This window comes from Geotrypetes seraphini, chromosome 13 (genome assembly GCF_902459505.1).
Source record: "Geotrypetes seraphini chromosome 13, aGeoSer1.1, whole genome shotgun sequence".
Taxonomy (NCBI): Eukaryota; Metazoa; Chordata; class Amphibia; order Gymnophiona; family Dermophiidae; genus Geotrypetes; species Geotrypetes seraphini.
The window spans coordinates 76,150,992-76,439,349 of NC_047096.1; the positions used below are offsets into that span (position 1 = coordinate 76,150,992).

A 288,358-nucleotide genomic window follows, 5' to 3' on the forward strand; every position below is an offset into this window, starting at 1 on the left:
TTAATGTGGCAATATATTTCAGTTAATAATATCAGAGTCAAATATTACAGATCTTCAGTGGCTCCTTATCTTTTGATAAACAAGTTAAAAGTTATACGTTTGACTTTCTGTACTGCTTTCTCACTTAAAAAGGAATTCAAACGGTTTACAATATTAAAAATCAAAAGAATAATTAGGAAAGAAAATTCAGTAATAAAATAGAACAGTCGCTTTCCAAAGCACCCAAAAGACAGACAGCCATAAGTACTAAAAACAATTTATAGTCTCTTCCCCAAGCCACCCAAAGGAAAAAAATCATAAATAAAACTGTTTCAATTAAAAACAATTCATAGCAAAAAGAAAAAAGTAAGCTATTTGATTATCTTTAACCAGATATTCAGATAATACCTGGTTTTAGTCAGTTCTGAGTATTGCAGGTTAAAGTTAGTGGGATATTTTAAGACCATATAAATAGCAGGTTCTGTTTAACTGGATGGTTTAGCCAGTTAGAACAGGGATAGGGAACTCCGGTCCTCGAGAGCCGTATTTCAGTCGGGTTTTCAGGATTTCCCCAATGAATATGCATGAGATCTATTTGCATGCACTGCTTTCAATGCATAGTTATTGGGGAAATCCTGAAAACCCGACTGGAATACGGCTCTCGAGGACCGGAGTTCCCAACCCCTGAGTTAGAAGAAGAGAAAAAAAGTCCAACAGGTCTGCAATAAAAATTGAACAAATAGAAACCAAAGAAGGAAACTGCAGAATAGATGTACTTGATGCAGACACTTTATTCAATAAAACAATCCGTTGTTTAAAAAATCATGTATTCACGCTAGTTCGCAAGAAACCAGAACCCAACACGGCCCATGTTTTGATCCTCAGGTCCGAGGATATCTATTGCAAAAACGTGGTGGATCAAAACAACGTACTAAATACTGGGGCCTGTGAAAAGTTGTAGCGTATGGGTGAGAACTGTGGGGCAAAACACCCACCTTGCCCTGCCCCACCGAGCCAAGCACTTTGTTCCCTGTCTGTGCCTTCTCTATCTCCCTGCGCTCCCCACTGGATCTCTCTTCCCTCCCTGCAAACTTCCCCCAGTCTTGCACCTCTCTCCCTTCTTGTTTCTTCTCTGAGTCTAGCATCTCTCTTCTTTCTTGCTCTCCTCCTTTGAGTCCAGCACCTCTTTCCCTCTTTAACCTAACCTTCTTCACACTTTCTTCCTACAATATAGCACTTCTGTACCTCCCCTTTATCCAGTAGTACTCTAAGCTTCCTCTGCATTTCCAGCAGCATCATAAGCAGGCTGTTTCGACCAGGCTCAAGAGCCTTCCTTCAGACATGTCCCACCCCCTCTGAAGCAACTTCTGTTTTCTTGAGGGTAGCACATGGCTTACATCACTGGTGGTGTGAGCAATGCAGAGGAATCATGAAGCTCCCATGAAAAAGAAAAGTGAAGGGAGGCGTTGGATTGAATCGGCAGAGAGCTTTTGTACTCAGTTGGGGAGGGGAGGAAGAGAGATGTGCCTGACTGCATGGAGAGGGTGGCAGGAAGAAATACTAGAGATGGACCCAAAGGAGCTGGGGAAGGGAAGGAAGAGTAACAGCACAACAGGTATGCACAGGTTGCAGCCGCTTTTGGCACTTCCACGCTTACCAGGTTGCGCCAGTCTTGCCACTTACACATTTATTTTAAAAAATATATGCACCGATTCTTATTGGGACATACAAACACAGTTATTCCTGCCTCATAGCAAGTGGAATTTTGTGTGGGAGCTATTTTCTAAAAGCACATCACCCCATATGCTGCATTTATAAAATCGGTGCAACATATGTGCCTTGAAAAACTAGATGCAGCTTATGAAATTATCCCCCATATCTACTGCTGACAAAGCAACACGTTCTGTTGAATCTGACCTACTTAGATTCAAAATGCAGGCATGTAATTTATTCCCTGCAGTAATACAGACAGTGAATCATTAAGGTATTGTTTAGAGACAGTTTGATGTTTGACAGCAAACATATACCGTACAGTAAATGCCACCCTGGTAAATTAGCTGCAATTTGCATCTCCGCTCTCAATGTGTACTGTTCTTTTACATTTTTACACTAACAACTGCTTTATACTAACATCCACAAAAATGAGACCAGTCAGGAAATAAAAAATACAAAATCAGTGAACATGTATAAAGAAGATCTGATAAATACAAGGGGTGTTCAATAATTTATCTACCCGAGTATGAAAGAGAATAGCAAGCATGTTGAAAACAAGTCTGTGCACATTGTGACATGTGCCAAGGTCAGTGGCGAAGGAGGAAGGGACGGTCTGCCTTGGATGCTATCATGGTGGGGCACTGGCACCCGCCCTCCGCTCCTCTGTGCCCCCACTACCACTCACCCCTTCCCTTCCCCTGGACCTCTTTAATGTTCCTGACATGAGCAGCAACCCGAACCTGCTGTTCATGCCAGTGCCTACTTTTCCTCCAATGTGAGCTGCCAAATGTCACTTCCTGAACCTGTATCTAGGAAGTGACATCAAAGGAAGAGCCAATGCTGGTGCGCGCAGCAGATTGGGGTCTGCTCACGCCAGGAATGTTAGAGGCATGGGGGAAAGGAAGTGCTGCACGTGCCTCTCAACCTCGCTATGCCACTGCTCAAGGTTACACATTCACAGTTGTGGCTCAGTGTGATTCTAACATTCTAAGAGACAGGATGTCAGGAGAGTCCTCGTGCAAATCAAGTAAGAAACTGCTAGATATGGAGCACCATTCAGTAATATAAATTTCTCACAAAAGAAGGGAAAAAGCCAAAGGAGATGCATGATTGCAGTTTATAATAATAATAATAACTTTATTTTCCTATACCGCCACAATCTTGCAACTTCTAGGCGGTTTACATGCAAGAGAGTTGGACATTCAGCGAGTTACAATATGCAGATAGTCAGAGGAAATACAGAGTACATCAACTTTAAGAATACGAAAATATAAAATGTACAGTATGCTAAGACATTTCCGAGAGGACCTGTTAGGAAAAGGTCGCAAATTACAAAAAATACATCGAAAATTACAATATACGGTTTATATCATCCTACAAAGTAAATTTCAGAGCAAGCTGTTTCAGTAGGGTAGAGAGTCCATTAAAGATGACCCTCACACTGGACATCCTGTGGAAGCAATTTTCACAGAAATGTGCAAGAAAAGTCAAGGCCTTAATTTTGTCAGATGAATTAGTTTCCTGAATAGCTGAAGAAATGGACATCTCGGCAGGTACAGTTTGGAAAATAATTCATGAAAAGTTAGGCATGACCAAGATTAGGGCACGATGGGTTCCAAGAATGTTGAGGCTAGGTCAGAAGGCCAGAAGCTTCAGTTCAGTTCAGTTGGTCCATGAAGACCAAGTGAATTTTTTTCATTGTTTAATGACGGGAGATGAGACTTGGGTCTATCACAGAGATCCAACATGAAGTCCAACATGGAGTCAATGCAGTGGAAAGGAAACATAAGTCATCCCCCACTCCCAAAAAGTTCAAGACATAAAAATCTGCAGACAAAGTCATGGCAACTGTCTTCTGGGATGAAGAAGGACTTTGCTTCTGGAGTTCATGCCATACAAGATAACTATAACCGGGGAGAGTTACAACACAATGATTGCTTTGCAGGAGTCAAGGAGAAAAGATGAGGAAAACAAGCAGGCATGCTGCTTTTTCACAACAATGTGCTGGTACACATGTCGCAACAATCGCAGGCTGCCATCCAAGAATTGGGTTTCAGCAGCTGAATCATCAATCTTACAGTCCTACCTGGCTCCCTAGGATTATTTCCTGTTCCCAGTTTTGAAGAAATCTCTCCATGGACTGAAGTTTTCAAGTGTGAAGATGTCGAGGAAACTGTAACATCCTGGCTTGAAGATCAAACAAGAATTCTTTTCAAAGAGGTTAAAAGTCATTGCTGAGGTAGAAAAGTTATTGAACACTCCTCGTATGACAACTTCCATCAATCTCAGAATAATGTCTGCACATACCAGGGTAAATTTTGTGAAGCATTTTTCATATTTAAACATGTTCTATATACTGAAAATGACTTTTATAAAATTTAGCAGGGGACACAAATGTACATGTTATGCATGCGTGATCTGTCCCCACTAAAAAAAAAAAAAAAGCTGTGCTGACCACAGCTATCGCACCCCCCTTGATGACACCCATGGGTCCCTGAAACCCCTCTTATGGGCTGGGCTGTAAATATCTGGGCCAATCAGGGCCTTAGGCCATCTTCCTGGTGCATAGAAGGGGCTTAAGATATCCAGGCTAATAAGGGCCTTAGGCCCCTCCCTGTTGCATCCCAGGATGCACCAGGAAGGGGAAGCCTACCATTTCAAAGAGGGGCCTGCTCGCAAGAGGTAGTGGGCATCCCTCTTGACGGCTTCTACAATGAGGTACGGGGAGGGTCTGGGGGGGGGTCACTTGAGCTAGGGGGTTCTGAGCTGACCAAACCCACCAGGGCTGTCTTGGTGGGAGGGGGAACTTTGTGTAGGGTGGGGGTCCAGGTGGCTTGGATGCACAACCGGGTTGCTGAGGCAGGAGGGAGTGGGCATCCCTCCTGTCTCTCTGGGTGCGTCGCTGTTGAAGGGGTGGTTGTCATGATTGGGGAGGTTTGGGGACCTGTGGCTGTCATCAGGGGGGTGTGTGGTTGCTCGTCATCGGTGGAGGGGTGGGGGTGGCTTGGCTCACTTTTTTTTTTTAATTGGGGTAGATATTGTGCGTGTGTAACACATGCACAACATCTGTTCCCATTAAAAAGAAATAAATGGTATGTTATAAATATAATAATTTCAGGGCTGAATTATGGGTAGAACAGGTAAGCAACTGGTTTTGACCAGTTGCTTTTTTCAGATTGCAATCACTTATTTTGTGCATCGGGTAACCATGTTAGAGTATCAGTCGCTTTGCTAGTTTGCATGGCATTCCAATATTAATGACCTATTTGCTTAGCCAGATCAGAGAATGAACGATCGTGCACAAAACCATGCGATGAGCCATTTTGTGCATCGGGTTGGCAAATCCGATTGTCGCTAAACCAGTCAAAATGATTTGGCAATGATTGATTGCTGACTTTAGTGCATCTGGACCTAGGTTCTTTGTCAGTCACATGGCCCTTATTATGGCCTTGCCTTTCGACCATGCTGCTAAGGTCACAAGTACTTCTCCCCTAAAAAAAAAAACTTAAAAGCTCAAGTCTTATCAATAATAATAAGTTTTATTTTACTTGTTTCTTTGTTAAAACAAAATTTAGGATGAATACAAATTAATATAAGCATGCAAGTGTGCCTCTTAAAATAAATGTGATATAAAAATACATATAGAAGAGCATAATCAAACCATTCGTCTATGTCCAATTGGGTGTATGGAACTAGATGCCCAAAGTCGGCTGTGGGAAAATGCCCATTTTCAAAAAATACATCTAGAATATATATATTTTTGTGAAAATCATCTATCTGAACATCCAGGCTCTTCGTCTTTTGCCACTTACACCTGTTTTTACATCATCTAACTCAGTGGTTCCCAACCCTGTCCTGGAGGACCACCAGGCCAATCGGGTTTTCAGGTTAGCCCTAATGAATATGTATGAGAGAGTTTTGCATATAATGGAAGTGGCAGGCATGCAAATCTGCTCCATGCATATTCATTAGGGCTATCCTGAAAACCCGATTGGCCTGGTGGTCCTCCAGGACAAGGTTGGGAACCACTGATCTAACTCACAATGTTTAGATTTCACCCAGGATGTCTGTAGGACGACTATCTAGGTCGGCCCACATCCTGCCCTAACCACTCCTCTAGACACGCCCTTTCAGCTCTGGGTTCACAGCAGCATTCAGAGGCATAAAAATTCCAATGGCACATCCCAAAATTTGGTTTGATTATGAGCTCCATAGGCTCCGATTCTAACAGAAAGAGAAAATGCGCAAACTTGAAAGCAGCCAGTTTTCTTACGCTGCTCCCAGTTGTAGTGAACTTATCTGTTTTCTTTCAGAGTGACATCCATGGTTATAAATTACCATGTTGCCATAGTATCCCAGCTCTGGACTCTTTATCTTTTATCTGTAGACAAATCTGCCTACATCCTTCATAAATTTCTTTTAAGCTGTCGGTGCCAATGTCGGGTCCTCACACATTCACATTATTTATTTAAAAATGTATATATCCCCCCACTCCCCATCACAAAGATCTATGTACTATGTTACAAATAGCAATTTACTGTAAAAAGATTCAAAATAAGTCCGAGGAAATATTCATCAGCTGGACCCCAGAAATAGTCATCAAGACCCAATGTCACTTATGTAGTCTGCATACTGGAAAAGCAAAGTTTTAAGTTCCTTTCTAAACAAGCTCCCATTCTGGATATCCCTCAGTTTTTTAGTAATTGCAGACCTCATAACGCAGTACATACTTAACACACAGGCTTTAAAGATTTAAAATAACCAATGCTGTTATTACCAAATACCTATTATATTTCAGTACCAAAAGCAAATAGATAGATAGATAGAGTGAAGTGCTAACCTCAGTGTAGAGGCAGCCGGCTAGGACCATCATTGACACAGTAGGGATCGGGTTTTGGCACCTTCAGGTGTGCATGTTCAACTGAGAGAATTTCACAGTTATTTTGGGTGATTTTCCTGAAATGAGAGCAGCCTAATGTGATCAGCCACGTCTCCAGATAAGTACAGATGGGTAACATATGATATAGACGTTGGTATATCTGGGCTTATACAGCCAGCTGCCTCTGCTTTGAGTTTGTTTAAGCACTTCACTATCTCTCTCTCTCTCTATATATATATATATTTCCCTTAATGTCTTCTCTTTACTTTAAAGAAGTGTATTTCATTCCTCCTCACCTAATGTTATGAATATGTTAAAGTGAGTGTAATTTTGTACTTTTTTAAGTATTTTTATTTATTGTATTGTCACCTAACAAATGTAAATTTTAAAATGTACATCGCTTAGAAGTTTGATTAAGCGATTAATCAAGAAACCTAATAAACTTGAAAACTTGAAACTTTTGGTACTGAAATATAATAGGTATTTGGTAATAACTTCATTGGTTATTTTAAATCTATAAAGCCTGTGTGTTAAGTACAGGATTGTAATATATAATCCAGGAATGCGAGATGCTCTCAAAGGCTTCCTTATAGTAAATCCATGCTGCTCTTAGGTGCCGTTGACTCGTGCTCGAGTCCTAGCGACTTGATGAATTGCAGATCTAAAAAGAAATCGGTTTTCTGCTAGTCTGGAAAGGTCCTCCAGCGTCATCCCCATGGTTTTGTTTTCAATGTGCCCAGCCATCTGATTGCAGGTCAGCCCCCTTCGCCTGGTTCCTTCGATCTTCCCAAGCATGATGTCCTTCTCCAGTGATCTCTCTTCTGATGGTGTAACTTCATCATTTGGGCTTCGAGTTACATAGCCAGTTGGATCTCTTCCAGAATCGATTTGTTAGTTCTTCTGGCGGTTCACGGCATGTCTAAAATCCATCTCCAACACCAAAGCTCAAATGAGTCAATCTTCTTTCTGTCTTGTTTTCTTAGTGTCCAACTTTCACATCCATAACTGCCCACTGAGACAATGAGGGCGTGGACAAGTCTGATCTTCATTGGGAGTGTTACCTCCTTTGAATCCATGCTATAACTAAGATTTCTGCTTTATTTAGCATTTATTCAACGTTAACTGATCTTTTGTTTCATATGATCCTCTTATTGCCTTTATATTCTATTGCTATGTTATTAGAATATATGATCATCTATTCTATCAGAATCTATTATAGTGAACAGCTTGTACGGGGATTCCTATGTCCTTATATTATGGTTGCCAGTATCTTCAGGATTTCTGTTACACTGCTACTGCACATCATTGTTCACATGGCCACAGGAAAATGCCACACATGCATATATTTCCAGAATACCGCAACTACTATTCTGTTTAATATGTTGTATTAATTATTGTGTATTATTTTGAATTTTTGGTACACAATTTCCTGGAGTGCATTCAGTGTGCATAATATCAACAACAGAGGCACTGGAGGTGGTAGGAATTAAACCATGAAGGAGTCCTTTCCTGTGGTGTTCATAACTTCCCCCAGTGTCCCTTTTTGTGTGTGTGTAAGAAGTGCTCACAAGATAGTGTAACGGAAAAAAATGTTTGCTCACGTCAACTCAGTCCTGTCCCTTGCAAAGAAAAATTTTCGCTCACGTCAACTCAGTCATGTCCCTTGCAAAGAAAATTTTTGCTCACATTAACATTAAGTCCTTAGAGCAGGGGTGTCAAAGTCTCTCCTCGAGGGCCGCAATCCAGTCGGGTTTTCAGGATTTCCCTATGAATATGCATGAGATCTATTTGCATGCACTGCTTTCATTGTATGCTACTAGATCTCATGCATATTCATTGGGGAAATCCTGAAAACCCGACTGGATTGCGGCCCTCGAGGAGGGACTTTGACATCTCTGCCTTAGGGGAAACATTGGACCAGAACATTGAATACAAAGTCTAGAAAGTACTTTTCATACAACATGTAATTAAGCTGTGGAAGCTGTTGCCAGAGGACATGGTCAAGGGGATTAAGAAGGTAAGGTTACAAAGTGACTTGGACAAGTTCTTGCAAGAAAATTACATAAAACATTGTAACTAGATAAACTTGGAAGAGCCATGCTTGCCGCTCAAAATCAGTTATGAGACATGGAGCCATTTCTTTGTGATCTGCTGGGTATTCATTACTCAGACTAGCCACAGTGGAAGACAGGACATGGGGCTTCGTGGACCTTGGTCTGACTTGGTGCATGGTTCGAGGAGTTTGGAGTCACGTTTTTGCAGAGCAGAAAATATATGCCTGTCTTAACTTAAAGATTAATGAACAGCCTTTAGTCCCCTGAAGAAGCTGCGGGTGAAACGGGCACGTTCCACAGGGACTCTCTAACATAAGTGCTGTTTTCATTCAATTTAAAGTACAGACTTTATTGAATTATATATTACAGGAAGTTTTTTTGAGCAATGATTTTTTAAGTTGGGTTTAAAGGCATAGCCAAGTGACTTTCATGGCTGTAGCCTGTCTCACTCTGAGGTGTTTTTTCCTTCTAATACGTTTAGCAAGTTGGGGTTCAGGGTCACGTTTGATATTTGTTATGTTGTAATAATTTTTTGCTAGTGAACCTTGGTCCTCAATTGATATTATTTATTGGGAGACAGGGCATGGGGCTCCATGGACCTTGGTCTGACTTAGGTAGCTAAGAACAGAAGAAAAGCAATGCTATCACAGTGGATAAAGAAGCAATTCTGCTACCTCTGTATTTTCAGTCACTATATGGATTGTGTCAAGCTGAAAATACAAAACTAGAGGACAGATAGAAAAAAAGATAGAGCAGCAAAATTATCCATATAGGGGTGTCATTCAGCCACTATATCAGGGGTAGGGAACTCCGGTCCTCGAGAGCCGTATTCCAGTCGGGTTTTCAGGATTTCCCCAATGACTATGCATTGAAAGCAGTGCATGCAAATAGATCTCACTCATATTCATTGGGGAAATCCTGAAAACCCGACTGGAATATGGCTCTCGAGGACCGGAGTTCCCTACCCCTGCACTATATGAATGATCTGCAAGGCTAGTTTAGATCTGCTAAATAGCAGGTCTAAACTAAACGTTTTAGTGGTGATTCACTATGCATGATTTGGAACCGATGGCAGTTGGCACTGAATATTTTCTCCTTTAGAATCTATTCTAGATGTAGCACAGTGGAAGCCCAAAGCGAATTATATTTAGCTACAAGAAGTATTTCCCTGTACCCAGAGGACAGCGGTCAGACTTATCTTTGGGCAAAAGAAATTAGATCACGTGACACCTTCCTACCGGCAGTTGCACTGGCTACCGACGGAAGCACGCGTAAAGTTTAAGTTCGCCTGCCTCTGCTTTAAAGTACTGTATGGACTAGCCTCCAAATACTTAACGGACCTTTTCTCCTTCTCCACCAACAGACACAAGAGAAGCTCACATTCGAACTTCGTTTCCCCCCCCAGTTAGAGGTTGTAAACTGAAAAACACCATGAACACCTTCTCTCATACCAAGCAGCATTATGGGCTAAAGACCTAGAACAATTGCTCTCGCCCACTACTTACAAGGAATTCAGGAAGCGCCTAAAAACATACCTGTTCCTGAAGTATCTAGACAACTGACCCATACATCTCCCTCTCCTCAATATCGGTTTTCTAGACCTTTTACCCTCTCTCGTTCACCTCTCTTATGTTCAATCTTAATCTTATGTTCAATCTTAATCTTAATCTTTTGTAAACCGCATAGAACTTAATGGTATTGCGGTATATAAACTGTTATTATTATTACTTGCAGTCTAAGGACCCTGTGCATTGCTGTGTGAGTCATTAACCTACTATGGGGCTCATTTTCAAAGCACCTAGACACGGCACCAAAGAAACCTATACTACTTTGTGTGCCTAAGTGCTTTGAAAATGAACCCCAATACCTCATTACTGCAGGTTGGTGAATCCCAAAGTTAACACTTATTTGAATGGATGCATCTGGGAGTTCTGGCTGTTGCACCATGTCAAAAAATAAATAATCCTCCCCATTTCCTACGATTCATCATTAAACTTAAAAAGTGATCTTCATCTAGTACTCCTCCCCCCTCCCCCCCCCCCCCCCCCCCCCACACACTGAATTTCGATGTTACCTTTCCCTTGGCACATATATCCAAATCTCTGATGGGTAGTTGAGCGGAGGCGTAATCCGTAGCTGGTCCTGCCTCAACAGTTGTCACATTCAAAATGGCGCCTTTCTGGTCTGCTGTGCTTTAGCTAGAGATCAGGCAAATGGGGTACTGATAACTCTCAGCGATGTTGCACATTTCATCTTGCATGATAAATAACTAGTTTCTGTGGTTCACAGCTCGTTACCAATTAAAAAGTGTGTTGCAGTTAAAAAAAAACCTCCCACATTAAGATGTGCTATTTTCATAACAGAGCTTAACAAAGGGACCTACGTTTGTTCCTAAAGCACTAGAGGTTCTAACCATTATGCTACTCCTTCATTTTTTAAAATATATTTTCCACCTTATCTTTTTAGAACATATAACATCAGTTTTCATCTCCGGAAGTTTCAGTTACTTTTGTTTTCTACTAATTAATATTGTAAATGAAGTGGCAGAAGGAAGCATAATGCAAAACATAAGTGAAGACAGATTTTTAGTCACAGCATTGCCAAACAGGAGATAAATATATCAGACAGAGACAGAGAGAGAGTTTCTGCATATACTGTATTACAAATGGAAAGGACCTGTATCTGGCTTCCTTTTCTCCCCTTTCTGACTGAATAGCCACCTATAGTTGTGGGGGGAGGGGGGTTAATATTGGGCACTATGAACAGCTGTCCCTTTTTCTCTATTTCCTTTTAATGGTGCTACTCAAACTTTTATTTAGCTCCAGCACTCTAAACAGGCAAATGTTTTTCATGGCACATTATTGCAAAATCAACAAAAAAATTATTATTGTTATAATGCCCCTGTATCGCTCCATGGTGCGACCTCATCTGGAGTATTGCATTCAATTCTGGTCTCCTTATCTCAAGAAAGATATAGTGGCCTTAGAAAAGGTTCAAAGAAGAGCGACCAAGATGATAAAGGGGATGGAACTCCTCTCGTATGATGAAAGTCTAAAATGGTTACGGCTCTTCAGCTTGGAAAAGAAATGGCTGAGGGGAGTCTACAAAATCCTGAGTGGAGTAGAACGGGTACAAGTGGATCAATTTTTCACTCCATCAAAAATTGCAAAGACTAGGGGGACACTTGAAGTTACAGGGAAATACTTTTAAAACCAATAGGAGGAAATTTGTTTTCACTCAGAGAATAGTTAAGTCTGGAACACGTTTGCCAGAGGTTGTGGTAGGAGCGAATAGTGTAGCTGCTTTTAAGAAAGGTTTGGACAAGTTCCTGGAGGAAAAGTCCATAGTTTGTTATTAAGAAAGACATAGGGAAAGCCACTGCTTGCCCTGCATCGGTAGCATGGAATATTGCTACTCCTTGGATTTTGGCCAGGTACTAGTGACCTGGATTGGCCACCGTGAGAATGGGCTACTGGGCTTGATGGACCATTGGAATGACCCAGTAAGGCTATTCTTATGTTCTTATTTATTTAAAGTTCTTTAAGCTAAGTATGGGTAATTGTAACAATGGTGAATCTAAAGTAAATAGAAAATTGCTATTCAATACGATGGATGTGCTTGTTTTTGAGTGCAAATTAACTCAAAATACAGCTCGATAGTTGACAAGCAAACACACATTTCATCATCCACCATCTGCAGTTTAAATTCTGTCAGAACTGAAAATCCAAGTTTGTAAAGATAAGAAGATTTAAAAGGTAACAAAGCTTTGATTGCTTTGTTCCTCAAGTTAGGACAACTACTGCATAAAAAATAAAAATAAATCTACAATTACTTGTTAGTTTTCAAGGACCAATCACGTCAAAGAATGATGCTTACCTGGGCAGTTGTATCCTTACACAAACACAGACGCTGATAACATTGACAGACTGTTGTATGTGCGACGTACATGTTACCTATTCTAGTGTACTGTATACTTATGAAAATAATTTTTTAAAATAAATTCTAGAATCTCTCATGGCACACTCAGAATCTCTTTGGGGCACACTACAGTGCTATGGCACATAGTTTGAGAGACGATGCCTCTTGAGGATTTATTTACCATCTTATTGAAGAAATTCACCCTCAGGACACTCTGATTCAAAACCAGTTTTAGACCACAGGAATACAGAACCATAAGTCCAAACATGTAGTAAATAGACTTAAAATCAAGACTCAATTAATCTCTCTTGGAAAATGGAGGCAAATAGTTATTCTACTCAACGCAAGGAATAGGAAGGAGGTCTCCACAGACAATGAAACCAGAAAGGAACAGTGATGATGAACCAAAAGAAGGAAAGGAACAGCCAATAAATATTGAATTCCAAGTCTGGACTCCTTGGCTCTTCCTTTTATTATACTTAATGTCCATAAAGTGTAAGTCAATCAAAGTCAATAATTCAGGTGGAAGTAGATGCCAACAGCAAATTTTTCCGCTTTCAATTTTCTGTCCCAGGAAATGCTTAGCCGTTGGCTAAATCACCGTGGCCAAATGTCACTTTAAAATTTGGGCAATCACTGGGTTGGGAGAAAAACAAAACCACACACAAATAGTGCTGATTTTTGGCCACTGTTTATACTATGCATAACTGACACTGCATTCATTACAGTATAGATTTAAATGCATAGCTTATCCATATAAAATTATGTGTGTTTTCCGAATAAGTTTATCCTCACTGACTATGTTTTTTCGACAGCGTTTCCTCTTTTGTTCAATTTAGAAAATAATGGCAGATAAAGACCAATCCTCAGATTCTATATATGGCAGCATGCCCAAATTAATAAAGTAATGAGACAATTAGCGTCAGTAGTTGGGTGCTAAAATGATAAATTATTGTTGTTAATTGACAACAATTTGGATTCACGTGCACATCTTGCTAAGCACTACTATTCTATAAAGATGAATGCATAAATCTTACCGCAAAACTGAAAAGAGGGCATCTAAAAGTTCAGTGCAAATTGCAACTCAGAGCTCCATTTATAGAACAATGCTTAGCATTCATTTTGTGGCTCCATATATAGAATTTGGTTAGATTATTGAAATGTGGTATATGCAGAAATACCACAACACCAGATTTGTCATTTGCAACTTCTTCAAAATACAGCAGATTCCTTTGTAATACCTTTCTTCGTTATTGATGAAACTTCACTGGCTTCTGGTTCATTTTCATTACCAATATAACATTCTGACCCTTACTCCGCTCTTTATGAAAGATGACCTTCTTATCTTGCCAACCCCATTCGTCTATACGGTATCGGGTTACTCTTTAACACCAAACTCAGAACAGCGGTTATCCCTCCACCCTCAAAAGCACATTTACTATCAACCCGACATTCAGCCTTTCTTTTTAGCTCATTAGTGGAATACTCTACCAGTACTTCTCCATAAAGAATATTCCTTGAAAAAGTTTGAGTTCACTTTTTTTTCCTTTAGCCTTTCAGCGTCTACTTGAATAGGAGAATTGTTGGGGACCTCATGACTGTATGACCTTTTGTGTTTTATGTTTCTATCTCCTTTCCTTCACTCCATGCCCTGGTATCTCACTCCTCTCCTCTTCTTCCCTTCCATCCCTACTTCCCCTTCCATGATGTGATATCTCCTCTCTTTCTTTTCCCTTGGTCTAGCATCTCTGTCTCCTTCTATTCCCTCCCTCCATGTCTTGACATATCTCCCCCTTCCCCTTCCATAGTCTGATATCTTTTTTCTTTTCTTCTTTCCTTTCCTCCCTCCCTTCCCCATTGCTAGGCATATTCTTCCTCCCTTCCTTGGTCTTTCTTCTCCTTCCCTCCCTAATTGGGCGCAGCATTTCTCTCCCCCTCCCCTCTCCTGCCCTCTTTTTCTGTTTGTCACTCTCCTCCTCCGTAGGCAGCACAGCTTTCATAATTCGCGGCTTTTGCTGGCTTTGGGCCTTCCTCTCTGCCAGGTGGGACCCAGTAGAGAGGAAGTCCCGAAGCTGGCAGAGCAGCAAATTGTGAATGCTGTTACTGCCGAAAGAAGATCATAGGAGCAACACCTTATGGGCTGTACCCAGAGCAGACAGTTTCCTCCCCCCCTGCCCCTTGATATGCCACTGCCCCAAGTACAATATCAGGCACTGCTGAGACAGCGGTATCTTGCTGTCGGGCAGCCTACCTGATGGTCGGTCTCTCTGCCACTCCCCTTCCCCATATCTAATCTTTTCATCCTCCTCACCCCCCCATTGGTATTTTTTTCCATTCCCCCCTCCCCATGTTTACCTTTAGATTTGTCAGTGGCAGCATTGATTTCACAGAGCAGGCCTGCCAACCCTGGCGCTTGTCTCCAATGCAGTCCGCCCTCTCCAACAACTTCCTGTTTCCGCTGGGTTGAGCCACAGTGGAGAAAAGCACAGAGGTCAGAAGGGCCACGCTTTGAAAACACTGCCACCACCAACAAATCTAAAGAGACGTGGGAGATGGGGGAATGGAAAAAAGAAACCGTGCCGAGCTCTACGCTTGTGGAGATGGCGCGGTATACAAACCTAAGGTTTAGTTTAGTTTAGTCAGGCCGCTTAAAGAGTGCTCGGTTGAATAATATTGTCTAACTTGTATTCATTATGAACTTCATCACATCTGTTGAGCCATCTATAAAAATCAATCAGATTTTCCCCCTCCCTCATCATTTCCTTTCAGACCTCCTTTCTGGTCTCACCTTCCTAACCCCATTCCCCCTCAGCTGCCCCCTCCATCCCTTCCCCTATTGTAACTTTCTCTGGGATCTAAAGGGGAGAACCATTCTGACAGTGAGTAAAGATATGGACTCCTTTCTCTCTTCTTCTGCCCCCATCCAGGAATGAGAAGGAAATCTCCCAAGAATGAGTCCATGAGGCAGGAGTGTTCATCCTTTCCCTTCTAGTAAGTAGGAGGTGAGTGTTTCCTCTTGTCAGGAGGTAGACAGGCGTAGTCTAGCAGCAACGAGAAAGAAGTCTCTTAACCCTCCTTTCATTCTCATTCTTCCTGGGAGGCAGTGCTTCCTCCTTCTCTCCTCTGTGCCTGTTTGGTTTGCATTTTCTTAGGCTGGGAGTAAGCAGCTGGCAGAAATTCTCTTCCTGGCTGCTTGTAGCGATACCTGTGGAGTCCCCTCACCTGTGGCGATCACTCTGTGATCTTTCAAAGAAATTAGGTGCCTGGGATGGATTGCTGTAAGGTAAGTAAATACTTCCTCAGTTTAAGAAGACAGGTTTAATCAGTAGTTGAAAGGAATCACCATGATTTTTCTAATGAAATCATTTAGTCTCGAGTAAGATTCTGTGTTTCTAAAAAGAGTGAGGGAGAAGCAGTGAGGAGAACTGCTGGATTCTGGTATTTTTAAAAACAGGGTTTGAAAAAAAAAAAATGATTACATTAAAAAGGTTGCTTTTCATGATTGATATCGGGATTTGCTTTGCAAGGATATTCTATATTTATTAGTAAAAGCATTACTTCTGAGCAAAATGAGAGGATTATAAACTCTAAATTTTGATAAATGAAATCTGTTCCTTTCAATCCTTGCTTTTTGTCAGAACTTTCATTTCTGTTCTGCTGTGGTGAAAAAGAAAAACATTGTTGAAGGCAGGAGCTGAAAAGCCTAATTATTGTATGTGTGGGAGGATTTCTTGCTTGCATTCCGGGGATTTGGAAAGGTTAGAAAAAACCCAGAGAGAATTCTTAGATCAGGTATTCCTGCAGGCATTTAGAACCCTAAAGGTTAGTTGGGGTTTTTTTAATTGCAATAATTGCTTTTGCTTGTGGTAAAATAATTTATAACGGTGAGCAAGAAAAGCTTTCATATCTTGGAATCAGAAATATCAGCAATATATAGACAGATTAATGACAGGTCTTACTCTGGGGCCAGATAAATTCAAGTTCATTGCTATTTGATAGTTTTTTCTCAGGCATTGTAGGGAGGTGAAACCACAGATGTGCTAGAGAGCTCGTGAAGAACAGACAGACCTCAAGTCTAAATAGACTTTTACTGTACTGGAATTTATCCAACAATGAGATTAATATATGCCGATCTGAAAAGTGCTCTGGATTAATAAACGCACCATCAGTGGAGGCTGAAAGAGTAAAGTGCCTACTGCTGAGATCTTGGCTTCGTTCTGGCTTAGAGGGAGGAGTGTCCTTAACACTATGGTGGAAGACTAATACTGGCTCAGACAGACATTACATTGTAACTTCAGAGGTTTAGGGAAGGGATTTGGACAGGCATAAGACTTTCCACCTCTGGTCCACCTTCAATACCCCGGGGGAACCCCCCTACTTTAGCTGGCTGGGATCACCACATCCTGCCAGTTAAAGAAAGTGGGGAAGAAAAACAGAAGACATTGGTGGAGAACTGACAGCAGAAGTTGTGGAGGGAGGGATGGATAGAGAAATGGTAAGGAGAGCGGCGAATGACTAGAAGTTGGGGAAACAAGCAAAGGAGTAGATATAGGAAAGAAGGAGAAGAAGCAGGTGGGTGGATAGTTGGGAAGGGGATAAAAAAAGCAGAAAGGTGGGTATAGGAGAAAGTGAAGGGTACTGGGACTTTAGCAAATGGAAAAGCAGGGACTCGGTTAAGTGTGTATGGAGGGGGGGAACCTTCGGGATTGGAAGCACCGTTTCAGAACTTCAAAAAGGTATTGAGTAGATCAGGGGTGTCAAAGTCCCTCCTCGAGGGCCGCAATTCAGTTGGGTTTTCAGGATTTCCCTAATGAATATGCATGAGATCTATTAGCATACAATGAAAAACCGGTGCATGCAAATAGATCTCATGCATATTCATTGGGGAAATCCTGAAAACCCAACTGGATTGCGGCCCTCGAGGAGGGACTTTGACAACTCTGGAGTAGAGGAAGAGTGGAGACTTATTTTGAGTAGGGACACTAGGGACTAGGTGATTGATTGTGAAGATGAACAGGGGAAGATTACATGGGTGTGACAGGGTGAAGAAAAGTGGCAAGTCAGTAGTGGTTTGTGATTCAGTAAAAAGGGGCAGATGCTGTGGAGGGGGTTAGGGAGAGTGGAAATGGAGTCTTTGAAAGGAGGGGATTGGAGGCTGGATGAGGGAGTAAGAGACAGAAGAAAGGGCTTGAAGGAGGGGAGAAGAATCTGTTCTGTATGTGACAGTAGTTCTGCTCGCATGTAGCTTCTGTTTTCCCAAAAGTTGGTGTATTGGGGCTCTAGAGCCCAGTGTTATTTGCAGTACTGTTTTCATAGGCAAGATTGTTTTGATTACTGGGTTTTAGTGTTATAGGATAGTTGGATTCTACAAGTTTAAAATCTGTGCTTGCCCCCTACCCCTCCGCAATGTTGAGAACCCATGCAAGAGTAATGGGCAGGGTCCCTCTATATGTTTTATTTATGGACCAATTAAAGCCTAAGTGGTTAACATTCAGGTACTCAAGTATTTCTTCCTATCTGTCCCGGTGGTCTCACAATCTGTCTAATGTTCCTGGGGGCAACAGAGGGTTAAGTGACTTACCCAGGGTCACAAGGAGCAGCGCTGGGCTTGAACCTGTAACCTCAGGGGTGCTGAGGCTGCAGCCCCAACCATTAGGCCACTCCTCCACCCCCTCCCCCACTCCCAGCAGCAGAATGAGACCTGGGGACACACGATGAAGTTACAGGGAAATACTTTTAAAACCAATAGGAGGAAATTTTTTTCACTCAGAGAATAGTTAACTTCTGGAACACGTTGCCAGAGGATGTGGTAAGAGCGGATAGCGTAGCTGGTTTTAAGAAAGGTTTGGACAGGTTCCTGGAGGAAAAGTCCATATTCTGTTATTGAGAAAGACACGGGGGAAGCCACTGCTTGCCCTGGATTGGTAGCATGGAATACTCCTTGGGTTTTGGCCAGGTATTGGTGACTTGGATTGGCCATCGTAGGAACGGGCTACTAGGCTTGGTGGACCAAGGCTATTCTTATGTTCTTATTTCTCCCATTTGGTTTACAGCTGCTAAAATGTAAACCGGGCTCTAAGCTTAGGAGAAATTGAACTGCTCATTGTGTCAGTAAAGGCGGGAAAGGGACGAGATGTTTTTCCAGTTGGGATCTTTATTTGAAATGTCACCTGGAAAAGCATCTTGTCTCTTTAGAAACATAGAAACATAGAAATTGACGGCAGAAAAGGGCCATAGCCCATCGAGTCTGCCCATACCAATGACCCACTCCCTGACTTTTACTCCCCTATAGATCTCACTTCTTTTTACTGTGCTTCCAGCCTTGGTGGGAATTTTGTGCTGCTCAAAGTGACACTAACTGTGAACAGACTTGCAGTGTACACCAACTACTATCTGTGTACTTGCCGAAAACCTTATTTGGTTTTGCATCTTGTCCTCCCAGGAGAGTTCAGAATGGGCTACACGTTTACTAAAGTGTATTTATACAAGGTGATGGCAAACATGGCATGGCAGGACATTGCCTGGCAGAGATGGCAAAACAGTCAACAAAGCATGGTAAAACATAACATGACAAATACGGTATAGTGAGACATTGCACGATACGCATTGCATAACAAAACATAGTATTAAAAGCGTGGCAGACATAGTACAGGGTGCCCACAAAAACACTCCTTGATTTTAAATGGTTACAAAATCAAAACTTATTGGAATGTGTTTTTAAGATGACAGCAAATACAAATCCCAAAAAGCACGATTAGCAAGATCTTATACACAATCGCTTGCACTTTCACCCTTATAAGCTTCAAATTACATAAGAAGTTACATAAGAACCGCCATCTCCGGATCAGACCTTCGGTCCATCAAATCCGGCAATCCGCACAAGCGGAGGCCCAGCCAGGTGTACACCTGGCATAATTTTAGTCACCCATATCTCTCTATGCCTCTCGTAAGAAGATGTGCATCTAGTTTGCTTTTAAATCCTAGAACGGTGGATTCCGCAATAACCTCCTCTGGGAGAGCATTCCAGGTGTCCACCACTCGTTGCGTGAAGCAGAACTTCCTGATATTTGTCCTGGACTTGTCCCCCCTTAGCTTCAGTCCATGTCCTCTTGTCCGTTCCACATTGGACATTGTAAATAATTTTTTTCCTGCTCTATTTTGTTGATTCCTTTCAGTATTTTGAATGTCTCGATCATATCCCCCGCAGTCTCCTTTTCTCAAGGGAGAACAATCCCAGTCTCTTAAGTCGTTCCTCGTATTCCAAGTTCTCCATATCTTTTATTAGCTTCGTTGCTCATCTCTGCACCCTTTCCAGCAGTTTTATATCCTTCTTTAGGTTGGGAGTCCAAAGTTGGACACAGTATTCCAAGTGTGATCTGACCATTGCCCTATAAAGCGGCATTATAACTTTCTCCGATCTACTCGTGATTCCTTTCTTTATCATGCCTAACATTCTATTTGCTTTCTTTGCTGCTGCCGCGCATTGTGCCGACGGTTTCAGGGTCCTATTTATCAGTACACCCAGGTCCTTTTCTTGTTCGCTCTTGCCCAGAGTGGCCCTGACATTCTATACTCGTGTTCCTTGTTCTTTCTGCCTAAATGCATTACTTTGCACTTTTCCACATTAAACTTCATCTGCCATTTCTCCGCCCATTTCTCTAACTGACACAAGTCACCTTTGCAGCTGCTCCTCTAAGTTTCTTTTGTACAATTCTCTTCATGTTATCATAATCTCCTATTTTTAAAGTTAAATGTTGTTGTATTGGATTTCCCATGTGAACTTATTCCAGGAATTATATCAAACCTGATCGTGTTATAATCACTGTTATCAAACGGTCCCAGCACCATTACCTCCTGCACTAGTTCATGTGCTCCACTAGGAATTAGGTCTAGAATTGCTTCACCTCTTGTTGGTTCCTGAACCACCTGTTCCATAAAGCAGACCTTGGTTTCATCAAGAAATTTAATTTCTTTAGCATGCCCTGATGTTACATTTACCCAGTCAGTATTGGGGTAGTTGAAATTACCCATTATTATTGTGTTACCCAGTTTGTTAACCTCCCTAATTTCTGATAACATTTCAGCATCTGTCTGTTCATCCTGGTCTGGCGGACGGTAGCACATTCCTATCGCTATGCTCGCCCTATGCACCCTTAGCATCCTTTTAGCTTTCATTGTCACTAGAGAATGACACGGTGACAAAATTCATCACCGTCCCCGTCCCCGCGGATAACCGCGGGAAATAATCCCATGTCATTTTCTAGTGTCTATTTCAACCTCGGTCCTTCTACACCAGCATTCTTCAAAGCAAAGCTTGCGGGTCAGTGGTTGTGGCCATTCATACTCTGATTCTTATGTGAGCCAAGGATAATGAAGCCATTGTGACATCACTGATGTGATTGGCTCTTAGGCACTGGTGGAATGAGGCATTATGACATCACAATATCTGCTCTGGATACCAGAGACTGTCATTCTGTAGTGTCTGTTTCAACCTCAGTCCTTCTACACCAGCATTCTTCAAAGCAAAGCTTGCGGGTCAGTGGTTGTGCCCAATTATACTCTGATTCTTCCCTCTCTCCTTAAAGAATGACATGAAGATGGTTTCCCGCGGTTATCCGCGGGGACGGGAACGGTGATGAATTTTGTCACCGTGTCATTCTCTAGTTGTCACCTTTGCAACCTGTTGGCCATCACATACAATCATACCCAAGTCCTGCTCCTCTTTCATGAGATGAACAGGCATCATTTCAGTTGGCGTGCAAAATCCAAGATTGAATATAAATTGGAATTTAAGATGGACAATCTTTTGGCATTGAGAACACCACAAACTAATATCTCGTCAAGGGGAAGTCCCTCATTTTTTTTGTCAGTTTGACTATGTGACCCCTGATGCAGGCAATTTCTTGCCAAAACACATATAGGCGACCTGTAGGATAGGGGCTATTGGGGTGGGATATAGTTGGATGCAGTAGATTTGGGGTGAGTTTTGGAGGGCTCACACTTTCCACCACAAGTGTACTAGTTAGAAGATGACCCATCTAACGCATGCAGGACATTGGCGTGCAAACAATTCTGCCCCGACATTTGCTTGTAGGACAAATGCGCGCCCTATGTCTTTCCATTTGTGCTCTGAGGGGTGTGTGTGGGGGGGGGGAAGATTGCTGAAATCCCCCCCAATACACAATTGTACCTCCACAATTCTGCTCCCTTCATGCGCGCACTTGTAGGTGCGTGCATTTGATGGAGCAGAATTGTCGGGGCGCAATTGTCCTGCACGCTATTGCCGGTGTACTAATTAGAGTGGGATATGGGCCTGGGTCCCCATCTCTGCAGTTCACTGTACCAACCACTAGGGCTGCTCCACCTACCTGCTTGCTGGTCTAATACAGCAGATTTGGCCATAACATCTGAAGCTGGTATGCAATGTTTCACTCACATCTTTAAGGGATGGGAGAGGGTCACTGACCACTGGGGGGAGTGTAGGGGTGACATTACTTAATCCCTCCAGTGGTCATCTGGTCAGTTTTTTCACACCTTTTTGGTACGTATGCGTTATTGAAACAAGTCTAGCATTAAACGTCCTAATGGTGCCCTGGACATATTTATTTCAGAAATTTACTAATGATTTTTCTTTTTCAAATAATCAACCATAAAAGACAAAATTTTGGCCTAAACGATATACCTTTCTGTTCTAATCTCTTGTATAATTTATTAATATTTTGTTAAACGAGTCAAGCCCTCCTGCTGGGATGAATCGGTATATAAAATCAACCTAATCCGGACCAAAACACTCCCCTTGAGATTTAGATGCATTGCAGACAAACAGCATAGAAAATCATCTAAGAATGTGTTTCAAAAATGTCAATTTGGATGATTTAGTATAGGGTTGCCAGACATCCAGAGTGACTTCCCCAGACGGCTTTTCAAAACCCGGCACTTTTTCCAGGTTTTGAAAAGCTTCCTTGATATTGCATTGGGCAAGAGCAGGCAGTGGGGGCGGGGCAAGGGTGAGACTGGGGCGTATCAGGGTGGGGATGGGTGGAGCCGGGCAGGCCTGGGGGCGGGTCTAGGGAGGTCTGGATTTTACTAAAGTAAATTTTACTAAAGTAAATTTAGAGTCAACAAAACATTTTATGAAATTGTGAGGATGTTTTTCTCCTTTGAAAATGAGCCCCATAAGTTTCCACATTACTATCAGAAGACCAACATTTACTTGTTATACCACCTGGAAATTTCGCTGTTTTTGAAGACAGAACCACTTTAACGTGTGTTACAAAACAGGAGCATTGTATGATTGCAGCTGGCAGAGAACCCCATATGGATTTGGACCAAAATCTTGCCCATTCTTCAGTGGTTGGGATGGTATTACAGCCGTTCTCCCACACTCTTTCAGGGCCTACGCATCCCCCCTTCAACCTGTTCTTTGATTAATTTGTAGAAGTGAGAGACGGTTTTTGTAGAAGATAATAACAGAGCACAAATCTGTTCCAGGCTGAGTTCTTTGGAAAAGGAAGATAAACAGTTTGACTAAATTGCTGAAGTGTTGTAACTGAAGCCATTGACGAGGACATTCAACTGATATGTCACATTCAGTCTGAAGTTCTTTAAAAGTCTTCTATTTTGTCATGAGTCGGTGGTTGACCCGTGGCTAGGTACCTCTTTATTTGCCAGATTCTTTGGGCTTCTTTTATCAAGCCGCGCAAATGGTTTAACCGCCGGTCGCTCTAGCCACTACCGCCTCCTCTTGAGCAGGCGGTAGTTTGTAGGCCGGCGCAGGAGTTAGCGTGTGATGAAAAGTCACGCGGCTTGATAAAAGAAGCCCTTTGTTTCTTAGAACTTATTTTTAGGATTTTAAAAATTTAATTGAGACCAAATACGCATTTTTTTGGTGTGTGATTTTTCTCTAGTGCACTGGGAAAGCAATTACAAATTGTTTAAGCACTTGAATAGCTGTATTTAATAACATTTTTTGTCAACTGTAGGTGCATATACTGTATAGGAGACAGAGGAACAGTGCCTTTGGTTTAGTAAATTCTTTTTCCAACACTTGTAACTTAGGGATGTTACTTTTATGGGGCCTTTTTACACATCTGCGATAAGCACAAACGTTTTTAATGCAGCAAAAAAAAAAAATGACTTGCGACTGGGCCTGCTGAGGAGGCCTGCGGTAATTTTTGGATGTGCTCTAAAAGATAAAATTTATTTTATGGCACTGGAGGTGGGTCTTGGTGGAGAGTGGGCATGCTCTGCGTTAAGCAATGTATGAGCGTGCTGTGGGCTAACGGATTAGTGCAGGTTTAGCGCATCTCTACTGGTGGCAGTAGGAGCTAATGGTCACTCGCTATTGGGAAATGAGCGTGTAGCCATGCACACAAAAAAATAGGAAAATTGGCCATTGTACCCCAGTGATAAAATTACATTACATTAGGGATTTCTATTCCGCCATTACCTTGCGGTTCAAGGCGGATTACAAGAGAGTTAAAGAGGGTTGAAAAGGATTAGGTCCCAATTCCTGCCCCATTCTTTCTCTGTCATTTGGAAGACAGATGCACCTGGGGACATATTGTAGAGGCAAGAAATGATCTCCAAACATGTCCAAATTTTATTATGAGCTTCACATCTTTTATATCATTCTAAATGAATCAGTGTTGTCAGCATGTGTCAGCATGTGACGTAAACACAAACCATATATTGACACAGGTCACATGAAACTTTAAAGACATCAGCATTTTTTCTATCTGGAGACTGGAGTCCAAAAGGTCAGAAAAAGCCTTGACCAGCAAAGTTTCTTAACTATAGCTGTCTGTAAATACGGCTTAACAAAACAATTGAATTCACTTCACAACAAGTTAAGAACATATCTTTTCAAACATAAATGTCCTTGTAGTATTTTCAAAGAGGGAAAGACAAACAGGGTCTGGCTTTCTTACAGCTTGAAAACATGGCCTAAGGACATGATACGTGTCCCTTCAAGGGTGTTTTACAAAAAGATTTCTGGACCTTTTTGGGGGGGGAAAAAAAAAAAAGAGGAGAGCAGGTTGATTTGAGAGTTCGGGGGGTTAGAGGGATGAAAGAAGGAAGCTTGAGAGGTTAGGACTTTTTCAGGGATAAAATGGCCTTAGCGCGCGGGAATGGTGGCGCTAAAGCTACTTTTTACCACTGTTGGGTAAAAGGACCTCTACATTTGTTTTTGGATCTAGGTTTACGTAACTATTTTTGTTATCTTATTTTTCAGTAGGTATCTTGCAATTTCTCAATATTTTGCATAAATAAAGAATAATTTTGTATGCTTTGTACAAGTTGAAAACCAGACAATTTTAGCTTTAACATTTTATAAAAAGCTTTGTAAATGTATAGCACATGGATTTGACATCGGACTTAAGAGGAGCAGCCATTTTGAAAAAGATCCCATTCAGAAAAAGTAGCTTCCCTTAGGGCAGGGGTGGGCAATCACCCTTAACCGTCTTGCTATCCTATTGATTTAATGGAGTTCTCCCTCTACTCTCTTGTTTGTTGTACATCAGTTAGTCTCTCGTACCTAATCTGTTTATAACTTACATAAGAATAGCATTACTGAGTCAGACCAATGGTCCATCAAGCCCAGTAGCCCGTTCTCACAGTGGCCAATCCAGGTCAATAGTACCTGGCCAAAACTCAAGGAGTAGCAACATTCCATACAGAATCCCAAAGAATAGCAAGATTCCGGAATCCCAAAGAGTAACAAAAGATTCCGGAACTCCAAAGAGTAGCAACATTCTATGCTACCGATCCAGGGCAAGCAGTAGCTTCCCCCATGTCTTTCTCAATAAGAGACTATGGACTTTTCCTCCAGGAACTTGTCCAAACCTTTCTTAAAACCAGCTCTTACCACAACCTCTGGCAACGCGTTCCAGAGCTTAACTATTCTTTGAGTAAAGAAATATTTCCTCCTATTGGCTTTAAAAGAATTTGCCTGTAACTTCATCGAGTGTCCCATAGTCCTTGTAATCTTTTAATGGAGTGAAAAATCGATCCACTTGTACCCATTCTACTCCACTCAGGATCTTGTAGACTTCAATCATATCTCCCCTAGGCCGTCTCTTTTCCAAGCTGAAGAGCCCTAACCATTTTAGTCTTTCCTTATACAAGAGGAGTTCCATCCCCCTTTATCATCTTGGTCGTTCTGTATATATATAACCCCTCTTTTATGATACCTGTACATCTCTTAGAATTATGATAAGCATTATAACAATTTTTTTAATAAACTTGAAACATACTCAATACTGACCACTGCTTTCTCATCCCTTTTAGACAATGCCAGCCACCAAGCCAGAGGAAGAGGCCTTGGACATTGCTCTTGATGATCCGGATGCAAATGCGGCAGCCGTCAAAATCCAGGCTGGCTTCCGTGGGCACATGACCAGGAAGAAGATGAAAGGAGGAATTAAAGACCCCAAACAGACGGGGAATGAGGGGGCTAGCAGTACCAGTGCAGGGGGCAAGTAAGGGCAAAAAATGGAACCAGGTAAGTGGCCTATTTCTCAACTATAGATTTTGGCTGTGGTAACCTGTGAATCGTGAGCACTGTTTACAATATTACTATTAATTATTTCTATAGCGCTACCAGACGCACGCAGCGCTGCACAGAGTCACAAAGAAGAAAACATTTCCCGCTCGAAAGAGCTTACAATCTGACAAGACAGACAAACAGGATGCTATGGATACAGTTAAGGGGAATGGTTAATCTGCTGGCTGGGTTGGAGGTCAGAGGGGAGTACAGGACAATCAAGCCATTGTGACATCACTGATGAGGTTGGCTCTTATTGGTGGAATGAGGCATTATGACATCACAATTTCAGCTCTGCTTCCCAAAGACTGAAACTCTTCACACTACTACTACTATTTAATTATTTCTATAGTGCTACGAGACATACGCAGTGCTGTACAGTCACAGAGAAGACAGTCCCTGCTCGAAAGAGCTTACAATCGAAACAGACAAGACAAACAGGATGTCATGGATACAGTTATGAGGAATGGATATGCCTGAAATGATGGTCCCTGAAATGAAAAATCTAAAAAATTAAAAATTTAAAAAAAAAAAAAGCTGAATTCCTATAAACAACACAGGAAGCAAAACAAAAAAAAACAAAAACTTTTGGCTTGCACATGTCCTGTTTTTTTTGTATACTATCCATTCAGCTTGCTGTAACAGACCAGTTCCTCATATCTTATTTAGCTGTAAATATAATTTACCTTCAGTTTAGCCAGCCATGACTTTGCCCTATTTAGCTTGCCCATCTGCAATACATAGAAACATAGAACATGACGGCAGAAAAGGGCCACGACCCATCCAGTCTGCCCACACTAATGGCCCACCCCCTAACTACCTCCATGAAGAGATCCCACATGCCAATCCCATCTTTTCTTAAAATCTGGCACGCTGCTGGCCTCAATTACCTGTTGTGGAAGATTATTCCAGCGATCAACCACCCTTTCGGTGAAGAAATATTTTCTGGTGTCACCATGAAATTTCCCACCCCTGATTTTCAACGGATGCCCTCTTGTTGCCGTGGGTCCTTTAAGGAAAAAGAGATCCTCTTCCACTTCGATACGGCCCGTGACATATTTGAACGTCTCGATCATGTCTCCCCTCTCTCTGCGTTCCTTGAGTGAGTACAGCTGCAATTTACCCAGTCGTTCTTCATACGGGAGATCCTTGAGACCATCCTGGTGGCTATTCACTGAACCGACTCAACTCTCCGCACATCTTTTTGATAATGTGGCCTCCAGAATTGTACACAGTATTCCAGATGGGGTCTCACCATAGATCTGCACAACGGCATTATGACCTTGGGCTTACGGAGCGGGAGAGATGACGGGGTCGCGAGGAGCACGTTGACGTTCTTGTTGCTCGCGGCGGTGAACAACTAGAGTTACAGGGGAAAGTGAAGGGGTGTGTGTACAGCAGAGGGGGGGGATTGAGTAAGGAACGGGGGTGCGAGGATGAGGGCTGGGGAGGGGCGCCACCGCCCCGGCGCCTCTCACCCTTACTACGCCACTGTCTACATTCTCAGCATTTAAAATGCAAAGAATGATGCAGGACTGCCAACACCTGGAGCCACTCCTCCAGCCCAAATCATCCCCCTGTGACGATGCAATAGCAAAACGTCTCTTATTGACCATTTGGTATCCTACTGTATTTCTGTGCCAGAATTTGGGAATTTCCTGAATTTTCTCCATGGTTGGTTGCAGCAGGGTCTTGGAAATTCCTGTAGACTCCCGGACGATCCTGGGCGGTTGATAGCTGTAGCACGAAAGCTGAGAGATGGCAAATTCTGCTGCTTCTCCTGTGAGCATTTAATAAATTAGAAAATGCACAGATTTTTTTTTTATGTTTAAAAAGAGTACAAGTAAATGAAGCAAGCCTGGGAATTTTAACTTGATGATAATTACAAAAAGAAACGCACGCATGTTTTTTCCACACTGGTCTGTATTATCCCCCAGACAGAAGTCTGTGAGCCCCAGTTCGATTTTACCTGGAGATTTTGCTAACAGTTATCATGGAAACCAATAGCTACTCCCCAGGGAGGCAGAGGACATACAGATGGATTTATTTTCTCCCTTAGCAACGCACTCTTAATTGCCTGTTTTCAAGCCGAACCTCAAATTAGCTGCTGCTATTTTTACCCAGGTGGAAGAGAATACATGCAAGCAGGCTCAGTCTTGTGTGGAATCTTTTCAGGATTTCTATCGGATCATGTGGCGGGTGCATTTATTAAGATGGCTAGAAAATCCTGTTCTTGTATTTTAGAAATAAATGTGGTAATAATAATAATAGTAATAGCAGTTTATATACCACAGGACTGTGAAGTTCTATGCGGTTTAAGAGTTAAAGTTTAGCGGTTAGTTATTGTATGGAAAGATTGTGCCGTGCAGCTGCCTACATACTTTAGGAATAGATATGTTTTTAGGTTTCACAATTTATAAAGTACTCCCAAAGTACACATTTGCTGAAGAATATACACTTAGGCCTTATTCTATAAAAGGCCTAAGAAACAGAAAATAGAAAGAATGAAAGAAGATTTAAAAAATTTAAAAATAAAACAAATTTAAGAGATAGAAAAGTCTCCGAAGCGGTCTTAATACAACTCCCGGCACAGCACACTTCACGGATCCGCCACTGGCAGAGCTTGAGAGCATCAAAGAAATGAACATTTCTAAAACGTATCCACTAAAATAATAAAAGATGCAACAGAGAATGAAATAAGAGGACATATCCGGCTAAATCCGGGCTTCTGGTAACCCCTAGGCAGACTGCTGCAAAGGAACAGCATTGAGGCCTTGGGCAGCACTAGAGAATCACTGTCACACCGGAAACCGCCTTGCGTTTTTACAGGTGAGGGGGAGGGGCTTCAGGACCAAAGTGGGGAGAAGGGAAGGACATCCTGGTCCATGGAGGCTCCCTGAAGCTGTGGGGCCAAGGGAAGCTGCTAACAATTCTATAACTACATGAACACATTTTTGGAATGCCCCCGACATGCCTATGCCCCTCTCATGGCCACGCCTCCTTTTGAGAAATGCACTATGGGAGTTAAGCACATTGCCTTATAGAATAGTGCACAGCCAGATGCTTGTGCAAATATTGAGCTCCAATTAACAACAATAATTGGTTTTAGTAACCAATAATTGATGGCATTGAGTTCAGAAAGCAATTAATTTGCATGCCTATCTCTGGAAAACACACAAATTTGGGCATGGAAATCTGGGCACCATATATAGAATTTAGGGGTTACTGTAATTGTTCTTTGATATTGAAAGAGTAAAGTGTGTTATGTCAAGTCATTGAAACAAACTCCAACTTTAATGCATTGAATGTATTTTATAGACAGCAGAAGGTGAAACCGTACAAGCATGTGAATACTTTTACAAGGCACTGTAATTTTCTATGGAAACAAGAATAAATAAAATGTATTAAACTGGCTGGTGTCAAAACATCCCATCTGTTGTTTTCTCCGTCCCATCTGCCGGTAGCACAGACAGATTTTACTCCTACTGCAGCGTCCTGCATTTTGGAATAGCTGAAATGCTTTTGCAGTAAAAATAGAAGCGTAGAAAGGAAGTTTCCTTCTTGATGGACAGAAGTTCTAGAACGAGGGGTCATGATTCAAAGACCCAGGAGTTACATTGGAAAATATGTTTTCATAGAAAGGATGGGGGATCAGAAAAAAAAAAAAAAATGGCTTCCCCATGGAGAGAGTGGAAGCAAAAGAGGAATAGATTTATAGAAGGCATAATATGTTGCTTAGATATAAAATAAAAGTTGGGAAAATCCAGATATCAAACTTTATCAGAACATAAGAGTTGTCTTACCAGGACAGACCGAAGGTCATCAAGCCCAGGATCCTGATTCCAATAGTGGCCAATCCAAGTCACAAGTACCTGGCAGAAACCAAACAGTAGCAACATTCCAGAGCTGAGATTGTGATGTCATAATCCCTCATTCCACCAATACCTAAGAGCCAACCTCTTCAGTGATGTCACAATGGCTTGATTGTCCTATATTTGGCTACCCTGAGAACGGGCTACTGGGCTTGATGGACCATTGGTCTGATCCAGTAAGGCTATTCTTATGTTCTTATAAGAATTGCCATACTGGGACAGACCGAAGGTCCATTAAGGCCAGTATCCTGTTTCCAACAGTAGCCGACCCAGCTCACAAGACAAGATCCCAAGGAGCAAAGCCGATTTTATGCTGCTTATCCTAGCAATGAGCAATGGATTTCTTTGCCCTTCCCTTGCCCCCATGTTGGGGGCTAAATTAAGTAAATGGTGCCCAAGTTTAGGCGCTGAAAAAACTGTGTGCTAAGAACTATTTTATAAGCGACACTGCGAGTTGGCTGCTGTTTATAGAATAGCGCCGAGCGCCGAGTTCCACCTCCACTTTTAGGCGCGACCACGTATGATATACCAACTGACACCTGTTCTAAATCCCCGCAACCAAGTTAGACGCAGATCCCCCAGATTCTATATTATTGCGTCTATCTATAGGGAACACCCTGATACACTCTTGCCCCTCCCATAGCCACGCCCCTTTCACTTACACTAACACATTTACATATGCATATTAACAGAAAACCACCTAGGAAGATACAGTACACGCATAAATCCAAAATGTTGTCAATTTGCGCCAACAATTGATTATTACTGTCCAATTATTGATACTACAAGGCTCATTATTCAATTACAAGTGTCCAAATTTGTGTATACAGTTTTGAGTGTCATTAGAATAAAGTTATTACTATTATAATTTATAGAATTTGAGGGCAGTTGTTACTTGGAGGAAAGGTGGGAGAGGAGACATATGATAGAAATGTTTAAATGCCTACGTGGCATAAATGTGCATAAGGTGAGTCTCTTTCATTTGAAAGGAAGCTCTGGAATGAGAGGGCATAGGATGAAGTTAAGAGGTGATGGGCTCCGGAGTAATCTAAGGAAATACTTTTGTACAGAAAGGGTGGTAGATGCGTGGAACAGTCTCCCAGAAGAGGTGGTGGAGACAGAGACTGTCTGAATTCAAGAAAACATAAGAACATAAGCATTGCCACTGCTGGATCAGATCAGTGGTCCATCGTGCCCAGCAGTCCACTCACGCGGCGGCCCTTAGGTCAAAGACCAGTGCCCTAACTGAGACTAGCCTTACCTGCGTATGTTCTGGTTCAGCAGGAACTTGTCTAACTTTATCTTGATTTCCCCTATAACAGCCTCCGGAAGAGCGTTCCAGTTTTCTACCACTCTCTGGGTGAAGAAGAACTTCCTTACGTTTGTACGGAATCTATCCCCTTTTAACTTTAGAGAGTGCATCTCTCCCACCCCCCTCTTCTGCCACATCCAATATTTCTTCCTCTCTCAGCTCACGAACCATGTTCCTGCTCACCAGCCCCATGCCCACCATTTCTCCTTCTATCACTCCTCTGCAGCACCTTGCCATATCTCTCCCTCCATTTCCTCCACCACTTTCAACCTGTCCCACTGTTCCCTCTCCAGCACCATATCCAACATTTCACCCTCTCATCCTCATCTTCCCCATCAATCTCCACCTCACTTCTCTCCCTCCCTATGCCCCAAAATTCTCCTTTTCTTCTTTCCCCCCATGTGCACCATCTCTTTCCCTCTCACTCACACACTCATGTCCAACAAATCTCCTTTTCTATTCCCTCCCCACCTCAGCATCTCTTTCCCTCCCTCCTATGTCCCAAGTTCATGCCCCCTTCCTCCATCCCTTCTGTGTCCCAAGTTCATGCCCCTGCCCTTCCGTGTCCAAATGTGCTCCCTCCCTCCCTTCGGTGTCCCAAATTCATGCCCCCTCCCTCCTTCCTTACAGCCTTTGTCCCAAGTATGTGCCCCTCCCTTGCCCCAACGTGCTTCATCCACCTCACTCCTTCCTTCCTTTGTCCCACGTTCATGCCCCTCTCTAACCTTACTTATCCCAATGAGCTCACTCGTACCCTTCAGGGCCATCCAGGTGGGCCACCTTCTTCATGCCTTCAGCCGCACTTTCTTCTTTGCAGGGCTGCAGACAGCGGCTCCTGCACATGGCTGACCCGGAAGCCTTCCCTCTGATGTCAGCTCTGACATCAGAGGGAAGGCTTCAGAGTCAGCTTCGTCGGCATATTGGGAGCCTACACGCGGCTTTTTGAAGGTGTGAGTGTGGTTGGAGGGCTGGAAGAAGACACTGCTGAGGCTGCTAGTCCGAGAGGGGTAAGGAGCCAAATTGACGGCTGCAGCGGCATCGGCAGAAGGGCGGGAGGATGCGGCAGCAGCAGGAAGGCAAGAGATGACGGTGCCATGTAGCCCTTGCCATTGGTACATGTACCTTCTGGGGTACACGTACCACGTGTTGAGAACCTCTGCTCTATAGAATGACAGTGTTAGTGGTTACTTGCTGTGTTAGATGTCTTCTCTTACACTGCATGTGCAATTTTACATAGCATGAATCGTTCTATTTAGCCACTGTAGCTGAAAAGAGTGTTAATCTTACGTATTTTGTTAAGTGCCAATTTGCAGAAACAAAATTCTATGTTTTGACATGATTTCAGATCATTGTTTGAACCACATCCACGTCGTTCTCTTCGTGGCTGGTCTGAAAACATTTGAGCACTCCCGCTCGTAACCCGCCTAGAACTCCAGTCTGCAGAAATTCAGCGGGATATAGGATTGTACATAATATGATAGCACAGGGGTGGGCAACTACGGTCCTCAAGGGCTGGAATCCAGTTGGGTTTTCAGGATTTCCCCAATGAATATGCATGAGATCTATTTGCATGCACCGCTTTCAATGCATATTCAGTGAGGAAATCAAGTTTAAGTTTCAAGTTTCAAGTTTATTTGTTATTTGATTAATCGCCTATTATAAATACTAAGCGATGTACACATAATAAAATAAATTTCTAAAATGTACATAAAATAGAAATTAACGTTAACAACGGTATAAAATCACCAAAACAAACTAATTAAAACAAAACAAGCAAACAATAGGACAGAAGGGGAAGAAATACAATTTTCGATAGGAAAGAATCAACATTAAAGGTAAAACCCAATAGGAATGAGAGGACAAATAAATAATTGGAGATAAAAATACATAAAAGAGCAAATGATGAAAGAGCAATTAACATTTCAATTAGGTATTGAACGCATCTTTAAAAAGAAAGCTCTTAAGTTGGCTTTTAAATTTTTCCAAATTCTTCTCCTCTCTTAAATAAAGTGGGAGTGAATTCCAAGTCTGTGGCGCTCTTACAGTAAAAATGAATTGCCTTCGAGTGTTAATAATTTTAAGAGTAGGAATGACCAACAAAAGTTGGTCATTAGATCTTAAAAATTTGGGAGAATTATATGGAATTAAAACTTTGTAAATAAAAGCAGGGGTTTTGTATAATAACGATTTAAATGTAAGTAAAGATAATTTGTATAAAATACGGTATGATACTGGGAGCCAATGTGCCTTTTGAAGTAATGGAGTAACATGGTCGAACTTCTTAGCCCCATAATTAATTTAATAGAGGCATTCTGAATTATCTGCAATCTTCTAATTTCTTTTTGAGCCATTCCCTTGAATAAAGAATTACAGTAATCAATTTTCAAAATAATCATTGAATGAATTCCGGCCCTCGAGGACCAGAGTTGCCCACCCCTGTGATAACATGTTGCTTTCTCTGTGCTTTTAGAGGACAGAACCCATTCAGGGGAGCAACGGATTTCCAAGAGAGACGTAGGGATCGTTAGAACTGAACTGGATGTATCCACTCGGCCTTTGTCTGCCGTCATTTTCCGTTTCTATGTTCCTCTGTTATGAATATAATTTTGCCTGGAACAAGTTCCAGCTGAAAACGTAGGCACAAATCTCAGTGGGCTCTGTTCCCTGGAGCAATTATCAAAGGCTTTGATAATCAGTGCAAACCACTACAGACAGCTTATTACCCCCGTGAAGGCAATTTCCAAAGCAATTTACAAAGGTTATTCGGGTTTTATATCTCTGAAATTACCATGCTTCAGCACAAAGATTTCAAGTCACACTGAGAGGAGGCATTTTGAGGGAAAGAGTGAGGGAGAAAAATAAGCTACAGAGATTCCATTTCTCAAACGCAGGTGAATTTTTTCATCACAAGTAGCCACAGAAAATGCAAATGCATATGTCTATAAATATGTTGTGCTCGTGGCAAGTTTCAAAGCAAAATCAAGTGCATTCGTCGGCTTTGGACCTGGTGTAAAGTCCAGAGAAAAAGTAGGGAATGTGCCTTCATTTGTGTACCCCCTCCTCCGGAAATATGCCTGTGCTACAGAGCGGGAAGTAGAAGATTCTTCGGGGAGTCACCGAGTGCATGTGTGTGCAGCAGGAGAGCTGGAGTGGGAGGAGTTGGAGGTCCCTGACCTGAGTGGGAGGGGGAGCAGTAAATAAAAGGGAGGTGAGGAGCAAAAGAGGGACTTTCGGTTATCCTGATCTCCCACCAGAGCTCAAGTACTGAGGGAGACTCCTGGTGCTATCAGCAGCCTGTGGGGTGAGAGTCTGAGTGAGTTCGCTAGCAAAGCAAACAGTGGATTGTTTCAGCTTGGCAGGGAACGAAAAGTGGCCCCAGGCTTAGGGAGGGACCTGATGTGGCTCACCAAGAGTTAAAACAAAGGGATTCTGTATCCGAGTGTTGTTGCAAGGAGAGGACAGAGACAAAACTGTGGACACCCATCTCTATGGGTTAAAGAGAGTGAAACCGATTTTGCTTGCAGCAGAGCTGGGTGGATTGTTTCAACTTGGTGGTCCCAGGCTGAGGAGCGAGGGTGGAATCTGGAGAGGCTCACCACGAATACAGAAGGAATTGTGTGTGTGTAGATTGGGAACACATTGAGCGAATGATAAAGTGACTTTGTACCATGACCAGGGCAGGATTAACCAATAGGCCAACTAGGCTCGTGCCTAGGGCCCGAAATGGTCAGGGGGGCCCGATGAAGGAGGGCATCAACATTGTTTTTTCCAAATGGCGATGGGCCCCTCAGCATCGATTGGCAATGCGGGTCCCGTCCCACCCCCCCCCCCCGATCGGCAACCCCCCCCATCGACAGAAAGTAAGACAAGCAAGCAACGCGGGTAAGAAAGGCAACGGGAACTGTAATTGTGCAAGCGGTGCTGCTTGCCCAAAGCTTCCCTTTGACGCAGCTTCCTGTGGGGTGGGGAGGGGCGGGGCAGGGGGCCTAGGGGCCCTCAACGAATTAATCCTGCCCTGACCATGACTGTGATCAACAATTGAAATCCAGAAAATTTTGTAAATAATTTGGAAGTTGAAATTACAACTAAAGTTTTCAAGTAAAGTTTAAGCACCAAACTTTTCTAATCCATCTCAGCTTGATTTATTTCTGATTAAATACCGGACTGCATGGAATGATTGAACTCAGGGAAAATAATCCATCGACCCACTGGAGTAAATACATTCCTGGACTGCCCCCAGCTCGAAATAAAAAGACTTTCTTTTTGTACACCCCGGTCCTGGGTACCTGGTCTGAAGAGCTAGCAGGTGCCCCGAGACTGTATGAGCGAGACCAGGGTTACGTTTGAAACAACTTTTCTTACGTAGTTCATTGTCATTTCTAGCCCCAAATTTAAGTTTATTCCTTGTGTTGCAATAGTAAGCAATCCTTCCACCTTTGCCCATGAAACAAAATAAAACCAAAACCAAAAATGTAACAGGTCTTGAACATTTTAAAGCAGCTATTGCCTATTAAATAAGTAATCTCAGTAAATAAAATTCTGTTTGAATCTTTTCAAGAAATATTTACACTAGAGAATGACACGGGAACAAATTTTTTCGCATCCCAACAGGAACTTATTTTCCCATCCCATCCCCGCAAATTCTTTTCCTGTCCCTGTCCCATTCCTGCAAGCTCCGTCCTCATCTGCACAAGCCTCAAACCCTTTCAAATCCTAAGTAGCAACATTCTAGAGCTTCGATTGTGATGTCAAAATGCCTCATTCCACCAATGCCTAAGCTCCGTCCTCATCTGCACAAGCCTCAAACCCTTTCAAATCCTAAGTAGCAACATTCTAGAGCTCCGATTGTGATGTCATAATTCCTCATTCCACCAATGCCTAAGCTCCGTCTTCATCTGCACAAACCTCAAACACTTTAAAATCATAAGTGTTTGAGGCTTGTGGTATGCACGTACAGAGGAAACTTCATGATTTTCTGGATCATTTAAGAATCAACGTGATATGTGGAGTTTATGAAAATTGACTATTCTAACAGTTTTGATTAAAGGAACCATTGATATTTGAAGAATATGGACAATTGCAAGTTTTAGGATGTGATGAATGGCATTTAGTGTGTGAAAGTGGGAACTCCTATGTGTAAATTCTTGTATACGGCTGTTTAAAAGATTTTATTGTTGATATTAACAGTGATAGAATCTATTGCATTAGTGTGAAGGTCAAGTCTGATTTTCTGTTTCTCCTTTTGCAGCTCAAACGGACATTCTGGAGGAAGCATGGAAGCGGCATCGCCTTTATGGTTAAGATACCTTACTACCAAGAAGATCTTGAAGCACCCTACTGGAACCCATCAACATTCTTGAAGAACACAAACCATTTCCCTTTTAATTTGTACTTAATGTGTGCATCCTATTTTTTTAAATGTATTTTCAGTTTCATGTTGGACACGCTTCAGTTTACATTTCTGTTATTTCCTGTACAATCACTTCCTTCTTTGTCTTTAGGAGATAGCTGGAAAGTCATTCATTCCATAGGTCTCTCCTAGTTAAAGGTCTTCCTCAAGGATTCTCCTTGAGGAATCAGGATCTAAGGGCAATAGATTTCAGATTGCAGTTTCTGTGAAGCTCTGGATGTGCAGTGAAATACTAGATAGATCTTGCAGGCTGATACGGGGCACATTCCTGCGGCGAAACAGTGAAAACGTTTTTCTAGGAAACTAATGGATGTATTTTGTAGAAACTTGTGATTTTACATTGAAGGTTTACATGCGGACTCATAGAAAAGCCCTTGATTTGTTTTTACCAAGGAAACATTATATATGTTTTGCAGTGAAACAGTCGATTATTTTCCATTAGAGCTCTAAGTATGTTATTTTTTAGGGAAGCATGATGTAAGCTTTTCAGAAAAGCACTAGGTATGTTTTACAATGAAGCACTATAGGACAGACCATACTCTCTTTTTTAAAATAGCCCTTACTTATTTGTGTGCAATTAAAAAAAAACACTTTCCATTGCATGCTGCATGTATTCCTTGCCTATACTGTATTGTATAAGCTAATACATATTTATTTACTCTGTCCTTACAAAAATGCACCTATGGATAATCTTTAGCATGGTATTGTGTGTGTGTTTTTTAAAATATGAATACAGAGGCTTATCTGTCAGCCTGCGGGGCTGGAGATCCAGGGGAGAAATTTAGAAGGGGACCCTAAAGCTGTCTGTCTCTCTTCTTCGACGTCAAGTTTATCAAGTTTATCACATTTGATTAATCGCTTAATCCGAATTCTAAGCGATGTACAAATTAATAAAAATTACAGAGTAAAGGAAGACAGACTTAAATGGCAGGTACCTAAACGACTAAAACATAATATAAAATAAAAATACACATACAAGTAGAAACATAAGGAAACTTGGGAATGAATTACAATTTGATTATAAAGTAGTACAATTAGGGTTATGAACAATGGGGAAGGGAATAACAAAAGTCAAAATGGTCTAGGTTAAAATCAGAGCCATAAGCAATTCAATTAATCGTTGAATGCATCTTTAAAAAGAAGACTCTTTTAATTTGCTCTTAAATTTTTCAAGATTCTTTTCCTCTCTTAAATAAATTGGAAGGGCATTCCAAGATTGGGGAGCCGTTACAGAAAAAAATAGACTGCCGCCGCATATTGATAATTTTAAGAGAGGGAATGACCAATAAATGTTGGTCGTTTGAACGCAGAATTGGGGCCACCCATCACAGGGCCCAGGTTCCACCCCTTAATGGTGGCTCTGGCAGTCTGAGAGGTCGGTCCTTGGCCTATGTTGGCAGAGAGAAACTTTGTCTTTTGCACAGTCCTTCTGTAGAAATAAAATATACACTAGCCTGCCCTCAATTTAATTGTTTATTAATTTATTGATATATGTGAACATAGTAGTCTGAAGTACAGATAACAACTGTGAGGCGTGGCCTAGTGGTAGAGCTGGTGTCTCAGCCCCCTTAGGTTGTGGAATTGAATCCCACGGCTGCTCCTTGTGACCCTGGGCAAGTCACCTAATCCTTTATTACCCCAGATACAAAATAAGTACCTGTATAACATAGTAACATAGTAGATGACGGCAGATAAAGACCCGAATGGTCCATCCAGTCTGCCCAACCTGATTCAATTTAAATTTTTTTAATTTTCTTAGCTATTTCTGGGCAAGAATCCAAAGCTCTACCCGGTACTGTGCTTGGGTTCCTACTGCCAAAATCTCCATTAAAACCTACTCCAGCCCATCTACACCCTCCCAGCCATTGAAGCCCTCCCCAGCCCATCCTCCACCAAATGGCCATATACAGACACAGACCGTGCAAGTCTGTCCAGTACTGGCCTTAGTTCAATTTTTAATATTATTTCCTGATTCTAGATCCTCTGTGTTCATCCCACGCTTCTTTGAACTCAGTCACCGTTTTCTTCTCCACCACCTCTCTCGGGAGGGCATTCCAGGCATCCACCACCCTCTCCTTAAAGTAGAATTTCCTAACATTGCTCTTGAATCTACCACTCCTCAACCTCAAATTATGTCCTCTGGTTTTAACATTTTCCTTTCTCTGGAAAAGATTATGTTCTACGTTAATACCCTTCAAGTATTTGAATGACTGAATCATATCTCCTTTCCTCTAGGAATATGTATATATGTAAACCGCTTTGAGTGTGGTTGTATTACCCCAAAAAGGCAGTATACAAGTCCCAATCCCATTTATTTAGTATTTATAGACCACTTATAGCTTAAATGGTTTTACATTCAGGTACTCAAATATTTCTCCCTATGGACCTATCTGTCCTGGTGGGCTCACAATCTGACTAATGTGCCTAGGGTCATGGAGTGGCTTGCCCAGGGTCACAAGGAGCAGTGCTGGGCTTGAACCTGAGGCTGTAGCCCTAACCACTAGGTCACTCTTCCACTTGGTAAATAATAATAATCTGCTTGATATTCAGCACTATTTAACAGGCCAGGAATTGCTCCCGATCAGTTAAATAGAATTTTGCCAGCTAAGCTCAATGGGAGATAGCTGGTCGTATCTGCTGAATGCAGCTAATGGCTTATTGTGGCCAAATTGGGCCACACAAAAAGCAGGTTTATCTTTGGCTGATATAACTGAGCTGGCCAGCACTTAAAATTGCCTTAGACCTCTTTTTGTTTCTTTTTCAAGTTTTCTGGGGGGTCCCATTTTGAAGGCTATATAGCAGGGAGATTTAAATAATCTGACTTTTCTTGTTTAAAATTGTTTCTTACTATTATTTTCATGTTATTAATCTTTCCCCAATTTTTCTGTTCACGTTGACTAAAGTTTTTTTGCTTGTTGTGAAATTTGTAAAATTTACTTCAAATTAAATTTAAAAAATTAAAATTGCCTTAGCCAGCTAACCTGCCCCCCACCCCCCTTCTCTTTTTATGAAGCTACGTTAGGGGTTTTTTAAATCACAGGTCGTGGCAGTAAAATCTCCAACGCTCATAGAATTCCTATGAAAATGATAAAAACATGTTTATGTCGCAATCTAAGAAAAGGTACCGAGTCTCAGTGCACACTTACTTGAGAAACGAGGCAACAATGTCAGTTGGTATATCAGATGTGGTTTAGAACAAAAGAACATAAGAATTGCCACTGCTGAGTCAGACCAGTGGTCCATCATGTCCAGCATTCCGCTCACGCGGCGGCCCTCTGGTCTAAGACCAGCATCCTAACTGAGACTAGCCCTACCAGCGCACGTTCTTGTTCAGCAGAAACTTGTCTAACTTTGTCTTGAATCCCTGGAGGGTGTTTTCCCCTATAACAGCCTCTGGAAGAGCGTTCCAGCTTTCTACCACTCTCTGGGTGAAGAAGAACTTCCTTACGTTTGTACAGAATCTATCCCCTTTCAACTTTAGAGAGTGCCCTCTTGTTTTCCCTACCTTGGAGAGGATGAACAACATGTCCTTGTCTACTAAGTCTATCCCCTTCAGTACCTTGAATGTTTCGATCATGTCCCCTCTCAATCACCTCTGTTCGAGGGAGAAGAGGCCCAGTTTCTCTAATCTTTCACTGTACGGTGTAACCGGGTCTGGGGCCTGAGTAAGACTCCAAAGCACATACAGTGATTACACAACAATGACACCTGCGTGTGACCCAGACTGGAGTCACCCTGCAGTCAAGGAATGACACCAAGAACCAAAAGAAAAAAATAAACCACAATTCCTCAGAATGAGAAGTAAAAAAAAATTCAGGTTTTATTTTCTTCAAAGTAATAAGGGCAGGCTTATTAGAAGTCCTACTCAAAACAAGTAAGTGAAATATCTTCAGTCCAAGTTCACCAAGCAGAGTAATGAACAGTCCAAACATAAATAAAAACAAAAAAAAAAATACTTTTTTTTTTTCTTCACCCCACTGGGTTTTATGTTTTCCTTAGCTCTCAATTAACCATGCTCCTAAACAGGGCATTTTAGTTCCTTCCAAACACTGAATAACACAATAGGGTTTAAGGCACTGGCTGCCCTATTGCTAGTGTTTCAAAAGAAGCCTCTGAAAGCCAAGCCTTGCACTGTCAGGATAAGGAGAGTGCCTCAGGTTTGCTTTACTTTTTAGCTTATAATAGCTTCAAATTTCCCTCCCAGATTATAGCAAACCTCTCCCTCAATTCAGGCACCAACAGCTTCTTAACAAAAAGAAAAACAGAGCAGAAAAAAAACTACAAAGTCCTTCAAGGTTCAGCTTCATTCAAGACAGTCTTTTACACACAGAAAGCTGAACAAAAACAAGGAGAGAAAAAAAAATGCACTCACTGATTCTTCCCTGTTAGCTTCCTTTAGCAGGTACAGCTGGTAGACAAACCAACTTCCATGGCTTCCTCAGCCAAACTCATTTCCTCTGGCAAGAGTTCAGTTTCCATTGGGAGTTCCAGCTCAGGCACAGTTTCTTCCAGAATATCTCCAGCCTCTTGTACCTCCATGGGTGAGACGGGTTCGCCTCTGCCTGGCCCAAGGTCCCAACCTTCTCCCTAACCTGCTTCCTCCCTTGAACTGAGCTGCTGGTTTTATAAGGATTGGGCCACACCCTAACCTGGCTGATTCAGCAGTCCTCAAATCAGCTCTAGAGCTCCTCCTTTGGTGACCTGAATATTGATGGTCTAGGGGACTTTCAGGATATTCCAACTCCCTCTGGAGGTCAGGGTGAGAATCAGCCCGATTCTTCCAAGGACAACCTTTGGGCACTCCTTTCCGGGTTTTACTGGGAGTCTCAATAGGAACCCTATCTGGCACCAAGGCAGGCACAAAGTCTGTCTGGTTACAACGGCAGCTCCTCCAGCCCCTTAACCATCTTAGTCGCTCTTCTCTGGACCCTTTCGAGTAGTACCGTGTCCTTCTTCATGTATGGCGATCAGTGTTGGACGCAGTACTCCAGGTGAGGGCGTACCATGGCCCGGTACAGCGGCATGATAACCTTCTCTGATCTGTTCGTGATCCCCTTCTTTATCATTACTAGCATTCTGTTTGCCCTTTTTGCTGCCGCCGCACATTGTGTGGACAGCTTCATCGACTTGTCGATCAGAACTCCCAAGTTTGTTGCATTTGAATCAGCAACTTCTTGATTACTTAGCCAGCTAAATAGCTCAATTTCCAAGACTTGGCCCTTTCCTTGGATTAGGACACATTTACGGCTTGATCACAGCCTTGGTGAGTCTCCACGGAGTTTCTAATCATATAGCAAGAAGGACTCTTATAAAGCGCAGGTAAGGTGATTGGGACACAGGAGTCACATGATGCAACTGCGATAAGTGAAGTGCAAGCAGTGGAGTAGTGATGTTGAGAGGTGCCACCTCTATCTGCTTCATCCCCGCTCCCTCCTGCTTCGCATGGGCCCCTGCTGCTTCGGTTCTTCCTCTGATGTCACTTCCTAGGCACTGATCCAGGAAGTGACATCAGAGGAAGAGCCGACGCTGGTGTGAGCAACAGGTTGAGGGTTGCTGCTCGTTCTGGGAACGTTAAAGAGGTAATGTGACACATGGGGGGGCAGAGAGGAAGACGGGTGCAGGCACCCCCACCAAGACAGACCACACCCCCTTACTATGCCACCGAGTTCAAGGATTTCTTGTGTTAAGTGTGGGGTTAGCGACCATCTTCAAGAGGAGAGGTAAGCACGGACCTACCCCTTGACATCCAAGAGCCCTTTGGTAAGAGCAATGGCTCTTTGCACCCCCTTTCTGGCCCAGGACAATACATTTTCTCTGTTATAGCTCTGCAATTGTGGAACACCCTCCCTATTCATTTAATAATAATAATAATTTTATTTCTTATATATTGCCCAACCAGAAGATCTGGGCCGTTCACAGCAAGGGAGCAACACATGCTAGACCAATTTAAGAGTAAGTTGAAATGCTTTTTTTTTTTCTTTTAAAGATGCCTTCAACTGTTAGCTCTCTTGACTTGTATCGTTCCTAAGGGTCTTCACTAAGACCTCTCCCTTTTTGTCTTATTTTCTTTAAAATATTGTATTTCTTTCCCTCCTCCCTCTTGATGCGCAAGTTTTGTCCGTTAGATATGTTGTGTGCTTAGTCCCCCTGAAGTACATCACTTTGAGGTTTGATCAAGCAAATTTTAAAGAAACTTGGATATTGACACTGCCAACAATTCAGCTCGGTCTTAAAACAGACTCAGTCTCGAATGCGAGTTTGGAGCAGAGTTAGAAGCCTAATAGTCTGCTCAGCCCTGCTGCCCAGATAGGTGTGGCTCAATACAGTGGTGCCTCCTCCCCCGCACCCCCTGCCACATATGCGCACCCCCTTCCCTACCCCTTAGCTTTCCTGGCACGAGTAGCATTGCCAACTTGCTGCCCATGTCAGCTCTCCCTCCGACATCACTTCCTAGGCTAGGGACCTGGAAGTGATGTTAGGGAGAGAGCCAATGTTGGTGCGAGCCACAGGTTGGAGTTGCTGCTCGCACCAGCGAAGAGAGAGGGGTACAGTTGGGGGGGGGGGGGAGTGTGGTGCATGAAACAGTGGGGAGCAGAGAGGAAGAGGGGTGCCAGCACCTTCACCAAGATGTGCCTGGGGCAGACCGGTTACTATGCCACCGGCTCAATATAGAATCAGCGTTACTGGCAAAACTATCTCAAGTTTGGAGATACTGTCCTCTGGAAATCTTTCAGCAAGACAAGATTTACTAAGTACCGTATTTCCCCATGTATAGGCCGCAGGAAATGCCAATATAGGTTTCAATAGTTGACTTTGTTACTTTGTTGACTATGTTACTAGCCACGGCTTATGTAAGCATTTTAAAACCTATAACGGCCTATACAATGGGGCGGCTGGGGTGGTCTATACATCCCTCCCCCCCAGTAAATACCTTTACCGGCTGCCTCCTGTCTTGTTGAGTCCCAGAGGTTTAGAAATGGCTTTGTAACCCTTTCTGTACTGATATATCATCATCTGTTCTGGAATTTCCTTTGAGCGTGGCATAGCATTCTTATAAAAACTTTGCACTGATCACTTCGCTCTCATAATAAGATTCAATAAAAAGTGAGGTTTAAAGTCAACTAGGAAAGGGAGTGGGGACTTGTATACCGCCTTTTTGTTGCTTTGGCATTTCAAAGTGGTGGGCACAGGAGGATTAAGTGACTTGCCCAGGGTCACAAGAAGCAGCACCGGGATTTGATCTTACAACCTCTGTGTGCAGAGGCAGCAGCTCAGCCAGTGAGCCACACCTTCAGTCCGTCCCAGTATGGCAATTCTTATGTTCTTATAGGACAATCAAGCTATTGTGACATCACAGATGAAGCTGGCTCTTACGCATTGGAGGAATGAGGCATTATGACATCACAATCTCAGCTCTGGAATGTTGCTACTCTTTGGGATTCTGCCAGGTACTTGGGACCTGGGTTGGCCACTGTTGGAAACAGGATACTTGAGGAAAGGGAATGAGGACTTGTATACCGCCTGTCTGTGGCTTTGGCATTTCAGAGCGGACATTCAAAGCGGTGGGCACTGGAGGATTAAATGACCTGCCCAGGGTCACAAGGAGCAGCACCACGATTTGATCTCATCACCTCAGGGTAAAGAGGCAGAAGCTCAGCCAGTGAGCCACAGCCCTGGCTTTATTCAATGAGCCGAATCTAATTATCAATTAAATTTGCTCAGCTGGTTGGTTCAGTAACTAAGTTACTGTTTCACATGGATGAAATAAATGGATGCTGGATAACTTTGTTCCTTAAATACATGAAGAAATCATTTTAAAATACTTGGGTTTCCTTTGTCTAATATGTTCAGTGTAAAGATCAGAAACCATTCAATATAACATATATATGCAGTAATATGGGAAATGAAGGGGGGGAGGGGAGCTTCTAACATCACTGTGTGATAAAATGAACTACTACAGAGGTTGCTTTGGTAGAACATTCTCCATGAAGGTCTGAGATCTTTCCTTCAGTTAACCCTTTAATTGGCAGATGGTGAAACAGCTGCTTTACGTAACTTGATGTTGAACGAGCGCACCGGTGCCAAGTAAACAGGCATTTGGAGATGTAGATCGCCCCTAAGAGCCATAGAAGACACAGGTTGCATCTAAACAACTTTACCAAACACACTTGTAGAATATCCTGTCTCTCAAAAGACCAATACAAATCCCACTGTGGAAAAACAAGAGGCAGTGTTGATTTCTTAACAACTCCTCAGTTGTGGGAAGTCTGGGGTGGGGGGGGGGGGGGGGTCAAGAGCGCCTAGCGTAAAATGTTTCTGGCTAGGTCACCCTCGCATGAGGTATCATCAGCCTATACCAGGGGTAGGCAATTCCGGTCCTCGAGAGCCGGAGCCAGGTCAGGTTTTCAGGATCTTCACAATAAATATGCATGAGACAGATTTGCATCTCAAGGAGGCATTACAGGCAAATCCATCTCATACATATTCATGGTGGAGATCTTGAAAACCCGACCTGGCTCTGGCTCTTGAGGACCGGAATTGCCTACCCCTGGCCTATACGCCTCCCCTACACCACCCCGGCGTGATCTTTACTTTAAATCTCATAGGTATTTCGATCAGCCAAATTTTGGGATAGTAAAACTGATGAGTAACTGTTGGGAATTATATTTCTGGGCAACTATGCCAAATAAAGGTCTACAGCAAAAGCACTGAGCTATTGGATTCCTAGTTTGATACGCTTGTGAATATTGCAGGTGGGTTCACTTGGGTGCGTTTATAATTTTAATCCACCGCCACTGTATATTTTCATACGAGATAAATAATGGAAACAAATAGATCAGTAAACAGGAATTCATCGCAAGGACCTTCCCTAGTATAACGACTGCGTTGGCTTCTCTTTCAAGTCATTGCTTATGGTCTCTGGATTTTGCAATTTTCAACAAACTCATTCTTTCTTCTCAGTCCGACAGTGTTACGCTATGGCTTTGCCTATACCAGGGAACCTGCCTGACTCTGAGCTGGCACCATGACTGGCACGGCTCCCATTCTGGCCAGGTTAGAAGGTGTCACTGTAGCGGGAGAAAGGGTGTCTGGCCCTGGGAGCTGAGACACTGCTCCTTTTGCCTGGCCGAGAGTACTGGTAGAGGGATGGTAGTGATTGCCATTCTGTGGTGATAGGTATTGTCCCTGAGGCTGGCTGGACATGCTTGGAGTTGGCATCCGGACCACATTTCTTTGATTTGTATACGGTCTGTAGGCCAGTGTGCTCCCTGCAGTTATGATAGATGCTGTGTCAGAGGGAGGTTTGCCCAGGTAAGGTCTGAGGTCCGGGTTACTGCTCACAGATGACAATGTGCCATTTTTGGATACAGTGTCAGAGGGAGGCTTTCTAGCCCAGGCGGGAGTTCTTGGAGCTGAAGCATCTTCTCTGTACAGGAAAGAGAGACGCAAAATTAACATTTCACAAAGGAAACAAAACAGTGAATAAAATGCACTTCTTTCATGTTGTCAAGTGGCATTTTGAAGGCAAAATTCAGAGTGATTTAACCAAGTATCCCGACCCATCTGAAAGCGCAAACAGAAAAAGCAGCACAAAATTCCCACAAAGGCCAGAAACACAGTAAAAGAAGTGGGAAAGGGACGAGATGCTTTTCCAGGTGGGATCTTTACTCGAAATGTCACCAATTATCACAAAACTCAACACTGACAAATGTTCTGATGCCAAAAGGCACCTTTCTCAGGAGCCTATGGGCTCCTTTTACAAAAGGTGCGCTAGTGGTTTTAGCGCACGCTAAAATGCCGCGTGCGCTAGCCGCTATCGTCGCCTCTTGAGCAGGCGGTAGTTTTTCGGGTAGGGTGCGCTATAGCATGCACTAATGCGGTGCGTGCGCTAAAAACGCTAGCGCACCTTTGTTAAAGGAGCCCTACGTATAAACAAAACATAATAATGCAATCTCTCATATTATAGAAAAGAATGAAAAAACATTTACTTACATCAAATTTTTAAAAAAACATTCAAATTCCATCTAAAATAGATAAATATTTAATCAAAAATTACACCAACTTAAAAAACACTATACATGAACTCATGAACCAGTGCGTAAGTTAAAAATGAATAATAAAAACCAAAATTAACTTAAAAAGAAAAGACAAAGGAGGAGCTAAAAAGACCACACCTTCAATAGCGGTCAGGTGACGATTATGTTCCTCCTCATAGAAGTGAATCCAGCATAAGAATTTTGTGGGGATGTTTTGTCAAACTTCATGGAACCCAAAGACAAGAGGGCTTGGGGTCTGTTTTCCCCTCTTTTATCTTTGGGTTCCATGAAGTTTGACAAAAAATCCCCCCAAAATTCTTATGTTGGATTCACTTTTATGAGGAGGAACATAATCGTCACCTGACCGCTATTGAAGGTGTGGTCTTTTTAGCTCCTCCTTTGTCTTTTCTTTTTTAAGTTAATTTTGGTTTTTATTATTCATTTTTAACTTACGCACTGGTTCATGAGTTCATGTATAGTGTTTTTTTAAGTTGGTGTAATTTTTGATTAAATATTTATCTATTTTAGATGCAATTTGAATGCTTTTTTAAATTTGATGTATGTAGATGTTTTTATTCTTTTCTATAGCACGAGAGATTGTATTATTAATATGTTTTTTCTGTTTACACATAGACTCCTGACGAAGGTGCCTTTTGGCATTGAACACTGTTGGCGTTGAATTTTGTGATAATTGGCGACATTTTGAATAAAGATCCCACCTAGAAAAACATCTTGTCCCATCTGAAATTTCACCACCAGAAGTATATTAAGTGTGTTTTAACCGATCTAAAAAAAAAAAAAAAAAAATTAAAAAAAAAAAATATATATATATTTTCAGAAGCACATCTACTATTTTAAACACCACCCCACCCCAACAATTAGGACTAGGCATTTGCCTAAGGCAGTAGTTTTTTTTTTTTTTGGAGGGGAGCAAAGAGCAGCTGCAGTCAACAAAATAAATCCCAACAACTGCAAGAGTTTTGCCAGTTTTCAGATATCCCGTTTACCCAAATTATTCTGGAGAAGGGTGGTTAATTAGACGGAGTGCAAGGCTGAAGGTCTGGCTAGAGTAGGGTTATCGTTAAGTCCAAGAAAACCCGGACATGTCCTCTTTTTAGAGGACTGTCCGGCACTTTGTCTGCGTTTTGGAAATCCTGAGCTCAGAGGCTGCGTCTGGAAGCCTTTGCGCATGTCACCGTGATGACATCACATGCGTGCGCACACACGTATGACATCACCGTGTCGACATCTGTGCAAGTGCAAAGGCTTCCAAATGCGGCCTTCAAGCTCGGGGAGGTTCATGAGGGGTGAGGCTGGGGGTGGAATGGGGCAGGGCCAGACATCCTCTCTTTTCCTCTTTTCAAAGAGGAAATCTGGCAACCCTAGGCTAGGCCTTTGCACTGGCCTTATAACCCCCCCCCTGCTCAACAGATAGCAGACATAAAGGAAGCAGGTCTTTTTACAGTGCATACTTGACACGGGCTAATTTTCAAAGAGAAACCACTAGTTTGACTCTACAAGGGCTATTTGAAAATCACCCTCAGAAAATACTTTACACAATCTGCATGCGCTTTGGCCGGAGAAATGTTCTCGTGTCTTTATGAAAGCTGCGCAAACCTCGTTACAACACTCAGCTATAAATCGTCACGGTGGAGAAGGATCCAACTTTTGAATTAATCTTATCTATTGTTTTGCTTTTTGTCTTTGTTTTGTTCTATTTCTATCATTTAAATTTCTCCAGAATTCTACTGTTCAACGGCTCCCCCTTCTGCTTCTATTCCTTTCTCTCCTCTCTTCTACCTTCCAAAGTATTTAGATCAATGCTGTCTTGTTAAAATGTTTATTTTATTTTTATTTTTCCTCTAACTCTACTTTTCACTTCTCTATTACCCTCCAGGTACTTTAGTTAGATTGTGAGCCTTCGGGACAGTAAGGGAATTTTCCAAGTACCTTTCTTATTTCTAATCTTAATGTATATTTTCTGTAAACCGCTTAGAACCTAACGGATGTAGCGGTATATAAGAAATAAATTACATTACATTACATTACATGGACCATTTGGCCTTCATCTGCCATCATGTTTCTAGGTTTCTATAACCATAAAGCTCTATGACATCACAATGCAGGCAAAGAGCCTTAGCCAATGGGAAGAAGATATGCAAATGTTAAGAGCCTTAGCCAATAGGGAGAGGAGGAGATAGTGGATGCTGCAGAATTCTACTGTTCAACGGCTCCCCCTTCTGCTTCTATTCCTTTCTCTCCTCTCTTCTACCTTCCAAAGTATTTAGATCAATGCTGTCTTGTTAAAATGTTTATTTTATTTTTATTTTTCCTCTAACTCTACTTTTCACTTCTCTATTACCCTCCAGGTACTTTAGTTAGATTGTGAGCCTTCGGGACAGTAAGGGAATTTTTCAAGTACCTTTTTTATTTCTAATCTTAATGTATATTTTCTGTAAACCGCTTAGAACCTAACGGATGTAACGGTATATAAGAAATAAATTACATTACATTACATTACATAAGTGTAGTAAAGCTCTCACTTGATCTCATTTGCAAGGTCATCCCGAGCCTCTTTCTTCCTCTGTCTGTAGAAACAGAACAGCACACCTAAGGCGACGATAAGGAAGAGCCCAAGGAAGGACCCGACAACAGCTCCCACGATCACTGCTGTGCTGACAGCTGCAGAGACACAAGATGTGACCAGTACGCCAACAAACACAAGCGCATGCACGAAGAAAAATGAAAGAGAAACGCACATCAGTGCCTGGTTTTCTGTTCCTAGATAAGAGCCTCTCAAACATGTCAAGTGCAGACAGTTCCGCAAGGCTCATATTTTGACGCACAAGGACAAGCGTTACTTTTGCCCTTGCTTTGCAACACATGGACACGAAGCCATGCTTTTCCCGATACCTTGTGCACACAAGTCCAGCCGACTCCCCCCACCACATTTGCCATGCATAAAATTTGCATGCGGTTTGCTTCTTGCATGCCATAGGATTAAGCTCACTTGCCATAGTATTAAGGATGCTTCTTGCATGCCATAGTATTTGTGCTACTCGTATATTGATATACAGGGAACTGCTTTCTTAGGGGCTGATGCAGACAGCCTCACGGCAGAGCCGTGAGGCTGTCTGCATCAGCCCCTAAGAAAGCAGTTCCCTGTATATCAATATACGAGTAGCACAAACCAGTCTATCCGAGAAACATGTGGCATTTAAATCAGAACTTTATTTTTCTTTGAGAAATACTGTATATAAAGGTACCAGAGTATTAGTTTTGGCATGATCACCCTTGAGGAATGACGGCCAGTATGAAGACATTCTTGCTAAATTACCATCACAAAGTACCCATGCTTTTCAAAATGTGCGCTAATTCACACTTTCATCCATGTGTTCCTGAAATACTGACGATCCTGGTCTCAAATCCTGCTTCCTAGTGCCTGCACTAAAGTTTACGCTATCATGCATTTTACCATTTCTTATATTTCCTCCCACTGTCTATTACATAAAATGCACATTTTCCAACTACCCATTTAGGTGATAAGGGAAAAGAAGGATTCATCCTGGTATTCTTGAGTGGCAGGTAAGAACGTCTAGTCTGGTTTTCTTATACAAAACGAAGGTTGGCTAAGTTTGACTCCAAATGATCTGGTTATTTCTTTATTTTCAGTTTTGTATAATGCCTTACCCAGAACACCTCACAGCATTTTAAGAATAAATTGAAGGCTAACGCACAGGAAGTGCAATAAGGGATATTACAAAGGCAATCATTTTAGCCCCTATGCTGAGAAGAAGAAAAAGGAGTCAGTCATTATTCAACAGCGACACCTACTGGCCAGATTCCGGATGCACATGCTGAACTCCCCAGGAAGCCAGAGTCTGCATACTGCACTTCAGACGAAGTTGCTGTCTATGAACTCTAGCTAAGGACCGTCGCTACAGCAGTTGGGTTAAACTAAAGCAGACCTGACTGCTTCTGACAGAGGAGGAGAAAAAAGCAGAGCTAAAATAATAATTGAAAAATTAAGGGCTCCTTTTACAGAGCCATGCTAGTGATTCAAGTGCAGCAAATGCGAGAAAGCCCATTCAGTTACTATAATTTCATCGCATTTGCTGTGCCAGAATCGCTCGTACAGCTTTGTAAAATAAGCCCGAAAAATGTTAAAATGCATCTAAAGAATTTGCGATAAGGGCTCCTTTCACAAAACCGCAGTAGTGATGCTGCCCATTCAATTCCTTTGAGCTTCTGTGCATCGCTGCCTTAGATTTGTAAGAGAGGCCCCTAAATTAGAATACCTAACTATTTTGCCATATCATCAAGCAAGACAATGTGCGTTATATTTAATCGTGCCCGCTACAGTTTCATAATGACACACTGCATCTCGAGGAAAGTGGAAAAGATACTGTACACATCAACCTTGGGATATGATAAAGTTTATTAGATACTGTCAATTATTACAGTCTAAATACAATATTGATCGTGGCTTGATTTGCCTTGTTCTGTGCACTACACTGTCTCGAGACATCGAGGAAAGGGCTGTGAAATGGCAAATGAGGTTCAACGTGGATAAGTGCAAGGTGATGCATGGCGGCAACAAAAATCATATGCACGAATACAGGATGTCCGGTGCTGTACTTGGAGAGAGCCCCCAGGAAAGAGACTTGGGAGTACTTAGACAAGACAATGAAACCATCTGCGCAATGTGCGGCGGCGAAAAGGGCAAAAAGAATGCTAGGAATGATTAAGAAGGAGATCATAAACAGATCGGAGAAGGTTATCATGCCATTGTACTGGGCCATAGTGCACCCCCACCTGGAGTACTGCGTCCAACACTGGTCGCCGTATATGAAAAAGAACATAGTACTACTCAAAAGGGTCCAGAGAAGAGCAATAAAAATGGTTAAGGGATTGGAGGGGACATTCAAGATATTGAAGGGAACTGACTTAGTAGATAAAGACAGATTGTTCACCCTCTCCAAGGTAAAGAGAATGAGAGGGAATTCTCTAAAGTTAAAAGGGGATAGATTCTGTACAAACGTAAGGAAGTTCTTCTTCACCCAGAGAGTGGTAGAAATCTGGAATGCTCTTCCAGAGGCTGTTATAGGGGAAAACACCCTCCAGGGATTCAAGACAAAGTTAAGACAAGTTCCTGCTGGCCCAGAACATACTCAAATAGGGCACTGGTCTGACCTAGAGGTCTGCACGGGAACGGGGATCGCGGGGATCCCGCGGGTCCCGCGGGGATCCCGCGGGTTCCCCCCCTGGCCCACGGGACTCCCACGGGGACGCCCCCTGGCCCACGGGACTCCCACGGGGACGCCCCCTTGCCCACGGGACTCCCACGGGGATGAAAACAACCTACCTAAATTCTGGCGATGCAAGCATGCAGCTTACAAGTCTGGCGTCGCGTCGGGAAATAGCCATGTTGAGCAGTGAGCTCAGCACGTACACAGATGAAAGCCTTGCTTGCTGATTGGTCCGGCGGCCCCGCCCCACCGTGCCGCCGGACCAATCAGCAAGCAAGGCTTTCATCTGTGTAGTGCTGAGCTCACTGCTCAGCATGGCTATTTCCCGACGCGGGCATTAGGCTGTTTTTTGTCATTTCGGGTGGGGGATGGCAGCGGCAGCAGCAGCCTGAAAAAGAAATCATCCTGGCCGGGTTCGGTGTCATGCTCCGGAGCTTCTACAGCCTTCCTATCTCCCTCTCCCTTCTACCTGCTTCCGGCCACATCCCCTGCTCCGCGGCTCTCTTCGGCAACTCAGCAGCAGCTTCTGACGTCGGGGCCCGCTTGTTTCAACTTCCTTTTTCCACAAAGGTGGGACTCGTAGAGGGAAGGCCTCGATGTCGGCAGCTTGTCTTGATCACCGCTGCTGACGAGTTGCTTAAGAGAGCCGCGGAGCAGGGGGGTGTTGCCAGGTGCAGGTAGAAGGGAGAGGGCCAGATGCAGGACTCGTGGGTGAGGGAGGAGAAGAGAGAGGGGAGAGAAACAAAAGGAAATATTTCAGACTGGGCTGGGCCGGAGTGGAGAGAGGGTGGAAAGATTCTGGCTACAGGGTGCAGTAACAAAGGAAAAGGGGGGAAAGCTGAAAATGGAGATAGTGACACAAAGAAGAGAAAGGGTAAGCAGGACCTTCTGAATAAGGATAGAGATACAGAGGGGACATGAAGAGGAGGTGAAATAGAGACATAGAAGTAATGCTGAAAAAGTGTGTGTGTGGGGGGGGGGGGAGATAAAGACATTGAAAGGGCAAATGGTGAATATGGGGTAAAGACAAGGACAGAGACAAATGAAGATTCTGAAAAAGTGGTGAGATAGGGATATAGGTGAGATGGACACAAAGAAGGGTGATGCTGGAAAATAGGTGGAATGGTAATTCTGACAGACACAGAAGGGAAATGCTGGATCAAGGAGAGATGGGGCTCAGGCTGGATGGAATGAGGAGAAATGCCTTGTTGGCCCGGAACTTCCTCTCCTACGTCAGAATTGACGTCAGGGAGCGGAATGCTGGTCAGCGCGACGCTTCTGCAGGGAAAGCTTGGGACAGCGGTGGCTTGGGGACTATTCCCCGATGGCGGTGGCAGCAAACCGAGTGGCTTGGGGAGGGCACGGAGAAAGAAAGAAAGGGGGCAGACAGAGAGACAGAAAGAAGGGGGAACAGGGAGACAGAAAGAAAAAGTTGGGGGAGAGAATGAGGTCTGGAGGAGAGGAAACATACAGGAGGCTGAAAGAAAGGAAGAAAGATTGGATGCACAGTCAGAAGAAGAAAGTGCAACCAGAGACTCATGAAATCACCAAACAGCAAAGATAGGAAAAATGATTTTATTTTCAATTTAGTGATCAAAATGTGTCTGTTTTGAGAATTTATATCTGCTGTCTATATTTTGCACTATGGCTCCCTTTTACTAAACCGCAATATTGTTTTTTAGCGCAGGGAGCCTATGAGCATTGAGAGCAGCGCGAGGCATTCAGCGTAACTCCCTGTGCTAAAACCTACTATTGTGGTTTAGTAAAAAGGGAGGGGGTGTATTTGTCTATTTTTGTATTTTGTTACCGAGGTGACATTGCATAGAGTCATCTGCCTTGGGAAATGTATATGGCAGATATCTTTGTTTTGTGTTCAAAAGAAAAGGAAATGCATTTCTGGTTTTATTTCTACAGTGTTGAAGTACTTGTTGGCCCTTGCTGTGACTGGTGGGGATCCCCAAGCACCGCCAGCAGAGGACCTCCTCTAGAGATGGTCAGAACTCCCCTCCACCAAGCGCAGCAGTCGCTGGCAGCATCCATGAGCCACTGAGGTGCCAGCATCTGTGACTCAGGGACGCTACTGCTGCCTGCCAAGCTTGGCAAAAGGGACCCCAGGCCAACTGCAAAGGAAGTCCTCAGCTGACAGTTTGTGGGTTCTCATCAGCTGAGTATTTATATTTTATATTTACATTAGAGGTTCTGGTAGAAACCCATTTACAAAGTATGTATTCTTCCCAATTAATATTTCCAAATTAATAGTCTCTTTGCTTATTTGTAAATGGGTCTCTACCAGAGCCTTTAATTCAGTAGCATAATTAAATAAAATAACTATTTCTGAAGTTTATAGGGAAGGATGGTGACGGAGGGGATTCCTCGCGGGGACGGGTGGGGACGGAGGGGATTCCTCGCGGGGACGGGTGGGGACGGAGGGGATTCCTCGCGGGGACGGGTGGGGACGGAGGGATTCCTCACGGGGACGGGTGGGGACGGAGGGATTCCTCACGGGGACGGGTGGGGATGGGTGGGATTTTGGCGGGGACGGGTGGGGACGGGTGGGATTTCTGTCCCCGCGCAACTCTCTAGTCTGACCCAGCAGCAGCAAATGTTATGTTCTTATGTACTGTACAGTATATGGTTTAAAATAGTGGTAAGAGCTTGGCTAATCCAGCTTAAAATATTAAAAACATTAAGCATTTTTCACTTATATTTAAGAATGTTTGAAGGATATGGCGATACTCGAGAGGGTTCAGAAGAGAGCGACATGCTTGATAAAGGGTATGGAAAACCTTTCATACGCTGAGAGATTGGAGAAACTGGGGCTCTTTTCCCTGGAGAAGCAGAAAAGGGGATACGAGAGAGACTTACAAGATCATGAAGGGAATAGAGAAAGTGGAAAGGGACAGATTCTTCAAACTTTCAAAGACTACAAGAACAAGAGGGCATTCGGAAAAATTAAAAGGGGACAGATTCAAAACCAATGCTAGGAAGTTCTTCTTCACCCAGAGGATGGTGGACACCTGGAATGCGCTTCCCAGAGGGCGTGATAGGACAGGGGGTTTTGGGGTTCAAGAAGGGTTTGGATGATTTCCTGAAGGAAAAGGGGATAGAAGGGTATAGATAGAGGATTACTATGCCTGCTTTAATTAAAGGTTTGGGAGAGATTGGTACCATAGGATTCTTACAAACCAGTTTACATTCATCCATTTTGCCACTGGTAGGTCTGTACCATCTGATCCCTTTGAAAAACGTCCCTTATAATTATCTGTAAAATTCAGGAGAGGATCAACTGTTTCATCAAAGTCTATTATGTCAAATGCACCAGACTGACAATCGGGGAGCATGTCAAATCCTGCTGCTGCTTCTTGTCACTTTGGACAAGTCAGTTAATCCCTCCATTATCTCAGATATAACTCTTAGCTTATGAGCCCTTCAGGAATAGGGAAATACCCAGAGCACCTGAATGCAACTTGCCTCAAGCTACTACTGAAAAGATGAGCGTTAAGTCCCATTAAATACAATTTCAAAGAAGTAAATTTGCTAATTTAGACTAGAAATGTGCAGATACAATATAAATGCAATTAAGTCAATTATGTATGTACATTGCAAACAAAGTGTAAATCAAAAAGGGTCTCACGAATCCACCAAGGTAAGCCGATATACCATACAAGAAGATAAAGTTGAGGAAAACATAGAAACACAGAAAAATGAAGGCAGAAAACGACCATATGGCCTATCTAATCTGCCTGTAGAAACACAATGGCAGATAAAGGCCAAATGGCCCATCCAATCTGCACATCTGCTGCATCCACTATCTCCTCCTCTCCCTAAGAGATCCCATGTGCCTGTCCCACACTTTCTTGAATTCAGACAGTCTGTCTCCACCACCTCTATTGGGAGACTATTCCAAACATCTACCACCCTTTCTGTAAAAAAAAAGTATTTCCTTAGATTACTCCTGAGCCTATCACCTCTTAACTTCATCCTATGTTCTCTCATTCCAGAGCTTCCTTTCAAATGAAAGACTCGCTTCATGTAGGTATTTAAAAGTCTCTATCATATCTCCTCTCTCCCGCTTTTCCTCCATATGGAGATCTTTAAGTCTGTCTCCTTACACCTTATGATGAAGATCACATACTATTTTAGTAGCCTTCCTCTGGATCAATTCCATCCTTTTATATTTTTATATCTTTCTGAAGGTGCAGCCTCCAGAATTGTACACAATATTCTAAATGAAGTCTCACCAAAGTCTTATACAGGGGCATCAATACCTCCTTTTTCCTACTGGCCATTCCTCTCTCCCTATGCACCCTAGCATCCTTCTATCTTTTGCCGTCATCTTTTCTACCTGCTAGGTTGCATAGGGAGAGGTATGGCCAGTAGGAAAAAGGAGGTATTGATGCCTCTGTATAAGACTCTGGCGAGACCTCATTTAAAATATTGTGTACAATTCTGGAGGCCACACCTTCAATAAGATATAAAAAGGATGAAGTTGGTCCAGAGGAAGGCTCCTAAAATGGTGTCTGGTCTTCATCATAAGGCGTATGGGGACAGACTTAAAGATCTCAATCTGTATACTTTTGAGGAAAGGCAGGAGAGGGGAGATATGATAAAGACATTTAAATACCTACGTAATGTAAATGCGCATGAGTCGAGTCTCTTTCATTTGAAAGGAAACTCTGCAATGAGAGGGCATAGGATGGAGTTAAGAGGCGATAGGCTCAGGAGTAATCTGAGGAAATACTTTTTTACAGAAAGGGTGGTAGATGCATGGAACAGTCTCCCAGAAGATGTGGTGGAGACAGAGACTGTGTCTGAAATGAAAAGGGCTTGGGATAGGCATGTGGGATCTCTCGGAGAGAGATCAAGATAATGGTTACTGTGGATGGGCAGACTAGATGGGCCATTTGGCCTTTATCTGCCATCATGTTTCTATGTTTCTAAGTTAAGATCATAACATACGATCACACCCCAAGTCCCATGCACAAAAGATCTTCACCACATAAAATGTACCACTCCCTTGGGTTTTTGCTGACCAAATGCATGACCTTGCATTTCTTAGAATTAAATCCTAGCTGCCAACAGCAAAGATGGGATTTAAATAAACCACTTTAGATATTTTGGTGTTTTAAGAAAGACAAAGGACTTAGAATGCAGTTTCAAAATTGTGTAGCAGCTATGATGTCATCACTAATGGTGTATCGCCATCAACAGTAGTCACCTCTATCACTATGGAACACTCACCTGACGTCACTTCTAATGTTACATTGCATTTTGAGCTTGAAACTTGATTGGACGATGTACAAACATAAATTCCTGACATTTTATAAGTGAGATTTGTTAACGTTAGAGTTCCTTTTGCAGTATCTAAAAATATTTAGATTTTTAAGTCTAATTAAAAGAGCAAAATATTTAGATTTTTAAGTCTAATTAAAAAAAAAAAAATAAAAACACACAAAAAGTAGAATTGAAGATGAAGACAAGAAGACCCATCCAATCTATGGGTGGGTGTTCAATGGGAGGCAGTAATAATTATAGAGTATGTTTTGATATAAAAGCAAGCAGAGTCCTGTCATGCCAAACTGAAGCCCTGGATTTTAAACATGTTGACTTAAATAAAACAGAAAAGTACCTGAAGGAGGAGCTGGTGAGGGAGGGGGAAGATAAAGGAAGTTGAAAGCACTGTTCTCTCTAAGGTAAGTGGGAGTCCTCCACTTATGCTCCAGTCAGTAGGGGGTGCTGTTTCACTATCACATTTTCAATAGCAATGGGATAGGCAAGCTCTGGGGGACCCTAGACCTCAAGTAGATCCCAGTGGTTCTTGATAGGTCAGGGGAAGGCTATGGTTATGGTGAAGAGTCTTGGGGGGTTAGTAGTTCAAATCCAGAGAGGGGGAGGGGGTAAGAAGGGGTAGTCCTTTTGGGAGGAAATGATGGGAAGAACCTTACCAAGAGGGTTGTAGCCAGTAAGCTGGAGTAAGAGAGCACCTTTTAATGCATCTCAATGCCTTCCCCCTCATGTGATTCACATGCCATGAATATACATGTAGGTTTACAAAATGACAGACCTAAAATGTATGAGCTACCACTTACCTGTCGGTTCCTATTTTACAACGCACTCAAGCAGGATTATGTGGATTTTTTCTAAAATGGCTTCCCCTCCCACCCCTTCATAAATCTGTGAATCCCTGACAAGCTTTGATGTTTGCCCGTATCAACAACCACACATGAAATCCAGTTTGTCGTCACTTTAGAGCACATACATGTTCCGAGTTACCCTTGTATTGTCGAGAAGATCTGAGTGATGAATGTTATGAGCAGAATGCTGTGTCCAGTTACTTTTACACTTACCCTGAGCTGGTGGAAAGAAGACTTGAGTTGTGAGTTCTCCACGCTTCCAGGTGTACTGAGGAGCAGGCTTCCCTGATGAGGAATGACACCTTAGGGTGATATTGCCTCCAATCAAAGCTCGTCCCTGGATCTGGCATGTTGGAATGGAGGGTGGAACTACAGAAAAGACAAAATGCATTTCCATAATCAGAGCATTTATAACGCTCTCTATCCCAAATGACAACAAAAACCCATCGATATTGATATGATTTTTTTTTTATTTTTTTATTAAACCGTATTATTCCAGACAATTCTGAAAAAGAATTTTCAATCTTCTAATGGGAAAAAAAAAAAGCGTAAGAATGCATTCTTTCATGCAATCATTAAGTTAATTCAGTAATTACAAGACCTGTACAAATAGAAGGTTGAATGGTTTCTATTAAAATTTGAAACCAGCTGCAGTGATTCGGAGATTTCTAACTGGACACGGCCTACCAGGAAGCATATGAGCATGTTTATCTTTATTATAACTGTTTTATATAATTCGAGCTAGCATCAACTTCCTGGCAGCTCTTGTAATCTCTCTATTTATTAAGTCATACCTTGCATGAGACCCCATTCTTCCCATCACTGGGAAACCTGCAAGAGTCAGGCTTCAGCCTACATTAGATGCTTTCACCCTACTGATAATTTCTTCTGCCCTAGTATTAAGGGTAATCTCTTTGCCCCTATCTTGCAGAGCAGAATTGCATTTTGGGCTCAAGAGCAAGCTGTTCTTAGTCTCTGTCCTTTTCTTTCTGAAAAAGCATCTTTTTTTCCCCGCTAAGACCCAACATTCTCCTTCCAATACTCAAAATCATTCTTTCAATGAACCCTGCATCAATCCCTGCAATAATTTAAAATCCGTTCCTTTACAAACTAGTCCTGCCTGGCAGAACTTTTGTTTTCCAACAAAACAAATGGAATCTCTTGGAGAAAGAAAGAGATGATTACTGCAGATGGGCAGGGCAGGATTAATTCATCGAGGGCCCCTAGGCACACAAGTACACAGAGCCCCCTGCCCCGCCCCACCCCACCCCACCTTGCACCCAGTCAGAAACAGGGAAGCTTTGGGCAAGCAGCACCACTTGCACAATTACAGTTCCCGTTGCCTTTCTTACCCGGTTGCTTGCTTGTCTTACTTTCCGTCGATTGGGGGGGGGGGGGCCGCATTGCCGATCGGGGGGGTGCGTTGCCGATCAGGGGGGGCCGTGTTGCCGATCGATGCTGGAGGGGCTCATCGCCGTTTGGAAAAAATAATGTTGATGCTCTCCTTCATCGGGCCCCTCTGACCATTTCGGGCCCTAGGCACGTGCCTACTTGGCCTATTGGTTAATCATGCCCTGCAGATGGACAGACTAGATGGGCCATTTGGCCTTTATCTGCTGTCTTGTTTCTATGTTTCTATTACCGGTACTCTCCAGAATCCTGAGTTCATACTGTTGAATATGCAAAGTGTACAATAGATTCTATCTGTCTATCTCATTTACAAATCTTACCATCAACTGAATTTAGGGTAAATTTTAGAACTCAAGAGAAAGAATTTACATTTTTTGGCTTTTAAGTTTCTGAATGGGGAAACTCAAATTAACTTTCAAGTCTTGTTATAAGATATATCTCTGAGGTACAAGGAAATGAAGTCATATAAAGTAAGAGAGAGAAAGCTGATAGTAGAACTGGGATTAGAACCAAGGCCCGGGGCATAAGGAAGGGAATTTTCTTACAAGGTAAGCATAACTTTATAAGGGACCAAAAGGTTGTACATATAAGCAATGGCACCCACAAGTACATGCCAGCAAAGGGACATGTTTGGGATGGAGAATAGGCAGATCAGAAACATGCCCACATACTCGTATGATGTGTTCTAAAAGTGTTGGGCATATGTATGTTGGCAAAGGTAGTTGCCAGCATGGATAGCAACTGTATGTACAGCTAGAGTGGAAGGAAGGTGTCTGGCATCAAGGTGTTGGTCCATTCTCCTCTATCCTTTCTTCCGCTCTCCTTTGACATTCTGCTACCTCACTCCTACTCTCTCGCCTCAGTCTGGAATTTTCCCCTCACTCTCTCCCTCACAATCCTCTCTTTTTCTATCCAACACCCCTCAACAAAGCACCTCTGTCTCATATTACCTTTCCTCTTTCACACGCAAAAGCTCTCTCTGTCTATGTACGCGTTTGTGGCAGACTCCCTGTGCCAGTGCTGGTGGTGGCTACCATGAATGTAAGCCAAGTGTGGCTCCTGGAGGGAGGCATAGTCTAATGTTTAGAGCCACAGCCTTGGCACCCTGAGGTTGTTGGTTCAAGCCCAGCACTGCTCCTTATGACACTGGGCAAGTCAAATAATCCTCCTTTGCCCCAGGCATGTTAGGTGGATTGTGAGCCCACTGGACAGACAGGGAAAAAATGCTTGAGTACCTGAATGTAAAAACTGCTTAGACAACCTCCATTGATAGGTGGCATATAAATAACTAATAAACTTGGAAATTTGCAGTGGCTAGGAGAGGTTTGTGCTTGCTTGGTACCCAGGCTCCTGTCACAAACAGAATCGGGTCTACATGACTAGTTTGAGAGTGGCAAGATCACCAAGGGATGGCACACAATGCCCATCCACTCTCCACTAACTTACCATCTCTCCCCACAGATGTGCTAACTTTCGTACCATGAAGGACATACCCATGTCACATATACTGTTACACAGACGCTGTGTAACAGTATATCAGTGAGCCATTGCTGCTGGTAACACGATTACTACAGATTGATTCAGCCCTGTATGAGAATATTTGTGGATGAAGGTGTGACTGTAAATATACAGGTATCACATTATCAAACACGTATCCCATCCAAAGCACATTCTACGCTCCCCTTGTCTCTCCTGTATCCAACACTGCTCCCCTGTGCTAAGTAACATTATGCGGACTAATCGTTTCACTTTACCCAACACAGTAAGGTTGACCACTCCAATATTTGTCCCTCCAGATCCACTGTCATGTGCCACGTTGACAAGACACTCATAGAGCCCAGAGTCCTCCTCTCGCGTAAGGTTGATGGACACAGAAACATTTGTAGACGGCATAGGGTACACAAACTGGATGCGATCCTTGAACTGTGGATCTTCTACCTGTGAGGACCCTGCGAAGTATTTCAAGATCTGAAAGAAAGAAAAGAAGAATGGGAAAGTACCAACAAAGGACTATTTCTAGGATTCACTGATATATTGATTGGTACAATCAAGATTATTCTTAAGCCTCATATGACTTGACTGTATTTTAATATTTATTTTAAATATTTATAATCCATTTTAGCCAAAGCGGCTCACAATTAACATACACAGCGTAAAAACACATCACATATCAACAAATACCTAGACAACTAGACTAACCAGATAGAAACATGAATCAAGGAGAAGATACAACTCATCAAATCCTTTAAAAAGAGGAAAAATACATCTCCATAATTTAAGGAGGAGGATATTACTATGTAATTGCAATGTCACATGAATGCATTCTGTAAATGTATTGTTTATGAATTATTATGAATGCAATTGCTAACTGCTTAATTATTTCTAAGATTTCTAGACCACCTAAAACTAACTCAATATGACCTTCTGCTGTCAGTAAAAGGCCTGTGCAAAAAGATGTGTTTTCAATAAAGTGTAACAAATTTCCACAGAATCCCCAAATCCCCGACAAGGCATTCCTTAAAAAAAAAATTTTTTTTTAAAAAATTCTTTATTCATTTTTAAAAACTTAGAATAAGTGCCATATAAGATAAAAAACATTTTACACTTTAACATCACTTAATATTCCATCAAAGTCTCATTCAGATCAAATATCCCTCCCTTCCATATCTCCAACAACTATATGTGTATGTTAAAAAAAACCCAAAACATTCATTCTTTACAATATTTTGTTAATGGCTCCCAAACATCCTGAAATTTCTTAAAATTCCCCTGTTGTATGGCTATTGCCCGTTCCATTTTAAAGGCATTCCATAAATCAGGGCCCGCAATTGAAAAACAAGATTTCATAGTCTTCACTTATCTCACTGTATCCCTTTTACAAGTATCAAGCAACAAATGGTTCTCAGATCTCAATGCTCTAGATCAGGGGTGCCCACACTTTTTGGGCTTTCGAGCTACTTTTAAAATGACCAAGTCAAAATGATCTACCAACAATAAAATTTAAAAAAAACACAAAGCAGACTGTACGCAGAGAAAATGTTAATTATCATTCCTATTTTTTTCAAAGAGGTCAAGGCAGATGACTCTATGCACTGTCACCTCAGTAACAACCATACAAAAATAGACAAATACCCCCCTCCCTTTTTACTAAACCACAATAGCAGTTTTTAGCGCACGGAGCTGCGCTGAATGCTCAGCGCTGCTCTCGACGCTCAAAGGCTCCCTGCACTAAAAACCGCTTCTTCCATAACTCTTTTTGTAATCCGCTTTGAACCGAAAGGTAATGGCGGAATAGAAATCTGTAATGTAATGTAATGTAATGTAAAAGGGGCCATTGTGCAAAATATAGACAGCAGATATAAATTCAGACACATTTTGATCACTAAATTTAAAATGGAATCATTTTTCCTACCTTTGTTGTCTGGTGATTTCACGAGTCTCTGGTTGCACTTTCTTCTTCTGACTGTGCATCCAATCTTTCTTCCCTTCTTTCAGCCTGTACGATTCCTCTCCCCCAGACCTCATTCCCTCCCCAACTTTTTCTTCCTCTCTCCCTGCCCTTTCTTTCTCCCTGCCTCCCTTTCTTTTTTTCTCTCTTCATGCCCCTTTCTTTTTTTCTGTTTCCCTTCTTTCCTTCTGTCTCCATGCATGCCATATAGCTGAAAACCAAACCTGAGAACAGTAATCAATTTAGCTAGTATGGCTAGAATAATTTATACAGCAAATTGATATAAAGACAAAAAATAGCAGTGCTGTACTATAATAATGAGAGTAGAAATAGTAAAAGGTGAATAAACAGTCAGGTATTGTTTATATTGGAAGGGTGTACTTCCTCCAGATAATCTGCTAATTCATTAGATGCCAAATTTTGTCCCCGTCACTTTTGGTTTAGGACTATATGTCAGTAATTGCTTGTAACGCTTAACAGATTCCTTACATAGATCAGGAACAAAAAGGATATTACCACCTTCGTATTTGATACTTGGTTTTTAGTTGGGCACATTGCATGATCTGGCAATTTTGCTGGGCTCACTCACTTGTAGCAATGCCCTGCCTCTCAGAACTCATCCCTGATACCACCTCTGAATTCACTGCCTCACAAACAAAACAGTGAGATAAGGAAGTGTGAAGATCTCCAGTCATCCAAACTCTGTTCGTTCTTCTCTGGGACACAATCTCAGATCCTCTTCAGTACCAGAGGTTTCCTTTAAATTACATCTTCTCACCTGGACTCTCTTGGATGGAGCTCTCTCAAACAGCCAATTGACAACTGGAGGTTCCTTGGAGTCACTTGTGTACCACACAGGCAGGACAATGTGTCTCCCTTCAACAGCAATCATCGAGGTTTGCCCGACATGAACTTGCACAAGTGCAGAAGAGAACTCTGCAATGGGTTAAAAGAGAGTCAATGATCACTAACACTCATGAACTACGTACCTGCCACCCCTTCCCTACATTTCCCCCCCCCACCCAATCACAACACCGCAAATCATCACCAAATCCATATCATCATCCATGGCTCCTCCAAAACACAATCTGCCAATATTCAACCAATGGTGGGCCGCTTCTGGCGTCAAATCCAGATATTCATTGCCGGGCCATTTCCGATGACTGGCATTGAATATCCAGGTTTGTGAATGCTGGCTAACGCCAATATTCAGACTTAGCTTAACAGCCAAACATAGGCCTGCTTTTTATGCAGCCTTATCTGCCTGCTAAGCCTGGTTGTTTAAGTTCCAAATATCGGGACTTAAGTGATCGTCTTCAGAATGCCAACATCACCAATTTATTTTTCAGCAGTTGATAACTAGTTAAATGCCGATGAGGTCAGCAGCCATTCCTGGCTGATTAACTTGTGCTGAATATTGACCGGGTTGTTCTTTGGGAACTCTCATAAGACGCCAACTTTGCCTTTCAATTCAGTGGCACATCAAAAGCACGCAGGACATTGGCGTGCCGACAATCACGCGATGACACTGGTGCATGGCACGTCAAAAGCGCGCAGGACATTGGCATGCCGACAATTGCACGCCGACACCTGCGTGCAGGACGAATGCCACTGGTTCTGCCTCTTTTACAACTTACCATTACCGTTCTGAGTGAGGGTGTGGGGAAACCCCCCACTACACTTATAACTGCTCGCACTCCCGCTGGGGGTGTGTGGAGGGAAACACCCCCTACACTGAAAACTCTCAAACAGCGAGAAAACAGAAGTTTTCAGTGTATGGGGGGTTCCCCCCTCCCCAACGGGAGCGCCAACATTTATAAGTGTACTGGATGGGTTACATCCCCCCCTCAGAACACTAACGGTAAGCCGTAAAAGCGGTGAAACCGGTGGCGCGCAGGTGTCGGTGTGCAACTGTCGGTGCACCAATATCCTGCGTGCTTTCGTCGGTGTACCTTCAATTCTTTTATCTCCTTGACCTACAGCAACATGAGAATGCAGCCAAGCAGAGCTGCACTACTGGTCTGACAGCATGATATTCGGATATGATCTTTGCTGTCTCAAGTACCTGCTGCTTATCGCCAAAGAGATGGGAGGTATGAAGTACAGTGAAAAGCATTCCAGGCGCCAACTGCTGGCAAAAGGGTGAACTGCCAGACAGGATGGTTAACATCGCCAAGAATAAAGCCGGCGTTCAAGCATGTGGAAGCTGGGAGGAGGCAGCTTGATCACCGGCTTTATTCTTAGTGGTCTCCTATACTATACTGCTAAATAAAACTCCTCAATTCAAAAGTAAGTCAATCAGTTAAATATCTGGTTTATAGAATGAATAAATAGAGTTTTCACATACACTCAGAATTATGAGATTCGGCCAAGAGCCGTAGCTCCTATAGCCGAACCCACCGCCCCATCCCTGTGTATGACTTTTGTGAAAGAACTTCAAGTGAACGTGCTATTCAAACAATAAAACTGTTTTTCGATGGCAAAAAGAGGGGGAGAAAAAGTTCCCACTTAGCTTTAAAGTATTTCAACAGGTCCCGACATGGACCATGTTTTGAGTTTCTTTTTCAAGGAACCCAGAAGATGATATAAGCAACTCAGATGCCAAGGAACTAATAGTCGCGTGAATCGGGCAAATAATCTTGTAGTCATATATAAAGTGAGTTGAAAATTTTTTCTTACTTTTTATCTCACTTTATATATCCACAGCCATGATGAAAACAGCAGTAGTCTTCAAGAAGGTGATAAGATGGACGCTCCAGCCTCAGTTTGGATGTGCACACGAGATGAATTTAGTGAATGTAATCAGCATTTGAAATTCACAGAAACTATAGATTCTACCAATATTATTTTTTTTGGACATCGGTTAATTATAACTCAGGCAAATTTGAGACTACAATTTTTAGGAAACTCTTTATGTTATCGAATTTACCACCCTAAACGACTTAGAGATAGTATTCCAGTATGTCAAATGTCAAGACTGAAATGATTATGTTCTTCTCAATCAGAATTTAAGGTTCAAGCCAATTAAATGAATCAACATTTTTTTATGTATCGACTTACCCAGCACGCAATGTAAAGAGCGCTTATAAGCGTGCTTCTTGTGAAAGTTGTGAATGGCTCTTGTTACCTAAACATCAGACAGATTTGAATGATAGAAGAGTAACTTGTGTCCTATCATTTTTTCCATTAGCATCTCAGTTACAGCAAGCGATATTTAAACATCAAGACATTTTACGTTTTCATGCTGTCTTTGCTGAGATCCCTAGTAGAGAATGATGCTGGGGAAAAATTTGTCCCTGTGAGCTCGGCCCTGTCCTCATGAGCTCAGTCCCCCATCCTCGCCCCCGCAAACCATCCAATCCCATTCACACAAGCCTCGAATAGTTATGATTTTATACTGAACTTATTTTATTAAAGTATAAAAAGAAACAATATTCTGTACAATTGTCATTTTATAAATCACAGAGCAACGATCAACTAAACTCCTGGCTCCCCTCCCTTTCCCTCCCCTTCACAAATATCCCTTCCACTTTTGAAAAAAATGAATAAGCCAAATTATTACAGAATGCTACACAGAAAAATCATGCTAACAGAATACTGCAGTCACTCATGACAGGAATAGTGTGAGCGAAGTGCAACTAGGGCAACTGCCCCCTGGCCAGAGAGAGACCTAAGCCAGCTGGAAGCTAAAGAAGCACAGCTTGGGCTTTGCAGTCCCCAGTTATGTCTAAAACTAGCTCTAGCAGGATACATATTTCAAATCTCTGCCCCTATCCATGCCTAGTTATTGGGTAGGCACCTCGATGTAGATGCCTATATGGTGGCTACCTAAAAATTAATTTTTTAAAAATTGGTTTTAATGGTGATGTTCAATTAATAGCGCTGATTGAACCAATTGAAAAATAAGCCGATCTAGGCGCCTAATGGCAAGCACATTTTATAGGTACAGCGACAAATGAGCAGAGGACAATTGCACTCCGACAAATGCGGGCCGACAATTGCGCTCAGGGACAAGTCCACGCAGGACAGCTGTGGCCCATGAATCTGGAAGGCCCTGGATTTGCTGAGGCTCCTCAGGCCCAAGGGACGGGGCCTGAGGAGTCTCAGCAAATCAGGGCCTTTGTGTCAGGATAAGGGTTATATCATGATTAGGGTTCCCATAATCATGATATAAATCTTACCCTAACACTAGATAGCAAGTGAATATTTAAAGTGTAGTGGGGGGAAAAGAGGGTTACTTTGTAACCCTTAGAAAGACAAAATAGTATCCACCGCTGCACTTGTGCGCAATTGACGGGACATGCCCTTGTCCCTGCGTGCGCTCATTTGACGGGTCACCCTTTTTATAGCATCAGGGCCTTGATGTTTAAAAATTTTCCAGCTGGTTTCTTTTCAATACACTGCTGATTTAGTACAGCATCTCAGCTGTTTACAATTAACATAAGGTAATTAATGCTGGCTTAGCAGAGTGTTTCAGCAGTTTACAATTAAATAATACGATTTAAGTAAAACTGAAAAAAACAACCCCTATAAAAGCACATCACAAAGAGAGGGAGAGAGAGAGTGATTTATTTGCATTTTGCTCATACTTTTCCCAGTAGCAGCTTAAGGCGAATTCCATTCAGGTACAGTACAGCAAATTTTTTATCTGAGCCAATGGAAGGTTAAGTCCAAGGTCACAATGAACAGCTGGGGGTTTCAGTGGATACCCCTAGAATTTAAGTACAACGTTTAAACCACTAGATGACTCCTCCACTCCATGTAGAGAGTCGAGTCCAAAATCCATTCCCCCCCCCTCTTCACAGCAACCCCCACACCAACCTCCTTAAAAAGCAAGGCAGTATTAAGACTTTATAAGCCTTTTGAGAAAGATAGGTTAAAAGGGACTTTAAGACCTAATTATTTTTATTTCTTATTAGAGAGGTTTCCTGTCTAGCAGTGTAGTAAGGGTAGGAGGTGCCCCCCTCCTTTCCACCTCACCCCCTACTCATGTTCTCCCTTCCCCCACATCTAAATCTTTGCCAGCACGAGTGGCTTCTCCAGCATGCTTCTCACGCCAGCAGTGGATTCCCTCTGATGTCACTTCCAGGCTCCTTGACCCAGAAGTGATTCCGAGGGGAACCAGGTTGGCACGAGCAACAGTAAGGAGAAGTTGCTCGTGCTAGTGAAGATTTACAGAGGTACGGGGGGGGGGGGGGAGGGATGATGCAAATGTGACATGGTATTGGCATCTTGCTTTTTGGATCCAATATGTTACTCCTGGTTAAAAATGGTCAAACCTTAGTTTGCTTCCCATAGTAATTTAAAAATCTTCTGAAGAAGTTCCTTTCTCAAGGAAGGTAGCAATAGGTTTGCCTGATGTTAAAGAAGTGTACTTTGGGTCCCAGTTTTCTAGCAAATTATCAGCCAAATATCCAATTTGTATTTCAAACTGACTGAAAAAGAAATCTTATTCTCAGTTAACTTCACGTGTTGAAAAGGTTCTGGCATTGTATCCTAGGCCTTCAGGTTTCCATTCACATCATACACAGAAGCAGTTTTGGCGTCTCTGCTTAGTGAAGTTCATTCAAAACTTGATAGTGGTCCGATTGCCTTGGTTGTCTATCCGGATTTTTCTGTTCCTTAGATCTTAGAGATGATTCTTCTTCTCGCAAGGCTTGTAGATATAGGCCTTTAAGGTTCAGTTCTACAGTGATTTGGTATTTCCTCTTAAATCGTTCTTTTAGAGTTGCCATACCTGGAACCATATCAAGTCCTTTAAATATTAGACTATAAGGATCCACTTTATCTCATTATTTAATATTTTCAGAATCATTTATGCAGAGGCTACTTTGTTATTGCTCTTTGTTGACCCTAATGATATTGAGCGTTGTCTTTGATAAACTTTTTTCTTGGTTTCAGAAACATTAGCTAGTACTGAACCCTGGAAAGAATTCTTACTAGAGCACAATGAAGAATGAACAAAATTCATTAAGGAAAGGACTGCAATATACTTTGTCTCTATAGAGGAGCTGGAGGTTACATAAGCAGTTGAGATAAGACGGCAGTATCTCTAACTATAGTAATTATCAGCAATCTGTGCAGTGAATAATTACTATCCTGCTCCTGGATCCAAAGACGGAGGTGCATTTAATTATTATAATTGCCCTACTATTGAATAACCATGAATTACAGCAAAGAATTTAACCCATTATAGTTCAAAGTATGACAATACTAGTGCAGAAATTATAGAGGGATTTAAAAATCTTGTGCAAATATAAACAAGGGATACAACAGGGATCTCGCATGTCATCTACGGAGGTAAGGAACCTGCAAGAGAATAAAATTGACTATCCAAGTCTTCATGAGTACCTTTGTGCGATGAGTTTGTTAACCAGCATTTAGATCAAACCTCTATAGATAAAAAAAAATATGCAGAAAGATGGAGAGAGGAATTGAAGCATGAAGCCTATTGAATAGATCTGAGGTGGAGAGACCTACTTGGCAAGTGCAAAGGCATTATGCTGTCAAGACACGCTAAGTCAGGCTGATGGTTATTGTTTATGAGAACTTGCTAAATCGTCTTTTCTGTTGGGCTAGTCAAAGAAGTTTCCAATTACAAAGCAAATATAACAAAGATAGGACAAGAACTCCATAAAATCAAATAGACCAGAATCATCCATCAAGAAATCACACCAAAACGTTAACAAAGAAATAGAACAGGAATCTTAATGGATCCTGGCACTTTGTCCCCCAAAGACTAGGCAAAAAAAATTAAGCCTTTCAAGATGATATGAATTTATTAAAGGAAGACTCAATTTTAAGAGAACCAGGAAGTGTCTCCCAACGGCTGGGAGCCAAAAAGAAAATTGCTGAGCTTCTCATTGAGACTAAATGAGCGTGAGCTAAATATGGAAGGACCAACTGGTGCTCAGAACCTATCTGAGCCCCCACCCTGGAGCATAAGAAACCATCAGCTCTGACAAATAATACAGAACCCTTTTCAGAGAGCCATATGAGTTGGCCACAATTTTGAATTGAAAACTAAAGTGAAGTGGCAACCATTGCAAGGGAATAAGAAGCGGTGACGTACGATCAAACCTTTGGGCTGTGCATAATAGCTGAGCAGCTGAAATTGATACTGGAATCGCTTACAATCAAAATAACACTCCCCACCCCAATGGTGGCACTAGTGCTGTTTAGCAATTTAAATGTCAATTAAAAACTTTCTATGTTCTTTCTGCCTAGGGGTCATGAGCAGGTTGCCACCTGGGGTGCCTGTTGATCTTGTCTACAGCTAGCAGAGATTCATCTTCTAAACAATCCCCCCTCCACCCACACAATTCACACTTATTTTGACCTAAGTGGACTCTGGTATTAGTGATACTAGACTAGTAAGTGGGAATGTTTTGGTTTTTTCCTATGATCAGTCTTTGAGTCCAGAACCAGTGAGCAGAAAGTGCTCATCTCAGACTGTCCAGCAGAGGGAGCTTTGCCAATTAAATTAATACTGCCTGCTGTAGTCTACTTTGCATTCACTACTAAGGCGTTTTATCTAGCTATCATCAATAAACTCGCCTTTATATTACCTTTATAGGTGACGTGCAACATCTGGAAAATTATTTTTGTATAGAAAGTATAGATGAAAGGTTTCAGGGCAAATAGAATTGTTACTATTATGCCATGTATCCTATAACAACATCAAGAAAACGATCTCTGTGTAATTATCATGTATACAGTGTATCCAACTGTACTATTTTAAAATAATTTGAACTATGTGATAGAATTTTCTGCCTCTTTCTAGAGCCCAGAAGGACTGCAGACTGTTGGATATTTATAGATTTCTTAATACATCTGGGGAGTTTCCTGTCAGATCTCTAGTAGCTCTTGGGCAGGAAGCACTGTGTGGAGCGATAACCCTGGGAACAATGGCCTCCAAAAGTCTGTGTAGCTGAAGGATAAAGATAAGTCTCTGCAAACAAACAGAGGACACCCAGAATGCAAATCCACTACTGCACTCAGCAGGACGTGATTAACTCCGGCAATCCATGCAACGTCCCTCTCCAGTTTTACACCCGAACCACAGAAAATCAGCACAGTTCTGTGCAGCCTCCCCAGGAGACACTGCTCTCCAAGGTTACACCCAAACCACGTCAACAAGCGTGGATTTCAGTCTTGGGCCGGTTCGCCAACCATTTTGCTTTACCTTTCATGAACACGCTTTGACCGGAAATTTAAGAAACAAACTCTAAATGAAAACAAAGAATTACATCCTTAAACATGGGAGAAATTATATAATCAAACTACACCATTCATATTCAATCTCATCATGAACCCAGACACTCGGCACTCTCAGAGTAAACAGTGGAGAAAAAGCCTCAGATCTCTGGAGCCCCACTATGTTGAACCTCGACAGGGAACGAAAACAGGTAAGTTCAACCTCAGTCATCGGCTGAAAAAATCCACTGCAATGCATTTCCCAATATTCAAACATTCCAAAATTACATTTGTATAGCTCTAATGCATATCAAACATACTGGTGAACAGGTTCCTCAAAAAAACCACAACCAAATGATTCTGACGTCGGGGCCTACCCTCTGCGAGTCCCGCTTGTTTCAACTTCCTTTTTCCACAAAGGCGGGACTCGTAGAGGGAAGGCCTCGATGTCGGTAGCTTGTCTTGATCACCGCTGCTGACGAGTTGCTGAAGAGAGCCGCGGAGCAGGGGGGGTGTTGCCAGGTGCAGGTAGAAGGGAGAGGGCCAGATGCAGGACTCGTGGGTGAGGGAGCAGAAGAGAGAGAGAAAGGATAGAGATACAGAGGGGACATGAAAGGGTAAATAAGGCATCCCCCCGAAAATAAGCCCTAGAGCATATTTTGGCCTTCCAAAAAAAATAAGACAGTGTCTTACCATCGGGGAAACACGGTAGCAGCGTTACAGAAGTGATAAGTAGTAGTAGTAGTGTGTAGGTTTGTGTGTTAAGGGGGAGGTTGCGGGACCAAGGGACAAAGAGTATGGTTAGTAGATTTTTCTTTAAAGAAAAAAAAAAAAAAAAAAGAGGGTGTGGCTCCACCCTGTTCCGTCCCTGGCCACGCCCCATTCTGTCCACAGCCCCCCCCCCAAAACTAGTCTCTTCAGGGCCACATCTGGAGGGCATGTGATGCAATGATACCACATGCATGCTCACACCCCCCCTTCCCTTTTCTCGTGCCCTTTTAAACTTCTCTGGCGTGAGCAGCACGCCCACATCAGTGTCGGCTTGTCCTTTGACGTCGCTTCCTGGGCAAGAGTCCCAGAAGCGACGTCAAGATAGAGCGCCAATGCCGACACATGCAGTAACCTCGCATCGGGAAAGTAAAAAAAAAAGGTACAGGGGAAGGAGCACGCGGCAAGGAGAGAGCGGGGGGGGGGCAGGGAGGAGGGGTGCTCTGCCCTTTGGAAGACCACGCCCAGGGGGGGACTTCCCCCATGTACCTCCCTTACCATGCCACTGGATACAGTGTTCTGTTAGTATGGAAATTCTCACAGAATACCTCTGCTACTCATTTCAGGATTTGGCACACACCTTCTGATAAGTCAATATGTACATATTTTAAAAATACTGTATATATATATTAAGGCGGTGTCCTCTATGAATGAGAAAACAAGCCTTAGATAACAGCTATGAAACCAGAAATCACCACCCCAAAGCAAGACCAGTTTCCACAGGAATGTCTCTCTCTACAAACACTCCAAGCCATGTCAGTTTGTGTCCTGGTTACCCCAATTAAACACACAGCGAGGATAAGAACAAATGGTTTCCCAGAGCCAGCAAAGAAAATTACTTAGGGGTGAACATGAACATTTGGTTTCTCAACTAGGTTTCTGCTATTAGGTAATGAAAGTGATAACTTGTCCAGAACTGTAGATATGCTACTGATTTGGGGGTAGACATTGGTTGGGTATCAGACTGGGTGGACAGCAGCCTGTGGGGAGTAATAACATGAGAGAATTTACGAAGTGTATATTTTAAATTTGAATTGAACCTCACTTTAAAAGGTTTTGAGGATTGTTTGGTTTTAAAACTCAGGGTATGAGATAATATAATTAATAAATGGACTGCTCATTTCTGGAACTAGAGACCAATAATTTAATAGAATTAACCCAACACAGAAAGAAACCAGCAACAACCAGTAAACTGCAAGAACATTCTGCTCTTCTAAGAACACAACCTAGAGCAGGGGTAGGCAATTCCGGTCCGCGAGAGCTGGAGCCAGGTCAGGTTTTCAGGATATCCACAATAAATATGCATGAGATAGGTTTACATCTCAAGGAGGCAGTGCATGCAAATCCATCTCATACATATTCATTGTGGATATCCTGAAAACCTGACCTGGCTCCGGCTTTCGAGGACCAGAATTGACTACCCCTGGTCTAGAGTAGGGGTCTCCAAAGTACAGCCCGCAATATGATTTTATCCAGCCCATGGAAGAATTGTGCAGAAATACGCCAATTGGACGAATTTTCCAATGAGAATCTGAAAAATAAAGACAGGGTGCTGATAAGATTTCAAATGCATTAATTAATATTGTGTTCAAAATATATTGACATTTCATATTATGTTAATATTGTTCACAAAGAAGCGTGGGATGAACACAGAGGATCTATAATTAGAAAATATTAAATATTGAACTAAGGCCAGTACTGGGCAGACTTGCACGGTCTGTGTCTGTAAATGGCCGTTTGGGAGAGGATGGGCTGGGGAGGGCTTCAGTGGCTGGGAGAGTGTAGATGGGCTGGAGTAGGTTTTGACTGAGATTTCGGCAGTTGGAACCCAAGCACAGTACCGGGTAGAGCTTTGGATTCTTGCCCAGAAATAGCTAAGAAGAAAAAATTTAAAAATTTTTAAATTGAATCAGGTTGGGCAGACTGGATGGACCATTTGGGTCTTTATCTGCCGTCATCTACTATGTTACTAAGTTACAACTTTATTTAATACTGAATCGTAATTGAATACGTCACAGTATTTCTTCGTACTTGTTTGGCTTCGATCGACAGTGTCAATTCGTGGCATTGTAGGTAGCTCTGGCACTGTGACTAATCTTTAAATTGAATCTGGAAGTTCGTTACTAGTCGTTACAATTAATTGTCCATAAGAATACTTGCAGTGGTGCAGTGTAATACAATACTCAATTTGTACATATTAAAGATAAATACAAAGAAGGAAACCATCGATTTTTTTACAAATTTTTGAACTCTGAGCAGTTCCATATTTGCTTGCAAATTTATCTCCATTTTTGGGACAATGTATCTTTGCGAACAAACTGTTACTCAAATGAAATACAGTAAGTATATCAAGTCGAAATACAGGGAAAATTTATCTGATGAACATTTGAAGTTGCTACTTATAATTAGCGTTTCAAAATTTGAACCTCACATACTCCTTAATTAGTTTATAAAATTTTCTGCTTTCAAAAAAAAAAAACAAATTCATATCTTGTTGGTTTTTTGGTTGTTTTTTTTTTATACTACGGCCCACTGAAAAGTGCTGAAATACCCAATGTGGCCCTCATGGCGAAAAGTTTGGAGACCCCTGGTCAGTCGCTCCTGCCCTTGCTGGTGCCAGGTTTCAAAAAAGTGGCCATGACCTCTAGCTGTAGTATCATGGTACTACCACTAGGAGTCAGGAGATAAAATATTTTCAAATAATGTATCTGAAGATTCTTAAATGAAGTTCAGTAAAATGGCATTTTTGCCCGTGTTTGAATAAATGCTAAAACCAGTTCTACTGACACAGGAATAAAGTTCAGATAGATTTGAAAAGATGAGGTCACCACAAGCTGCACACCAAGGCCTCGGGTCTCTCGATCAGCACTCACCAGGCTTGAACACACATTCAAAATGCAAGGAGTATCTATTGTTTACCCCAGCACGAGAAGGAAGGTCATTGAAAGAAAATGGATACGAGAGCAGAGGTAGCACATTTAATAGCTCAAAGGGCAAATCAATGATTTATTAAGCTCAGTTCCTGAAGAATACGAGGGCTGGGATAGCACGCAGTAAAGAATCCTTTGAACTTGAGGAAGCAGCCACACAGTTGCTGCATGGTACTGTTCATTTCCATGGTGCTACTTGACATGTGTATGTATCATATATGAACTATTTCGTGCGTTTTAGATATCCACATATATCTTATGAGGAAACTGCAGGGGGGATTATCCAAGGGACGGGCACAAACCCTTGCAGAAAATAGATTCTGCCCATGTGAAACCCTGCATGGAGGAACATACCTCTCAGCAAGACCCCTTAAGGAACAGGGTTAGGGGAGGGGCAAAGCACCTACTGGAGACAAATCTGCAGGCAGGAACCTACCTAGATTGACAAGGGAAAGGGTATTACTGAGCAGTAAAGAGGGGAGGATCCAGAGAACCCCTGGCTTACCCACCAGTATGTAATGACCCTCCCCAGAAGGGATGGAGTCCTATGACTACTGAAACATCCGAGATGAAAAGTGTAGTTACTTACCTGTAACGTAGGTTCTCCGTGGACAGCAGGATAGTCAGCCACATATGGGTGTTGTCCCAACAGCTCCCAATTTGCGGATAAGCTCTCCAATAGCTCAGAGAGATTTTTTTTCTTTTTTTTCTGAGCACGTGCAGTGCCCGGGCCCCACTGGGCATGCCCGAGCCCTACCCATTTCCCCCTGCAGTAAAGAGGGGAGGATCCAGAGGTTACCCACCAGTATGTAATGACCCTCCCCAGAAGGGATGGAGTCCTATGACTACTGAAACACCCGAGATGAAAAGGGAGAATGCAGCAGAGGCGATGGGTGTGGAAGAGAGCTTCAGTCCTTTCCTGGGCACCGAGGATGTGTGGAATGAGAGGAAACAAACAAGACCTGCAGGTTAGCTCATGTGATGTGCTTTTGAACTGGTTGTTTATTTTAAAATAGATTACAAACCTACTCTAAAAGCAAGAAGTGTCTCAGATGCTGCTGGGGGGGGGGGGGGGAGAAGGACACCATTGAAGTAAAGCTAGCCCTATCATAAGAAGATTGTGAATAGATCTGCTAACCTGCAAGGGTTTTATTTTCCTCTTTCTTTGCACCTGGTAAAGAAAGAGGCGGCTTTACCTGTTGGGCTTCAATGTTTGAAACAGCCTCTGACTTTGGGAGAGAAGGAAAATGTGATACTATATCAAGTTCATGACCCTTTATACCCTTTTCAGTGGCTGTCACATAAGAACATGAGAATTGCCGCTGCTGGGTCAGACCAGTGGTCCATCGTGCTCAGCAGTCCGCTCATGTGGCGGCCCTCTAGTCAAAGACCAGCGTCCTGAGACCAGCCCTATCTGAGTACGTTCCGGTTCAGCAGGAACTTGTCTAACTTTGTCTTGAATCCCTGGAGGGCGTTTTCCCCTATTCCAGTTTTCTACCACTCTCTGGGTGAAGAAGAACTTCCTTACGTTTGTACGGAATCTATCCCCTTTTAACTTTAGAGAGTGCCCTCTCGTTCTCTCTACCTTGGAGAGGGTGAACAACCTGTCTTCATCTACTAAGTCTATTCCCTTCAGTATTTTGAACGTTTCGATCATGTCCTCTCTCGGTCTCCTGTTTTCAAGGGAGAAGAGGCCCAGTTTCTCCAATCTCTCACTGCAACTCCTCCAGCCCCTTAACCATTTTAGTCGCTCTTCTCTGGACCCTTTCGAGTAGTACCGTGTCCTTCTTCATGTATGGCGATCAGTGCTGGACGCAGTATTCCAGGTGAGGGTGTACCATGGCCCGGTACAGCGGCATGATAACCTTCTCCGATCAGTTCGTAATCCCCTTCTTAATCATTCCTAGCATTCTGTTCGCCCTTTTCACTGCCGCCGCGCATTGCGCGGACGGCTTCATTGACTTATCGACCAATACTCCCAAGTCTCCTTCCTGGGGGGTCTCTCCAAGTACTGCACCGGACATCCTGTATATGTGTATAAGATTTTTGTTACCGGCATGCATCACTTTACACTTATCCACGTTAAACCTCATTTGCCATGTCACAGTCCATTTCTCGAGGGTGTTTATGTCACGTTGCAGATCTTCACAATCCTCCTGCATATTCACTACTCTGAATAACTTCATATCATCTGCAAATTTAATCACCTCACTCATCATATCAATTTCCAGGTCGTTTATAAATATGTCGAAGAGCACGGGCCCGAGCACCGAACCCTGCGGCATTCCACTCATGACACTTTTCCAGTCTGAGTACTGTATTTAACCCCCACTCTCTGAACCAGTTTTTAATCCACACGAGTATATCACCCTTGATTTCATGGCTCACAATTTTTCAAAAGTAGACATTCATGCAGGTAGTATAATGTGTGAGATTAACTGTCTATGATGCTCTGGTGTTTGTGCATTGAACGTAATGCTTTCTGTATACTGCTTTGGACAACTTTCTCATCAGCTGGGAAAGCATTCAAATATTTTTTTTTAAAAAAAAACACCCCCCAAAACACAAGCCACTTGGATCCCTTCTAGTACTTCAACTGTGAGTTTCCTTTCTCTTCAGCTTATGGGCAAAAAATTGTTCCTACTATTAACATGTATTACCCAACTGAAATTCATATCATTTTCCCAAGCCAACCCTGACCTCATCACAGACTTTTTTCTTAATTTTTTTACACAACTTTCCACTTATTTTGCTTTTGAATATAAGCACAGTATTGGCATTCTTAATATCCATTCCCACATTATTTATGAATGCTACAAATAGCACTGGGTCACATGAAAATGCTCCTCTGGCCCTGCCCTTATCACATCTGACAAACGACGTCAATTTATTTATAAATTGCCCACTGTTTACTTCCCATCAACTCTCAGACCAACCGCTTGCTTTCCCACATGCTCTGAAATTTCTAACATATCTTAGCACATTTCTATCAACCATTATGTCAAATCCTTTGGCAAAAAGACACACATACACAAAAGAAGAAAAAAAAAAAAACCAAAACCCCCAAGCAAGCCAAACATGTCCTTTTTTTTAGAGGACTATCCTGGTGCCTGGAGGGATTTCCAAAACCCGACAGTTGGCGGGGATTGGAAATCCTGAACGTGAAGCTGCATTTGGAAGCCTTTGTACATGTGTGGCCATCACCGTGATGACTTTATATGCAAGCACGCGTGTGTGTGACATCATTGCATCGATGTCTGCATATGCGCAAAAGATTCCAAATGCGGCCTTTGAGCTCAGGGAGGTTCAGAGGGGGGCGGGGCCAGGCATCCTCCTTTTTCAAAGAGGAAATCTGGCACCCCTACCTAAGGCATATTTAACCATAGCTCCACATTATTGATTTCTCAGTAATATTGGGTCCTTAATTGGCTGTTCATCTTATATATCCTAGTCTCCCTTTTGCATCTCGGTTTAGTTAGGAATCTATCATTTTTAATCTAATATTATGATGCAATCTTGGCCACCTTTTATGTTTTCCCTGTGTCTGACCCTTTTCCTTTGCTTATTCTATAAACCACTTAGATAATTGATAGGCTATATACTGTATATCAAATAAAAGTAAACAATTATAAAAGTTACCTAGTTTAAGCCCGTTACATTTAACAGTTGCTAGAATAGATGTGTCTGTCTGTCTTTCTTTCTGTCTCTCTCTCCTTGGCCGCTGTCTGTCTTTGTTTCTTTCATTCTTTCTGTCTCTCTCTCTCTCCTTGGCCGCTTTCTGTCTGTCTGTCTGTGTCTCTCCCTGGCCCCCTGTCTATCTTTCTCTCTCTCTCCTTGGCCGCTGTCTGTCTGTCTTTTTTTCATTGTCTCTCTCTCTTTGGCCGCTGACTGTCTGTCTTTCTGTCTGTCTCTCTGGCCCTCTATCTGTCTCTCTTTCTCTCTCCCTGGTCCCCTGCCTGCCTGTCTCTCTCTGTTGCGCCATGCCTGCCTGTCTCTCCATGGCCCCTTTCGGTCTCCCCCCCCCAGAGCAAACCAAGATTGCTGCCTGCCCCCCAGCAGAACTCTCCCCACCAAAGCAGCCTCCTTTCCCTCTCCCCCTCCACTTCCCTGTGCAGCAGTAGCAGCCGGACGCCTCGCAGCATTCGCACCCTGTTGGCCTCGTCCAGGCCGAAGGACACCCTCCTGCCGTTGCTCTCGGTGGTGAACCCTCTTGCCGTTGCTCTCACCGTCGCTGAAACCGCTGCACACGCCACAAGCCACTGCATATACCGCAAATGGAACACGGCTATGGAGGCACAAATCACGTCGGCAGGGATCATGCCGTTTCAGCTGTGCATGCGCGGGTAAGGGTTTTATTATATTAGATAATATGGAAGCTGTCAAAACCAGATGTATTTTGAGAGTTAGCTGCAAGTATGAATAAATATGGTCATTAGAGACTATGGGGAGATATAATAGAGGTCTACAAAATACTGAGTGGCGTGGAGCAGGTAGACGCGAGTCGCTCGTTTAAGCTTTCCAAAATTATTATGACTAGGAGGCAATCAACGGAATTACTAAGTAATACATTTAAAACAAACCGGAGAAAATATTTCTTCACTTAATGTGTAATTAAACTCTGGAATTTGTTGCCAGAGAATGTGGTAAAAGCAGTTAGATTAGCAGGGTTTAAAAAAGATTTGGATAACTTCCTAAAAGAGAAGTCCATAAGCCATTATTAAGATGAAGGGGGGGGGGGGGAAATCCACTGCTTATTCTTAAGATAAACAGCATAAAATATGTTTTACTCTTTGGGATCTTTCTAGGTACTTGTGACCTGGGTTGGCCACTATCAGAAACAGGATATTGGGCTTGATGGACCTGCAGTCGGTTCCAGTATGGCAGTTCTTACAGTATGTTCTTATGCTTGCAGACAGAATCTTTAAGTTGTGCCCTATTTATACCACGTTTTTAAAAAAATATATTAGGCTGTTTATCCTAAAAATAGATGAATAAATAAATAAATGTGTGTATCAGTAATTTAACGTTATAATATAATGAGATGGAAAACTGATTAAACATTTTTCTAATGGCTGCTGAAGGGAGCAAAAGAATTTTTTCTAAAACCCAATTTGAATTGTTACCTTCTCTTGGCAGTTTCACATCCTTGTACATTTTTTTTGCATTGTACCGTCTAAAAAAAATACAATTCAAAATGAATTAAAATAGGAGTTTGTGTCACTGATCTACATAACATACTCTATAAACACGTTAGTCAGAGGTCTTCATCATAAAGCATATGGGGTGAGACCTAACATGATCGAAACATTCAAGGTATTGAAGGGAATAGACTTCGTAGATAAGGACAGGTTGTTCACCCTCTCCAAGGTAGGGAGAACGAGAGGGAACTCTCTAAAGTTGAAAGGGGATAGATTCCGTACAAACGTAAGGAAGTTCTTCTTCACTCAGAGAGTGGTGAAAAACTGGAACACTCTTCCGGAGTCTGTATAGGGGGAAAACACCCTCCAGGGACTCAAGACAAAGTAGATAAAGACAGGTTGTTCACCCTCTCCAAGGTAGGGAGAACGAGAGGGAACTCTCTAAAGTTGAAAGGGGATAGATTCCGTACAAACGTAAGGAAGTTCTTCTTTACCCAGAGAGTGGTAGAAAACTGGAACGCTCTTCCGGAGGCTGTTATAGGGGAAACACCCTCCAGGGATTCAATGTAAGGAAGTTCTTCTTCACCCAGAGAGTAGTAGAAAACTGGAACGCTCTTCCGGAGTCTGTATAGGGGGAAAACACCCTCCAGGGATTCAAGACAAAGTTGGATAAGTTCCTACTGAACAAGGATGTACACTGATAGGGTTAGTCTCAGTTAGGGCGCTAGTCTGACCAGAGGGCTGCCGCGTGAGCAGACTGCTGGGCATGATGAACCACTGGTATGACCCAGCAGCAGCAATTCTTATGTTCAATATGCGTACTTTGGAAGAAAAGCAGGAGAAGGGAAAGACGATGGAGACATTTAAATACCTCTGTGACAAATGCACAAGAGGGAACTCTCTTTCAGTTGAAAGGAAGCTCTGGAATGAGGAAGCATGGAATGAAGAAGGTGAAAGGGGAGAGACTCGGGAAGAACCTGAGGAAGCACTTCTTCACAGAAAGGGTGGTGAATTCATCGAATGTGCCCACTTGCTTCTGGTCAACCATACAATAATAGCTTGACAAAATTCTTCTACTTGCTTCTAATGGTGATTCAATTTAGGATGGACTAGGGAGGGCATTGACGGAAACTCCAGTAATTATGAACATGAGAATAGTGCTGGGTAGACTTTTATGGTCTGTATCCTGCAACTGACCAGATGGTTTGAATAGGCTAGAGTGAGCTTCAATGGCAACTCCAGTAGCTGGAACCTAAGGATAAGATTGCAGAAGTCCGCCCAGTACATGTCTCTTAATGATCAAAGAAAAGACAATTTAATCATTAATTTTTAAGACTTGTAACTATTAGGCAGACTGGATGGACTATTCAGGTCTTTAGCTGCTGTAATTTACTATGTTACTATGTTCTAAAATATGCCTGTTTCGTACCCTTGCCTTCTTAGACCATTTGCTCATCCCTTTTGCACCATCTAGAACTCTACGTTCTACTAGGTAAAATCTCTTAGTCATTCGCGGTTTTTCAGTATTTGCGGTTCTGTTAATCCCCTATCACAGCGAATACGGAGCGAGAAGTGTACATTTTTCTGCAGCTCATATACAGATCGTGGTCAGAATACAATGACCGACCCGAAGGGTCCATCTGCTAAAAACATCCAAATCCTGATTTTGGTCAAAATTTGGACGTTTCACACTGCAGTTCAAGGGAGAACGTTGTGGACATGTTTTGAGTGGGACTAAGCAGGGCCCAAAAGTGGGACATCCATTAGTGATTTTTGACTTGGACGAAACATCAATGTATATATAAAGGACATTTTTATCTAGATCTAGATTTCAGTCATGTCCAAAACGTTGCACCAATTGAACAGCTGGCCAGTGGAGAGATTAAGGCATGACCTCTCCTTAATCCCCCTCTTCCCCCTCCGTGGTTGCTGTCCCCTTCCTCTGAAGAAATGAAAAATCAGTTGCTCGTATTATACAGCCTTTCTGAACAAAGCAGCAAATTTGTCAGGAGTGGTAGCCTAGTGGTTAGTGCTTAGACTGTGAACCCTGGGACAGAAATTCAAGTCCACTTTTACTATATAAAGGGAAGCATAGGATTCTTTAAGGGGTTGGAGGGGGGGGGGGCAAGAGGAGTAAGATCAGTGCTTTGGTCATCCTGTTTCTTCTACCAGAGCCCTAGTACTGAGGGAGACTCTAAGACCAGTGTTATTCAACCTAGTCCTCAGGGAGCACCTGACTAGTTGCGTTTTCAGGATATCCACAATTAATATGAATGAGGATATCCTGAAAACCCGGACTGGCCAGGTGGTCTCTGAGGACTGGGTCGACTATCACTGCTCTAGACCAGTGGCTCTCAACCTTGTCCTGGAGGACCACCAGGCCAGTCGGGTTTTAGGGATAGCCCTAATGAATATGCATGGGGCACATTTACATGCCAGTCATCTCCATTATATGCAAATCTCTCATACATATTCATTAGGACTATCCCAAAAACCCGACTGGCCTGGTGGTCCTCCAGGACAGGGTTGGGAAGCACTGCTCTGCAATAAGTGAAATATTATCTCATATATCCATCTTACAATGGCCATGACCATGTTTTTTACCAATATACAAAACTTCAGACAAACTGTTCTCATATAAATCGTAGAGCATCTCTGTATCCAGGAACAACCAAAGATCAATCAATCTACCAATTCAGATGTTGGGAATAATTTATAAAGAATAGGGAAATAATATTTACTGTCTAGACCAGGGGTAGGCAATTCCGGTCCTCGAGAGCCGGAGCCAGGTCAGGTTTTCAGGATATCGACCATGAATATGTATGAGATGGATTTGCATGCACTGCCTCCTTGAGATGCAAATCTATCTCATGCATATTTATTGTGGATATCCTGAAAGCCTGACCTGGCTCCGGCTCTCGAGGACCGGAATTGCCTACCCTTGGTCTAGAACAAGCACAAAAGTAGCTTGCATATATTCCGTGGACTTTATTCTGAGATATCTCCACCTGTTAAACACACTCTAGAGCCGTCTCCTCCAAAATGGGGAGCATTTAGACATGGAAAATAAGAGGGAAGAGGGTTAAGACTGAGCCACTTTTCACGTCACGCACTGCGCATTTATATTGTGTCTGTGGTGCAAACCATTCTTCTGCTGCTGTAATTCTGGAGTTTCCTGAAGCTTGCTCAGAGAACAGAGCTCCAAATTCTGACTCTGGTTGCTCAAACTAGAGAACGACAGAAGTCACCAGGGACCTGAAGGGACTGGGTTAGTAGAGTCCCCTCCCACCAGCCTGTTCTGCAAACCAGCAGATATACGTCTGCCTTAACAGGGCAAAAGCAGGCAGTTTTGAGAAACTCGCTGGCTGCATTTCTCACGACCCAGAGGTGAACGCAATTCCATACTCCAGAGAACAAAATTCATGAAATAGGAAAGGCATGTGGGACCAGTCTCTTCTGGATAACTGAGCCGACTTCTTTACCGGGGAGGGGGTGAAGAAGAGAGAGGGAGAGGGAGAGGGAGTTAGCCATTTCTACACCAGTCATTCATATATAAAAGAAAAAGAAATCATAAAGGGACACTTTGCAAAAGTCACATCGTGTCATCCATTTAACATGACGGACTGTGCAGCTTATTCATTACACTTAGACAAGAAGGGCATTGCATTTCCTGTGCAAGAATAATGTTTCTAGTTAAAGAAGAGAAAATTCACACTACTTTCATAAAAAGACATGTCAGGTTGTATGTTTAATGTTTCAAAGCTTTCCCCACAGAATTACTGTGATGAAACAGCAGCAATGAATCGTCCCATTCCGAGAGGGGGCGGGGCTGTGAATTTGATAGTGGGGTGGGAGCGCTTGAGGGAAATGTGACTGATGGATTGAGGACAGGGGGAGGGGAGAATTTGGGAATGTTGGGGGCTCCAGGCCAGCCACCGCTGCGTGCTTCCCGGCCTCGCAGGGAAATCTTTACAGGTCTGCTCGGTGCCTAATGGAATGGGCCGACAGGCTCCAGCAGCAGCTTCTCCCCCAGGGCCCGGCCTGCTCCATGCCAGTCACTACTGCCCGCTTCCCGGCCTCGCCCTAAGGCCTTCTGCTCCAGAGCCAATGGCAGGGGTGTGTGGTGGCCATTGCGCCTCCCCTCCCCCCCCCAAACATTGAACTGGATTCATCATGGCCAGGTCATTGCTCTGAAACAACCGTGATGCAATGGCCATGTTCAATCATCCTAGACCAGTGGTTCTCAACCTTCCTAAAGGCGCGACCCTTTAATACAGTTCCTCATGTTGTGGTGACCCCCAAAACATAAAATTATTTTCGTTGCTACTTCATAACTGTAATTTTGCTTCTGTTATGAATTGTAATGTAAATATCTGATACGCAGGATATATTTTCATTGTTACAAATTGAACATAATTAAAGCATACTGATTAATTACAAAAACAATATATAATTATATATTGTGAAATATTTATTTCTAATTACAAATAAATGTATGTGGGAGTATTTGCATGTGGGCGGACCTGCCTGGAGACAGATAGAGGAGCGGTGTCTCGGTTCGTAAGACCAGTGTTCTTCAACTTTTTGACACCTATGGACCGGCGGAAATAAAATAATTATTTTGTGGTCCGGCACCGGTCCGCGGACCAGCAGTTGAAGAACACTGGGCTAAGTCGTGCCCATCTCTACCCAATCTCCACCCCAGACTCTGCCCCCATAATAGTACAAATTGTAACACCATTTTTTCCATTCATTTTTCATATACACACACAATATACCGTATTTTCACGCATATAACGCGCGCGTTATACGCGTTTTTACCTACCGCGCATACCCCTCACGCGTTATATGCGTGAGCGCGGTATACGAAAGTTTTCAAACATAGTTCCCACCCCGCCCGACGCCCGATTCACCCCCCCAGCAGGACCACTCGCACCCCCACCCCGAACAACCACTCGCACGCGCTCCCACCCGCACCCGCATCCACGATCGGAGCAAGAGGGAGCCCAAGCCCTCTTGCCCGGCCGACTCCCCGACGTCCGATACATCCCCCCCCCGGCAGGACCACTCGCACCCCCACCCCGAAGGACCGCCGACTTCCCGACAATATCGGGCCAGAAGGGAGCCCAAACCCTCCTGGCCACGGCGACCCCCTAACCCCACCCCGCACTACATTACGGGCAGGAGGGATCCCAGGCCCTCCTGCCCTCGACGCAAACCCCCCCCCCCCCCACCGACCGTCCCCCCCCCAGAACCGCCGACTGCCCCCCCAGCCGACCCGCGACCCCCCTGGCCGGCCCCCCCACCCCCCTTCCCCGTACCTTTGGAAGTTGGCCGGACAGACGGGAGCCAAACCCGCCTGTCCGGCAGGCAGCCAACGAAGGAATGAGGCCGGATTGGCCCATCCGTCCTAAAGCTCCGCCTACTGGTGGGGCCTAAGGCGCGTGGGCCAATCAGAATAGGCCCTGGAGCCTTAGGTCCCACCTGGGGGCGCGGCCTGAGGCACATGGGCCCAACCCGACCATGCTCCCGTCTGTCCGGCCAACTACCAAAGGTACGGGGAAGGGGGGTGGGGGGGTCGTGGGGGTCGCCAGGGGGGTCGCGGGTCGGCTGGGGGAGCGGTCGGAGGTTCTTGGGGGGGCGGTCGGTGGGGGGGAGGGGGGTTTGCGTCGAGGGCAGGAGGGCCTGGGATCCCTCCTGCCCGTAATGTAGTGCGGGGTGGGGTTAGGGGGTCGCCGTGGCCAGGAGGGTTTGGGCTCCCTTCTGGCCCAACTACCAAAGGTACGGGGAAGGGGGGTGGGGGGGTCGTGGGGGTCGCCAGGGGGGGTCGCGGGTCGGCTGGGGGGGCGGTCGGAGGTTCTTGGGGGGGGGGCGGTCGTTGGGGGGAGGGGGGTTTGCGTCGAGGGCAGGAGGGCCTGGGATCCCTCCTGCCCGTAATGTAGTGCGGGGTGGGGTTAGGGGGTCGCCGTGGCCAGGAGGATTTGGGCTCCCTCCTGGCCCGATATTGTTGGGGAGTCGGCGGTCCTTCGGGGGGAGGGATGTATCGGACGTCGGGGGGGGGCATCAGGCTTTCAGGATGGGGACAGACCTTCAAGGGGGGACAGTGCACGGAAGTCAGGGGGGGGTGAACGGAGAGTCGGGACAGCACACGGAGAGGCGGGGCAGTGCACGGAAGTCAGGGGGGGTGAACGGAGAGTCGGGACAGCGCACGGAAATTCAGGGCAGTGCACGGAAGTCAGGGGGGGGTGAACGGAGATTCGGGACAGCGCACGGAAAGTCGGGGCAGTGCACGGAAGTCAGGGGGGGGTGAACGGAGAGTCGGGACAGCGCACGGAGAGGCGGGGCAGTGCACGGAAGTCAGGGGGGTGAACGGAGAGTCGGGCAGCATGCGCGGTATAATCGTGAGCGCGTTATACCAAAGTTTTTGTGCTTATCATCGTGATTTCTGCGCGCTATACACGTGTGCGCGTTTTATACGGATGCGTGTTATTTGCGTGAAAATACGGTAATCATATTAACAACAAATAATGGTTAACCACAAAATTAAAATACACAAAGCACACTGTATGCTTTTTAACATTCATTCCAACCAGAAAACAGATAACCCCATGCAAATGCAAGACCAAAAACTAAAAGTACTATTATTTACAAACAAACCCTAAGATGCAAGACTCTGCAAGCAGTACAACCCCAGAGGAAAAGAAACAAATGCATTTCTTCCTGAACAGACAAATCAATCACTAAAAAATAAATAAATAAATAAAAGCATTCCCCCTACCGTTGTTGGCTCTCTCCCTCCATGTGCCTTGCCTCCTGGCCTGCCCGCCAGTGTTATCTTCGGGCCGGTCCACAGTGCGATCAATGCGGCGTCTTTGGGCCGGCTCCCTGAGTGCTGCATTGCACAAAGCTGTGGGCAGTGCATCCCGCGCCTCATCTGGAAGCCTTCCCTCTGATGTTGCGACGTCAGAGAGAAGGCTTCCGGTTCAGGCGCAGGCCGTGTGTAGGAGCCTTTTCCCATGGCTTTGTGCACTGCAGCACTCAGGGAGCCGGCCCAAAGACGCCGCGTTGATCGCACCGTAGACCGGCGGCTGAAGAACACTGTCTTGGGCCTGATGGACATGCCGGCCCTGCGGACTAACACCGGTCCATGGACCGGCGGTTGAAGAACACTGCCTGACCATCGGAAATATGTGTTTTCTGATGGTCTTAGGCGACCCCTGTGAAAAGGTCATTCGACCCCCAAAGGAGTCGCGACCCACAGGTTGAGAACCGCTGTCCTAGCCCCTATAAAATTGTCCTCTCTATTGCTATCACATGCTTGCTTTGATGAGCTGCTATTTCAGGAAAAGTGTATTAGCAAAAGGTACAGAGAAGGGTGATGAAAATGATCCAGGGGATGGGATGACCCCTATAAGGAAAGGCTAAGGTGGTTGGGACTCTTCAGCTTGGAGAAGAGACGGTTCATAGGAGATTTGATGGAGATCTTTCAAATACCGAATAGAGCAAAATCACTCGTTTACACTTTACAAAATATAAGGACTAGTGGGCATTTCGTTTTTTGTTACCGTCCTTTGAATCGTCTCAAGTCTTTTGATGTCCTTAGCCAGATACAGTGGTGAGGAAGTGTGAGTGGGTAGGGGTATGGCGTGGTGATGGGGGCCACTACCACCCCTTGCTACGCCACTGGCAACGTATAACTTAGGTGCAGGTTTTAGGCCTAGTTTGAGCTGGCCTAAATGGGGGTGTCTAAACTGTGTACACATCACGCATATTCTATAAAAATGTGTACTGTACAGCTTTTAGGAACATACCACAATCTGTCCATAGCCACGCCTCCTTTTCAAATTCACGCACTGCGACTGGTACGTACTTTTTACAGAATCGCACTTCAGAATGTGTGTATAACTTTTAATTAGTCCCAATTAGCATCAATTACGAGGTACTAATTACCAAAGGCACTGATTAGGCCAATTATTCAATTAAGTTGTGCGTGGTCATCAGATACTCATACAACTTTCAGCTACTATTTATAGAATTTGGTGGGGAAAAAGATTAAGAAGAGGATTAAGCACTATAAAGACGCTAGAGCAGGACTGCCCAAGTCTGGTCCTCGAGATCTACTGGCAGGCCAGGTTTTCAGGATATCCACAATGCATATGCATGAGAGAGATTTGCCTGCACTGCCTTCTTGGTATGCAAATCTCTCTCTCATGCATATGCATTGTGGATATCCTGAAAACCTGGCCTGTCAGTAGATCTCGAGGACTGGACTTGGGCAGCCCTGCGCTAGAGCAAGCATGGTCCCTTTTTAAGGACACAGTCACCGAGGCACAAAATCCATATATACCGCGTATCAACAAGGGATCCAAGAGGAAAAAGAACAAGGAACCGGCATGGCTCACTGTAGCGGTGAAGGAAGCGATCAGAGACAAGAAGACTTCGTTTAAGGAATGGAAAAGGTATAAAACAGACAAAATTGGAAAAAGCACAAACAATATCAAAGCAGGTGCCACAAGGCGGTAAGAAGGGCCAAAAGAGAATATGAGGAAAAAATAGCCAAGGAGGCGAAAAACTTCAAGCTATTCTTTTGATATATTAAGGAGAAACGACCCGCGAAGGAAGCGGTTGGGTCATTGGATGACCATGGGATAAAAAGAGTGCTAAAGGAGGACAAAGCCATCACCAACAAACTGAACACATTTTTTGCGTCTGTATTTACCGAAGAGGCTATGCACATCATACCGGAAGCCGATAGGCTATACGCAGGAAATGAGGACGGGAAACTGACAGGGTTGACGGTCAGTCTAGAAAAGGTATGCAGGCAGATTGATAGGTTTAAAAACAATAAATCCCCAGGACCGGATGGCATCCATCCGAGGGTAATCAAGGGACTGAAAGGGGCTATAGCTGAACTGCTTCAACTAATAGCCAATCTGTCGATCAAATCGGGAAGGATTCCGGATGACTAGAAAGTGGAAAATGTTACGCCGATCTTCAAGAAAGGTTCGAGGGGAGATCCAGGAAACTACAGACCGGCGAGTCTGACCTCGGTACCGGGAAAGATGGTAGAGGCGCTGATAAAGGACCGCATCATTGATCACCTTGACGGACACAATCTGATGAGGACCAGCCAGCACGGCTTCAGCAAAGGAAGATCTTGCTTGACAAACTTATTGCACTTCTTCGAGGGAGTAAACAAGCAGATAGACAAGGGTGACCTGGTCGACATTGTACATCTGGATTTTCATAAGGTGTTAGACAAGGTCCCGCATGAACGACTACTTTGAAAAATTGTGAGCCATGGAATCGAGGGTGAAATACTCATGTGGATTAAAACTGGTTGGCAAATAAGAACAGAGTGGGAGTAAATGGACAATACTCGGACTGAAAAAGCGCCACGAGTGGAGTGCCGCAGGGTTCGGTGCTTGGACCCGTGCCCTTCAACATATTTATAAACGACATGGAAATTGGTACAACGAGCAAAGTGATTAAATTTGCAGACGATACAAAGTTATTCAGAGTAGTAATGACACAGAAGGATTGCGAAGACCTACGACGTGACAAACACGCTCGAGAAATGGGCCGCGACATGGCAAATGAAGTTTAACGTGTATAAGTGTAAGGTGATGCATGTCGGTAACCAAAATTTTATACATTAATACAGGATGTCCGGTGCGGTACGTGGAGATACCCCCCCAGGAAAGAGACTTGGGAGTACTGGTAGACAAATCAATGAAGTCGCTGAGCAATGTGCAGCGGTAGCGAAAAGGGCAAACAGAATGCTAGGAATGATTAAGAAGGAGATCACAAACAGATCGGAGAAGGTTATCATGCTGCTGTAACGGGCCATGGTAGGCCCCCAATTGGAATACTGCATCCAACACTGGTCGCCGTACATGAAGAAGGACAAGGTAATACTCGAAAGGGCCCAGAGAAGAGCGATTAAAATGTTTAAGAGGCTGGAGGAGTTACTGTACAGTGAGAGATTAGAGAAACTGGGCCTCTTCTCCCTTGAAAAGAGGAGACAGAGGGGACATGATTGAAACATTCAAGATAATGAAGGGAATAGACTTAGTAGATAAAGACAGGTTCACCCTCTCCAACGTAGAGAGAACGAGAGGGCACTCTCTAAAGTTAAAAGGGGATAGATTCCGTACAAAAGTAAGGAAGTTCTTCTTCACCCAGAGAGTGGTAGCAAACTGGAACTCTCTTACGCTGGCTGTTATAGGGGAAAACACCCTCCAGGGATTCAATAGGGGAAACACCCTCCAGGGATTCAAGACAAATTTAGACAAGTTCCTGCTGAACCAGAACGTGCACAGGTAAGGCTAGACTCAGGGCGCTGGTCTTTGACCTGGGGGCTGCTGCATGAACGGAGTGCTGGGTTCGATGGACCACTGGTTTGACTCAGCAGCAGCAATTCTTATGTTCTTATGTCTTTACTGTAAAATTGTTGGCAAGCTCAAAGCAATATAGTAATGTGACGCCACTTCTTAAAGCTGAATATTGGCTTTCCATTGTGTATTGTTTATTTTTTAAACTTGCTATACCACCTTTCCAAAGGTCAAAGAAGTTTACAGACTAAATTCAAGAGACAATAAAGAAACTCCATTTACAAATCAAAGGATGGCAAACATTCGAGCTGGGCAAAACAAAAAAAAAAAAATTTAAAACATTAATTTGATTTATACAATTATACAGAGGCAACAACAAAGTTAATAACAAGATCCGAGAATCCGCCATCAATTGGGCAAGCCGTAGACTCATTTTTTTTTTTTAAAGTGTCTTCGTTGTTGTTTTAAAACACAGGAAATTAAATTAATCCTCTAACTGACTCCCCCCTTTTACAAAATCTTAGCATCGGTAATAGCTCCGACGCTCATAGGAGTTCTATGAGTGTTGGAGCTGTTTCACCGCGGCTGGCACTAAAAACCATGCTATGGTTTTGTAAAAAAGGAGGGGGGTGAATGTGGTAGATCATTCCACAAACTGGGGCATTAAAGAAAAAAAGCCAAAATTCTGATCGATTTGTGATATTCTTTGGAAGTGGGGTGGGGGGAGAACCACATTTCTGATCGATTTGTGATATTCTTTGGAAGTTGGGGGGGGGGGGGTGAGGTGTGCAGAATCAACTGATGCATATCTATAGAGTGGAGTGACCTGGTTGGGGTATAAGCAAAAATTAAACGAGAGAGATTATGAAAGGGATGCCTGAATGAACAATTTGAAGTGAACATATTGAGAGACTGGAAGCCAGTGAAGTGATTTCAGGAATGGGGTACAGTGATCAAACCAACAAGATCCACAGAGGAACCTTACAGCTGCATTGTAAGCAATTTAATTCTGCCCGAGATAGACTCGCATACACAACATTGCAATAATTGAAATGTGAGATGACAAAGGCATGAACAAGCGATTTTAAGGCAAAAATATCTAAAAAGATGTTTCATAGGCCATCGTCGACGTAGTGCAAGGAAACCAGATTTGAGAACCCACGATACTTGTTCATGCAAAGTTCTATCGAGGATAAACCCAAGGTATTTAAAGGATTTACAAAATCAAAGACTGAGGAAATCAAATAGAATTGAACAGCAGAAAGAGGATGAAACAGCTCTTAAACTAACAGGCTGTAGTCGTCTCATGATTCAGAACTAGCTTAAACTAGACCACCGTAGCTTGAGTACATGGCTGTAGCTTTGAAAAATCAAGAGCGAGATGCTGGGTATACTAGAAGTATATCGTCTACATCAACCACCATATAACTTAAAAAATTTGTTTATAAGGTTTATTGTACAGGTGTTTCACTCTGTTCATCTAGATTAATTATTAATTTCTTATTCATCACTTTGTGATCTTGGGTTAGACACAGTTCAAAAGGAAGATTTTGAGCGCTATTCCACTGTTGCTTTGCCAGGCAGATTCATTGGAACAACTTTGAGACAATTAAAACATCATTTAAATTTAATGATTATTTTATTATATTATTATACATTTATTGCATTTCTTCAATAAAAAGTTATATATAAAATAATGGGGGGAAGAGGAGGGGGGAAGGTAAAAGGGGGAATATATTGATAGCTGTAATAGGTAATTTAAAAATTTATTATGACGTGATGAAATGTTAATATGGTAAACTTATTATATAATGATTATTTTATTGTATTATATTATTGTATATTTATTGGATTTCTTCAATAAAATGTTAAAGTAAAAAAAATATATATCTTTCTTACTGTATATTGTGAAGCCTATGGCAATTGACCTTATTCTGATGGATAGGCATTGGACTTTGAGTCTTTTATACTGGCTCTGGGGCCCAGCCTGGCTATAACTGGACATGTGCTTGGGAGGGAGGTTTCAGTACTTTGAGTGCCAGCGTAATAAAGGAACACTGCAACCTCTGTGTCAGACAGTTAAGCACAGAACACCTTTGCCTTGCAGTTCACAGGTTCCCAGCGGCGTCCGGAGAGGTGGCGCCCCCTTCCACCGCCCTTTTCTCCCCCACCCCTTTCTCCTTACCACCCTGGCGTGCACGCCCCCTTCCCTTTAAATTTTCCAGGCCAGAGCAACAGTACGCACTTGCTGCCCGCGTCGTGCCAGCTATCCCTCCGACATCACTTCCTAGGCGAAGGGCCCGGTCAGAGAGAGGCGACGCTGACGCGGGCAGCAAGTTCGGAATGCTGCTTGCACAGGAAAAATTAAAGGAGGTACAAGGGAAGGAGGGGCAGAGAAAAGGACGGTTGCCTGTGCCCTTTACAAAGACCACCCCCCTCCCTTGCTGCGTCAGTGCAGGTCCCCTCCCTGAAGCGATTGCTTAGGAATTACTAACACCTGGCGTACTAAAAGTCACTCATCTTGAACTACTAGGAATAGGGGGATGGGATTTGATATACCACCTTTCTGTAATTACAATCAAAGTGGTTTACATATTATATATAGGTGCTTCTTTTCTACCATGGGGCAGTGCAGGGTTAAGCGACTTGATCAGAGTCACAAGGAACTGCTGGGAATTGAACCCAGTTCTTAGGTTCTCAGGTAAGTTTCAAGTTTATTTTTATTCGATATACTGCCAATCAAAATATCTAAGCGGTTTACACACAAGGTTAAAATAAGAATATGATAAGGGTGGGAGGAGAGGACAAAGACAATTGCGAACAGCGAAGACGGTCACATGACGCATAAGGGGGTGGCAGGATAAAGATACATTCCTGTCATCAGAAAGAAAGAACAAAAGAGGGAGGGTAAAATAGTTGATTGCTGTACAATTGTCAGATTGAGGCATCTGAACATGAATGTTTTAATTTCAGATTTAGGGTGTGCGCTAATTTGCCGGCCCGTGCTAGCCGCTACCGCCTCCTCTTGAGCAGGCAGTAGTTTTTCGGCTAGCGTGGGGGGGTTTACGCGTGCTAAAAAGTTGCGTGTGATAAAGCCGCTTCGTAAAAGGAGCCCTCAAATTTGCCTGCTCAAGATAATGGGGCGGAGCATTCCATAAAGGAGGGGCTATAACCGAAAAAATGGTTTTACGCAAGGTATCGAACGATTTGACGGAGGGAAGAGATCAAAACCACTAGGCCACGCCTCCACTCCATAGTGACAGAGGAGTGAACAAAAGCCAACTAATTAATAAAATTTGTGTCACTGCTTCCGCAGTTAGCTACATGGAGCTGCAGCATCGAGACTGGATGTGCCGACATCAAACGCCACCTATCACAGACAGAATCAGAAATCAAAATCAAACGCCTTACAGAAAAACCTGAAACGAGCCCAATTGTTAAAAACAAGCCTTCACAAAGGCCCGGATTTTCTAAACGGCGCCGATATTGGCGGCCGCCTAAAAAGCGATGGCTGATCACGCTATCGATCATGTGTCAGTGCCTACATTTCTGGCACCTATCTTTGCCGGGAATCGCACCCAGGTAACGCTTTACGGAACCTGCCACCACTTCCGGAGTTAGCCACGCCTGTAGTGGCGTTAAGGCGTCAGAGTAGGTGCCTCTGGAGGTGCGATTCTGGCGGTTTTTGTTGAGGTGCCAGCAAGCTCTTTAAATTTGCCGTTAATTGCCATTTCAAACAGCATTTCCTAATTTAACTTAGGTGCCAGTAGGGCTTCTACCAGCGCCTAAGTAAAGGCGCAATTTATAGAATTTTCCTCAATATCATAAACACCTATTTTGAGGGATCTCAGAACATACCATGATTGGTACAGATTTCACATTCTTTAAGGCTTACAAATGCTGGTATCTGGCCAGACTTCAGTAGTTTATACATTGCTATGTAATCCGTTAACCCAAATTCCTCTGATAATATTTAGTTGGATATGAAAAGAAAGGCCTTTCCTGCCCTCCAGAACATCCCAGTTAGCTGATTCTAAGTAACAGAGTCTAATGAACTAAACATTTTACATGTCTATGCTGTGATCCACCCTTCTTTAGTCTCTACTCAAAGACCAATTCAATATTCCCCCCTAAAAAGTGATTTTGAGAAACAGGCCATCTCCGGAGAGATAGAAGCTCCATTCCAATTTTATTGACTCGTATTATGGGAGGGTGAGATGGGGCAGATGCTGTTCACAATGGCTCTATGCCAGCTCAGACCTGGCGCTAGGTTTCTGTCATTGAACCCCTGTGGTAGACATCAACACACAAGGTAGCTGACAGGCCTTTATTTATTTATTCAGTTTTCTCTACTGTTCTCCCCAAAGAGCTCAGAATGGTTTACATGAATTTATCCAGGTACTTGAACATTTTTCCTTGTCTGTCCCAGTGGGCTCAAAATCTATCTAATGTACCTGGAGTAATGGTGGATTAAGTGACTTTCCCAGGGTCACAAGGAGCAGCGTGGATTTGAAACCATAACTTCAGGGTGCTGAGGCTGTAGCTTTAACCAATACGCCACTCTAGAAATCAAAATGTAGTAGAAGTGAGCTAAGTATAAGACAATCAAGCCATTGTGACATCACTGATGAGGTTGTCTCTTAGGCATTGGTGGAATGAGGCATTATGATGTCACAATAACAGCTCTGGTTATCAGAGGCTGAAACTTTTCACACTATTTATTCATTCAGTTTTCTATACTGTTCTCCCCAAGGAGCTCAGAATGGTTTACATGAATTTATTCAGGTACTCAAGCATTTTTCCCTGTCTATCCCGGCGGGATACAATCTATTTAACGTACCTGGGGGGGATTAAGTGACCTGCGTGGGTTTGAACCTACAACTTCAGGGTACCGAGGCTGTAGCTTTAACTACTGCGCTACTCTAGAAATCATAATGTAACAAAAGCAATCCAAGCATAGGACAGTCAATCAAGTCATTATGACATCACTGATGAAATTGGCTCTTAGGCATTGGTGGAGTGAGGCATGATGTCACAATACAGCTCTGGTTATCAGAGGCTGAAACTTTTCACATTCAATTTTCTATACTGTTCTCCCAGGGGAGCTCAAAAAACAGTTTACATGAATTTATTCAGGTACTCAAGCATTTTTCTCTGTCTATCCCGAGAACACATTCAAAATGTGATGTGTGCTGATGTCTGCCACATATGGAAACCTTAGTGCCATGCATGCAGCAGCCTTTGATATGCAGGTAACTACGCTCTGCCAGCCCCTGGCAATTTTCTACATTGGCCCCTTAGAGAGTTTCTTAAAAATGTTGCTTTGCCTGAAACAAACATTCTCCCAGCGCAGCTGCACAAGGTCTTAAAGTGAGACAAGGGAAGTTGATTAATCTTCTCAATTCTGATTTTAAGCTGGGAGATCTCAGGAAATCCAGCTGTCCAGTAAATCTGAAAATCAAGCTGGGCAGGGGAAGCTGCTCCTTGCTGATAAAGGCCACAGCCTCTCCGCCACACCAACTGCGTGAACATCCTAATGAAAAGGAAATGGGTCATTGTGTGCCCCGTAGTAGCTATATTTTCTTTGGAGGCTCGGTTAATTGCTGGGTGAGAATAGCATGGCTTACATGGCTGGCCAGGCAACTAACCCTTATCCTTAGTCCTGGGAAGCACAAATCAATCTGGCATTGCACAGCCAACACAAGCAGAAGCGGACAACATCAGCGGCCCTGTGGAAAATATTCTAACACAAGTCAATAGCATCTAGGCTTCCTTTTGCTGGTCCCCTTGTACCAATAAAAGCTAGTTTCATGGCTGGGGGAGCTTCTGTCATGGACAGTACTATGGCACACCTCCGCATCTCTACCTTAGAATCAAAGAGGCGAGTTGACCCTGCTCTGCAGAGTCCTAGATTCTAAGCGATACTCATTTTCACCACGAGATTGTCTCGGAGCTTCAGGCCATCTAAAGTGGCTTAGTATTACTGTTGCAGAGAAGATGGAAGCTGGCTAGTAGTTGCGAGTGTGGCATACCGCAGTTGAAATCCACAGGTAGGGCTACCAGACCTCCAGAGACATGTCCAAGAGTCAGTCTAGTCTGGGTTTTGAAAAGCTTCCCGTCAAAGTGAAATTAGACGATTACAAATTATACAAAATACTTCCATTAAGCTTATTACAAAAACAAAGAAATTCGATCATGTAACACCACTTCTTGGCTTCCGGTATCTCATAGAATAACTTATAAGTTATGCTTACTTACTTTCAAATCCTTACTCTTTAAAACTCCTGCATTTATTTTCAAATTATTAATTCCTTACTCCTCAAATAGAATATTACGGTCAAACGAACAACATCTATTGACAATTCCTTCTCTCAAGATCATCAATACTAGACGACAATTTATTTTTTCCGTTACGGCTCCTCAAGTCTGGAACTCTCTTCCTATCTATTTGAGAGAACACAACCTCGATAAATTTAAGACTAATTTAAAAACCTTTCTTTTTAAAGATGCTTTTGAGTGATAGTTTTCCTTCTTGGATTTATTAATTGTGTTGATTTTGATTATGAAATTTTACATCCCCTACCTTGTGTTTTTTTCCCTAACTATTCTATTTATAATATTTTGTAGTTCAATTCCCTTTTTTCCCCTTTTTCTTGTCTGTGAAGTTTGTTAATAGTCCTGTTTGATTTTAAGTCTATGTTAAATATTGTATTACCCCTTAATATTGTAATTTTAATGTTTATTATTTCTGTTCATCGCTTTGAATTGTGATTAAGTGATTAATCAAAAACACTAATAAACTTGAAACTTGAAAATCACGTCGGGAAGGGGCATCCGCGGATGGCAACATGGTGACGTCACGTGCATGCACGTGTGTGAGCCATCATTATGTCACGTCCACACTTGCGCGGATGCCATCTGGGGGCGGGGCTGGGGCAGAATGGGGCGTGACAGACAGAATGAGGCAGAACTGGGCGGGGATGGGGGCGTGGCCATGGGGTACAGCTACCTCATCACAGATTAATACCAAATAGTCAGGTGGTCAGATTCAGTAGTAGTGAATGACACAGGACAGGGGTGGGGCCAGAGCCTGCGGAGGCGAGGACATTCTTAGAACCCGTGTCAATTTTCAAATGCTTGAGACTAGTATCAATATATAGAAACACATCTTAGACAATTGGCAACTGAATTCAATGATAGAAAACAAAACTGCAGAAGCTGCTTTTGGATTTCAATGAACTACTGTGAAATGACATCATTTGTTTCTCGTCTGCCATCTGCAACGTCCTTCCATCATGTGCCCAGTTGCTCAAGCATCTTACTGTTATTGTAACAGATTCATCCATCGTTGCCGACATAAAGGAACATTTCTTACAGTTAATAGACACTTATTTTCCTGTTCATCCACTACACAGTTTAGGTTCTCTTCTACACTCATGTCGGAAAGACAATCCAATTACCTTCCCAGATGATGTAAAAACATAGGCAACCGAATCTTTGGGAAGGTTGTTCCAAAACCAGATTGAAACGGAAGACTCTGTTTGTGATTTATAAACAGTTGTGCAGAATATTGTCCCTTTTTATACTTTAATAAAACTATAAAATCATAAGTGTTCGAGGCTTGTGAAAATGAGGACAGAAACCGCGGGGATGGAAACGGAGCCTGTGGGGATGAGGCAGGGATTGGGCCATTCTCTATTCAGTACCAAACCCGGGCCATGAGCTATTGCAGTGTCTCGTAAACTTTTTTTTAGATCCGACACACTAAATTGAGCAAATGTTTTTCGTGGCACATTATAACTGAAATTATACTTCTGTAAGTGTTCGCCAGCACCAACAGCATCTTCCATCTGCTGTTCACACCCGCCCTCGGCTACTTTCTGATGTCACTTCTTGGTCTTGTAACAACAGAAGGGAGCTGAGACCTGTGCGGAGAGGCGCCGGCGGTGACAGATTCTTGTGTACACGATACACACATCATTATTCTAGTATATATTTATTTTATGAAATCTTCTGAAGGGAATTTTTAAAAATAAATTCTGGAACCTCTTTGTGGTACACCACTGTGCCACGGCACACTTTTTGCAAGACACTGAGCTATAGCCTCCCTTGTGCAATTTGATTTGCGCTAGTAGCCATGACGACATGCTACAAATTGATAACCAACACCTAGCACCTCCGCCACATACATTCCAGAGAGAGTAAACCTGTTGTGTTTTAAGCGCTAGCTTGAGCATCCCACAAAGATATCAAGAACATAGTCAACAAGATCATGGGCAACCAGTTGGGTTTTCAGGAATTCCCCAAAGAATACGATTGAGATCTGTTTGCATGCACTGCCTCCACTGTATGGAGATCTCATGCAAATTCATTGAACCCAACCAGGTTTCAATGAATTTGCATGAGATCTCCATACAGTGCTGCCCTGGAGGATGGAGGTTGCCCACCCTGCTCTACAGGAAATATGTGCGGATGTGTTCAGAGAATCCGAGGTTGGCATGTGAAATAGCATGAGAAAGAAGCTGCCTGCATGGAGCCGAGGCAGAGTCTACAAGCTCTTGGGGCACGATTACAACTGTACCTGTATAATCCCTCCCAATATACAGCACTAAGAATAAGCTAAGCTTTGGAACTTCCTTAAGACTGAAGCATTCATAATGAACGAGCCAGAAGACCATTTCCTCAGGAAGGCTGTGAAACTCAACATGCTTAATATCCTCAATGTTTCCATAAGAATTCTATTCAAAAAGGAAGTGATGCGAGGAGGGTGGTGCGGAAGTGGGAAAAAAATGTAAAATGTTAAAGTTTAAGGAGTAAACAAGGGACTGGTATGAATAAGACACCAATAAGGACCACAATGTGTTCACGTTGATAAAGAAACTAATGGCAGATATGGCTTATCCAGACTGCCCTTCCATATCGTCTACTATCCTTAGGGATCCTCTCTGCTTGTCTCATGTTTCTTTGAATTCAGGTTTTTATTAAAATTTGCTTAACTGCTTAAAATTCAAGATGTAGTTCTTGTCTCTACCACCTCTCCAGAGAGGCTGTTCCACACCACCACCACCCGAGCAGCTGCAGTTCTCTTAGGAATGCATTGAATCATACAAATTTGACCAGGGGTGCCTCAAAGTTAGTGTACTACTGTTTAACTGCCGATCTGTGGCCCCCATGCCCTTCTTTCTTGGTTGTAATTATTGCTCTTATACAAGTTAACACTCTTCTACCCCCATACTTCTACATACATACTTAAAACAAAAAAGCAGACAGTAAAAACAGTAAACACAATTAAAATAAAGAAAACAAAAAAAAAACCCAATAGAAAACAACTTTATCTTCTAAAATAATCAAATAAATGTAAAAACTTGTTGGAAAAACAAAGTTTTAAGATGTTTTCTAAAAGATAAAAAGGAGATGAGCTGCCTTAACTCAAAGGGGAGCGAGAATTCTACATAGAACTTATAACACTGAACAACCCAAAACGTATCGGTGAAGAAGGTCTTTAAATAGTTTTCTCTGACAGTGCATTGCACAAAAATACTTACTATACCATCTTCCAGTTTAATGCTCTTGTCCATTTGTCTGATGGCAAAAGAGCACGTTTCTTTAAGGGGTCTCGAGGCATAGGGAGAGGAACGGCCACTAGGATAGAGGAGGTGACGATGCTTTTGTATTAGTGTTCAATTCGGGTGACTATACCGTCAAAAAGATATAAACAGGATGCAACTTCCTGTGGGCTGCACGTGGCAAAGGAAAGGCCCTGCCAGTCAGAGAGCAGTTTTTCAGTGCTGCCTCTGCTATGACTTGCCACAATGTTTGGAAGACCTGGGCATGGAGAGGATGGACAGATGCTGGGCCCAGGCATAGTGGGGGAGGGGGAGAACGAAGTTTTAAGTGGCTCCATTATTGTGTGCCCCTGGATAGGGTTACCAGACGTCCGGACGTCATCGCATCCATGCATGTGAGGCTCATGCCCGATGAAAGCAGCAGCGGGAGGCGGAGCTGAGGCAAGGCTACAGTGGGATTAGGGGGGGGGGGGGGAAGTCTGGATTTTCCAAACGGAAAATCTGGTAACCCTGCCCCTGGACATTTTGCCAGGTTCGCTCAATGATAAGTTATGCCCCATATATGGCATAAATGTACAGGAGATGAGTCTCTTTCAATGGGAGGGAAGCTCTGAAATAAGGCGAAGGTGAACGGGGATAGACTCAGAAGTAACCTGAGGAAATACTTGTCACAGAAAGGGTGGTAAATTCACGGAATGGCCTCCAGGTGGAGACAAAGACTGTATCTGAATTCAAGAAAGCTTGAGACAGTACTTAGGATCTCTAAGAGAATGATAGGGAGACTAGATGACGTCGATGGGCAGACCCCGCCTAATTGTTCTTTCCATATCGTTCTTTTCTCAACAATTGCAGTTCCTCCTTGTCTACCCTGATGTTTCGGTATGTCTAGTAAGTCTGATGTTATGCTTATAAATTTTTATCCCTGTATCATTTTATTTTTGTATTTCGGCTAGAAATCTTGGCGATTATATCCAATTTTAATAAAACTGGAAACGTTATCCGTCTTTATTTTCTCAGTTTCTAACTTTCTATATTTCATTTTGTCTATGCGCCGCATCTACCAGCTTTGACAAGAAGTTCGGACACAAGGGGGGCCTTGTGGTTTCCTGGGATTTGCCAAGAAAGTCAACAACATTTAAACAACAGAGTGAAGCAAAGGCAGAAGCAGGTATTAAAGAGACTGCAGTGATGCTGGCCAAAGGGTAGACACAAAGTATTAAGATGAGAGAAGAAGGTGGGACAGGAAACATACAGAGTAAAAAAATAAATAAAAAATTCATGCAGCAGGGCGGTGCGGGAGGGGGAAGAATAAATTTAACATTGCTTATTTAGCCTGTTCTGCCCCCAAACAAATCTCATGTCTCCTTCCCTAAGCTTGTGGCTGCGTCTGGAGGATGCCTGCACAGGCACAGACATCGAGGCAACAATGCCACGCGCATGTGTACGATGTCATCACGTTAACATCTGCCCATGCGCAGACAACCCTCCAGACACGGCCCCGAGGTTGGGAACTTCCAAAATCTGGACAAACTGTTGGGTTTTGGAAATCCCTCCGGACAGTCCTCTAAAAAGGAGGGCATGTCTGGGTTTTCCTGGCCGTCTGGTGCCATAGCACGATCCATCCAGTCTGCCCATTAGTTATTCTAAAGCTTCCACCTAGGGTTACCAGATTTCCTCATTAAAAAGAAAGGACACGTGGCCCTGCCCCCATTCTGCTCCCCCCCCCCCAGTCACACCCTGTTCTGAACCAGCCCTGCCCTCGCATGAACCTCCTCGCTTCTTCCCCAAGCATGGGGGCCGGGTCGGCCTCCAGGCATGCGCGGATGCGACACAATGACGCACCTCACCACCCACCCTTCTCCAGACACTTTAAATAACAAGCTTCCCACCCAGTTTTGTCAGATTTCGCTTTTGGAGAGACGGTGGTTAATGCACATCGAGTTTTGCCCACTGATTAATTAACATCAGTCCATATGTTACAATGTATCAAAATGTTCACGATACCAACAATTCTCCCCTAAACAATGAGATTCCGTTGTTCTACTGCGACTTCAAGTAAGGAAAACCATTCTATAGCAAAACAATAAAGCCCCAGCATCCCTCACTTCCTTCTGAAGGAAGTTCAAGGGCGCAAAATTCCTGCAATATTAAGGATTAATCACAACTGCACAGGCCATAACTCAAAGGTATCTCAACAGCATCTTGTCAGCCATATCCAGCTTTTTCAAGTACTAACTGTGAAATCTTGAGTGTTGAGGGAGCCTAGCGCTGGCTTGGTCAACATCGGGTGAGCTGGCAACCTAATAGGTTTTGCCCCATTGTATGTACGGAGTTGTTACTTTATACTGACAACATCAGAATTACAACTCTATACATGTGACGGGGCAAAACCTGAACTGGCTCAACCCCTTTGGTCCACCTGGGGTAAACTGGCCCTAGGCAAGCACCTCCAAACCATTTACAATGATACCTTGGAATCCGAACGCCCCAGTACTCGAACAACTTGGAATCTGAACTCTGCTTTGGAATATTTTACCTTAAAATCCAGTGCATTTACTGTTAAAATCTGAGTCTGTGGACCCAGGAACGGATTCATCCAGTTTCTATTATTTTTAATGGGAAAAACTGTCTTGGAACTCGAACACTTTGGAACTCGAACGGGGTTCTGGAACGGATTAAGTTCGGATTCCAAGGTATTACTGTATTTGGATTGGCATTTCCTTCCTAGTTTTGTTTTTATCATATTTTATTTTGTTTTTATTTTTTTAATTTCTATCCCGTTCTTTCCAAGACGGTTTACAAAAAATTACATACATAAAATATTTAAACAAATCAAAACAAAGTAGGAACAGAAACAGATTCAATTCTTACATAAGATCAATTATTCATAGAAATGCATCTACAAATAGTTGCGTTTTTTTAACATTTTCCTGAATGAGTTCCTGTCTCTACATTTTCAAATTTGACCAACAAGGCTATTTAGCTGGGCACTGGATCATACAGCAACTAGGGGGTCCTTTTATTAAGGCATGCTAAAGATTAGGCCACTTTAAATGTTAAGGCATCCATTATATTATTTGTTTATTGTATCATGTTGTCTTGCTGTCTTATTGATATAATAATAATAACTTTATTCTTCTATACCGCCACAATCTTGCGACTTCTAGGTGGTTTACAATCAAGATAGCTAGACATTCAGCGAAATACAATAAGTAGATATTCAGAGGAAATACAGAGAGCAGAGACTTTAAGAAAGCAAAAATATAGAAATACAATTTGCTTAGCAAGAGTATAAGATGTACATTTTGGTAGGTAATGTCCGACAGGACCTGTTTGGAACAAATAACAACGAAAAATTATGATAAGATGAAGATAACAGTTTATATGTATTACAGTACCGTGAAATTCAGGTGGGCTAAGGAGGGGGGGGGGTAAAGTTAGGGGGTAGGGGGGACCGTTATTGGGGAGAGAGAGAGGGGAGAGCAGGGTCAATTGTTTAGGTATTTCAGGAACAGGTATGTTTTTAGGCATTTCCTAAATTCCCCGTAGGTAGTGGGCGAAAGCAATTAATCTAGGTCTTTACCCCATAGGGCTGCTTGGTGAGAGAGAAGGTGTTCGTGGTGTTTTTTCAGTTTGCAACCTCTAACTGGAGGGGAAATGAATTTTGAGTGTGTGTATCTCTTGCGTTTGTTATTAGAAAATGAGAAGAGGTCCGTTATGTACTTGGGGGTAAGTCCATATAGTACTTTGATATAGGTGGTGTATGTGAAGGTTGTAATTTGTTATTTCTCATCTGGATTTCTTATTGTACTCCACCTAGGATATGCGGAATATACATTTTTATATTCCATATTCTTAGTATTAGGCATGCGCTAAATCAGTTAGCACGCCTTAATAAAAGGACCCCTTAATGAATAATTTTTTTAATTATTTCTTTTCTTTACATTACATTTGTGACTTTTATGCCGCCATTACCTTGCGGTTCAAGGCGGATTACATAAGAGGTTATCTGGACATTTCCAGAAGAGTTACAGAGTTGAAAGGGTTACTTCGGCGGACACCTGTACTATAAATTATTGGTGTTCTTTTCCATTTTAACTGATGTACACCACACTGATGTTGTAACAAAAACCGGTATATAAATACTAATATACAAACATATAGGGCTGTGGTAGAGTTTTTAGCGCGCTCCGTGGAGAAACTAACGCCAGCTCAATGGAAGCGTTAGCGTCTAGCGCGGGCTAAAACCGCTAGCGCAGGTTAGTAAAAGGAGCCCATAGTCAATATCACATTGAACCTCCAGAGCAGTTAATTTCCACCCCTTGGCTACAGCAGTGATGAGACACGGTTCGTCCGTGCTGTCCTGCTACTGCCATCAGTCCAGAACCTAAAGAGAAAACCATGCAGGTCAGAGAAATGCTGTGCAGATGATGGAAGCAGGGGAAGCAAAAGAAAGAGTGGCGTAAATTCAGACGAGAGGCTCCCATGCAACATTTTGCTAACTGCCCGCAACGATGGTGGATGCTGTGGGGTGAGGGACTCCCCCCTTCCCTGCCGGTCTGTAGCCACCAGATGTCAGCCCCAAGGACACAGCAAACACAGTTTTATTGCATAACTTCTTAAAATTAAGTTATCACCACCCTGTTCCCAGCACAATTTTTAAATAAACCATAAACCCCCCCAAAAACCCACTCGAGAGATGCGGAACCCCCACCGCCTTTGCTGGGCAGAAGTTCTGTGGAAACCATAGGAGTGGAATTTGCACAGCTGGGTGGAGCAGCCAGTAAGGCAGAGAGAAAAAAGCCAGCGGAAAGACTGAGCTGTCCCCTTCCTCAAAGATAAAAGAAAAACACAACTTGCAGTCAAAACCTATACGGCACATCCATTCTGCCGTCTATGCCACATGCTACCTTCCTTGTGCGTGTCCCGTGCATTCTTGAATTCAGACACAGCCCCTCCTGTCTCCACTTAAAAGCTAATTCCCACTTCCCTCACTTTTAAGGAGTGTGTGGCGCAGTGGTTGGATCTACAGCTTCAGCACCCTGGGGTTGTGGGTTCAAACCCCGCGCTGCTCCTTGTGACCCTGGGCAAGTCACTTAATCCTCCATAGCCCCAGGTACTTTAGATAGATTGTGAGCCCACCGGGACAGAGAGGGAAAATGCTTGAGTACCTGATTGTAAAAACCGCTTAGATAACCTCGATAGGCGGTATATAAAATCCTAATAAACTTAAAACTTAAACTTAATAATTATTCTTGGATCTCTCATACCGTGCTCCCTTCTTTCCCTTTTAATAATAATAATAATAATAATTTTATTCTTATATACCACCAAAGCCATGATAGTTCAAGGTAGTTTACAACAAGAACTGCTGGACAATCAGCGAACTGGTCATACTATAAAGTCATCAAATACAAGCCATAATAGTTCGAACGCAGTTTACAACAAGAGGTACTGGATAATCAACGAAGTGGTCACCATACAAAGTCATCGAATACAAGCTTACAGAATGGAAGAAGTGAACAACTATAAAATTCTTAGGTTTCTGCATTTCTACCTTGGAAATATTCTAAATCTCTATCTCACAGATTTCATACAGGTCCTATCAAAAGCTGTGGCTTCAGGAGTGTGAAAGGTCGGCTGCAACAACATCAGGAAGTGCTCCGGGCTCTACCGAAGGCTTCAAAGGCACATTCAGGTAACAACAAAAAAAAACAAACAAAAAAAAACAACACCTACCAGAAAGAAACCCAAAAGGAGCTTTGCTGAAGTCAGATTGAAATCCGTGGGGGTTTTATTTTTGGGAGAGAGAGAAAAAAAAAAAGCAAGCGCCCAGTCCTGCTGCACCTTACAGGTTAGCAAACCCCGGCCAGAATAGAAAACTTTTGCAACAACTTTAAAAAAATGTGCAAGTAGGACAAGCACAGATGGGCGACAGGCTTCCCTTGTCCTCTTTGGCTTACATACCCAGCAAGAGCAGCGCCGAGGCGAGTGAGAAGCGCAGCCCAGACCGTCTACTGCGCGCATCCATGACCGTCAGAAGCAGGAAACAGCAGCCGAAGACGAGAGCCGCTGATCGCGCCTGACTGCAGCCGGAGGCTCTATCTGTGCGGCCGCTTCCCCGAGCTCCGCCCTTCAGCGCACCTGCAGGCCGCGCCCACGCAGGCTCGACTCCTCCTCCTGCTGCCGATACGCGCCGTCTGGTGAGGGATACGCGCTTGCTGGGGAAGGAGAGAGAGAAAACTGCGCTGGTTTCCTGAGGGCGGTGTGAGAGGATGACAGACGCAGGGACATCCCCCACGGCAGTTCTCTCCCTCTTGGGGTGGAACTTTAAAAAAAAAAAAAATTATTTATTCATTTTACATCTTACAAGTGTATCATAAAATAACATTTAAACTTATACAATATCACTTGACTCTCCATCAAATTAACTTAAATTATAGTATTTAAACCCTCCCTACTAATTCACATTGGAAAAAGGCCCAAACCCTGCCTCTGGGGTGGTGTCCTATCATTGCAGACAATGGCAGTCTCAGTCAAGTAACAGCAATTAAGTATTTCTGCTGGTTTTGTTTTGGTTGTATTGTAATTTGTTTATTGTATCATGTTGTCTTGCTGTCTTATTGATATAGGTGTTGTATATGAAGGTTGTAATTTGTTATTTCTCATTTGGATGTCTTATTGTACTCCACATCGAACTGCAGGATATGCAGCATATAAATTATAGCGCTACGAGGCTGTTCACAAAAATATGGAAGAGACAGTCCCTGCTTGATAGAGTAAATGCTTTCCAGTGCTGACAGTTTTACACTGGAAAACGCTTACTCAAGTTATCGTTCCAATTCTTATATGGCTCTTCTCATATCTGGCAAAATATTCATACTGGACCCCTGAAGAAGAAGTTGTCTTCGAAACACGGACGGTGTCGGGTCCTGGTGTTTTATCTACAAAAGCCATTTCTTGGACAATGACATTTTTTTTTGCCTTCAAATAAAATTCCTGTATCTAGTTCAATCTAGTTATGACAGATAAACTGGACCAAAAAGATGCATCGCTCTATATACAGAACTCAGATGGGGAATAGTAGGACAGATATGGGTGCTTAGCAGGTGGGTTGGAATTAGGAATTGAAAGAAGTGGGCATTTAGCATGGATACTGCCAGCGATGGAGCTTGACGCACCCAGGGCAGGATTAACCAATAGGCCAAAGTAGGCACGTGCCTAGGGCCCGAAATGGTCAGGGGGGCCCGATGAAGGAGGGCATCAACATTGTTTTTTCCAAACAGCAATGGACCCCTCCAACATCGATCAGCAATGCAGGCCCCACCCCAATTGGCAACGCAGCCCCCTCCCTCCCCCCATCGACAGAAAGTAAGACAAGCAAGCAATGCGGGTAAGAAAGGCAACAGGAACTGTAATTGTGCAAGCGGTGCTGCTTGCCCAAAGCTTCCCTCTGATGCAGCTTCCTGTTTCCGCCTGGTAGCATTGTGGGGCAGGGGGCCCAGTGTACTTGTGTGCCTAGGGGCCCTCAACAAATTAATCCTACCCTGGACGCACCGAGTCAAATCGTTTGTTCCAGGCGTGCAGCAAAGTAGACGGGACAAAGTCTGGAGATGGCCATAGAGGAGAAGGGTACCGATAAGAGAGATATACCCAATGAGCAGAGTTCCTGGGGAGATGTATAGGGAGAGAGACTGAGGAGCTGCGGAATGAATACACTTGTAGGTTAGTAAGAGAAGTTTGAACTATATGTGGAAACGGATAGGTGCCAATGAAGCGACTTGTGTAAAGGAGCTGCATGGGCAGAGTGGCATTGGCGGAAGAAGAGAATTCCTGTAGACTCTGTGTTAAGAGGAAAGGCAAAGTCTTTGTATGATAACTTGAAGATAAGGGAAGATGGATTGTCGCAATCCAGACTTTCTGGCCAGTACAGGGTGGTTTGATAAATTCCAGCACAGGTATGGCCTACATAATGTGAAGGTTACAGAAGCAGCATCTACCAATCAAGAGGCAGCTAGAGAGTTCTCTGCCATCTTTAAGGAAATTATTAAAGAAAAGGGATATGAACCAGAGCAGGCATTCAGTGCCGATGAACTTGCTCTATTTTGGAAGAGAATGCCATGGGGGACTTTCATTCGCAAAGAGGATAATCAAGCACTAGGCTTCACAGCTACAAGGGATAGATTAACTTGTGCTGCTTTGTGAAAATGCAGTAGGCCCTATGAGAAAGCCATCACTAATTTATAAAGCCGTGAAACCCCCTGAGTCTTGAAGGGAAAAGATAAGTTCCAGCTGCCTGTTTACTGGATGCACAACAAGAAGGCTTGGACAACGAGAGCACTGTTCCTTGAGAAGTTTCATCAGTGTTTTGTGCCTGAAGTAAGAAAATACCTTGTCAGAAAAAGAATGGAATTCAAGGTTCTGTTGGTATTGGACAATGGCCCTGAACACCCAGAACCACATGAGTTCCACTCTGAGGGTGTTGAGGTCTTCTACATGCCCCCCAACACAACATCTCTCATCTAGCCTCTCGACCAGGGGGTAATAAGGACATTCAAGGCACATTACACACGGTATTCAATGGAGAGGATTGTCCATGTGATGAAAGAACACACCAATGTGGAGATCATCATGAAAATGTGGAAGGACTTCACTATCGCCGATGCCATCAATGTTATTGAAAGAGTACTGAAAGCTTTCAAGCTAGAGACAGTGAACCTTTGCTGGAAGAATCTTTGGCCTGAATGTGTATAAAAGGAGGTCACTGTCTTACCACAGAGCCAGTCCAAGAAATTATGCAAGGTATCGGGGACTTGGCCCAAGAAGGTGGATGGGAAAGGCTTTGAAGATATGCATCTGGAGGATATTCAAGACTTAGACACCAGATCCAACAAACTAATAGAAGATGACCTAATTGACCTGGCTGTTCCCTTAGGAGAGGCAATACCAGATGAAGAAGAGGATGGAGAAGAAGAAGTGCTAGAAGACAAGTGTACATTGGACAATATTGCAGAGGGTCTACACAGGTTCGATGCTGTCATGGACTTTTTTTTATGACGACATCGAGCCATCCATGGTATGTGCCTTGAAGGTGAAGGAGTTGGCAGAAGCGGCAATGCGTACATAAACAAATATATATATACTGTATGAAGAAATGAAGAAGCAGAAGAGCCAGACTGAAATTTCAATATATTTCCAGAAGATACCGAGAGTCCCTTCCTCTCAATCCACCTCTTCCGCATCAGCCACCTATGAGGAGGCACCACCTTTGTTTCCTCCTCTTCCTCCTACTCCTGTACCGCAAATTGAACATGTACAGGATGAAGACACCGAAGTCCCACTTCTACTGTCTGAGGAAGCACCTGGTGCTCATTTATCCTCTTCGTCACCTACTCCTGCATTGTATGCAGAACATATACAGGACAACAAGGATGAAGACACTTGAATTGTACTGCTAAAGTGTACAGTACAATGCAAGAACTGTAATACATAACTTGGTTTGTTTTTTTAAACAATCATGAATATAAACAATAAGTTTTATTTGCGATTTCACGGTATTCGTGAGAGATTTAACCAAAATACTTCAAATAAAATAGAAAAAGTTATTCGAGTTTTAGGTCTTTGCAGGCCGGCTTTGCCCTTATCCCCCACGAATGCGGAAGGAGAAGTGTAATTTATTTATTTATAACCCACCTTTATCAAAGTGAGTCACAAAAGTACACACAATTTAAAATTAGACATCCATCGATAACAGACAATTACAAAACCCTCCCCTTAATCACATCATCCAGCATCAATCCCAACAAAAAATAAGGGGGGGTCTTTTACTTAGGCGCACTATCTAATTTAGTGCACGTACATGAAAAAGGACATAGTACTACTCAAAAGGGTCCAGAGAAGAACGACTAAAATGGTTAATGGGCTGGAGGAGTTGCCGTATAGCGAGAGATTAGAGAAACTGGGCCTCTTCTCCCTTGAAAAGAGGAGACTGAGAGGGGTCATGATCGAAACATTCAAGATAATGAAGAGAATTGACTTAGTAGAGAAAGGTAAAGAGGACGAGAGGGCACTCGCTAAAGGAAGTTCTTCTTCACCCAGAGAGTGGTGGAAAACTGGAACGCTCTTCCGGAGGCTGTTATAGGGGGAAACACTCTCCAGGGATTCAAGACAATGTTAGACAAGTTCCTGCTGAACCGGACGTACGTAGGTAAGGGTAGTCTCAGTTAGGGCACTGGTCTTTGACCTAAGAGCCACCGCGTGAGCAGACTGCTGGGCACGATGAACCACTGGTCTGACCCAGCAGCAGCAGCAATTCTTATGCTATTCCTCTGATGTCACTTCCTGGACCCGTGCCTAGGAAGCGATGTCATTGGAAGAGCCGACGCTTGAACGACTGCAGCTTGGGGGTTGCTTCTCGCGCCAGGAATGTTGCAGAGGTACGGTAGAGTGAAGCAGTGCACGCATGGCCGGAGAGGGTGGGGAAGGAGCATGTGAAGTTGGGGGGGGGCAGAGGAGATGGTAGGGGAGGGGTGTTTCCACCCCGGGCACCTCTCATCCTGGCCATGGGTCTTTCCTGTACACTAAGGCCACTTTTCCCATGGCTAATTTTCCCATTTTCTGAATTAATGGCCACATGCTAGTTTCATGGCCATGTGAATAGCAGAGCCTGGAAGATAAGTGTTGTTTTTTTACCCTCATTTTTTAATGTATGCAGTTACATTATAGGGCTTATTTATTATTTGGAACTGCATTTTTGTAACACTAGAGATACGTTCATTATCTACCTTGAAATGTGTTGGGCTATTTTTTGATCGATAATTGTTCTGAACGGGCTGCTTTGGGGCCTTCCCTGCTGGGGCCTTCCCTCTGCCGCGTTACTGATGATGTCAGTGACACGGCAGAGGGAGGGCCCCCGGCAGGGAGGGCCTTGAAGCAGCCCATTCAGAGCTGGAGCATTGCATCTAATTCTGGTCTCCTTATCTCAAGAAAGGTAGAACAGCGCTAGAAAAGGTTCAAAGAAGAGCGACCAAGATGGTAAAGGAACTCCTCTCGTATGAGGAAAGTCTAAAACGGTTAGTGCTCTTCAGCTTGGAAAAGAGACGGCTGAGGGGAGATATAATCAAAATCTACAAAATCCTGAGTGGAGTAGAACGGGTACAAATGGATCAATTTTTCACTCCGTCAAAAATTACAGACTAGGGGACACTCAAAGTTACAGAGAAATACTTTTAAAACCAATAGGAGGAAAAATAATTTCACTCAGAGAATAGTTAAGCTTTGGAACGCATTGCCAGAGGTTGTGGTAAGAGCGGATAGCGTAGCTGATTTTAAGAAAGGTTTGGACAAGTTCCTGGAGGAAAAGTCCATAGTCTGTTATTGACAAAGACACAGGGGAAGCCACTGCTTGCCCTGGATTGGTAGCATGGAATGTTGCTACTTCTTGGGTTTTGGCCAGGTACTAGTGACCTGGATTGACCACTGTGAGAACAGGTTACTGGGCTTGATGGGCTATTGGTCTGAGCCAGTAAGGCTAGTCTTATGTTCTTGTTTTGAGGCTTCTATTGTTTATTAGGGTTGTTTTTTTGTCCATTTACATCCTACCCTGTGACAAGGAGACATTAGCAAACAAATGATTAATGATTTGATTCACATGCTAATTTCAGCATTAATGCATGGCTATGCGTCGATTAGTGCTTTCATGCCCATTCCCTACCTCCACAAACATGTCACGTTTTGCTGCAGTCAGTAAAAAACACCCCACAGGGGCTTAATAATAATAATAATAACAACTTTATTTTTGTATACCGCCATACCCCGAAGAGTTCTAGGCGGTTTACATTAGTTAGACAGAGATTACAAGTGGTTACATATCAAATTGATCGTAGAGTTGCAAACAGCAAGGAGAGAAGTAGGGGGGAGAGGAGGGAGACGGGGGAGGGGAGTAGGTCAGAAGGGGGGGAGGAGGAGGAGGATAGAAAAGGGCATTAAGGGTCTTGGTCTCGAAATAGGCGAGTTTTGAGTAGTTTTCTAAAGTCGAGGTAGTTGTAGGCCTTGAGGACCATTTGGGCTAGCCAAGGGTTTAGTTTGGCGGCTTGGAAGGCGTAGGTTTTGTCGAGGAATTTTTTTGAGTGGCATAGTTTTAAGGAGGGGAAGGCGAAGAGTTGAATTTTATGGGAGTTCTTATAGTTGTGGTTAAGGGTGAAGTGGGGGGGTGATGTAGCTTGGGGATAAACCAAATATTGTTTTGTAGCAAAAACAGGCGAATTTGAACATGATTCTGGATTCTTAAAGGTGAAACATGCGCCTCCTTTCCACTTTATCAAATAAAGGTATGTCTCAGACAGACGATTAGTTGTGGGTAAAATCTCTGCAAATTGTTTTCCAAAAGCCCAGTCCATAAAGCCACTTCCAGGAACAGATCCAAGCAGAACAAGCAAACACCTTAAGCCACCATCGTTCATTTTTTTGTTGGAAAACATTGACATGGTTTAACCTTTTCCTATTGTGTGTCCCGGATGACGGGACATTCCAAAAAAATGTCATTGCCATCATATGTCCCATGGCATGGGACATACAGTACACCTTCTACCTATCATTTGTCCCATCTATTGGACCATTGTGTTTATAATAGCCGTAAATGATAACAGTGAATAATACAAAACTTTGCTAAAATAATTACGATTGGAACCAGCGTAATGTAAAATTTATTACGATAGGAAAAGGTTAATATCTTTTCTTTAAAAAAAAAATTGCTTTGAGCAAGCTAAATCCTTTCAGTGATTTGATTTGGCCTTATGCCTGAAATATTGGATCTAGTTTACCATTCGATGCATGCATATTTTAAAATCATTGAAGCTGGTTCCACATCTTGTGATGTTTGGTGACCATGGAAACTGCATCTCACTAGCAACCAGAAGAGCTCCCTGAAAAGGGAATGAGTTACATTGTACGATCTGGCTTTTATGCTTCAGCTTTTATTTTCTGTTTCACAGAGAGACTAATAACCTTCCAGCCCAGTTGGGAGACGGGAGAGAAATCTGGCCTTTATTATTCAGGGGCAGCTCAATCCAGTGCCTCAATGACATAGTATACTGGGTAATATAATAACCCCATTTTTGGGGGCACATTGTCATGCTATATGCATCTATCTGTCCATCCACTTCTCGTTTTTGCACATGCAGGGCAGCATGACTCAGCCCTTCCCCCACCGGCAGAAAAGGACACCCAGGCCAGTGGCTTGATAAAGAATGAAGAGCCAGTCAGTTCCCAGCTCCTACCAGATTCACAGCAGCAATACTACATATGCTGGCCAAAGGAACAAAAGAATAAGGAAGAAGGCAGGGAGGGGGAAGGGAGAGAGAAGAGAAGCGGAGGAAGGTGAGAGATGGAAGGGAAAAGAAAGAAAGGAGATGGCTAACATCCATCTCTGTTCCCAGAAAGTCAATATATTAAGTACCAATGCTCCCCTTTACTCTCCAGTCCCCCTCATACTTACCCCCTGCTAGTTACTCAAACCCATCCAGTACTACCCGTTCCATGTTATAGTTTCATATGCACAAATAAACATGAGCTGTGTGATGCTTTACTTTGAGTTATGTACATAGCTAAGTTAGATCCAAACTTAAGGCTTTAACCCAAAAAGAAAGGCCCATGTATAAACACAGGTGAACATTTTGAGTACAATAAATTGACGTCTGTGCTTATTTAAGGTTATCAGAAGGACACAAGGGAAGAATAAACCCTCACAATACTGACAGAAGTTCATTAAAAAAGAGGCTGAAACACAGCTGTGTTGAGTCTTAATGAAAGTTTGACTTTAAGTCCCCAGTGTCCTGTTCTCCTTGGATCTCCACTGTGTATCTATTTAAGGTTATCGGACATCCCCAATGTATAATAAATGCCTTCATAGTAAGAGGTTTGTCATACAAATATGTAGTGATTACGATTCTGTCCCTGCTGGGGCAGTCACACAGCCATCAGGTTAATACATCCCGACAAAACAAGTAGAATGTGGCCAAGATGAGGGATGAGAGAGAATGTGAATTACAAACACAAGGAGGCAGAAATTCTCATGGAAACACTGATGGTGCATAAAGAAAGTGAAGTACAACAAAGGAGTCCACTTAGGAATACCCAAAAGTCTTTAATATTTAATTCAGCAACTAATGTTCACAGCAACGTTTCGGCAAACAATGCCTGCATCAGGAGTCACATTGTGTTTGCACATTGCAGCAGAGATTCAGGATTTTGATTCACCATGGCAATTAAGCAATTATCCAGTTTTACTTCCCCTTATACAAAACCAGGGCAAGGCAATTCCAGTCCTTGAGAGCTGGAGCCAGGTCAGGTTTTCAGGATATCCACAATAAATATGCATGATATAGATTTGCATCTCAAGGAGGCAGTGCATGCAAATCCATATTCATGGTGGAGATCCTGAAAACCTGATCTGGCTCCAGCTCTCGAGGACCGGAATTGCCTACGCCTGTAAAACACCATATTGCAGTTTAGGCCAGCCATGGCAGTAGCAACTCTGATCTTCATAGAATTTCTATGAGCGTCAGAGCTGTTACCACCACCACTGGCGCTAAAACCACGCTAGGGTTTGGTGATATGGGGGGGGGGGGGCGGAGGGTTACTGCCTTCATGGTTTCATCATCTAAATTTGATAGTGACATATTTATAGAATGATGTAGACTCCTGATGCAGGCATTGCTTGTCAAAATGTGGCCATGTCAAGTCTTTCTATCTGTCACTCCAATGAACAACGGCAATATAATGATTTGAAACTAGATCCTATATGGCATCAAAACTCAACACTCTAATGGGACCACCAAATTCACATCTTTATCATGCACTCATAAATCCATACGCTCATATCCACAGTAAATGAGCTGGCACTGAGCACCTTCATTAATAACTTATGGAGTGTACTAGTTTGCATGATAAAGATGTGAATTTGGTGGTCCCATTTGAGTGCAGAGTCCTTCTATCTGTGCCTTGAACTTTGGTTGATGAATTGATTGTTAAAGACTTTTGGATATTCCTATAGTGCCAATTACCATAGGGTCTACTGAAGGTCCAAATTCCCAATTGTTTCTTGAATAAATTTAAGTACGAAAGCTTACAACAGGCCCAACCGCAGCTCGGTATCCTTGCCACCTTTTGAAGTACTCTTCGCTATGACCAGTCTGGTCTCTAGAATAAGCTCTGTTATTGTCTACTGTAACCTATTTGTAGTCATGACTCACTAATGACCTTCCACAGAGCAGTAAAGACCTTCCTCTTCTGCCAGTCAGACCATTAAAAACTGCCTCTTCAATATACTTCTCCTAGTACTCTTCGATATGACAAGTCTGGTCTCTAGAATAAGCTCTGTTATTGTCTACTGTAACTTATTTGTAGTCATGACTCACTAATGACCTTCCACAGAACAGTAAAGACCTTCCTCTTCTGCCAATCGGGCCATTAAAAACTGCCTCCTCGATATACTTTTCTTAGTACTCTTCGCTATGACCAGTCTGGTCTCTAGACTAAGCTCCGTTATTGTCTACTGTAACTTATTTGTAGTCATGACTCACTAATGACCTTCCACAGAGCAGTAAAAACCTTCCTCTTCTGCCAATCGGGCCATTAAAAACTGCCTCCTCAATATACTTCTCCTAGTACTCTTCGATATGACCAGTCTGGTCTCTAGAATAAGCTCTGTTATTGTCTACTGTAACTTATTTGTAGTCATGACTCACTAATGACCTTCCACAGAGCAGTAAAGACCTTCCTCTTCTGCCTATCGGGCCATTAAAAACTGCCTCCTCGATATACTTTTCTTAGTACTCTTCGCTATGACCAGTCTGGTCTCTAGAATAAGCTCTGTTATTGTCTACTGTAACTATTTGTTGTCATGACTAGTCTGTGTTCAAACGATTGTGAATGTCTACTTGTAACCCGTTCTGAGCTTCTGGGAGAACGGGATAGAAATCGCAATAAATAAAATAATAAATAAATAAATGATCTTTAAACAGGTGATTCTCTCCTGAAGCAGCAGTTTGCAAAACAGGGAATCCCTGTCAGGCAATGTCTACAGTTTTTGTGATGCTTAAGAGCTTTCCATCAGCCATTGGGGACACGAGCCTGTGAAATTCAGCTAAGTGACATTGTGTGTGTATGCAAGCTCATCATCCATGCAAGCCTTTTTCATTGATTTTTTTTGCACCTTGAAATTAGTTTCTCTTATAAAAATTATATTTTGTTGAGTGGAGTATTTTTCATTTGCCTGTGATGGTTGGGCTGTTTGCTCATGACTTTGTGTCATGTAGATGGCAGACTGTGGTACTTTTTTCTCCACTCTGATATTTTTTTAAAAAAAGTTACCAGGTGGGCATATGGATGAGTCTTGTTCTGAAAATACATAAAGTTCAGTTCTTCAATAATACCAGTAGGTGGCAACATAGCACACCAGTATTAGAGATGCGCATGGAAAATTTTTCCGTCATTTTTTTTTATTTTTATACTTTTTCAGTTCATTTCACATGTTCTTGTTAATAAAAACATTTTCAATGAATGTTATAAATGTTTAATGTTCATTAACTCACACCTTGGTATCAGGCAGAAAATTGGATTCTAATGTTACACATTTAATAATGAATGAAGTAAAAATATCTCGTGAAGTTTTGAGAATAGATAATGCATCTAGAATCTTAGGTGTAATCCTGGATTCTGATTTAGAATTAAATCATCAAGGAGTCCTTTAACTAAGGCGTGCTAATCGATTTAGCACGCTCTAGCCAATTAACCCACGCTAAATGCTAAGGCACTCATTATATTCTATGGGCGCCTTAGCATTTAGCACATGCTAAAATCGGTTATTGCGCCTTAGTAAAAGGATCCCTATATGAGAATGCTAAATTTATATATGTATCTACTATATATCTATATCTAGATATAGATCGATATAGATAGTAGATACACACGCACACACATATATATATATATATATATATATATATATATATACACACACACACACACACACATATATATATATATATATACACACATATATACACACACATGATATAGATATAGATATAGTAGATACACACATTTATATGTGTGTATATCTACTATATCTATATATAGTAGATACATATATAAATGCAGTACAGAATTCACTTTAAGATTCTTTCAACTATATATATATATATACACACCTATAGAATTAAGTGTAAAATCCATGGGTTTAAAAACTGTGCCCAGCAAAGCAGCCACCTATAGGCGCCAGCCTTATAGGTGCTTGAGTACCTTTAATTTGGAAGAACCCACTGTGTCAAGTGAGGAATCATTTGTGACTTGTACATCACCTCGATTATTTGGGAAAAAGTCAGCTCAAATAGTGGTGCACCAAAATTGACTGGCTAATAAAGAATCTGTTTTCTAAATTAGTTCACATCATTTTGTATGGCCACAGCAATTAATAAATCAAAGAGTTTCTTCTGTTCCTCAGAGAAGGGATTGGAAAAAAAAAGATCAATTCCAAAGATAATTGTTAGTCCGTTTTAAAGATCTTTTGGATTTCTTTCCAAATTGAAGACCAAAAAGAAAAATGTTACCGAGGACATCCATAAATCATATGAATTAAAGTTCCAGGATGTACACCATCCTGCCAGCACTCATTTGAATCAAGTAATCCTGCTCTCCATATATTTTTTCTGGCCTCCATAATGCTTGGTGTGCAAAAAATAGACTGTAATAGGTTGGCTGAATGTGCTAGAGTCACTTTCATCTCAAAATGTTTACTTATTTATTTATTGAGATTTATTAACCGCCTGTATGAAGAGATTCACCCAAGACAGTGTACAGCTTGCTGTATGGAAAGGAGGAGTGGCCTGTCTGAGCAGCTACCTCAACTTGAGTACCCCCCATGTAGCGTTGAAATGTGTGCCAATGTGAGCAGCATCTTCCCCCTGCTGCTTGTGCAGGCCTCAGCTCCCTTTTGATGTCACATCCAGGAAGTGACATCAGATGGGAGCCAAGGCTGGCGCGAGCAGCAAGAGAAAGAAGCTGCTCGCGCCGGCGAATGTTTAAGGAGGTACCAAGGGGGTGGCGAGGAGAGGCATCAGCGCTCCCTGCAAAGACAGCACCTGGGGTGGTCCGCCCCCTGTTCCCCCTTACTACGCTACTGACTAGAGAATGACACAGAGACAAATTTTTCCCCATCCCCGCGGGAATTCATTTTCCTGGCAAGTTCTTTTCCTGTCCCTGCCCCATTCCTGCGAGATCCGTCCTCATCTGCATGAGCCTCAAACACTTTCAAATCTAAGTAGCAACATTCTAGAGCTCAGATTGTGATGTCATAATGCCTCATTCCACCAATGCCTAAGCTCCGTCCTCATCTGCACAAGCCTCAAACACTTTAGAATCCTAAGTAGCAACATTCTAGAGCTCCGCTTGTGATGTCATAATGCCTCATTCCACCAATGCCTAAGCTCCATCCTCATCTGCACAAGCCTCAAACCCTTTAAAATCCTAAGTAGCAACATTCTAGAGCTCCGCTTGTGATGTCATAATGCCTCATTCCACCAATGCCTAAGCTCCGTCCTCACCTGCACAAGCCTCAAACCCTTTGAAAATCCTAAGTGTTCGAGGCTTGTGCGGTTAAGGCAGAGCTCACAGGAATGGGGCAGGGACAATGACAGCGACAAAACTCGTGGGGACGGGATGGGTAAATTGAGTTCCTGCGGGGACAAATTTGTTCCTGTGTCATTCTCTACTTCTGACCCCGGGTACACAATAAGTACCTGTATAAAAAAATATGTAAAAACCCACTTTGATTGTAACTACACAGAAAAAGCACGATATCAAGTCCCCTCCCCTTTCTTGAATCTTGAGATCAGTAAATCTTCTTGACAATATTTCCCCTGTCCTGATGGAAATCAGATAGTCAGCTGTCACATGACTGGTTATCGCATGTTACTTTATTGCACTATTTTTGTCATCCGTGGTCGTCTCTGTCTTGCTTGTTTGTATTTTTTTTCCCACACATACTCACTGAGGAAAACAAAGAACATTTCAAAACTAAAATAAGTGTTACGTCGTGGCCGCTGAGGAGCACCCCACTTCAGCAAAATATAAGAGGGAGGAAAAAAAAAAAGTTTCAAATTAAAGTAGCAGCTCGTACATTCAAAGGCACATTTCAACTTCTTAAGAGCACTAATTCGTTTTGTAATGGTTATTTGTATACTGTTGCAACTTGAAGAGATCAGTGCAATGGGGGTGTTTCACTTATTACATGGCTGTATTTAGCAGCTTGTTAAATGGAAAGTCCAGGGGTGGGGGAAGAATTAGAAATGGGGAAATAAAAAAAAAAACACACCTGTACGAGTCATTTTCCTACCGCCTACTCTGGGTGCCTAGGGACATCGGCCAAAAGGGGGGGGGGACTTAGATGTTTTTGGTTTTTTTTATTATGTCTAACATGACCATACGTCCCGTTTTGAATGGGACCATCCCGTTTTTAGGTAGCCTATTCCGCTGTCCCCAAGCGCAGCTTCGGGACGCCAAAAAAAAAAGGCATTAAAAATTTTTTTAAAAATCCGATGGTAGCGCAGCAATGACGCCATGCGCAATACATCTGGCACACATTCAAGTCGGTCAAAAGCCTGCCAGCTCGCTGGTGCCATTTTTTGGTGTTAGGAGAGCGTTTCACCTCAAAATACTAATACCATATCACCCAAGCAGAACCTTGAGATCTAATGAGCAAAATTTGTTGACCATTCCTTCACGTAAGGTTATTAATACTAGACGGCAGTTTATCTTTTCGGTAACTGCTCCTTAGACTTGGAACGCTCTCCCAATTTACTTACGAAATGAGCAGGACTTAGGAAAATTTAAAAGTAATCTAAAAACATTTCTTTTTAAAGATGCTTTTAATATTTAATTTAACAATTCTTAAGACCAGTGATTTTATTTTATTTTATTATGTTTTGTTGTTATTTGTTTCCCTACTGTGCTTTTCCTTTATTAATTGTATTTCAAACCCCGATCTTACCTTATGTAATGAGAATAATGTACTAGTTATCTACCCAATGTTATTAGTTAAAGTTTGTACTGTTTTGCCTCTATTTGAATGTATTTTAATCTGTTCATCGCTTAGAATTCGATTAAGCGATCAATCAAGAAAAATATTAAACTTGAAACTTGAAAAGCAAAAAGTAAGGACTTTTGTGTATGCATGCAGCAAGCTTAGCTAGCGATGTATTAAATTGTCCATCATGTTTCAGCCTCAGCACCCTGGTTAATAAGTTGATTCCAGCATGAGCGGTTGCCGGTGTTCTTGTTCGATTCCTTTTCTTTATTCCTTGCGAATTGTAAATGTGAAAAAAGTTGATAGATAATTTTTTTTAAAAAAAAGAAGAAATGTGTTTTTTTGAATATACATACTATTACCTAAAAATTAGTAAATGTCTCGTTTTGAGGGGAAAAAAAAAATAATGGTCACATTATGTATGACTGAATTTGCCTTACAATATGAAAGGGACAAAGTACGCCCATTGCTTTTCTAATCAGACCTCTTTAGGGAGTTTTCTACAGGAAGCTTACGGGTCACTCGCGAGTCTAGCAGCAACAACCGAAGGAACCTTGATGCTCCACTAAAGCAGGAGAAACCCCAAACAGAATAGGTGAAACCGATGTACTGGATCAGACACATTTATCCAACGTGATTTGCCAAAACTAGCAAGTACTAAAGCTGGCAAGCAGAAGCAGTCTGTTCAGATGTAACAAGACAACCCAGTCTGCAGCCTGGCATCTTGGCAGCTCATTGAAAGCCAGATCTCTGCATGCACTGTGAGCAAGACCAGGACTGGCTCAGCCTGAACCGGTAGCTCAGCTTGGGCTCCCTCTGCTGTGGAGGCGGGGCTGTGCCAGGAGCCGAAGAGACAAGTCTCCTTCCATCCAGCTCGGACACCGCTTCCACCCTTCAGCAGCACCACGGAATGAAGCTATAACCTGCGGCCTGCCCCTCCGATTCATGTTACCCGAAGGGCTTGGCATCGGGCTCGGCAGCTCCACTCCTGCCTAGACACCAAGGCTTCGCCGTTCCCCAGGTACAATGCATACCCATGTTGTTTATGCTGTGCTATCTCGACAGAAATGCCAGTGCCAAAAGGCTAAGCTGAAATGGTTTAAGTCCTTAAAAAAATAACTGGATTTGCTGTATAAAAAAAGAATTGCTTCGCCCGGTTTATTCCTTTGCATCCCTGGTTATAGGTTGCTCTTATTCCTTTGCATCCCTGGTGCTGGAATTGTTGGTTATGGGTTGCTCTCTCTCTCTTTCTCTGGCTGCCTCTCTTTGCACCAGCAGCATCGCTTGTCCTTCAGCAGTCTGGCAGAAAGCAGAGCAGCTTCGCACTAACCATCTTTCCCCGTTTCTCTGGCCCAGTGTATGCCATTTTCTCTTCCACAGAATCACAAAAGCAATTAGATGCTCCAGGGTGATGTGGATGAGCGGTGAAAGCAGTTTGTCGGGTGCCCTGCCTGGTGATGGGGGGAGGCCATGAGAGAAGCCATAGAAAAATGTGTGTCGGGGGGGGGGGGGGTGGTAAGAGGAGGTCAGGATCAGTCTTGGGAACCCCTTGGCTCCTGCATCCTGTGCTTTTTTGCAGTACAAAGCTTGAGAGGCATCACGGGAAAACAATGAGGCCAAATCTTGGCATTAATGGTTAAAACGAGGTCAAATTTTCACTTTGACTCCAAGAAGCTGTTACTGTGTCTTATTTCGCTGTGTTGCAAACCAGCAGATACAGCCAGGTGTGCAGTGACTGCACCCAAGCCAGACATATTAGGCATAACAGGCACAGTGCCTAGGGCCAACAAAAAATGGTTGGTTTGTTGTTTTTTTTGAATCGGAATACAAATGAAGTAGAAGTTATTTGTTTTCATGCCTTGATTTTTCTTTTTTTTTAAAATTTATTCATGCCTTGATTTTTCAACCTTGAAAATAGATGCAATTAAGTAGTATAGAAATGCGTATAATACAAATCAAATTAAAAGCCTGTCGTATAATAAATGCCACTGAGGAAGGGGCCCACAAAGGTGATTATGCAGCCCTTCCCGAATGACATTTGCTGCCGGTATAGAAGGGCAAAGAGAACCAACCCCAAGCAGAGCTGGGTTTCCAGATAACACCCCCACAGCAGCCAAGGAGCCGTGGAATAGTGTCCTAACCACTGTATCCAGAGCCTCAAGCATCAGAAAGCAGCCACTCTTTTTAGCCCTCCCTCGCCCCTTGGGAAGAGGGGAGGGCTAGGGTACCAGAGAGGATAGAGCAGAGCTAAGAAGAACTGCTCTGCTCCTGAATCCAGCCCCTTCTCTCCTAAATTATGGAGAGGTGGGGGAGGGGTACATAAGAGAAGTTTCTTCTGCTTCCTAATCTAACCAGTGATAAGGAAGAGAATACCCGGCAAGTATGAAAAGGGCTAAATGTTCAAGTTTCAAGTTTCAAGTTTAATACAGATTTGATTAATCGCTTCATCTAAATTCGAAGCGATGTACATTATGATAAAATTACAATTTTGGGAGAAAGTAGAGGAAAAAAAAAGGATTGAACGTCAAACAAGTTTACTAATTTTTTAAATATTTGATTGAATGCCTATCTTGGATTCTAGGCATTTTACATTTTTTTAAAAAATGGGTTACAAAAGTTACAAATTATAGACAAGGACGAACGAGCTACGCGGACTTGACACACGGTTAAACAAAATGGATGAGGGGAGAACTGCAATATAGCGATGAAAATAAAAGGGGTAAATAGGGATAGGGTAGGAAGACCTTTGTCGCTGGACACCTTAAAGAAGCAAAAAGAAAAAAAAACACAAACAAACGTGGGACTGATGCACATGGTCAGCGTGATGTCGGAGTGCGTATTGCAGAAAGGATTTTTTGTGTAGAAGTTAACCCTGCACAAACCTGAGTTAGACACCAGCACACATCTAGAAAACCTGAAAGCAGAAAAGCTAATTAGCTCATTACAGCTGAAGAAAACTGTGGTGAGCACAACACAGGAATATGACCTCATTTTTCTGTGCCAATGTCTGAGGATTTTTTTTTAATGCTCATTTCTGCTATGGCCCCTCCCCCTAATTTCTCAACTCTGACCCCCCCCCCCCCAAATAAGCACCATTATTCAGCACACCAGAAGTGACCCCTAATCCCCTCCTCATCACCCAAAAATCCCTAATAGTGTAGTGAACCCATCCCTGCATACCTCTGACAGAAGGCAGGAGTGATGCCCATGTGCTCCTACCTCCACGCCACCAATTTCAAAAATGGTAATGCCTGGCGCACACCATATGGGTTCAGCCTTTCAAAATAAGGCTATTTTTATCTTATTTAGAGACTCTGCTCCGACAACCAATTTAGAGACAATGCTCCGACAACTTGTCACACTGACCCCACACAGTTTGTTCCAGGATGCCCCATGTTGAAAGATGGGGCAAAGAAGTAGTAGCTCCTGCATTGCTCCTGCTTCCTGTTTAAGGTTTTCAAGGAGGAATCCTGTAGGATCTGGGGGTGAGCAGAGTATTATGAGATGGATGAGGTTCACCAAAACAAGGGTTCTCAACCCATTCCTCAAGAAACACCCAGCGAGGCATATTTTCAAGATATACACAATGAATATGCAATAGATAAGATTTGCATACAATCGAGACAGCGCATGAAGATAAACAGTATGCCATAACCATTATATCGCTGGAATCCTAAAAACTCGGCTAGATGTTCTCTAAGAACTGGGTTGAGAAGCTCTACACTAGACCTACCAGGAATTATTATTTTTTTTTAGTTTCAGGAGGGTCCAGAGATTGTCTATGGGGCCCGGGTTGGACTTCCAATGGACAAATAGAGATTTTTTGAATAGTGTTTGGATTGGAGCATAGGAGAATGGATCACAGGGGGAGAGGAATCTGCTAGACTACCAGAGATTTTGAGGATAGAGGTGACCCAGAGAGAGACAGTGGATTTTTTCTGTCTTCTTGTTAATGCATTAGCTAATCACCACTTTACAATGACAAAAGTGAGATTATTTTGCTCAGCATTTGGCTAAGTACTGTTGTGTTGGTGTGTGCTGGGTTTTTTCCCGACAATGCACACTTTTTAACATGGCAGCAATTTGCACGTCATTGATGTACTGCATTAAGAAGCAAAAATAATGTGTTCAGCTTCAGTTAGAAGCCATCGGCACAGAGCTCGAGTGCAAGCGAGAGAGACAAGATGGAATAATGAGGAGAGATTTAAAGAGGAACAGAATGCGTGAAAGGGAATGATTGGGGTGAAAGGGAATCAGAGAGGATAATGGAAGGAGCATGGTGGGATCGTTGAGGGTGAGAGATTAGAAGGGATGGGAGAACACAGGACTGGATGAGTGAAATGAAAAGAAAGAGAGAGAAAGAGAGCTCTGTATGGGATGAACCGGTCCCTCTGTTCCCAGGACGAAATACACCGTAAAACGCCCCCTGGTCGTGCCCATCATCCTGTGCTGTATAACTTTTGGTTATACATGCAGTACGACTAAGTCTAAGCCTGCCCATGTCCCGCCCAAATCCTGCCCTCGACACTCCTCCTGAAATGCCACGTTTATCTATGTCATTCAGTGGCACTGTGAAAGCCTAGGTCGTTTTTCTTCATATTTATAGAAATTTTTACATAATCCACAAGAATATTCCTCTTGTACAAGTAAAACAGAAAAAGAAACAACTTAAACAAAACTCGCATTTACTGCTACTAGGAAAAGAGTCAATCTTTCTGAGACCACTAACTCAAAGGGGGAAGAGGAGTTGAATAAATTGAAGAGATACAAAACATAGGAAAATAACAATAACTGAAAGGCTTAACAGCTATTTAATCCCCTCTTTTCTTCCTGCTCTTAAACATTCTCAGTAGCCAAACTTTTCAAATCTAGAAAAGCATGTAACTGGTCTGGTGTATAGTAGACATATTTAACACCTTGATATTTAAGCAAACATTTGCATGGATATGCTAATAAGAATGTCGCTCCAAGGGTTAAAGTCTCTACTCTCATGGCTAGGAATAATTTTCTTCGCTCCTGTGTCGTTCTCACGATGTCGGGGAAACATCTATACTTTTCTTTCCTAGAAACACTAATTGAGGATTGAGGCCTAGGTCGTTTTTAAATACGTCCAAAACCCGGTTTTATTATCGGCACTTGGACATTTGATTGATGATCGGCCAAGTGCCAACTTAGGCTGGTTTTTGGATGTTTTTCTCTTTCAATTATGAGCCCCATAGCCAATACTCATATATATGATCACATTAATATAATGAATGGATTAGAGTGCCAACTTCCTTTTGACACAACCAGCACTTATTAGAATTATCACTGTTAATTTTTTAAAGGAGTTCAAATGGCTTTGTGAATTAGACTGTTTAATTGCGGCCGATCTTAATGATTTGTGAATGGACGTCCAAACCTGTTCCCAACATTGCTTAGAAACATCCTTCTTAATGTCAAATTGCCACGTAGATTCAGTACCCTTGGGATGAGAGAATGTATTAACCTGCAATATTTTATACCATTAGAAGCAGCCCCTTTTTTAGATGTTATCACCGACCTGAAAGACAGTAGACTCGGGCTGGAAGAACAGAGAAGTTTACACTTCAAAAAAGCATTAAGGCAATGTTGAAGTTGTAACCACTTATAGAATTGATTGGGAGGTAACATAACATCGTACTTATAAACCACATAACCGTAAGTTCAATGGGATGAACAAAAGATTAAAAATAACATAACCTAAGGATGATTTAAATTAGTTCGCTAAATAGTTTGAAAAAAGATGAGTTTTCAATTGAGTTCTAAAGTGCCTGTAAGAAAAAGCACTACGCAACAGTGGCCTAAATTCCCTGTCATAGAAAGCAGCCTGAAATGCTAGTGTATGTTCCAAGGATTTCTTGCTCTTACAACCTTGAGCAGACGGAAAATTAAACAATGCATGCGATTCTCTCCTATGTTTATGGAATGCTATGAGAAATCTATCGGTCATATAGGTTGGAGCAATACCATACGCAACTTTGTAACAAAGACAACCCAGCTTAAACAAAACACGCACCTCCACTGGAAGCCAATGCAATTCACGGTAGAAAGGAGTCACATGATCATATTTCTTTAGACCATAAATTAATTTGACCCCCGTATTTTGAATCAGTCTAAGCCTAGCCATCTCTTTCTTGGTAAATGTCAAATAGACACTGTTACAATAGTCGAGAAGACTTAGAAGTAACGACTGAACTAGAAGTTTAAAGGCCGGAAACTCAAACTATGATTTTATGGTACACAGCTTCCACAATGTGTAATAACTCTTTTGCACCACAGTATCTACTTGCTTTTTCATGGTCAAGTGTTGACCTATAACAACTACCAATATTTTAATCGTTGAATTGATCTTATAGAGTGTTGAGTCTACAGTAATTGATGGTTCATGTAAAATTCTAGGTGGAAACGCAACAAAGAATTTGGTCTTATCATGATGTAATTTGAATTTAAATTCTTGCATCCATGATTCCATCAGTTTCAGTATAGACTCAATTATTTGGGTAATATGAGATATAGCTGTATTACAAGGAATGATGATTGTAATGCCATTGGCATAACTAAACAGTCCGACCTTTCCTTGGGGTATAATTCTGTCTTTACAGGAGGCTTTCTAAATCAATTTTGGTCTCCAGGGACATGTGGTGGAGGGTTGTTTCTTGCTTCACTATCCTCTTTAGTTTCAAACAGATGGAATTCACTTACCAGCATCTTAAATCAGCTGTTAATCAGGTACTCCCTCCCCCCCTACCGCCTCGTTACAACCAAGATGCAATAAGTGTTTCAAGCATCAGATACCATTAAATCCCCCTTCTATTACTATCTTAGTCATATTCCTTATGTCATATGTTACAAAATAGCAAGGAAGCCTGGTTCACGCCCTTCAGCCTAGCTGCAAACTCATTACCCCATCCCTCCATCATGTCCCTTATTTTGCTAAGATATGGGCCCAGGTACACTTAACAGTCACCTGGATGTGCAGGACACCCCACCTATACTCTCCCGATGGTGCACCCCCAATGTACCTAAAATGTATACCCTGCTTCATCCAGCTGCCACCAAGTTGCCACCAGGGAGAGGCATAGGTAGTCTTCTGACCATTCCAGATGTTGCTGGTGAAATGCACGCTACTACCCTTTCCTTGGTCTGCTCTGCAGTCAGATACGACACTCATCGCCCATATACCACAAGTTGTGCTGGGAGAGCACTTGATAAGAACATAACAGCCTTACTGGGTCAGACCAATGGTCCATCAAGCCCAGTAGGCCGTTTTCACAGTGGCCAATACAGGTCACTAGTACCTGGCAAAAAAAACAACAAAAAAACCAAAGAGTACAACATTCCGTGCTACCGATCCAGGGCAATTAGTGGCTTCCCCCATGTCTCTCTCAATAACAGACTATGGACTTTTCCTCCAGGAACTTGTTCAAACCTTTCTTAAAGCCAGCTACACTATCCGCTCTTACCACAACCTCTGGCAATGCGTTCCAGAGCTTAACTATTCACTGAGTGAAAAAAAATTCCTCCTATTGGTTTGAAAAGTATTTCCCTGTAACTTTGTAATTTTTGACAGTGAAAAATCGATCCACTTGTACCCGTTCTACACCACTCAGGATTTTGTATGCTTCAATCACATCTCCCCCTTTGGGCTAGGAGATAACAGTAACCTCTTGAAACTTGTATTCTCAGCCATCTGCAAGGCCAAATCTAGAGCAATCCTTTCCCCAATACACTGCATCACCATTTTCAGTGGTACTTGCTGTTTGATTTGGGATGCTGAAAGCCAGTCCCGATTGTATGATGATTCTGTCTACTATCTGTTTGTTCCCCCATTTTATATTTTAGCTTTTTAATTGTACAATGCTTTGAATGTTATGATAAGTGTTTAATCAAATTTTTAATAAACTATGAAACTTCCCTAGGTGGTCTGCTTAGAGAAATACTGGGTCTGCTTATCTAACAAAAATACCAACAAAAAAAAGAATATGCTTTGTTTAAGAGTGGAATCAACCAAGATTCGTTCCAGAGATAACCAATCTCAAGTGTCTGCAGTCAGACCTTAGAACAAATCTTGAGGAAAAACTTCTAAGCAGACTATCATTGATCGTTTTTATCTCAATTTTTTGTCATAATTTTATCGAGTGCTATATGTTTGTATTTATAATTGAAGTGAAGTAGTTTTTCCTCAAGATTTGTTCTAAGGTCTGACTGCAGACACTTGAGATGGGTTATCTCTGGAACGAATCTTGGTTGATTCCACTCTTAAACAAAGCATATTCTTTTTTGTTGGTATTTTTGTACTTGATATACAATATTTAAAAGGTTGTCTGCTTATCTAACAACACAGATGGGTGAAATGAATTTTCTGTACACCTTGCGATCTCTTATCTCTTCTGTTACTGTTGACAAAAAGGGTTCAGCGTATTTCCCCATATTTCCCAGGTAACTTGATCCTAATAACTCCCATCTCTCCAATGATGGAGGCTCCATTGGTCAGCCTGGATGAGGAGTTTGAGGACCTGAGACCTTCATGGGAGGAAAAACTGGGCAGTGTGTACAGGACCTCACTGCGGCACCTGGAGGACCCCTCCCTCTCTGAGCTAGAGAGCTTCAGCTCTGAGATCATTAGCTTCAAGTCCATGGAGGACCTGGTCAACGAGTTTGATGAGAAGCTGACAGTTTGCTTTCGAAACTACAATGCCAAGACAGAAAACCTGGCCCCAGTGAAGGATCAGAGGCAGATCCAGGAGGAGGAGGAACACCTACAGGAAGAGCGGTGAGTACAGCAGGGCTAAAGAGAGAGAGAGAAAAAAAAAAGATGAAAGATTAAGTGCTGGACTGTAATTCTGTCAGGAAGCATGGGCTACTGGTAAGAGCAATAGGTTAGGAAGAGACCAAGTCAGGGTTCAAATTCTGATGACATATCTTGCTACCAGGACAAGTGACAATTGCTATTCTGAAAATACCCACAGAGCATTAATTTTACACATGGCAGAATCTAAGTGGAGCTTGGGCTGGACTCACTCTTGACTTTGGTTATTTGCAAGTAGGGTTACCAGACTTCCAGGAAAAACCAGATTATGTCCTCTTTATAGAGGACTCTCCAGGCTCCCAGATGGAGGGCCTCTAAGCATACCACGGATGACATCACACACACATCTGCACATGCTCCAGGCCCTCTAGATGCAGCTGGAGCTCATCTGGAAGAAGAAGTGGCTTTGTGAGGGTGGGCATGGGGGCAGTATGGGGTGGGGGTCACATGTCTTGGAGTTTCACAGAGAAAAATATGGTAACCATATTTGCAAGTGCTCTTTGTAAGATCAACTGAAGATTGTAGAGATAGTAGCCAGTAACCATCAGAAGGCAGCAGGGGAATCTTTCTGGCCGCATGCGCATTGACGAATCTGCAGCATCCTGACCTCAGGGAAACAGGAAGTTTGTGTCCGCTGTAGATTCATCAGCACATGCGGCTAGAAAAAGTCTCACGCTGGCTTCTGAGGACAGTAGTGGCAATAGAGGAGGGAGTGACACTGGCAGTCTGCCGGTTTCCCCCTGTGAAAACCAGCAAGGCCAACTGCTGGTCTCGGGGAGCTGCTACAGGGGTCAGGAAGATCTGGAGACGAGCTAAAGTTATTCATAAATTATGATTTCACGTGGGGGGCTGTTCCCCTGACCCTATGAATAGGGAGGGAGACCTGTACATAGCGGGTATAAATGCTCACACCCAAATTATAAGCACATATTTCACTGGTTACACCAGTATACTATATAGCAGTGGTTCTCAACCAGTATGTTGGGACACACCGATGTGTCCCCAAGAGGTAGGGTTTCTAGACGTCCGAATTTACCCGACATGTCCAGTCCTCCGGGATGGCTTTCCAAAACTCAGCACTTTGTCTGGGTTTTGAAAAGCTTCCAGCAAGGGACCATGTTAGGAGGACATCTGCGCATGCACAGATGAAATGCGGCGATATCACGCACGTGACATTATTGTTATCACACCTACGCATGTGCTGTTGTCCTTCCAATGCAGCTCTGAGCATGAGAACAGGTTGAGGGAGCAGGGCATGACTTGGCAGAACAGGGCGGGATCATGGGTCCAGATTTTGCAATAGTAAAATCTGGTAACCCTACCAAAAGGTGAGAGGTGTCGCAAAAAAAATTTGGTGTAGACAACAAGCCTGTGTGTCCTCTGCAACCCTCAGTGCCTGCAAGTTGGGAAGACTAGCAACCTTGAGAGTCAGGTTCTTGAAACCTCCGTAACTGGAGCCTATTTCCACCTCCCCACTACCCCCAGTAATAACTGCTGCAACCAGGCCCAAGTGAAATTGTTGCAGTTCTGCTGTCCATAGATTCTGTTTGCTATAAAGAATAGTTAAGCTCTGGAATACATTGCCAGAGGATGTGGTTGGTTTAAAAAAAAAAAAAAGGGTTTGGACAAGTTTCTGGAGGAAAAGTCCATAGTCTGCTGTTTGGATTTTTGCCAAGGTGAAATATGCCTCAAAACCCTCTCTGGCTGTGTCCTCCAACTGTAAACGATTCATAGACAACCCCGCGAAAGACAAAGGCGCGCACCGACAACCGAGCGCAAGACGGAGGCGCGCGCCGAAGAAATTACAGTTTTTAGGGGCTCCGACGGGGTTTTTTGTTGGGGAGCCCCCCCAGTTTACTTAATAGAGATCGCGCCGGCGTTTTGAGGGGTTTGGGGAGTTGTAACCCTCCACATTTTACTGTAAACTGAACTTTTTCCCTAAAAACAGGGAAAAAGTGAAGTTTTCAGTAAAATGTGGGGGGTTACAACCCCCCAAACCCCCCACAATGCGGCACGATCTCTATTAAGTAAACTGGGGGGTTCCCCCCCACGCCCCCATCGGAGCCCTAAAAACAGTAATTTTCTGTGGTGCGCACCTCCGCGCTGTGCTCAATTGTCTGCGCGCGCCTTTGACCTGACACCCTGTAAACTGCCAAACGACATTCATACTCCCACTTCATACCAAGCCACTGGAACCAACTGCCCCCACAGATTAGATCCCATGAAGGACTCCTCATATTGATGCAAGATCCTCAATCTGGGTCCTATTAGGATAAAAACTTGTATTGAAAAATCTTACACTGTAACTTTGGCAAATTGTAACCTGTATGTTGACCTGGGATAGAAAAATAAGTAAAAATTCAAGGGACTACATGGTCGATTGGCAAAATAAAGGGATTTGGAACTTAGTCCAGTTATTGAATGGGAATGCTTTTAAATCTTTGAGGAACTGATTAGGAAGTACGGTTTAGGTTTGTGCCAGTACTATCGATGGTTATAGCTTATGCATCGTTTGAAAACTTCTACATTGCTAGAACAAGTGCGGAAAAGAAATACCGATTTGTATGATTTCTGTGTGGGGCTCTTTAGGCAAAATAAGAGCTTCTTCAGTTTACAGAAAATTCAAATTTAAGAGTGATGTTAGATGTTCTGCTTTGGAACATATTTGGGAGAAGACGGAGACGGAGATTTGGGCAGTTTTTTGGACTAGAGTCGTCCACTTTTATCCTATTCTATTACTCAATCTTTGTTTCATGTTTCTCATCGTGCCGTCTGGGCACCTTACGTGGAGGGGCATTTTCAAAACATATGGTGCTAGACGTCCAAAGCCAGCAGTAAGAAAATGCTTACTTTCAACAGACAAGCCACCGTACGTCTAGAAATATATATTTTTTAAATCCTCTGTTTGGACGCCCAGACCAGACATAAGAATGTCTATACCACATTTTTTACCAAAATTTCATCCAAGTCCCAAATGCCCAGAACAAGACCATTTGGATGTGGGAGGGGCCAGTCCTATAATGCACTGTCCACCCAGACATGGCAACAGAGCAGTGGGGCACCTTAGAGGGCACTGCTGTGAACTTCACAAAGGGTGCCACAAACATCTCACCAGAACTCCCTTATATGTTATGGTGAGTCCCCCAAAACCCACTATATCCATCTGTCAACAACCCAAATAGTCATTATGGCTGCAAGTGGCACTTACAGTATATGACAGTAGAGTAGAGTTTTGAATGTAGTGGTTAGAGTGGTTTATAGGCCTGGGTCCTCCTCTCTATGGTTTACTAGTCCACTCCCCAGACTACTTAAGCCACCTCTGTGCAGCTCTACTAGGCTTTTCTAAGCCAGCGCTGATGTTCTGGAGGCAGGTATGTATGTTTTTATTCTGAACTTTGTGGGGGTGCAATGGAGTTAGTGACCATGGGCAGGACAGGATTAATTCGTAGAGGACCCCTAGATACACAAGTACACTGGGCCCCCTGCCCCGCCCCACCCCACCATGCGCCCAGGTGGAAACAGGAAGCTGCATCAGAGGGAAGCTTTGGGCAAGCAGCACCGCTTGCACAATTACAGTTCCTGTTGCCTTTCTTACCTGCGTTGCTTGCTTGTCTTACTTTCCGTCAATGGAGGGGGGGGGGGGGACGCGTAGCTGATCGATGCTGGAGGGGCCCATTGCCGTTTGGAAAAAACAATGCTGATGCCCTCCTTCATCAGGCCCCCCTGACCATTTCGGGCCCTAGGCACATGCCTACTTGGCCTATTGGTTAATCCTGCTCTGACCAAGGGGGGAATGTGTGTGTGTGTCTTTACTTTGTCTCTGCAGTGGTTATCTGGTCACTTTCGATAACTTTTGGGCACTTATACCTGTCTTTACATCGTCTAACTCGTAACATATAAGCTTCGCCTAGGCAGTCTCTTGTAACATTCGATTATCCTTGGACGTCTAAGACAAGGTCGGCCCACATCCCACCTCAACTATTCTTCCAAAAATGCCCCCTTCATCTCTGGGTGCACAGTGGGCTTCAGAGGACTAAAATGTCCCTGGATACATCCATAAAGCCATTGCGATTAACAGTACTTGGACTACCTGTCTTTTAGATCGTCCAAGTGCTGACTTGGGCAGGTTTTTAGATGTATTTAAGTTTCGATTAAGAGCCCCATATTGTTTTAGTCTTTAGCTTTATCACATACAGTATTTTGCAAAAATCAGAAGCCAGAATATATTACTGTGTATAGTGATACGGCAAATATTAACAAACTGGAAAAATAATTCAATTCCATCTGAAGGTATCTGGTGGAACGTAGCTTGTTAAAATGCACATTTTACCAAAATTTTAAAAAGGTCTGGAGATCTTTAGATTGTCAGACTTCAGTCTAATTTAAAAGGTACCTTAGCTATTGAAGTGAATGTTATGATAATAATAATAATTATAAATAACTTTATTCTTCTATACCGTGTTCTGTATTATTCTTAATTTTCATACTGTTTTCTTTGGGATACCCAGATAAACGATGTTGCAGTAATCCAGTATTGATAGAACCAAAGCTTGCACCAGTAATCTAAAGGAGGTAGAGTCAAAGTATTTTTTAATGGTCCTCAATTTCCACAGTGTACAAAAGCACTTCTTCACTACTGTATTCGTGTGTTCTATCATAGTTAGGTGTGGGTCTAGTGCGATTCCCAGTATTTTTATAGTTTTAGAGATTGGGTATTCATGGCCATTTAGATGTAGCAATGTTCTGGTAATTTTGGGCTTTGGGCTTGCCAGGAAAACTTTCGTCTTTTCTGTATTTAGTTTCAGTTTGAAATGGATTGTCCATTGTTCAATTTTGGTCATTATACGAGAGATGTGATCTAGAATTTCAATTGTTATGCTATTTAGAGGAATTAAGAGAGATATCATCAGCATATATGTAATAGTTTTAAGTTTAACTTTTGTAATAGATGTCCTAAGGATGAGTTGTAAATGTTGAATAGTGTGGGGGATAGTGGGATGTTATTATGGTTCACAAATGTTTATGTATTTTATTCCCAAGATAAGTGAGAAATTAACTTATGAATGTTTCACTTTTCGTCGGCAAACTCTTTCATAATTTAGTTTTCAGATTTTTCTCAGTTGAAGGAACTAACAGAGTTGGCTAGGATCCTTTTGCTCGTTCGTGGTGTGCTGTAAATTGCACACACTTTCTCTTCCAGGTGGCTCAATTTCTTGTAAGAACTGCTCTTGGGAGACTCCAAGTCATTTTACATTATGGTGATGCATCATAGGACTAAGAGCAGATTGCTCAAACAACTCTGTCCTAACCTGGCATGGAGGCAAGAGATATATGCAAGGCATAATCAAGAAGGGTTTTACAACCAGAATGAAAGAAGTTATCCTGCCATTGTATCGGGCGATGGTGCGTCCGCATCTGGAGTGCTGCATCCAATATTGGTCGCCGTACCTTAAGAAGGACATGGCGTTACTCGAGAGAGTTCAGAGGAGAGCGACGCGTCTGATAAAGGGGATGGAGATTCATACGCTGAGAGATTGAGAGATTGGAGAAACTGGGTCTCTTTTCCCTGGAGAAGAGGAGACTTAGAGGGGATATGATAGAGACTTATAAGATCATGAAGGGCATAAAGAGAGTAGAGAGGGACAGATTCTTCAAACTTTCGAATAATAAAAGAACAAGAGGGCATTCGGAAAAGTTGAAAGGGGACAGATTCAAAACGAATGCTAGGAAGTTCTTCTTAACCCAACGTGTGGTGGACACCTGGAATGCGCTTCCAGAGGACGTAATAGGGCAGAGTACGGTACTGGGGTTCAAGAAAGGATTGGACAATTTCCTGCTGGAAAAGGAGATAGAGGGGTATAGATAGAGGATTACTGCACAGGTCCTGGACTTGTTGGGCCGCCACGTGAGCGGACTGCTGGGCACGATGGACCTCAGGTCTGACCCAGCAGAGGCATTGCTTATGTTCTTATCAGGAAAAATTAGATTCCCAGTATTTCAGATGAATACTGTATATCCGCCTATAGCTAAGACCATGTCTCACCGACACATCGTTTCTGGCTATGGAAATGAGTGTGTGTGTGCGAGGGGGAGGGATGATTCTATCATTAGTATCTAACGCTAAGGCCCTCTTTTACTAAGGTGCGCTAACCGATTAGCGCACACTAAAAGCTAATGCGTGCATGTTAAGTCTATGGACGTGTCAGCATTTAGAGCACACTAATTCGATTAGCGCACCTTAGTAAACGAGGGGGTAAGTGCCCCAAAAATGGGCACTAAGCTGGGATTGTGTGGCAGTGGTTGAAGCTACAGCCTCAGCACCCCGAGGGTGTGGGTTCAAATCCACGCTGCAAGTTTACTTAATCCCGCAATTGCACCAGGTACATTAGATCGACAGACAGGGAAAAATGCTCGAGTACCTGAGTTCATGTAAACCATTCTGAGCTCCCGTGGGAGAACAGTATAGAAAATTGAATAAATAGTGTGAAAAGTTTCAGCCTCTGATAACCAGAGCTGGTACTGTGACATCATAATGCCTCATTCCACCAATACCTGAGAGCCAACCTCATCAGTTATCATAATGGCTTTTGATTGTCCTATACTTGGCTATTACTACAGTTTGATTTCTAGAGTATCATAATGGTTCAAGTAAAGGCCTCAGCACCCTGAGGTTTTGGATTCAAACTCATGTTGCTCCTTGTGACCTTGGGCAAGTCATTAATCTCCCCCCCCCCCCCATTGCAGCAGCTACATTAGAAAGATTGTGAGCCCACTAGGATAGACAAGGAAATATGCTTGAGTACTTGGTTCATGTAAACCGTTCTGAGCTCCCTTGGAGAACAGTACAGAAAATTAAATAAATAAAATAAGCTAGTACTCTATAATAGAAACATAGAAACATGATGGCAGATAAAGGCCAAATGGCCCATCTAATATGCCCATCCGCAGTAACCATTATCTGTTTCTCTGAAAGATCCTACATGCCTATCCCAGGCCCTCTTGAATTCAGATTCAGTCTCTGCTTCCACCACCTCTTCCAGGAGACTGTTTCACGCATCTACCACCCTTTCCGTAAAAAAAGTATTTCCTTAGATTACTCCGGAGCCTATCACCTCTTAACTTCATCCTATGCCCTCTCATTGCAGAGTTTCCTTTCAAATGAAAGAGACTCGACTCATGCACATTTATATTATGTAGGTATTTAAACAACTATCATATCTTCCCTCTCCCGCCTTTCCTCCAAAGTATACAGATTGAGATCTTTAAGTCTGTCCCCATACGCCTTATCACAAAGACCACACATCCTTTTAGTAGCCTTTCTCTTGACCAACTCCATCCTTTTTATATCTTTTTTTTTTTTTTTTAAGGTGCAGCCTCCAGAACTGTACACAGAGTCTTATAAAGATGCATCAATACCTCCTTTTTCCTACTGGCTGAATGCAACCAAACAGGTCAGGGAATGCAGCCAAAAACAGAGTCAGGTTTCAAATAGCCAGCGTATTTTATTCCACAATTCTGCTGAATAAACTGTATAAACTTCAAAGTATTTCCATAACAGTGGCGCAAAAACATTCTCAGTTCAAAACTTCTATTTCATTCTGCTGCTTTTAGTTTTGTCAATGCAATGCAAAAAACCAGGTAAGTCACCAAAGGAAAAAAAAAAAACCAACCCCCCACACAGATTGCTTTTAGCACAGTTTATCAGTCAGTTTATGGCAACTTCTTTGGAGAAAACACAGATTAACATCCCCAAGACATGGGATTCACTCTAGAGAGTTGCACGGGGACAGAAATCTCGCCCGTTCCCACCAGTATCCCACCTGCTCCCGCCCATCCCTGCAAGGAATCCTCTCCGTCCCAGCCTGTCCCCGTGAGGAATCCCCTCCGTCCCCACATAAAAGTTATGGTACCTGTCCCCATAAAAAGCAGCAATTACTTCTGACAGTTTTGGGTTTTTTTTTAAACTCTTAGTTTATTTAAACCAACAATATAAACAAATAACAGTGAACAGAAATAAGAGATGCATACATCACCGGAAAGAATTAGAATAGACATTAGGACATGTGACTGTAGGGTCGACCATTTCTTGTTAAAAGAAGTAAGAGTTGGTATTTTTGCCAATATAAAGCTCATATCTGTAGATCAAACAAATCTGGTTCCCACCATCTGGCGTAGGTAACTTGTGAGAGATCCTTCCAAGATCCACAAATGGTTTTTAATGCAGCAATGAGTAAAGAATCAAACAATACAGCATCAAAATCATTTAAAGCAGAATTGGGAAGAGGCATTTTTCAGGACAACGGTTGCATAAGAAAAATGTGCCAAAACCGAACTGGAAACCCCAAAACAAACTCAGCATGTACTTCATTTTGTACTAAACACAATTGGTGGCATAACCATGAGAGGGGAGCTGGGACTCCCACTTTGAGCTTAGCCCCCCTCAAAATGAACATCTCCCTTGCTGTAGCTGGTGGGACATTTTGTTTTTCCATCATCTTAGTCCCAGTTTCTGTTTTTGTCTAATCTTCTACTAATTCTCTTTTGGTCTTGGGAATCCTGGGAGTCCCGGGGGGAGAGGGAACCCCGTGAGAGTCCTGCAGGATTCCCACAATCCCTGTTACCATGTAGACCTCTAATTCACTCCAACCCTAATGGATCCTGTCTTCAGGTTCACCTCCCAAAATAAATCCCTAGCTGCCAGTCAATGAGATACTTGGACAATAGAAAAAAAGAAACCAAATAACTTTGCCTTGTCACAACTCTTCCTCACAGCAGAGAAAAAAAAAATAAATAATAAAGTACCAGAGACAATGGCTTGTGGTTTCTGGGTCATTACAAGGCCATTAATAGCCATGTTGCCTTGCTAAATTAAAAAAAAAAAAAAAACCCTTCCTGCAATATTGCACTCTAGTACTACCATTGCAGAGGATAATGCTTTTAAGAAATAACTTCTCCTTCTTATTCTCAGCAAACACTTTTCCACATGAGGATTCCTAGCTGAGCTCCACTGTCTAACTCAACTCTCTCTTCTGACTCAATTTCACAGGCACTTAGTTCCTCATCCATATTAAATTGCTCTATATCAATGTCCACAATATCATCAATAGGTTCTGCTTTAAAGGCTTTTACCTGGGAGGCCTGAGAGTTTGCTGTTTTGCTGCTTTGAGCAGAATAAAACTCCTTACCGTGCCAGTCAGAATTACAGGCTGCCTAGCAGCCATCCCTTTTTCCCCCACTCTGCCCTGATTAGGTTTCATAACAGCTGAGCTCCCCTGCCTCATGTCAGCCTTTCCTCAACTGATTGAGATCTCTTTCACCTGGGCTGGGTTGTGATAGCTGTTCCAGCCCTGGTCTTTATTCTTCCCGGATTGGGGCATACTGGGACTTGTAGTTCTCTGCCTTTCCCTGGTGTCAAATGCATTGAGAAAGCTGAACAGGCATTAGGTGTTTTAGTAATCGTAGAGCTATGGTTTAAAGGAGGACTTTGCCTCTGCAGTGCTCTAGGTATAATTTTAGGGGCAGATGTTTCAGCAATGAGTGTTTCCCCCCTTATCTTTATCCTCATTTTCTGAACACTGCAGTGTTTCTTTTAAAATCACAGGGGTGTGTCACTGTGACAGTATGTATGTTTACTTTATTTGATATACCACTTTACTTTACAATTATTGTCAGATCAAGGCGGTTAACACGTGAGGCTCCTTTTACGAAGGCACGTGGGGTCCTTCACGCGTGGAATAGCCGCTATCGCCTCCTCTTGAGCAGGCGGTAGTTGTTCAGCTAGCACACGCTATAGGGCGCGCTAATTTGGTGCGTGCGCTAAAAACGCTAGCGCACCTTCGTAAAAGGAGCCCTAGGTGCTTAAAACTTCCCTATCTGTCCCAAAAGGCTCACAATCTAAGTAAAGCGCCATATTAAACATTTCTTAACATACTAATATATTAGCATAACAAATAAATAAAAATAATAGTAATATCAGTCCAGTCCTGGATGTTGGGTTCTAACTTGTTGAGAGCTGGGAGCTGGAAAGCGTGGCTGATTTTAAGAAAGGTTTGGACAATTTCCTGGAGGAAAAGTCCATAGTCTGTTATTAAGACATAGGGGAAGCCTCTGCTTGTCCTGGATTGGTAGCATGGAATGTTGCATAGAGAAAGTGGAGAGGGACAGATTCTTCAAACTTTTGAAAACCACAAGAACGAGAGGGCATTCGGAAAAATTAAAAGGGGACAGATTCAGAACCAATGCTAGGAAGAAGTTCTTCACCCAGAGGGTAGTGGACACCTGGAATTCGCTTCCAGGGGGTGTGATAGGACAGAGTACGGTATTGGGGTTCAAGAAGGGATTCGATGATTTCCTGAAGGAAAAGGGGATAGAAGGATATAGATAGAGGATTACTATACAGGTCCTGGTCCTGATGGACTGCTGCGTGAGCGGACTGCTGGGCATGATGGACCTCTGGTCTGACCCAGCAGAGGCATTACTTATGTTCTTATGTACTCCTTGGGTTTTGGCCAGGTAGTAGTAACCTGGATTGGCGACGGTGAGAACCAAAACCCAGAGTAGCAACATTCCATGCTACCAATCCCCCATGTCTCTAAATAACAGACTATGGACTTTTCCTCCAGGAACTTGTCCAAATCTTTCTTAAAACCAGCTATGCTATCTGCTCTTACCACAACCTCTGGCAACACGTTCCAGAGCTTAACTATTTTCTGAGTGAAATAATATCTCCTCCTAATGGTTTTAAAAGTATTTCCCTGCAATTTCATTGAGTGTCCCCTAGTCTTTGTAATTTTTGACAGAGTGAAAAATCGATCCACTTGTACCCGTTCTACTCCACTCAAGATTTTGTAGACTTCAATCATATCTCCCCTCATTCATCTCTTTTCCAAGCTCATACGAGAGGAGTTCCATCCCCTTTATTATCTTGGTCGCTCTTCTTTGAACCTTTCCTAGTACCGCTATATCATATTTTTGTATTAATGGCCAATGCTAATTTTTCCATTAGTGCATAGCCATTAAAATGTGGTAGATGCATCACGCCCTCAGAGATGCCGAGAAAACTCAACAGTTCTTTTTATACAGTGAGGGAAGCGATAAACTGTGGAACCACGGGGTGGAAGGGGACGTACATAGATGGGTTAAACACTGGTTGGCAGACAGAAAGCAGAGGGTTGCAGTGAAGGGCCACTACTCGGGCTGGAGAAGGGTAACGAGCGGTGTCCCACAGGGGTCTGTACTCGGGCCGCTGCTGTTCAATGTATTTATAAATGACCTGGAAGCAGGGACAAAGTGTGAAGTTATAAAGTTTGCAATGACACTAAACTCTGTAGCAGGGTTAAAACTATAGGGGAATGTGAAGAACTGCAAAGAGAACTGACAACATTGGAGGAGTGGGCGAATAAATGGCAGATGAACTTCAATATAGAAAAATGCAAGGTCATGCATATAGGGAAAAAGAACCCAATGTTCAGCTACAAAATGGGGGGGGGAGGGGTTGGTACTGGGGGAAAGTAACCTTGAAAAGGACTTGAGAGTGTTGGTGGATACAACAATGAAACCAACAGCGCAATGCGCGGCGGCCTCAAAGAAAGCAAACAGAATGTTGGGTATTATCAAGAAGGGTATTACAACAAGAACGAAGGAAGTCATCCTGCCGCTGTATCGGGCGATGGTGTGCCCGCAACTGGAGTACTGTGTCCAATATTGGTCACCGTACCTTAAGAAGGATATGGCAATACTTGAGAGGGTCCAGAGGAGAGCGACACGAATGATTAAGGGTATGGAAAACCTTTCATACGCTGAAAGGTTAGAGAAACTGGGGCTCTTCTCCCTGGAAAAGCAGAGACTCAGAGGAGACATGATAGAGACTTACAAGATTATGAAAGGCATAGAGAGGGTGGAGAGGGACAGGTTCTTCAGCATACTGGGAACTACAAAAACAAGAGGGCACTCGGAGAAATTGAAAGGGGACAGATTTAGAACCAATGCTAGAAAGTTCTTCTTCACTCAGAGGATGGTGGATACCTGGAATGTGCTTCCAGAAGATGTAATAGGACAGACTACATTAAGGGGTTTCAAAGATGGACTAGATAAATTCCTGAAGGATAAGGGGATTGAAGGCTACAGATAAGGGAGGACACAGGAGCAAAAAAAGGGTATAGATAAAAGGGAAAAAGGGTTTTTTTTAGAATATAAAAGAGTAGGAATCAACGGGTTAGACAAAAGATCACTCTACAGGTCATGGACCTGATGGGCCGCCGCGGGAGCGGACCGCTGGGCTCGATGGACCCTTGGTCTGACCCAGCGGAGGCATGTTCTTATACAGTGCTAAAGGAGACAAAACCCCTGAGGAAGGCAATTTCATTGCCGAAACAGGCCCATGTAATGGTCAGATGCCTAGTTTGTTGGCACCTACCACAACTGGTGACCATTGTAATTCTCGACAGACTGCTGTATTTTATGTTATTGGATTTGAAGAAACATTTTATTATCTAATTTCTTGGCTACCCAGGAGCCCATTCCATTCTCTGTGACTTTGCATTTATTTAATTCGTTTGTTTTATATCCCCCCACTCCCCGGAGAGCTCAGAACGGGTTACAAGATAACGTACATAACATTTGGATAAAACGAGTTGCATAGAAGTAATTACAGGAGGCCCTCAATATTCGCGGGGGTTAGGTGCAGAGCCGGCCTGCGAATAGGGAAAAATCGCAAATAGGTTTTTGGGCCAGCTCTGACCTACCCCTGTCTTCCTCCCTTCTGTGTCAGTGGTCTAGCGGTGACGCGGGGCAGGAGCGATCTTCCTACGCTCCTGCCCCGTGCAGAGCCATCATCAAAATGGTGCCGTGAGATCCCATTGTAGAGATTACAACTGGGGCAAAAAATCGCGAATAACCGAATTCATGAATGGGGAAACTGCGAATTGGGAGGGGGAGCTATAGTTAATAGGGTTACAGTGGCATTTATAACACTCACAGATTCTAAATTAACCTTCTCATTCTCGGTTAACATTCACAGGTACAGTGTTCCCCTGGTCGTTTGCAGTCGGTGGTTCGCGGTCCCGGTCATTCACGGTATTTTCCTTCTGTGAACCGCCGACAAGGAGAGAGCAGCGGGAGAGGCAGGAGAGGGCAGCCGGAGCGCCAGCGAGTGCAGGAAAGCACTCGCTGTATGCTCCAACTGCCTCTTCCTGCACTAAGTCGGGCTTTATCCAATCAGGAGCTGCTTTGATACATAGCTCCTGATTGGATAAAATGCAGATATTGAAGGTTCATTTAATACAGGGGTAGGGAACTCCGGTCCTCAAGAGCCGTATTCCAGTCGGGTTTTCAGGATTTCCCCAATGAATATGCATGAGATCTATTTGCATGGAGTTCCCTATCCCTGATTTAATAAAATACTGCTAGGTTTTTGGGGGTTTTTTATGCATAAAATGTCTTTTTATAAATGTATCATTGCTGAGTTATAGCTATAATAAATACCAAGAAATTATTTAGCAAAAACAATATCAAGTTTTAAGAAAAACACAGCTTTATGTGATCAGTGGCTTTGAGGAACCCCAGGATGGGCTTAAAAATTTTTAAAAAAATATTTTCAGATCAAGCACAATCAAATTCATGGGAAAAACTTCAGTTTGTACAGTTTATCCAATTTTAGGTTTTTCTGGACAACCCTACAACACAGGGACGAGTTAGCCAAGGTCCTTGTGCTCACACTCGTGATTGTAAGCCCAGTGTTATCTGCAAATGAGTAACCCCTGCTCCATTGCTCTTCCTCGATCCTTAAGGGGGAGGAGATTGCAGTTTTCCAATTTAAAAATGGCAGTGGAACTAATTATTTTCCTGATCTGTTTGTCCTGTTCTACACAGGCTTCCTTTTGAGGCAGTGCTTCTGCGCTTTGCTATTGAGTCCCTGCAGCGAGCACTGGGTGGGGGATGATTCACCCTGGGACACAGAGAGGGCCCTGTCTCTGGCCAGGTCAGGCCCCAGCTGCCAGCTAATAACATTAACAATGGCTCTTTTCTTTGCAGAGTCTGGGATGCCCTCACCAATAGCTATATCCCATCCATATGCGAGGACTGGAGGGAGTCGAGCATGGAAATGCTGAACGAAAATGGCTCTGACTCAGAGGTACTTGCTCTTATCTGTGGTCTCCCCTTCGGCTCTGGTGAAATGTTACGCAGGCAAAACAAGGAGGAGAAATCCACATTGGGAGAGGAAGAATTGGAAAACAAATCAGAATGAACCGATCTCGTGGGCAGGGTGAGAAAACTGAGAACTGGGTGTCCAAGGCTGCGGTATTAATGTCTGGCTAGGAACTACTTGAAAGTTTAAAGCTGAGGACTAAGAAACAAGACTCCATGGGTTCTAATCCTGAGCCTGACACTGATGCAATTCACTATGGAGTAGGGCAGGGGTGTCCAACGTCGGTCCTCGAGGGCCGCAATCCAGTCGGGTTTTCAGGATTTCCCCAATGACTATGCATGAGATCTATTAGCATTCAATGAAAGCAGTGCATGCAAATAGATCTCATGAATATTCATTGGGGAAATCTTGAAAACCCGACTGGACTGCGGCCCTCGAGGACCGACATTGGACACCCCTGGAGTAGGGTTTCCAGACATCCGGATTTGTCCTGTTTTTAGAGCAGTGGTTCCCAACCCTGTCCTGGAGGAACACCAGGCCAATTGGGTTTTCAGGCTAGCCCTAATGAATATGCATGAAGCAAATTTGCATGCCTATCACTTCCATCATATGCAAATCTCTCTCATGCATATTCATTAGGGCTAGCCTGAAAACCTGATTGGCCTGGTGTTCCTCCAGGACAGGTTTGGGAACCACTGTTTTAGAGGACTGTCCTGGTGTTCGGATGTCTTTCTAACCAATAGTAGTAACCTGTAAGGAGTTTGTCCAGATTTTTGGCTCGGGAGGGTCTCTGAGCATGTGCAGATGTGACGTGATGATATCATATGCATGCGCGCATGCGTCTGACATCATTGTGTTCCATCCAAGCATGCTCAGAATAGAGAATGACACAGAGACAAATTTTTCCCCATCCTCGCAGGAACTCAATTTCCCCCTCCCATACTGTGAGTTTTGTCGCTGTCCCTGTCCCCCTTTCCTGTAAGCTCTGCCTTAACCGCCCAAGCCTCGGACACTTATGATTTGAAAGTGTTTGAGGCTTGTATAGATGAAGACGGAGCTTAGGCATTGGTGGAATGAGGCATTATGACATCACAATCGGAGCTCTAGAATGTTGTTCCTTATGATATTAAAGTGCAGATGAGGACGGAGCTTAGGCATTGGTGGAATGAGGCATTATGACATCACAATCGGAGCTCTAGAATGTTGTTCCTTATGAAATTAAAGTGCAAATGAGGACGGAGCTTAGGCATTGGTGGAATGAGGCATTATGACATCACAATCTGAGCTCTAGAATGTTGCTACTTAGGATTTTAAAGTGTTTGAGGCATTATGACATCACAATCTGAGCTCTAGAATGTTGCTCCTTATGTTTTAAAGTGTTTGAGGCTTGTGCAGATGAGGACAGAGCTTAGGCATTGGGCAGGGACAGCAAAAGAACAGGATGGGATGGGAAAATGAGTTGCTGTGAGGACAGGGAAAAATTTGTCCCTGTGTCATCCTCTAGCTCAGAGGCCCTCCCAGGCACAGCCACGAGCTTAAGAGGAAGTTTGTGTGGGGTGAGGCTGGGACAGAACGGGGCATTGCTGGGGCGGGGCCACGTGTCCGGATTTTTACTTTGTGAAATCTGATAACCCTACCATGGGGGATAATTCTTTGGTGCCTATTCAATCGAGGGGTAGGACTCTTTTATTCACAGACTGCCCTAGTTTTCAGAGTAAAAGTACATACACACACACACACGGGATGGAAATGAACTCCATGAGGCATGGTCTGCCTGTTTCCCTATCCCTGCTGAACTGGCTCTTACGGATTCAGATCCAGTGAGTGAACTGAAACGTTCTTCCGTGTGCTGGATTTTCATTTCCATCTGACGATTTGTAGTTCTTTTCCTTTTTATGTCCTCTGGATTTTGTACACCGCTTTGCTCTGTGAAACAGATAAGGCAGTAGAGTAAATCCAAAATAAACATTACAATTGCTACGGAAGGTGATTTGTACTGCACTTAAATGAACTATGGACTAGATTCGGTAAATGGTGCCAGGGCTAGCTCAAGGGACTGTGGCACCCTGAGTCAACTTTTTGCATTGGCATCTCTCTCCTCCCCGCCTCCCCCACCTGTGCCCCTCTCGCTCTCAAGCTTCCTCTTTCTGCCGGGTCAGGTACTGGCCTAGAGCACTGAGGGTAAAGGGCACTTAAACCCCAGTCTGGCATCTAGCCCTCTAGAAGGTACATCAGACTGGGATTGTGGTGCCCTTTATCACCGGCATCTTGGGTTGAGCCGGCCCTGAATGGTGCCGAAACCTAGGCCAGTATTCTGTAAATGTGCTCTTCCCTGGATTCTATTTCTGGCACCCAGATCTGGGCGCTCAAATCTGTGTGCGGTCTGAAGATGCATACGGAAATTAATTGGCTAATGAGCTCTGACTCATCAGTACTCGGATGCTAGTTGGGTTCTACTTTCTCCTAAACCAGCTCACGACGAATCCACTCAGTCCTCTGCCTTTCTTTTCCTATCCCCCCTTTCTCTGGAATAGTTTACCACCCTACCTCAGATCTGAATTATCTTTCCCTCAATTAAAAGCTCTGTTGAAGGCCCATTTCTTTGAAATGGCTTTTGGCATAAACTAATTTTCCAAATACTACATGGGTCAGCGCAATCTCATTGGCTGGGGGCCTGCAATACTTACTGCCAGCTTCTCCTACTCTGTAGTAAGTCTGGTCTTTCCTACATTTTGATTGGCGCTATGTTTTAAATTTTATATTTAATTGCAAGGTGCTGTAGCCTGTGCTCAGTAATAGGGGATAATCAAGTAATTTTAATAAACACTCATTCGGGCGGTGTTTTCAGTGTGTTACCCATTGGACCCCTGACGAAGGTTAGTCCGAAACACGGACCGTGTTGGGTCCCTTACCTGGTAAAAGGTTTTTAATCAAAGATTTATTTGTCATAATAAAGCCTGCCTGCATCGTGTACAAGGTCTGCAGTTTTTTGCTTTGTTTGTTCTGGATTGTTTTACACTGCAGACAGTTGAACCTTGGTTTCCTCCTTGGATTTGGTTTGTTGATTTTAATAAACACTAACATATTGAAGTTATTTAGCACTCATTAGTAGGTTTGCCGGATTTTGCATTCATAAAATCCGTATCTCTAGACCCGCCCAAATGGGGCGGGGCCATGTGTCCTCTTTTTTTGAGGACAAAATCTGGCAACCCTAGCTCAACGCAGTGGTATAGTAAGAGGGGGGGAGTGCGGTCCGCCCAGGCGCAGTCATGGTAGGGGCACTGGCATCTGTCCTCCTCTCCAACCTGCCGCATGCGTTCGCCCCTTCCCTCATACCTCTTTAATCTTCCCTGCGGGAGCAGCATTATGAACTTGCTGCCTGCATCGGTGTTGCCTCTCTCTGACGTGACTTCCAAGCCTAGGATGTGACATCAGAGGAAGAGCTGACACCGGCATGACAGCAGATTGGAGGTTGCCGCTCGCACCATGAACATTACAGAGGCATGGGGGAAGGGAAGTGGTGCGTGCACGGCAGGAAGGAGCCAGTGGAGGTTAGGGGACACCACTCCCCCCCGGGTGCCCCTCACCCTCGCTAAGCCACTGCTCCATGTGTACCCATTCTGCTACAGAACTTATGAATTTCCTTTCAAATTTTCTAGCACCTGATTATTTTGAGCAGAGATGCATCCAGGCTAGGCAGAGGAGCTCATCTCCTGAAGTTGGATATTTAAGATCCTTGACTTCCAATGAGCTCTACAGCTCTCTGATATTTGGAGTAATTCTTGCAGTGTCCCCCAGGGTTCACCATTATCTCCTTTACTTTTCAACATTTGTCTATCATTGGAAGATAGTCTGTCTCATCTGAATATTAAATTATTCAGCTATGCCAGTGGTCTCAAACTCGTGGTCCGCCAGGAACTATTTTGAGGCCCTCGGTATATTTATCATAATCACAAAAGTAAAATAAAACGGTTTCTTGATCACATGTCTCTTTAGTTAAAATGACAATATTATTATTAAGACTCAGCCAAATGGAAAGATTTATAAACTATAAAGAGTTTTACCTCATGCAAAATTGTCATTTCTTTAATAAGACATTAACTATTTTTTCTGAGGCCCTCCAAGTACCGTCAAATCCAAAATGTGGCCCCGCAAAGGGTTGGAGTTTGAGACTACTGCCTTAACTGTATCCATGACATCCTGTTTGTCTTTGGGAAGCAAATCCAAGATTGTGATGTCATAATGCCTCATTCCACCAATAAGAGCCAACCTCATCAGTGATGTCACAATGGCTTGATTGTCCTGTTCTCCCCTCTGCCCTTCAACCCAGCCAGCAGATTATCCGTTCCCTTTAACTCAGTGGTCTCAAACTCACGGCCCGCCAGGTGCTATTTTGAGGAATCGCACTGAAGTAAGATTTTGCGATCAAATCAAAATTTTATTAAACTTGAAACTTGTTTATCATAATCACAAAAGTAAAATGAAACAGTTTCTTGCTCATATGTCTCTTTAGCTATAAATGACAATATTACTATTAAGACTTAGCCAAAAGGAAAGATTTATAAACTATAAAGAGTTTTACCTCATGCAAAATTGTCATTTCTTTAATAAGACATTAACTATTTTTTTCTGAGGCCCTCCAGGTATCTACAAATCCAAAATGTGGCCCTACAAAGGGTTTGAGTTTGAGACCACTGAGCTATGCGGATGATATAACCATCCTGGTTCCTATTTCCTCTTCCTTTTCTCAGATGAGCAACATTGTTGCTGACATCCTCCTGAAATTAAGTTAAAAATTAATACTGATAAGACCAAATTCTTCTATGCCTCTCTGAGTCAGAAGGATGATATATCGTCAATAAGCTTAAATGGAAAAACTTACATTATTCAGTCTATCATCAAGATACTAGGCATAATCTTAGATCATAATTTAACCATGAAAAATCAGGTTGATTCTATTGTTCGTAAGGGTTTTCATCCGCTCTGGAAATTAAGAACTATCAGAGTTTATTTTGATATAAACTCCTTCAGACTTCTTGTGCAATCCTTGGTGTTGAGTCATGTTGACTACTGTAATATCATTCATCTCACCGGAACTCAGAAAAATCTCCAAAGATTGCGTATCATATAGAATGTGACTGACTGTCCATGTAATTTACAATCTGAGGAAGTAGGACCATGGTACACCTTTTTACAGATAGTTGCATTGGTAACCAGTGGAGGCTGGGGTCAAGTTTAAGGTTGGATATATCTGCTTCAAGGCATATGCCTTTTTTCCATTGAAGGTACAGGGGATTGTTGGAGGTATATGGCCAGGTTAGGGTGTGGGGAGGGTCGTCTTAGTAGTTTGCAGGAAAACCCAGTAAAGCTTTGAAAGAATTTACCGAGCCAGCTTTTTCCATAGACCATGTACGTGCTGCTGGCATCAAAGAATAACAACTGTAGATAATTATCTTTTATTTCCAGATCCACGAAAAAGAAGAAGAGGAGGTAAATGAGAAAAGTGAAAATGACTCTGGTATTAATGAGGAGCCTCTAATCACGGCTGACCAGGTACGTCTGCCTTTCTGTATCTCTTCCTGTGCGCCTTTGCTACCTGCTTCCATCCTTGTGCTCTCTCATTATCTCTTTTTGAGATAGTTGAATGCAGATAGTGCACTGGGATATGTCCCTATGAAATGATCGTAGCTTAGAGCAGTGATTCCCAACCCTGTCCTGGAGGAACATCAGGCCAATCGGGTTTTCAGGCTAGCCCTAATGAATATGCATGAGAGAGATTTGCATATGATGGAAGTGATAGGCATGCAAATTTGCTTCATGCATATTCATTAGGGCTAGCCTGAAAACCCAATTGGCCTGGTGTTCCTCCAGGGCAGGGTTGGGAACCACTGGCTTAGAGCAATGGTTCCCAACCCTGTCCTGGAGGACCGCCAGCCAGTCGGGTTTTCGGGATAGCTCTAATGAATATGCATGAGAGAGATTTGCGTATAATGGAGGTGACTGGCATGCAAATCTGCCCCATGCATATTCATTAGAGCTATCCCGAAAACCCGACTGGCTGGTGGTCCTCCAGGACAGGGTTGGGAACCACTGAGAGGTTTTGGTAGCCGTTAAAAGTTCTGGTCAAACAAGGTTGAAAGTGGGTAGATTTTGTTCCTATTTGTAAAAGTGGAAATACTGTACTGTATTTTGCATACTATTTTGCATTCATCCCCTTCTCCTTTTGTATCGATTATTTATTTGTACGTACATACTATGGGCTCCTTTTACGAAGGTGCGTTAGGGCCTTAAAGCGCGGAATAGCGCGTGCTAAAATGCCACACGCACTAGCCGCTACCGCCTCCTCTTGAGCAGGCGGTAGTTTTTCGGCTAGCGTGCGCTAATCCGGTGCGTGCGCTAAAAACACTAGCGCACCTTCGTAAAAGGTGCCCTATGTCTTTATTTGTATAAAATTGTTTTATTTTTGTCTCCTATTTTGAATCTGTTACATGCACTGAAGTACTTGACATTGCGTGTACAACAAATTTTTAGTACACTTGAAAACTTGAAACAAGTTAATTGTGTGCAAATTAATGGAATCAACATACAAAAAGATAGAGATTAAGATGAATTCAGTCAGTAGTAAGAGAGAGAGAGAGACATTGTATATGGGGGTGGAGGAGATAGGAAGAAATGCTGTGCAGGGGTGGGAAGGGGAAAAAAAGAGTGCTTTGTATAGTTTGATTTTGTGGTTATCATTATATTGTATGTATATGAAAAATGAATGGAAGGAATGTCATAAAAGCACACAGGTGAAACAAACGATCTCATCAACTGTCACATGGGACGGAACAGACATCGTACTTCTCTTCTGCACACAAATCCAAACAATGAAATGAAGTCACTTATCTGTAAATATCATCTGTGTGCTTCAGTCACCTCTGTCCAAACGCACTCATTTCTCAACAAAGATCCTTGTTTCACTAATCACTGTAGCTGCGTCAGGGGGTTCTGCTCCACCTGTCCACCCTCTGCAACTACTTCCAAGATGGCGCCCAGTTCTTAACGATGCTAAACTTGACACTTTCGATCAGATGACCACAGGCTCAAAAATGCACCTGCAACTCAATAGTGATTAGACAAGAACACACAGTTTCAGAACATTTAGGGGCTCATTTTCATTGAAGTTAAGACGCACAAAGAACCAAAGAAACCTATGGCCCTTATTGCCAAATCACAGACCGTGTTGGGCTCTTATTACAACCTTGACTATTATTTACTTTGGGTGATTATTATTCTTTATCAAGGCTTCCTTGTAATAAATCTGTGTGATACTCAAGTAGAGAGGGACACGATGACAGAATTCATCACCGTCCCCGTCCCTGTGGATAAATGCGGGAAACCATCCCATGTCATTTTTTAGTGTCTATCTCAACCTCAGTCCTTCTACACCAGCATTCTTCAGTGCAAGGCTTTGATGGTCAGTGGTTGTGCCAAATATAGGATAATGAACTCATTGTGACATCACTGATGAGGTTGGCTCTTAGGCATTGGTGGAATTAGGCAGTATGACATCACAATATCTGCTCTGGATACCAGAGACTGTCATTCATTAGTGTCTATCTCAACCTCAGTCCTTCTAAACCAGCATTCTTCAACGCAAGGCTTCAGGGTCAGTGGCTGTAGAAGTAAGTTGGGGCTTGAGTGTGGTAAGGTGAGAAAGAACAGAGAATAATATTTCCAGCAATGGGTGGCTACTGTGATTTGGAATAGAGAATGGCATGGGGACAAATTTATCTTTTCCTGTCCCTGCCCCATTCCTGCAAACTCCATCATCATCTGCACAAGCCTCGAACACTTTAAAATCGTAAGTGTTCGAGGCTTCTGTGGTTAAGGCAGAGCTTACAGGGATGGGCCAGGAACAGCGACAAAACTCACGGGACGGGGAAGTTGAGTGTACCTACGGGGACAAATTTGTCCCTGTGTCATTCTCGAATTTGGAAGAATAATAAGGATCTGTAGCAGATGGTAAGGCTCGTTGATATGAATGACTGTGCATATTACAAAGAAAGAGACTTTGGGGAGCTTTGGGGATCTTGAGATCCTATTAGCGTGAAAACTTTGTTGCTTGAAAAGAGAAAGTGGAGTGGGGGAGTAGCCGAATAGCTAGTGGCATGGTCTTTGAAGCGGGAGAACTGGGTTTAATTTCCACCGTAGCTTCTTAAGACCAAAATGGTTCATCCAGTCTATCCAGCCTTTTCTCCTTCCCCTGTTCAAAAGTGTTACATAGCTTAAACGTTCAAACTGAGAACTGGATTACCCGCCTCAGATGTGGCTGTTTGACTGTTTAAGAAGCACTGTCCTAAACACTTAAAAGCCTGAAGGGGGGCCTGTGTGGATAAAAGGTACAGCCCAAATCCAAACTAATACTTTATATTTCTATTTAATTTTGCAAGCCTCTTCTATGTGTTTGAGAAACTTGCCAACAGTCCTACATGTCCTATTTACAGGTCATTGAAGAAATTGAAGAAATGATGCAGAATTCTCCAGACCCCGAAGAACTGGAAGAGGCGGAGGAAGAAGAAAGCCCAAAGTGTGCCTCTCAAGCAGATGCCGTCCTCTTGCAAGAAATGCAGGCTCTGACACAGACCGTTAACAACAACTGGTCCTCTGAAGGTGAGAACACAAGAGCCGTAGGCACCTGGTATAAGAGGCTTCGTGAGGCTAAGCCTTCTATCCCCCCCCCCCCCCCAAAATGATCTTTTCCACCTCTGCCACTGCTGTGACCAGCTTCCTGATGTAGCAGCAACACAAGAAACAAAATGAAGAGATGCACAGAGCCACTTCCTGTCCGTATGCAGCTTAGAGCGCAATTGGTCCCACTCCTTCTGATGCAGACTTCCTGTTTGGGAGCAGGCGGGACCAGTAATGCTGAGGTATGCATAAAGGAAGTAGCTCTTTGGTTTGTTTCTCATTTTTTTTGCACTGCCTCCGCAACGACCACGTGGGATGGTATTCGTGAAACAAGGAACCTAAAGCAGGCGGCCCATTGAATTCAATACGCGAAAAAATAGGTAACCGGTGCAAACCACACAAAATAGGCAAAATGTGATCAAATTTAGAAACCCAATCAAAAACATTCCTCTTTAACAATGCATTCAGCCCTTCTGTCATATGATTTATCCTTGGCTTTGCTGTTTCCCTTGTTCTAGAAATACTGTGTTTCCCCGAAAATAAAACACTGTCTTATATTAATTTGGGTCTTATTTTCAGGGATGTCTTATTTTTTTCATGTACAATGATCATCTCTCCCTTGCTCTCCTCCACCCCAATTCTTCTTATTTCCTTTCTCTCCCCTTGTACAGTATCTTTCTATCCCTCCTTCCCATCCCATGTGCAGCAGAACCCTTGCAGCTTGTATCCCACCCTCCCATCCCCCGTGAAGCATCTTTCTACGCCCCCTGCCGCCGGGCACCCCCGCCCCCTCCCTCCACCGACCCATCTCTCCCTCCCATCCGAACCATGAAACAGAAATAAATGTACCTTATAACAAACCGGCAGCATCAGCAGCAATCTAGACAGGCTCCTTTGTGGCCTGGGCTGTTACTCTGCCACGTTGCTGATGATCGTTTTTCATATTTTCCACTCCCTCCTCGGTATCTCTCTGTTACAAATCTTGGTATCATCAGCAAAAAGGCATACTTTTCCTTGTAACCTTCAGCAATGTCACTCACAAACATATTGAACAGGATCAGCCCCAGCACCGAACCCTGAGGGACTCCACCACTCACCTTTCTTTCCTCCGAGCGACTTCTATTAACACCAGCATCTGGCGTCTGTCCGACAGCCAGTTTCTAACCCAGTTCACCACTTTGGGTCCTAACTTCAGCCCTTCAAGTTTGTTCAAGAGCCTCCTATGAAGAACCGTGTCAAAGGCTTTGCTGAAATCTAAGTATATTACATCTAGTATATGTCCTCGATCCAGTTCTCTGGTCACCCAATCAAAAAATTAAATCAGGTTCGTGTGGCACGATTTACCTTTAGTAAAACTATGTTGCCTCAGATCCTGTAACCCATTGGTTTCTAGGAAGTTCACTATCCTTTCTTTCAGCAACACTTTCATTATTTTTCCAACAACCAAAGTGAGGCTTACCGGCCTATTGTTTCCCACTTCATCTCTTTGACCACTTTTGTGAATAGGGACCACATCTGCTCTCCTCCAATCCCCAGGAATCACTCCCATCTCCAGAGATTTGTTGAATAAGTCTTTAATAGGACCCGCCAGAACCTCTCTGAGTTCCCTCAGTATCCTGTGTCATTTGTTATGTGTCCTCGTTGTTTGGGTACACACAATTACATCAGCTGGATGTTTGGCCTAAGAGCTCGTGTCTAAGCACATACGCTAGCTAAACTAAAAGTGATGAGGCCGGATGGCAAACATCCAAGGGAACTCAGAGAAATTCTGGTGGCTCTGTTGCTGACCTTTTCAGTGCTTCTCTAGAGTTGGCAGTGGTCCTGGAGGACTGATGAAGGACAGAAAGTAAAAAGTAAGGAGGAGGTTGTGAGCTACAGTCCTGTTAGTCTGACTTCTGTGGTAAGGAACTTAATGGAAATACTTTTAAAACAGAGAATAGAGACGTTTCTGGAATCTAATGGATTACAGAACCCGAGGAAACATGGTTCCACTAGAGGCAACAGAATTTAATTGAAATCTCCCACTGGTATTAAATCATGAAGATCAACGGCCACACTTTGTATCTATTTATTTAATTTCCATATCACCAAAAGCTGACTTGTCGGGGTGAAAAAGCTTCAGAATATGGAGCTCTATACCCAATTCGGGTCTTAATGTGAATGACTCACTTGCTCCTGCTCACGTCACAGGCCAAAAATCCCATAACTTCCTTTTATTTTATTACGTTAATTTTATCTTCTTTTTTTCTTAGCAACCAACTGTGCTTTCAGTCTTGATAGATTTGGCCTTAAGAGCTATCCCTGACGGACAGAACCGGCAACTTTGTAACTTTTCAAAAAGTTCTAGCACTTAAATCGATTCTCTAAGAGCACTGCGCCTTCCTCTCGGTGCCCCCCCCCCCCTTCCACATTTGCGCTATCCCTCACCAAACCACCTCATGCCATCCCTCTGATGTCACTTCCTGGCCCCGTGACCCGGAAGTGATTCAGAGGGGAACCAGTAACTGCACCCACGATCTGGAATTCTCTTCCCATATATATAAGATCTGAACACAATTTACAGAAATTTAAAAATAGTTTAAAATGTTTCTTTTTTAAAGATGCCTTCAACTGACTATTCGATCCAAGTCCAGCAACTTTTACCCTTTCTCCGTCCTAATGTACTTTCCTTTTTTGTACCTTTTCTTAATAAATATTGCAGTACTCCCCTCCCTTCCTATTGTATCTTTATAGTTAAAAAAAAAAAAAGTTAAGTATGTTAAAAAATTGTTTGTCTCTCCATACTCCTGTTAATGTTTTAATTATTATTGTACAACGCTTAGTATCTCAGGATAAGCGTTTAATCAAATAATCAAATAAACTTGAAACTTGAAACTTGCTCATGCTAGTGAAGATAATAAGGAGGTACGGGGTGGGGGGAGGAATGGCGTGAGGGTGGCATGGTGTGGCAAGGTGGGGCAGAAAGGTGCCAGCACGTGTCTCTGTTAAAATCAAATCAAAAGGCGCTGCAGGCTGAGCGCTCTTTTAAGAATAGTGCCTAGGGCAGATTCCTGCACCCAACTTTGGGCTTGAGGACGTAAAGCCAGCTGAAAGCCAGTTTAAATCCTGGTGCACAAGTTGGGCGCATAATCCAGGTATTCTATTACACAGCAGCTAAATATTTGGAACATCCCTGACCTGCCTATGCCCCTACCAAGGCCACACCCCCTTTTGGGTTGCAGATGAGACATTTTGGGCACACAGCCCCCAATTCTATACATGGCGTCTAATGTGTAGGCACTGTTGAGCGCAGCTGTCAATCAGCTGCTAGGCACCATGCATAGAATCATGCCGGGTCTTAGGCACCAATAGGCACTGAAACCTTATTCGCACTCCCATGTTTGAATCTTCTTGTTTCTCCATTTCTTACGTACTATCAATTTCGAAAAGATCTTAAAACCCATTTATGTAAACAATATAATATACATTATTGATTTTCATATTATAATGTACTTTTTATCTGCACTTATTTTAGTTGATATTATGTTATCCTTATTCTTTAGTTTTAATGCTTGTATTAGTTACTCTGATTTTATTATGTATGATGTTATTAATATGTTGTATGCTAAGTACCTAATTGTGTAAACCGCTATGAATTGCTGGTTAGGCGGTATATAAAAATAAATTATTATTATTATATATGCCAGGGGTTCCTTGGCCTAAATGAGTATTACATTACATTAGGGATTTCTATTCCGCCATTACCTTGCAGTTCAAGGCAGATTACAAAAGAATTATCCAAGATGTATTACAACAAGAACTTACAAAAAAAAAAATTGGCCATTTTCAAAAAGAGTGAGAAATGGGTAAGATTATTTGTTTGGGGTAGTTGGCTTTAGTGAGAGGTGGAGTTTGAGACTTGCGGTATTATTTCTTTTTTCAGAGTTTTCTTGAAGAGTATGGTCTTTATTTCTTTTCTAAAAGTCTTGTAGTCGAGGGATGGAGTATATCTAAGTTAGGTGCCTATTGGCTCCTAAGTCAAACCACACCCCAAATCCACCCTAATCATGTCTACTTTCTGGTAGGCGACTTGGAGTAGACGCATGCGTCAAAGTAGTAGGTGCCTACCGAGCTAATTATTATTTAAGATTCTTTTTAATGGCACTTTTCAATTAACGGTGCAAATAAGACAAATTCAAAAATTAAGCTAGGCACGCCGATCTAGGTGTCTAACTCCAGGTGCCAGTCCATAGTCTGTTATTGAGAAGAACACGGGGGAAGCCACTGCTTGCCCTGGATCAGTAGCATGGAATGTTGCTACTCCTTGAGTTTTAGTCAGGTACTAGGGACCTGGATTGGCCACCATGAGAATGGGCTACAAAGCTAGATGGACCATTGGTCTGACCCAGTAAGGCTATTCTTATGTTCTTATGCCATTTATAGAACCTGGGCCATTCAGTGGCATAGTAAGTGGGTATGGATTGCCCCGGGTGCCAGAGTCTCTCCTCCTCTCCGACTCCCTGCGTACCTCTTTAAACATTTGCAAGTGCAAGCAGCATCTTCCAATTGCTGTTCACGTCAGCCTTGACTCCCTTCTGATATTATTTCCTGGTCGTGGGACCAGGACGTGACGTCTGAAGTGAGCCGAGGCTGGCATGAGCAGCAGGTGGAAGATGCTGTTCATGCTGGAGAACATTTCAAGAGGTACATGGTGGGTGGGGGACAATCAAGCAATGGGAAGTGTTGGGGAGGGGAGGTACTTGGTGCAGCGATGCAAGATGCCACCACCCCGGACACTAACCTCCCTAGCTAACTGGCCACAGTGTTATAGAATAACAAATTGGCAGATAAATGTGCAAATCCAAATTGTTGCCAACTTCAATTAACACCAATCATTCTAGCGTAGTGTTTCTCAACATGCAATAGGGGTATGTGAGCCGCTTGTGAGGAATACATGGCACTGCGTGGGTCTCCCTCCTCCATCTTCCTCAATCGCTGCTGCTATTGGGGATCCCATGCCCTCCCTCCTGCCCTCCAGATGCATTACCGAAGCTGACCTGCAAGGTTTCCCTCTGATATCAGAGCTGACTTCTGAGGGAAGCCTTCCGGGTCAGCTGGGGATCCCAGTTACCTCAACAGTCCTTCCTGCCTTCAGCTGCACTTGTTTGCAGGGGTGTGGGCAGGGACTCTTGCATGCTGCACAGGGCTGACCTCAGAGCTGACATCAGAGGGAAGGCTTGCGGGTCAGCCACATGCAGTGGTGCAAGAGCTGCTGCTCACATCCCTGCAAACAAGTGCAGCTGAAGACAGGAAGGAGCAGCCCAGCTGGACGGCCCTGAAGGGAGCGAGTACGGCCCTGGAATGAGCAAGTAAGGGAGAGATGGGATATCAACATGGGACAAAGGGAGAATGGGAGGGAAGGAGTGCATTTGGACATGGGAGGGGCACGGATTTGGGACAAAGGCATGGAGGGACACAGAAGGAGGAGAGGAGCATGAACATAACATAAGAGAGGGAGGAAGGGAGCAATAACTTGGGACATAGGAGGGAGGGAGGAAGGGAATAGAAAGGGAGAATTGTTGGGCATGGGTGTGTGAGTGAGAGGGAAAGAGATGGTGCACATGGGGAAAGGAAGAAAGAGGAAAATTGGGCATAGAGTGAGAGAGGAGTGAGGTAGAGATATATGGGGAAGAGAAGGATGAGAGAGAAATGCTAGATATGGTGGTGGAGAGGGAACATAGGGGCACATTGAAAGGGATGCAAGGGAGAGGAATGTTGGACATAGTGATGGAGGGAAACTTGTGGTATGGTGCTGGGAAGGGGTGATAGAAGGAGAAATGGGTATGGGGCTGGGGCTGGTGGGCAATGGTGAAAAATGCTACACATGATCCGGGGGATGAGAAAGGGAAAAATGTTGGATGTGGCAGTAGAGGGAGTGGGAGAGATGCACTCTGGATATCTCTCTCTCTTTCCCCCACTCCCTTTGCAGCAAGGGAGGGAATGAGATAAAGACAGATGGACAGTGAGAGAGAGGGAGACATGTTGCCAGTGGAGGTGGAGGAGAAAGGAAGAAAAGTTGGACTCATGGAGGGACAGAGAGAGAGATGTTGGTCAGGGAAGGGAATGAGGTTCGGAGGAGAGGAAGCATGCAGGAGGAATAAAGAAAGAAATATTGGATGCACAGTCAGAAGGAAGTGCAACCAGAGTCTAATAATATCATTAGACAACAAAGGTAGGAAATATGATTTTATTTTTAATTTTGTGATCGAAATGTGTCAGTTTTGAGAATTTATAATCTGCTGTCTATATTTTGCACTATATTTGTCTATTTTTCTATAGTTGTTACTGAAGTGACATTGCATATTTTAAAGTCATCTGCCTTGACCTTTTTGAAAAAAAAGAATATAAATGATAATTAACATTTTCTCTGCGTATGTGTTTTTTTAAAAATTTTGTGGTTACCATTATGTATTGTTAATAAGATTATATTGTATGTTTATATGAAAAATGAATGGAAGAAATTGCACTACAATTAGTACTATTATTTGGGGGGTGGAGTCAGGGGTGGAGCTTTGGCAGGTGTGGGGTGGAGCTTGAACAGGGGTATTTGGCTTGAAGAAGTTGAGAAACCCTGTTGTAGCGTACCTATCTGGGCTCCATGTTCAGATTTGGGTGCCCAACTTTGGAAGACCTACATAGAATCCAGGGGGAAATTTCCTTTTTTATTATTTAATTATATTTCTTATTCCCCCTATTTCCTAATTTCTTTTGTAACACCAAATGTTATGTGCCAGTCATTACTGCTCTCTCTTTGCTTTCCTGTGCTATATCAAGCCCTCCCCACTGTACAGAGCTAATTCTCTTTTAAACTGTCTCTTATTTCCTCCTTTGCGCATGAAAGGATTGCGGCACATGCCAGCACTGGCGCTCTCGGAACTGCTGAGTCATGTGGAAAGGACTATATCCACTTACTCTGAGGAGCTGGTCCAGCAGCTGGCTCAGCGAGATGAGCTGGAGTTTGAGAAAGAGGTGAAGAACTCCTTCATCACGGCGCTAATTGAGGTGCAGAACAAGCAGAAGGAGCACCGAGAGCTGATGAAAAAAAGGAGGAAAGAGAAAGGATTAAGCCTGCAGGGCAACCGGATGGAGAAAAACAACCAGATGCCTATTAAGGTAGAGGCCAGTACACTAGCAAAAAAAAGACATGCAGACATCATGGGGTCACAGTTATGTGGTGACTGGTGGCCGCAGCAACCACATAAAAGCTGATTAAAAAAAAAAAGAATTGCTCAGTGGCTTCATGGATACGGTTACCAGATATTTCTTTTTTACTTTAATATAATCCGGACTCTTAGACCCGCCCTTAGGCCTGCCGAATTCCACCCATCCCTGCCCCGTTATGCCACAGTCCCGCCCCCAATCCTACCCTAGCTCCGCCCCAGTCTCACTTCCCGCTTCCTGCTCGATGTGATTTCGAGGAAGCTTTTCAAAACCCGGACAAAGTACCAGGTTTCGAAAAGCTGTCTGGGGAAATCCGGACATCTGGTAGCCCTATTCACGGATAACTGGGCATGTGGGTTTCAAAATGGCGGAAGTTACCACTCTGAAAAAAGGGTTCAAGTTTCAAGTTTATTGAGATTTTGATTTAAACGCAATATCAAGTATTTTCAATGCGTATAACAATAATAATTTGGGGGGAACAAATAAAACAGTTTAAAACCATATACATACAATTTTATCCATAGTTACATTTAAGATACGTAAAGAATTAGAGGTTAAATTACATTTGATTTAAAATAAAAAATTAAAATAGAATAACAATTAGGAAAGAACAATTTTTTATGAAGACTTAGTCTAAGAGTAATTGTTAAGGCGAGACCTGATCTAAAAGTAAATAGGAGAATCAAAAGGATTGTCTGATCTAAGATTCAGAAGCATCTTTATAAAGATAGCTTTTTAGATTACTTTTACATTTTCAGCGCGCAAATAGATTGGAAGTTTGTTCCAAAGCTGAGATCCGAAAATAGAAAAGGTTGTGGTTCTTCTGGTGCCAATTACTTTCAATGATGGAATGGTCAACAAATACTGATCTGTTGATCTAAGAGATCTAACTGGGGAGTAGGGTATTAAATATCGATATAAGAATATTGGAGTATTAGTTGTTTAGAGATATGATAGCAGTAAAAATAGCTATATATTTCACTGATGAAAGCTAAAGTGCCAATGAAATGTACCTTTAAATTGTGTAACTGCCCATATTTTCAAACCAGCCACAGCACAAATACTACTGAAAAATGTTTATAGCGGGGGTGTCCAACCTGCGGCCCCGTGAAGTATTTTGTGCGGCCCTGGTCGAGGGTGATGCAGTGTTTTCCTCTGCTGCCCTCGGATGTTTACCATCTTGCCGGCTCCATCCTCTGTCTTGCTGTAGCGTTTGCGCGTTTATGCAGCCCCAGAAACATTTTTTTGGGCCAATGCATCCCAGGGAAGCCAAAAGCTTGGACACCCCTGGTTTATAGCTTTAAAAGCATCCCCCCAATTTTTATACTCCACAGTTAACATTGCTTAAAAACGCCAACCACAGCATTTAAAGTTATGCCTAGATATTCAGTGCCAGGCTGGCAACACTTAGGGTAAATTTGACCAACAGAATTTACCCACTTATGCCTAATATTTAGTGTCTAGATAAGTTACCAAATTAAAAAAAAAAAGCCAAACCCTGGACACGTGACCCCGCCCCATTTCACCTCCAGTCCCGCCCCAATTCTGCCCCAGCTCCGCCCGGTTCCACATCCAGCCCTGCCCAATTCCATTTCTCGCCCTGCCCCATTGTGCCTTCCAGTCCCCAGAAAGCCTCCTCTCTTTGCCAGGAGCTCCGGATGCGTCTGGAGGGCCTGGAAGCATGTGACGTTATCCTTGCATGCACAGAGGCCCTCCAGATGCAGCCGGAGTAGAGACTTTCCAAAACCAGGACAAACACCGGGATTTGGAAAGTCCATCCGGAGGCCCGGACAGTCCTCTAGAAAGAAGGCATGTCCGGGTTTTCCTGGACGTCTGGTAACCCTAAGTTAGGCCAGCTATTTGGGTACTGGTAAAGAATATTGGCAGAACTCAGGAATGTTCTGGCTCTGCCTATGGACTGACTCGGAGCTATCCATTCAGTGCTGGGGCGGTCAGTAATGATTTTCAGCATCATTATCTGGATTAGCTGTTGAAAATCGATGGCAGGCCCCACTGAGCAACACTTAATTTAGATAGGAGCTGCTCCTATCTGGATACTACGGCTGAATATCAAGCCCTTAAATCATCATCTTCAGTGGATTTAAAGCCTTCGACAGCTGCAACTAAACTAAACTAAACCTTAAGTTTATATACCGCATCATCTCCACGGATGTGGAGCAAGGTAACGGTTTACAAGAACTTAAAATATAGGAAGAGAAGGAAAAAAAAGGTTTACATGAACTTATATATAGAAGAGAAGAGTAAAGGGGGATAAAATTACATTTTAGTGAAAAGCCAGGTTTTCAGTTGCTTGCGGAATAATTGGAGGAAGCCCAGGTTCTGCAGTGGGGTAATAAGGTCGTTCCAAAGACCTGTGATTCTGAAGAGAATTAGACCTGAATTAGACCCGGATATTCAATGCTGGGCCTTTTCCAGGCACCAGAATTAAATGCCCGGATTATCTGTAGACGCTGAAAATATGCGAGTACTCGCACTCAGATATCTAACCTGCTTTTCGTGCAGTCCTATCTGCCTAATTAGGTATGTGAGCAGAAATGCTGATTATCGCTGGAAAACGCATACAGTCCGACGCTGCTCCGACACTCAGGAATTGTATGAGCGTCGGAGCAGCTGTGAAGCATTTAGTGCTCCAGGCCGCAGTAGAAACCTCTACTGTGGCTTAGTAAAAGGGGGGATAAGTTACATAAAAATACATCCATAATAAATAATGACATTAATACATACAGTATATAATATAAAACAATAAAATAATAAAAAATAAATGACACCAATATATAACAGTATATAATATATAACAATAAAAACGAAATAATGCTGTGACAATTGCCCTTTTATTTAAAAATAATTACAGAAACATAAGAGGAAGTGGAAAGGATTTTTCTCGCTAAGCATAGAGTAAAAGTGTGCTTGGATGAAAGCACAATCTGATAAAGACCACAAAATATATACGACTATAAATAAAACAATTCCTAGATAAACCGAAATCAAGACGAGATTCTTCAAAACAACAAGTAAGGCAAAGAATTGTGATAAATTACAAATCAAGAATGATTTCATCAAATATTTCTACCGAACAGTTCACTACAAATGGATGATAGCTGTTCATCAAACGCAGTGGAAAAAGAGCACGAGCCATAATATAAACGTGATTCTTGATACAAATTCTAAATAATCGTTTCATACTTGACCATTTGGACGCCCAGTCTTCCAATTGGCAGGCGGACCTTAGGCAATCGGAAGACTGGGCGTCCAAATGGCAGATGAAATTTAGGGCTCCTTTTACAAAGGTGCGTTAGGGCCTTAACGCGCGGAATAGCGTGCGCTAATATGCCATGCGCGCTGGCCGCTACTGCCTCCTTTTAAGCAGGTGGTAATTTTTCGGCTAGCGTGCGCTATGGCATCCGATAATCTTGTGTATGCGCTAAAAACGTTAGTGCACCTTAGTAAAAGGAGCCCTTAATGTGGACAAATAGAAACATGATGGCAGAAAAAGGCCAAAAGGCCCATCTAGTCTGCCCACCCACAATAACCATTATCTCTTTCTCTCTCCGAGAGATCCCACGTGCCTAAACCAAGCCTTCTTGAATTCAGACACAGTCTCTGTCTCCACCACCTCTTCTGGGAGACTATTCCACACATCTACCGCCCTTTCTGTAAAAAAAAGGATTTCCTCAGATTACTCCGGAGCCTATCACCTCTTAACTTCATCCTAAGCCCTCTCATTACAGAGTTTCCTTTCAAATTAAAGATACTCGACTCATGTGCATTGACATTACGTAGGTATTTAAACGTCTCTTTCATATTTCCCCTCTCCTGCCTTTCTTCCAAAGTATACAGATTGAGAATGCAATATCCATGGAGCAATACAGGGGCATTATAACATTCTTAGTCTTGTTAACCATCCCTTTTTTAATAATTCCTAGTATCCTGTTTGCTTTTCTGGCCGCCACCACACATTAGGCAGAAGATTTCATTGTATTGTCTACGATGATACCCAGATCCTTTTCTTGGGCGCTAATCCCCAAGGTGGACCCTAGCATCCGGTAACTGTGATTCAGGTTATTCTTCCCAATGTGCATCACTTTCTTTGACTGGGTGACCAGAGAACTGGGTAGAGGATGTGCGTTAGATGTGGTGTGTTTAGATTTTAGCAAAGCCTTTGACAGTGCTCCACACAGATGTCTAATAAATAAACTTCAGTGCCCTCGAGATGGGTCCCAAAGTGATGGGCTGGGTCAAGAACTAGTTGAGTGGAAGGCGACAGAGGGCAGTGATCAATGGAGATCGCTCTGAGGAAAGGGAGGTTACCAGTGGTGTGCCTCAAGGTTCTGTTCTTAGGCCTGTTCTTTTTTAACATTTTTATAAACGATATAGCTGAAGGGTTGTCGGGTAAGATTTGCCTCTTTACAGATAATATCAAAATCTGCAATAGAGTAGACACGCCGGATGGTGTGAATAACATGAAGAAAGACCTGGTGAAGCTTGAAGAATGGTCTGAAATTTGGCATCTAAAATTTAATGCTAAGAAATGCAAGGTCATGCATTTGGGCTGCAAAAACCCGAGGGAACGGTACAGTTTAGGGGGTGAAGAACTTATATGCAAGACAGAAGAGCAGGACTTGGGTGTGATTGTATGTGATGATCTTAAGGTGGCCAAACAGGTTGAAAAGGTAATGATGAAAGCTAGAAGGATGCTAGGTTGCATAGGGAGAGGTATGGCCAGTAGGAAAAAGGAGGTATTGATGCCCCTGAATAAGACTCTGGTGAGACCTCATTTAGAATATTGTGTACAATTCTGGAGGCCGCATCTTCAAAAAGATACAAAAAGGATGGAGTCGGTCCAGAGGAAGGCTACTAAAATTGTATGTGGTCTTCATCATAAGGCATATGGGGACAGACTCATCTGGAGTATTGCATTCAATTCTGGTTTCCTTATCTCAAGAAAGATATAGTGCTAGAAAAGGTTCAAAGAAGAGCGACCAAGATGGTAAAGGGGATGGAACTCCTCTCATATGAGGAAAAACTAAAAAGATTAGGGCTCTTTAGCTTGGAAAAGAGATGGATGAGGGGGAGATATGATTGAAGTCTACAAAATCCTGAGTGGAGTAGAACGGGTTCAAGTGGTTCGATTTTTCACTCCGTCAAAAATTACAAAGACTAGGGGACACTCGAAGTTACAGGGAAATACTTTTAAAACCAATAGGAGGAAATTTTTTTCACTCAGAGAATAGTTCAGCTCTGGAATGTATTGCCAGAGGTTGTGGTAAGAGCGGATAGCGTAGCTGGTTTTAAGAAAGGTTTGGACAAGTTCCTGGAGGAAAAGTCTATAGTCTATTATTGAGGAAGTCATGGGGGAAGCCACTGCTTGCCCTGTTTCAGTAGCATGGAATATTGCTACTCCTTAGGTTTTTGCCAGGTGCTAGTGATCTGGATTGGCCACTGTGAGAACAGGCTTCTGGGTTTGACCCAGTAAGGCTATTCTTATGTTCTTAACAAAAGCATCATTTTTTACTTTATTACCTCATTTAGGGACCTTTTACTACTTTTAAAGTATTTAATGCTAAAAAAATGCAGCCCTCCCTTACTATGAGAGTCAGTGCAGAGGTTTATGTTTATTATTTAATGCACAAGCCTGTATGTAGGACCAATAGGGACCCCTGAAGAAGACTATAGTGTCGAAACATGGACCGTGTTGGGTCCACATGTTCTCAGAGGTTCAGGGCTTAGACATTTTTATGTGGATTATCTATTTGTTTTAATAAAGCATTCATCTTGGACAACAACTCTCCACAATTCCTTTGTTTTTTCGTTGTGTTCCACAGTTAGTATCATACAATATTAAGAGAGCCAGTGCAAGGATATTAATATTTAAAGTGTATTGATTTCATTATCCACCTTTTATACAGGACAGCAAAGCAATGTACCATGTGAAAAAGGGGAGAAGAGGAAGAGCAATGAAAGAACGGATGCTAATAACCAGAAATAGAAACAGTTAAGGAGGCAGAGCAGTCAGCATTGTTGTTTAGAGATCAAAGGAGCAAAAATACAGAGTTTCAGCAAAATACAGGAAAAAAAAAAAGAACTGTGAACACCAAACAGGTTTAGTCAATGAAGCCTTCAATCTTTTACTGCAAAGGGATGAGATTCAAGTTTCAAGGTTCAAGTTTATTATAAATTTGATTAATCACTTATTCAAAATTCTAAGCAATGTACAAAACAGTAAAATTATAAATTTCTAGGGGAAACAAATGAATAAGATTAACCTGACAAAACATATTAAACAAAAGGAAAAAATGGGGAAAGAAATACAAGTTATTGATAGTAAATAAGACAAGTAGGGTAAAAAAAACAATAGGAAGGGTGAGAGCGGTAGGCTTCAAATAAATTGGGAAATAGGATTCAATTGAGGCTCCTAATCTAGCTTTCTAGCTATCAAATGCATCTTTAAAAATGGGAACTCATGGCAGAGAAACAAGGCAGACGGTCCCCAGCCTAAGACCAATCAAAGAGCAGGTAATGGGGGCTCCTTAAAGACACTGAAATTCGGGTTGTCTCATAGCCAAAGCTTCATCAATAGGACAGCATTTTGAGAACACCCAGTTAACTAGTGCTGACATGACCAGATAGGATATCTATCTGGCATCACTTATGTATCTTAGCAGTGGCCCGGTTGCAAGCTTTTTCAAGTTGCCAGTGAAATTGTCTTGTTATTGTTGCATTGTTATATATATGAGTTTTATAAAATACACAGAGTGAGATTTTGTTGAATTCCTTATATATGTAGACTTGTGCGGGATGCGTTGGGGTCAGGTTGGGCAGGATTTTTTTTAGTAAGTGCAGCAGGAGAGAGTGGGCATCTCTCCTGCTGCCATGTGTCGAAGCCAGGATGTTGGGGAAGGAGTGTTGTGATGAAACGGAGAGAATGGGCATCTCTCCCGCTGCATCACAACACAGATAGGCTTTCTAGCAGTTTCTGACACTGACCGGCACCACTGGACCAGTCACTTTTTTTTGTCGCCAAAAGCCGAAGCTGTTTTTTGAAAATGGCTCGGCATTTTTAAAAAATCCATCGGAGGGCTCTTTTCAATGTTGAAGAGCCCATTTGCATTTCGGCATCGGAGACTGCTAGAAACCCCGCTAAAGACGGAGATAATCCATTTTGACAATCCGCTGCTAAACTGCATACAGGCTAAACCGCTGGAAAACAGTGTAGCGATGGCATTAAACTTTTGAGAATCTTGCCCTTAATCCCCCATTGCCCCAAGTACATTAGATAGATTGTGAGCCTCCCTCCTGCCACATGTGCATCCCTCCTTCCTTTCCCTTCCCTGTACCTCTAGTCGTCCACTGCCACAAGCAACATGAACTTCAACGTGCTCCTGGAGACCCTGTCGTCTCTCCCACTGATGTCCCTTCCTTTGTGTGGCACCCGGAACTAATGTCAGCAGGAGAGACAATGCGGTTACGAGGAGCACATTGAAGTTCTTGCTGCTTGGGGCGGTGAACGACTAGAGGTGTGGAGAAAGGAACAGGAGCACGTCCGTGGTGAGGGGAGGAGTGGGAAGAGGCAGGAGGAGAGGAGGAAGAGGAGGGGTACCAGCGCTCCCACCAACCTGGTGCCCGGGATGGACCACCACAAGCGTCCCCCCCTTACTATGCCACTCCCTGCCACTAATATTGCTGTCCCCCTCATTCTCTTATAATATGTTTCTCCAACAGACTCAATTGGCTGTTTCATTGCCGACTGTGATCTCAGTTGATGTGCTACAAGTACAGCAGACCCTCAATATTCGTGGAGGTTAGGGGCAGAGCTGGCCCGTGAATAGGGAAAATTGCAAATCATTTTTGGGGCCGGCTCTAACCCACCCCCTCCTCCTTCCTTCCTCCCTCTTGCATCCCCATCCTTACCTGGTGGTCTAGTGGCGACTACAATGGGAACTCACGGCAGCCATTTTGATGACGGCTCTGCCCGGGACAGGAGCGTAGTAAGATTGCTCCTGCCCCGCATCGCCACTAGACCACCAGGTAAGGTCTGGGGGAGGTCCAGGGCAGCATTTCTGCATTAAAAAACAAGGCATCAAAAAAATTGCGAATAATCAAAACATTTGTCAAATATCAGAGTGCCACTCCATACATTACCTGACGTATAATTGACAAAACTTTATACTGAACTAGAAAGTTAATTGGTAGCCAGTGCAATCGTTTTAACAATGGAGAAATATGTCTATACCTTGACACCCTGGCAATCATTCTTGCTGCTGTGCCATGTACTACCTTCAACGCCTTGACCCTAGATTCTATAATACCTAAAAAAATAATGCATTACAACAGTCTAATTTTGTAATTACCGGACTCTGCACCCAGTGGCGTAGCGAGGGTAAAAGGCGCCCTGCTTCTTCCCCCCCCCCCACCGTGCATTCACCTCCTTCCCTTTCCCTACTAGGTTGTCCTAGTGGTAGGCGCCGGTGTATTAGCCCAGGCTTTTCTTGGCCTAATTTAACAGCATTTAGCAAAGACGCCTACCGACACCCAAATTATAACACGCCTGCTTTCCACCCCTAAACATGTCTACTTTTCAGGGAGGCATTGTTAGACACGGGCAGATGCCTTGACGTAGGTGTCGCTAGGCTCCAAGCAGAATTCCGCACACAACGTTAATCTTTTTAAACATTTTTTAGACTGGTTTTTAATGGTATGGTCAATTTCCATACCAATTAAGACAATTTAGGCTGCGCGCAGATTTCAGTTAGGAATCGCCGATGAGGGCACCTAACCTAGGTACTATTTATAGAATCCCCCCTAAGCAAGCAAAAGCTGGGGGGCAGAAAGCTGAGTGAGGGAGAAGGTGGTTGACCAAGAATGTCCAAAAAAATGGTTCCAGGATCTTTCTCACTAGCACTAAGGCACAGATTTTCTCTGTCTCTGTATTTAGCGTTTCAGCATGGAAGGGATCTCAAACATTCTGCAGACAAGCATCAGACAAACGTTTGGGAACATGGAAACTGATAAACAGGTGAGTCCAGTGCTGTAACAAATGCAATCTATATGTGACTCATCCCTTTTGTTAGGCACCAGTTTCCCAGTCAGTCTTCGTCCCAATAGATCCTATCATACCATTTTAGTAGCCGTCTTCTGGACCGACTCCATCCTTTTTATATCTCCAGAATTGTACACAATATTCTAAATGAGGTCTCACCAAAGTCTTATAAAAGGAGGTATTGATGCCTCTGTATAAGACTTTGGTGAGACCTCATTTAGAATATTGTATACAATTCTGGAGGCTGCACCTTTAAAAAGATATAAAAAGGATGAGTCGGTCCAGAGGAAGACTACTAAAGTGGTGTGTGGTCTTCATTATAAGGCTTATGGGGACAAATTAAAGATCTCAATCTGTATACTTTGGAGGAAAGGCGGGAGACGGGAGATATGACAGAAACATTCAAATACCTACATAATGTAAATGCGCATGAGTCGAGTCTCTTTCATTTGAAAGGAAACTGCAATGAGAAGGCATAGGATGAAGTTAAGAGGTGATAGGCTCCGGAGTAATCTAAGGAAATACTTTTTTACAGAAAGGGTGGTAGATGCATGGAACAGTCTCCCAGAAGAGATGGTGGAAACAGAGACTTTGTTTGAATTCAAAAGGGCCTGGGATAGGCAGTGGGATCTCTCAAAGAGAGAAAGAGATAATGGTTACTGCGGATGGGCAGACTTGATGGGCCATTTGGCCTTTATCTGCCATCATGTTTCTATGTTTCTATCATGTAGCTGTGCTGACCTTCGGCAGTCCTAATCAGATCAGCGAAAAAGCTGATGCAAGCCTCTGTGAATGTAAAACCTCATTCATCAGATTTATCTATGAGCACTAGTGGTTCTGGTGACCTCATCATCAAGTTCCTCAGATCTAGCCCATGCCTGATGATGTCACCATGGAGCTTGAAGCTGCATTCAGTGAACAATCTCATGTGTTTGCAGATGAGGAGAAATACTGATGGCACCGGGTAAATACTTTTTCTAGTGGAGGATTGGCCTAGTGGTTAGAACTGCTACCTTAGCCATTTATTTCCTGTTGCCAGCCCTGACACCTTTTCTCCACTGCCTCTGCCAACAGCTTTTACAGCAAATTTAAGGTAGATGTGCCGGAGGGGAGGGGGGGATAAAAGGAGTAGATGTCTTGAAAGTGATTCGGCAGAGAGAGCCAACAAGCATGTATGCTGGCCGTCGACCTCTGGCTGCTGGATGGATGGGCCTGAGGCCAAGCTGGGCGGGCAACGCCCGTAGCTACACCCCTGATATCAAGTTCTCTCAAATAAAAATAAAATGAAATAAAATAAAATAAATCTTCTAGTTAGGGAATATAATCCACTCATCTAGACTGGTCAAGCAAGACTCACGGAAGGAATTTAGCAATTAAGAATAAGTTTGACCATTACTCTTCCCCCTATAAGCTGTGCAGGTTTCCCTAATGTGATCATATGTCCTGTTTTGAACAGGACCATCCTGTTTTTAGGTAGTTTGTCCCGTTGTCCCCAAACACAGCTTTGGGATGCCGAAATGTCCCATTTTCAGGGGCCTGCTGAAGAAACAAGTACCGTAGCGAATACAGCCCCCCCCCCCCCCCGTTACCTTTTTTTAATCCCGACGGCTGCATCCTGTCCTGATGTCTTCCGGCAGCGGCAGAGCTGCCACGCCGCTCACTGAATGGCTGCCGTCAGTTCTCATGAGTCCTGCGAGAACTGATGGCAGCCATTCAGTGAGCAGAGCGGGGCCAGGCAGGCACGTGAAAAGCTCGCGCCGCTCTGCTGCTGCCGGAAGTCATCAGAACAGGAGGCAGCCGCTAGGATTAAAAAAAAAGGTACCCGGAGGGAGTCCAGGGGGAGGGATCCTGTCCCGTTTTGAGGGGAAAAATTAATGGTCACGTTAGATTTCCCTGAACTGCTTATTTGTCAATAAAGAGTTGTGATTTATTTATTTAAGTATTTATATATCACTTAGAGTTTAAGTGGTTTTACATTCAGGTACTCAAACATTTTTTCATATCTGTCCTGGTGGACTTGCACTCTATCTAATGTACCTGGGGCAGAGTCACATGGAGCAGTGTGAGATTTGAACCCACAACCTCAGGGAGCATGCTGAGGCTTGGGCACCACACACAGTTGCTAGGGTCAAGCAGGTTCCCTGGAGTCCTGCAGAGCTTGCCTCTCCTTCACAATTGAGAATGTGATAGTGAAACAGCACCCCCCATTGGCAGGACTATATGTGGAGGACTCCCAATTAGCTTAGAGTGGACAGTGTTCCCCACAGCAAAGGATAGTAGATAAAGACCAGGCAATGCTTATCCAGTCTGCTCAGAAAGACAACAAGGGTTGTACTTTCCACTCTCTGCTTGTTAACCACATTTTGTTTTTAGGATTGTCACTGCCACTCCATGTAGGATAATCCCCTTCTGTGTCTTTTTAATATGTGAAAGTCATTTAAGTTTTGCTTGGAGTCAAAATGCTCTGCACTTGTATGTTATCCTCCTGCCATATGTTCAAAATGATTTAAATGCTTGTTCTGGGCTAACCGGATATTTTCAGCAACACTTAACCAGATAGTGCCACTGAAAATACCCAGTTAATGCCCAAGCCACAACTGGCTATTCTGGGAGTGTTCCAGGAATGGAGTCAGAACTTGGCTGGTTAAGTGCCAATATTCAGCATTTAACCAGCAAAGTTAATCAGATGGATTGGACTACATAACAGTCAGTCCTATCTTTATGCAGTTCACCTTAGTTGTTTAAACTCCTTCAAAGGAAGAGCATTCCAGACCACCACCACCCTTTCTATGAAAAAAAAAAGTATTTCTTGATGTTGCTTTTAAATGTTCCCTCCTTGCAACTTGGTTTCATGCTTTAGGCATCTGGAACAATCAGAGCCTTAGGCCCCTCCCTGGTTCATCCCAGAATGCACTGGGAAGGGTAACGCCTGCCATTTTTGAAGAGGAGAGAGTGGGCATCCCTCTTGCTGGCTATCTCCTAAAGATACCTAGGGGGGTGTTCAGGAGGTGTCAGGGGGTTGTTGGGGTGTGAAGGAGTGTCGGGAGGCGGCAGGAGTGTTGGGGAGTGTTGGAGAATGCTAGTTAGGTATTGGGGAGTGTCGGATAGGTGTTGGGGAGTTGGGTGAATGTTGGGGAATGTCGGAGAATGTCGGGTGGATGTTGGGGAGTGTCGGGGGTTCAGGGGATCGAAGGGGCCGGCAGCAGGAGAGAGTGGGCATCCCTTCTGCCAGTTGGATGTGTGTGTATGGGAGATGGGTGGTGTCAGGGGTTCGGGGGATTGACAGAGGTCAGGGGCAGGAGGAAGTGGGCATTCCTCCAACCACAGACAGTGTTGGGTGGTTCGGGGGTGTTGGCGGGAGGGAGAGGGCATCCCACCTGCCAGTTGACTTGCAGGGGGAAAGGGGTTTCGGAGGTTCCCTTCCACGGCTGCTCAGCTGATCACAGCAGGGAGACTTCCTTGCCACGATCAGCTTAGCAGCCGCATCTATTTAAAATGTACATTTCAGGCTCCTATCACTGCCCTAGGGAGATGCCTAGGGCCGCTTAAACTCCCCCAAAGCCACTTCCAGGTAAAACCATACCCACGTCCTGGGCAAGTTTAAGCATCCCTAGGATCTCTCTGCACCCACGAGAGACACCTACAGTGTAGGCAGCCTGTCTCTGCTTGGTTTATTTTAGAAAACATGCATCGTGATTGGCTGGTTAGACAGTGGTAGGACACCTACCGCTGCCTACCATTGGGATGCTGTTTATAGAATTTGCCTCTAAGTGTATAGCCCTCGATAGAGACTTCCCCGGCTTTGTTGGTTGGGCTGAGAACTTTTCATCGGCCCATTGTCTGAGCCATCTTTGTCAAAATGGAAGACCATGACCTATTCTCCAAGTTTTAAGAGCTTGTGGAATGTAATGCTTCTGCTTTATAACAGGCTAAAGCGAATTTGGAATAGAATAGACTATGAGCATTTTTCTTACAACTGTAGCAGATAAAGCAAGTTATGTACTAGCAGAGATAAAAGGCAAGCTAGCACATGCCAGACAAATCCTGATTTCACCGTATAATTCCTTTCTAGTACCTGAACACCGTGATTCCTTACCAGAAGAAAGGCATTCCGCCCTCTGTGGAAGACCTCCAGATGCTGACAAGTAGTAAGTCCTTATTCAGACTCTTACACTACTATTTGTAATGTGAAGCACCGTATTTTTTGCTCTATAAGACGCACCTGACCATAAAACACACCTAGTGTAGAGGAGGAAATACCAAGAAAAAAAAAATTCTGAACCAAATAGTGTACCCTGTCCCCCCTTTGGTGGGCTAGTGGTAGGCTGGGACAGGGTACAGGGCAGGGCGGTGGAACAGGGTACACTATTTGGTTCAGAATTTTTTTTCTCTTGGTATTTCCTCCTCTACACTAGGTGTGTTTTATGGGCACAGGGCACAGGGCAAAACTTGTGGCAGGCAGGCAGACAAGGGCCCTCTCCGATACCTTTTTTTGACCCTCGCTGGATGGCTGCCTCCTCATCTCTTGCGGCAGAACCGCGCACAAGGCAGGTGTGAGCTTTTCACGCTCCTGCCTGGTCCCCGCGCCACTCCCTGAATGGCTGCTGTCAGTTCTCGCGAGTCATGGCGAGAGGCACGTCCCGTAGTCTGCCGGCGCCTGCACCTCTCCTCCTCGCCGGCACCTCTGCTCCGTCTCCTCACCTCTCCTTTTGCAGCACATCCCCACCGGCGGTAATAGGAATCTATTGTTCACTCTTTCAAAAAGTACAAAGACCAGGGGATATTCAATGAAGTTACATGAAAATACTGTACTTTTAAAACAAATATGAAGAAATAGTTTTTTACTCCAGAAATAGATAAGCTTTGGAACTCATTGCCAGAGGAAGGGGTAGCAAAAGTTAGCATATCTGGTTTTAAAAAAGGTTTGGACAAGTTCCTGGAAGAAAAGTTCATAATCTGCTATTGAGATAGATAATATGGGGGAAGACACTGCTTGCCCTGGGATCGGTAGTAGAGAATGACATGGGGACAAATTTTTCCCCGTCCCGTCCCCGCAAGTTGTGTCGTTATCCCTGTTCTTGCCCCATTCCTGTAAGCCCTGCCTTGACAGCACAATCCTCAAACACTTATGATTTTAAAGTGTTCGAGGCTTGTGCAGTTGTGGACAGAGTTTGTAGGAATGGGGCAGGGACAGGAAAAGAACCCACCGAGAAGGGATGGGAAAATGAGTTCCTGCAGGGATGGGGAAAATTTGTCCCCCATGGTCATTCTCTAATCGGTAGCATGGAATGTTGCTACTATTTGGATATCTTCCAGGTACTTGTGACCTGGATTGGCCACTGCTCGAAGCAGGATTTTGGTCTAAATGGACCATTGATCTGATTCGGTATGGCTGTTCTTATGTTTTTATCACTTCCTTTCTCTGCAAAGGGACGCTGTCCTCTACCGCAGCACAAAAATTGCCAGGCTAGAGGTGGGACTTCTCTACTTTGTCCGTGTAGGTCTCTTCTGTCTGTCACAGACTCTCCAAATCTGCTACTCCAGCCTTCAGGGATCGGCCATGTTCTCTGAATGCTAGGCCACTTTGCACCAAATACACATATATGACCTCTCACTAACTGGGAAATAATCAAATACTGTATGTAACACTCACTGCAAAAGACTGGTTAGCCCCCATCTCATGGCTAGACTGCTGCCTGCATCTAATTATCAGTGAGTTGTTAATTAAGTTGCTAACGGAGTAGGAATATGGAAATTAAAATCCCTTATGATTACTCGTTTTATGCAATGCTTTGCTGCTATTTACTTATGGATTTATATGTTTATTTTTTAGGTTTTCCTCAAAGACCAAAAACACTGCGTTGCTGAAAGCTATTTGCTTCATCAGCTAATTACTTGGCAGATGAAGATGCCCTAATTAAAACTTCTGTCCTCATAACTGGCTTAGTCTATAAATTAAATATGGGGCCCGGGCAGATGGGAAGGACTTACAGAGGTTTCCTTTAGCTACCAGCTGTGCTCTATACTGATGTGATGGTACACTAAGCTATACTCTAAAACAGCTCTAACAGAGCTCTAACAGAGACTTTAAATACTAAACTATTCTTGAAACTACCTTTGCTAAATAAGCAGAGTAGCTTAAAATAAAGACACTGGAATTACTTACTTAACCACCCATCTCCTTTTTCCCAAGTTGGAATGCAATTTCCCGGTGGCAAGTCAAATGCGCGCAAGACAAACGCGCGTGGACAATTGCACGCAGCCAACTGGGCGCAAGACAATTGAGCCCAAATTTGCACTCAATTGTCTTGCGCTCACTTATCTTGCGCTCATTTATCTTGGCGCTCACTTGGCTTTGCCCATCTGTCCGCGCGCATATGTCTTGCGCGCATCTGATTATGAACCAATTTCCCAGTAGGTGACATACCCTTTAGTAATTCATGGCTTGTGGTTAATGTTCTTCCTTTTCATGACACCACAGCAAGGCAGTGTACAAGCAAATAGAATATTGTAACAAAGCCCCTACCTCCCGGTCCTCAATGTGGGGCTCTGTTGCCTATAATTCACCCTGACGTGCTTCCAAAGGTAGGAAGCCCTGCTGGATCCTTCTTCATTCATGGAACGAAAAAATCAAAAGAATCAGTTCATGGTTCTATGCAAAACAGTTTATTGAACCCTGGCATGAGAGTCTACTTGCTCACAGTTTAGACTCTCCACTATAAACTTAGTCCAACCAAAACAAAAATGAAGCTGATACAAAAAAGCATATTGCAGCTCACACCTTCATCCAGGTAGGTCAAAATCACAACAAAATTCAAAAGGTTAATATTGTCCCAAACCAACAATGAAAGTTCAAAATGTTGCTGCCTTTATGTTTCGCCAGGCCAACAACAATCCATACAGCACTCCCAATGGTGCTGAGATCAAGCCTTCAGAGTAATCTGGCTTGAACCCCAATCAGCTCAGCAAAGCTAATGGGGGAGGGGAGCAAGTGAATTCACCTTTACACTTTCTGAAAACAGAATGCCAAGAATGGCCCCACTAACCCAACCTGGTTGTTTGATGAATTCTCCCCACTTGCTTAACTTCCCTCTGTTACATTCTTCAGCCGAAAAAATATATAAACTTCCTGCTTGCTGCTACTTTAAAGTTGAAAACAAAAACGTTTTTTTTCTTTTTGCTTCAAGACAGCACAGCAGCACAAACCTCAGCTAATTCACTTAGCACCTTGTTTTAAGGAACAAACAGTCAGAGTCCTGTTACCTTGCCCAACACCTAACCCAGCTACTTAGCTTAAATCCATGCCACAATTCTCAGGCAGATCCTCGGGTTGTGAACATTCCATGGGCTCTGGCACTGCTTGCTGACTTAGCCCCAGGTCAGTATCTGCTTCCTGCATTTCAACATCAAGGGAATGCAGCCCTTCCTCAGGTGAGCCCTCTCCTGAAGCTGGCTCAGGGAAGACTAACTTTCTCCTTCTGAGAGCAGCCTCTAAATTGCAGAGACGCCCACGCCCTGTTCTCACAGGAGGAGGAGTTAGTTGCACTGCCTGCCTAGGCTTGCCTGGTTTCCTGCTTATCACCTTCAGCTGGGGAACAGTAGAGGAAGAGGCATGACTCAGAGGCTGTTCTAAGCTGTTCCTCTCTAAACCCTCCACCCCCTGCTATTTGTTTGCTTCAGGTTTAAAGGGAAAATCCAGCATTTTTCTTACATTGGGCTTAATCTTCTCTCCCTGATTAGCCCTTTGAAATAAAGGACTAGCTTTTGCATTAGCAAAGCTTGGCACGAGCCCAGCTCTAGGGCTAGGTTCGTGACAATATAAAGGAAAAGAACTCCATTATTTTATGGGATAGAAGGAAATACACAAAAGAGAACTAAGACCAACCAATAAACTTAGCAGACATAGAGTTAGTTGTCTCTCCAACATCACTGGTGCTTCAAAGGCTATCATTGAAGGCAAGTTGGGATAAGTAGGTTTCTAAGTCTGACTTTCAAGATGTAATGAAGTATGCAACACATTCTACAAAGATGGGGCACTGCAGTAGTAACATAGTAACATAGTAGATGACGGCAGAAAAAGACCCGAATGGTCCATCCAGTCTGCCCAACCTGATTCAATTTAAATTTTTTTTTTTTTTCTTCTTAGCTATTTCTGGGCGAGAATCCAAAGCTTTACCCGGTACTGTGCTTGGGTTCCAACTGCCGAAATCTCTGTTAAGACTTACTCCAGCCCATCTACACCCTCCCAGCCATTGAAGCCCTCCCCTGCCCATCCTCCTCCAAACGGCCATACATAGACGCAGTAACTGGCCTAGTTCAATCTTTAATATTATTTTCTGATTCTAAATCTTCTGTGTTCATCCCACGATTCTTTGAACTCAGTCACAGTTTTACTCTCCACCACCTCTCTCGGGAGCGCATTCCAGGCATCCACCACCCTCTCCGTAAAGTAGAATTTCCTAACATTGCCCCTGAATCTACCACCCCTCAACCTCAAATTATGTCCTCTGGTTTTACCATTTTCCTTTCTCTGGAAAAGATTTTGTTCTACGTTAATACCCTCCAAGTATTTGAACGTCTGAATCATATCTCCCCTGTCTCTCCTTTCCTCTAGGGTATACATATTCAGGGCTTCCAGTCTCTCCTCATACGTCTTCTGGCACAAGCCTCCTATCATTTTCATCACCCAGCAACCCAGTAGAAAGCCCAGCATCTTATAGAGTCTAACCTAGCCGTAAATATGGATGGAATTCAAGTTTATTTAAAATTTTCTTTAATCGCCCTATCATATATTCAGAGCGATGTACAGTTCTAAAAATAATTTATAACAATACACAGGGGAACAAAGAGTTCATATAGAAAATACATGACTTTCAAAACAGATGGGTCTATTGGTATTTGTAGCTACTGGTCATTGAGAGACCATGGTAATCTAGGTGAGTTGATGAGTTGATGTAGGATGAGATGTCTGTATGTAAAACCTTGTCAGAATAAGGATTTTGTATTGGGTATGGTAGTCTACCGAGAGCGACTAGATGGGCCACCTTTATCTGACATCATATTTCTATGTTTCTATGATTTGGAGGGATGGGAAAGATTTCTTAATGCAGTAGTTTGTACAGATTGTTTGCAGCGTAAAATGGTAACTCGGAATATATAAGGTTGCAGTAGTCCATTCATGAAATAAATAGAACATACCCTACAAGCCGAAAAAACTCCACACCAAAATGTTTTTGGTCGTATCGTCCACAAAACTCGTCGTGTCCCGAATGAAGTTGTAAATCTTTCCCACTGCACTACAACACTAACTTGTGACAATGAATTGTTGCTATGGGATACACGCAGAAACACTGCCTCGAAAAAAATTAATTGCTGCTATAGGATATGACTCGGGATAAAACTAGAAATCCTGAGGCTTGGTACCTTCTTTTCTTTCCTACTTTGGCGATAGGATATGCACAGAAGCCGACGATAGTTTGTAAACAGTCTCTGCATCGCGGTTTTTCAAAATTCGCAGGTGCGCCTGGAACAGAACCTCCGTGAATTTCAGGGGAGTACTGTATGTGTGGGTTTGGCCAGTTATGGCCTTAAATGATATTCGTCGTTGATGCGACGTATATGTTATATGTCATTTGAATTGATATGCAAGTAGGTAATTTGTTATAGTGTGTCCTGGAAGTGTTTTGTACGATAAATGTAAATGTTTTATTTTGTATGTTAGGAGAGTGTGGCGCAGTGGTTAAAGCTACAGCCTCAGCACCCTGGGGTTGTGGGTTCAAACCCCCGCTGCTCCTTGTGACCCTGGGCAAGTCACTTAATCCCTCCTTTGCCCCAGGTACATCAGCTAGATTGTGAGCCCTCCGGGACAGACAGGGAAAAATGCTTGAGTACCTGAATAAATTCATGTAAACCGTGCTGAGCTCTCCTGGGAGAATGGTATAGAAAACTGAATAAATAAAATATGTAACTCGCCCTGGATAAGGGCGGGTGAGAAAAAAACCAAACAAAACAAGAAAAAGTGTTTTATTCTACTCCATAACCCCCCAAGAAAGGACCTGGGCTCTATATCCAGGCAGTTTGTCTCAGCAGAGAAATTAAACTATTAAAAAGAAAGCAAAACTTAATTCTTTTACATCTTCTTTTTTAGTCTTGTTTGCAATGAAAGAGGACAATGAAAAGGTGCCATCCTTGCTAACGGATTACATTCTGAAAGGTAAGAGAATAAAGCAGAGGTTTAGAACAAACGCCAGGAAGTTCTTTTTCACACAGAGGGTGGTGGATACATGGAACGCGCTACCGGAGGATGTGATAAACAGGAGCACGCTACAGGGCTTCAAAGAAGCTTTGGATAGGTACTTGGAAGACAAAGGGATTGAGGGGTACAGATAAGAGTAGAGGTAGATTATAGGGATGGGATTAGAGGTAGGTTACAAAATTAATCAGGGACCACTGTTCAGGCACTAGGCCTGATGGGCCGCCGCGGGAGCGGACCGTTGAGCAGGATGGACCTCTGGTCCTTCTTATATTCTTACTTTATAGTCACATAAAACCCACATTTCCACTGTACGTTTATTTACTGTGACAAAATAGCTCAGGTTACCTCAAGTTGGAGATATTTTCACCTGTCTGGGAAAAAAAAGTGGAACTGATTAGATCTTTGGCTATAAAACTTTAGGTCTTATTGTGACCTTGGCTTCCAAAACGATGAAAGGTAACCTGTAAGTATATTGTGCCCTTGGTATGGGCTGTTAAACTGACTGACCTAGTTAGACAGTGGTTGGAGATGAGAAACATTAGTGGTCAATGGAGTTCATTCTGAGAAAAAGGGCGGCTGGTGAGACACAGGGATTGGTTAGGATCCAGTTTTTATAAAAAAATTTTGGAAACAATATTGTCAAAGGGCTGTTGGCCAGGTTAGCCTCTTTGTGGAATGATACCAAAATCCGCAGTCGGGAGTGTGTGGCGCAGGGTTAGAGCCACAGCCTCAGCACCCTGAGGTTGTGGGCTCAAACCTACACTGCTCCTTGTGACCCTGGGCAAGTCACTTAATCCCCCATAGCCCCAGGTATATTAGGTAGAGTGTGAGCCCACCGGGACAGACAAGGAAAAACACTTGAGTACCTGAATGTAAACCACTCAGACTATAAGTGATATCTAAATGCTTAAATAAATAAATACCCTGGAAGGTGCTGATAATATTGAGGAGGAGTCTAGCAAAATTTAAAGAATGATCTAGAATTTGAGAGCTAAGATTTAAAGCTAGGGAAGGGGATTGGAAAGCCACTGCTTGCCTTGGATCGGCAGCATGGAATGTTGTTACTATTTGGGTTTTGCCAGGTACTTGTGACTTGGATCGGTCTCCATAAAGGTGCGATACTGGGCTAGATGGACCATTGGTCTGACCCAGTAAGGCTTTTTGCAACCACACTCAAAAACAGTTTACACACAGGCACCTCAAGTGACTTGCCCAGGGTCACAAGGAGCAGCGTGGGGTTTGAACCCACAACTTCAGGGTGCTGAGGCTGTAGCTCTAACCACTGCACCACATTCTCCTCCAATGCAATAGCGAAAGTGAGCCCAAGTATAGAAACAATGAAGCCATTGTGACATCACCAATGAGTTGGCTCTTAGGCATTGGTGGAATGAGGCATTATGACATCAGGGAAAGGGGCTGGGACTTGTATACCACCTTTATGTAGTTTTGCAACCACACTCAAAGCAGTTTACATACAGGTACTTCAGGCATTTTCTCTATCTGTCCCAGTGGGCTCTCAATCTATCTAATGTACCTGGGGCAGTGGAGGATTAAGTGACCTGTCCAGGGTCACAAGGAGCAGCCTGAGGTTTGAACCCACAACCTTAGGGTGCTGAGGCTGTAGCTCTAACCACTGCACCACATTCTCCTCCAATGCAATAGCAGAAGTGAGCCAAGTATAGAACAATGAAGCCATTGTGACATCACTGGTTGGCTCTTAGGCACTGGTGGAATGAGGCATTATGACTTCAGAGATAGGGATTGGGACAGGAGTACTTCACCCCCTATCCTATAGGGCTGTGCACGTCTGGTAGCACTATAGAAATAATAATAATAACTTTATTTTTTCTATACCGCCATAATCTTGCGACTTCTAGGCGGTTTACAGTGAGCTGTACAGTCAGCGAATTACAAGGTGAGAACAGGTAGGAAGTTTATAGTAGTAGGTTCAGGGAACTGGGAGAGTAAGTTCAGCACTTGCAAAAGATAATGCTGGAGTTTACAACAGGAATAGTGGTACTAAAGGATGTAAAAACTTCATGGGAACCGGTGATTTCTGCAGGCATGCATTGGCTAGATCAGGGAGCTGCTGGCTGCCATGCTCTAAGGCAGGAAGGGTGTCAAAGTCCCTCCTCTCGGGCCACAATCCAGTTGGGTTTTCAGGATTTCCCCAATGAATATACATGAGGTCTATTTGCATGCACTGCTAATAGATCTCATGCATATTCATTGGGGAAATCCTGAAAACCCGACTGGATTGCGGCCCGAGAGGAGGGACTTTGACACCCCTGCTCTAAGGGAAGAGAGAGGAAACCCCCCCCAAGGGGACTGCTAGCACAGCATGCATAGAAGACCAACAACCAATAGGAAGTATCCCATAATTCACAGGAAGCCATACATGTGCTCTGAACGAGCCTATTACAGAGAACTACACTTACACAATTTTGTAGTTCAAGAGCACAATCTCACCCTGTAAAAGCATAGGCAATGAAAACTCTATACAAAATAAACCGTCTAAAACAGTACTTCATGTCCAAAATATGGATCCTCCCAAGTTCCCTGTGACTGTGCCACTAAATTTTACATATTATATTATTACATATTTCATGATGTTATATTTAAAATTACACGTAGGAGAAATATTCAGTTATGTTCTTTTCTGTTTTCTAGTGCTATGCCCTACCTAAGCAAGCTTTCAGAGCCGCCAACTCACAGATGGCCAGAAGAGGGAGCAAGTGACCAAGTTATAGTATTCTGTTACAAAGACTGCATGTTACATTTCATCTGCAAGAATACCGTATATACTTGAATATAAACCGACCCGAATATAAACTGTGGTAACCTTCCCCCCCCCCCTAAAAAAAACAAACAAAAGGGAGAAGAAAGGTTGACTCGAATATAAACCAAGGTTAGAAATTTGGGTCATCATGGTGAGCCACTCCACACATCCTTGCCATAAGTTTTAATACATTTATTAACTGCTGTCTTTCCTTCCCCTCTTCCAATGACCGATGTAGCTGTTGTCCTTCCCTTCCTCCATGACTTATGCTAATGCTGTCTTTACCCTCTCCCTATGACTTAACTGGAGGGGCCAATTGGTCATTTATGACTATGCAAAACAAGTTCATCCTTTATGGAGCTATTCTGGAGGAGCTATTCATGGAAAGATTTTGCATTTATCCCTCATAGGTGGTATGGAGGACAGTGCCTTCCATATACCCATGTTCTTGTAGAAGCTCATGAATTGGTAGAGTCGCAGCTTCTTTAGATGCAGGATATAACTGAAAATAGATCTAAAACTTTTCTTGCTTCCTGAAGCTTGGTTGTAGTAAAAGAGGAATTTAGAGATCTTCTGCATAAATTTGGAACATGTAAATTTTTGAAAAGGTGTTCCTCATTCTTCATTATGAAAGGAGGATGATTCGGACTAGGCGGTACTGCTTCAACTGAGCTAAGGTCCCATTATTGTTAGTTGGAATGGCCTAAAAGCGAGTAGCCCTGGTCTGAGGGTGCAGAAAAGTGCTGAGTCAGGCCGAGTGGAGCAAAGATCTGTGAAATAAGGGTTATATATTGGCTCGCTGCTGCCCCTTCCCTTCCATACCTCCTCCCCCAATGTGACTTACCGGCGCTGAAAAAGCTGCCAGCGATCCTCCGTGTTTGGTCGGTGCGGGGCCATGAGCATCTGCGCATGCTCAAGGCCTGCTTGCTTCCGCCCTCTCAGAGAATCTTTGCAGATACTCAAGGCCCTGCACCGGCCAAACACGGAGGATCGCTGGCAGCTTTTTCTGCGCTGATAAGTGCAATGTCGGTGGGGGGGTGTAGATGTAGGTGGACAGCATCCCCGGTCTTCTTGGGGAGAGAGGAGTGGGGGGAGGCTGAACAGCTGTGTGCCAATGATCAGAGGTGAGGGGAGCAGCGCGCCAGTGGTCATCGGGGGAGAGGAACAGCTCCCAAAATAAAACAGGAAAGAAAAACCAACCCCCCAAACTCTCAGATCCTCATAAAGGTCGATTGGGCTTAATAAGTACTAAAGTGAAGGAAAAGATCTCAGAACACCACACCAAGGATCATAAAAACCTCCTACAGCTGAATGTGGTTAAGGGTATCTTTCATCGATCAAAAACCTTCACACTTTTTATTTTTAAGTCTTAAATTCTAACTCTACTTTTTATTTATTTTGAAATCATTTATCTTTTTTGGAAACTCTTAAAAACCTTCAACTTTAAGGGGAAAAAAAGCCATTAAGGCGCTCATCAAATTAAACAAAGTGCAAAAAGCACACAGTTTCAAGTTTTATTAGGATTTTATATACCGCCTATCAAGGTTATCTAAGCGGTTTTACAATCAGGTACTCAAGCTTTTTACCTCTCTGTCCCGGTGGGCTCACAATCTATCTAACGTACCTGGGGCTATGGGGGATTAAGTGACTTGCCCAAGGTCACAAGGAGCAGCGCGGGATTTGAACCCACAACCCCAGGGTGCTGAGGCTGTAGCTCCAACCACCGCACCACACACTCCTTACCTTAAATGTTGCTTTGTTCGTGAATATCGCTGTTTGAAAGTCCAATGCTGTGTGGAGCCTCCTTGTCTTAAAGGATTTCAAGGTCCGATGGCAGCGTCGTTAGTAGTGTGTAAGCAACCCGACTTTATTGCCCCAATGAAGCCTTATAATTGAGGCGAAACGGGTCCGTTAGAATGGAAGACTTAAAAATGAAAAGTCAATATAGTGCAAAGGTTTTTGATCGGGGAGGGGAACAGCGGCATGCAAGTTGACGGGATGGGGTGGGGGAGACTCAAATATAAACCAAGATCCCCGTTTTTGGGCCATATTTTTGGCCCCCAAACCTCAGTTTATATTCAAGTATATTTGGTATTAGTATCTCTGAAGCATTAACCTGCATTAGAACTTGTTTCTTTTCCGTTGCTGCGATGGCCCTATTAATTATTAAGCGTATGACTGGAAGAGAGGCTTTGGCAACCGAGGATATTCCTTCTTTATCTCCGTCGTCAATGGGAAGCCATGAAGCACCTTCAACCTACTCTGCTCTGGACTCAGCCCCTTGTATATTATGAATTCCATATCAACAGCACAACATTTTAAACTAATTTTGAAATAAATATGATTAAATTGCAATTTGTGTCCAAGCTCTAGGGGAGTAGAGAGCACGATAAAAGGATGGTCTGTGCACATGACTCGATTTATTTATTAGGATTTATTTACTGCCTTTTAGAAGGAATTCACTCAAGGCGGGACTTGCACAAATTTTGTGTTATTTGTAGTTTTAAAAATCTTTAGGTGCCTAAGGGCTACATTTAATAAAGAATATCATTGTGTTGATATACTCTAATAGAGCTTGTGGTGAACAGCACACATTAAAGTGTGTGCTAACATGGTACACACTTCTGTAAATGTACCCTATTTATCTAAGAAAATGCGATGGCGAAAGCTAGAAGAATGCTAGGTTGTATAGGGAGAGGTATGGACAGTTGGAAAAAGGAGGTATTGATGCCCCTGTATAAGACTCTGGTGAGATCTCATTTAGAATATTGTGTACAATTCTGGAGGCCGCACCTTCAAAAAGATATACAAAGGACGGAGTCGGTCCAGATGAAGGCTACGAAAATGATGCGTGGTCTTCATCATAGGGCGTATGGGGACAGACTTAAAGATCTCAATCTGTATACTTTGGAGGAAAGGCAGGTAAGGGGAGATATGATAGAGATAGAGTCTCTTTTAATTGAAAGGAAACTCTGGAATGAGGGGGCATAGGAAGGATGAAAGTGAAAGGGGATAGACTTAGAAATAACCTCAGAAAATACTTTTTCACAGAAAAGGTGGTGAATGTTTGGAAGTGGTGGCAACGAAAATTGAATTTGAATCCAAGAAAGTAGAAGTTTGGCCCAAGTACATAAGATCTCTAATGGAGAGGAAGGGATAGCAGATGGCATGGATTCGATAGGCAGACTAGATAGGCCATATGGTCTTTATCTAGCTTCATTTTTTTAGGTGTTTGTAATATTATAGCATCCTCATCTTTTCAAAGTTGTATGTAAATTACACTGTTAAGTACTGTATAAACAAAAAGAAATATAAGCATTTTTCATTTACACAGTAGGAGGGAGATTTTGCAATAGATTGTTGAACTTGTACATATACAGATATATATTACACCAGGAGCAGCAGAATGCCTTTCTGGCTCTCAACTCCAGCATCTCCCTTTCCTTTACCTATCATCACATAGTTCTCCACCCCTTCCCCACGGTATCCAGTATTGTACCTCCTCTCCTCTTCCATGGTGTTGTCCGTCATTTCTCTCCCTCGTTTCACCTCCCCTACAACAGGTTAATTACCTTATTTCCCTACCTCAGGGCAGAGACGCTCCAACCGCCATAACACCAAAAGCAACAGGGCTGGCCTACATGGAGCCTGAGAATCTGTGCATGCTAAAGGCTTGTCTCAATCAGGAAATTTGGAGGGGGCAGGTGCCAGTAGGCCTTCGACTTATGCAGATGCTCTAGGCCCCATGCATACTGGCCCCAATGCTTCTGGGTATTAAGCCAGTTGGAACGCTGCCGCACTGGAGGAGAGAGGTAAGGAGGGAATTACCTGGCAAGGGAAGGTGGAGAGAAGAAATATTTTAGGGGTGCCATGGCTAGGGTTACTAGACGTCCGGGAAAGCCCAAACACTTTCCAAACCTGGGTGCCCGGACACACTTTCCAAACCTGGCAGTTTGTCTGAGTTTTGGAAAGCCCCACCGCGTCTGGAGGGCCTCTGAGCATGTGCAGATGAAGTCACATGCATCCGCGTATGCTCAGAGGCCATGCAGACCCGGTAGGAAAGAAGAGATGAGGTTGTGTGGGGGCAGGTCTGAGGGGGGAACAGGGCGGGGTTTGAGACGTAATGGGGCGAGGTTGGAGGCGGAACAGGGAGGGGTTGGAGGCAGAATGGGGCAGGGCCTTGAATCTGGGATTTTACCATTTCAAATATGGTAACTCTAGCCGTGGCACCTGTGGCTCTAACTATTCTGACACTTATGAATTACACAGTACACCGCAATCCAGTCGGGTTTTCAGGATTTCCCCAATGAATGTGCATTGAAAGCAGTGCATGCACATAGATCTCATGCATATTCATTGGGGAAATCCTGAAAACCCGACTGGATTGCGACCCTCAAGGAGGGACTTTGAGACCCCTGCTCTAAGTGGAGCATAGGATTGAGAGCGTTTTTCCGTCTCTATCTGCCAGCAAACTAGGATGATATAATCCTTTGGCGTTACATACAAGTTTTCTCCTGCACTGAAACTGCGGGGTTTTCAATTTCCAGCATGTTTCCAACGAGCGAAACAGTTCTGGCCACCATTGGGATCACAGATAAGTGCTGGTTTGTGCATTGGGCATTTGGACTATTGCTGGACTGAATGGTTTGCTTTTAGCATTCCACTATTTGTCCTTGTATGTCTCCCGTTGAACTTAGGGAGTTTTGTTCAATGCAGCATTCTGAATTTTGTGTTTGCAGGCTGAAGAGCCTTTGTGCACTAAGGGCTCCTTTTACGAAGCCGCGTTAAAGGTTTAACGCATATAATAGCATGCGCTAAACTGCCGGCCACGCTATCCGCGACCGCCTCCTCTTGAGCAGATGGTAGTTTTTCGGCTAGCGCGGGGGTTAGCACGTGACTAAAAGTCACGCGCGCTATAGCTGCTAACGGGGCTTGGTAAAAGGAGCTCTACGTAAATTTTGATATCTTTTTTGAAAATTTATTTTCTCATTAGAGCACATTAAAAAAAATCAAAATACAGAGGGGTTTTCTGAACCACGAGGTGCCCTTGAACCAAGCTATGAGCTTTGGGCACGGGGACATTTGAGGACTTTCCCCTCCATTTTTGATATCCATTATTTTGATTTTGTATTCATTATTGGTTGGGGCTTTTTTTTTTTTTAACCCAATCTGCCTTTATCACATTTTGTGATTTATAATCCATGTGCTAATGTTGCCATCAAAGGGTCCCAAATCACCATGGAAACCAAATAAGGAAGTGGTTAAAAAGACATCAGATACTTAACAACAACCTCCACTCTCCCTCCACACACTTTTTAGACTGGCCTGGGGTAGGAAAAGCCTCAGAGCAGCGGCCATTCAAAATTTCCAGGCCAGTTGCACACTTCGATCATTGGGATAAAAACCTCCCCCAGTCTACTCTCTTCTTCCAATGTAAATAGTTACTTCAAAGTTAGTAAAGTTATTTATATATTACTTTTCACATTTTTCATATACTGTATAATAAAAGAAGTTTTTCCTCTTCTCTTGAATTTTCTCATACCGGTCACCTCAGATCAGTAATATCCAAATCACTTATCTTTCTTATGAAGATTTCATCGGCATTTCAGATCGCTGGCTACAACCACAGAATACATGTCATGAGGGATGGATCAGGCCGAAAATCCCAAGGTACAGTCTCCTAAGTAAATGAGGAGTGAATTCAAGGAAGCCGATGATGCAGTTCCCTGACACAGAAACAGTTTTGCCATAAAACGCAAGCCGTATCGAAATAAGAGTATGGAGCGGCGTCTTGAGCAGAATGAGACATAGAAACATAGAAAGTGACGGCAGAAAAAGGCCGAGGCCCATCGAGTCTGCCCACACCGCTGACCCCCCCCCCCCTATTTAATCGCTCTCTGATGACCTTTCCCTCGTAGAGATCCGACATGAACATCCCATCTGTTCTTAAAATCCGGCACGCTGCTGGCCTCGATCACCTGCACTGGGAGATTGTTCCAGCTGTCAACCACTCTTTCGGTGAAGAAGTATTTCCTGGTGTCGCCATGAAACTTCCCGCCCTTTATTTTCAGCGGGTGTCCTCTTGTGGCAGAGGGTCCTTTAAGAAGGACAGTGTGGAGTGATCTAAAACGCCGATGAAATCTTCACAAGAAAGATAAGTGATTTGGATATTACTGATCTGAAGTGACCGGTGTGAGAAAATTCAAGAGAAGAGGAATAAGGTGTGTTTTTTTAAAATTATGTATGACAAAAATGTGAAAAGTAATATACACTTCTCCCTCCGTATTCACGGTTTCTGCACTCGCGATTTCGACTATTCGTGGTTTTTTTGCATTATGGCTCCTCCCCCCCAAATTACATCATCTATGGCCGTCATCTCCACTGGGACCCGCCGCTGCCCTCCTCGAGCTCCTGTTGGCCGAGACCGTCAGGTGAGCTGGAATACTAATGAGAATTTGGGTCTGAGGCTCTAAGGAGAGGAGACAGGCTGGGCATCACTCAACCAGACAGTGCTACTGGACATGGGCACTAACCAGCCATTTTGGAACTGGGATACACTGGGGCATTCTGGGAAGAGTTGGAAAGAAACCGTAAGTTATGCAGGTGCCAATAATATTCATGATAACATAGTAAATGATGGTAGATAAAGACCTGAACAGTCCATCCAGTCTGCCCATATTTTATACTCGTTTAAAAAATACATGATTAGATTTTGTCTCTTTTTTGATATTTCTGGGCCATACACTGTAAAGTCTGGTATTGTCCTAGGTTCCAAATGCTGGAGTTGCCGTCCACGCTCACTCCAGCCTATCCAACATAGTAACATGACGGCAGATAAAGGCCAAATGGCCCATCTAGTCTGCCCATCTGCAGTAACCATTATCTCCTCCTCTCCCTATTGGCTAAGACTCTCTTAACATTTGCATCTCCTCTTCCTATAGGCTAAGGCTCTGTGCACCTGCATTGTGAGGTCATAGAGCTGCCCAACCGCAGTAACCATCATCTCTTTCTCTCTCTGAGAGATCCCACATGCCTATCCCAGGCCCTCTTGAATTCAGACACAGTCTCCGTTTCCACCGCCTCTTCCGGGAGACTGTTCCACAAATCTACCACCCTTTCCATAAAAAAGTATTTCCTCAGATTACGCCGGAGCCTATCACCTCTTAACTTCATCCTATGCTCTCTCATTGCAGAGTTTCCTTTCAAATGAAAGAGACTCGACTCATGCACATTTATATTACGTAGGTATTTAAATGTCTCTATCATATCTCCCCTCTCCCGCCTTTCCTCCAAAGTATACAGATTGAGATCTTTAAGGCTGTCCCCATACGCCTTATCACTAAGACCACACACCATTTTAGTAGCCTTCCTCTGGACCGACTCCATCCTTTTTATATCTTTTTGAAGGTGCAGCCTCCAGAATTGTACACAATATTCTAAATGAGGTCTGCATGATATTATTTATCTTGAGGCTTTTTCTCTACCCTTTTTCGATTAATGTAGATCTTGGCGGTTTAGCCCACTGCTGGTGTGTAACATTTTTCTCTAAGTATTTTGATTATTTTGTTACTACTGATTTTTTCTTTAGACATTTAAATACCTTCAAGGCGTAAATACACATGAGGTGAGTCTCTTTCATTTGAAAGGATGAAGTTAAGAGGAGATAGGGTCAAGAGTAATCTAAGGGAATTCTTTGTTTGGACTGTCCAGATATTCTATTAAGTGTATTCAAAATATTCGAAGCACTGCTATTATCATGGAGACCACTGGGAAAGAGAATTATTCAAAACTTTTATGAGAGCAGAAGACCTTTGAAAGTATGTGGAATAATTGTTCCAGTTGCCTCCATCTTTTGGATTATTGTAACATTGTTTATATGGGTATTACAAAAAGTAATCTCAGGATATTGCAAACAATTCAAAATACCACAATTATAGGGTTTTAAAAAGAAATTTGATAGAATTACTCCTCTGTATTTGAAATATCATTGGTTACCTATTTCTTATAGGATACAATTTAAAACCTTGACGCGGGTACATCAGGCTTTTTATTACCATCAACCTGAATATTTACACAATCTAACAATTCCTTATCCACTGAGGACAATATTGAGATCAACGCCGGACAATAGACTGGTCCTTCCCTCAACCAATAGGGCAAAGTAGGAATCAACAAGAAATAAGACTATTTATTTTATTGGTCCCCAATTATGGAATCATTTACCTCCTGATATTAGATTGGAGGTAACCATTTGAAACTAGACTAAAAATTTTTTATTTTGGTGAAGCATTTGATAAAGACGTTTCCATATCAGAGATCGCTCATATTTATTGCAACGTGAATCCTGAGATTGTTATATGGATGAATGTGATGTAATTCTTGCTTGTATGTTTAGAGGTGTATCTTATTATAATTGGAGTTCTTTCTATATCGAATACATATTGTAAACCGCATGTAAACCTGTCGTATGAACAGGCGGTATAACGAGTTTTAATAAAACATAAAATATCACAGAAGAAGGAAAGCTTTGAGGCAGCTGCCGGCAGCTTGTGAGAATGGCTGCCGCACTGGAGTCCCTCTGAAAAGGGAAGCTTTGATTTTGAAAGAGGCCCGTGAAGGTGAGAGGAAGGGAAGGCAATGGACCAACAAGGGGAAGAGATGCCGCCGTCCCCCTGGAGCTGTGGGGCCCAGGCAGCTGCCCTGTTTGTCCTCCCCTAACATTGACCCTGCAGATGATATTAGCATCAAATTGGGTTCAGCCTGCTTTATTTCCTGGCATTTTTTTAAAAGTCTAGAGCAGGGATGTCAAAGCCCCTCCTCGAGGGCCACAATCCAGTCGGGTTTTCAGGATTTCCCCAATGAATATGTATGAGAGCTATTAGCATACAATGAAAGCAGTGCATGCAAATAGATCTCATGCATATTCATTGGGGAAATCCTGAAAACCCGACTGGATTGCGGCCCTCGAGGAGGGACTTTGACATCCCTGGTCTAGAGGATGGGCAAATGGCAATTGTGAGAGTTGCCCTGAGGCAGACATACAGTAGACTGAAATAGTGGCTAGCATCGGGACTTGTGATGCACCAGGGAACTGATGAACTTTCTATGTTAGATGTTGTGTAGAATCATAGAGCTACATGGTGTGACCTGTTTTGCAATAATAGAGCAGGGAGAGACAATAATGATAAAAAAAGAGTCCACAAAATGCAAATTCAGAAGTTTATTTTGTGTCTGACAAATAATATCCAACAGATGAACATGGAATTACACACAGGCCCTGATTCTAGAAAAAGCACCTGCAGTTCAGCGCCAAGACTGGTGCACCTAGGCGATCTGGGCACCTATCAATTTTTAATTTGTTCAATCGCTGTCAATAGAACACAATTTAAATCAATTTTAAAATAATTTTCAAGTAGGCTTCTACACCAAGGTAGAGAAGGGACAAATTTTTCCCCGTCCCCACAGAAACTCATTTTCCCTTCCTGTCATGGCGAGTTCTTTTCCTCTTCCTGCCCCATTCCTGCAAGCTCCATCCTCATCTGCACAAGCCTCAAACACTTTAAAATCTTAAGTTTTCGAGGCTTGTGTGGTTGAGGCAGAACTTACAGGAATGGGGCAGGGACAGCGACAAAACTCGTGGGGACGGGCGGGGAAATTGAGTTCCTGTGGGCAGGGCAGGATTAATTCGTCGAGGGCCCCTAGGCACACAAGTACACTTGCCCCCCCCCCCTGCCCTGCCCCACCCCACCATACGCCCAGGCGGAAACAGGAAGCTGCGTCAGAGGGAAGCTTTGGGCAAGCAGCACCGCTTGCACAATTACAGTTCCCGTTGCCTTTCTTACCCGCGTTGCTTGCTTGTCTTACTTTCCGTCGATTGGGGGGCCCCGTTGCCAATCAGGGTGGGGGCCCGCATTGCCGATCGATGCTGGAGGGGCCCATTGCCGTTTGGAAAAAACAATGTTGATGCCCTACTTCATCGGGCCCTCCTGACCATTTCGGGCCCTAGGCACATGCCTACTTGGCCTATTGGTTAATCCAGCCCTGCCTGTGTCCCCGTGTCATTCTCTACCCTGAGGCACCTATCTGAAAAGTAGGTATGGTTAGTGGGCGGAGTTTGGGCATAGGATTGAGTTGGGTGCCAAAACCCCCGGTCTAATATACCGGTGCGTAACTTCTTAGGCGCTGCTAGGCGTGATTCTATACACAGTGCCGTAGATGCCATTTCTCTAAGCGCCTACCAATTTAGATGCCACTCATAGAATCAGGTCCACGGTGCTCAAGCAAGAGACTGAACAAGGCGCCATGCTTCAGTGAAAACGTCAGTGTCAGGTCTGTCCCTATTCCTTTCTCTATTGTGTTTGCTTCGTAGAGATCCCTTTCTCCTTTTTGTTGCATTTCGTGATCTGTTTTTCTTCACCAAAGTGATTTCCCCTTTCCTTTTATGAACACTTTGTGGTGTAGATTAATATAACAGACATACAAATCTTTTTGCTGTGCACGAAGCAATGGGGATGACGCATAAGGATAAATTGACTGGTGCTTTCAAACTAAGCCTGAAAGACCCTTTAACACATTAGAATTTTTATTAATGCTTCACGTATAGGATGGTTTTTTTTGTACATCAGGATTTATTGCTGCTTTACCGAAATATATTGGTCTATATTCAAAATGATTTAACCAGACAGAAATGGCCTGCTGACTGGTTAAATTGCTCTTTCGGGGCTATCTGCTAATTTCCAGGAGACATAACCATGAGAGAAAAAGAGATATTGGATCTGGTCCTAACAAATGGAGAGAGTATCTCTAATGTTCGAGTGGGTGCTCACCTGGGAAGTAGCGATCATCAAACGGTTTGGTTTGATATAACGGCTAAAGTGGAGAGCGGCCGCACGATACTTAAAGTCCTAGATTTCAAACGTATGGACTTTAATAAAATGGGAGAGTACCTGAAGAAAGAGCTGTTAGGATGGGAGGACAAAAGAGAAGTGGAATAACAGTGGTCCAAGCTGAAAGGAACTATAAAAATGGCTACGGACCTTTATGTGAAGAAAATAAATAAAAAACAAGAGAGAAAGGAAACCGACATGGTTCTCCAAACTAGTGGTGGAGAAAATAAAGGCAAAAGAGGTGGCGTTCCTGAAATATAAAACCCCCCAAGAAGATGAATACAGAAAGGACTACCGGGTAAAATTGAAAGAAGCCAAGAGGGAGATACCTCTGGCGAAAATACAGGATCCAAGGTAACATAGCTTTACTAAAGGTAAACCTTGTTAAATGAACCTGATTTAATTTTTTGATTGGATGACCAGAGAGCTGGATCGAGGACATACGCTAGATGTAATATACTTAGATTTCAGCAAAGCCTTTGACACGGTTCCTCATAGGAGGCTCTTGAACAAACTTGAAGGGCTGAAGTTAGGACCCAAAGTGGAGAACTGGATTAGAAACTGATTGACGGACATATGCCAAAGAGTGGTGGTTAATGAAGTCGCTCGGAGGTAGGAAAGGTTAGTAGTGGAGTCCCTCAGGGTTCAGTGCTGGGGCTGATCCTGTTCAATATGTTTGTGAGTGACATTGCTGAAGGGTTAGAAGGAAAGGTTTGCCTTTTTGCTGATGATACCAAAATTTATAAGAGTAGACACCGAGGAGGGAATGGAAAACATGAAAAATTATCTACAAAAGTTAGAGGAATGGTCAAAAATCTGGCAACTAAAATTCAATGCAAAGAAATGCAAAGTAATGCATTTGGGGATTAATAATCGGAAGGAGCCATATATGCTGGGAGTTGAGTGGCTGATATAATTGGATAGGGAGAGGGACCTTGGGGTGATGTGCCCGAAGATCTAAAGGTGAAAACACAGTGCGACAAGGCAGTGGCTGCTGCCAGAAGGATGCTGGGCTGTATAAAGAGAGGCGTAACCAGTAGAAGAAAAAAGGTGTTGATGTCCCTGTACAGGTTGTTGGTGAGGCCCCACTTGACGTATTGTGTTCAGTTTTGGAGACTGTATCTGGCGAAGGACAAAAAAAGGCTTGAAGTGGTCCAGAGGAGGGTGATGTAAATGATAGATTTGTGTCAAAAGATGTATGAGGAGAGACTGGAAGCCCTGAATATGTATACCTTAGAGGAATGGAGGGATAGGGAAGATATGATTCAGATGTTCAAATACTTGAAAGGTATTAACATAGAACCAAATTTTTTCCAGAGAAAGTAAAATGTAAAACCAGAGGGCATAATTTGAGATTGAGGGGTGGTAGACTCAAGAGCAAAGTAAGGAAATAATTTTTTACGGAGAGAGTGGTGGATGCCTGGAATGCGCTCTCGAGAGAGGTGGAAATGAAAAAAGTGATGGAATTCAAAAAAGCATGGGATGAACACAGAGGATTTAGAAGCAGAAAATGATAGTAAATATTGAAGAACTAAGGACAGTTCTGGGCAGACTTGCACAGTCTGTGTCTGTATTTGGCCGTTTGGTGAAGGATGGGCTGTGGAGGGCTTCAATAGCTGGGAGGGTGTAGATGGACTTAAGTGAGCTTTGACAGAGACTTCAGTAGTTGGAACTTAAGCTTTGGATTCTCGCCTAGAAATAGCTAAGAAGAAAAAAAAAACAACAAATTTTTAAAATTGAATCAGGTTGGAAGGATTAGATGGACCATTCAGGTCTTTATCTGCCGTCATCTACTATGTTACTATGTTATTACTAATGAAAATTAGCGATTAGATGTTTTGGAGGGCATTCCAGGGACGGAATCAGCACTTGTCCAGCTAAGGGCTGATATTCAGCACTTGGGGAGAATGTAGCATAATGGTTAAAGCTACAGCCTCAGCACCCTAAGGTTGTAGGGCAAGTCACTTAACCCCCATTGTCCCAAGTACATTAGATTATGAGCCTGCCAGGACAGACAGGGAAAAATGCTTGAGTACCTGAATAAATTCATGTAAACCGTTCTGAGCTCCCTGGGGAGAACAGTATAGAAAACTGAATAAATAAGTTAAGTGGCCAGGGTGACCACAAAAAGCACAGACCAATCTTTATTAACACATGGCCAGTTAAGTTCTTAATTGACTTAAACTAGCCATGTGTTAGCAGGTTCCGCATAAACCGGATATTCAATGCCGAAGGCCGGACATGGCCCAGCATTGAATATCCAGGAATAATGTTGGCATCAGTGAGCAAAACACTTACCGCTGCCGACTATTTACTCCCAAAGCATTCACACTTGAATCAAGGGGTGGCCAACTGGCTCCAGGTTCACCAAGCCCTGTTTGCCCCATTAGCTGCTGGACCATTTATCTCTGATTTCCCAATTGTATTCCCCATGAAATGCAAGACTTCAAGTTCCTGCATGGTGTAGGCTAAAACCTGGACTTGATCAACCATACTATGCAAATGTGAAATTACTTGCAGCCTACCTCTTACAAATTCCGGCCTCCATTTTGTCTACCTCTTTGCTTCCTTCTATTCTGATAAAATGTTCTATGACAGGGATGGACAACTCCAGTCCTCAAGGGCCGGAATCCAGTCGGGTTTCAGGATTTCCCCAATGAATATGCATTGAAAGCAGTGCATGCAAATAGATCTCATGCAAATTCATTGTGTAAATCCTGAAAACCCGACTGGATTCCGGCCTTCGAGGACCGGAGTTGCCCAGCCCTGTTCTATGATGTCCTGAAATCTCATAAGGGCAGGGCATGATGGGGCCCAGCCAGGACAGACTTTAGGGGAAGGCCCCTCAAAGCTTGCTTGCTGGTTGTCCCTCTTTCAACTTCAGGCAACTGGGGCCCAGGGCAATTGCCCTGTTTGTTGACCTCTAATACTGGCCCTGCATGAGGGTGAATATTTAGTTGCAGCTTACTTGCAAAAGCATATATGGGTACGTCATTTGTGAATCTTGCCACCGCCGAATATACACGGATAAAAATTTACAGATGTCTTACTTGTATATCTTTAACCCTTCTCAGAATAACCCCAGCCTGACCTCAAAATCAATTTTGGGCCTATATTGACCTATGTAGTGTGATGGAATTGAGTACGTCCCATCTCAGTTTGAAAGGCAAAAAGGGAAATGCTACTTAAAACAGTGGTTGATAAATATCCCATTTGAACAGATTGACAGGAGGGAACTATCTAATAATCAATGGTTTCTGAGGGGCGGGGCTCTGAGAGTGGGATGGGTGGAGTCCTGAAATAGCCCAGATGGTTTAAAAGTGTGACTCCCAAATTGCTGTGAGAAATCTCCATTGACAGAAGACATGGAACTAGAGGTAAACGCGAGAAGGGAATGGTTGAAGAGTAAATACCTATTGTTGCATTTTTCTGTTTTTGAACTGTTCTAAAGAACTCAGCTGTTTACATGAGTGAAATATTTTTTGCTTGTGAGCATTGAACAGTGTTTGGGGTTATTGTGGGTGGAGTCTAAGGTATAAATATGCAGAGCTGCTATGATTATATTTTGTTTGAGTGCTGTATGACTGTTTGAAAGAGGTTGAAACGGTGATGAAGAAATATTTTTAAGTGGGAGATGCTGGGAGGAAGTTTGAAAATGACCTGCTGGAACTGCATTTAAGTGGCTGCAGGTTTTTTGTGTGTGCATAGAATTTGCACTGGACTATTGATACTGTTTGGATATTGGATATAATCATATTTATCTGGACAGAAAACATCTTGAAAGCATCTGCAACAGGGGATACCTATATTCATTCTTCCCTTAAGTCAGGGGTGTCCAATGTCGGTCCTCGAGGGCCGCAATCCAGTCAGGTTTTCAGGATTTCCCCAATGAATATGCATGAGATCTATGTGCATGCACTGCTTTCAATGCATATTCATTGGGGAAATCCTGAAAACCCGACTGGATTGCGGCCCTCGAGGACCGACATTGGACACCCCTGCCTTAAGTAGATATAGGAACCTATATTGGATTATCTTCAGTGATATTCCACAAGTAAATCAAAGAAGGATTACCAAAGGGGACTAATCATGCTAATAGCCAAAATTTCTCCATATATCATCCTGGCATTTAACAAAATCACTTATGTGCTGGCCAAATAAGGGGTTTACAGCATTTGTTCTCCAAGGTATTCTTATTACAACGTTCACAGGTGTGCTGTACAAAGTGCAATTACATCACCCATGCCATTTTAAAGTGGCACCATGTTATTGAGAATAGATTGCATTGTTCCACTCCATCTACAAATGTATATGTGAATGAAGGCCGGACTAGGACTGTCTTACTCTTATTTCGGAAGGCTTGCAGTCCTACAGCGATCCTAGTTTAGGGAAAATAATGTATTGTCCAGACATTTCAGAATGATCCAGAAACATATCAGACGGCACTTTGCCTCTTCCGATGGGAATTTAGTCTTTTCGCTCCAAGGTAGGGAGAACGAGAGGGCACTCTCTCTAAAGTTGAAAGGGGATAGATTCCGTACCAACGTAAGGAAGTTCTTCTTCACCCCGAGAGTGGTAGAAAACTGGAACGCTCTTCCGGAGTCTGTCATAGGGGAAAACACCCTCCAGGGATTCAAGACAAAGTTGGACAAGTTCCTCCTAAACTGGAACGTCTGCAGGTGAGGCCGGACTCATTTAGACCTAAGGGCTGCCGCATGAGCAGAATGGACCACTGATCTGACCCAACAGCGGTAATTCTTATGTTCTTATATAACCTATTTTACCTGCTCAGCCATTTAGCCTTGAAAGGTAATATAATGGATAATCTGGGATGTGACGCTTATCTGCTCATTCTACGCCATGCCAGAGGTGAAGCTTTACACTGGGACAACAGACAGCAGAATGGGTTTGCATGGGGGAAAAAAAAAATCAACTTCTGTCATTCCATTTTCAGTTCTGTAAATCCTGGTTTTACTGCACATACAAGGTTAAAGCCTTACAATCTCTTCCTTTTGTTATTCCTTTTAAAAAGAAGAAAGTATCCACGGCTATACTTTTGAATCTCGCATATAAAGCGGTTTAAATCCAAAGCAAACATGCCTTCACATGTATGTGTGTCTATATTTCCATACACACACATATACATATATGTGTACATACATGCACTGTGACTGTTCTGCATGTGTTTTTCAGAGTGTGGGTGTGTATGTACCATTTCTATACACGCATGCACAGGGATTTGTTTCACACATGTGGAGTAACTCTTTATTCCTACATCGAGTTAGGCCCTTGCCTTCACTGGTTGTGAGAGAAGGCCTAAAACTGAGCTGTGTTCATTCATGGCATAGAAAGGCTCTTGTTATTTCTCCCACCATGTAGAAAGAGAGAGACCAGAGGGAGAGAGAGAGAGTGTGTTTCTATGAGCAACACATCAGGAGCACAGTATACGCTGCCAGGATTTCAACCTTTCGTCTCCCTGGCAAGCATTTATGGCTTTTTGTGAGAGGTAAACATGACATGGAATCTGGTCCTTAAAAGCTCTTGCCTTATATAAGTCTATAAGGTGCCACCCAGAGCTGGCTCAAGGGACTGTGGTATCCTGAGCCAACTTTTACATTGGCTTACTAGCTCCTCCCCCCACCCCCTCCCAATGCTGGTGATAAGGGGTACCAAAATCCTGAATCTCAATTTGGCATTTCTAAACTGTCTAATGCAACTCCTGGGACATAATGATAAGCTAATAATTAGAGAATGGCACGGGGACAAGATTTTTCCCCGTCCCCGTGGGCACTCATTTTCCCGTCCCCGCAAGTTCTTTTCCTGTCTCTGCCCCATTCCTGCAAGCTCCATCCTCATCTGCACAAGCCTCAAACACTTTAAAATCATAAGTGGTCGAGGCTTGTGTGGTTAAGGCAGAGCTTACAGGAATGGGACAGGGACAAAACTCACGGGAACGGGACAGGGAAATTGAGTTCCTGTGGGGACGGTGACAAATTTGGCCCCCATGTCATTCTCTACCAACAATGAACTACTTGGAATTGTAGCTATGTATTTATAACTGTGACCCAACTGCATAAAAAGGTGGTTCCCAACACTGTCCTGGAGGTCCATCAGCCAGTCAAGTTTTTGGGATTGCCTTAATGAATATGCATGGGAGAGATGTAATGGAGTGACTGGTCTGCAGATCTGGTCCTTGCATATTCATTACCTGACCGGCTGGTGGCCCTCCAGGACAGGGTTGGGAACCAGCGGTATAAATACCGGTAACTGCAGTGTTCTCTACCTGTACTAGTAACTCTACTGAATGTCGGTGTCACTTCCTGGGTAACTGACCCAACCTCTTGTAATGTAATCCGACCTCGAATAGGTAAAGGCGGAATAGAAAACCTGGTTAACAGAACAATTCTCCCTTCCCGCTTGCAGAGAGGGGGAGATGCTGGACTGGGATTTTGGCGCCCTTTTTCACCTGGTTCATAGGTTGAACCGACCCTGGTACCACCTGCTTTTTAAAAATTTTTAGTAACGTGGAATATCCTTCTTAGTGTCTTCTTTATTAGGGAAGACACATTCATCCTGTCTACAATATTGGGAAAGACGTGTAGATTATGTCTGCATCACTAGGATAGATATATGTGTTCATAGATGTTGCAAAGGAAGACTGGCCCATCCTACCCATATCACAGTAAATACACCCCTATATCTCTGGGGTACACAAAGTCATCCCTTCTGTATTACTCTGGAAGGCAGTCTCTTCCTTTTTGCATGTCACTGTGGATGTTATAATAATCCTTTTGGCATCACCAGGGTTGGCATGCTCTTTTCTACTGTGTCATGGGTAAGATATACCCACCCTCTTCATGTTACTGCAGAAAATACACTCGGGGAAAATTCTATAAGAGGTATCTACAATTAGGCACCTAAATTAATTAGTAAATTGGCTTCAATAATATGGTTTAACAAGCTCATAAATGGAAGAAAAAAATGTAGGCGGCCTTTTATGAAGCCGCGTTAGGCTTTTTTATCGACGGCTCTGGCGGTATTAGCTCTAATGCTCATAGGAATTCTCTGCGCGTCCAAGCTTTTACTGCCATACCCAGCGATAAAAATAAAAAAAGCTTAACATGGCTTCATAAAAAGGGGGGGGGGAGGGGGTTAACTGAGAGATAGGTGCCTATTTTAGGCACAGTTCTTCAAAAGATAGGCAGATACCAAAGTAAGCGTGTTTAGGGGTGGAGAAAGACTTAAGGCGCTGAAGGACTTAGACGCCTGTAATGTAGGCCTTGAAAACCCTGGCCTGTATTACAAGCGCCTAAGTTTTAAGTTAGGAGTGATTCTGTAATAGGCACCTCTCTTTTTAGGCGCCAATTACAGAATCTGGCCCTCGGTGCCTTTTATATTGCCAGAAGAAATATGTCTGAATGATCTGAGGTAAATTATCAGCATGGTGCTAATGGTATTATTTTATATGGATAAGAAGACAGCCATATAAAGTTCCAGCAGCAAGATCAGTATAAAAATGCTGCCGATGTAAATGCATAACATTATACAGCTATCTCATCCATACAAAATTGTACCTACTATTTATACATCTAAGTTATATGGATAACTTATAAAGACATTGGCTGAAAATGGCTGCTATCTGTATAACTTTGTAGCCTGTTCCGTGTTCAAGCTGCTTATTTTGCCTGCAAAGCCATTCATGAGGCCAAATGTGAGCCACCCTCCAGGTGGGAAATATTTAAAAATGCAGTTGGCTCCTTCTGCTGGTCATATAAGTCCTTGTGGACAGTTTAGGTTATTTCATGAAAAGAACCCCCCCAGTAAGGGAAGCAAACCACAACGCAACAAGTAAAAGCTTGCCAGAATACCGTCACACAGGGGTCTGTCTTCCCCACCTAATTTGTGTTTGGGCATTGGCAGTGGAAGCGTTCCACCACTTGTGACCACCACTGCTGCGGCATCATGAACGGAGTTCCCAGGGCAGAGCATAGGTAGGGTTACTAGCTGTCCAGATTTACCTCACATGTCCCCTGTCACACATTCGGTTTCTGCTAAACTGAGCATATGCAGGGGATGGGGCGCTCTTGCACATGCTTGGTTTTGTGGAATCTGAAAATGTGCTGGGGGGTTGGGAAGGGAAGGCTCTGCACGGAGGTGGTAGAGATTACAGGTTGAGGGATTCTCACCAGCTCAATTAAGGGGGAGACAAAGAGCAGCAGCAGGGCGAGGAAAAATGCTGTGCCCCCCTGCCTTGTGCTCTGACAACCCTGAAATTCAAGGTCCGACTATGGGCTAGATTCACAAACCTGCCCGATCCATGTCCGATCCGGGCAGGTCCGATGCATTCATCAAAATCCAATATGCAGATGGAGGCGATTGGAGGAACACTCCCATCTGCTGGCATGGATCGCTGGTGTGCGATCCTGACACAGGCTCAACCATCTATAGATGGTCTGTGCATGCCTGTCCGAACTGCAACTTTTTTTTTTTTTTTACTTTTAACTTTTTTGCCCAGCGAGCCCGTGTTTTAACCCGCGGGTTAAAACCATGGGCTCGCAGTTTTGGGAAGGGCAGGAGAGAGATTCGGGGGGGGGGGGGGGGGGCGGCAGGCAGGAGAGATCTGGGGATGAGCAGGCCAGGGCGGCGATTCGGGAGAGAACAGGGTGGATTTGGGGCAGAGCAGGCATGAGAGATCCGGGGAAGCGCATCGGGGCGGCAGGCAGGAGAAATTCGGGGCAGCAGAGAGCAGGGTTTCAATGGAGCTGGAGAGTTGGAAAGCCGTTTGCAAGTGGTCTCCAGCAGTCGCTTCTTCAGCTGATCGGCCAGCCCAGTCGGTTTCAAAAATTTGTTTGGTGAATCGTGTCCCTGTCTACTTTGCATGCATTTCCCCTCATTTGCATGCACGGATTGGAAGCGGATCGCAGGAGAGGTTAGTGAATTGGACCGGAGGGACATCTGATTGCAAAGGGGTCACAAACCAATTGGTATGCCAAACCAGTTCCAAAACATAAATCACTGTGAACAGAAAAACTCTCAGTGTAAATCTATGTCAATTATTTGGCTTGATCATCACGCCCATAAGAACCATCACAGGCAAATCTTAAAGCGCGCTCTAACATTGTAGAAATGAACCAGGAGAAAAGGCCCACCATGTCTGTAGACAATAAGCCACACAAAGTGGGCTAATAAAAATTGAAAAAGGCCGCCAGTCGACGCGAGGCTAAAATAAAACAAAGTTTTTTTTTTTATTAACACAATGATTATTGTTTTGGGACCAGGATGTGATATCGGAAGGGAGCCGAGGTGGAAGATGCTGCTTGCACATACACAGGGGGGGGCGAAGGTGGCGCTCAAGCGGTGGGAAGAATGGGGGGGGGGGGGCGGTTTCCAGCGACCTCCCTCGCTATGTACTGAATCCACTACTCTTACCCTTCAATGTTTGTTGTATTCCAAAAGTGTCCTAAGGAACAGTAGAAGTACAAATGCTGCTAGACTATTCACCCCTTTCTCCAAAGGTTAAGTCCTGCAATTTATCTGAATATTACTTGCATTGCTGCTATAACTCATTTAAAATACTTCAGACAATGAAACGGTTCTATCACTTAGAGTGAATTTATAGGGACTGATATTCAGCTGGCCATATGCAGTAGAGAATAACACAGGGACCAATTTGTCCCTGTCCTCTTCCTGTAAGCTCTGCCTTAACCGTACAAGCCTCGAACGCTTAGGATTTTAAAGTGTTTGAGGCTTGCACAGATGTGGATGGAGCTTAGGCATTGGTGGAATGAGGCATTATGACATCACAATCAGAGCTCTAGAATGTTGCTACTTAGGATTTTAAAGGGTTTGAGGCTTGTGCAGATGAGGACGGAGCTTAGGCATTGGTGGAATGAGGCATTATGACATCACAACCGAAGCTCTAGAATGTTGCTACTTAGGATTTTAAAGTGTTTGAGGCTTGCGCAGATGTGGATGGAGCTTGCAGGGACAAGAAAAGAACTCGCTGGGATGGGACGGGAAAGTGAGTTCCGGCGGGGACGGAGAATAATTTGTCCCTGTGTCATTCTCTAATATGCAGCATTTTGCCCAGAAATTCAATGCTGGGCTATGTTCGGGCACCGACACTGAATTTCCAGGTTTACAAAGCCAGTTAAGTGCAATATTTAGCTCTTAACTAGCTGTGCTGAACTACATAAAGATGGGACTGACCAGTGGCATAGCAGGGGTGAGTGGCGCCCTCTTCCTGAACCCTCCGCCTTCCTCATACCTTTTTAACTCTGGCGCAAGCTGCCACCAACTTACTGCTCTCGTCAACTTCGGCGCTCTCTCAGATGTTGCTTCCTAGGCGCCGGTGATGGCAGAGAGGGCCAAAGCCGACACGGGCAGCAAGTTGGTAGCTGCTCATGTCCAAGTTAAAAAGGTACGGGGGGAAGGGACGTGCATGGGGCGGAGAGCAGGGGGGGGTGCTGGCGCCCAGGGCAGACCGCCCTCCTCGCCACCCCACCCCCCTTACTACGCCACTGGGACTGACTTTTATAGGGTCCTATTTATGCAGGTACCTTGGCAGGTTAAATGCTGAATATCGGCGCTTAACCAGCCAAATGCTAACTCCGCCCCTAGAACCCCCCAAATAGACAGTTTAGCAGTTGGCACTAGGCAAGAAATTTTCAGTAGTGCTCACTGCTGAAAATGACCGGTTAGCCTCCCCCCTCCCCCCCCGGGCAGGCACTTTGAACAGTAGCCATTTCTGGCCGGTTAAATCGCTTTGAATATTGACCCGATTAAAATTTAGCAAACTATCTTATCCACTGGAAATGATGCCGCTGTAGGAGAGACTTTCACTTAGCCGGATTTTGGCACAAAGCTTGAGCACACATAAGAATGGCCCATGACGGTGTATTTGGGAGTGTGATAAATTTACACCGGCGGCTTCTCCTCACCACCTATTATATTCACAGTGATTCATGCTTTGGCAATACTTTCCGGCTGCAATAGTATTCTAGCAAGCTTTTACTTTTTGCTCTGTTTAGGACCAGGACAAAAAAAAACAAATCTCTTCTATACCAGCAGAGACAATTCACCCTGTGACATCACCGATGAGGTTGGCTCATAGGCATTGGTGGAATAAGGCATTATGACATCACAATCTCAGCTCTGAAACATTACTATTATTTGGGTTTCTGCCAGGTACTTGTGATCTGGGTTGACCACTGTTGGAAACAGGATATTGGTCTTGATGGACCTTTGGTTTGTCCCAGTATGGCAATTTATTTTTTTTTTTTTAATGTATTTTGCATGACTTAACCCCCTTTCTGCAAAATTTAGCTATGTTTAGAGGCCAAATCGGGCTGTGTAAATAGCCGGTTTATCTTTGGCCACTATAAACATAGCTGGCCAACACTGAATATTGATTTAGTCGGCTAAGTTTATAACAGCAAAAAAAAAAGAAAATTCAATGTCTGCCACTGGAAATGACCTGGCATTGAATATCTTGGCTGAGTGCCGACTACAGGAATCAGTTGGCTAATTCCCGCAGTCTGAATATCAGTCCCACTATATACAGTCCTTCACTGTTTATACAGACATTCTTGTCGGTCCACACCCATATGCCGTCTTGGCATTACATACGATATTATTGGAACAAAAAGCAGATTAGAAGAAAAGTCATTTAAAGATATGTATTCAGCACAACAATTAAAATAGACAGTAGCCCAACAAGGCCATGTTTTGCCCCTTTTGGGGGCTGCATCGGGCACTACAGAGATCAATAGGTGTAAAACTCAGATGTCACCTATGTGGTAACTACTATAAGGTAAAAAAAAAATAATCAATCCTCTATACAGCAGACAGTATGAAGGGCCTTGTTATACAGAGTCTCAATAGCGCCTGTTGTAGACCCCATAAGAGATGAAACAAGGCCGTGTCGGGCTAATTGTTGTGCTGAATAAATATCTTGCCTCAACTAGAGATTGTGCATTTTTTTTATTTAGTTCCATGGTTGTGGAATAATTTACCTATAGAATTGAAAAAAGCAGACTTGTATATAAACTTTAAAAGACATCTAAAAGCACATTTTTTCCACTTGGCTTTTTCAAATTGAAGAAACGAGTTTGGGATTGTAATCTGAATCTATGTCGTTATTAATTGACTTTTTAAGAACATTTTTAGTTTGTATTAATTAGTTAATTTTTATTATTGATATTTGATTGTTATAGAATTTTTTTTATGTATTTAAAAAAAAATCTTTTCTTTTTTTTTTTTCTTTCCTTTTCTATTCTTGAATGGAGTTCTTTTCAAAAATTGTTCTGAAATATATATTATAAACTGCTTGGATCCTTTTTTGGCTATTACGTGGTATAGAAAGTTTTTAATAAACAAACATCTATTTAAAGGACTTTTCTTCTGATCTGCTCTATTGATCTCATCACACTGGATCTTGTGGATCGATTGCCCTGTTGGGGTTTTGTTTTGGGACCTGATTATGTACAGCACTGCCTGTGGAAAAAGGAGGGCGTCGTTATATCCAGAGGAGGTACACATGGTTTTACCTCACTTGCTCCTATGCTAAAAATGTGTATCTGCGTTGAACTCCTCGATAATGTGCTCCCTGTGCAAATATACTCACATGTGTGCAAACGGATCTTTTAAAAGATACCCCAAAGTCCAAAACACATTCAGTCATATAGAAACCATCTCACCCTGAAAACACTTATATTGTTATAAAAAAATGAAAACAACCCCCCCCACCCCACTACTTCCATTCAAAAGGAAAACAAAATGAAAAGAATCCACCCCCTCCCATCCCAATCATCAACCAGCCACAATATGTGGCCCCTGTAAACTTATATCCTTCATGTAAATAAATCAGAGCTGACACAACTGTGGTGTCCGCAGTGTGTGCTCTGTATTTGTCCACACTTAGCAGATCAGTCCAGTGCAGGTAGAGTGGGCGTTTTTTCCAGCAGAAAAATTTATTGGCATTAACCTGGGCCCAAGATATAAAGATCAGCATCGTTCTCAGAAGGATAAAATGTACACCGGCATTCCTCTAAAAAAAAAAATCCCTAGGATGCCACCTTGTTTCAAAGATATAGGTACATTAAGAGAGTGAGGGATGTTCTGTTGCAGGTGGGTTAGGGGGACGCATCTGTTGCATTTTGGAACAGTATCTTTCATCCCCACCCCCACTGGTACCCCAGGCTGCCGTCGCATTATTCCAGCGGGTCGCCGTGTTCCAGGCCAAGGTCACTAACATTTGTTGTCGGGAGGTCCTCGTCCTCCTCCATCTCATCGTCCTCCTCCATGTCTTCCTCCTCCTCCTCGTCTTCTGTTCCATCCAGGGAGTCATCGTGAACCGCCAGCATGGCCTGCTGCATGGCGAGGGTGGCGCTGTCGGAAGACAGGGATTGCAGGTTCTCCATATTAATGGATCCTGCAAAGAAAGGACAGATGCTTTTCTGAGACAGCAAGCGGCAGACTTGTTACAGATTTTCTTAGAGAATGTAAGAAAATGAGCCTTTAAGAAGGAATGGCCTCTCGGAGAGTTCTGGAAAGGATTTCTGGGGAATGCATGCAACATCTCATAGGCAGACCCCCTTGTGGAGCCCACTCATTCTTATTTGATAGCCAACAAGAACTCCTCCATAACGGGAAGAGGGTGAGGATATGTTGCTGTGTTAGGAAAACATCTATTTATAGGTCATAAGAAAAATGAATCCGTTGTACACATGGGAATCCTTAAAGGCTGCCTTCCTCCCAAAAAAGGGGTGTAAATAACAACTAGACCATCAATGGGCTGGTAAACATATTTTTGTGATATAAGCCCCTTTTTATTTATTTATTACACAAGATAAATAGACTGGTGGGGGTAGAATAGGAGACAGGGATGGAAGAGTGGAGCTAGATTATATTGCTCAATGATCCTGAAAGATAGCATAACAAAATAAGCACGGCCAGAATAAGCAGTTGCCTCTACGTTAAAGCAGCTGGAGAAGAACGCTCTCCACTGGAATTGAAAAACCCGGAAGCTAAGAAGTCGCTAACATATATATCTTGAAAACAGAGGTGTAGCCAGACCTTAGATTTCGGGTGGGCCACTGGGTGGGCACAGGCGGTCTCCACATCCCCTCCCTCCAGGTCAACTCAAAGCATTAAAACTATCTGAGCAGAAGGAGATTCCCAAGCCCAGGGTTACCAGTTCCGAGATTTCCCTGGCCATGTCCTCCTTTTGAAGGAGTCTAGATGGCTTTTCAAAACCCGGCACTTTGTCCAGTTTTTTGAAAAGCTTTCCTTCGCGCAGTACAGCATCTGCGCATGCGCAGATACGACCTGATGATGTCGCATGCGCGTGATGTCACGATGCATCCGCACAGGCAGCAGGGCAGGGGCGGGATTGGGGGCGGGAACAGGACAGGGAATGGGTGGAACTAGGCGGGACTGGGGGGGTGGGTCTAGGTGTCAGGATTTTCCAGACGGAAAATGTGGTAACCCTACCCGAGCCCCACCAGCTGCATGGTGGTAAGAACTCCTCTCTCTCTCCCACTTACACAGCTCTGCCCGTGCGCTGCCCCTGATTCGCACAAAACTAAACGTGGGTAGCAGGGGGAGGCCAGCGCAATGCCAGCATTTGGACAAGGCTGCAGCAAGTGGGAGAGGGAGGAGTTCTCGCAGCAGGAGGACCCGTCCAGCTGGTGGGGTTTGAGAATTTCCATTAACTATAACAAGGGTGCAAGAATTTTGGGTGGGCTTGGGTAGGCTCACGCCCACCTGGGCCCACATGTGGCTACGCCATTGCCTGAGAAGAAAGTTACAGCCTATAAGACTCTTGACAAGAGAAAAAATTGCTTAGAGTGCGAGTGGGACGAAGTGATAATATATTCAGATCATTTACTGCCGACCTTCTAAGATGGTTTTACTTACGTTCCAGTGACAACTGAACGCAAAAAAAATATATATAAAATAAGAAAAGTGAAAAACAGTATTTTTGAAGAGTCATAAGGAATATTTATTAATATTTATCACACCTCAGAGAGAACCTATTTTCAATCAAGTACGCTATGACTGGAAGGTAAACTCTTTTCCTAAGAGGGGATTACTCTCCCCCCTTCAGAGTTTCATTTCTCTGAGCGCATCTCAATTTAGGTTCACTCTGGAGGTGTAGTTTAATTGTGACTTAGTCAGTTTCTTCTATTTTGTTAAAGTGACTTCACTGACTTTCAACATAAGATACAATATCCCTGTTGTGTGCACGAGACTGTCTAAGATAAGCAGCAGAGGTGGACTTTTAGCTGGATTGAAGGAAGGCGATTTTCAAGCATCCAATTAATGTGAGTAAAACTTTTTTTTTACCCATATAAATTGTTTTGAAAATTGCTCTCAAAGAGCATTTTAAAAGAAGTAGCAGAAGAAGAAACATATCTTCTAGAAACAAAACAGGGTTTTTGGCGCAGTTAAAAGTTCACTGGGGAAGCAGAGAATTCTCTAAACTGAAAGGAAGACAGTGATGTTACAGCCAGGAGACTGTCGGGTAATGTGAAGGGGCAGGGGCCATGGAGACGGATGTAGCCAATTAGGATGTGGTAAGAAAAGTCCTTTGGAAAAGTTATAAGAAAGTAAGGGATAAACAGAGAGTCAAAAGTGTGCAGGTAGCATCTGAAAGGGCAGAAGTCTGCCATGGGGACAAAAGAGCCAAAGAAGCAGAGGCAGGGCATAGTAAGACCATGGCAGACCTAGAGCTACCATTCCAAATGAGAATGGAGCTGTAAGAAGCCTGAAGAATCTTTGACTTTGAGGCCTGGCTTAGAGAATGGCAAATCAGGAGGATACTGGGAGTTGTAGTCTCAAGAGAAATGTAGATCAGGAGGATATTGGGAGTTGTAGTCTCAAGAGAAACATAGATCGGGAGGATACTGGGAATTGTAGTCTCAAGAGAAACGTAGATCAGGAGGATACTGGGAGTTGTAGTCTCAAGAGAAATGTAGATCAGGAGAATTTAATTATGCACACCACTTAGATAATTTGTAAGCGGTATATCAAATTTTAACAAACTTGAAACTTGATACTATAATTGTGATAAAGAAGTGAGAGAGAGGCCACTGAGAAGAATGTATAAGGAGCACTGCTCAAAGGAAACCAAGTCATGAATCCTTTGAAACCTTTTGATATATTTTACTCTTTTCTTATGCAATAATCGTCTCATTTTGTAGATATGTGCACTTTATTGAAGCCAAATAAGTGGGAATTTTGTTTAATTTAATAGCAGACTGTTGCGGGAGGTTGCAGTGTCGTTTTGAGATTGGAGCTTGCATGAGCAGGAGTGATTAGGGATTGCTCCTGCCCCAAGAGGTCACTAGACTATCGGGTAGGCATGGGCAAAACCAATGCTTGAAAACACTGGTAACTAGTCAGAGTTGATTTTGAACGTAATCATGGTGTACATTCAGTGGTTTTATATGGCAGCTAGCAGACCATACAGGAATGCAATATTCAGCAATAAATTAGACTACTGTAATAGCTGAAGTCCTTGTTAGGACCATTAGCTGATTTAAATTGAATGTGAAGACCTTTCTATTCAAGGATGCGTTCGATTTATAAGCATCTCCATTTCTTCAACACAAATGTAATCTTCCCCCCTTCCCTAGTGTATTTAACCTTAAATGTCTTCCTCTCCTATTCAGAAATTTAGTTCTCCCTTCTAACCCCTTGTAATCAAATGTCTATGACGCAAGCAATGTTCTGTCTGTTTGTTCGTCCTGTAAGTCTTAGGGCTCCTTTTACAAAGGTGCGCTCGCGTTTTTAGTGCACGCACTGGATTAACATGCGCTAGCCGAAAAACTAGTGGCTAGCATGTGTGGCAATTTAGCGCCCGCTATTTCACGCGTTAAGGCCCTAACGCACCTTTGTAAAAGGCGCCCTCCATGTTCTCTTTTCATTTTTTATAATTTTATAATTGTAAATCACTCAGAAGTTACTATAGGCGGTATAACAAATTTAGAATGAAACTTGAAATAACTAGTCTTGAAGACGCAGCTCCCAGAGTTTATCCGGTGTGTGCAAAAATCCTCTAATTCGCTCCTTATGTGGCCTCGCTCACAGAGATGTCAGAAGGGTAGTGTGCGATGTCCGCACACTGAGCTTTGCTCTTGAATAAAACTACGGGGAGTATAAGGTGGAATATAAACCATAAACAGCCAACCTCTAGTCAATCAGTCGTGCGTGATATAACAAAATATGGCCCTTTTTTCACACATATACCTACCATCTGAATTGGCACTAGGAATAGTCCCTTGCTGATGCAGCACTCCAGCTGCAATTGAGTTTGGCCAGAATCGCTGAGTGGGCCGGTGTTGAGATTTAATCTTCTTGGCTTTGGGAGCAGGGTCTGGATTGCTGGCATCGAGCATGGGCTGGAGAATCCGTCTTCGAGCGTTGATAAACCTTGCAGAAGGAGACAGACAGCAAATGTGAAATGCATCTCAATGAGGTCACCGGGCCAGTGCCTGCCACAGGATGGCTCTAACTGGTACAGTCTCTCATCCTCTTGGTCCCCAATTAAATAGTTACCCACTTTCAGACTGCAAGTTGATTGGGTTTGAGAGCTCCTGGCAGGCAAAGATTTGTCAAGATGTTCTTATAAGAAATTCCAGTTTGATAATGATCTTCAGGTCATTTAATAAGGAAATACCTGATACCCGATCCTCAGAGGGTCAAATTACCCATTGGTTCAAGTGGACAAAGCTCACCGAACCCGATCTTCATAGGATCAAACGTACTTTTTTTTATCTTTTTATATATATAATTTTTTCAATTTGTCTTATCCACAAGTTATAAATATAAGATTTTTACTTAGCTTTTATAATTTTTAAAGGGGAGCGCCTCCACCAACATGTCCATGTTTCACATGCTTTCCTCAGGGTCGAGGCTCCCTAATATATTACCCATGTTACTATATCGAATGGAGCGATTTCTACTAAGTGCGATAATATATTAGGGAGCCTCGACCCTGAGGAAAGCATGTGAAACATGGACATGTTGGTGGAGGCGCTCCCCTTTAAAAATGATAAAAGCTAAGTAAAAATCTTATATTTATAACTTGTGGATAAGACAAATTGAAAAAATTATATATATAAAAAGATAAAAAAAAGTACGTTTGATCCTATGAAGATCGGGTTCGGTGAGCTTTGTCCACTTGAACCAATGGGTAATTTGACCCTCTGAGGATCGGGTATCAGGTATTTCCTTATTAAATGACCTGAAGATCTAAGGAAATACTTTTTTACAGAAAGGGTGGCAGATGTGTGAAATAATCTTCTAGTAGAAGTAGTGGAGACAAAGACTGTCAGAATTCAAGAAAGCAAGTGATAGGCATATGGGATCTCTTAGGGAGAGGAGGAGATAGTAGATGCTGCGGATGGGCAGATTGGATGGGCCATTTGGCCTTTTATCTACCATCATCCTGTTGGGAATGAGCATCAGCATCAGTTGGAGAGAGTCTAAGCCATCTCATAGTTTAACTTATAGGCCAGTGATGTCACGGCCCGAGTGTTTGGTACCCTTTAGCCCCAGTGCTCTGGGCCAGAGCCATAGGTTAAGATAGCCCTGGTCTGGGGACAGGGGATGGGCAGAGCTGTAACTTAACCAGTTAGTGGCACTATTCAGTCTGGTAATTGGCTAGGTAAGTGGATAAAGTTAGGGGAGGAAAAAGGTTGTCCTATTAAGCTAACCAAGAAGTGACCTAAAAATCAGCTGGTGGCTGCTTCATTTCCAGGCTGGAGCCCAAATATGACCTGGCATTAAATATCTGGGATTAATTCAACCTGTCAGTGGCTTAAAAACCACTGACTGCCATGGGCTGAATATTATATTTTCTACTACTAGAATCAAGAGTTGTAATATGAAAAAGTAAAGCTTGGAGAGTTCTTGCGATGCTGGATTTCTACCAGCAGAAGGAGCTCTGACGGTATAAATAACACAGTGGTATTGTAGATGGTAGGATATCAGGCTTTTCAGTAAAGACCTGCAAGAGAATTAGTAATCCCATAACCCACCTTTATAATGCCATATTTAACAATTACGATGGGAGACTTGAGTGGCATTAGCTGCTTCTTCTAATGAGACTGCAGCAGGAGATATAAGGGCAGGAGAAGTTGCAGAGTTTTTGCCAGAAATCAAGGGCTGATGCCTACAGTTAAAAAATTATTGAGACTAGAGAATGACACGGGGAAAAAATTTCTCACCGTTCCCGCCCTGTCCCCGTGAGTTCGTCCCTGTCCCTGCCCCGCAAGCTCAGTCTCTGTCCCTGCCCTGCAAACTGTCAGATCCCATTCACATAAGCCTCGAATAGTTATGATTTTATACTAACTTATTTTATTAAAGTATAAAGAGACAATATTCTGTACAATTGCCATTTTATAAACACAAATAATACAGAGCAAGGATCAACAAAACCCCTGTCTCCCCTCCCTTTCACAAATAGCTTGATTTTTCTATGTAGCATTCTGTAGTAATTTGGTTTGTTCAGTTTTCACAATAGTGGAGGGGATAACAGAATACTTCAGTCACACATGGTAGGAAAAGTATTAGGGGAGAGCAACTAGGGCAACTGCCCTCTGGTTAGAGAGAGAGCCTTAAGTCAGCTGGAAGCTAAAGAAGCACAGTTATGTCTATGCTCTAGCAGGATACATATTTCAAATCTGAAATATTCTAAATCACAAAATATATAATAAATTAATTTTTTCTACCTTTTGTCTGGTAATTTTATTCTTCAAATCACATTGGTCTCAGGCTTTGGTTTTTGATCCCTTCTGTCTTCATTGTGGCATGGCTGGCTCCTGAAGGTAAAATAGGTGCAAGAGGAGCTGGGGAGGAGATGCCAAGTGACATGGGCGTAATTTTTTTACCACAGGAGTAAGGCTTTTCACCACTTCCACGGGGCGGTGAAAGGTCTTGTCCCCATTCCTGCGGTAAACCAGTTGCAAATGTCTCCATTCCTGCGGATTTACTGCAGTGACCACGGTTTACCGCAGTAAACGGTCCCCGTGTCATTCTCTAATTGAGACACAGCGAAGAGGCTAGAAAGCACAGGGCTCTTTCTTCAACAGGACACACATCATGCACAAACCTGGCTGCACACACTTTTACTCCTTTTGTGTTTTACCACAACTTTGCGTATTCTGTAACTATGGGCTTACACTCATTTTGAAAGCTAAAGTACTTGTACACTTTTGCTTTGAGTCTGGCACACATTCATGTAAACCGTTCTGAGATCTCCTGGGAGAACAGTATAGAAAATTGAATAAATGCAAAGTGCATGACCCTTGTGTTACTACTGGTTTTTAGAAGGGGGATGCAGAATGGCCTTGCTCTGCTACTCAAACCAGAGACTGCATAATTAAAAGCTTCAGCCCAGGGTTTCTGCTAGAGTCTAGATGAGCCTATTGGGCAGTACATGAAAGAGGCCTGTGACCTGAATTCAAATCCCACACTGGGCATCCATCCACCTTTGGTCAGTAAATGACTACATGACCTCAGGTTGAGGTGAAGATGCCTAGGGAAGGCAATGGAAACCCCCCCCTCCCCCAAATAGTCTGTCAAGAAACCAGAACACAAATGGTTAAATCACTCACGAGTTGGCCCTTGCATATGGAGAATGACCTTTACCTTTCAATGGAGATCTATGTAAGGACAAAATTGTGACCTCCTGTTGATGTGATTCATCAAGCAGCTCTTCCAGCCCTTGCCTAAGATGTGGGACTCGCCTGGTAAAAAGGAATTACCGGTAACACTACATGCAGAGGGAAAGAATGGGTCTGGAGCGCCGAATGCGCCGACTTTCCGAGAGAATCAGGGCCACTCACCAGTTATTAACCTGCAGCAGCGTGAGATTTGTCTGGGCAGCGATTTGTCGCTTCTCATCCTCTGTAGGGTACGGATGCTGAGGAAAGAGTACAAAAAAACATTCACAGAACAGCTTAAGTTGAATTATCACAGCACAGCATGACTCAAGTTTATGATTGTATTGGAAAATATTCAGTGCCAAGTTGACCATCGTGACCTAGCAACACATGCCATCCCAGTGCACCACCAGCTCACTGTGACTTCCACAACGATCATTATAAGGTTACCTCACAGCACTCAAGTCTTTGCCGTGAGCTTTGAAGCTGCATTACAACTCGAGCTCCGCAGTCTTCACCCAAGTTCTTTCAATGAAACCCGTGGTTAGGAGTTTTAAACAAATATCAGGGGACCTCGACGTTAGCTGAGAAGAACAATTGGCTACTTTGTGGAGCCACTTTAGTTTGTCTGGCATTTGGCTATATACCATCAAGATAAGTAGTTATCCATATATTTTTCACTAATTTATTACGTCGCCTTGTAGATATTTGTTGATGCTCAATTCACAAGGTAGAACCAATTATTATTTCGGGGCATGTGGAGTGCCCAATGAAAGACAAGTAATAATGTCGCCTCTGACAAGTCCTCTATTGAAGTACTTAGGCCAAGATTCTATAATATCGCTTGTAAAATCTGTCAGGTTGCTATAGTGCTGGCAAATTGTCCAATTCCAAAGCGGCAATTGATATTGAAACAATTATACACGCAATGAGTTTCATGGAGATCTGTCATAATCCAATCTGATCAGTCACTGGAAAAGTGACTGACATGTGAGGAGCCGGCAGGGAAAAGCCTCCTGCTGCTCAAAGCAGCCTCCTGCCACTCAGCTCTTCAGGACAGAAAGACTTTCTTTTTTTCTTTTTAATGGGCACAGATGTCGTGCTTATGTTGCACATGCACAATATCTGTCCCCATTAAAAAAAATCATGACAGCCCCCTGTTAAGATCAGCAAGAGGGATGCTCACTCCTTGCTGCTTCATATTCCCGGACTCCCCTCACACCCTTCAATCCACCCCCACCCCCCCTCCGGTACCTTATTTGGAAGACAGCAGAAAGGATGCCCACTCCCTCCTGCTGGTAGGCCCGCCTCTTCAAAATGGCAAGCCTACCTCTTCCCAGTGCATCCTGAGATGCACTGGGAGGGGTCTATGACTCTGACTGGTTAGGGTTCCTAGACGTCCGGATTTCCCTGGACATGTCCTTCTTTTCGAGGACATGTCCGGGGGTCTGGCTGGATTTTGAAAAGCTTCCTCATAATTGTGTCGGACGAGGGCAAGCAGCGGGGGGTGAGAGGGGGGGGCTAGGATGGGACTGTGGCATAATGGCAGGGATGGATGGAACTGGGCAGGCCTGGGGGCGGATCTAGGGATCCGGTTTTAGTAAAGTAAAATCTGATAACCCTATGATTGGTTCAGATGCCTAAAGCTTCTCCTATGGGAGGTGCCTTAGGCCTCTTGGTCAATCAGAACCAAGTGCATTCTTAGGCCCCTTTGTAAAAAGGGCCCAAAGTTGAGTTTGAGGAACATTTTTTTTTTAAAAACATTGGTGTCACTAGGTGGCTGCAATTAGGGGGCCTATCGTAGGTGATGTTTATAGAATCTGGTCCTGTCCTTGTATATTACCCAATGAGGTTCTTCTGTGACTCAATGGTTGAGCTGCTATCTCTACACCCAGAGGTTGTGAGATCAAATCCCGGGCAAGTCACTTAACCCTCCAGTGCCCACCGCTTTGAAATGCTGAAGCAACAAAAAGGTGGTATACAAGTCCCCATTCCCTTTTCCTTTCTAATATTCCTATAATCTCTGATCTACTGGAATCATTTCATCCTCGTCACCTCTCATCCTCTCCCCTAAACTCATGACCGCCCTGCTTAATTAAATGCTTCTTTTTTCCATTCATACCACTTCTCTTACCCTATATTCAACACAGTCTTAAACTTGGAACAGTACCTGAAATTTAGAAACACTCTGTAGTTATAACAATCTTAAAAAAAACCAAAAAACTGATTTGGACACCAGCAGATCTTTGAATTATTGCCCCATATCATATCTACCTCTTTTTCCCCCCTAAGCTATTAGAGAAGATAGTATTGAACCAGTTAACATCATTCTCTAATAAAACATTTGATTCATATCTCAAGCTGTTCTTTGAACAGCTCACAGCATTGAAACTTTACTTAGAGCCTTTTACAATGAAATATTGGTTGCTCTAGATCAAAACAGAGCTGCAGTTGTCATCGCTTTGAATCTTTCTTCTGCTTTTTGATCTAATAGACTTGTCCTCCTTCTAATCATCCATGTTCTAAGGGTCTTGTATCTGTTGTTCTCTTCTGGTTCAAATCCTATCTATCCAATCGTCCCTTTCAGATCTCTACTCGTAAACGCCCTCTCAAAAAGTCATCCATCACTGTGGTGTTCCTCAAGAACCTTTTTCTAGTACCTTTAATCGCACTAATCCAATTTTCTGGTTGCAGTTTATATTGTTATGCTGATGATATACAGATTGCTTATACAGCACAGTTACTTACCGTAACAGGTGTTATCCAGGGACAGCAGGCAGATATTCTTAACACATGGGTGACGTCACCGACGGAGCCCTCGGTACGGACCTTTTAACTAGAAGTTTCTAGTTGGCCGCACCGCGCGTGCGCGAGTGCCTTCCCGCCCGACGGAGGAGTGCGTGGTCCCCAGTTAGGATAAGCCAGCTAAGAAGCCAACCCGGGGAGGTGGGTGGGACTTAAGAATATCTGCCTGCTGTCCCTGGATAACACCTGTTACGGTAAGTAACTGTGCTTTATCCCAGGACAAGCAGGCAGCATATTCTTAACACATGGGTGACCTCCAAGCTAACAAAGAGGGAGGAGGGATGGTTGGCCATTAGGAAAATAAATTTTGTAACACAGATTGGCCGAAGTGTCCATCCCGTCTGGAGAACGCATCCAGACAGTAGTGAGTAGTGAACGTGTGAACTGAGGACCAAGTGGCCGCCTTGCAGATTTCCTCGATGGGCGTGGAACGGAGGAAAGCCACAGAAGCAGCCATAGCTCGGACTCTGTGGGCCGTGACAGATCCTTCCAGAGAGAGACCGGCCCGAGCATAACAGAAGGCAATACAGGCAGCAAGCCAATTTGAAAGTGTCCGTTTGGAGACAGGACGGCCCAAACGGTTGGGATCGAAAGACAAAAAGAGCTGAGGGGATGTTCGGTGAGCTCTGGTACGATCAAGGTAGTAAGCAAGGGCACGCTTACAATCCAGCGTGTGCAACGCCTGTTCTCCAGGATGCGAGTGAGGCTTAGGGAAGAAGACGGGAAGCACAATGGACTGGTTGAGGTGAAAAGCTGAGACCACCTTGGGAAGGAATTTAGGGTGGGTACGCAGAACAACCTTGTCATGGTGAAAAACAGTGAACGGTGGGTCGGCAACCAGTGCATGCAGTTCGCTAACCCTCCTGGCAGAGGTGATGGCAATTAGGAAAAGCACCTTCCAGGTAAGAAGCCTGAATGAAGCTGTGGCAAGAGGCTCAAACGGAGGTTTCATGAGAGCAGAGAGAACCACATTCAGGTCCCAGACGACGGGAGGAGGCTTGAGAGGCGGTTTGATGTTGAAGAGCCCTCTCATAAATCTTGAAACCAGAGGATGAGCCGTGAGGGGTTTTCCGAGAATAGGCTCGTGAAACGCAGTGATGGCACTGAGGTGGACTCTGATGGAGGTGGTTTTGAGGCCAGCGTTGGACAGCGAGAGCAAATATTCCAAGACAGTTTCCACCGCCAAAGAGGTGGGTTCTTGCTGATGCCGGAGACACCACGAGGAGAATCTGGTCCACTTCTGATGGTAACATTGGAGAGTGGCCGGTTTCCTGGAGGCGTCCAAAATGAGGCGGACCGGTTGAGATAGATTCTCCGGAGAGGTCAGCCCGAGAGAAACCAAGCTGTCAGGTGGAGGGAAGACAGGTTGGGATGTAGTAGAGACTGATTCTGCTGTGTAAGTAGAGTAGGAAACACAGGAAGAGGAATGGGCTCCCTGGAGCTGAGTTGAAGCAGAAGGGAGAACCAGTGTTGACGAGGCCACCGAGGGGCGATGAGGATCATGGTGGCATTGTCCTTGCGGAGTTTGGACAAGGTCCGCAACATCAAAGGAAGTGGAGGGAAGGCATAGAGGAACCGATCCCTCCAGTTGAGCAGGAATGCATCCGGGGCCAGACGGTGAGGAGAGAAGAGTCTGGAACAGAATTGGGGCAGCTGATGGTTGTGAGGTGCTGCAAAGAGGTCCACCTGCGGAGTGCCCCATCGAGCAAAGATGGAGAGTAGAGTCGGAGGGTCCAACGTCCACTCGTGAGGTTGAAGGATGCGGCTGAGATTGTCGGCCAGAGAGTTCTGTTCGCCCTGGATATAGACCGCCCTGAGAAAGAGATTGCGGTCCGTGGCCCAGGTCCAGATGCGCAGAGCCTCCAGACAAAGGGGGCGAGATCCGGTGCCGCCTTGCTTGTTTATGTAGTACATGGCGACTTGATTGTCTGTGCATAGGAGGAGGACTTGAGGACAGAGAAGATGTTGGAAAGCCTTGAGGGCGTAGAACATGGCTCTGAGTTCCAGGAAATTGATGTGATGACGACGCTCCTGTGGGGTCCAAAGTCCCTGGGTGCGTAGATCTCCCAGGTGAGCTCCCCACGCGTAGGGGGACGCATCTGTGGTGATGATCATAGAGTGGGGGGGCAGATGGAAAAGAAGACCCCTGGAAAGATTTGAGGAGTTCAACCACCATTGGAGAGATTGCTGAAGAGATGATGTCACAGAGATGGGATGAGAAAGAAGATCCGTAGTCTGTGACCACTGGTTGGCGAGCGTCCACTGAGGTGTACGAAGGTGGAGACGAGCCAGAGGAAGGACATGCACTGTCGAGGCCATGTGACCCAGGAGGACCATCATCTGTCGAGCAGGAATGGAGGGATGCATGAGTACCTGACGGCAGAGATGGAGCAGGGTCTGCTTGCGATCGGAGGGGAGAAAAGCCCTCATTAGCGTGGTGTCCAGAACTGCTCCAATGAATTGAAGTCGCTGGGTGGGAAGCAGATGCGACTTGGGGTAGTTGATCTCGAACCCCAGGAGGTGGAGGAGAGAGATGGTGTGATGAGTAGCCTGTAGCACAAGTGGAGACGTAGGTGCTTTCACCAACCAATCGTCCAAATAGGGGAACACCTGGAGGTTGTGAGACCTGAGGAAGGCCGCTACCACTATAAGGCACTTGGTGAAGACCCTGGGTGAGGAGGCGAGGCCGAACGGTAGCACCTTGTACTGATAGTGGTGGTGCAGTACCTGGAACCGCAGGTAGCGGCGAGAATGTTGATTGATGGAGATGTGAGTGTAGGCCTCTTTGAGGTCCAGGGAACATAGCCAGTCGTGTTGAGAAAGAAGAGGGTAGAGCGTGGCAAGGGAGAGCATTCTGAACTTCTCCTTGACCAGACACTTGTTGAGGTCCCTGAGATCGAGAATGGGACGGAGGTCTCCCGTCTTTTTGGGTACCAGGAAGTAGCGGGAGTAGAATCCCTGCCCCCTTTGATCTGGAGGTACTTCTTCGATGGCATTGAGAAGGAGGAGGGATTGAACCTCCCTCAGGAGGAGGGGGGTTTGAGATGAGTTTGAAGCAGACTCTACGGGAAGGTTGTCCGGAGGCAGAGTCTGGAAGTTGAGAGAGTAGCCGTGGCGGATGATGTTGAGGACCCACTGGTCCGACGTGATGACTTCCCAACGGCTTGAGAAAATGGTGAGACGACCCCCGATAGGCTGTGGAAGAGGCAGCGAGGGTGGATGACTGGCTATGCCCTGGAGAGAAGAGTCAAAAGGGCTGAGATTGTTTAGCAGGCTGAGGAGGCTTGGAGGGTTGAGTGGCCTGAGACCGAGCCTGGGCATGGTGCTGCTGTTGACGGGGTCGCCGAGATTGTTGGGGAGGCGGATTGAGTGGCCTGGCTGAGAACCTCCGCTGGTAAGATGATTGAGGCCGATAGGGTCGAGCAGGCGGAGCCTTCTTTTTCGGCTTGATCAGGGTGTCCCACCTGGTCTCATGGGCAGAGAGTTTCTGAGTGGTGGAATCCAGTGACTCTCCAAAAAGCTCATCCCCGAGACAGGGGGCGTTGGCCAGGCGGTCCTGGTGGTTGATGTCCAGGTCGGAGACTCTGAGCCAGGCCAAGCGACGCATGGCTACAGCCATGGCAGAGGCCCGAGAGGTGAGCTCGAAGGAGTCGTATATCGAGCGGACCATATACTTGCGCATTTGGAGAAGGCCAGATATGTGCTGCTGGAATAGCGGGACCTTGCGCTCAGGTAGGTACTTCTGGAGGGCAGACAGCTGCTGGACCAAGTGTTTGAGATAAAAGGAAAAATGGAAGGAATAGTTGTTTGCCCTGTTGGCAAGCATGGCATTTTGGTAAAGTCTCTTGCCAAACTTGTCCATGGTCTTACCTTCTCTGCCAGGAGGGGTAGAGGCATAGACACTGGAGCCCTGAGTCTTTTTTAAGGTGGATTCCACCAGAAGGGACTCATGGGGCAATTGAGATTTGTCGAATCCTGGAATAGGGATGACACGGTAAAGGTTGTCCAGTTTACGGGGAGCTCCCGGTACCGTGAGGGGATTTTCCAAGTTTTTGTAGAATGTCTCCCGTAAGATGTCATGTACGGGAAGCTTGAGGAACTCTTTAGGAGGTTGCTCAAAGTCTAAGGCTTCTAAAAAGGCTTGGGACTTTTTGGAGTCAGATTCAAGGGGAAGTGACAGAGCAGCAGACATTTCCCTCAGAAATTTAGAAAAAGAGGATTGCTCAGGTTTAGAGGTGGCATCAGGTGCCGATGGTTCCTCATCAGATGAGGAGGGATCCTCCTCGGTACCGAGAGGAGTCTCCTCCCATAAATCAGGATCCCTGACCTCTGGTGCGTGTCGGGACACCGGGGTGGAGGGTGCGGTGTGGCGAGTCTTGGACAAAGATTTACCAGAGCGCACCGAAACGGTACCAGGGGAGGACGATCGGCGTCGTTCTCGGTCCCGAGAAGAGTGCCGTACCGCCTGGTGCCGAGTAGGATCCGCTGTGGGTTGAGAATGAACCACAGGATCATCAGGAAGTTGTTGGGCCGAAAGGATCGGCATCGAGGTGTTTACCGGTACCGAAGGAGTGGACACCGGGGGCTCGGTGCGGGGCTCGGGCCGGTCTGGTACCGGAAGGAGCGGTGCCAGGATAGAGGGTAGCAGTTGTTCAAGCTGTTTCTTCAACTGCTCCTGAAGCTGAGTTTGTAGAATGGCCGAAATACGGTCATCTAGGGGTGGCATCGGAACCGCTTTCTTTTTCTTCGGTTCCTTGGATGCCGCTCCACGCCCCGGCGATGAGGAGGCCGATGACGAGGCACTCACCGTTATCGGGGCGGAGCGTTTACGGGACCGGTGCGATGCCGGTATGGACGGTGTCGTCACCGTAGCTGGAGGGCGCTCGAGGGAAGAGGAAGGCTTCTTAGCCGGCTTACCTGGCGCCAGTGGCGCCGATGCGGGATCGGTCGGTGTCGAGCTTGACGGTGCCGATTTCTGCGGTACCGCCGTTGAAGGTGATGAATCCATCGCCGACTCGGAGCCGAAGAGCAGGGTTTGCTGGATTCTTCGGTTTTTAAGAGTACGTTTTTGTAAAGTGGCACAGCGGGTGCAGGAATCTGCCCGATGCTCCGGACCCAGGCACTGCAAACACCAATTGTGTGGGTCAGAAACGGAGATCGGGCGTGCACACCGCTGGCACTTCTTAAAACCGACCTGCGGGGGCATGAAGGGGAAGATAGCCTCCGCAAAATCGAAGTCCGAGGCCTGTATAATGGCAACAGGCCCCGCCGGGGCAAAAACGAAAGAAACAAGAAAAATCAAAGTTTTTTTTTTGCAATTCAAAGAAAAAGGAAACCCGAAGGTAGAGGAAGAAAAATTTAGAACAAAAGCGCGAGCGGGAAGGCAAAAAGTGATTTCAACGGCCGTTGAAAAAATACACGCGTCTTCTTCGCTCCGCGGAAACGAAGAAACTGGGGACCACGCACTCCTCCGTCGGGCGGGAAGGCACTCGCGCACGCGCGGTGCGGCCAACTAGAAACTTCTAGTTAAAAGGTCCGTACCGAGGGCTCCGTCGGTGACGTCACCCATGTGTTAAGAATATGCTGCCTGCTTGTCCTGGGATAACTACATTTCTGATAATACTGACCCCTCACCACTCGGTTTTTGTTTAGACAAAGTTTCTTCCCGGCTACAAAACCATAAACTCTTCCTTAACATCTCAAAAAGTGAATCTATTCATTTCCCTAACCGTCACTGATTTAGTAACACTGTCATCTATAATTAGTCCATACCAAACTCAGTTAAGCTAAGGATTCTCTAAACAATATGGGGCTCATAATCAAAACTTAAACACATCTAAAAATCCACCCAAGTCAACACTTGGACAACCTAAAAGACAGGTCGTCCAAGTACTGATAATCAAATCAGTTTTCTGGACATGTCGCAGGACTTTTTAGGCCTCCGAATCCTGTTGTGCATCCAGAGCTAAAAGGAGCATATCTGGAGGATGTGGGCCGACGTAGACTTAGTCATCCTGCAGGGATAATCGAATGTTTTACTAGATATCCTGGATGAAACTTTTAACATTGTGAGTCGATGTAAAAACAGGTATAAGTGCCAAAAAGGTATCCAAAGTGACCAGATAACCACTGCAAAGACAAAGTAAAGACCCGCACTCAAAGATCAGAATAAGAAAAGTACATACCTGTCTCCAGAACATCAGCACCTGGTATAGGAATGCCTAGTAGAGCTGCACACAAGTGTCTTACATAGCCTTGGGGGGGAGGTGAATCATAGAGAGGAGGACCCAGGCCCATAACATAGTAACATAAGCCACTCTAACCACTATATTTATGGTGAAACATGTGTGCCCACCAAAAAAACCCCAAACCCTACTCTATTGCCATATAGGTGCCACCTGCTGCCATAAGGGTTATTGGGGTTGTAGACAGGTGGGTATAGTGGGTTGGGAGAGGGACTCACCATAACCTATAAGGGAGTTCTGGTGAGATGTTTATCTGGCACCCTTTTTGTGAAGTGCATAGCAGTGCCCTCTAAGGTGCCTCACTAATTTGTTGCCATGTCTTGGAAGCCAGTCCATTACAAGATTGGCCACTTCCACATTCAAATGGTCTTGTTCTGGGCGTTTGGGACTTGGATGAAATTTTTGTTGAAAATGTGATATAAAGATGGACGTTCTGGCGGTCTGAACGAACAATAGTCTGGATGTCCAGATAGACAACTTTTGAAACAAAAATATTCTGGACATATTTTTTTGAAAATGGGCATTTTTCCACTGCCGACTTTGGGCGTCTAGCATCTTACATCCGAATCGGACTTAGATGTTTGTTTTAATTGTGCCCCTCCACATAGTCAATGATTCTTCTCAATTAGAAGCTTTTTTGTTATATAAAGAATCTGTTTAAATGGAATAATCTACCTCTTTACATTAGGACAGATATCAATTACTTAAGGTTTCGTAAACATTTGAAAACTTTTTTATACGACTTGTAATATTCGTGTTATGATGATATTTAAATTATTGATTGTTTTTGTAATTTTTCTGTAGATTTTACGACCTCTTTGAATGTAAATTGCCTTGAACCTTTTTTGAATAATGTAATTAATAAGTTGTGGATTGGATTGGCTGGTTAAAGGTAAGGAAATAGTCTACGACCAATGAATAGGCAGTATAGTAAATTGTCCTAACTTCGTAGCATCTTGACAATTCTTGTGTAATCCGCCTTGAATCGTAAGGTAACGGCGGAATAGAAATCACTAATGTAATTGTTCCTATATTATGGAACACCTTGACTCTCAACATCAAGTCAGACTTATTCCTTCCCTCATTTACAAAAAATCTGATGTAATCTTTGGCTGAGGAAGGGTTGGTGTGAAGGAGTGGTCTAGTGGTTAGGGCTAATGCCTCGGCACCCTGAGGTTGGAAGCTCCCTGTGACTCCGGCCAACTCACGTAACCTTATTATACGACACTTTCACGTGGACAGTGCAAGGTGAAGAAAACCAAAAAGCACAAGCACAGGCCAAAGGTGATAAACTCAGGGGAGGAAAAAGCCTCAGAAACAAACTCTCCCACCCCCATATTAGTGGTTTCAAGGTGTACAGGCAAAAACCTCATTGGCATAACCTTACTGTGCATGGAGATGCGTTCACAAGTCCCACGTCAAAGTTTTCGATCGGGCAGGTCACACCCTGAAGCAGCAGAATTGTGAAACACTGGCCATCGTTGATGTACCGATTTTAACTTATCTATTGCACCGCACAGAGCCTTTCGATATTCCAGGGGAGGATTTTGCCTAAACACCTTGAACCACTATTGTGAGTTGGGAGGGTTTGTTTCTGAGGCTTTTTCCTCCCCTGAGTTTATCACCTTTGGCCTGTGCTTGTGTTTTTTCTTTACCTTGCACTGTCCATGTGAAAGTGTCATATAATATTATTACTATTGGATTTTCATTATATCTGCGTCATTTAGACAACTCACTTAACTTTTCATTGTCTCAGGTGCCACAGTTCAATTGTGAACCTGCCAGGACAGATAAAGAAAACACTTAAGAGTACCTGATTATTATTCAATGTATTGTAATGACTTTGGTTGAATGTCTTCATTAAAAGGCAGCTGATAAATCCCAATAAAAAGTGTTTTTTTCTCTTTGCTATCTCTTTCTTCTTTCCTCACTGCCCTTCATGGGATTTCATGTTGTAAACCACTTTGATGCAGTAAGAACAGCCTTACTGGATCAGACCAATATTACATCTAAGCCCAGTAGTCCGTCTTCACTAGTACCTGACAAAAACCCAATTAGTAGCAACATTCCATGCTACTGATCCAGGGCAAGCAGTGGCTTCCCTCATGTGTGTCTCAATGACAGACTATGGACTTTTCCTCCAGGAAATTGTCTAAACCTTTCTTAAAACCAGCTATGTTAACCGCTCTTATCACAACCTCTGGCAATGCGTTCCAGAGCTTAACTATTCTGAGTGAAAAAATATTTCCTCCTATTGGTCTTAAAAAGTATTTCCCTGTAACTTCATCAAGTGTCCCCTAGTCTTTGTAATTTCTGATGGAGTGTGACAAGGTGGTGGCTGTTGCCAGAAGGATGTATAGAGAGAGGCATAACCAATAGAAGAAAGAAGGTGTTGATGCCCCTGTACAGGTTATGGTGAGGTCCAACTTGGAGTATTATGTTCAATTTTGGAGACTGTATCTGGCAAAGGACCTAAAAGACTTGAAGCAGTCCAGAGAAAGGCGACGAAAATGGTAGGAGGTTTGCACCAAAAGACGTATGAGGAGAGACTGAAACCCTTGAATATATATACCCTAGAGGAAAGGATGGAAAAGGGAGATATGATTCAAACATTCAAATAATTGAAACGTATTACAAAATCTTTTCCAGTGAAAGGAAAATGGTAAAACAACAGGGCATAATTTGAGGTTGAGGAGCAGAAGACTCAAAAGTAAGGTTAAGAAATTCTTCTTTACGGAGAGGGTGGTTGATGCCTGGAATGCGCTCCTGAGGGAGTTGGTCGAGAGGAAAACAGTGACAAGAGTTCAAAAAAGCATGGGATGAACACAGAGGATCTCTAATCAGAAAACAATGGGTATATATTAAAGAACTAAGGCCAGTACTGGGCAGACTTGCACTGTCTGTGTCCCATATATGGCTATTCAGTTGAGGATGGTTTAGATGGGCTTTGACAGAGACTCCAGTTGATGGAACCCGAGCACAGCAGCGGGCAGAGCTCTGGGTTTCTGGCCCAGAAATATCTAAAAAAAATGACCATTTAAATTAAATCATTAATTTATAGAGCATGTACAGTTGGGCAGACTGGATGGACCATTTGGGTCTTTATCTGCCGTCATTTACTATGTTACTATGTTTTTGAAGCTTCCAGATAATGTAGTTACAAAACACGGCAGCAAAACTCATTTTTGGGAAACGAAAGTTCAATCATGTTTCTTCTTTGTTTAGAAAGCTTCATTGGTTACCTGTTTGCTATAGGATCCAATTCAAGCATTTAAATTGGATCCTATAGCAAACAGGTAACCAATGAAGCATTATTTTCAAACTCCTTTATGGAATATTCGACCCATGGATTCCTTTATGTTGGAATGCATATAGATCTTGCCATGTGAGGAACACACAGAAGTATAAGTCAACATTCCCTTACTTAAGGGAATTAATTCAACAGGGAAACTCTGTAAGTCCTCCATTTTCAAGTTGGTAGAGATTTGGAATGGACTACCAGATCTTATTAGAACGATTGGCCAACTACAAATATTCCGGAAAACCTTAAACCTTGCTATTTACACAATATCTAAAAAATTTACCTGCAGAGTCCACTAACCAATTACCTTTTTATGATAAATGTCTAATTTTAAATTTTGCTTTATTCCTTACCATTTATGTACATTCTAGTCTTTTGACTATTTGTAAACCGAGGTGAGCTCCGCCGAGAGATGACCCGGTATATAAACCGAAGATAAGATTAGTTTCTCATCCTCCTTGGAATGTTGTTTACCTTCCCTCTGGATCTTTAAGACATCTCTTATGTTTATCATTATACCCTTCATTCAGTGGCATCTGTTTTGTCCCTTCGCGCTGGTAATGCACCTTGTCTTTGGTCACTTCCTAAGTTCGAAATCTGCTTCTAAATATGTGAAAATGTACATGTAAATCCAGCCATGCTTACCATAGAAAATAAATACAGGAGACAGAAAGACAAACAGAAACTTTTACTTGCAAAATATATATATAGACAAAAAGTTAAATTAACAGTGAGAAGCAAAATATTTACATAAGAAAAAAAATATTTAAAATGGGGAAACAAGTTTTTGCAGGGAAGGAAAAAATATTTACAGAGCGTAAAAGAAAAATATAGCCATTTGATAGCAGAAGAAACTGAGTTATGGGTCACACACTGCTGAGTGGAACCCACGATGGCCTTCAGCTCAGCACTTAGGCTCTTGATGGCTGGAATTAAAATCTGGTTTTGGCCTCTGACTAGATTCAGCAACTGAACTGCCACTGTCGAGGAGCTGGTGGGGGGGGGGTCTGACTTCTTTCTCGTCTTGAAAGGAGGCTCCTAAGACCCAGAGGGATGCTGCGGAATAGAGAAAATAGAAACATTACACTATGATGCCAAAAAGCAGAGCGCTCATGAAAAACACAATACCTTGCGCACCCTGCTTTAGAGACCTTGCACACAATCTAGCTTAACACTGTAGGTCAGTGCCTCGCAAACTATCCGGAGTCGTGACATGCTAAACAGTGGCCGTTTGATTAAGATTTTACAAAAACTAAGGGACATTCGATGACGTTACAGAGTAATACTTTTAAAACCAATAGGAGGAAATATTTTTTCACTCAGAGAATAGTTAAGCTTTGGAACCTACTGCCAGAAGATGTAGTAAGTGCAGTTAATATAGCTAGTTTTAAAAAGGTTTGGACAAGTTCCTGGAGGAAAAGTCCATAGTCTGCTGTTGAGACAGACATGGAGGAAGCTACTACTTGCCCCAGATCTGTGGCATGGAATGCTGCTACTGTTTGAGTTTTTGCCAGGTACTAGTGACTTGGATTGGCCTTCGTTAAGATGGGTTACGGGGCTAGATGGATCATTGGTCTGACCCATTGTACCCCATTGTGGGGCCAAAGCTATAGAATTACCCCCAGATTCCACATATAGAGCCAAATTCTGTAAAGGAAACCTGAAAGTTAGGTGTCATTTAGATGTCCAGCGGCAAAATGCTGAGCGCAATTCTAGTGAACGGGGCTTCTATTTTTTAATTTTTAATAATGCATTACTTTTGCAAAGCACAAGAAAAATATATACCGTGTTTCCCCCAGAAATAAGCCCTACCCCCAAAATAAGCCCTAATCCCGGGATTCGCCAGCAGCAACTCATCAGTAACGTGGCAGAGTGAATTCCCCAATGGACAAGGCCGAAGCAGCCTGTTTAGCGTGCCACCGGCCTGACGCTGCTTTAGATGAAGGTAGGGCTTGCTCGTGGACGGCGGGGAGGGAAGGATGGAGGGTCAGCAGGGGTTCGGCTGCATGGTGGGGGCAGGGGGGTGCTCAAGGGTTCAGCTGCACAAGGGATGGGAGGGAAGGACAGAAGCTGGGTAAGGGTTATTCTGAATGAGGGATGGGAGGGAGAGAAGGATAGAAGCTGGGCAAACTTCTGCTGCAGAGGGGGATGGGAGGATAGGAGGGAGGAAAGATGCTGCACATGTGGGGGAGAGAAAGGAAAGAGGAAGAATTGGGCTGAAGGAGAGGAAGGGAGAGAAGATCATGGGCATACCCCAGAAATAAGACCTAGTGAGTTTTTTGGGCCCAAAATTAATATAAAACACTGTCTTATTTTCAGGGAAACAAGAAATATATATTGCATACTAAACTTCTATTTTTGGGGTAAAGAGGACTCCTATTTGATAATGATAGAAAAAGATGTTTAATAATACATTACTCAAGCAAAGCACATGAAAAACATATATATATATTGCATACTAAAGCTTCTATTTTGGGGGGCTAAAGAGGTCTTCAGGTTGATATTAAGGTCAAAATATGTTTAATATTGCATTATTCAAACACAGCACATGAAAAACATATATATATTGCATACTAAACCTCATTTCCAAAAGGTTAAGAAAAGAAAAAAAAATGCACTACTCACAATGGCTGTGCTTCAGAGCAAGTGGACGTGTCTGTTGCACAATCTTGACATCATTGTGACATCATCAAGGTATACCTAGATGGCAGAATGCCACTATAAAATAGGAATATGTGCTGGGGTATCTGACCATACTTGTTATTTGAACCCATGACATTTGGAAGATGGAAGCAATGCCTTTAACCACTGAGCCACAGGTGTTTTCTTTTAGGCATGTGAGATAATACCTTAGGACATCATAAACCATCTCAGGGTAAAAATATGTTTCCTTATAATAATAATAATAATAATTGTATTTCTTATGTACTGCTATACCCTAAGTTCGAAGCGGTTTACAGTGAAGTCGTGTCTAGAGAGAGTACAGTGTTAACAGAAGGATACAGGATAATACAAAGTGAGCAGGTACTGGGTGATTACAATAAGGTACGAAATATTATGGACCCTGGAAAGGGTAGATTGCAAATATAAATGACAAAGTCCATAATCCATACTCTCTTGTGAGACCAAAAAGAAGCTGTTAAGGTACGGGGGGGGGGGGGTGAACCCATGACCTGTGGAAGATGGAAGCAGTGCCTTTAACCACTGAGCCACAGGAGCTTTTGTTTAGGGATGCGTTCCTATTATTTTGTAGTGGCATTCTGCCATCTAGGTGCATCTTGATGACATCACACTGATGTTAAGATTGAGCATCAGACACATTCACTTGCTCTGAAGCACAGCCATTGTGAGTAATGTATCTCTCTTTTTCATTTCTTAACCTCTTGGAAATGAGGTTTAGTTTGCAATAATATATTTTTTTTTCATGTGCTTTGCTTAAGTAATGCATTATTAAACATATTTTAACCTTAATATCAATCCGGAGTCCACTATATCCCAAAACTAAAATCCCCATTCACCTATAAAATGGACGCCTATGGCATGCCTAAGTGATGCCTAAGTACATCCACTTAATTCGCATCTACCTAGCACCCAGCTCATTCTCAAAAGTAGACCTGGTTTTGCAACGTCTACATTTTAGGCATTAGGTAGATGAGTTCGGGTGCTGAGCAGCATGCAGTTCTGTAAATGGAGATCCAAATCGAAGCCACGCCTATTTTCTAGGTGTGACTTTCTCCGATAGGGGTCCACAAAATTGTGGATATCTATTTGTAGAATCGTGTCCAGCGTTTGGACATCTAAGTTCCAATTAATAATTGTTAAAGTCATTAATTGGACTTATTATCTACTTTATTTGAATGCCTAAATCGATGGATGTCCACATTGTGGACGTCTAAAGTTAGGTGTCCTTTACAGAATCTGGCCCATAGTGCCCAAATTTGTGCAAACACAAATTAATTGAGTAGCAGTTATTGAAGTGAATTGGAACTTGAGTTTTTCCTTATATATAATATATACTGATATTTGTCAACATTTACTTATTTCTGATCTGAATAAGGGTTACCTTCAAAAGCTCATCTTAAAATGCATTGAATTAGTTGAATAAAAAAAAAATTTCCTAGGCTATTCCTCAGACCTGCATGCTACTCTGTAAAGAATGTCCATAATCCCTGAAGCCTGGTATCCGCCTCTGATTTCACTTTCAGGGGAGAGAGGATCAGCAACCACTAGGGGGTTAAGGAGGTGTCGTACCTTAATCCCTCCAATAGATAGCTGTTCAATCATCCTGTAACCTGGACCTGCCAGTATCTGGTATGAAAAACGTTTTGCTTTTAGATATGGATATCCATCCTTCCCTAATCCCACTGAAAACATGCCTTTATCATGTTCCCTTGCTATACAGATGTTCTGAAGTATTAAATGTCCATCTCCTGCCTTTGCAAAATTGGGATTTGGACATTCATGCAACGTGGACCTCTAAATGCCTGTTTTTAAATGTCCAAAACACAAATAAAGCTTTGAACATAAGCTTCAAAGATATACAGATAATTGGCATTAGCTTCTGTAATACAGCCATTGCAAGCTAAGAGAATAATTTTCAAAGTATTTAGACAAATAACTATTTAGCTGATTCAAATGGCATCTCCTTCTAGGGCTAACTCTACCCACTGTTTGACATACTTTTAGGCTTGCTGAAAAGGAATGGAGTGGTGGGAGACCTTAATCAGTTGACTGTGCTTAAAAAAACACGTTGCTTAGGACATTTCCAAAGACAGAGCAAGCTGAGGACCTTCAACCCTACAGTAAAGTACTCAATGGGATTTTCAAATTGATCCTTCAATAGAAAAAGGGGCACTGCTACATATTAACACTCACCCTATACTGCTGAGACTTTCATTCTGAATTACTGGATCACGTCTCATTGCTGGGTCCCAGCACATGTGATATCTCCTGTAAGAAACAAAATGTGACTGCTATGAAGAACTGTGGATCCTAACTGAACATAGTGCAAGGTGCCTCACACTCCACATTTCACTTTCTGATCAGTCTCCTTTCCCTATCATTTTTTTTTTCCCCCTATCTTCTGAAAACTCTCTGCCAGTCAATCTTACTCCTTCTAGAAATATTCCTTTGGCCAGGATCAACATATTTATTTGGGCCCCAAACTAGGTGAGAAGCCAGTAGAAATTTCTATATACACGCAAGCTGGCTCTCTGCACCTCACTTTCAGTCCTCCACCTACCTCATGGTTGGTTAGGACTTACTGGCAAGCACCAGCAGTATTAAGTGAACGTCCTCTTAGATCAGTGGTTCCCAAACCTGTCCTGGGGGACCCCCAGCCAGTCAGGTTTTCAAGATATCCCTAATGAATATGCATGAGAGAGATTTGCATATAATAGAAGTGACAGCTTTGCAAATCTCTCTCATGCATATTCATTAGGGATATCTTGAAAACCTGACTGGCTGGGGGTCCCCCAGGACAGGTTTGGGAACCACTGTCTTAGATCATTTGATCTAGAGTACCCTAACAGGGAATACTGCAGACCGGCTTTCTCCTCCCATGTGGGATTTGTGTTCCCATGCACACCTATGTAATGGTCTGGGCAGTTAGTGTCCTCTGAGTTAACTCTGGCATTACTGCCGTCGTATGAACTTAAAGGTTAAAGGTTTTAAGTATATTTTTGGAACCCCCACATAAGACCTATAGGTCTGTAAGAAGAGGGTCTCTACAAAAAGCACACTTGAAGCAAAATTTCCCATGAAGGTTCCTTCTGTGACAGGATGGTCAAACCATAGACATTGCATCTATTTGAAGCAAGGAAAAAGTCCATAGCTTATACCACCCATCCACACACACACACACACACACACACACACACGCACACACCAGCTCTTCCTGTTTCCCAACTTACCTACCCCCTCCCTCTTCCTGTGAGACTACCTTTGGGATGCTTTTTCAGATATTTGTCAACATTTGCTTATTTCTGTTCTGAAGAAGAAGGATCACCTTTGAAAGCTAATCAAAAATGCATTAAGTTAGTCCAATACAAAGGTTATCACCTTATTTTATTTATGTCTTTGCTTTATTTCTATATATTGCCACAGGCAAGAATTTCAGAATGAGATCTCTGTACATTGGTTGGCCATGTCCATGGACCTACCTCTTCTCAGTGCAGTTGAAAGTATCCACACTGTGGACAGTGCCAGTGTTTTTAGCCACAGAAGGGAAACCCTACTTAAGATAACCATTTTAGCTAGCTAACTGCTTAGTTTTCAGAGTAAAATTATTGAAAATTTCTTTCTCCACTACCCAATTTGGGAACAGCTCCTACAGTCTGATAAAGACTTATATTGTTGTCTACTTTTGCCTCCTGCCTACCTGCAACGTTCAGAGTAAATATCCCACAAAGAACTGAATGCTTACCAGTTAAAGTTCTGGAGGATATGGGTGCAGAAAGATGTTCTCTTCTTTATATCCTCCAAGATAGGACCATCTCGCCCTAAAAACTTTGTCTTGTGGTTATGGGGTATCATTTTTCCAAAAGTTTTGCCATTACTGGGAAGCACGTAAGGGAGTTACCTGTGTCAGAAATGGTATTTTACAATGATGATATGGAAGAAATCTCAGTGAACCTAGAAGATATAAAAAGCCAAATTTATATATTAAAGAATAGCAAATCTTGACTAGATGGTATATGCCCCAAGGTTCTAAAAGAAAGAATGAAATTGCAGATACTTATAACCTGCCATTAAAATTGTCCATGATACCTGAAGATTGGAAGGTGGCCAATTTTTAAAAAGGATTCCAAAGGCAGGTCAGTTCCAGGTAAAATGATACAGACTATTATAACTAATAAAATTACCAAACACTTTCTGGAGTCAAACTTGAGTCAGCATGGATTCAGCCAAGGGAAGTTGTGCTCACCCATTTGCTACATTTCTCAAGGTATGCCAGCTGTAGTGTATCTAGATTTTCAGAAATCTTTTGATAAAGTCCCTCAGGAGAGACTCCTGAGAATATTAGAAGAGTCATGGGATTGGAAGGAAATAAGATTGCAAAGAACGAGAGCAAACGTGTACTCGTGCGTAGGTCCCGCAGAATGGATCAAGCTCTCGACCCATATAAGGCAGCAAGGAGATGTGAAGGCTTTTAAACGGTATTTGTTCTGTAAAATGAAATATGGATGCTGAATGCTAATGGCCTCTTTTACAAAGCTGTGCTAGCGGCTGCCGCGTGGCAACAGCCCCGAAGCCCTTTAAATCTCTATGGGCTTTGGGGCCGTTAGCGCAGCGCAGCCACTAGCGTGCCTTTGTAAAAGAGACCGTAATTTGTTGCTCTAGTAGAATAATGGATATTGTAGTGAAGGACAAAGGGATTGAGGGGTACAGATAGAAGTAGAGGTAGGTATTAGGGATAGGATTAGAGGCAGTTACAAAATTAGTCAGGGACACTGTTCAGGCAATTAGGCCTGATGGGTTTGCCGCGAGAGCGGACCACTGGGCAGGATGGACTTCTGGTCTGCCCCAGCGGAGGCAACTTCTTATGTTCTTATGTTTAGCTGTCTGATTTTGTATGGATGCTTGTTATGTATATTATATATGTGATTTTGTAAATAGCGGAGTATAAAATAAACAAACTGAAAAAGACGGGGAACTGGTTAAAAGATAGAAAGCAGACAGTAGGGTTAAATAGCCAAGTCCTTTTTTTAAATTATCATTTATTTATTCAATTTTTCAAATTTTTAAACAAGCACTGCAATACCTGAATACGAATTTCCACTAATAATCCAAAGAAATTAATAAGCCTAACATCACAGTAACGTAAGGAAAAGAAATAGTATACGTTATTTAGTCCTCAAGCTTAAAAATATGGATCCAAGTACAGTGGCGCCTCGCACAGCGAACGCTGCACACAACGAACTTCATGTCATGATTCATACAACGAACTTCGTTTCACACAACGAAGTCGCCCGAGCTTCCACGATCGCTGCCGATGTATTGCATCCTTCCGCGCAGGCACTGCAGGCAGTCGTTAGTCACTGCGCTTAACGCGTTTCACATAACGAACTTTTCGCATAACAAACTTGCTCCTGGAACGAATTAAGTTCGTTGTGTGAGGCACCACTGTATTAGAATAATAATAAAAGAAAATATACGTATTAATTACAAGAACAGCACAGGAGACAATGATGGAAAACCTCCAACCGCCTGGAAAATAGCCAAATCTTAACACAGGAAGATAAGTAGTGAGGTGCCATAAGGATCTGTACTTGGACCAATGCTTTCTAACATATTTATAAATGATCTGGAAGCAGGAAGGATGAGTGAGGATTAAATTTGAAGATGACACAAAACTACCAAAGTGATCAGACTTACCTGGGCAAATAAGAGGTAAAACTTTGTCAGAATAGCTAAAGACTTGGCCATCCTGGCAGCATCAGCACAAAATGCAGCCTTAAATCTAGCTGGTCACTTATTCCCTAAATTTCTCTAGCAAGTGGATCAGGGGGAGCCCAAATTCAATGCTTGATGTGGAGCGAGTGATTAAAGTGACTATAGCAAATATAATATAAATCCACTCACATATATTCAACATTTCTTGAAAACCATATCAACTTATAAAGAAATCAGTGAAAACAAGGGGCGAACCCCAAAACTATCACCTCACCACCCAATCATCGCATGTTCAATATATTTAGTGATGTTTAGATAACTTCGGTGAAGGGAGAAAGTTTTTCCGGCTACAGCCATAAATGAAATGAAATAAATCTAAATTGATGAGACATCTCTTACCCTGGGAGTAACATTTTGAATTCAGATTTTTGGTTCCCTGACGCAGGATCGAAACGGGCCACGTCGGAACCTGGCATTAAAGATATGCGTGCCTTCTGAATAATTTTTGAACAGCTTGTTAACCAACATATGAGAAAGTGATAAAGACTTTTTAAATATCAACTAAATATATTGACTATGCGATGATTGGGTGGTGAGGTGATAGTTTTGGGGTTCGCCCTTTGTTTTCTCTGAGCCCCGATTTCTTTATAAGTTGATATGGTTGCAAGTAATGTTGTTGAATATATGTGAGTGAATTTATATTATATTTGCTAAATTTCTCTAGCAGCCTGAAGAATTCAACAATAAAGAAGTGTTGCATGAATCTTCAGCCCTTCCACTTCAGTTCACCAATACAATAAAAGCCTTTGGTGAAAAATGAGAGCAAAAAGTCAGATATCTACAAATAATAACAAATTATTACTTATAATGACTGGGGTTGCCATTCAACAAATTACATAGAATTGGAAAAATTGGAATAGATTAAATTATAATTTTTGGTGGAACTCCTTATGTCATATTTATAAAATGGAGAGACTTATTGCAATACAACAGGGTTGTTTCAGGAAATTTCAAGATATTTGGGAGCCATTAACAAAGTATTGTAATGAGTAGAAAAATCTTGTTTCCCTTAAATTTACAAGTTCAATTATGGGGTGGGAGGGAGGGTATTTTTATTGTTACATGTTGTAGAAGTATTGATTATATGATAGATAAGGGTGGGGAGGGGGGAGATAAGAGAATATTATATGTATCATTGTTGATTATTAAGTGATATATTTATGGTTATTTGTATGGATATGTTATCACACTTATTATAAGTTTAAAAATGAATAAAGATTTTTTAAAAAATAAATAAATAAAAGCCTTTGGCTGACCTCATATGTAGGCAGTCAGATTATTGTCCTGTAGGTGAACTTGCAGGGAACTGGTTGAACAAAAGGAGCGTCATGTATAATCCGTGAGAGGCTGTAGCAGCAGCAGAATCCTCCTCCGACTACAAAACTAAGGTTCCTCCTTGTCACAGTGTCTTAGGAATTGCTATCTGGCAAGGAGCACCCCCTCCTCCAGGCAACAGGGGGTGCGTGGAACCATCGCGGGGCTGTGGTCTTGAGAGAGTGTAGCTTTCGGCTCTGCTGGTCCCCTGCCCTAGAACAGGAAGTCCATATGTGATGGGGCTGGCGGAGCCCATGATTGCGCACGTGTGGACAGCGGCCCCACGGCTTCCCTGTGCGCTTCCATACCGCCCGCACCTAGAGTGGACTGCATTCATCACTCCATCACCGACCTTAGGTACGCCGCTGATGTTAGGTATAAATCTCCCAGCGTCTGGACAGCTTTTCCAAACCTGGCCCTTTGTTTGGGTTTTGAAATGCTTCCAGCTAGGAGCGATGTTGGGATGGCATCTAATGTCGCTTTCTGTATACAGTCTCTTTCCCTGTAAACCGCTTTGAACTGTTTGTGGTATAGCGGTATATAAAAATAAAGTTATTATTATTATTATTATACCACAAACAGTTCAAAGCGGTTTACAGAGGAAGAGGCATCTGGAAGGTTACCAGATTTTCTGAAATGAAAATCCAGGCCCATGGCCCCACCCCTAGGCCCACCCAGTTCCGCCCAGCCCTGCTCCCTCAACCTGTTCACTTATTATGCAAGCGCGGATGCAACGTGGTGACATCACACACATGTGCATGCGTGTGACTTCGTCGTGTCACACCAGCGCATGTGCAGATGCCCTCCCGACAAGTGAACAGGTTGAGGGGGGCAGAACTGGGTGGGCCTGAGGGTGAGGCCATGGGCCTGGATTTTCGGTTCAGAAAATCCTAGCTATGGCGAACCTTCCAGATGCCTTATTAGCACTGTACCTGAGCTGGTCACTCCGACCAGTAAACTATTAAAGAACATGGACTGGCATGGATCCCTGTCTGGATCCCTAGAGAGATTGGGGACCCCTCTATATCCCTTCTCCCAGAGTAAGGGGAAGAGGAGACTGAGTTATTGCTGGCATCCAAAAACTCGGCGTGGAAAACCCCCTCACTTAGCGCTATTCTATAAACCGCGCCTCGGTTAGGTGGTGTTTATAGAGTAGCACTTAGCACCAGAACCTATGACTTAATATAGGTGCGACCATTTACACCAACTAAAACCTGGCATACGTCAGGGGTGCCATCCAACTGTAATGATAATTAACTGAACATATTAAGGGAATTGCTAATCTTATCTGCACCCTGCAGAGGGAGAAAGAATGGGAGAACTGTGTTTGACCTCTGCCACCCTCTAGTAGTAGGATGTGGGAGCCATAGGAAGAAAACTCTGCTGAAATACAGAAGCAAAATACAGGACAGACTTTGCATATACTTTTTCTACAGTTGCTCTAATTGGTATTGTTGAAGTTTATAATTGATTCTAAAGAGGTTAATAAAATTCTGGCTTAGAACAGGCTTGCTGAGCCGATTGAGTTATTGAGCGTGGAGAGTTATAAAAATCTGAACTGCTTATTTGACCTTCTGGTGTAAGCCAGCCTCAGTCCTTGGACCTGAGGATTATACGTTTGGCTGTATATCCAGTTCCTAGTCCCTCAGGCAAGCTCTAGACATCTGCGTAGGCAAAGAAAGTGACCCCATGGTTACAAAAAAAAACAAAAAACTAGCTAGCTAGGTTAAGTTATAGATAAGCAGCTAAATCTAGCTGCTAATTTTTACCATTCACTGGCTCTTTAAAAGTTTAACCCTAAGAAAGAAAAAAAATAATCAGATAGGAAATCTAAGAATCTGATTTGGAATCAGCAATAATGGGTAAAGGGGGGGGGGAATGAAAATGAAATAAAAATAATGATTTAGGCAGATATAGCAGCTGATGGTGTGGGATTATGATAATGATGATGAAAGATTCATGGAAAAATAAAAATGTTAAGAGCAAATAATTTGGTGATGCAGCAATCCATTACCCATTAGGTACTGAAGAGTCATTTTCCCATTGGCTGCCCCTTCAGTGGTGTTACCAAGGAACTAACAGGTCAATTATGATGTCAGTGAGCAGAGACGGAGCCATTTTCCCATTGGCTGCTTCCCCTCCAGTGGTGTTACCAAGGAACTAATAGGTCAGTCCATTATGATGTCAATGAACAGAGACGGAGCCATTTTCCCATTGGCTGCTTCCCCTCCAGTGGTGTTACCAAGGAACTAATAGGTCAATCCATTATGATGTCAATGAACAGAGACGGAGCCATTTTCTCATTGGCTGCTGCCCCTCCAATGGTATTACCAAAGAACTAATAGGTCAGTTCATTATGATGTCAATGAGCAGAGACGGAGCCATTTTCCCATTGGCTGCCCCTCCAGTGATGTTACCAAGGAACTAAGAGGTCATAATTGGTCGGTGACTGTAAAGTCAGTTCATGTCATCTGGTAAGCCCTATATGTCATCAGCTAAGACCAATATCAGTGTTGAACAGATAGAGATAGCTTAGGCCCACAGTGTAAAGACTGGCTTGGGTTAAGCAAAAGATCCAAGCCCTTCCTGAGTTCAAGTCTACTCAATGGAAAAATAATGTGGCAACCATTGAGAACAGCATGAAGTAGCTCAAACCTATAGACTGGGATTATTAATTGCATGTTTGAGATAGTACTTTTACATTTAACAAGTTCCCAATCGCATAGTAAAAACTGGCTTTCATCAAATCTACAATAAAACCAACGCAATACTCAAAGAAAGATAAAGGAAAGACAGAGAAATAAGATTTCACCTGACCCAGGTCAATCCTGACAGGCTGATTCACTCCTTGTCTTGCCTCATAACACCTATAGAGACTATTAGTACTATAAATCCATAGATGTGATTGTTCAAAACCAGGAATGGATCACTCACACAGGGTCCGAGGGGAACACAAAACACTGGACATTGAAGGCTCATGCTTCTTACAAGTTTATATCCGATAGAAAAATTTTCAGCAGTAAACATATAGAGGGTGAGCAGAATTTTAAATTGTCTGCTTAAAGGCAAAATACTTGGGTACTTTTAGAACCTAAAGGATGTAGCGGTATATAAGAAATAAATTACAAATTACTTTATACTCTTATATTGGGCAGCTTATAACCTGCTTGCAAAGAGGAAGTGCACAATACTTTCCTCTAAAAAAAATTGCCATAGGTACTGTATTTCTACCTATTATTTGATAAAACACCCTTTCCCTGTGGTATCAGAATGATTTCCACTAAAAATCTACTTAATACTACTACAAAACAAATAAATCATGTCTCATCTCTTAAAATGACAAACCATTATAAAACACAGAGGCCCGGATTCTGTATAGGACGGCCCAGGAGAGGCGTCCTATACAGAATCGAGCCTACACTAAACCCCGATTCTGTAACCAGCGTCCATGTTACAGACGCCGGTTACAGAATCGGGATAGAGTAGACACGGCCGCTATACTTATCACGGCAAGGGATCTCTCTGCCGCTATAAGTATAGTGGCCGCAGCCGCCTGTCCGATTGATGGCAGGAGGGTGCCCGAACTCTCCTGCCGGAAGATGCCCCCCCCCCCCCCGGACACTACCAATCGCCGGCAGGAGGGTGCCTAAACCCTCCTGCCAGAAGATGCCCCCCCGTGCTAACAGCCTCCAAACCTCCCCCCCACCAAACTAACCTTTAATTGTTGGCCAGATGGGTCTTGCCTGTCCAGCTGGCAGGCCCGACTCGTCGAAATGAGGCGGGCCCACCCCTTCCCGGCACATCCCGCGAAGCCTAAGGCCTGATTGGCCCAGGCTCTAGAAGCCTGGACCAATCAGGCCTTAGGCATAGCGGGTCCGCCCATCCCCACTAAGCCTGATTGGCCCAGGCGCCTAGAGCCTGGGCCAATCAGGCCTTAGGCTTTGCGGGAAGGGGCGGGCCCGCCTCCTTTCAACGAGGCGGGCCTGCCGGCTGGACGGGCAAGACCCGTCTAGCGAACAATTAAAGGTTAGTTTGGTGGGGGGGAGGTTTGGGGGCTGTTAGCGCGGGGGGGGGGGGGCATCTTCTGGCAGGAGGGTTTGGGCACCCTCCTGCCGGTGATCGGTAGTGTCGGGGGGGCATCTTCCGGCAGGAGAGTTGGGCACCCTCCTGCAGGCAATCGGACAGGCGGCCACTATACTTATAGCGGCAGAGAAATCCTTTGCCGCGATAAGTATAACGGCTGCGTCTACTTACAATGTAGACCAGCATTTTGCTGGCCTATATTGTAAGCGTCTCTTCCTCTACTAGGGAGACGCGTAGGGCCGCCTAGGTTCACCTAAGGCCCTTAGGCGAGCTTAGGCGACTTGCGGGCCTTCCTAGGCTCCCGGAGGCGCCTTCAATATAGGCGGCCTGCCTGGGGAGCATTTTTTAAAAAAACATGCATCCTGATTGGCTGATTAGACAGCTGTAGGACGCCTACAGCTGCCTAAAATCGGGACGCACTTTGTAGAATCAGGGCCAAAGAGCGTAATAAAACCAATTCATAACATTACACAGACCCCTTCTTTTACTAAGGTGTGCTAACCGATTAGTGCACGCTAATTGAATTAGCGGGCGCTTAACACTAACACGCCTGCGTTAGCGTTTAGCGGGCGTTAAATCGATTAGCGCACCTTTGTAAAAGAGGGCCATAATCTTAAAGAAATCATGGATTATTGCAACTACTTTTGGGATACATAACATTTCTATAGAAAATGTGAATAGATAAAGCTAGGAATCCTGTGGAGCCCTGTACATACTTTTAGTTGGATTCAATGAAGGCAATTTTTCAGCCAGCCAATTTCACAATTGAAAATTTACGAACAGTGTTATATAGCAACTAATTACTGTACTTCAGTAAAAGTTTTGATACTTTTACTTGTAAAGAAAAACAGGATAACAGTTGCCACTTTTACTGAAGTAATAATTTTGCCAATTTTTACTTCTATTACCTAATTACCCCCCTCCTGTACAAATCCGCACTAGCGTTTTTAGCGCCGGCCCCAGCGGTAACAGCTCAGACGCTCATAGAATTCCTATGAGCGTCTGAGCTGTTACTGCCACAGCTGGCGCGAAAATCGCTAGTGCGGCTTTGTACAGGAGGGGGGTAATTTGATGCTTGTAGTTAAAAGTAAAACAGACTGTGGAAAGCAATCATCTTGATGAGGCCTTTATTATGCCAAATAAAGGTACAAGTCCAAAAAGGAGAGATTAGAGAAACTGGGCCTCTTCGCCCTTGAAAAGAGGAGACTGAGAGGGGACATGATCGAAACGTTCACGATAATGAAAGGAATGGACTTAGTAGATAAAGACAGGTTGTTCACCCTAACGCAGCTTGATAAAAGGGGGCCTTAGTTACTAGTTTTGACAGGGACTATATGTTTAAATGTTATTTCAGAATAGATTGAAACTATTTAAAAGTGTAAAAATTTATATTTTTCCTTATTTATCTAGAGAGACCCAGAGGCGATGGAATCATTTTCTCTTGTTGCGCCCTGGTGTTTTATCACACATTTTCTTCTAAATGTATTATTATTTATCAATCTTCTAAATATGTCTTTTGGGATCTTGTGCAGCTATCTTCCTTCATGGCTTCTAAAAGTGCAATCAGGGCCTCAACTAGGATCATTGAATGGAATACTGAGTTTAATTAATCTCCCTATGTAATATTTAGTTTTGCTACTTTTTCCTTTTATTATAGAATTTCCATTTTTATAGAATTCTCCTCTAACAGTTTTGGATCTCCTATTTTATGGACTTGAGCTGCAGGAATAGTAATGTTACCTATATTTTTTGGATGAACAGCTTGTAATTTTTTTCCTAGTAAGCTTTCAGTGCAAGTTGTATAACTTAATCTATTTGATTTGAATTATCTTATAAATAAATATTTTTTAAAAAAGAGAATTAAAAAAGGAAATTATAGCAAATTTCAGGATGTGTGGAGGTCATTGATAAATTATTGCAAAGATTAAAAATATTCTTCCCTGATTATAATATATGAGGGAGGGAAAATTTGATTAGAAATAGATCAATATATGAGGGGGGTACAATATTTTAGGATGATACGATCAAATGTAAGAATTTAAGTGTTTTTAAATGTTCAATTGTTAAACATCATTTACTGTACTTGATTTTAAGATATAAAATGAATAAATAATTTTTTTTTATTTTTTTTAAAAAGAGAATTGTTCATTTGACTGATAATAGTGATTATTACTTTATAATACATGCTGTAAGGGTGGCTGGTAGGTGAAAGTGAATGTAATGAAAAATCTAGACTACCTCTGCTCACTCACCCACAAGTTGCACAAAGCTATCTCAAGAAACCTAGCTTATGCCAGTAATGGGAAATAGCATACATTTGGTAGCTGTCTCACCATCAGGTGCTGGAAGAGCCAGGATCGCATGATGTTTGTGGCATGCTTTGGCAGGACTCCCCGCTTGTTTTTTGACTTTTTATCTTCATTGTCAAGCAGAGATGTCAGGTCCAAGTTCACCTGTCGTACAGGGAAAAAGAGAGAGTAAAAACATGGTTAACAGGGTGTTGAGTGATGACAGCTCATACGGATATCATATTTCCGAGGTGACCACATGATGTTATGGGAACCCACTCTCGTTACAGAGCCCAAATGGAAAACATTAAACCCCTGACTAAAACTTTCAGGTAACAAATCATTACAACCTGTCTTTACTTTCTTTTATGGATGAGCTCCTTAAGTAATGGAGGCAGATGTCTAAATTACTGTTTCAACATTCGTGCCACTTAAGCATTTCATAGAAGTCAATAACAGAATATTAGGTTCTCACCTTGATGTGTCTAGGAGTCCTGACTATGGATGATTTCCCATAATCGCGAGTTGATTGCAGAAGGATGAAATTTACATTCTTCAGCTCCACCTCTTTCACCAGTAGCTGTAGTGCTCCCTTCAGTCTGTACCAAAGAAATCAATCATCACCATAACATAAGAAATAAGGAGGAGTATGAGGAACTTCCCCAATAACACATTTCTATTCTGTTCTGTAAAACACAATTGAACCAAGTTAACCAACACATAATGTAACTCCAGGTGGAGTGAACCTTCCACCTATCCAAGTGCCAACCAGCACTAACACTTATGTGGCTCTAAAAAAAATTCATTATACTTGGTTTTTTTTAATTTTTGACATGTGATATTTTACTCTTCATATCAGACTGGCAGGAGAAGTTCTCCAGCTGTGGACATACACTCTGTCCGATGCAGGGCATCAGGACTCCTAGACACATCTACCATGAAGAAGATTGTCAAAGTAAGAACCTAATCTTCCATCTGCAATGTGTCTAGGAATTCTGACTATAGATGACATACCAAACCAGTCTTCTAAGACTAAGGTGGGACAGATGAGCCTGCCCTTAAAACCGAGGACCCAGAAGTGGAATCCTCCCATGCTGACATATCCACCCTGTAAAACTTTGTAAATGTATGGAGAGTGGACCTGCAGTGCTCCCTTGAGCAAGGTAGGAGACCCTTGATAATTTGAATAGGCTTTCCTAAAGTAAGTTGACAAAATCTGCGGTAAAGTCTATTCTAGAGGATCCCGAAACACCTTTCAGGGTCCCACTTTGCCTTTTCCTCAGCTATGCAGAGTCCACTCACCTGAACGTCGCTCAATCTCTGTCTAAAGGATTGGAGGTGGGGGTTAGGGTTAGGAAGCTTTCTGTGATCCTCTAGTCTTAAGGGTTCCAGATGGAGCAATTGGCCATCCATTACAAATCAAGCATGATTTGGGGTATCTCCACTAGAGGAGCCCATCCCGAGTGGTTTAAATCCAAATCAAGGGATTTTTGAGGCAGATGGCTTTTAATCAAAATCAGGAAAATCCAAGATGGCTGCCATAGCAGTGTGGTCACTCCAAAAATAGCCCAGGAAAACCCAAGGGTCCACAAATTCTGGGAAGGGAATTTTGGAGGTGGGGGACCCTAAAAACAGCCTCAGAAATCCTTAGAATCTGCAAATTCAGGCCCCTCCCTGATTTTCCCATAGAGTTCAATAGGCAGTACTCACTGTCTGTCTGTGCTGGGTTAGCCTGCTGCAGCTGTCACAGAAGCTGGAAATGGAGAAGACAAGACACTGCCTCTCTCAGCAAACCAGTTACATGTGCTGGGATCTTCGGGCTGACAGTCAGACTAAAGTCCGACTGAGATCTCAACCCCCGTGGATCCACGCGCAAGTGGGGGGTGTAATTTATGCAGCTGGCACCAGTTAAGCCTTACTGGACTGAAACCAGGGCCAAATAGCCTGTGCTCAAGCACCTCATAAATCAGAATACGAGCTGGCTTCAAATAGAACAGACCCCGAGTTCCACAGGTTCCTGTCCAGCCGGCATGCATTGGAACCCTGAGGGTTGCCTTCTCTAGCTGCAGACATCTGACTCAGAGTCTGTATCCTCTCCCAGACGGAGCTGCCCCAGGGTCACCAGGGACCTCAGCACCAAAAAGCCTGAAACTTGAATAAAAAGTCCAAAAATAATAAAGAATTAGAGCAGATCAAAATCATACCTTTTCAACTCGTTTGCAGAAGGAAAAACTGAAGGGGGCACTACAGCTATTGGAGGAGGCAGAGCTGAAGAATGTAAATTTCATCCTTCTGCAATCAACATGCGAGTATGGGAAATCATCTATAGTCCATCATATAGTTTTATAAGTAAATAACATTATTATCATTTAAGGCACATTTTGAAAACCTTCACTCTATGGTTACGTATTTAATTTAGTGTCCATATATGGGCCCATGATGGTGCACAGTGGGGCTTGAAAAATAGCTCCCTTTAAGTTGTTGAAGCCTGGAACCCTGGTTCGCCAGGTGTTCATTAGCTTTCACCTATGCACTGAGGCCACATATATAATAACAATTATAATTATTAGTTAGATACATATCCCTTTGGGGGTATGTTAATGATATTAACTTATCCAGAATTGCATTAGGGGATTATATTGCATTAGCATAGAATTCCTATGAGCATCAGAGCTGTTACCATGGCGACCCACAATAAAAAACCCTAATGCAGCTTGATTAAAAGGGGCCATAACAGTGACGTAGTAAGGGGAGGGGGGCGGGGGCAGTCCACCCTGGGCGCCGTCACCCCTGCTCCTTCCCCAACCCCCCTAAAACACACTCCTTCCCTCATACCTCTTTAATGTTTGCGGCGTGAGCAGCAACCTCAACCCATGTCGACTCTTCCTCTGACATCACTTCCCAGACCCATCCCTAGGAAGTGACTTCAGAGAAAGAGCCGACGCTGGCGCAACCAGCAGGTTGGGAGTTGCTGTTTGCGCCACGAATGTTAAAGAGGTATGGGGGAAGGTGAGGGGTGCGAGGAAGGAGCTGATGGGGTGGGGTGGGGGTGGAGAAAAGGGCAGGGGAGGGGCGCCTCTCAGTCTCACTACGCCACTGGGCCATAGCCCACTAGGGGCTACAACATCACAAGTCTTCACTTACAGCTACTCACATTTTATACTTCTGTCCAGTCAGCTAAGTTACAGTCCTCTAACTCAGGGGTGTCAAAGTCCTTCCTGGAGGGCCGCAATCCAGTCATGTTTTCAGGATTTCCCCAATGAATATGCATGAAGTCTATTAGCATACAATGAAAGCAGTGCATGCAAATAGATCTCATGCATATTCATTGGGGAAATCCTGAAAACCCGACTGGATTGTGGCCCTCCAGGAGGGACTTTGACACCCCTGCAAGTCCAGCTGAAAGGCATAGAGCAGAAGATTCTGTGTAGATCACTCAAAGTTTGGCACAGACTGCAGACAATAATAATTGCTGTTAATAAGAACTTAATTGGCAGTAATTAGGAATTCTGCTCGGATCTGCCCTATATTCTAGATTAGAACATGCATAGATTTCATAGCACACAACGCCAAAGGAGGCATGGCCAAGGGAGGGGGGTGGGGGGTCAGACACCCAAAGTTACACACAAAGGTCCAAATTCTATAACTGGCAGTGAAAAAAAAAATATGGAGCGCTAAGCACTATTCTAGAAATGGCGATCCAAGTTGGATGCCGTTTACAGAACAGCGCCTAGCGCCGGGAGTCACGCCTATCTTTTAGGCACAAAGGTTTGCATCAACCGAAATGCGCAAATCCCTATGCCTACATTAGGCACGGATCGGGCATCTTCTATAACAGGGCGCGCACATTCTTGGAACGCCCACGACCTGGCCATGGCCACAGCGCCATTTCAGATCTGCGCACTTGAATTTTCACGCGTGATTTTATAGAATACACCTAGCAAGATGCACGCACAATTTTAAGCTCCAGGGAAAAATGCACACGGCGATACTGTTCTGTAAAGCCCATTTTGCGCAGTGTGCCCTTTGCAAAACGCTTAGTGCCGCTCATCCTGGCTGATGGCGTAGCGATGGCGCCCCTCTCCCGCCTTAATCCACGCCACCTGCCGTGCGCACCCCCCCCCTTGCCTGTACCCTTTTAACTTAGGCGCAAGCAGCCACCGACTTGCTGCCTACGCCGGCTTCGGCGCTCTCTGACATCACGTCCTAGGTGCGGGTCCCAGAAGCGACGTCAGAGAGAGCAGCGAAGCTGACGGAGGCAGCAAACTGGTGGCCGCCCGTGCTGAAGTTAAAAAGGGGAAGGGACGGGGCATGCACGCACGTGGCAGGGGGAGGAGTCAGAAGAGAAGGGGGGAGGAGTCAGAATGGAGGTGGAGAGGAAGAGTCGTGCCAGTGCTCTGAGCAAGTCTGTGCCCAGGGCGTAATGCCACCCCCCAGTACCCCTTTTAATATGCCACTGATCCTGGCACCTAACTTTGAACGTAATTTATTGAATTCTGCCCTCTCCCCCAGATTGTTTTCCCCTCTAAATTCTGGACTATCCAGTTCTGCTGTTTTCTAACTCCCACTCGCAGGCTGGGACTCCTGCCTTCACAGCATCTCCTGCCCTACCTGACCCAAGGAGAGCAGCTGGGTTAGATAATGGAAACTGTTTATTATGTATAGCAATGCTAACAGGTTTCAGGTAGTCAACCTGCAACCTTAATGTCAACTTTAGAAAGGCTTTTAAAAAGCGTTTTTGCGAAAACATTTCTGGTGTATGAATGAAACATGAGCCTGGAGCATCCTGTCAGGTACAAATGATTCCCCCAGGCGCTGCCTCTGATGTATTGCCGGGCCTAGGCTGAATAAATTGGCCAGCCTCTACAGGAGCAACATTAAGAGGTGCTTGTTGGGGCTTTGCCACTAGCAGAATATTCCCAGCGCACTTGTATTTCACAGGCCAGAACAGTTTTACAATCGGCTTCGAGCTGGCAACAGCCTTCGCACGTTAAAGAGAATTTCGCCGAGTGGTTTTTTCCATTTTCTAAATCTCATACATATTTCTCTTTTTGCACATTTTTACAGCAAAAAAACATGCTGTAAGCAGAGAAACCAAGGAGCAAATATTTTGCCACTTTCAGATATTAACCTTTTCTCTGTACCTGATTTTTTTCCCCCTTCATTAGAGCATTTAAAACCCCGGAGGAACAGAGAGAGACGGGGGACAAGAGGTTTGAAGAATGTATTCTATATCCGGAATGCTGTGCAAGGAACATAACTGAAAATTAAAAAAAAAAACGCGCAGGAAAGGATGAGGCCAGCGACTGCTCGTTACAGCACTGCAAGCTCCAAAGTACAGTCAGCGTGCCGACACGGCCAGCGTTGTTCCGCTTCTGGCATGCTAACTTCTAAAACAACTTTCAAAATTATGGGGAGAAATTTCTAAAGGGCTCCCTTTGCCGCCCTCCCTTCTCGGCGGCTGCCGTACCACATTTCAAAGGGAATGTAGACCTATATTTTTCAGCTGAATACTGCACTTTGGGGGGTCCTTTGACTAAGGCGCACTCACTGATTTAGTGCACGCTAAATGCTAACATGCCCAGTATTTAGCGCGTGCTAAATTGGTTAGGGCACCTTAGGGCTCCTTTTACGAAGCAGCATTAGCGGTTTAACGCACGTGATAGCGCGCGCTAAACCGCCGGACGCGCTAGCCGCTACCACCTCCCTCTTGAGCAGGCGGTAGTTTTTTTCGGCTAGCGCGGGGGGTTAGCGCGTGATTAAAGGTCGCGCCCACTAAAGCCGCTAATGCGGCTTCGTAAAAGGAGCCCTTAGTAAAAGGGCCCCTTTGTTTTTGTACACGGATTGTTTTCTGATCCCACCTAAACCATACGTGCAAGAACTGCTCTCCTGAACGTGGTTACAGATCTGTGCAGATTTTTGCTGGATTGATGGAAGGCAGAATTCAGAGCGAGAGCAGAATGCGTGTGTGGCGCAGTGGTTAAAGCTACAGCCTCAGCACCCTGAGGTTTTGGGTTAAAACTAGAGAATGACACGGTGACAGAATTCATCACCGTTTCCGTCCCCGCAGATAACCGTGGGAAACCATCTTCATGTCATTCTTTAAGGAGAGAGGGAAGAATCAGAGTATGAATGGCCACAACCACTGACCCGCAAGCTTTGCTTTGAAGAATGCTGGTGTAGAAGGACTGAGGTTGAGATAGACACTGAAGAATGACAGTCTCTGGTATCCAGAGCAGATATTGTGATGTCATAATGCCTCATTCCACCAGTGCCTAAGAGCCAATCACATCAGTGATGTCACAATGGCTTCATTATCCTTGGCTCCCATAAGAATCAGAGTATGAATGGCCACAACCACTGACCCGCAAGCTTTGCTTTGAAGAATGCTGGTGTAGAAGGACTGAGGTTGAAATAGACACTAGAAAATGACATGGGATTATTTCTAGTCAACGTTTTGCTGACTGCTGACCAGTGGTGTAGTAAGGGGGAGGCTGGGCAGTCCGCTCTGGGCGCCGTCTTGGTAGGGGTACCGCTCCTTCCCTGCCCCCCACTACAACACGCTCACCCCCCCCTTCCCCCGTACCTCTTTAAATTCTCAGCACGAGCAGCAACCGCAACCTGCTGCTCATGACAGCATCGGCTATTCCTCTGACATCACTTCCTGGATCCGTGCCTAGGAAATGACATCAGAGGAAAAGCCGATGCTGGCACGAACAGCAGGTTGGGGAAGCACCTAGTGTCTACTACTGTAACCCGTCCTGCAGCGGAACTTGGAGAAGATACGGATGTTATTAGGGCACTGGCAATATTTATAAACAGCACTTCTAACTTGCTTGGAAACTTATAAGCACCAGCACTGAAAGTCAGCCAGTACCAATAACTTCCAGTGGTTTGACGCCTGGATTAGGCCTGTGTGCTATATCCAAGTCAAGTTCAGCCCATGGTGGTCCTTGCCTTTAAAAAAAACAACAAAAAACCCACTGTCTGCTATTAGCTGAACACAGTAGTGTAGCGAGAGTGAGCGGCCCCTGGGGTGGTGGCACCCCTCCCTCGCCCATGTGCCCCTTCCCCGTACCTTTCAAACTTCGGCGCAAGCAGCCATCAACTTACTTGCCCACATCGGCTTCGGCGCTCTCTCCGACGTCACTTCTTAGGTGCGGGTCCCGGAAGTGACATCAGAGAGAGCGCCGAAGCCGACGCGGGCAGCAAGTTGGTGGCCGTTTGCGCCGGAGTTAAAAAGGTACGGGGGAAGGGAAGGGGCGCATGCGCGTGGAAGGGGGAGGAGTAGGAAGGGGGGGACAGAGAAAATGAGCGTTGAGCAAGATGTCCCCTCCATTTTTACTATGCCACTGGCTGAACATCAGGCCCTTATTTTTTTTTACTGTTTGTTCATAGTGGAAAGCACTGTGACAGGGCCAATAGATTAGTAACAGACAATATGTGCAGGAGAAAGAACACAGAACTGCCACCTTCAAATACCCTGCTCAGCCCATCATGACAAATAACGGCAGGGGAGTTTTACATTTTAATAAGCTGGTTAGTGAATCATAATGCAGGTCAGTGAAGCTCTTGAGTGCTCTCTTGCTGTGCATCTGTCGCTTCTGCACAGAAGCCCCAGCAGGAGATTTGAGAGCAGCTGCGTCAGCACTATTCACGGACGCAATGGAAAGTGACAGGTAGATCTGGTCGGCTGTGGAAGGCAGGCAAGGTATTCCAGCTGCTTTACCTGCATGTTTTGTACCTGGATGGCTCCCTGTGGAATCGCTTGGGTCACTTGACCCTGGGATGTCACCATGGTCACCGGCTGGTAAAGGGCTCCTCCTAACAGAGAGAGAAGTCCCAAAGCAGAAAGTCAAAAATACAGATGCAGTATGACACGTAAATTCACAATATCCACCAGAGTTCACTGTTTCGTCTAAGCTGAGCAGGTGTCCTCTACCTACGGTCCTGCCAGTAGGGGGTGCTGTTTCACTATCTCATTTTCACTACGGAGGGACAGGCAACTCCAGGGAACTTGTCTGTCCCTAGAACTTGAAAATACAATATTGAAGCACCACCCCCTACTGGGAATGATGTTGGAGGACTCCCCCTCAGCTTAGAGCTAGGAACAGTGACTTGTGTCTTCAAAATACACCAAACACCTAAGTTTATCTGCTGAAAACTGCTGTTTACGTGGGTGTGTAGTAAAGTGAGATATACTCACAGCAATTGTCTCCAGAAACATCGGTAATAAATAGAACATCTTTTTCTGTATTAGCCCATATACAATTATTACATGAAAATGTGTGGACTCACTGCATACTTTCACTTTCCACAGCACATTGTTTTGGCGTTTGTCCAACATCCCATGAGGTTTATGGATAGGAGAAATTAGAATTTCTCGGGTAAGTGGAAAGATAACACATAAATGGCATTCCAGTGTCCACCCATCCACCCTGCTGTGCCTTATCACTTAGAAAAACTATGTAATATCTTCAGCAACAGGAAAGGAAAATAAGGCCTGCTCCACTGAGACCGTCTCTGTGACACTTTACAACAGGGATCTCAAAGTCCCTCCTCGAGGGCCGCAATCCAGTCGGGTTTTCAGGATTTCCCCAATGAATATGCACTGAAAGCAGTGCATGCACATAGATCTCATGCAGAGTCATTGGGGAAATCCTGAAAACCCAACTGGATTGTGGCCCTCAAGGAGGGACTTTTGAGACCCTTGCTTTACAAGCACTTTGGGCTAGATTCACCGATCCGGGCAGGTCTGATGAATTCATGAAGCCCCAATATGCAGATGGGGACGATCGGAGTAATGTCCCCATCTGCCATCCCGGATCGCTCGATAGCAATCCCCACGCATGCGCAGACCATCTGTAGATGGTCTGCGCATGCGCTGGACCTCAGGGCCGGCATAGATTGTTTTTTTTTTTAAAGGTGATTGTTTTAATGGAGCCCTTGGGGAAGGGAGGCAGGCAGGCAGCGTGTTTGGGGCTGAAGGATAGGGGCTGACAGGGAAGAGAACAGGGTGGCAGAAGGCAGGGCAGCCGGAAAGGGCTTCAGCGACTGGTCCTCAGCATTCGCTTTTTTTTTTTTTTATCGGCCAGCCCAGTCGGTGTTGCAGGGTTTTCTTTAGTGAATCGTGCCCCTGCCTACTTTGCATGCCGTTGCTCTCATTTGGATGGATGGTTGGAAGAGAGGTAAGTGAATCGTGCCGGGGTCGCTAAGGGGTCACAAAATGATCGGTTTGCTTAGTGAATTTGGGCCTTTGTATACTACAGGGGAATTCCAATACAAGGTACCCAAAGTAAGGCGCTGTCCTGTCCCGTTGCTGTAAATGATGGCAGATAAAGACCCGAACGGTCCATCCAGTCTGCCCATTAGTTATACCCATTAAAAATACAAGATTAAATTAACTTGTCTCTTCTTTGATATTTCTGGGCCATAAACTGTAAAGTCCACCTGGTATTGTCCCTGCCCCATTCCTGGAAGCTCTGCCTTAACCGCACAAGCCTTGAACACTTATGACTTCAAAGCGTTTTGAGGCTCGTGCAGATGAGGACGGAGCTTGCAGGAATGGGACAGGGGCAGGAAAAGAACTCGCAGGGACAGGACGGGAAAATGAGTTCCCGTGGGGACGAGGAAGTATCTGTCCCCGTGTCATTCTCTAATTGTGGGTTCAAACCCACACTGCTCTTCTGACCCTGGGCAAGTCACCTAATCCCTCCAGTGCCCCAGGTACATTGGATGGATGGTGAGCCCGCCGGGACAGACAGGGAAAAAAGCTTGAGAACCTGAATAAATCCATGTAAACTGTTCTGAGCCTCCTGGGAGAAGGGTATAGAAAATTGAATAAATAAACATCTGGATTTATTTTGGTCACACAGCTGGCATTTAAACATAACACTGATTATGTTGACTGAATACCAGACAGAAAACTTTCTCTTTTGGTTACATTACATTATCCTGTTGCTCTGGCGCAAGGCTCTCTCATATTGTCTCAAGTGTCACCGTGCTTATTCCCTGTCCCTTTTATTCTGTCACCACTCCTGGACTAAGAACACAGAATTCGGTCAACAGGACCCAAAGGTAGGCACCGGACAGCCTGCATTACGCTAGTGTCCTGTAAAAGGTGCTCTGCGCCAAATGCCCTTTCTAGAATACTAGCTTAGCCTATTTTGCACCTAACTTTGAACATTTATGCCAGGCAGTTGGGCACGCAATCCATAATCTTCTATAACATCGTGCCTAACTTCTGGGAATGCCTCCTTGATCCGCCCTTGCTCCTCCCAGCAGTATCTTCTATTTTGGTCTCAAGTTTCTGAGTTCTGATACCTACAACCGTGAAGCTACAGGGTGAAGTTACTTTTTGTTAGGTCATTAAGAAGAAGACTGCAAGAAAAGGTGGTACATAAGAACATGAGAATTGCCGCTGCTGGGTCAGACCAGTGGTCCATCGTGCCCAGCAGTCCGCTCACGCGGCGGCCCTCTGGTCAAAGACCAGCGCCCTACCTAGTCCTACCTGTGTACGTTCCTGTTTCAGGAGGAACTTGTCTAACTTTGTCTTGAATCCCTGGAGGGTGTTTTCCCCTATGACAGACTCCGGAAGAGCATTCCAGTTTTCCACCACTCTCTGGGTGAAGAAGAACTTCCTTACGTTGGTACGGAATCTATCCCCTATCAACTTTAGAGAGTGCCCTCTCGTTCTCCCTACCTTGGAGAGGGTGAACAGTCTGTCTTTAATTACTAAGTCTATTCCCTTCAGTACCTTGAATGTTTCAATCATGTCCCCTCTCAATCTCCTCTGTTTGAGGGAGAAGAGGCCCAGTTTCTCTAATCTTTCGCTGTACGGCAGCTCCTCCAACCCCTTAACCATCTTAGTCGCTCTTCTCTTTTGAGTAGTACCATGTCCTTCTTCATGTACGGCGACCAGTGCTGGACCAGTGAGGGTGCACCTTGGCCTGGTACAGCGGCATGATAACCTTCTCTGATCTGTTCGTGATCCCCTTCTTTATCATTCCTAGCATTCTGTTTGCCCTTTTTGCTGCCGCTGCACATTGCGTGGACGGCTTCATCGACTTGTCGATTAGAACTCGCAAGTCCCTTTCCTGGGAGGTCTCTCCAAGTACCGCCCCGGACATCCTGTATACGTGCATGAGATTTTTGTTACCGACATGCATCACTTTACACTTATCAACGTTGAACCTCATCTGCCATGTCGATGCCCATTCCTCGAGCCTGATTATGTTACGTTGCAGATCTTCGCAATCCCCCTGGTTACAACAGAATATCTCAGTGGTTAGAGAAGTGGGCTGAGAACAAAAAAGATCAGGATTCAAATCCCACTGCTGCTCGCTGTGAACCTGGAAGAAGTCAACTTAACTTTTTAATTCTCTCAAGTACAGGTTTAGGGGTATGTTTACTAAACAGTACTAGTTTGGCATTAACTGCAAATCTAATGCTATTCTTTTTCAGGAAATGTTTTATGGGGTTGTGTGCTAAGAACATAAGAGATGCCATACTAGGACAGACCACAGGTTCCAACAGTGGTTAACCCAGGTATTAGCAACATTCCAGAGCTGAGGTTGTGATGTCATAATGCCTCATTCCACCAATGCCTAAGAGCCAACCTCACCAGTGATGTCACAATGGCTTAACTTTCCTATACTTGGCTCACATAAGAACATAGGAATTGCCATAAAGGTCCTGCAAGCCCAGTATCCTGTTTCCAACAGTGGCCAACACAGGTCACGAGTACCTGGCAAAATCCCAAGGAGAGAGATATATTTTATGCTGCTTATACTAGAAATACTCGTAAGCAGTAGATTTCCCCACATCCATCATAATAGTGGCTTATGGACTTCTTTTTTAGGAAGCTATCCAAACCTTTTGTGAATTCTGCCAAGCTAACTGCTACCATCACATGTTAACTGCTAGGATTTAATGCAGGAACAAGTAGTGACTCCTATGTAGAGGGCAATAATTGATCCAGCCATAACTCAACTGTTATTTAATCAGTACTAACAGGATAATGTTTCCACAACCATGCCATGACTTTTCCCATGCCATGACTTTTCCTTAATGCAAGCACTAACAGGTATAATATCACAGAACACCTTAACGTTGTCAAGTTGTCAAGTGATAATCCTATTAAAAAGAGATTAGGTTCTTACCTTGATAATATCTTTTCCAATAGGTAAGAATGGTCTGCTGAACAATAGTATCCATATCTGCTCGTGAGCATTCTGCATAAGCTATCAATCACAGCTTTTCAGCTCCTCCTCCTCGGTCTCTGCTGCCCCCTTCAGTTCATACCAAACCCAGTGACAGCTTTACAGAAGAAGACAGGAGAAGGAGGGGTATGGGGGATCCCTGTCTGATCTACTTAGAATTTTAAAAACAATCACTGAACAAACAGTAATGTAGTTAAAACATTAAAAAGTCTCAGAGAGGAACAATGAGTGTTAGAAAAATAGAAGTTAAATAAGAACTTAATAGTCTGAATATTTATGGAGCTCAACCATTCCTCCCTTTTAATTATATACACAGACTCTACATAATCTCATAGACTGACAGGAAAAATCTTAGCTGTGTGGCTGACCACTAAGCTTGAGTCAGAAAGCAGGCGCATCAGATAATTACTGGATGGGGGTTCTGCATACCATCCCTATGTACTAGAAAAGATATTATCAAGTGCAATAGGGATGGCATGATGAACCACATACCTAAGCAGTCCCAAAGGTCTAGGCTGGGAGAGATGAGCCTGCATGTAGTACTGAGTAGAGAATGACACGGTGAAAAAATTGGTCCCCGTCACCACCCCGTCCCACCATCCTCTGCACCGCCCCGTCACCATCATTCCCTTCACCGCCCCGTCACCGCCACTGCCACCCCATTCACCGCCCCGTCACCGCCACTGCAACCCCATTCACCGCCCCGTCACCGTCACCGCTGCATACATAAAAGCCTCAAACGGGTACGATTTTATATACTTTTCCCCATTTCTAATATCTCCCCTATGTATCTGCCATTGCCCCCCCCCTGTGTCCATATACCATCCCCATGGCATGTCCCCTTTTTGTCTCTGTCCCTATGCCCCATGCACATAATTTCCCCTCTTTCTGTTACCTTCCTGTGTCCAGATTTCCCCTATCTTCCTCTTCCATACCAGTGTGTCTCTTCTTTTCAACCCCATCTAGCTTTTTTCCCTCTTTCTTCCCCCCCCCCCTGCTTCTAGCATCTGGCTCACCTGCCTGTCCTTCCCTTTCTTTCCTGCTGTGGGTTTTTCTTTCCGTTTTCATCCCCTTGGCCCAGAATCCTTTTCCCTTTCACTCCCTCCTTACAGTCTGAGCCGGGAACACGGGTGATCGCACGGTCCTCGCAGCCCCCACCCACCTGCCCAATCGATCCTAGTGTTTAGCCAGCTCTCTCCCTTCTCCTCACCTTAATTTGCAGGCTTTCTTTTTCAGCGACCTGCACGCTTTCCCAAAGAGCCGCACACGCGCGGCTGCTCAGTGTTCAATCTTCTGCTCTGCTGCAACTTCCTGTTTCCGGTTGCGTCAGAGCAGAAGATCGAAACTGAGCAGCAGCGGCTCTTTGATAGCGTGCGGGTCGCCGAAAAAGAAAATCTACAAACTAAGGTGAGGAGAAGGGAGAGAGCTGGCTAAACACTAGAATCGATTGGGCAGGCGGGTGTGAGCTGCGGGGACCGCGCGATCCTTCATGCCTCACTGCGGGGACAAGACCCATTCACCGCCCCGCGGGCGGTGAATGGCCTTGTCACCGTCGCCGCAGCGACTGCTAGTTTTCTTCCCCGTTTTCGGCGGTGACCCGCGGCTAAAATGCGGTGGCCGCGGGTAAACCGCCACCGTGTCATTCTCTAGTACTGAGGACCTAAAAGCGGCATCCTCCTGTTTGGCATAGCAAACATTTGCTGGAATTCCTGATCCATGTGATACAGTTTAGCCATGGTTTTAGCTACCCTCAGGGAGCCTTCAGGGGTCTTCCAAGCAGGGCTCTTTGACTAGGAGCCTCATGTCTGGGTGCCACGTAAAAGATGCAGGTTGAGCCTGGACCCTACTCAGAAGAGAACACTGAGCAGATGGGGTTTGCAGAGGGTCTATCTTCAGTTCTCGAAGGGACTTGGTAATGATGTATAGTAAAGCAGAAGACTTAAAATGTCGATAAACGGAGGCATACTCTCACTGATCTATAACTGATACATCCTAGTCTTCTGAACGAGAGGCTGTTGCTCCCATCAGGGAAGCCTCACTTTGGGACAGTAAAGGTATCAAATCTGACCCCTTATCCTCCAAGTTCCTGTCCAATGGACCATCATAATCCAATATAGCCTCTGCTTTCAGGGAGGAAGTACTCTGAGTCTGCAGCGAGGACTGTGCACTGGTCCGCTCACACGCAGACTAGCCCGGTGGATTTCCGCCTTGTGTATAACTCTGCCAGAGGAAATTAATGAACTCTGGTGTAAAGGCCTGAGAGGGCAAGTCTCCCTTATGGTGGAGCAAATGCCTTTTCTTGGGCTGCAAAGCATCTATGCCTTTAAGGTACGCAGAACTGCAGTCCCAGGGTTCCAAAAGGTATTTCAAGCCCCCTGAAAGAACAGTCTGCCATTCTCCAGCTCTAGAGGCCTGTGAAGGGGCTAAGCACAAAGTTCCCATCTCTCTATCCCATCCTTAACGTGGCACAAGTGCATTCTTCAGCTACCCATCCAGTGCAAATAGGGCATGATATAGGGGTATTAAGATCTGAGAACTCCATCCCTGCCAATTTTGAGGCAAAACAAGGTGTTTCAAAAAAGTTTGAGAACTTAGAAAAAAAAAAAATCAGGAAATCTAAGATTGTGGTGGCGGCATTTTGGCACAAAAAAAATGGCTTAAAAATGCTACAGGGCTGACCAAAGACAACAAAAATAGGACTTTAGAGGAGGGAACAAAGCTCTAGCTGCAGAAAAAGTCAAAACACAGCTTTTCAGACCTCCCTTCCTCCCGATTTTCCCATATGCTCTCACAGCCACGTACTGGGGAAAAAGTGCTGCAGTCTGCTTCAGCTCCATGAAAGAGTAGCTGGATCTACAGCGATTTTCTGTCTCAAGCCGCTGATCAGCTGCCACACTGAGATCTCAGGCTGCAAGTTGAACTTAATCGGATTGAGCTTCTACCCCTCGGGCCGCAATGAATGCCAAAAGAAGGAGAAAAGGGGGTAGGTGAAACCACAGCCGGCACCGTGAGAGCCCTGAAGGACGCTGTTGGTACCTAACAGCTTGTGCTCAAGCTCCTGACCAAGTCAAGGAAGCGAACAAATGCTGAGGGCCCAGAACCCTGATCTCCACAAATTTTCAGCAGACTGGCTGCCCAGGTTGCCGAAGGATCCACCCACCAGCTGCAGACTAAAGTCTATTCCTCTCATCTCCAAACAGGCACAGCAGTTCCTTGAGCCACGTAAAATCCGCAAAGTACCAATTCTACCCCCCTCCCACGAAAAACACCACAAAATAACAAAGAAATAAAGGGAGCAGATCAGCATGACACTTTTGTGTTCGCCTGCAGAAGGAAGAACTGAAGGGGCAGCAGAGACTGGGGAGAAGGAGGAGGAGTGAAAAGCTGTGATTGACATCTTCTGCAGAATGGTCACGAGTAGCCATGGGCAACCCTAAGGTTCAGCATACCATCCCTATCGTACCGGAACGCGTATTAAGGGCTTAACACCTTCTAGCCCCTTAGATTGTAAGATCTCCTGGGACACAGAAATACAGTACCTACTGAATGTGTCTTACTATAAACTTTCATTAATAAGGCATGAACTAAATAATAAAATAAACAATTTTTGTTTTCATTTTCAGCTGCTCAGATGTACTGACAGCCCTTTTATTTTGCTTTGCTTTATCGTTCCCACCTGGCACCACTTGTGCAGAGTTGACAGTGGTCATGGCGATACTGCCCTGCTGCAGCGCTGCTGCCGGCACCACGATTCCTTGTGGGGGCCCGGTCACCGTTGACATTGAATTTGGAGATCCCTGTAGCAAATCCTGAGGAAGAGGAGAACAGGCAAACAGAGTCACCAAGCCTCCAGCCTTTAGAACAAAACCTGCTTTTTAAAGTTCATCATTAGGGACATAAGGATACTACTATTTATCATTTCTATAGGACTGAAAGGTGAATGCAGCGCTGTAGTATCACTAATATGGATACCTCTGATTTACCAAAGTTACAAAACAGTGGTAATATTGATGAAATAAAGGTTAAAAAATAAAAGTATAATGATTCCATTTTATTGGCCAAAGTGAGGATGTTATCATTACATTACAGCAATAAACCACGTTATCTGCCTGTGAAGGAGTAAGGGGTTCTCCCTAAGGCTGCAATTATACCACTGGGCAATAGGGAAAGCTAGCCCAAAAGTGGGGTGAACTATGTGTCCCAGAATGCACTGAGCTCTGCAGCTCAGAACTGAGCCACAAGAAAGAAGTAATGCAACCCTGCTGAGTCAGAGGGTCAGGACTCAGGAAGGGAGGAGGATATATGCCCTGCCTGGAGTGATCCCAGAGAGGTCCCCAGGATTGAGAGAGAGACTTCCAGCTGTCCCTAGCTGTGGGCCAAGAGAAAGAGCCCTGGGAAGCAGATTCAAGCAGAGTAACTCTACTGACTAAAAGAAAAACTGTTAAGGGAAAAGAGTGTTCTTACATGGTTGAGGTAAGCTACTGATATTTCTAAAGTATAACTTGCTTTCTGATCCTGTGAATTAACAGGATTAGGCCAAAGTGAAAATAAACCTTTTTTTGTTCAGATGCAAAGCATCTCCTGGGTGTGTGTATAAAGGCCTCTCCTGAAAATCTGCATTGCCTTAATTGTCTGTATCTCGTTTGTTTATTTATTATGTATGTTACCTTGTAACTCGTTCTGAGCTCTCTGGGGAGGATGGAATATAAAACAAATTAAATAAATAAAATAAAATAAAAAATCCTACCCTGCCTTGTTACACTGCCCCTTAACACACATTAAAGGGCACTAATGGAAATTATAATATTGTAACATAGAGCTCCTTTTACTAAGCTGCGCTTGCAGTTTTAGCGCGCGCTAGACACTAATGCCACCATGGAGCTGGCATTAGTTTTTACGCGTAGCGCGGGGGGAGCACGCGCTAAAAATGCTAGCGCACTTTAGTAAAAGGAGCCCATAGTGTTAGGTAAATCCCCACAGGGTAAATAATAATGAGATGCAAAACACCTCGTTTCTATACAAATACCATGACGAGGCTTGCAGTAAACACCACAAGCCTCGTTATAGCTGGAAAAAATAACTCCAGCTGGTTTTACTATCCCACAATCATTGGTCCTCAAACCGGTATGGCCCGATACTCCTGGGTCACCACGTAAAGGGGCCATTGGAGCTGTTCCCCCCCCACCTCAGTCATCATCCCCCCAATCAGCACTACCTTTATAAGGAAACGTGATCCCCAGTGGTAGTACTGCGGTACTATTGCTCAGTGCGACATATTGGCTGAAGGGGTGACTAGGAACTTATTAGGCCACCACAGATGTGAAGATAGGCCCAGGGGGGTGGGGTTGGGGTGGTGGTGTGCTGAATTGGTGAGTGGGGGTGCTGACTGAGATGAGCGGGGTGAGAATCTGGTAACTAGTAGGTGCTAATCATCAGAGGGGCTAATGACCAGAGAAATAGAGAGGAGAGCTGTGGCAGCCCCTTTAAGATGCTTCGTGTCATGGCTTTGACGCCTGATGTCTTGGGCCAATGGACTAATTTTGCAAGTGAGCTATCAACAAGCTTAGGGTTACCAGACATCTGGATTTCGCCGGACATGTCCTTCTTTTCGAGGACATATCCAGGGGTCCGGACGGCTTTTCAAAACCTGGCACTTTGTTCGGGTTTTGAAAAGCTTCCAACTAGCAGCGACGTCGGGACGGCATTTGCACATGTGCGGATGCAACGCAGTGACATCACGCTCATGCGTGTGATGTCATTGTGTCACACCACTGCATGCACAGATGCCCTCCCAACAGGTGACGTGGTTGAGGGTGGTGGTGCTGGGGGGCGGAACGGGGCATGACTCAGGCAGAATGGAGTGGGGCTGAGCGGAACTGGGCGGGCCTGGGGGCGGGGCCATGGGTCCAGATTTTTGTTACGGAAAATCTGGTAACCCTAAACAAGCTGTGGTACTGAGATACCAAAATTGGCGATTTCTGTGGTAAATCAGTGTGCGGTAAAAGCCCACCTTTTACCACATCATGATAACTTTCTCCCTAAGGATACATTTCTTAACTAGTTCAAATCAGAACAGTGTCGATAACATCTTAGAATTTTTCCGGCCAATATTCAAAATGCTATAACTGAATGAAAACGGCCGCTGACTGGTTAAATCGCTTGTCCGTAGCTATCTGGTTGGAAACACCTGGTTATCTTCACTGAAAATGACCAGTTAGCGCCAAATTCAAAAGTGGCAACTAATGGGCATTCCAGGGGTGCAGTCGGGTTACGTGCCACAGAAGTAAACCGGCTAAATCGAGCCGCATATATAGAAGTCTTATTTTTAAGCAGTTCGGCTTATGCAGTCAAGGGCTGAATATTGATTTACCTAACTATGTGTTAGCCAGCTCAAAATATGTGAGAAGGACATGCTGAAAATATCCAAAAATGAACAGCCATTTTCTCAAAATGAAATGTCTACAATATAAACCCCCCAAAAAGCAGACACAAAAATATCTGTCTGGCATAATTTGTACAAAACTGGCCATACAGAGGTCTCTGCAGAGTAGAGGGGCAGTGCAGTGGATTTTAAATGACGAAAGCCAGATCTCACCTTAATTCCTTTATATGTTATTGTGAGCCCTCCAGGAACAGATAAAATCCTACTTGAACCTAAAGGCACATCACTACAATAGAGAACAAAAAATAATCCAACAGGTTTGCAGTGAGGATTCTTACAACAAAACCCCCAAAATACTGCAAAACCATGTGCAAATCACAGGAACTTTATTGGAGTCAATCAAATGTTGTTTGCCAAAGAATGCTTCTCTGTAATATGAAGACAGGACCCGACACGGTCCGTGTTTCGAAATTCACTTCTTCCTCAGGGGTCCAAATTGTTTAATGTCTCATATGTCAAGATCAATAATCAAAAAAACCCCAAAAGAAAAAAAATACAATACTTGAAAGACACAATCAAAAAATATGGACGTGCCTTAAGGCGTTACATGACAAGTGAGAAGACTGGCCTGGAAACAATTATAAAAACATTTACTAAAATTCAATAAATTGAAATGGTGAAAGAGCGCCCTCAGTGTGGGATTCCAAGCTCTAAAAAGCAACTCAATGAGTAGCTCTGGTGCTTAATATAAGCAGAGCCGGCAATGCCAGCTGCACACCATAATCAGGGCGCTCACGTGTGCAAATTAATGTGATAATAGTGAAAAAAGTGTTCACATAAAGTGCCAAAACTAGTAAAAATTGAAGACAGGACCCGATACGGTTCGCGTTTCGAAATCCATTTCTTCCTCAGGGGTCCAAATTGTTTGATGTCTCATATATCGAGAACCATGTGGTATTGGACAGTGGCGTAAGATTCGGAGGAAACAGTGACGTAAAGCTCCTGTTGTGCTCAGCTGTGGTTCTCACACTGTGTAGCATCACATGGTTCTTGACATTTGAGACATTAAACCAGTGGTTCGCAATCCTGTCCTGGGGACCCCCCAGCCAGTCCCTAATGAATATGCATGAGAGATATTTGCATATAATGGAAGTGACAGGTATGCAAATCTCTCTCATGCATAGGGAGATATCTTGAAAACCTGACTGGCTGGGGGGTCCCCAGGACAGGATTGAGAACCACTACATTAAACAATTTGGACCCCTGAGGAAGAAGTGAATTTCGAAACACGGACCGTGTCGGATCCTGTCTTCATATTACAGAGAACCATTCTTTGGCAAACAACATTTGATTGACTCCAATAAAGTTCCTGTGACTTATACATGGTTTTGGAGTATTTTCTTTTTGGTTTGTACATCACTACAATAGCCATCATGCTTCCAGGTGTCTTATAAATGCAAGTACAGTAGATATGTCTAGGTTTCAGGAGGGTTCACATATTACACAGAAATAAGAGTTAAAGTGGGAGTTATACCTAGGTCCTGTGACTTAAAGTCCACTGCACTGGATAAGTGACCACTCGGCTACTCCTTACACTTGCCTGCTTCTCTATTAGGAATGGCCATAATATCTGAAGCTATCATAGGGCCTGGTATCCACTGTCACTTTCACTTCTTAGGTAGGGGGAGGGGGTCATTAATAGGGTTGCCAGATTTTTCAATTGGAAAATCCAGACCCCCTAGTCCTGCCCCTAGGCCCCTCCAGTTCTGCCCACCCCTGCCCTGTAACACCCTAGTCCCACGCTAGCCCCAGCCCTTGCTCATCAGGCAGGGAGGAAGTCCGCGCATGTGCAGATGCCACGCGATGACGTCACGTGGCATCTGAACACACATGGACTTCCTCCCTACCTGACGCAAATTGAGGAGGCGTTTCAAACCCCGGGCAAAGTGCCGGGTTTTGAAAAGCCATCCGGTAGCCCTAGTTATTAAGGAGATACTGGAAGATTAAGGAGGGGTCATGCCTTAATCCCTCCAGTGGTCAGCTGTTAAATCAGGGTATCTTTTTGTTACTTGGGCATGATTGAAACAGGCCTAAATACATTGACGTTGACAAGGATGTTTCTACCTAAACCATTATTGCTGAAAAGACATCCTAATTTTGGAGCCTTCCCTAGTCTCACCTAAATCATGCCTCCAACTTGTCCCCTAGCTCTTTCGATGGACTGTAGTGTAAAGTTCTGGACTTTTGAAAATTGCAAATTTGGACGATATCGACAGATGGACATTTTTTGGCCATTTTAAGATGTCTATCTGCTTCGAAAATTAGCGCCATAGGATGTTAACTGGATAAGTCCAATGCTTTGAATATTTGGCACTGATGAATGGATACACTTTGGACAGACATTAATATATACAGCCTAAAGTTATTTGCATAAAAGACATCATCAAAGCGCTCCAGGGACATGGCTTCTAATTAGCCAAACAGAGACCGATATTTAGATCACAGGAAGCAGGCCTGCTAACTCTTCCAACTGGTGATGACCAGTGGCTTAGCGAGGGCGAGAGGCACTTGGGGGGGGGGGGTGCCTCTCCCGCTCCTTCCCTGCCTCCCTGCCCTGTTCACACGCCTCTTCCCCCAGACCACTTTAACTTCACTGGCATGAGCAGCATCTCCAACCTGCTGCCTGTGCTGGCCATGACGCTCCCTCTGATGTCACTTCCTGCTCCTGCGACCAAAAAGTGACTTCAGAGGGAGAGCTGAGGCTGGCACGAGCAGCAGATTAGAGCTCCTGCTCGTACAGATGAAGAGTTAGAGGCACGGGTGGTAGGGGGAAAGGCAAGGTGAACGCATGGCGGGGAAGGTCTGGGTGGTGTAGAGGACAGGTACCAGGGCCCACACCAAGATGGCGCCCGGGGCAGTCCACCCCCCTGCCTCCCCCCCTTACTATACTACTGGTGCTGACCATGGATATTCAGTGCAGGGTGTTTCTGGGGACTGGCATTGAATATCTGTGGAATTTTTGGCCTGCATAAACTGTGGGAGTGTGTGGCGCAGTGGTTAAAACTACAGCCTCAGCACCCTAAGGTTGTGGGTTCAAATCCCTCGCTGCTCCTTGTGACCCTGGGCAAGTCACTTAATCCCCTCATTGCCCCAGGTATACAAGATATAGAGTTTGAGCCCGCCAGGACAGATAGGGAAACATGATAAAGTACCTGAACGCAAACCACTTAGGATATAAGTGGTATATAATATATATATAGTAAAATAACCAGCTAAATCAGTATTCACCGGCTAAGTTTATAGCATCCAAAGACAGGACTGCTTTGAGCAGCCTGAGTTGGCTGCTAAACGTGGCCAGCAAGCATGCGATATAGCTAGTTAATCAGGAACAGTCAGCCGAGACAACCAGTTATCTCATGCCGAATATTCACATTTAGCTGGTTAAGCACTATTTAATCAGTCAAAGCCATTTCTGGCCCTAAATAGTCTGAATATCAGCTGGACAGTGATAATATTTAGCTACTCTCCAGTTAATAGGATCTGTTTCTCTTAGTCACAACTACTTCAAGCTTAAGAAATCCTTTGAGATTTAAGTCACTACATCTAGCAGTATTGAGATAAGTGGATATCTCAAGTTAACTGGGTAAGTCATCTAGTTATCTTTAAGCAGAGAGCACTCTGCTGACTATTGGCTACTCAGGTGATGCTAAATTTATAATATCCATTAGCTAAACAAAACTTAGAGCCTTTTCTATTAAACTGCGCTAGCAGTTTCTAGCGCAGGGAGCCGTGCTGAATGGCCTGCACTGCTTCCGACGCTCATAGAGTTCCTATGAGCGTCGGAGAAGGAAAGAAGGAGGAGGAGGAGGGTTAGAGAAGGAAAGAAGGGTGAGGAGAAAGCTGCTGGTAGCAGGCGGGCAAGAAGGATATAGAAAAGGGAGTTAGCAATAAATGGTGAGTAACTAGGATCTCTAAGGATCTGATTATTTCTAAAGATTCATGCTAATTTTCTGATATGATTTTCATGCCTTCATGAGGAGCTCAATTCTCATTACTTTTCCTGACTCTGCATTCTAATATTATCAACACTTTATTTAAAAAAATATAAAAATATATATATATATATTTGTATATCTCTATCTATCTGTACTTTTTTAATGTTTATTTCACAACAGCCATAGGACAGCTTTACATCTCATTAACTCTGCAGCTTATTATTTTCATGAAAATTACTGATAAAAATGTGCATCTCCACTTTCAGGAGCTGGGAGACTCATCAGGCCCTATCTAGCATCTCTCCCTGCCACCCGGGATGCAGACGGTTGCCATGGTGACCTGCCATAATAGAAGCTAATAAATTACCAACGAGAAGCTCATTGAGCAATTATTGTCCTCTTTTATGCAAGTTTCTTGCTAATTTTGCTCATAAGGGAAAGCGCAATAAAGCACTGAAGGAATAATAAGGCTATTTACAGGGAATATTAGCAAAACATGGGCACTGGCTTGCTTTACATTAGTGAGGCAGCGATTCGGCTATTTTTTTTTAGTTTTGATTTCAACCAATTTCTTCCATGCAAGAAAACAGATTTTGCTTCACTAGTCTTGTGCTATTGTTTTTGTAATTACAGTAAATCCCCGCAAATTCACGGTTTGCGAATTGTGGACTCAGTAATTTGCGGTATTTTCCAACAGCCTCTTCCTGGTATTAAAGTCATGGTTACACCAATCAGGAGCTGCTTTGACATGCTATCTGGCGTGTCAAGCAGCTCCTGATTGGTGTAGCCTGACTAGTACCAGCAAGAGGTGGTCGCAAAATACCGCAAATGATTTTCAGCACCCGCCGGCGCTCCAGCTGCCCTCTCCTGCCTTTGATCAGCTCCTAAACCGCAGTTGCGGTTTTTCAAAATTCGCGGGAGTTCCTGGAACGGAACCTCTGCGAATTTCAGGGGAGTACTGTATTGTTTAGTCTATTTTCGGGGGGTCTGGGTAATTCAAGGGAATGGCTCAGTTGCAGAGCTTTTGGCTCTAGTTCAATGGCTCAGAAAAGATCCTTGCTGGCATATTTGACTGGCAAGATTCCTTGAGTCTCTAATACCTAAAAAGATACACACAAGATCTTGTTTAAAAGATGATTTCTTCAACAATATGTATAACATCATTTTATTCTATGATGATGTTGTGGGTCAATACTGACTCAAAGGGAGTGTCTCCCCCCTTGTCCACAATGTGGGGTCACAAGGAAAAATGTTTTCTAACACCATATTGGGGAATTGGTTGAGTATAGCCATCAATCACTCAGAAGTGTATGCCTGAGAGCATCGTATTTTCAAGAGATACTGACCAAATACAGAAGTTAAAATATTCCTATAGAGAGGTTATGGTATGAGCTGAAGCAGCCCAGGAGTAATTAACCCTCTCTTTCACGAAGACCAATAGCACGGGCCAATGTGGTAATGCTCCAATGCCCATAGGGATTGAATGGGCTTTGGAGCATTTGCTGCCCGGCACTTACTGACACAGCTTTGTCAAAGAGGCCCTAAATAAAGAACAGATAGAAATATATGAATCCAAACCACCCTATCAACTCCTACGCAGGTTGTAAATATACATAAAAATCATTCTCCAAATTGTACGTAGGTGAATGCCAGAACTCAAAGACAAAAAAAAGGCATGGGAAAATTAGACTGTATGGCAGTAAATGAAGAGTAAGACATAATGAGGCATCTTTGAGATCTGGTAGAAAGAGGACAATTAATGGGCTAATGTGATACTGGATTACAAATGATATTGAAATGAAATGAGAGAAGTGATGTTATGTGATCAGGAGGGCACAGAGCCAAATAAGATACAAATTTTGCAAGAAACAAAATTCAATATGGAATCTTGAGAGGCAAACTGGTAGGGAAAATGGTAAGAGGTTTGAACAAAAAGAAGTATGAGAAAAAACTGGAAGACCTAAATATGTATACTCTGGAGGAGAAGAGGATGTGATACAGAGAAGAGGGCATAATTTGAGGTTACAGAGAGGAAGACTCAGGAGCAATGTTAGAAAATTCTTCTTCACGGAAAGGGTGGTAGATGCCTGGAAGGGAAGTGGTAGAGAGGAAAACGGTGATGGAATTCAAAAAAGTGTGGGATAAAAATAGAGGATCTCTAATTAGAAAATGAAAGATGTAAACTAAAGAACTAAGGCCGGTACTGGACAGACCTGCATGGTCTGTGTACTATACATGGTGATTCGGTGTGGGATGGGCTGGGGTGGGCATCAATGGGAACTCCACTAATATGGAACATGAGGATGTTACTAGCCAGACTTTATGGTAGATATCCTGCAAACAACGGGATGGTTGGAAAGGATGGAGTGAGCTTGGACGGCAACTTCAGCATTTGGAACCTAGGTCAATACCAGACTTTATAGTCTATGGCCCAGAAATATCAAAGAATAGACAAGTTAATGTAATCATGTTTTTTTTAATGGGTATAACTTATGGACAGACTGGATGGACCATTCAGGTCTTTATCTGCCATCATTTACTATGTTACTACTGTCCACCTGGACAGGATGAAGAGACAAACAGTGAATTACACAGGCTAACAAATTTGGTAACACAAAAATAAGGGGACATTTCAATTACTCTCAAACTTCCAAATATAAAAAAATGCTCAACCTCTTCTGCTGTATGGCTTCCTACAAATCACTAACTGAACCATAAAACATATAAGTGGAGAGGAGAGACCTCAGAACAACAATAATGGCACCAATCTGTCATTTGCCCAATGTAAGCACAGCACTTACCCATCATTGGTCGAAGAAAAAACACTTCAATTTATAACAATTTTATAATTTTGAATTTGTACAGAAATAACAAAATTTCTCAAAAGTTTCCAAAAAAAGGTCATAAAAATAACTTATCCTGAATGAGAGGCCAAACAATTTTAGAAATATAGCAAGAAAACATGCACATATAGATCCCCACTATTCTGGGCTCTTAGGGGGAAATTTTGTAAATGACATCTAAAAAGATTTTGTTAGATGCTATTGACTCATGTTCGAGTCCTAGCGACTTGATGAATTACAAATCTAAAAAGAAATCGGTATTGTGCTAATCTGGTAAGGACCTCCAGTGTCATCCCCATGGTTGTTTTCAATGTGTCCAGCCATCTGATTGCAGGTTGCCCTCTTCGCCTGGTTCCTTCAATCTTCCCAAACAATGATGTCCTTTTCCAGTGATCTCTCTCTTCTGATGGTGTGATCAAAATAAGACTGTCGTAACATCATCATTTGGGCTTCGAGCGACATAGCCAGTTTGATCTCTTCCAGTTAGTTCTGGAAGTCCATTGCATGCATAAAATCCTTCTCCAGCATGAAAGCTCAGATCTATCAGTCTTCTTTCTGTCTTGTTTTCGTAGTGTCCAGATTTTGCATCCGTAATTGACCACTGAGAAAATGAGTATGTAGACGAGTCTGATCTTTGTTTAGATCCATAAAAGGAGGAAAAAAGGTTGACTTGAATGTAAACCAGGGGGTTAATATTCAAATGAAGTGCCTTGCCAGGCTTTGCACCCGGATCCCCCCTCCCTCGCTGCTCTGCCAGGCTTTGCATCCAGCCCCCTCACTCATTGCCTGTTCTCCTTCCCTCCCGATGACTTGCGGGGCTTCACCAGGCCTGCCGTGAGACCTGGTGGTCCAGTGGTGGCTGGGACAGGAGGAATCCCTCCCATCTCCTGTCCCAGCCGATTCTAAGAATTTTTACCTCCCTTCCGCTTCCCCCACGTATGCTGGTGGTCCAGTGGTGAATCACAGCAGCAGTGACCTTCCTTTGCGCCTGCCCATGCAGAGCTGCTAGTTGATTGGCTGCTGTGAGTTCACCGCAGGCGGTGGCGGGAAGGAGATAAAAATTGTTAAAGTTGGCTGGGGCAGGAGATGGGAGGGATTGCTCCTGTCCTGGCCCACCAGGTCTTACTGCAGGCCCGGCAAAGGCCTGAAACAGGTTCGGGAAGGGGGCAGGTCAGCGTAGACCCGAATATAAACCAAGACCCCCATATTTAGGCCATTTTTTGGGCCCAAAAATCTCAGTTTATATTTGAGTATATATGGTATAGAAGATACTGTACTCAAAATCAAACATGGACAATCAAATAACATGTGCCATCAAGTTTAAGTTTAAGTTTATTAAATTTTGATTTTATGCAATATCCAATATTTCAATGCGTATTACATAATTATAATGTACAATAAAAGCCAGGGATGACAAATACAAATAAGACAAAATTATACAAACTAATCATTATGTTCTATTAATACAAACTGGAACAAGTAGGTAAAAGGCAGAAATACAATTTATAAAATTAATTTTAAAAAAAAAGGGACATTTAAGGTTTGCACATAAGGGTAGGGTCAATTAAGAAAGAATATGAAGAAAAATTAATTGATAGAAAAAGCTTCTATTATTTTAAAATGATTCAAGGAAAGAGGTAATGTTAGGAATAATTAATCAGTTTAAAAGTAGATGATTTTAATATGAAGAATGTATAAAGATCCAGATTAATATTAATGATCTTTGGAAAGAAGAGAAAAATAAGAGGATTAAGATTATAAAAGCACTTATGGTTTCCATGTTGATGTCCTACTCATTTGATTCTTTAGGGAATAAGTACTGTGTTACAAAGTTCTTTAAAGTTGTTAAGTCACAAGGGGATTGTGAAAAATTGCAAGAGGACCTTGTGAGACTGGGCGTCAAAATGGCAGATGACATTTGATGTGCGCAAGGGCAAAGTGATACATGTGGGAAAGAGGAACACAAACTATAGCTAGGAGGTGCAGGATTCCACTGCCCAGGAAAAGAATCTAGGTGTCCTCGTTGATGATATGTTGAAACCCTCAGCCCAGGCAGCAGCTAAGAAAGCAAATAGAGCATTAGGAATCATCAGGAAAAGAACAAAGATGAAAATGTCACAATGCCCTTGTATCGCTTTATAGTGTGGTCATTGTATCTCAAAAAAGATATAGCAGAATTATAAAAGGTACAGAGAAGGGTGACGAAAGAGATCAAAGGGATGGGATGACTTCCCTATGAGGAGAGGCTAAAGCGGCTACGGCACTTCAGCTTGGAGAAGAGACAGTTCAGGGGAGAAATGATAGAGGTGTATAAAATACAGAGTGGTGTGGAAAGGGTAGATGTGAATGGCTTGTTTACTCTTTCCAAAAATATTAGGATTAGGAGGCGTGCAATGAAGCTACTAAGTAGTAGATGTCAAACAAACCGGAGAGAGTATTTCTTCACTCAGTATGGAATTAAACTCTGGAATTTATTGAAAGCAGTTTGGATAATTTCCTAAAGCAAAAGTCCATAAGCCATTATTGAGATAGCTTGGGGAAATCCATTGCTTATTTCTAGGATAAGCAGCATAAAATTTGTTTTACTCTTTGGGATCTTGCCAGGTACAGGCAGTCCCTGGGTTAAAAACGGATTCCGTTTTTTAAACCGTTCTTAAGTTGAATTTGTGTGTAACTCGGATCTTAGTATTCTTTCCACCTTCTCCACCTCCTTGAGGCCCCTCTAGCATCCCTTTCCATCCATCCCACTGTTGCCTCTCCACCACCACATCCAATATTACTCCTTCTCATCTCTCTTCCCCATGCATCTCAACCTCTCTCCTCTCCCACCACCCATGTCCAATAATTCTCTTTCCCTCCCTATGCCCAACAATTCTTCTCTTTCTTCATCTCCCCATGTGTACCATCTCTCTTTCCCTCTCACTCAGACACCCAATTCTCCCTTTCTATTCCTTCCTTCATCTCAGCATCTCTTTCCTTTACTCCCTCCATTCTTCCATCCTATGGCCCAAGTTCATGCTCCATTCTCTGTCCCAAATTCATGCCCCTCCTGCCTTCCTTCCATCCTTTGTCTGAAGTTTTGTGCTCCCTCCCTCCTGAGTCCCAACGCGTCCCTCTCCCTCCTTTCCATGTCCCAATGCACCACTCTCTCCCCCTCCCTCCCCTCCATTCTGTGCCCAAAGTATGTGCCTCTCTCCCATGGGTATTTACCTTCTTCTGGTCGGCTCCCTTTTCCTTCCAGCCACAATCATTTCTCTTCACAAAGCCACGGGCAGCGGCTCCTAAACGCGTGGCCCATGACTGACTTGGAAGTCTTCCCTCTGATGTCAGAGGGAAGTCTTTCTGCTCAGCCGTGGGATGAGCATAGGAACCATTGCCCACAGCTTTGTGAAGAGAAACAACTGCGGCTGGAAGGAGGAGGGTGCCGGCCAGAAGAAGGTAAACACCTGCAGGAGGGAGGCATGAACTTGGGGCACAGACTGGAGGGAGGGAGGGAGAGAGAGAGAGAGAGGGGTGCATTGGGACTTGGGAGGGAGGGAGAGGGACACGTTGGAACACCGATCCCCATTCATAAGTACGAGCTCGACATAAGACGAATGTTCATAAAATAGGGACTGCCTGTACTTATGACCTGGGTTGGCTACTGTTGGAAACAGGATATAGGACTTGATGGACCTTCAGTCTGCCTCAGTATAGAAACTCTTATCTAGACCCAACATAGCTGGATTTTGGCTAAAATGTCTGCACCAGCGATCACAGGGTTTCCAAATCAATATGCCAATGTACAGCAATGCATTTTCAATCCTTTTTAGAAACCAACAAAGGGCATCAAATTTTCATTTACTGAACAGAAAGCACATTACAGCTGTGGCAAAAAACCACCATCCTCAAACATAGGGCTCCTAATGAGCATCAAATTTTTATTCGCTAAAGTTCAAGCACATTCCGGTCATATTTGAGTATGGCGGCATTTTGTCGTGGATGCAATGTGCTTACTCTTTAACAAATGAAAGTGTTGGTTTCTAAAGAGGAGTGGAAATGCATTGCTGTGTGTTTTTCACTATACTTACTGATTTGGAAATACTGTGATCCCTGATGCAGACATTCTAGCTGAAACCCAGCCATGTTGGGTCTTTTCCATAATAAAGAATCTTGGTGACATCTCTTGGTTATTTATCTTTCCTCTTGGTCACCTCTACTCTTCTGGCGTTGTGTACATGTGTAGAGGCTTCTTCCTGTTGCTTCTGTTCGGGCAGTGTCTATAGACAGTTTTTGTGGTGTGCTGTTTGGTATTGGATCTCTAGGAAGTTTTAGGGAACTCCCTGGAAGGTGTAGGCTGTTGAAGTTTTGAGGTGCTTTGTGCAAGGGAAGAATGATGTAGGGTGGAGTCTAAAGAAAGTTTTGGGGGTATTTTCTTTGATATATGATGACAGAGCTGAGTCATTCATAAGTTTTGAGGTACTCCTTGTGGGTGACAGCTAATGAAGAACTGTGTCTGTGAGATGATTTGGGATAATATCTGTTCATAAAGGCTCCCGTATAATCCTTTCCATGCCTTACGATCAGAGGATAAAAACCTGCTCACTATTCCATCCTTACGAATCATAATTACTAGGCGAAACACACTTTTCACTGTCACTGCTCCCCAAACCTGGAACCTACTACCAGCCCTGGTAAGGGAAAAAAGAACCCTCGAAAAGTTCAAATCAAAATTAAAAAGCTACCTATATAGGGATGCTTTTAATTAATTTGCCTTTGGAGTCCATTCAACATTCCCACTCGTAGCAGATGAGCATTGATCATATAAATGCCCTTCTGTTTTATCCCTTCTCTGTTCTCATCGAAAGTACATCTGTGATTCCCCAAAAATTATTCATCTCCCCCATTTTTATATATTTTTTTATTGTTCATCGCTTTGTAATCTATGAAAAAAAGCGATTTTATCAAATCTCAAAAAAACTTGAAACTGAAGGGCTATCTGTGGAAAGTGTTAGGGAACATCATTGTAGGTGAAAGCTCTCAAGGTGCTGTTTGTGGGATGTTTAAAGGTATTACCTGTGAATGTAAGCTGATGGAGGACTGGTTTGGAGAGTAAGGCCCTCCGAGGTCATTCCTGAGTAGATTGTCGCTGTGCATCTTGGTTTTCAGACAGGTGATATAACGATTGCAGAAGTCCTTGCACAGCTCATTCACTTTCTCCAACTCCAGCAAATGAATCCGAAGCACCTGGATTGCCTTTACCATCTGAGCGGAGAAAGAAAGAAAAAACACATTTCAACACAACCACTCGCGGAGGCGCTGAGGCCTTTACATTACAGACCGAAAGTCTTCCTAAACTCAGGAGTCTAAAATTCGGGGAAATAATTTCGGTATTGAACACTTCTGAAAACGGACCCTCCTTAGTTTTATGGTTGTCAGCCCCTTGCTATAACTATTCAACCACTAGGCCATTCCTCCATTCCACTTTCAGGACATTGAGATTCTCCATGTTGTTGCAGCTCCAGTCAAAAAAAAATCAAATATAGGGGGTGGGGATTTATGAAAGGGTGCTTAGTGCGTGTTAACTGCTACAGACGCCCATTATATTCTTATAGGAGTCTTCAGAAGTAAGTGTGTGCTAACGTGATTGCGACGCTAATGTGCTTAGTACGCTTTCACAAATCTCCCCCCCCCTATAATGTAAGGAGTTGTTTGGAAAATAAAATTGAGAATTCATAAATCCATGAAGCAGCTACACCTCGAGTATTGTGTGCAGTTTTGGTTACCTCATCATGGGGTCCTTTCATTACGCTGCGCTAACCAATTTAGCGTGTGGTAAATGCTAAGGCATCCGTTATATCCTATGGGCATCTCAGCATTTAGCGCGTGCTAAGTCAGTTAGCGTACCTTAATAAAGGATCCCCCATATTAGAAAGAGCAATGATACAGAGAAAGGCAACATATAACTCTGCGCTATTATTTACTGAGAAGATAAACACTACTGCAGTGTTCCCCCAGTCATTCGCGGTTCACGGTCCCAGTCATTTGCGGTATTCTCCGACCGGAACTTCCTGTGCTAAAGTCGGGTTTGGAAAAGCTTCCAGCATGGGCCGTCGTCGGGAGGGCTTCTGCGCATGCATGGATGCAGTGTGGTGATGTCACATGCATGCGCACATACGTGTGACCTCATCAAGTAATACATGTGCATGTGCAGATGCCCTTCTAACACGACTCCGAGCACTTGAGGGGGGCAGGACTGGGGCAGAACGGGGAGAGTGTGGTGGATGCCTGGAATGCGCTCCCGAGAGAGGTGGTGGAGAGGAAAACTGTGACGGAGTTCAAAGAAGCGTGGGATGAACACAGAGGATCTAGAATCAGAAAATAAGATTAAAAATTGAACTAAGGCCAGTAATGGGCAGATTTGCACGGTCTGTGTCTGTATATGGCCATTTGGTGGAGGATGGGCAGGGGAGGCTTCAATGACTGGGAGGGTGTAGATGGGCTGGAGTAAGTCTTAACAGAGATTTCGGCAGTTGGAACCCAAGCACAGTACCGGGTAGAGCTCTGGATTCTTGCCCAGAAATAGCTAAGAAGAAAAATTTTAAAAATTTAAATTGAATCAAGTTAGGCAGACTGGATGGACCATTTGGGTCTTTATCTGCCGTCATCTACTATGTTACTATATGTTACGTGGGTGGAATTGGGTGGGGCTGGATGCAACTGGGAAGGCCTGGGGGTGGGGCCATGGGTCTGGATTTTAGAAACATAAAATCTGGTAACCCTAGTATTGACTCAAAAAATTCCCTAAATTTAAGGCTAACATTGCTATGCAGAACCTTATTTATTTTAAAATGTCTTGCCCACCTAACACCTAAGTAGGTCACAATTATACACAATGCATTCACAGAAGACTACAATTACAGCCATACACATTAATAGAAAAAAAATGTATCTTCTTTTATCGCAAACTCATCAATAAAAACATCCCGCCCAGCTTAAAAAGTTATAAACAATTGTCTAAAACGCTCCACATTTTTTACAGGGACATAAATAACCTAACTCAGCAACAAAACTCCTTCGCAAACAAGTCTTGAGGAGTATACGTGCACCAAATGTAGATATTCACGTTGATTTGTTATTCCTCCTATGAAATAGGGTGTCAAATGGTATAGTCCGCCCCCTCCCCCTTGCATTTACCATATGCTTTGCCAGTGTAACACCCTGTTCAGCCCATCCTATCATTGACTGGTTTCCCAGGCCCAGAGGAAATTCTGCATTATTGTTCCCAGAGTTTGGCCATCTCTCTCCAAGAAGCCCACAGGGGACTTAATAAGAGACTAACTTGTATACTGCATGTTAGGGGAGAATATACTTCTTAGGCCCTTTAGGTCATTGAGATCAGACAATGGTTATCTTATTGAACATTCAAAAAAGAGATGAGGTGAAATATGTTATCATCAGAAAATCCTCCTTTTCTGTTGCTGGACCACTTTTGTGGAATGGTGTATCCGGAATAATCAGACTGTGCAAGAATGTGTTACAATTTAGGAAATTACTTAAAATATATTTCTTTATTGAAGCATTTGCCTGAAGTAATTTAGGATAGCCAGATCATGTCATCATGAGGCCTCTTGAGAACAGGTGAAGAGCGATACTGCGTAGGATAATTTTTTAAATTAATTTTGTATACCATGGTTGTTATGTCTGTTTCTACTATTATGTATGTTTTATTGAGGGATGCTTTATTGAGGTTTTTAAGCGGGTTATAAATAAATTTAAAAAAGAGGTTATTTATTTAAGGTGCATGCAGTATTTTCCTTTTTAATGTCTGTCCACCCCAGCCCACCCATCTTACACTTCCCTTAAAAATGAGTTGGCTTCTTTTGGGTTATTTTGTCTCCCAAACAATATGTCCCTGTGTGATAAGAGACTTTTAAAGATTCATTTGCTTTAACCAGAGCAAAAGGAATAGCCATCTTGGGAATAGGGTCATTTAAAAAAAGACTAATTTCATTTCAGAAAACATTGTCTGGCGTAACTCAATAAGTTAAAGATAATCAGGTGATATATTTGAGTCATGTTAGTAGAAAGCTGAATTCCCATATATCTAAAGAATTCATGGGCTCAGTTTAACTGACAATTCAAACTCTGCCTCTGGCTAAGTGGGTAATATCTCCAATAAAGAGAGTTTCAGCTGGTAGGGAACACTTTGGGTTAACTAAAGGTACTAGGAGATCATCTGAAAATGCTGAAATCTTAAAAACAGACAATCCCACCTGAACCTCTTTTATATCTGAATTGTTTAAAATGTCCTTAATGAGTGGATCCAAAGGGCAAAAGGGGACAGCCTCTCATCCCTTTGAAGATACCAAATGTATCTGAATAAACCCCATTAACCTTACGCTTCACAGATGGTGTGTTATATAAAGCCTGAATTGCGGTATAAATGGGTCCTGTGATGCCATATGAGGCCAACACATCATACATAAATCCCCAATTTACCTTATCAAATGCCCTCTCTGCCAAAATTTACCATAGATTTCATGTAGCATGATGGGACTGCACAAAACCTAACTGTGCTTCTGCCACCAAGTTGGTAAGACCTGAGCAAGTCTATTGGCCAAGATTTTTGAAAACAGTTGATAAGCGAGATAGGCCTATATGATGACGCTTTAGGGGTCTTTGCCAGGTTTCAGCAAGGCTACAATCTGAACCTGTCCTAAAGACAATAACTACTTTTATTTATTTATTAAATGTTGCTCCCCCTTCTCATCTAATATGCTTTGTTCCCCCTTCTCATAAATCCAATTGTATTCTCTTACGGTACATACTGTATGTGCTCTGTGTTAGCCCTTTCCTCACCTAAATTGTCAATGTAAACTAGTTTTGACCTTTCGATTGCCTTGCTATGTTCTTCTTTTCTCAATCGCACTGTATGTAATTCATCTATTTGTTGTGAACCGCCTAGAACTCCCTGGGTATGGCGGTATACAAAAAAATAAATTATTATTATTATTAAACATCTTGCCCAAAGTTAGAGATATTTCTGTACAAAATATCTTATAAAATTCTGCACTCATACCATCAGTGCCAGGGGCTTTATACAAAGAGCTCTGAGAAATTGCCCACTCAAAATTCCTCCTTCATTACGGGGCATTTAGCATGGCCCTCTGTACATTATCTACATTTAGCAACTAAATGGCAAGCACAGCTATTAAGTTGTCAAAAACATTAGCTAGAGTACAAGAATGGGCATCAAGATACCATCTTAAATTAAACACAGAATAAACCCCACAAACTATTATGGTTTGGATGACATGTACGCTTAATCCCACCCTAGCAAACGGAATTAGCTTCAACACTGGAAAAGCATCTAAAGTTCTGCAAGTCAACTTGGATAGCCCGCTGAACTTTGACGTTAATGTTAGCAATTTAGTCAGAAAATCTTTTGGCACAGTTGAGAAATTAAGAGTCAGATTCTACTTTCTGTATCATCACTAGAGAATACTTGTAAAATCAATTATTCTGTCCTCACTGGACTACTGTAATGTACTCCTCTTGGGAATCTCAGTGAAATCAATTTTTAAAAATCCACCTGGTACAAAACACTGCAGCAAGACTTATATTCTGCAAATTAAGATTCGATCATGTCACACCGCTGCTTATGGAGTTACACTGGCTCCCGATAGAAAAATGTGTTGAGTTCAAGTTATGCTATATAGAGATGCTCCCGACAACTTCCCAAGTTTCACCAAACTATTAGGTGGATCTCGAGAACACCATAATTCAGACCAATTGACTTTATCATTTCCATCTTTGAAAGGCATAAAACACACACACAAAAAAAAATCATTGCAAATCTTTTAGCTATCAGATCACAGGAGTCTTGAACTCACTTCCTACAGAGATCCGTATTACCAAAGTGTACACTATGGGCTCCTTTAACTAAGCTGCGTTAGGGCTTTAACATGCGGAATAGCGTGTGCTACACGCTAATGCCAGCATTGAGCTGGCGTTAGTTCTAGCCATGTAGCGCGGGGTTAGCATGCGCTAATCTGCTCCGTGCGCTAAAAACGTTAGCGCACCTTAGTAAAAGGAGCCCAATATTCCAGAAATATCTGAAAACATGGCTCTTCAAAAATCTCTATGAGAGACCTAATGCTATCTACATCTCACACTGAAGGACTACTTGGTGCAACGATAATGATATCCGCAGCCCGCTACCTCTGAAATCTTTGTTAAGGATGTAATCAGATTTCCATTATCTATTGTAAAAGTTCTTTGCAACGTTTATGCTATTTTGAAACCCACCTAGAATTCCACTTTGAGGATTTGGCAGGATATAAGACTACATATAACATAACATATTAGCTAGTTAAGGGGGTCTTTTACTAAGGCGCAATAGCCGATTTAGCGCGTGTTAAATGTTAACGTGCCCTTTACATTCTAAGGGGTTTTAGCATTTAGTGCTCCTTAGTAAAATACCCCCTAAGTCCCACTCTCAAGGCTTTCTTGTTCCAAGGAAGAATACAATTTTGCAAAAAAGGAGCCGAATATTTGGCAGATACCCTTCTCCATTAGCTAGATTGTGAGCCTTCGCGACAGTTAGGGAATTTCTAAGTACCTTTTTTCATTGATTTCAATTTTTATTGCATATTTATGGTACCTATTCTGTAAACGGCTTTGAACCTTACGGTATAGCGGTATACAAGAAATAAAATTATTATTATTATTATCAAATTCTCTTGGTTGTCCATCAATTGCATTATCCTCAGGGAGCATTCCAATTTTTTTTAACTAAATTGAACAATAGTCTGCCAGCTCTGTCCACATTCTTGTATAACTGGAATTTGTACTACAAAGCTGATTTTTTTTGTTTTTGTTTTTTTTTGCATTTTGATGTATTAGTGCATTTAACACCAGTTGAAAAGCCAATAGCTGAGATTTATGCACACTAGCGGATAAGAGCCCATGCAATTATCTATCTTTTTTGACTTGTGCATCTAGCCTAAGCATCTCCCTGTCACAAGCTTTTTTTCTTATGGGATGAATATGATTTTATTTCTCTCCAAAGGTCATATGTTTCTGATATCCTAAAAGTCTGAGAATGCCCAGGGTTTTAGGAACTGATTTTTATGGTAAGGAGGATATATTATAATAATAATAGCTTTATTTATATCCTGTCATACCTATTCAGTTCGAGACGGTTTACAGTGAAGCAGTAAGCAAAGTGGTTACAAGGTACAGATATACAGTTTGGAGCATGATAAGAAGGTGCAGGTATACAGTATTGCAGCTAACAGAGTGATTACAAGGTGAGGGACGATCTAAGAGAACATGGTTGTAGCTTGTACATGAATATCAGAGTTTCGGTGGAAAAGAGGGTAGGTGAGAGAGGGGGGATTGGAGAAGTTGGAGGGAGAAGACAGGTTTGAAGGAAGAAAGTTCAAACAAATTTGTCGAATAGGTGGATTTTCATTGCTTTTCTGAAAGATTAGTATGTCGAGGAATTCAAGAGGAGGTTGCTTAGGGTGTTGTTCCAAGTTACTGCTTGGAAGGATAGTGTCCTGTCGAGGAATCTCTTGTAATGACATCCCTTGGGATTAGGGAAGGCGAATAGTAATGGTTTACGAGAGAGGCAGGATTTGTTTTGTAGTACAAAGTGTTTCAGAAGGTAAGTGGGTATGGTACCGAAGAGTGTCTTGTAACATAGGCACCTGAAGTTGAAGATAATTCTAGCCTCGATAGGTAGCCAGTGGAGTTTTTTGAAATATGAGGTGATATGGTCTGATTTTTTTAGTCCAAAGATTAATCGTACCGCCGTGTTTTGGATCAATCTCAGTCTTTTCAAGGTTTTTTTGTGGGATCCAAGATAAATTATATTGCAGTAATCTAGTGAGCTGAGGATTAATGATTATACTACTAATCTGAATGATGTGGAGTCAAAGTAGGGTTTTAGTGTGCGTAGTTTCCATAAGAGGTTGAAACATTTTTTGGTTAAGATGATGGTGTGGGCTTTGAATGTAAGTTGTTGGTCAAGGGTGAAGCCAATGATTTTTATGGTGGGGTCAATTGGAAAGTTTTTCCCGTTAAGGTTGATAGACGAGTCAGTGAGTTTCTTTGTTGGGGTGGCCATAAAGAATTTAGTTTGAGTTTGAAGTTTTTAGTCCATGGTTACTTGGTCAATGACTGATGAGACGAAGAGTCTGGTTTCAATTGACATGGTAGAAATTGGGATGACGATAGTGATGTTGTCCGCATAGATGTAGGCTTTGAGGTTCAGTTTTGAAAGTTCTTGGCCTAGGGAGGCCATGTATATGTTGAAAAGGGTGGAGGAGAGAGGGGAGCCTTGGGGCATGCTGCAGGGATTGAACCATGATTGTGAGTAGGTTTGTTCACTGAAGACTTGGTAGGAGTGTTTTTTTAGAAAGCCTTTGGACCCGTTTAGTACTTGGCCCGAGATACCTAAGGCATCAAAACAGCTCAGGAGTATGTTGTGGTCCACTAGATCAAAGGCACTGCTCAGGTTGAATTGTAGAATCATTGCCTGGTTCCCTGGGCTGAGGATGTGTGAAATGTGGTCTACGTTGGAGGCTAAGGCGGTTTCGGTACTGTGGTGTAAACAAAATCCTGATTGATATTCATGTAGTGAAGAGAATTTATCTAGATAGCTTGTCAACGCCGTGTTGATAAGACTTTCCATCAATTTGGTAAAGAAGGGGATGTTGGCAACTGGTCTGTAGTTGGAGGTAGAGGAGATGGGATCTTTGTGGTTCACGAAGGTTGAGATGAGAATGCGGCCAAGTTCAGTTGGGAATTTGCCCATGGTCAGATGTGGTGTGATCCAGTTGTAGAGCAGGACTTTGAAGGTGGAGGTGGATGCTTTCATGATGATGGGCGGGCAGGTGTTAAGTCGACAATAGGAGTTGGCATATTTGTTGTAGAGTCGGAGGAATTGGAAACAGTTGGGGGTTTCAAAGTGGTTCCAGGACATGTCAGCAGGAATTGTGGCGGAGTGTGTGCATATGTGTGTGTGTGTGTGTGGGGGGGGGGGGTAGGTGAGGTCGAGGGAGGGGAGTTTTGGAAGGAGGTTCATCTGATTTTTTTCATTCTACATATTTGATTTTTTTTTATTATTCTAATTTTGTCTTCAATTACATGTTGTAACATATTTTGCTTTTGTAAATAAAGCCTCTGAGGTTCATAATCAAAACAGAAATATGTCTAAAAACCCGCCTAAATTAACACTTGGATGATCATAAAGACAGGTCGTCCAAGTGCCGATAATTGAAACGGGTTTTAGACATATCTAAAAGCAGCTTAGGCCTTTTCACTGCCGCTGTATGCCCAGAGTGAAAAGGGGCATTTTTGAAGGAGTGGCTAGGGCAGAAGGTAAGCGGGATGTGGACCGACCTAGACTTAGTCATCCTGCATCGATAATTGAAAGTTTAACGAGACTGCCTAGAGGAAACTTATAAGTTGTGACTCAGGCGATCTAAAAACAGGTGCCCAGAAGGTATCCAAAGTGACTAGATAACCACTGCAGGGACAAAGTACTCTCCCAGTGATTACTGACCCTCCCCCCACCGCCATAAAATTCAAAATAAAAAAGTACATACCTGCCTCCAGAACATCAGCACCTGGCATAGGAAAGCCTAGTAGAGCTGCACAGAGGTGGCTTAGTAGTCTGGGGAGTGGGCTAGTGAACCATAGAGAGGAGGACCCAGACCCATAAGCATTCATGGTGGAAAATATGAGCCCACCAAAGCCCTGTAAGGTGCCCCAGCACTCTGTTGCCATGTCTGGGTGGCCAGTCTATCACTTTGCTGACTCCTCCCATGTCCAAAAGGTCTTTTTCCAGGCGTTTTGGGCTTGGATGATTTTTTTGGATGAGAATGTGGTATAGACGATCAAATGGCTGGACATAGAAGTAGACGATTCTCGCAAAAAAAATTTTTGGACATAATTTTTTGAGAATGGATTTTGGACGCTGCCAACTTTGGACGACTAATATAGAAACATAGAATATGACGGCAGAAAAGGGCTGTAGCCCATCAAGTCTGCCCACGCTAATGACCCACCCCCAGACTTCACCCGGCTAGAGATCCCACATACATATCCCATTTCTTTTTAAAATCGAGCACGCTGCTGGCGTTAATCACCTGCAATGGAAGTTCATTCCAATGATCGACTACCCTTTTGGTGAAGAAATACTTCCTGGCGTCGCCATGAAATTGCCCGCCTTTGATTTTCAACGGATGACCTCTTGTGATTGAAGGTCCTTTAAGAAAGAAGATATCGTCTTCCACCTCGATGTGGCCCGTGATATATTTAAAAGTCTCAATCATGTCTCCCCTCTCTCTATGTTCCTCGAGCGAGTATAGCTGCAGTTTATTTAGTCTTTCCTCATATGGGAGGTTCTTGAGTCCCGAGACCATCCTGGTGGTCATTCGCTGAACCGACTCGATTCTCCGCACATCTTTTTGATAATGTGGTCTCCAGAATTGAACACAATATTCAAGATGAGGTCTCACCATGGATCTGTACAGGGGCATTATGACTTCGGGCCTCCGGCTGACGAAACCTCTACGGATGCATCCCACCATTTGTCTAGCCTTGGATGCAGCTTTCTCCTCCTGCTTGGCAGTTTTCATGTCTTCACTAATGATTACTCCCAAATCACGCTCTGCCCTAGTCCTAGCTAAGGTCTCACCATTTAGAGTGTAAGTTCTGCAAGGGTTTCTGCTGCCAAGGTGCATGACCTTACATTTTTTGGCATTGAAGCCTAGCTGCCAAGTCGAGGACCAATGTTCCAATAAGAGCAGGTCCTGTTCCATACTGTCGGGCAGGGTGCTGTTATCTACTATGTTGCATAGTTTGGCGTCGTCGGCGAATAGTGTTATTTTACCTTGAAGCCCTTGAGTCAGGTCTCTTATGTATATGTTGAAAAGGATCGGTCCCAAGACCGATCCCTGTGGCACTCCACTGGTCACCTCCGATGTATTGGAGGGGGTACCGTTAACCACTACCCTCTGGATTCTACCGCTTAACCAGTCATTGACCCATGTCGTCAATGTCACTCCGAATCCCATTGAAGTCATCTTGCTCAACAATCTGCGGTGCGGGACGCTATCAAAAGCTTTGCTGAAGTCCAAGTACACGACGTCTAGAGACTAAACCCCTTAGGCCCAAAACAGACTTTGATGGGTTATTTTTTATTATGCCGCTCTATATTTTTCTCTTATCACCATGTGATTTTGTAGTTTATCAGTGAATGCGAAGAGAGTCTGATCTCAGGTCAGCTAAATCGAAGATACGATTCTTTTTTTATCAAAGTGCTACAAAGTTATTATTAACAAATTCAATAGAACAGAGCAGAGTGAGCCTGGTCTTCAAAACCCACTTTAATAGCAACCAGTAGTGAAAAACATACATAAAACAGTCTTGCCAATCATAAAATCATCTGACAAATCATGGACTCATGTACTAGCAGTATCTTTGAAGAAGGGACCTCTACCCAGTCATCCCAGTAGCAAATCCATGGTCAAAGTCTCCAGAAACTCCTTCGTTGCACCAGCATCCTCAAAGTGTTTGTCTGTACTGCTATGTTGCACCCATAGTAGACGAGAGAATTTAATCTATTTCTCAAATAAGACAGCACCTATGGGAGCAAATACTCTTCTAGCAGTCACTACCTGAGGCAAGTAATTTTTTTCTGGAGCATATAGCCTTCCAAACTGCTTGCTTATAATCATAGTTAAGATTTTTAAAGATCATTGCACATGATTTTTTGCCATTTTGCTGTGGTGGGGCCACACGGGATGCTACTCCATTCAAGCAGGCTCATCTGCAATTCAATTTGTAAATATTGCACAAACCAGGCCTCCAGAAAGCCCGTCGGTTCATCATCCACCAACTTTTCTGGCAGGCCAATCAGTCTCAAGCTATTTCTCCTTGAGTGATTCTCAAGATCATCCCCCTTGTTCTCCATGTCTGTTAGTTATTTAGTCAATTGCTCTTGCTGTTGTTCCATGGCTGCAACTCAATCCTCAAGGCCACTTGTGCATTGTTACTGCTGGGCGAATTCTAGTTCATAGTTGTCTAAGCATTGGTGGGCCAACTCGATCCAATGAAATAGACTCTGAAGCTTCTTATGTAAAGCAACTTCCGCCATCACCATGACTTCAGTCATGATCTCTGCCATCCAGAGGAGCATACAGAGAGACTTGGTGGGTCAGGCAGCTCTGCCATTTTGCAGTCCAGAGCTTTTTTGCTTGTCTTTGTCTTAGTTTAATTTATTAGGTACTTGCTAAACCACTTTTGGTCATAAAATCAAAACGGTGTATAGTGAACGGTGAAAGGAAAGCAAACTCCAAAATATAAACGCATAATAAATAAGGGGAGAAGAGAAAGAGAAAAAAAAAATATAATAATAACAGATAAGGCTACTGGTCTCCTGACCTAAAATCTGGAAATGCCAGAACAAATAAGTGAGTTTTCAATGCTATTTTAAACTTGGGGAAAGAACATTCTAAGTGGAGGAATGGAGGAAGAGAGTTCCATAAAGAAGAGGCAATAAAGAAAAATGCAGAGAGACAAGAGCAGTGTACAGGAAGTCAAGAGAGGTGATTTTCATAGCTCACCTGAGGCGCCTGAGAGGGCCGAGAAGGGTAAATCAAAGAAGAGAGAGAGGTAGGAACCAGTATGAAAAACGCTCTGGGTCAGGACCAGATGAGAGGGCCGAGAAGGGTAAATCAAAGAAGAGAGAGAGGTAAGAATACCAGTATGAAAAACGCTCTGGGTCAGGACCAGAATTTTGTATTGCAGATGAAAAGTAATAGAAAGTCAATGATGCTGGGCAAGGAGAGGGGTGACATGGTTAAAGCAAGATGTATGGGCAAGGAGATGTATAGCAGTGTGCGGAACTAATTGCAATCTCTTCAGAACAGACAATGGGAGACCTGTGTAGATTATGTTACAGCAATCTTAGACAGGACCAAAGCATAAAGAAGGGTGGAACAGTTATTATTCTCAGGAAGTGGATTTAGCAAAAAAAGACTTGATAATTAAATTGATGTGAGGACAAAGAGAAAGCTGGCAATCTAAGGTAACACTGAGATACTTGAACGTATCAGCCTGGGTTATAGGGGAGGACTGGAGGCTGTGGAGCAATCTCTGTGCTCTAAAGTCAGCTGCAAAAGGTACTGCTTGCTTCCTACGTCAATAATAGGCCTTTATATTATTTTTTTTTTAGATGCAATGGACAGATTTGGAAGCCAGATTATGAAGGCAGGCTTGGTTGTTCCGCAAATTAGCATATGCTCCCCTGCATGGTACCATGTGATTTCCCACTTTAATTTTTTTTAAAATGCCAATTGATTGATTTATTTAACTATATTGATGAAACAGGTAAATATAGTACATCTGAAGCATTTTCTTTTTATATCTTTTGGAATTTATAAATTCACAAGAATAATACTGCGTAGAAAGCATACAACACGTTATAGATATATCGGATCCAATCATGTAATATCAAATAATATATTGATATTTCTTTTTAAGTCCGTATTACATAACATTCAACAGAAACTGAACTGGTTAATATTCAGCTGGAGGTGCTCAGCAGTTTTTAAACACCAACCATCGCTGGTTTAGTTAGACCCAGATATTCAATGGCGAGCCATGTTCGGGTACCAATATTAATATCCAAGTCTGATCAGAATGTTGCTGGCTACCCATGCAGGTTTTGGATGAATACTAATTGGAATCCAGTCTTGCACCTCCCCTGTTGATTCTGATACCCCTTTGTGATCCTGCCAACCCCCTTTGAGATCAGACCCCCCCCTCTTGAACTCCTCCAAGAGACCCCTTGGATCCTTCTCAACCACCTACCTCTATGTACCTCCCCCCTGAGCCTACTTTACATCCTTACTGTGGTAACAGAAGCGATCACTATATAAACCACCCACACAGCTAGGATTTCACATACCAAAAACAAAAAAGCTGTGAACCAAATTATGAAAATGATGTTATAACACTAGCTTGAAGGAGGTTTTTATGCTGATGAAATTATTTATCCTCTCTAGTTAGAGAAGGGTTCCTTCCCTAACGCAGTCCTGAGGCTTTTCCTCCTTTCGACAGAGTGATGTAGGTTGCTGCATTGTTTTCATAATTTGGTTCATAGCTTTTTTTGTTTTTGTAACAGACGTGATCCCCAGTGATCTTGCCCCTTGCGGTTCCATCTGGTAAATGGTATATGGAAGGCTGACCTCTAGTGGTAGTGCTGTAAGACTACTGCTAGAGCTTGCGGCAGACATTTTACTAGATGGAGTCACTATAAGGGAAAATGCTTGAGTACCTGATTGTAAAAGCCGCTTAGATAACCTTGATAGGCGGTATATAAAATCCTAATAAACTTGAAACTTGATAAACGGGAGTAATTGAAGATCGCTCCAGCTTGCACTACATGACTGGATTACCTGGAATGTCGGGTAGGCTAAAAAAGGAAATACGTCAGCTACAAATTCTCCAAAACACAACAATAAAAATTATTTATAAAGCTAAAAAATTCGACCATGTGATCCCCCTTCTCCGAGATGCTCATTGGCTAAACATTCAGCACTATATAACCTATAAAATCCTACTTCTCACCTTTAAAACTAGAGTCAAACATGCTCCTGCTTTTATTGATAAAACCCTCATTCCATATACCCAATTAAGAACACTATGATCAAACTCCCCAAAATCTTCTAGTGATTCAATACGTACAACAATCTTTTCTGTCATGGCTTCCTCACTATGGAACGTTATACCTCAAGGCCTCAGACTAGAATCTTCACTGACAAAATTTAAATCCAAACTCAAAACGTTCCTATTCAAGGAGGCATTCAACACATGAGAATCATCTTCTTATGTTCTTATTTGAGAATAACATTTTTTTTCTTCTAACCTATTGCATTTCCCCCTTTTCCCTCCCTCTCCAAATTTTTATCTCGATGTTACTATGTATTCCCCTCTCCATTATCCTCTTGGTTTCATGTTAGTTATTTACGTACTGTTTATGAAAATCTTTTAATTTTTTTCTTTTAATACTGATTTTATTTATATAAAACATTTTAATGTAAACCATTTAGATATACAATGGTACCTCAGAATCTGAACACCCCAGAACTCGAACAACTTGGAATCTGAACTTTTTTTTCAAATTAAATTTTGCCCCGGAATCCAAACACTGCTTTGGAATTCGAACGTACGGGAACTGAAAGCGTTGCTCAGCTCAAACCTTCCCCTATGACGCAGCTTCCTGTTACTGCCTGGGAGGGAAGCTTTGGGCTGAGCGCCACTTGTAGTTGCCGTTGCCGATCTTGCTGCCTGTGCTGGCGTGGACCCGATCTTGCTGCCTATGCCAGGGGGACCCAATCTTGCTGTCTCTGCCAGGGGGACCTGATCTTGCTGTCTCTGCCAGTGTGTTTACTGTTAAATTTATTTGAAAATCTGAGTTTGTGGGACCAAGGAACGGATTAATCCAGTTTCTATTATTTTCAATGGGAAAAATTGTCTTGGAACACGAACGTTTTAGAACTCAAAAGAGGTTCTGGAAGGGATTAAGTTCGGATTCCAAGGTACCACTGTATTTGATAGATGGTATATCAAGAAAATACTAAACTTGGATCTTGGGAGAAGATGTCTGATCTTGGAAATGGCTGAGAAAGGGTCATTTGAACAGACTGCTTTAAACACTCACGGTGATTTCAGTTCAAAATATCTCAGGCCTCAATTACTTTAAACCTCAACGGCAAGTTGTCACTCTATGGAAGTTTTTTAGCCAATGATGTGGAGGTGGTGGTTTGAGCTTGAGCTCTGCCAATAAAACCTGAGGCTTTTTCTTCCATTTGAGCAGACTCTCAGCTACTTTTAAGTGGAGTTTATTTGCACTACTTTATTTATATTTCCCCACTTCACCTTTTGCAATATTGTGAGAAAGGGTCAGATCATAAAAGTGGAGAGGAGGAAGGGGAGCTCTTCCACATCTTTGGCCACAACCTGGTAGCTGTGAGGGGTTTCATATTTGGCACCAGCACACACATAGCTAAGTGAACAAAGTTAGGATTGCTATTAATGCTTCTGGCTCCATCCTGATTCTACCCTCGGAATACCTCTCTCCAGCCCCTCATTGCAGAAAAACTCAAAATCAAAATGAAGGCTCACTTACATTGCCCTATTTATTGATCAAAAAAGTGATCCTGAAATCCTGGACAGTAGAAGAGAGTTCCTCTTTACAAATGTGGGTACAAAGCATGCAAGAGGTTGCACAATATGAAATTTGTACATTTAAAACCACACCCAAGCTGAAGCACTTGCCCGCCATCACTTTCTCTTGAACTGGTTGATAATTAACTTAAGAAGGCCTAATATACAAAGAATAACTCAAGTCCAAAATCGAACCAATCACATCTCTTTGCAGTAAATCTCATTCATAGAATTTTGTTTTCCTAATATTTGAATTGATAGTTGTTAATATTTGTTACTAAGTCCGCCTCATCCTTCTTGGATCTAATTTAGAGGAATTGAGCTGAATTTAAGCTAAACATTTATTTTTATTTGATTATTATGTATTTTACCTATGAGTATTATTTTCCTGCTTTTCTTCAACTTTCTGTACAAGTGGATACTTGATTTATAAAATGTAAAATTTGATAAATTAAAAAAAAAAAAAAAAATCTCATTCATAGAGGTTTAGTAGGACTGATTCTTCATACAATCCATGATATTTTTCTTAGAAACGAACGAGCCATCGGAAGCGCCACTCTATTGTACGCAAGGTACAGAACTTATAGAGATTTTTTAGCTGCTACACTTCTTCATCGGCTCTCGCATGTATATTTTTCTAATTAACTTATTCTTATCTTAATATCTTTTAGTGTGACTTTTATGTTATCATTTATGCAGACTTATCTGAAATGCACCACAGTGCATTTCAGTAACTGCTGGTTCAAATTAGGCAGTACGTCATACCAGAATTACAGATAAGTCTGCATAATTCCTCCTGCCACCCCCCCCCCACTCCCGAACCTCCACCCGACACTGTCTCGGCAGGAGGGATGTCCCGGCTCAAGTCCCAAACCAATAAATTATATGAGTAATCTCCCCATTCAGTCTTCATAGGGACCCACCTTACAGTTAATGTGCCTTTGCACTAATCCTGCCCTGTATCAATTGTGACTGCACAGTGGTGGGATCCTATCTAACCCTAATGGTGCCACAGAATGGGAACAAGGTATTACCAGGTTGTCCAGCTCAGGGTCCTCACTGAAGAATGGCTTGTGCTCCTGTTCCTGCTGATGAACGAAGTTCTCGATGTCCACATCGAAGCTGGCTGAGGTGATGCACTCTGACCCCTGGGTCGCCTGCTCACACTTCTCGAAGAGCAGAGTCAGAAGTGGGAAGAGAGGGTGCCTGCAAGGGGGAAGGCGAGAACCTCGATACATCACATGGCGCGTGTTCCTCGCCACAGCAAGCAGTCATTCTCCATTGCATCAATAAAAGCCTTTTTAGTAAACACACCTTGTTGCAGATTAATGGGATTTAAAGAGACAATTTTATAAGCCGTCTAGATACATAAAACAGAGGTTTATACATGGAAATATTTTTTTTAATTGCCTGGTGTTTATCAGGATAGACATTCGCGCTTAATACTAGCTTCATGCATATTTTTACCTGCTTTGAACAGAGGCAGTCTCAGGGGCAGATTTGGGATAGGGACTGGCTTATGCACATAGCTGGGGGTTCATTCTATTGGGGGGAGAGCTTCAGAGAACAACTTTATTTCATCTTTTTTCAGATCAGCAGGGTACTGGGCTCCTTTTACAAAGGTGCGCTAGCGTTTTTAGCGCATGCACCAGATCAGCGCGCGCTACCCGAAAAACTACCGCCTGCTGAAGAGGAGGCGGTAGCGGCTAGCGCTCTATTCCGC

General features: G+C 43.4%; 3 protein-coding genes across 22 annotated transcripts in view; 1 reads left to right on the forward strand and 2 right to left on the reverse strand.

Annotated features, from left to right (window-relative positions):
- Positions 1 to 45,176: 45,176 nt before the first annotated feature.
- ESAM (endothelial cell adhesion molecule) lies at positions 45,177 to 138,814 on the reverse strand. Of its 4 annotated transcripts, none has more exons than XM_033918560.1 (7): positions 105,861 to 106,010; positions 63,740 to 63,897; positions 61,268 to 61,481; positions 58,317 to 58,472; positions 57,211 to 57,333; positions 49,264 to 49,402; positions 45,177 to 46,110 (listed from the first exon to the last, which is right to left on the reverse strand). In XM_033918560.1, exons 1-7 carry the CDS (start codon positions 105,922 to 105,924, stop codon positions 45,672 to 45,674), a joined length of 1,293 nt encoding a protein of 430 aa, XP_033774451.1. In that variant the 5' UTR covers positions 105,925 to 106,010; the 3' UTR covers positions 45,177 to 45,671. The 4 variants fall into 4 exon arrangements, with proteins under 4 accessions (XP_033774451.1, XP_033774454.1, XP_033774453.1 ...); XM_033918563.1 differs by lacking the exon at positions 105,861 to 106,010 and adding an exon at positions 137,992 to 138,814 and having other exon boundaries at positions 45,178 to 46,110; XM_033918562.1 differs by lacking the exon at positions 105,861 to 106,010 and adding an exon at positions 94,782 to 94,844 and having other exon boundaries at positions 45,178 to 46,110.
- On the forward strand, positions 120,592 to 181,178 carry FEZ1 (fasciculation and elongation protein zeta 1). 2 transcript variants are annotated; one of them, XM_033918564.1, is made up of 10 exons: positions 120,595 to 120,997; positions 128,437 to 128,770; positions 142,838 to 142,937; positions 148,419 to 148,505; positions 151,442 to 151,607; positions 158,506 to 158,777; positions 167,779 to 167,859; positions 171,956 to 172,031; positions 178,031 to 178,096; positions 180,809 to 181,178. In XM_033918564.1, exons 2-10 carry the CDS (start codon positions 128,469 to 128,471, stop codon positions 180,823 to 180,825), a joined length of 1,167 nt encoding a protein of 388 aa, XP_033774455.1. In that variant the 5' UTR covers positions 120,595 to 120,997; positions 128,437 to 128,468; the 3' UTR covers positions 180,826 to 181,178. The 2 variants fall into 2 exon arrangements, with proteins under 2 accessions (XP_033774456.1, XP_033774455.1); XM_033918565.1 differs by lacking the exon at positions 167,779 to 167,859 and having other exon boundaries at positions 120,592 to 120,997.
- A 23,432-nt stretch (positions 181,179 to 204,610) lies between these two features.
- The window catches only part of PKNOX2 (PBX/knotted 1 homeobox 2), a 424,329-nt gene continuing 340,581 nt past the window's right edge, over positions 204,611 to 288,358 (reverse strand). For 12 of the 16 annotated variants that reach the window (XM_033918096.1, XM_033918094.1, XM_033918108.1 and 9 more), the window contains 8 exons: positions 287,670 to 287,841; positions 271,462 to 271,650; positions 256,863 to 256,995; positions 248,695 to 248,789; positions 240,993 to 241,130; positions 212,659 to 212,735; positions 209,061 to 209,239; positions 204,611 to 205,235 (listed from right to left, as the gene is read on the reverse strand). In XM_033918096.1, the coding sequence (XP_033773987.1) occupies positions 205,015 to 205,235; positions 209,061 to 209,239; positions 212,659 to 212,735; positions 240,993 to 241,130; positions 248,695 to 248,789; positions 256,863 to 256,995; positions 271,462 to 271,650; positions 287,670 to 287,841 (1,204 nt within the window). In that variant the 3' untranslated portion in view covers positions 204,611 to 205,014. The remainder of the gene's footprint in view (positions 205,236 to 209,060; positions 209,240 to 212,658; positions 212,736 to 240,992; positions 241,131 to 248,694; positions 248,790 to 256,862; positions 256,996 to 271,461; positions 271,651 to 287,669; positions 287,842 to 288,358) is intronic. The other 4 variants (XM_033918101.1, XM_033918105.1, XM_033918102.1 and 1 more) reach the window with 3 other exon arrangements.

Bases quoted from the DNA above. Each gene is read 5' to 3' on its own strand.
- FEZ1 (XM_033918564.1), top strand. From the start codon at position 128,469: ATGATGGAGGCTCCATTGGTCAGCCTGGATGAGGAGTTTGAGGACCTG. The intron at 142,938-148,418 runs GTACTTGCTCTT...TTTTATTTCCAG, and splicing joins AAAATGGCTCTGACTCAGAG to ATCCACGAAAAAGAAGAAGA. The intron at 151,608-158,505 runs GTGAGAACACAA...TGCGCATGAAAG, and splicing joins CAACAACTGGTCCTCTGAAG to GATTGCGGCACATGCCAGCA.
- ESAM (XM_033918560.1), bottom strand. From the start codon at position 105,924: ATGGATGCGCGCAGTAGACGGTCTGGGCTGCGCTTCTCACTCGCCTCG. The intron at 63,898-105,860 runs GTATGTAAGCCA...AACCCATTGCAG, and splicing joins CTCGGCGCTGCTCTTGCTGG to AGTTCTCTTCTGCACTTGTG. The intron at 61,482-63,739 runs GTGAGAAGATGT...TCTTTCTTTCAG, and splicing joins CTCCATCCAAGAGAGTCCAG to ATCTTGAAATACTTCGCAGG.